Raw genomic sequence first — 267,312 nt, 5'->3', positions numbered from 1 at the left:
GAGGGAACACAAGCAGGGGGAGTGGGAGAGGGAGAAGCAGGCTCCCCACAGAGCAGGGAGCCCGATGCGGGACTCGATCCCAGGACCCCGGGATCATGACCTGAGCCGAAGGCAGACACTTAACCCACTGAGCCACCCAGGCGCCCATAAATTTGTATATTCTTAAGCTACTGTACCTTGGGGACTCTTTGTAACGGGAGCTTAGCCTTTACCTTAACTAACACCATTCTTTCAGGTAAGGAACTACCTTGGATTTCTCAGTTTAGTATTTGTCATTGTGTGACAATATATAGAACATCTTAACATCCTAATACCAATTTTGTACTATCTGATGTCTTAAACTCAGCATTCCCTTTGGTTTGGCAGGATGTAACGATATCTTTTAAGCTGGGGAAATCTTTTCTGGATTTTCCAAGTTTAAAATTATGCCTGGTTTGTCTCAAATAACTGTTTTGCATTCATTCCCCAGATGTTGAGGAAAGACGATTTTTATTGGGAATATTTCCCAAGTAGATTCTTTGAGAATAGCTTATCTTTAGCTATTCTTTTACTCAACTTAGGCCACAATTGCTGGTTTAAATAAAAGACATTCACACGCTCTCTGTGCTAGGAAGCCTTAGCAGTGATTAATTTATATAGGGGAACACCTGAAGTCATCATTCAGGTGTTCTGATACTTCTATTCATTTGCAACAGGATGAAACAGGATTGTTTGTTCTTGGTTACATTGTTGCAAAAGCACTCATTTTGATTCCTAACCTAGGTTTTGCACTGTGGGTTTGACTTAGAATATGATTTGTGATGTTTGATCTGTAGGACTTCAAGGAAGCTGGAAAATTAGGACCATTACCACTCCAACAAGGAGACCAGAACAAATACAAAGTGGAGAGTATGATATTTGCTTATACTGTCTACCATTTCAGTAGAAACAGGCACTTCTCTGTTGCTAATAGTAGACTCTCAAATGCTAGATTCCCTCAGGTGGCCAACAACAGGATCTTATTTATACCACCACTTAGCCTATACTGTACCAAAGAGCAATAGAATAAGACAGCAAATGCTGAATTGCAATCAATCTAACATCCCACCCCTTCCCTTGAAAACAATGGCATATAATTCTCATATAATACAGTGCTTTATGCAAATGTAATTTTTAAAATGCTATTGGTAGAGGAATGTGAGTTAAAATGGAGGAAACACTGACTAGTAGTTTTGAGAATGAGAAGGTAAATGAGTTTTTATAATTTTGGCATGCAAAACATTTTTAGTGGCCTTATACTAGAAAAGGGTAAATAATAACTCATACATAAAGGTTGTGTCAGAGTTTATAGACTAGACCCCTCGTAATGGATTCAACCTTTCCACAACAAATCAAAAGTATTGTTGTCTGCTCACATGAATATACAGTAGTCATTACCTTAAATTTAAAACTCACTATAAGCAGCAAGCCCATAGAACAAGATATGAAGGCTGTATTGTATCAGTGTGGTCTGCAGAGAATTTCTTCCTATGGTTTTTGCCTTGTTGAAATATATGTTGCAGTTCAAAGCTAAAGGGATTACTTCTGAATAGTCATCACAGAAGTTGATTATGTTCGTATATCATATTTAGCTGGACCCTGCAGGCTATTATTACATTAGCTATGCTGGTCCTGCTATTGTCAAAAATTTGATCACCTAATGTTAAAAGATTGTGCTTTCTGTTGACCTTATCAAAATGACTCAAAAGGTTTTGTTAAAAAATAAAACTCAGATTGTGTTTTACGGAAGTGATTAAGAATAAATACTATGTATAAAAATGCTCATATCTTATGGGTGATCTTACCATTATACCATTATTAATGACAAAATTATATTTTGCTTTAGTATTTCAGCATACTTTACCTAAAATCATAGGTTTAACTTTAGCAACTATGGTCTTCCCATAGAAGCTACAAGCAGCAGCTGTAGAGCGTCATAGCTGTCAAGACTGTGCTGAAGTCAGGGACAGAAAGAATAACTTTCTTATTGATAGTAGAGAGTGTCAGAAACTGATTTCTGAAAAAAATCTGTGTCTCCCTCCCTCCCTGTATTCAAATCATATAAAATTAAAACCATGGAAGTAAGCTCAGTATAGCAGTATTTATACAATAGTACATTTACAATGGCCTAGTTACAACATGGTTTTATAAGACAACAGTACTGAGGAGAGAAGTGTTTTGTTTGGAGGAAATATGTAGAGAAATGGAAAGTTTGTCATTCACACTTGATAGAAAATCACTTCAAGGGGCACCTGGGTGGCTCAGTCGGTTGAGCATCCAACTCTTGATTTCAGCTCAGGTCATGATCTCAGGGTCTTGAGATCGAGCCCCACATTGGGCTCCACACTGGGCATAGAACTTGCTTAACATTCTCTCTCTCCCTCTCCCTCTGCCTCACTCCTCTGGCTTGCATAAGCACATTCTCTCTCTCTCAAAAAAAGAAAAAAGAAAATCACTTCAAATAATATATATATATACTATATATATATATGTATTTTAGATTTTATTTGTCAGAGAGAGAGAAAGAGAGAGCGCACAAGCAGAGGGAGGAGCAGGTTCCCCGCTGAGCAAGGAACCTGACATGGGGCTCGATCCCAGGACCCTGGGATCATGACCTGAGCCCAAGGCAGACGCTTAACTGACTTGGGCGCACCTCAAATAATATTTTAACTATTTATTCTTTGAACAACGGTTGTGTAGTTTCACTTATTTACTCATAACAGTTGAAAAATTTTAAAGAAATGAGCTAAATATATATTCTTATAAACCCTGAATCCCATTACCAATATAAGACATATTTCGATAAGCTTTACTTTTTTTTTTTTTTAAAGATTTTTATTTACTTATCTGACAGAGAGACAGCAAGAGAGGAAACACAAGCAGGAGGAGTGGGAGAGGGAGAAGCAGGCTTCCCGCTGAGCAGGGAGCCCGATGCGGGGCTCGATCCCATGACCCTGGGATCATGACCCGAGCCGAAGGCAGACGCTTAACGACTGAGCCACCCAGGCGCCCCGATAAGCTTGACTTTTAACCTAAGTTATTATGAATTATTTACAGATTAAGTAAGCAAATGAAAGTGTTTCCTTTACGAATATATTGAGAGGTATGGCTTTATGATTTAAAATGCTCCATATAAAATTTTCATTAGAATCACATTACAAAAGCTGTCTTTGGGGAACAAAGGATTTTGAAGCTATCTCAATGAACTGCTAGTTTTTGAAATATGTTCCCAGAAATGGGGAGGGACTGGCATAGAGTCATGTCTCCTTTTTGGCATGGTCTTCCTTGTAACTGATGGTGTGTAAAATGGCTGGTCAGGGATACAGCCTGTGGTCCTAGAGCACAGCCAGACACTAATTTCAACCTCATTAGCATTGTTCTCTAATCAACTGAAGTTTTCAGCAAGTGGAAGTTTCCTAATATTTCTTGTACTTGCTTGCCTTTAGCCACCCCAGTTGATACAATAGAGAAGGAGAGGGTATCAGTCAGGGGGAAACAGATGGCATGTTCAATGGATTTTGAAAAGACTTTAATGAAGTGACTACTGGGAGCTGAGGGCAGGACTAAGGAACTGACAAGGGATGCTGAGGCACCCAGTGCCTCATACACAACAGAGGGACGCCATGCCATTATCTTCCCTGGGGTTGAAAGGCAAAGGGGAAGAGGATGTTGTTATTGCACCCTGAGTAAGAAATGGAGATTTAGAAAAGGGGTCTTCCCATAGAAGCTACAAGCAGCAGCTGTAGAGCGTCATAGCTGTCAAGACTGTGCTGAAGTCAGGGACAGAGGAATCCCTGACCTCCCCACCTTCCTAACCTCTGATCTCCTCCTAACCTCTGATGCGCTTTGGATAAATCCAAACCAGGAAGCCAGAGGTAAATGAACCTGTGACATGCAGTCTGAAGTCAGTTTTCTGGGACACAGAACAGACAAAGTGGGAGAATGGATCTTGGGGTGTGTGTGTGAAAGAACACATCTCAGTTTTTGACCTTTAAGAGAATATGCCCAGAGGTGCCTGGGTGGCTCAGTTGGTTAAGTGTCTGCCTTCGGCTCAGGTCATGATCTCAGGGTCCCGGGACCAAGCCCCATGTTGGGCTTCCTGCTCAGCGGGGAGTCTGCTTGTCACTCTGCCCCCCTCCTGCTTATGTTCTCTATCTCAAATAAATAAATAAATAAAATATTAAAAAAATTAGTTAGTGAAACTGAAGACAGAGTAGTAGAAACTACCCAAAATAAAACAAAGAAAGGCAAAGAATGAAAAAGATAAGTAGAATATCATTGAGTTGTAAGACTGCTTCAGGGAGTCTATTCTTATAAATGTTATTGGAGTTCTGGAAGGAGATGGGTAGAAAAATATTTTAAGAAATTATGGTTGAAAATTTTTCTAAACTTGAACACCACAAACCCATAGATCTAAGAAGTTCAACAAACTCTAAGCTCAAAAAACTATAGAGTACTGGGCGCCTGGGTGGCTCAGTTGGTTGAGCGACTGCCTTCAGCTCAGGTCATGATCCCAGGGTCCTGGGATCGAGTCCCGCATCGGGCTCCCTGCTCTGCGGGGAGCCTGCTTCTCCCTCTCCCACTCCCCCTGCTTGTGTTCCCTCTCTCGCTGTGTCTCTCTCTGTCAAATAAATAAATAAAATCTTTAAAAAAAAAAAAAACAACAAAAACTATAGAGTACTAAAAGAAAAATAACCCATCAAGTCCAGAATTCTATACCTAATAAAAACATGTTTCAACAATGAAGACAAAATGAAGACTTCTAAGACAGACAAGCTGAAGCAATTCCTCAATTGTGCAAATTGCACTGTAGGAAATGATAAAGTCCTTGAGCAGAAGGAAAATGACACCAGATGGAAATTTGGGTCTATGCTAAGTAATGAAGAGTTAGAAATGGCAAGGAAATGGGTAAATATTGAAGATTTTTAAAAATTATTAATTCCTTCAAATGATATTTGACTGAATAAAAATAATAACAATATATTGTGGGATTTACAATATATATAAAAGTACAATATATGTAAAAGTATAATGTATGACAATAGTAAAAAAAATAGAAACAAAAGTATGTTATTATAAGGTTCTTATACTATGTGTTAAATGATATACTGTCACCGGAAGGTCTGATGAAGATGTGAGCTGGTCGTTACTATTTTTTTTTTCTGGTTGTGGATTTTTTAAGTTGTTCTAATATATACAAAATAAAAAATTTTCATTTAAACCATTTTTAAGTGTGTAATTCAGTGGCATTAAATACATTCACAATGTTGTGAAACCATTACCATTATCCATTTCAAGAATATTTCAACATCCCTAACAGAAATTCAGTATCTATTAAACAATTCCCCAACCCCCCACCCTGCAGATCTTGGTAACCTCTGTTCTACTTTCTGTATATAAATTTGCCTATTCTCAGTACCTCATATAAGTGGAATCAGACAGTGTTTGTCCTTTTTTGGTCTGGCTTATTTTACTTAACATAATGTTCTAAAGATTCATTCATGTTGTAACCTGTATCAGAATCTCATTCTTTTTTTAAGGATGAATAATATGTCATTATATGTATATACTGTATTTTGTTTGTTCTGTTGATGAACATTAGGTTGTTTACAACTTTTGACTATTGTCAATAATGCTATGAACATTGGCATACAAGTATGTGTTTAAGTCCTTGCTTTTAATTTATTTGGCTATATACCTAGAAGTGGAATTTCTGGATCATATGGTAATTCTATGTTTAACTTTTTGAGGAACTACCAAACTGCTTTCACAGGATCTGCACTATTTTTACATATCCACAAACAATGCACAAGAATTCTAATTTCTCCAGGTCCTTGACAACATTTGTTATTTTCTATTATTTTGATAAGTCATCCTAATGAGTGTGAAGTGATGACTCATTTTGATTTTGATTTGCATTTCTCTAATAAGTAGTGATGTGGAACATCTTTTCATGAGCCATTGGCCATCTGCATATCTTCTTTGGTGAAATGTCTACTGAAGTGCTTTGCCCAATTTTTAATTGGGCTGTTTGTTTTTGTTGATTTGTTTTTTATATATTCTGGATATTCAACCTTTATCAGATACATGATTTGCAGATATTTTCTCTGTATTTTTCACTTTTTGATAGTGTCCTTTGATGCACAAAAGTTTAAAATTTTGATGGACTCCAATTTATTGTTTCCTTTTTTTTGTCTGTGCTCTTGGGTGTCAAAAACAAGAGATTATTGCCAAATCCAATGTTGTAAAGACTGCCCATTATGTTTTCTTCTAACAGATTTATAGTTTTAGCTCCTATCTTTGATCTAGTTGTGTTAATTTTTGTATATACAGAAGGTGTATACAAAGGTAGGGGTCCAAGGTGTATACAAAGGTAGGGGTCCAATTCCATTCTTTTCTTTTGCATGTGGACATCTAATTTCCCCAGCCCCATATGTTGAAAAGACTATTCTTTCCCCATTGAATGGTTTTTGTACTCTTGTCCCAAATCAATTTGCCATATACATATGAGGTTTTATTTCTGATTTGTCAGTTCTATCCCATTAGTTTATGTGTCTGACCTTTATGCCAGTACCATCCTGTTTTGATTACTGTAGCTTCAAAGTCAATTTTGAAATAAGGAAGTGTAAATCCTCCAACTTTGTTCTTCTTTTTCAAGATTATTTTGGCTATTCAGGGTCCCTTTCAATTTAATATGAACTTGAAGATTGCTTTTTCCATTTCTGCAGAAAGCCTGTTGGAATTTGATAGGGATTGCACAGAATTTGTAGATCGCTCTAGGTAGTACTGCCATGTTAATATTAAGTCTTCCAATCTATGAACTTAGCATGTGTTTCCATTTATTTATGTCTTTTTAAATTTCTTTCATCAATATTTTACAGTTTTCAGTGTATAAGTGTTTCATTTCCTTGTTAAATTTGTTCCTAGGTATTTTATTCTTTTGGATGCTATTGTAAATGGAATTTTTTCTTAATTTCCTCTCAGATTTTTCATTGCTGGTTTCTAGAAACAAAGCAGTATTTATGTGTCGATCTTGGAAGCCTGCAACTTTGCCACATTTGTTTACTAGTTGTAGTTGTTTTTTGGTTTGTTAAAAAATTCTCTGGGATTTTCTATATTTAGAATCATGTCATCTGCAAGTAGGGATAGTTTTGCTTTTTCCTTTCCAATTTAGATATCTTTTTCTTGCCTAATTACTCTGGCTAGAAATTCCAGTCTCATCCCACTTTTACATCATCTTGATCAGATTTCAAAGTCCTGTAAGAAAAGATCCAATTTGCCTTACTGAGATTATGTGCCCATCCCCTGGCAAATCCAAAAAATACTGCCAGGACCAATGTCAAGGAGCTTACCATCTATGTTTTCTTCTAGGAGTTTTATGGTTTCTGGTCTTACATTCAAGTCTTTAACCCATTTTGAGTTAATTTTTGTATGGTGTAAGATAGTGGTCCAGTTTCTTTCTTTTGCATGTGGCTGTCCAGTTTTCCCAACACCGTTTATTGAAGAGACAGTTCTTTCCCCATTGTATATCCTTGTCTCCTTTGCCATGAATTAATTGACTATGTATACATAGGTTTATTTTGGGGTTCTCCATTCTATTTCATTGTTCTATGTGTGTGTTTTTATGCCAATACCATATTGTTTTGTTATAGATTTGTAGTATAGTTTGAAATCAGGAAGCCTGATACCTCCAGCTTTGTTCTTTTTTTTTTTTTTAAAGATTTTATTTATTTGAGAGAGAGAGACCGAGCAAGAGGGCACAAATGGGGTGGGGAAGGGGCAAAGGGAGAGGAAGAAGCAGACTCCCTGCTGAGCAGGAAGCCTGATGTGGGGCTTGATCCCAGGACCCTGCCATCATGACCTGAGCCAAAGGCAGACACTTAACCAACTGAGCCACCCAGGTTCCTGGCTTTGTTCTTTCTGAAGGTTGCTTTGGCTATTTGGGGTCTTTTGTAGTTTTATATAAATTTTGTAATTATTTTTTATAGTTCTATGAAAAATGCCGTAGAGATTGTATTGAATTTGTAGAACTTTTTGGGCAGTATGGACATTTTAGGAATATTTATTCTTCCAATCTATAAGCAAAGAATATCTTTCCATTTATGTTTTCTTCAATTTCTTTTATCAGTGTTTTATAGTTTTAAGTGTACAGTCTTTCATTTTCTTGGTTAAATCTATTCCTAGGTATTTTATTCTTTTTGATGCCATTGTAAATGGGATTGTTTTTTTTAAATTTAGTTTTCTGATAGTTCATTATTAGGGTATAGAAATATAACTGAATTCTATATATTGATTTTTGTGTCCTAAACTTTACTGAATTCATTTATAGTTCTAACAGTTTTTTGGCAGAGTCTTTAGAGTTATCTATATACAGAATCATGTCATTTGAAAATAGTGACAGTTTTACTTCTGCCTTTACATTTATTTCTTTTTCTTTCCTACTGGTGTGTTTGAGGCTTCTAGTACTATGTTGAATAAGAATGGAGAGAGTGGGTATCTTTGCCCTGTTCTGATACAGAGGAAAAGATTTCAGCTTTTCACCATTGAGTATGGTGCTTGCTGTGGGTTTGTCATATATAGCCTTTATTATGTTGAAATATGTTCCTCTTATCCCCATTTTGTTGAGTTTTTATCATAAATGGATGTTGAATTTGGCACATATTTTTTCTGCATCTCTTGAGATGATCATATAAGTTTTATCCTTCCTGTTGTTAATGTGTTATATCACAATGATTGATAAGCAGATGTTGAACCATCCCTGCACTCCTAGAATAAATCCCAATTGTTCATGGCGTATAATCCTTTTAATATATTGTTGAATTTGGTTTGCTAATATTTTGTTGAGGATTTTTGCATCTATGTTCATCAGACATACTGGCCTATAATTTTCCTTGTAGTGTCCTTGTCTGGTTTTGGTATCAAGGTAATGCTGGCCTCATAAAATGAGTTTGAAAGTGTTTCCTCCTCTTCAGTTTTTTGGGAGAGCTTGAGAAGGATAAGTATTATATCTTCAAATGTTTGGTAGAATTCATTAGTGAATCTGTCTGCTCTTGGACTTTTGTTTGTTAGGTTTTTGATTACTGATTCAATGTCTTTACTAGTAATTTGTCAATTCAGATTTTCTATTTCTTCATGATTCAGTGTTGGCAGGTTGTATGTTTTATAGCAATTTATCCATTTCCTCTATGTTGTCCAGTTTGTTGTCATATAATTATTCATAGTTGTCCCTTATGATCTTTTGTATTTCTGTGGTATCAGTTATAACTTCTCCTCTTTCATTCCTGAATTTATTTATTTGAGCCTTCTTTTTTTCTTAGTGAGTCTAGCTAAAGGTTTGTCAATTTTGTTTATCTTTTCAAAGAAGCACCTTTTAGTTTCATTGATCTTTTATATATTTTTTAAGTTTCTATTTCATTTATTTCTGTTCTGATCTTTATTATTTCTTACCTTCTACTAACTTTGGGCTTTGTTCTTTTTTTCCCTAGTTCCTTTAAGTGTAACGTATAATATTTTCCCCAGATATTTCTGGGTTTTTTTTTAAGGTAGGCCTGTATTGATATGAACTTCCCTGTTAGAACTGCTTTTGCCAAATCTCATAAATTTTGGGTTGCTGTGTTTCCATTTTCATTTGTCTCAAGGTATCTTTTTGATTTCCCTCTTGGTTTCTTTGTTGACCCACTGATTGTGCAGTAGTATGTTATTTAATGTCCACATATTTGTGATTTTTCCAGTTTTCTTTTGTACCTGATTTCTAGTTTCATACCACTGTGGTCAGAAAGATGCTTGATATGATTTCAATTTTCTTAAATTTATTGAGACTTTTTGTTTCGTGGACTATCCTGAGGAATGTTCCATGTACGCCTGTGAAGAATGTGTATTCTGCTGCTTTTGGATAGATGTTCTGTATATATCTATTAAGTCCATTTGGTCTAATGTGTCACTTAAGGCTTATGTTTTGTTATTGATTTTCTGTCTGGTTGATCTATCCACTGATGTAAGTGGGGTATTAAAGTCCCTTACTATTATTGTATTGTTGTCAGTTTCTTCCCTTAGGTCTCTTAATATTTGCTTTATATATTTAGGTACTCCTATGTTGGATGTGTAAATATTTTCAAATGTTATATCCTCTTGTTGGATTGATCCTTTTATCATTATGTAATCCCCTACTTTGTCTTTTGTTACAGTTTTTGTTTTAAAGTTTATTCTGTCTGATATAAGTATAGATACCCCAGCTTTCTTTTCATTTCCATTTGCATGGAAACTCTTTTCCATCCCTTCACTTTCTCTCTGTGTGTCTTATAGGCTGAAGTGAGTGTCTTATAGGCAGCAAATAGATAGTTTTGTTTTTTAACTGTTCAGCCACTCTATATCTTTTGGTTAGATGGTGTAGTCCATTTACATTTAAAGTAATTATTGATAGGTATGAACTGATTGCCATTTTGTTAATTTTTTTTCTGGATGTTTTTGTCGTTCCTCTCTGTTCCTTTCTTCTCTTGTTCTTTCTTTGTGATTTGATGAATTTCTTTAGTTCAGATTCCTTTCTCATTATTTCTTGGGTATCTATTTTAGGTATTTGCTTTGTGGTTATCATGAGATTTATATATAACAATCTCTCTTTCTAGAGCAGTCTATTTTAAGGTGTAGCAACTTAAATTTGAATGTATTCTAACAACTGTACATTCTTATCCTCCCCCTATTTTGTGTTTTTGACTTCATATTTTACATCTTTTATTTCATGTATCCTTTAACTATTATAATTATAGTTAATATTACTACTTTGTCTTTAACCTTCATACTAGCTTTACACATGTTTAACTCAGTATCCTTACTATATATTTACCTTTACCAGTGAGATTTTTACTTTTATATGCTTTCTTATTATGCCTTGGTGTCTTTTCTTTTCAATTTAAAGAAAACCCTTTGACATTTCTTGTAAGGCCTGTTTAGTGATGATGAACTCCTTTAGCTTTTGCCTACCTGGAAACCATTTTAGCTCTCCTTCAATTCTGAATGATAGACTTGCTGGGTAGAGTATTGTTGGTTGGAAGTTCTTTCCTTTTAACACTTTGAATACATCATGCCATTCCCTCCTGTCCTGAAGAGATATTGCTGAAAAATCAGCTTGACTAAGAGTCTTATGGAGATTCCCTTGTATGTACTAAGTTGTTTTTTTCTTGCTGATTTTATGATTCTCTCATCTTTAGCTTTTGATGTTTTAATTATAATGTTTCTTGGCATGGTTCTCTCTGTGCTTTCTGGACCTAGGTGTCTGGTTCTTTCCCCAGGTTAGGGAAGATTTCAGCAATTATTTCTTTAAGTAAGTTTTCTGCCTCTTTCTCTCTGTCTTCTCTTTCTAGGACCCCTATAATCCAAATGCTGTCCCATAGATTTCTTAAGCTATCTTTACTTTTTTAAGATTGTTTTTTTCTTTTTGTTGCTCTATTGGGTAAGTTCCACTGCCCTGTATTCTAGGTCACTAGGTCTCCTACTTCATCTAGTCTGCTGTTGAACCCTTCTAGTGTATTTTTCAGTTCAGTTATTGTATTTTTTAGTGTTGTGATTTCTGATTGGCATTTTCTTATATTTGCTGTCTTTGTTGAAGTTCACTGTATTCATCCATTCTTCTCCCAAGTTCGGTGAGCATCTTTATGACCATTACTTTGAACTCTTTATCAGGTATATTATCTCTTTTTCATTAAGGTCTTTTTTTGAGGGTTTGTCTTGTCTTAGTTTGGAACATATTCCTCTGTCCTGATTTAGCTTGACTCCCTGTGCTGGTTTTTATGTATCTGGTGAAACAGCGACCTCTCCCAGTCTTGAAGGAGTATCCTGATATAGGAGGTAGATCTTATTACTTTGCCTTAATACTTGGTTGTCTCTCACTCTCAAACCTTTGTGATTGTCCAAGTAGCCTAAATTATTCTTAATAGATCTCAGTTGTTGAGGTGTGTCAGGACTTGACAATGTTCTGAAGGGAGTGTTCTCAGTTAACACCCAGATTCAGGCTGATTGGAAGGCAGATCCTCAGGCAGAAGCTTTTAAAGTATGCAAATATACACAGTACTGTAGGACTGCAATTATAGACCTTGCTGACCTCTACACCAGGATATCTGGAGGTATCCTCTGGGTAACAGTTACAAGAATCAGGGCTTCAGATGAGCAGAGAAGCTCCTTTCTGAGAGGTACCAGCTAGCTGTGGTGAGGCCAAGGGAGATGGTGTCTCCCTGATTGTGTTTCCTAAGAGCACCTCTGTAGCCTTTAAATTTGTGGTAAGCCTGAAGTCTGTCCCTCAAGTTGAAGCTCCAAAAAAATTAAGTGGGCCTTTCTCATGAGCAGACTGGGGATGTGTTTCAGTCTGTGGTCTGTGCAATGCCTGGGGGTGGTATCCTGCCTAGAACTGTCTTTTTGATTGTTATAGTTCTGTGGGGTCCAAAAGTGCAAGTCTCTCTGGCAATAAGAGCCAGGCAATCAGAATATGTCCCCTATGTGGACTATACTTGTCCACTGGCTTTAGCTTGGCTGCAGGAGAGTATTGTTGGTGGGGAATGCCTGTGGCTTCAGCGAAGCCTGAGATGAGCACTGGGGGGTGGGAGATACCTGTGGTTTTAGCAGTGCTGGAGAAGAGTGTTGAATGTAGGCATGCCCTCAGTTTTAGTGAGGTTGTGTCTTTTGTGTCTGCCTGCTCTAGCATGGTAGAGGGAGAATGCCAAAAATAGTGCTCTTAGTACCTCCATCCTTGAGGAAAAGCCCAACTACTTCCTGGTCCTCTGTCAGATGCTTTAAGACTAACAACTGAATCACTTTCACATCTAATCCAGTCACCTCTCAAACTGGATGAGTGAATCCATGCATGAGCCCCTCAAAAAGAGTAGCTCAGATCCCTACAGTCCCCTGGGTTCCCTGGATAGAAGCCAAGTTGGTTTCCAAAGCCAGATATTTTGGAGGCTTCATATCTCTGGTGCAGGTACCAAGGGTTGGGGTGCCTGGTGTGGGGCACAAACCCCTCACTCTTCAGGGAGAGGCTCTGGGCCTTAAAGACCCCTCCCCGTTGTGTGTTGCTGGGTAAGGATAGGTTTTTTGGTAAGACCATATCTTGGCCTCTCCTACCCATCTTGATGTGGCCCTTTTATTCCTTGTTGTGGAGGAAGCAGTTTAGTTAGTTTTCAGTTCTTTCTCAACAGGAATTATTCCATATGTAGTTGTATATTTGGTGTGTCCATAGGAGGAGATGAGTTCATGGTATTCCTATGCTGCCATCTTGGACCATCTCTCTACTTTTGCTTTGACATTTTAGTCTATACTTTTTATTTTAACTATTTTGGTTAAAAAGAAAAAAAATACCCAAGATTTAAAAAACATTCCTCAACTCTGAAAATGAGAAAATCTCTGTCTAAGCATTCATTTGAAAACCTATCCTTTTCATATATTTTTCTAAATTGAAGCTGAAGGACAAGTTAATGAATTAAAAGCAATAACCATTTCATTATCACTTCCAAAGTTTAATTTTTGTTGACCAAATTAGATGAAATATAATATATGTAGTAGGAACCTAAATGCTGATAGATGGATTTGCATTTTTTTTCCTGGTACTTTTGTAGAGATAAAAGAGTTTGGAAAATACACAAACTCCATGTTCTTCTAATGAACAGACTACTTCAGAACAGAGGATTATATAGGGGATGACATCTTTTTTTTTTTTAAAGATTTTATTTATTTATTTGACAGAGAGAGACACAGTGAGAGAGGGAACTCAAGCAGGGGGAGTGGGAGAGGGAGAAGCAGGCTTCCTGCTGAGCAGGGAGCCCAATGTGGGGCTCGATCCCAGGACCCTGGGATCATGCCCTGAGCTGAAGGCAGATGCTTAATGACTGAGCCACACAGGCACTCCAGGGATGACATCTTTAATGACTAATCTAGAGATGTAAAAATTAATGTTTTTGCACAAATTGAATTTTAAAATGTATGCTGAGATTGTCAAACGTAATGCAGGTATCCAATATCCAGTCCAAATATAGTTAGATGAGTAAATATGTACCTTATCAGCAGCAAGGTAGTTCCTAGAAATAAATCTTCCTTGAAAAACAAAACCAATTCCTCCACCAAAACCATATTAAACCCTTATAGATCTCAGATGAGGTAGTCTTCCTTTTTAATTTTTGTAAAAGTGAATGGATTTAAAATAATGACAAAGAAAAAAAAATTAAAATAATATCATTTTGCAGGTTATTTATATGTTTCTGGTCTCTCAGTGTGTTCTCCAAGCCAGCAATATCAGAATTACCAGGAGTTTATTAGAAATGCAGAATCCCAGGCTCCGTATAAGTAGTGGTAGCTGCTTGTCTTTAGTTCAGTAGCAGCATCCAGATCATAAGTAAAAATTAGATTTGTTTCCATGGATTCAGAATGTATTTTGTACTAGGTAATGGGATAAGGTCTTTTTAAAACCTCCAGACCACTCTATGTTCCAGGTATTATTATCCCTGGTGTATAGATAAGGAAACCAAAGATTGAAGAAGATTGCTCAATATCATACAACTGATAACTGAGTGAGTGGAGAGTCACACTCAGGTCAGTTTAGATCCAAAGTGCATGCTCATAACTTCTGCATTCACTCTCACTCCAGTGAATTCAGAAGGAACTTATAACAAAAAAGGCTCTTATGCATCTGTTTTGTGTCAGGCCTGCAGAGGTTGATTTACTCGACTTTGTGCAGAACCACTATGGAAAGCCTACTTATTTTTTAATCGTTGTTTGTCTATTCAATTTCTTGACTTCTAGAGACTGTTTCTAATGCTGCAGTTAAAAAAACTGCCACATGCCCCAGGGATCTCCTTGCAGACCACTAATCCGACACCTAGGCCAGGACAGCTGAGCTTGGACTAGGGAGAAACCTAATCCAGGGTTTCCATCACATGAGTTGTTGCCTTTTTTTTTCATTATGCTTTGACTTGACCCCTAATGGATTCAGCTTCATAAAGTCAGAAAAAGAGGGAAAGAAAGCAATTTATTCATGTTTTCACTGGAGCTCACTGCAGACATAAAATTTCTCTAAAAATGCAAATCATTTGGTACAACACAAGTGAAACTCAGTAGCTAAAGCTCTTAGAGGAGAGCGCTTTCCCAGGGCTAATGTTTTTATGCCCAGTGATTGAATAAATCGATCCATTTATTACAACATCTTTGCTTAAGTTTTTTATTCCTGGGTGAATGTGTCTAAGGGTACTGGAGGACTTTTCTTTATCACTAAGAAAATTGATTACACTCGTTAATTTGGCTTTTAATCTTAGATATATCAAAATAAGTACCATAAACAAGTGTAGAAGAAATCAATGTAGATCTGTTTGATATCAGATTGATCAAAGGAGGATTTAGTAAGCCTCTAAGATGTAAAGACTAATGTACAAACTAAGCCCTTACTTATGTAATATGACTTTAGACAAGCTCAGTATCTGAAAGAAACTATTTCTGAAAACAGAAATGGTGCGCTTTTGTTGCATTAAAGAAAAATCCCCAGAAGGCCTACCTACCCAAGGTATTTAATGTGAACATTTGTTTTTAAAAGATTTCTTGTCTTTTGTCCAGCCATTCTTGTTAATTCACGGGGCACCATATCACAGATTTTTTTTTATGTTACATAAAGCAAAAATTACACTTAACAAGTGTAAGGTTGGTCATAAAAAATAGATAAAACACACTCTTAAAAGCTCAGATATCACAAGGAAAGGCGATCCATCATTCTTTTCACAGGAGGTGAGGACAATGAGAAGTAAAAATATTACACAAAGACCCCTATAATGCTACATAGACCAGCTCTGGGCCACTATGATGTGTTTTGTAGAACCCCAACTAGCAAACCAATTGCTCCAGGGATATTCTTTTGATTAAACATATTTTTTATTTCACTTGTATAGTAATGAATGAGACAGAGATTCATGCTACTCCATTCTTAGAATGATACAAATTTTAAACTGCTTTACCAGTAGTGAGTATAGTTTATGGTGAACATGCACTGTATCTTTCAACTAGTAAACTCAATTAATTTGTCATTCATTCAACAGAAATTCATTGAGCACCCACCAAATGAGAAACACATTTGTGGGATAGTTGCTGGTGGACAGTTTGCCGCAGTGTTCACCTAATGTGATGAATTCAGAATACATGGCCAAAGGGGCAGCATGGAGCTCAAGTGCAATCATGGCATTAATTCTCTGGAATAGTGCCTGATCTTCAGAGAAGAAATGAGAATTTTATGTACAATTTCTCAAAGCAATTAATTTAGGATAGTCTAGTAGGGGGCACAGAGTTTCAAAATAAATAATAAGACAATAACAGAATACATATAAATGCATTTAAATGCTTGTCTCTGCAATAATAAGCCTGTTGGGTTTTCCATGGTGGGACTCAGATTCTTCTATAGCTTGATTGGTTGGTCAAAAATTTGAAAAACAGCAATCTCTGTGTTAGAGCATGCCCCTTCAACGTGTGTACATTATATAACTGTGCATATATTTTGACTTAGAGATAATCAGAAGTCATTTTTGTAAAACTTTTTGTGGTTTGAGTTTAGGTATAGAATCACCATTTCTTTGCGGTCTTAAAGTTATAGACTTTTCTCTTTTGAAAAGTATTATGTTCATCCCTGTACCTGCAGTATCTTGCATGATGTCTTAGAGACAGTACACGCTTAATGTTTCTGAATTTCTGAATGAATGTTTGTAGCTTACGATTTACTTTTGAAAATATGACATGATAAAATATTGCTTGGCCCATAGTGGATAACTAGTAAATGTCTGTTGAAAGAAAGACAGAATGCATGAATATGTCTGTTCTTAAAAGTTAGCTGAGAACACAAAAGATATATAATTAAGACAAAGCTATTGGTTTGAAGTGCCAGATAATTAAAAAAAATTATTCAGCAAGATCTATGGACGACTCTTTAATGAGTACATAATAAATAGTTCGTTTTTAAGAACTGGTTTTCCTCTTGAATGTACTATGTACTCATCTTGCCAGTAAAGTAGCAAAAGTTTAAACTTTAGTCACAATTTCTGAAGTGCTTCAGAGAAGAAATGAGACTTTTATGCACAATTGCTTAAAATAATTTAAAACAATTAAGTTTAAAGAAATACTTATTTAATTTTTCCTTACTGTCTTAATGAAAGAAGGTTTCAGCTACACAAATTGTATTAATTTTCATGGATTCAGTATTTTAAGGAGCAAAGAGACTATTGAGTCTACTTTCCTCATTTCAGTTATGGAACTATAGTATGCATGGTTACAGAGGGGAGAAGAGAGAAAAAATAGCAGAATTGGAGGACTGTTTATCTCTACAACACAAATAATCTCTGCTGTTCAAGTATATCTTCTTTGGCTCTTCACTGTGGTTAAGAAAAAATAAAGGTACTATGTCTTAAAACCAGACATATTTTATGTGGAAAGATACTACTTAACTTATGCTTTAATGAATGGGAAGATATGAAAAATAATAATACATATTCAGATAATAAAAGTTACTGGAAAAAGACTACTTTTTTATGGCTAATTCTTTTTGGATAGAGCTACCCTATGACCCAGCAATTGCACTACAGGTATTTACCCCAAAGATACAGATGTAGTGAAAAGAAGGGGCACATACACCCCAATGTTCATAGCAGCAATGTCCACAATAGCCAAACTATGGAAGGAGCAGAGATGCCCTTCAACAGATGAATGGATAAAGAAGATGTGGTTCGTATATACAATGGAATATTACTCAGCCATCAGAAAGGATGAATACCCACCTTTTGCATCAACATGAATGGAACTGGAGGGGATTATACTAAGTGAAATAAGTCAAGCAAAGAAAGACAATTATCATATGGTTTCACTCATACGTGGAACATAAGGAATAGTGCGGAGGACCACAGGGGAAGGGAGGAAAAACTGAATGGGAAGAAATCAGAGAGGGAGACAAACCATGAAAGACTCTGGACTCTGGGAAACAAACTGAGGGTTACAGAAGGGAGGAGGGTGGGGGGATGGGGTAACTAGGTGATGGGTATTAAGGAAGGCAAGTGTGGTGATGAGCACTGGGTGTTATACACAACTAATGAATCGTTGAACATTACATCAAAAACTAATGATGTATTATATGTTGGCTAGTTGAACATAAAAAAATATAAAATAAGCTTTTCAGTGATAAGACAATATCAAATTTATAAATTTGCATATATTTATATGTTTATATGTGCATATTTATATTTAAACACAATATATACATATATAAATATAATATAAATGTATTAAAATACATATAAATATAAAATACATTAAAATATATGTTCATTACTCTTGTTTTTTTTTAAATTCTTGCCATTTTTATGTTAACTAGGAAACTGAGAATAAAAAACAAAACACTAGGGGTGCCTGGGTTGCTCAATGGGTTGAGCAACCCACCCTTGGTTTCGGCTGGGGTCATGATCTCGGGGTAGTGGGATCCAGCCCCTGGTGGGCTCTGCGCTCAGCAGGGAGTCACTTGATTCCCTCCCTCTGCCCCTCCCCCCTGCTCATGCTCCCTCTCTCTCTCTAAAATAAATAAATAAATCTTAAAAAAACCACAAAACCATGGAGTTTAAAGTTTGTTGATTTGCTCTTGCAACATACAGCATTTCATCATACATACTGAGACAGTAAAGTAAATTACATATTAACTTGAATAGAGTCCATTATATCTATACACCTAAACTACCTATTTAATAAATTTCCATGCCGCAGCCTCCGCCCTCCTATCTCAGTTATTTCCTACTCTGGCTGACCTGTTTTCTTATTTAAATACTGTTACATAATTATACTTTTCTCTTTGGTACCTGTTATCCTACCCAGGGTTGAGTGATACTTTTCATTTAAGATGGTATACAAACAACATACTTAGAATGACATTAAGGAGAAGTGATATGCTCTATGCATATCACTGTTGACTCATGGAGGCCACTTTTTCTAAACTATAAAAATATAAACTAAGTGTAGTAAAGAGGTTTAAACTTTAGAAAGTAAAGTGAATAGAATATTCTTACTGCGCAGACATTATTACAGAGGAAGAACTTTATTAAATCCTTTGTGGAAGAATGAAAAAATAATAGGCCCTGATATAGACTGTTTGTGTTTCCCCTGAATTCACGTGTTAAATCCTAATGCTAAATGTGGAGGTATTTAGAGGTGAGGCCTCATGAATGGGATTAGTGTTCTTATAAAAGAGGCCCCAGGATCTCCCTCACCCTTCCCACCATATGAGGACAGAGGGAAAAGGATGACGCACTATATACCAGAAAGTGGGCTCTCACCAGACCCTGAATTTGCCAGTGCCTTGATCTTGTCTCCAGAACTGTAAGAAACAAATTCCTGTTTTTATAAGCTACCCAATCTATAGTATTTTTGTTATAGCAGCCCAACAGACTAAAACAAGCTCTAAGAATCCTGTAATTATTCCTTGTTCATCTTTAGTTTAGAAGTTAATTGTTTTTTTGAATGGGTGATATATGCACATGGTACCTCTTTTTTTAAGGTTGGACAGTGAAAAATCTGTCTGAAATCTTTGATCCCCAGGTACTTACTTCCCCTCCCTAGAGGCAATTACTGTTACTATTTCTTGGGTATCCTTTTAGAAGCATTCTGTGCATATGTAAAAGGATAAAAAATATATATATTCACATAGAAATATATAAGACACATTTATGTCTTGTTTATACACAAATGTCACCATACTGCACACCTATTTCTGTACTTTTAAAGGAACAGTATTTATTGGATATCATTCTCTTTATGTTTTTTTTTTTTAAACATGGACTTTATTTTTTAGAGCAATTTTAGGTTCATAGCAAAACTGAGTGGAAAGTACAGAGTTCCCATATACTCCATGCCCTTACACACACTGCCTCTCCCACTATCAACATATCCCATCAGAGTGGTACATTTGTTATAATCAGTGAGTCTACTCTGACACGTCATTATTACCCGGGTCCATAGGTTACATTAGGATTCACTCTTGGTATTGTATATTCTATGGGTTTGGACAAATATATAATGACATGTATCCACCATTGTAATATCATGCAGAATAGTTTCACCTCCCTAAAAATCCCCTGTGCTCTTCCCTCCTTCAACCCTAATCCATGACAAACACTGACTTTTTTTCTTTTTACTGTCTTCATAGTTTTGGCCTTTTCCAGAATGTCATAGAGTTGAAATCATACAGTATGTAACTTTTTCAGATTGGTTTCTTTCACTTAATAATATACATTTAAGGTTTCTCCATATCTTTCATGGTTTGATGGCTCAAATAAGATGTACGATGGCTGGATGGTATGATAAAACTATGTTTAATTTGTACCATTTTGCATTCCCACCAGCAATAAATGAGAATTCCTATTGCTCATTCTTGTCAGCATTTGGTGTCATCATGTTCCAGATTTTGGCCATTCTAATAGGTGTATAGTAGTATCTTATTGTTTTAATTTGCAATTCCCTAATGACATATGATGTGGAGCATCTTTTTATATGCTTATTTGCCACTTGTGTGTCTTTGGTGAAGTGTCTGTCCAGGTCTTTGTTCCATTTTAAAAATCAGGTTGTTTTGGGGTTTTTTTTTTTTTCAGGTTGTTTGTGTCCTTGCTGTTGGGTCTTCTTTTTTAAAAGATTTTATTTATTTGACAGAGAAAGAGAGCACAAGCAGGAGGAGCAGCAGAGGGAGAGGGAGAAGCAGGCTCCCTGCGGAGCCTGACATGGGGCTCGATCCCAAGACCCTGGGATCATGACCTAAGCCGAAGGCAGATGTTTAAGCGACTGAGCCACCCAGGCACCCCTTTAAGAGTTTTTTTTTTTTTGTATGTGTTTGATAGCAGTCCTTTATCAAAATTGTCTTTTGCAAATATTTTCTCCCAGTCTGTGACTAGTCTTCTCATTCTCTTGATTATTCTCTTTTAATACCAGTGGAGTTGACTCATTCGTTGATAATAGTGGAATAGTATTCCACATATGGATGTACCACAGTTTAACTCGTCACTAAACGTCTGGTCGGACATTTAAGTTGTTTGCAATCTTTTATTATTACAATGGTATAAATCAACCCTTGAACATTTGTGAGGCTTTTGCATTAGCTTTTCCTTCAGTCTGGATTGTTGTCCCCCTGAGAGATGCTTATGGTTCACTCCTTCACTTCATCTAAGTCTCTCTTAAAATGTTACCTCCTCTGAAAGGTCTTCTTTTCCATTCTTCCTAAGGTAGAACTGTTCCATTCCATCTCTCTTTTTCTATATCTATTCTATATCTACATATCTCTATGTAAAATTTATATATGACACATTTTACTACTTTCTATATTACATTATACTATATATATCATGTTATATGTTTATTTTTTTAGCTGTCTAGATTCCCCTGTAGTGAGTAAGATCCATAAAGGCAGAGATTTTGTTTTGTTTGCTGCTGTATATCTAGTGCCTCTGACAATGCTTAGCACAGAGAGATCAGAGAGATATTTAGTAAATAGTTGAGGGAATGAATGAATGAATGAATGACAGTGTTTTTCTATCTGTTGGATAAACATAGAATTACTGGGTCAAAGCTTTGTGCATTTAAAATTTCTATATTGCCAAACTACTCTTCCTAGATGTTGTATCTATTCTTTCATTAGTATTATGTGGGAGATCCTATATCACCACATGCTCACCAACATATTGCATTATCAAACTTGCCAATTTGATAGCTGAAAATTTCTTCTTATAGTTTTAATTCACATTTTCCTTATCATGAATAAATTTCAGCACATCTCACATTAAAATTTACTTTTTAGTAAATTCTCCATATCCTTTTCCCACTAAAATAAAAAATAGGTTATTGGCCTTTTGCCTATTGATTTATGATATCTTTATATGTAAAAGAGATGAGTCCTTTATGACATTTGCACATTTTTTTCCAAGTTCATTAAAAAAATTTTTTAAAATTTGTTTGTGGTATTTCTGTTATGCAGAAATGTTTTATTTTTATAAAGGCATGTTGTCACTTTTTTCTCTTTTGGTTGTAGAGTTGGGTTGGTTGCCCTGTGATCTTAGGTCCCTTATGGGTTCAAGAAAATTTTGTTTTGTAGATTTTCTAGTTTTTTGTTATTGTTGTTGCAGTAAAGGTAAGAATGACATTCTTTTCAGCTTTCTACATTTAAGCAGAAGCGAGAAGACTACTGATTTTTACATATTAATATCGTACCTAACCATCATATCAAGTCTCTTATTATAAGGTTTTTCATTTGCTTTTCCTTAATTTTTCAATTCAGCAATTTATATCTATGTAAATAAGTGTACACTCTTCTCATCCTTATCCAGTTCTTATATATCTTCTTTCTTTATAATAATGTTAAATGATAGCAGTGATCATGGGACTCCTTGTTTTCTTATTGTCTTTAATAGAATTATTCCTAGCATAAATCATGAATTTATTAGATGTATTATGAGCATCCATTGAGATGATCATGTGATCTTTCTCTTTTCAATTGTCCATTCATTCAACAAATACTTGTTGAGTGCCTATAATGTGTCTATGTTCTAAGCTTTGGGGATACAACACTGGGGAAAGAAAACAAAGAATCCTGTTCTTGTGGAGCATATAATTCTAGTGGTTAAACAGACAGTATTAAAAAAGTAAAACATGGTATTCCGGATAATATGTTATGGAGGAAAGGGCATATATATATAGGGAATGCATATATATGTATGGAAGCTGGTTTGCAACTTTAAAAAGTCTGATATTTGGAGAAAATTCCAAAGGAAGTAAGCCAGGTACTATCTGGAAGAACACAGGCAAAAGGAACAGCAACTACAAAGGTTCTGAGGTAGAAGCATGTCTGGTATGTTCCAGGAACAGAAAGAAGACCTGTGTGGGAAGAAGAGTATAAGCAAGGGTGGGGGGGGGCCGGTAGTAGGAATGACTACCAGAGAGGTAATAGAGGGCCAAGTCATGCAGGGTCTCAAGCCCATTGTGACTGTGTTAGCTTATACTCCATGTGAGATGGGACATCATTTGGAGGGAAATCTCAAGCAGAGAAGTGACATAATCTAACTTGTATTTTAAAAGAATTACTCTGACTATATGGGAATGTAGTTGAGAATAGATGATATGGGAAGCTATTTAAACAGTCCAAGTAAGACATACAGTGGCTTGGACCATGCTGGTGGTAGTGGAGACAATAAGAGGTTCCATGATACTGTATATATTTTCAAGGACTAGCTGACAAGTTTTGTTGGCAGATTTGATGTGGTGTGTGAAGAGATTAGGGATGACACTCAGCTTTTAAATTTGTGCAAATGGAAGGGTGAAGCAACCATTAATTGAGACATGAAAGCCTGGGGGAGCTCCATTTGGGTCCATTTGAGATGAGTGATGAGAATATGATTCTGGACACCTAAGTCTGAGATGTCTATTAGATATCCAAGTGAAGATGTCACGTAGGAATTTGTGTATATAAGTCTAGAATTCAGGGGAGAGCTCCAGGCTGTATATACAAATTGAGAATCATTAGTGAATAGGTGATATTTAAGGCCATGAAATTGGTTGAGGTTAATAAAAGAATGAGTACAAATAGGAGAGAGAAGAAACTGAAGCTTGGGCCATGGGTCACTATAACATTTAAATATCAGGAGGATTAAGTGGAACCAGCAAAGGAGATTGAGAAGGAGCAGCTAGTGACAAAGGAGAAGCCAGTATGGGAAGCCAACTGAAACTAATACTTAAAGGAGAAGACAGTGATCAACTTTGTTCAGTGTTGCTGAGAGGTCAAATAAAAAGAGGAGGATGGGGAAGTCATTGGGGAGTTTGAGAAGAGCAATCTGAGTAGAAGATGGGACTAGAAACCTGACATGAGTGGGTTCAGGAGAGAATGGGAAGGGAGTAATTGGAAAGAGCTAATATAGATGATTATTATAAAGAGTGTTGCTATGACGTGGAGCAAAAAAATGGGACGGTAAATGGTGGGGATTGTGAGGTCAAAAGAAATTTTTTGAAGATAAGAGAAATTACAGCATAAACTATATGCTGATAAGAATGACCTATAGACCATTTGATGCAGAGGGATAAAGGGGAGAATTGCTGGAGGTAATGGCTTTAATAACATGAGAATGGATGAGCTATATTTTACAGGTGGAGAGACAGTCAATCTTTAGTAACAGGAGACAATGTATATTGAGCAGATATGTAGGTGGGTGGATGGATGTTGGGATGATACTTTATTGAAGTTCTCTTTTGATTTTTGGTGAAATAGGAAGGAGGGTTATCAATTGAGAGTAAAGATGTGAGAAGAAGTGTTGGAGTTTTGAGTAAAGGGGACAAAATATGAAATAGTTGGCTGGGAGAAGTGAAGGGAGAATAAACAATGGGGATGCAGGGATTGGGGTTAGCATCAAGGACCCACTTCAGCTTAGTGACCATGATCACTTAAAATGGTATCAGTCACCATGGGGATGTATGTTTTTGAAGCAATATTCAGTTGTATGAATGCAAACAGGAAGTAGTTGAATTGAGTGAGTGTTATGGTTTTGGTTTTACCAGGCAAGTATGAAGAAGAAAGAGGGGCAAGAGATGGGCCACAGACTTTAAGCTGCTATAGACAGAGTGGTTTCATGCAGCAATTTCTTCCTGGAATATTTCAGGGAATTTGTATGTTTTACTGAATACTGAATTGCATTATAAGAGATAAGTTGGGAAAACAGATAAAAGTATTATAATTCCCTGGTGAGAATTAAAGCTTAACAATATAAAGATGTTACTTTTTTTTTTTTTTAAAGGAATCCACTAGAACCAAGTTGAAAACAAGCATAGGAAATGCCGACACTTGGATCAAAGTTAAAGCTGACATTCCTGGAAACTTAAAGCGAACATGTAAGAGAGAAATAGTCATGATCTGGTCCATCTTGCTTTTAGTTATTGCCATCTTATAAGTATGTGTGGCACTGTCTGCTACTGATGGTGATTTGTTTTTGCAAATGAAATAAATGTTATTCAGCTTACATGAGTAGTATACTTGATACAAATTCTATGAGTGGTATTCCAAGAAATAAGGTTTTGAAACAAAAAAATCCTTAAATTCGTATTTTTGATATGTGATTCTGAGTAGCACTATGAAACTGCAAGGAGATTGGAATGTTATGTTATTTGAATACTTACCCAGTAATGTTTGATTGCATTTTCTGGTGTTTGGATATTCACTATAGGCAGTAGTTCTTTGTAAATTTTACTCAACCCAGTATTTCTTTAGATATCTATATTTTTTAGATTATAGACTGTTTTTTTAAGATTTTATTTATGTATTCATATATTTATTTAGAGAGCACAAGCAGGGGGAGGGACAGAGGGAGAGGGAGGGAGAGAATCTCAAGCAGACTGCGCACTGAATGTGGAGCCTGATGCGGGGCCTGATCTCATGACCCTGAGGCCATGACCTAGGCTGAAATCAAGAGTGGGACAGATGCTTAACCAACTGAGCCACCGAGGTGCCCCAGGTTATAGACTTCTTAATTTATCAACAATAAGTCAAGAGTATGAAGACTGTGGAAGTATTTTAAGAATAAGTTATGATTTGGGGAATTCCTAGAAATTTTGTTTCTCATTCTTAAGTCCCAACAATTAATGTGTGCTGGGAATTTGGCAACACTAGACAGAAGGATGGACAGGAGGGAATGGAAGGAAAATGAAAAGGTGGTAGGATCAAAGGATGACATAGTTCTTGTTAGAAGCCTGTTTATTATATGAAGCAAACTGGAGGGCCAGGAGATCAGGGGAAGCTTGAAATTGAATTTGTGAAGGGCAGTGCAGTTATTGCTATTGGCAGGTCTAGGTTTAACTATGAGAGGGTAAGATAAAATGGAAGACAAGGCCATTGAAGGAGAAAAGGCCTAGAAGGTGAGAGAGGAAAATATTGGAGGGATTAGTATGTGGATATTGAAATTACCAAAAATGAACAGGCATAGGGATGGATAGACAATGAACCAGGAGCTAAAGGCTTCAAGGGATGAGAGGGGAGACATGGAAATAGACAACTGCAAACCAGAAGAGGTTGAAGAGTACAGTTGCATTACTTGAGATTTATAGGTAGGGTTTTAGCCAGCAAGAAGGGGCAATATGGCCAAGGCTATTTGTCATTTTGTAGGCTCAATGGCCCCCAGGATATGGGTGAGAAAATGGCCATTGCTTGAGAGCACTGCAGAGAAAACGGTGTCCTTGGGGGATAGCCAGGTTTGGGTTTGCATGAGGCAGCAAAGTGAATGTTGGGAGAAAAAGTGGAGGATGTTGCTTTTCTAACCGTGTATTTCTGAGGGCTTACTGAAGGATTTCAGTAGTTGAAGAGGGTTGAGAGATGAGACTGGAAAAAATTATGTAGAAAACCTTATGGATATGAAAGTCTTGGGAGATCAGGGATTTTTGTCATCACTGCTGTAGACAGTTACAGAGTTAGTGAGATTACTCCTGAGAGCCTCAGGCAGATAGTGGGGGCAAAGCTGGGAGTGATAAGCTGAAGCAAGGGTAGGGGTTCTGCCTGGAGCTCACAGAAATTGAGGTGCCCTCTTTACGCCTGCCAATTCTGATGTGGAGGCAGAGGTGAAGTGACGTTTTCCAGAAGACCTGGATCTCTCACGGACTAGGAGGCATCTGAGGTCCATCTTAACTCTTGCAGTGGAAAGACAGACTTATTCCAATTGCAGTGAGCTGCATCAATAGATTAGCTAATATTGGAGTATCTTTACACTCCTGTTACAAACCTCAATTGGCCATGGTGTGTTATTCTTTTAAATAGTCTACTTGATTCTATTTATTCAAAATTCTGTATCATTGTTTGTGAGATTGGCCTATAATTCTTTTTTAGTGCTTAGTCAAATTTTTGTATTAAAATTTATATTAGTTTCATAAAAACAACTGGATCCTTCCTTTTTTCCCCCCCCATAATCTTGAAAAGTGTCAACACCACTGGCATTATCTATTCCTTAAAAGTCTGGTAGAACTCAACTGTGAAAGTTTTTTATATATTAAGGATTGAAATGTTTCTATTATTTGTTTTTATTATATCACATTATTGGGAAAGAGGATCCATGGTTTGTCTATGTAGCCTTAGCACCTAACTAAATGTCTGAAATGGTCAGTGTTGTTATCATCAACATTACAAATTGTGATTCATATATCAAAAAGAAAAGTGTAAGTTAAAATATCTTAATATTAGGATTTTTATTAACCATTACTTTCTGTTTTCAAGGCTTTCACCTTAATTTAGCCTTTATTACCTGACTTACTATAGCAGCCTTTTAACTGGTCTCCCAGGCTTCTTTCTTTCTCTTCTTCAATATCCATCTTGCATTCTGCTCCAAGATTAATCTTATTAAAGGGCTGCTTTTAGCATTTGACTTTTTACATAAAAACCTTGAGAGCCTCCCAATGACTAAAATACAAGCCCAAACTTTTCAGTGCTGTCCACCTTAATGCAGCTCACCTTCATTTCCCACTATTTCCCCCCACAAAATCAGTATTCTCTAGTAAACTATTTTGATATTGGCAAAACTATAAAAAACCATTTTTTTTGCCATTTTCCAAAGAATTTTTGAGTTTTTTTTCATTCTGTCCTTTGTTCATTCTGTTCCACTAATCTACACTTTTTCTTCTATTCCCCTGGCCAAAGAATCCTGCTTATCCTTTAAGTTCAACCCCTCCATGATTCCATCCATAAAGACAGAATTCTCTCTCACTGTCCTTCAAAACACTCATGTGTTCTAACTTAAATTCTAACTTAAAGATCTTTATAATGCTTACAGTATTTAGTCAATAATTAATTTTCAAATAAGCAAATTAAACATATATGAACTGATAATGATTTATTCTAATAATTTATAGTAAATTCCAAACATTCTAATTTAGCATGGATTTTAAATAATATGGAATTTAGCATTATATTTTGATTGACACATGAATGTTTGGATGAAATATTATACATATGTTTTATAAACCTTTGTAAGTATGATATATATCACAACTGTAAACATTCATGAGTTTATGTGAAATAATGGCACTCACAGACCTATTTTCAAACTTGTTTTCTTTGAAAAAAATAATAGATTGATACTTAATAGACTTTAAGATGCACATTTAAAAATATTGTTAGACCTATTATTTAAACAGAATTTACATCCTTATCCTACTTTATAATAGTGTTATCTAGCTATAGAAAGGGGTGACTTACTGTTTAAAATCAACTGGCTTTCATCTTAAGAGTGGCAAATGCCTACCAAAAATCTCTTCCTGAGTGGCTTTCTCAACACCTCAAATAAGAGCTTGAGGAAATAAAACTATTAAATGATTTTCAGATAAGTACTGGAGTAAGCCAGGCTGTTATTAGCATGGGAACATAATACTATATCTTTTCAGTGGACCTAGACATTTACTTCTGTCTGGGAGATCCCTGGAGTCTCTTTTTTACCATATTAGTGAGATAGTTTTAAAAAACCAGATATGAATATTCACAAGACTGTCTAGCTTAAACTGTAGCCCGAACTGCATCTAGTGACTTGCAGTGTTTCTTCATCATTCTAAGGAGAAAACAATAGAACAAGTCTTCCTCTCTAAAAATGGAAATATTAGATAACTGAGAAGAAATGTTAGGCTATTGGCCAAAGGAAAGCTATAACCTTTTAAATCCCAGCATCTCTTTAAGTGAAATGATTGGTCAATTAATGATATTTTTCTTTGATTTCTCTATTATTGATTATTGTATTTCTTCAAAATTAATAATTTTGAACACAATTTTAGCTACAAATTTTTGTTTTGAAATGCTTTAGAAAACACAAACATGTAACTTTCACTTTTCCAGATTTAAGGAAAATAAATGTCAATTTCCAATAATATTTAAAGCCTATTACATTGGCTGGATAACTAGATTATATAAGCTGTTCACTCATATTAGAGGATGAAGATTACAAGAAAATTTGAAAAAGGTGGACATGTCTTAGAATTCAACAAGAAGAGTAGGATCTATCGACTGTTATAGAAGACGATTTTCTGTGTTTACTGAGGACAAAAATAATAAGTAAATTTTAAGGTTTGACTTCACTAGGAATCCCAGATACTGGGAGAAGCCACGAAGTGAAATTTTAGACTATGAACTTTAACTTGATAATGGAGTTTTATTAGTAAAGAATAATCTCAGTGTTATTTGTTGAAATCCAGACAATGGCCTTTCAACTTTTTACCTTGCATGTGGTAGGCACACCCAATGAGCATTTGTTTTGCTGTTTGGCTGAATGAGTGTGGTAGGTTTTGATATAAAAGTGTATCACCCCTGGGAATCCTATGCTTTCAAGATTTAATGTTATTAAATAAAGCATTTGAAGCTTTGCAGCTCCTCTGATGCTATTTGTATTTGTTTTATCAATCCATATTTAGGCTACCATTTATCTGTAGTTTAAAAAGTTTAATGCAATATTCATTTTGATAATGTATAACTCCCTAATCCTCATACACACCTCTTGTTTTCCTGTTTTGATGCCTTTGCTTATGTTGTTTCTTCTGTTGATCTATGTAGGCCAATGTAACCTTCAAGGCCCTGTTCACATGCCCTCTCCATCATGAAGTCATTCCTTATGCTTCCAATTTAAAGTTATCTTTCTGTCTTTTGGAACTCCTGTAGTACTTTCTTCTACAACATATATTATGTTCTACCTTATATTCTGGTTATTTGTGTGCATTATTTTCTTCCAAATTATGACTGTAAAATCCTTGAACTTAAGATTCAAATTTGTATCCTCCATCCCCCAACTCAAATTCTAGCACAGGGTTTTTCATAGAATAAGCACTCAGTAAATATTTATTGAATGATTTTCTAGCACTGCTCAGAAAGACTATTGTAGTTTGTTTGGACATTGGAGTGGGGGGTAATTGATTCTAACATATCATTTAAAAAATCTGTGTAGGCTGACTGTTTCCAGTATTAGAATGAAGAGCAGTTTGTGTTCATATATTCATATTTTTCCATAAAATTCCCACTTTTGACTAATAAATACATTGTACCTCTGTACTCTTTTCCTGTTGTACAGATGGTAGTTGTAGGTAGTGGTGGTGGAAACTGCTAGCTAGTCACTAAATTCTTCTCTCCCCATTTGGGCACACTGCTAGACTACATCTCTCAACCTTCCTTTGCAGTTAGGTATAGCTGGGACTAGGTTACATCCAAGAGAATATGAAGAGAAGTGAAGTGTTCCTCTTCTAGACCTGTTCCCATACAAAGCCTCTCAAGAGCTTTCCATCTCAACTGGTTGGGTACAAACAATGATGGGTTCTAGGGGATGATGGAGCTGCAAAATGGAAGGATTTGGTGTCTATGAATGGTCACGAAGAACAGAGTCTCCACATGCCGACCTGGAACCTCTTTGTCCTGTTAAATAAACAAAGGCTAAATTTCTGTTGTGTGGATCCACTGCATGTTTGCATCTTTTTGTTGCTACAATCTAGCCTACCCTAAATGAACCCAATAGGGAAAATGATGGTGGCTGCAAACTACATTTCACTGGCCTGGAAGAAACATGTCCTTGTGTATAGCAGCCATGCTTTTATTGTAGCTCAAGAGTAACAAAGAGGATGTTTGAAGGAGCTAAAGGAATTGGGTTATTACCATAGGATACAGAAGCCTGAGAGTGAGCTAAATAAGAATCTTTAATTATGTTGGGTCTGTTTTGCCTACCATTGCCCAAGCTCAGAGTCTGGCAGAAACATAAATTTAATGAAAGACTATATTTGAATTAGTAAATTATAGACACCAAGTCTTCATGTTTATTGATAAGAGTGTTCAAAGAACTAGGCTTAAAATTCATTAGAGAAAATTTAAATGATATATTAAACCATCCTATGTCTTAATGATCCCAGATTTTAAGTATAAATTGATCCTTCTGGCACAGAAAAGCCACTCAGTGCTGTGAGCCTTACCTGCCCTCAGGTGAAAGAACCTGTGGTTTGACATTTTGATAAAGAGGCCATGTTAGCACAAACACATGACACATAAATAATATTATTTTAGATAGAGGGTGTGAAATTTTCCATGACTACACAGAAGCTCATTTTTTTAATAGTGAAATAAGAATTGAAGAGTTTTCTGGTTACTTTATTTATCCCTTTTTATCCATGCCTTCCGATGCTGTCACAGTTCAGGTCATCTTCTCTTTCGGGATTATCGCAATAGCCTCAACTGGGCTCCTTGCTTCTGGTCTCTCTTAGTCTCCAGTCCAACCTCTATACTGCCACCAGCGTCCCATGTGTACATTCCCAATAAGTTGCAGCTATCCCTAAAATGTTCTAGTGACCTGTTCAAACCACAATACCTTAAACACGACATGGTTTCTCACAAGACTTGACCCTTCCTCGGTCATCCTTTCCTTCCAGCTATTGGATGAATTCCTAATCGACATTCAACACAACTCAAAACTTCAAGTCTGTGAAGCCTTTTCTAAATGGGGTGACTCTCCTTCGTTGTTCATGGCACCACATATCTTGATTTTAGATTTTACCGGATTGTGCTAGGAGGCCCAGGGACCTCTAACAATGGTAGTCAGCATTCCAGGAAACTAGTGGGTTCATATGCATTGCCACATTTAATTTATTGGAATAATATGCAGAGGGCCAAAGAGCCCAAGTGACACAACTGGTAAATGATGAGGCCATGATTTGAACCTAGGTTATCTGATCCCAGAAGTGGCACTTTTCATCACCATTCCATTTGCTGAGTGAATCCCTACTCTACAGAGTCTTCTTTACCCATCTCTGTCTTGTCCAGACTCTGCTTGGGGTATCTGAGCATCCAGCCTGTACTGAATAGTTATTCCTATTTTACTAGTGAAAAAACATTGTGCCTCATATTTGTTTTGGAAAATGCCAAGAAATCAGGGCTTCTACCTGGCCTTTCTGGGTTTGGGAAGCCCCAAGGGGGTTCCAGGGTGGCCCTTTTGCTTAAGGGTATAACTGGACATGTTGCTCTTGGGTGGTCAAGGTCTGACTTCTAAGTTATAACCAAGTATATATTTTGTGACACTAGACTCTGCTATAGCCCAAGTACAAGAATTTGTGGCACTTCTAGAATAGCAAGAGGAAGTGTACTGTTGGGGGCCACCGAAGAACTTTTAGAGGGCACACATGAGGATCCTACTTTCAAAGAGATACCTCCTTTACAGTCAGAATGGCATATAAATCAGTTTGTTAAGCAAATATACCTAATAATTATAAATAAAAATACTTTGAAACACTGAAAAACAATTTTGTTTACACACCCAGTTTGAACTAACCTTCCTTCCTCCCTCCCTCCCTCTTTTTCCTTTCTTTTCCTTTCCTCCCTGATCTTCCTCTTTTAAAATAAAACAGTTTATGGTGTAAGAATATGGTTCAGTTTCATTCTTCTATATGTGGCTGTCCAATTTTCCCAGGGTGATGGGCATTAAGGAGAACATATGATGTGATGAACACTGGGTGTTATATGCAACTGATAAATTATTGAACACTGCATCTGAAACTAATGATGTACTATATGTTGGCTAATTGAATTTAAATAAAAAAATAAAACAAAGCAGTTGATCTGTGTGCCAGATTAAAGTAAAAGTCTAGATTAGATTAGGCTACATACATACAAGATGCTTTAATGATATCATTTTCTGAAAGAAGAGATTTTAATGAAAATATAAAACAAGCAAAGAAAATACAAATACAACGCAAAATAAATTCCTCAGCTAGGACTTTGTTTCAGCAAGAGCATTAGCTAACTTCTCAGGCTGACATCACAAGAGAAATCAGTCCTTAGCCTTGAGCCTTTTACTCTCCACCTACATTAGTCAAAGGCCTTTTGTCTTAGCAGGAAAGGCCAGGCAAGGTCTCTAAATCTCATGTGGGAAATGTTCTCGGGAACATGGGTTTTTAAAAAAGAAAACATACAAAAAACCTTGAAGAGCGTCTTCTAATAAGCCTTAGGAGGATGGGAGAATGTAGTTCACAATTAACTTTAAGAAAACAATCAGATTTCATCTGAATAAGTGTTTTAAATGTTCTACTTTGGAAAATTTCTATTACCTCGCTCACAGATCACTGAAAATAAGGGCCTAGCCATGCTGTACCCAAGGTACAGTCACTCCGTGTTCAAGCTCAAAACAGATATTGATTTTCATTTCAAACTCTAATGCCAAAATTAGCGGTGTCAGGTTGAATTAGAGGTGGATGCTTTATAGAGTTCAAAACTGAACAAGCAGCATTGCCAGGCTGCACTTTCTTTTATATCTTTTTATAGTTTTCTTTTCCTTTTATATCTTAAAGACAACAGAGCATGGAACACAAGATATCCTCCAGTTTCATGGTGCCCAAAGAAATATTTAGTCCAATCCCACTCCTATGCTTTCAGCACATAGGTTTCCAAGTATCCATTCAGGGGGGAAAACACCTAGTTTCAGGATTATTACAGATTGCTTTGATTTCCTTCCGCTGGGCATTTTGCTTCTTTAGCTTTTGAAAAACAAATTTGTATAGCAGTATAAACTGACAGAGCATTTCATCTACATTGTCCAATAAAGGGGACAGACCCACAGTTATTGAATTGCTCCATCAGCAGAGTATGTATCCTTTACATCTGGGATTAACTGAAGGGAAATAACTACAAATTGGGCTTGTGAGAGCTTCCCTCAGATGGAGCAGTTAATCAAAGGAATGGACAGAGCCCTGTTATAGGGACATTTGGGGCATTCATTCACTATGAGGAACAAATGCCCACAAACTGAAGTTACCCAGGCTTGATTTATCAATAAGGAAGAGTGGCTTATTGATAAGTGTGGCTTATTTATCAATAAGAAAGAGTATTGCCAGAATGGCTTTGGGGGTGGGGAGGGAAAGCAATGAGTATTGATATCCTCTGAGATACCTCTCTGTACAGATAATATCCCAAATATCTGGTTGTTATGTATTCTTACTCTGAATGAAGAAGGTATTCATTAGATGTTTTCCAAGCAGAGATTTGTGTTTGGAGTGTGTGTGTGTGTGTGTGTGTGTGTGTGTGAGAGAGAGAGAGAGAGTGACAGAGACAGAGAGGCAGACAGAGACAGAGACAGAGAAGAAAGGGAAGGAAAGGCAGAGAGAGATGAAGCTTGAATGGTTGAACAGCAGAGATAGAACCTAGAGATTCCTCAAATACAGATGTCCAGGATGAAAAGAGATTTATGTAATAAATGCCTACAAGTTTCTTCAGCTGTCTTCTCATATACGATTTGTCCCCCAAAGGGCATAGCACAGTTAATGAATTTCTCCATGAGCACAGTGTGGAGTACAGTAAGTATCTCTGATGGGCAGGATGGGTGGCAGCCTCTCTGTGCCCTGACAGGTGTTATGTGAGCCCCTCTCATTAACTAGCAATGTACGTTGTCACCTGCTTACTTGTCTTTCATGGCAGGGATTGTATTTCATTCATCTTATAATTCCAGGGCATAGGAAATGTTTGGCTTATAGTTTGTACTCAAGTTTGATGAATGAATCACTAGTGGGCTAGATGGCTACATGTAGGGATGTGTGAGTATGAATTAGAGATAGAGAGAGGGAGTGGTCCCCCACCCTACAGTATTTTAGGAGTGAAAATCTGAAAAATTAAGAGGAAAGTGGAGAGGGAATCCCTGTTATTCATCATCAACAGCCGACTTGACCAAGATTCAGAGAGCAAACCATGCTGAACACTGACATCCGGATGCCTGGTGTGGGTATTGGACTGTCACCAACTTGATTAAGCGTATGCCATATTCACAGTTGAGGATATTGGACAAAGGGTCTGAGGAAGACAGTGGAAGAAGTTGCTGGACTGTTGTGTAAGCAGGAGTGGGGCAAGAGTCTAGAGAAAAAAGCACCTGGGGCATTATGAGCCACGCGGGAGAAAGTAGAAGAAACTTGTTGGCAAGAACTAAAGCCTTGTGGACATAGGAAGGAAAAATGACATGCTGGCAGTCATGGTTTTTATAAATAAAGTATTTGAGTACTCCTGTCATGGAGCTGGGCCTGGCACGTAATGTGGGATGTTGAGGGAGCCATGGCAGTGTTCTCTGTGGGGTGCAGCAAGTAAAGCCTTGCTGGGCATTAGTGAGACAGGGGATGAAGAACGACTTTTCTTTCCTGTTTTAGCTTTTAAATAAAGTTTAGTGGAAGTCCGAACTATAGACTAGAGTTTAGCTGTTAAGTCCACTCATGCTTAATATTCGTGGATGGAAGGCTACTTAGCTACAGCTGATAGGAACAATCTTTGTGTCTTTCGAGGTCCCAGGTCTTCTGATACAGAATGCGGTGTCCTTCTGCCCACCTTGCCTTGACTCATGCTGGCCTACTGTTTGCAAAAGCATGATGGAGCTGCAGAGTCACCGTCCCTAGTGCAGTCTGCATAAACCCTTGTCAATGTTTTGAAATATATTGTATAAGGTTTCTTATTCAGAAGTTAATATAAAGCTGGTAAAAGGTTTTTAAAAACATTTTTTTTCTTTTGCCTTTAATACTGGCCTCTAGCACTCCCACCGCAAGACAAAGCACAGTTACCCCACAATGTACTTCTCTTTTTGTCTAAATAATGCCACAACAGGAAAACCTATCTGTAAAGAGATGCTCTTGCTTTCTATATTGCAGTTGGGAAGCACGGCTAGTTTTCTCTGTCTAAACTCCCAGCTCAGCGATTGATGTTAAAGAAAGCTCAGTCTCCTAGAGTGAGTGGAGTTTACAGACTAGCCTTCAGCTTGTAGATCCTCTGTACCAGCCCTAGGGGAGGATAGATTTTATAAATAAAATATTTGTGAACAGCAGTAGTCACAGCATTATTACAAACTTAAAAAAAAAGATATCAAAGGGCATGGTTACATGAAGCGAGCAACAAGTCAGTGTTTGCTTCTCTGAACCATCCAGGGCCACAACACCATACAGGACTGATTAGTATGCTCAAAAATGGATAGACCTATTAAAAATTAGAGATGTTAAAACTGTCACAAATTCCAAATATACTTGATGCCGATTTTCCAGTTGGCCTAGTGTTGTGATGTCAGGTATTTGTATTTGTGAAGCAATTATGTGGTTTGTTGGTGAAACTTACCCTGAGAAATTAAAGTAGTTGTGATTTTTCCCTTTCATTTGATCCTGCTGCAAATATGCAAGCGTACTGAAATAATAGTTTACAAATAATTTTGGTTTAAACAAAAAACACTACTTTCAGGTTATTTGGGGGTATTGTCGGGGATGGGAGCTGTAGTTGCTGTCTCCCCCTGCTTCTCTACTGAGATGAAAGAGAAATGCTGGGAAGAACAGTTCCTCACTTCTACAGTTCTGTTGGTTGCTCAGGCTTCTGCCCCCTTCCAGGCATGATTGAGATATAAATGTAAGATTCTGCATCACAGGTCCAAAGGTAGCGCAGAGAATGACCCAGAACCAAGTCTAGCCTACGCTAGGAGTTCATTTCTCTCTGGAAGCTTCAATTCAAAAACACTTTTGGTCTTCTTAAAATGAACGTGTATCTCCTGATTCAACATATTATGTATAGTTTACTGAAATTCACATCTCATATTAAACAGAATCAGACCCTGAGGTTTTTTTTTGGTAAAGCCTTTAGTGAGGTTTGGATGTCTACTTATTTTATTATGCTCATGTTTCAGAAATCCTATTAAGTGACATTACAGCTATAAAGATTAAAATGATGCATAATATGGATAGCAGTAGCAAAACAATAAAATTAGTTATCTGGTCTAACATAATTTTGTCCACAAAGTATTCTGTGGTTCGACTATCAAAAGTTTCGTTGTTTTTTTTTTTTTATAAGAGTTTATTTATTTGACACAGAGAGAGAGAGCACAAGCAGGGGGAGCAGCAGGCAGAGGGAGAGAGAGAAGCAGGCTCCCTGCTGAGCAAGAAGCCCAATGCAGGGCTAGATCCCAGGACCCCAGGATCATGACCTGAGCCGAAGGCAGATGTTTAACCGACTGAGCCACCCAGGCGCCCGTTTCATTGCTTGTTGAGGGAGACATTATCAAGACTAAAGGGATAGCCCTCTAATAGGATTAAGAAAAGTTGCCTCCATATGGACAAGTCCATTTTCAATACAAAACTAACCAGCTTCTACACCACTTAATTGCAAATACAATCTTAGATGGTTGGCGGCTATGAGGTGCCTTTATCTCTTTTTATAGTCTAGGAAATAACCCTCAATTACACAAATTAGAGTAGGTCAATTAAAGAACACAAGGGCCTAAAGATTATGGAGAAGATTCTCTTGTGTCACAAATTATGCATGAAAAACAATTCTTCCTCCCTTATTCTTTGGTAATTGGTAATCTTTCTAGAACAAATATATTCAAGTAAGCTTCCAATGCACACTTTGTACATTGCATGCATAATCAATGTTGAAATAAGAGCTGGATGTTGGTGAGTGATATTTTTTGAGTCAGGGGGTTAAAGCTGCCTTGTATTCCTCTGGGTAAGATGTGGAAGTTGCAAGGAGATTTTAGTTGAGTATTATCCCTAAACAGATTTTTTTTCATAGACTTGTCTCTGTGCTCCCTTTTACTTACTCTTTCTTTAGTGTGGTGTAATATACATAATTTAAATAACCAGGGAATGTCTCTGGGCTCAAAACCACCTGCTGGCTTATATTAGCTAATTAATGGTGATTTATCTGCGTTACTAATTTGAATGGAGCTGATTGCCTTTAGGAATTTGGGAAACGTTGTAAGAATTCTGATTAAAATTATGGCTTTGTGATGGACAGTCTCCTTAAAAGGCTTAAAAATGTTGCCTGTTAGCAGATTAAAAAAAAGACAAAAACAACTGCCAAATCGGTGACCTTGTGTTGTTTTCTGGGTCAAATCATGTCTTATGGAAGCTCTCCTTCCTTTGCGATTCAATTTTATCTCTGCCAGGCTTCTTCTCATTTGGTCTCTTACATTAGGGTTTATTTGCCTTTGACTGCTTGAAAAATAGAACTGATTTCAAATCCATAGAGCTTAATCATTTTCACAAAAACTAATACACTAGATTCATTTTAGCCAAACTTATGTGTCAGGCTGGCTTGATTCCCAGGGCCTGAATGTATGAATTTAATGGTGATACAATGTCTGAGGTGAGAATATAATAGAAAGCTCTCAGCAGTATATCTATTGGATCAGTGTAATTTCTTTTTTTTTTTTTTCCTCTGCTGGTCTCAACGTCTCTTAAGGCAATGTAGTCTGTAGACAACAAAAGCTGGCCATCTCTCTACTGTGATCCCACTGCCGTTAAAATCAACCAAGCTCCATCTCAGATTAAGTGTATAGTAGGGCAACTGTTAGATACACAATGAAGACTCACTGAAACCTCAATTCTGTTAACTATGTTCAATTTTGATTTCAGAAAATGTGCAGTAATGAATACATCATTACTGCTTTGAGACTTTTGGATTTAGGAATAGTTTATCTAACCCAGGCAACCCTCATTCCTCCCCCCTGCTCTGCACCCTCCCCCCGCAAAAGTAATTCAAGTAATGATAAAATGCATACAGTGCTTAATGTATACATATTTTCGGTTTCTACTTATTAACTTCCACAGATCTTTTAAGGAAACAAGTATTTTTCACATATGCTTGTTATTATAGTTAAAAAGTTTAACTTTTTTAAATTGAAGTTCAGCTGACATACAATATTATATTAGTTTCAGATGTACAACATAATGATTCAACATTTATATACCTTATGAAATGCTCACCACGATAAGTCTAGTCACTCTCTGTCACTGTACAAAGTTACTACAATATTACTGACGACCTTCCCTATGCTGGACTGATCATCCCTGTGACTTATTTACTTTATAACTGCAAGTTTATACCTCTTAAATCCCCTTCACCTATTTTTGCCCATCCCCCCCAACCCTCCCCTCCGGCAACCACCCCAAAATTTAATTACTGAAAAGTAGTCATCAAAGAATTCAGGGCTAAAAAGGAGATGAAATGGAGTTCTTAATGACCCAGGCATAGTTTGGCTGGCTTGTCTAATAATGAGTGTAACTGAAATATGATTTGCCACTTTTTCTAACTTCTAAGACACTTCCCCAACACGGAAAAAAAAATATATATATATACACACAATGCGGTACTGTACATGTACAAAATTAAGAGAGTAGATCTCATGTTAAGTGTTCTTACCATACTATAATAAATTAAAAAAACTTTTTTTAAAGAGAAACAGATGGTAGCTACACTTGTGATGAGCACAGCAGAACGTATAGAGTTGTCAAGTCACTATGCTGTACACTTGAAACTAATGTAACATTGTGTGTCAACTGTACTTTCATTAAAAAATATACAAAATATACATCAGTTATCAAATTTGACAACCACACAAAGCTTTGCTATTTCAATTTTGAGGTGCAAATGTTTAGCTAAAGTTATTTCTGGATTTGGGGCTCTCAGTGAATTCCCTAGGGATGAAGTTTCCATAGCAGTGAATGACCTCTTCAGTTACTTAGAGTTGGGACTTTCGGTGCCCAGAACTCCTCTCATCTCTCTTTATTTCAATTGCGTAACTCAGTTTCTTAGGACCTGCAAGCCTCTTTCGTCGTGCTGAACTCATTTAGCTCTCTTCTCTGTTGCCTGTGTTCTGCTGATGTTCTCTTTCCCTTCCGAATTATGACTGCTTTAAGTAAGTGAGAAGCTTACTTCTTAATTTCTTCGTGGAGATACGGATGAAAAAATTTTCCAATCTCCTCCACTGGATACTCGGTTCTCCTATTTCTGACTTTACCAAGTACGAGGCATTTTTGCTGTTGGCATTTCCAATTCCAAGTCCGGCTCAGTGCTTGGTGGTTACAGAATTCAGGTATCCCTGCTTTAACCGGAATGCAGTGTAGGGCATGGCAAAACACAACATTTGTCCATATTCAAATTACTGTTGGTATAAGTATTGTAGGACCAAAAAGGGTTTGTTACAGGTGATGAGCAACTGAATTGAAGTTAGTGCTCGTAAGGTAACACAGGGAGCATCTGTGCTTGTCTCATAACTTTCATATAAATTTCGTTCAAGGACACATTTTTTTGAAAAAGGTAAAATCTTTCAGTGGTTAACTGATTGACAGCAGAGAGCATAACGACGTGCTACCAGTTTCTTCATCTTAGTCACCACCTATAGTGAGTTCTGAAAGTCAGTCATAGACTGTGATCTTCAAACTTGCGGCACTTACAGACTTAACCAAAAAAGCCTCTTTTTTTTTTTCAATCTGCACCGTATTCCTTTTTCAGAGATTGTGCGTTAATATTTATAGGCTGACTCCATGCAAGTTCTAAACTAGTTCTAGAGAAAAGATCACACTAAATAACAGGGTTGGTTATTGCTCAGCCAGAGGGGAGGACGGTGATGACAGCTACCTGAACTTAATTCGCATATTCCCAGTCTTCTCCCATGGCAAGAGATGTTTCCAGAGCACAGAGTGGAGGATATACCCAAAAAGCATGTTATTCAAACCATTTTTTGAAAGTTTAACATATAGATCTATAAGTGATTTCTAGCGCTCAGAACTAGCGTGGCATTAAGTATTCAATCAACTTGTGATCCGTTCCATTTCAAGAGTGGTAGAGGGGAGAAAATAGACTCCAAATCACAGCTACTGTCTTGTGCAAGGTTCTTATTAAAAACAGCATATTCCTGTAGCCCAGAGGGCTGACAGCTTCTTCCAAAGCAGAAGCACTGTTCTAAGCTAACCTCAAGGGGCTACTCGAGAGAGAGATGCAGCCTTCATCCCTCTTGCTGGGGGGCTGGGGGCCTGATAGTACCATTGCCTATCACAACTCCAAGCCTCAGTCACCCCAATGAGAAATATTCCTTAAGGCATTACTAGCAGGCAGTTCCCTGGTTAATTGGTTTATAAGTATTTTATAAGAATACTTAATTTTAAAAAGAAAGAAAACACTTTAAAATAGAATCAGCTTAGGGGAGTACATATGCCTAGGCTAATTTAGGTAAGGGATTTTTCATTCTTTTTTTTTTATCATGTTCAAACATAGATATCATTTGCTTCTATTATATCACTTGTGCTTGACATTTTATCTACAGATGATCAAAATATAATAAAAGGATCACCTCCAAACTGAGGCTCTTAACAATGTTGAGTAAAGTGATGCTTGGAGACATAGTGCTGAGGAACAGAAATGTACTGAATAAATTCAGTTCAAAAGGATGATCATGTCCTGAGGTACCACTAATGTGTGTGTTTTTTCTTACTGTCTGCTAAAAGTGACAGCAACTATAAAGAGGTTTTTTTCTTTTCTTTTTTCTCATTTTTTTCTCCATGAAGATCATCAGTTTCCTATTTACAGATTAGACTATTTCACTTCTCATGAATAGGCTTACTGACTTTAAGTTTGGCCATAAGCGTTATGTATGTATTTTTATGTGTTACCAAAAAAAAAAAAAAAAACAACCCAAAAATACTTCATTAATGTTACAAGTCAGACTTTCATGTACTAGTTCATCATTCTATAGATTAAAAAAATACAGTTAAAGGTTTGGAAGGATTTTAGGGATTATTTAAAAATAATTAAAGTATAATTGCTATTTTTAAAATTTAGAACATTACATCATCAAAATAAAAAAAGAGAATTGTATCAAGTCAAAGTCACATGAAAGAGATAAGATTTTCATAGAAAGTTATTCTTTATAAAGTTAAATTATAATTTAAATGTCCCATTGTTTCTTTAAAAGAAACCAAAAATCACAAGTTAATATTTAGGTAAAATGCATTCAGCTTTCCAGGTTTTAATCTTTAAATCAAAGAATGGGCTAAATTTGGAACTAAAACTCTTTTAATTTTTATCTTACCTACAAAAATGAGAGCATTATGTATAATTTCTTCTGGAAGCATTTTTGCATGTAAATATGTGATCCTTCGGTGATAACAAGGTATCACTGTTCCTACTTCAGCACACTAACACAACTGATTTGGTTTGTAATGTGACCCCAAACCAAGTGAATTGATTAGACAGGCAGCCTTCAAAAGATAGGCAGACCTTGGCATCTGCCCAGATTTACCATTTTAAATGATACTCATAGTCTATGGCTGGGGGAAAAAAAAAGAATCTTGGTCAGGAGTGCAAATTCAAAGGATATAAATCAACTGTCAATAACACTGACTGAAATGTTTTTAAAGCTTTAACTCTCTAGAGGGGACCGTTGCTCAGAATATATAGCCTCTGCCATAAACACATATGCGGGTCAGATAGCTGAATTCTCAAGGAGAGCAGAACACGAAGGGCAAGTTGGGGGTTTCAGAAATAGAATAAATCTGGAGAGCAGCGAGATCTTGAGTCAAAAAATTATTTACTCAGACTCAGTGTCTTAGTTCAGCTAGGTTCAGCTAAATGGTAGGAAGCAAGCAACCAGAGTAAGCCAATCAATTCTAATGTATGAATGGCCATAACCTTCTTACACATGTTTGCATTTAAAAACAAATGTTTGTTAACTTAAATGCCTACTTACTGAACCTCAAACAGAGAAGAAAAACATATGTAAGCAAATCATTCTGACATGTGAGGAAAGACGCCTTTTTTTTTTTTTCTTAAGAGAGAATGGGCACATGTGGGTGGCAGGGGAACCAGGGAGGGACAGAGGGAGAGGAAGAATCTTAAGCAGGTTCTATGCCCTGAGCTGAGCCCAATATGGGGCTCCATCTCTCAACCCTGAGATCATGACCTGAGCCAAAACCAGGAGTCAGATGCTTAACTGACTGAGCCACCAAGGCACTAAGGAAAGCTGCTTTTGATGAGGAGTTCATTATGTGTGAGCCTCATCTTTGGGTTGGTATGTACCACAGAAAAATTCCTCCTTTGGCTAGTATTTTCATGGCTGCTTCTCTTTCTCTACTTCTATACCAATAAGGATTCTCGAATATAAAGACAACAATTCTTTTCAAAACATTGTTTTTGCATTGATGGTGGCTGAGAAGCTTCGTTGTTTGGGTGGGATAGGTAGGGCTACATATTTCTAAATAAATAGAAAGTTTTAATAATATATTTATTGCGCATGGACTATCTGTCTGGTAAAAAGAAAATTAACAAGAAAATTGAATTAGTATATTTTTTAAAAGTGGGTTTGTGATAAAGCCATTAGTCTCATTATTGCTAAATTCCATTGCAATGATTTTCAAAACTGGGTTAAATGACATTATGTATAAATATACTTCAGCATTAGGTTTTATGGGATCTTTGGCAGAGGATGAAATCACAAGGTTTAATGAATTGTCAAATAATTTTTCTTCACAATCAATTTATAATCCAAGAAGGAAACAGAGCCTCTAGTTAGATCAGAAGAGATTGTTAGAAGGATTGAGAATTGATAAGAAGCCTTGGTGGGTAAGTTGGTACTATTGGAACTAGACATTTAGAAGTTGTTCAGTTCTTAAATGAATTGTCAAAGGTTAGAAAGATCATTGACAAATTCCAATCAGAGTTCCTTTAGAATCATTCCTGGGATTGTGCTGTAAATAAAACATTTTGTCCAACATTGCTTTAGCAAGTTGGCATCACAGTTCTCCACTGCATCCTTAGATTTCCTTCATAATATGTTTCACCTTCAGCTTCTGACATGAGAAAAGAATGTTCTCTGACGATCTTAGTGCAAAATTTCATCCTATTTATGATACTGTAAATCATTCTCCTGGTAGTTAATCATATCTGGTCTCCGGAATCAGAGAGCCCTGGTTTTAGTCCTACTTATTTCACCCTCTGGGTGGGTCACTGGGGTCAAATTCTTAACCTCTCCAAACCTCCATTTTCTCACTTGTAAAATGGAGCTTCCCATCTCCTCCACTTTCTTTCAGCTATTTTTAACCACTGCCCTTGGTGCCTCACTGTTTGGCTCTAATTGCCAATGCCTTAGATCTTTCTCTACCTTTCTTCTCCCCCAAATGAAAACGTATTGTTTTATCGCATTGCCTCAAGGCCTTGTTAATGTGTTAGCTAACTAATAATTCCCCTCCCAGATAACAAAATGCCTTAATTTAGTGGGAGCAGACATTCCTTCTTAATGATAATGACTTATTATTTGTATAAAGATTTATAGTTTACAGTGCTTACACATATATAATCCAGTTAATTCACAGGGCACCTCTGAAGGAGGGCATTAGTATCTACATTTCATGGATGAGGAAACCGACACTGGCGAGAGGTCAAGTGATTTTTCTCAAGGATATGTGAATACTTTGGGATTCAAGTTCTAGGTCAGCTGGCCCTAAATCGAGAATTTGTTACACTTTACAGCTGTAATCAATGAAGTACTCAAGTAGTATTGAGAAATATGGGAATTTCAGACTCAGGGATGGCTGATACTGAAAAAATAACAATGCAGAGGTTCTAGCAGTCACTCAGCCACATGTGTTAAGCCTGCCTGGGCCTCAGTTTCCTCAACTTCAAAATTCAAGGGTTGGAAAAAATGAGCTTGGAGCTCTACTTCAGCTTTAATAATCCGTGATTCTATGAACATATGCATTACAGTTGCAATTTCTACGCCAATTTTCATTTTCTTTTCCGTTTATATTAATAGTTTGCACGGAGAATTTGGTTATCAGCAAGTACAACAGTTTTTTCCAAATGTGTTATCATATATCCTATTTTTAAGAGAAGTGAAGAAAAAGCACAGAAAATCGAGTATTAAATTTGAAGATTCAAATAGCAGAGTGTAGCTATCAATTTCTCTGGACAAAACAACTTCAGTGGGACTCTCCTCTGTATCCAAAAGTGTTTAGTTTTAGGAGGGATGTCCATGGAGTAGTGAGGAAGGAAGGTGACACCACTTAGCCATCCCCATCAGCTGGGTCAACTCCAGCCATCAGTAGGGTAAATGATGCGGAAAGAAGATCCTCAACATGCTCATGGATGAAATTTTAAAAAGTCAGATGCAAAACGGTATTAAGCCATGTAGTCAATACTGATGCTGCCTAAGTTAAATACAATTCTCTATTTATTATTATAAACCGTCCAAGAAAATCTGGCCCGATTTTATAGGACAGGCTAAAAGCAAAATTAAAGAAAAAGATGACATTTTGAAGGTTTTTTCTCCCCCATTAACACAACTAGGCTGGCTAAGCTGTGAAACTGTGATGGAAATATTAGAGCTGTTGTGCCTGAAAAAAATGCAGTGATCATTTCATTCTTCCTGTCTTTTAATGCTCCAGGGTTTTGGAGACGAATAGGAGCAATAAGTTCACTTTGCAGAATTAATGCAGTAATTCTTTATCATAAGAGCAGAGCATTACCTCAATCTGATTTTGCTACAAAATGGTTCAAAGTCTATTTTTAATGATGGCCCTAATTTGTTAACACCTTTTAAATTATTAATCCCCTTTATATTCAAGTAGTTATTGCATGTCATAACAATGTATCTATGCAGGGAAATTTAATAGTATTTTCTAGATGTCAAGAAAAGGCTTGTTCTGCAAAATGCTATTAAAACTGATAATGAGCTAAATATTTGCCATAGCAAACACTGAAATTACTATATCAATCAGCATTGGGCTCTCTTATTCAATAAACAGAAATTAACCTATTAACTATGCCTAACTTTCAGCAACAAGACGGTTGCTTTCAAGCATTTCTCTCCTCTTCAAATCTTTCTTTTTTTAAAACTACATATTAGCCTATAACATCAGAGTTTTGAATCAAATTCTTACTCTCAGTATTAATGGTTGAAATTCTAAGGTACACAAGATAGAATATGAATGTTTTGCTCTGGTGATTACAAATGTTTTTGACTTTCTTTTTAGATGACATCAACTTACACACAATAAAAATTACTGTATCTGATAAAGTCAAATACTCAAGCATTTAGAGCACCTTTAAAATATTTTTCTGATTTTGAGGGTTAAAAAAATGAATTATGGGATTTTACTAAGGCATAACTATAAGAAATATAATAGTGAAAAGTAGTGAAAGTGTCTATCATTGGTGATTTCTAGCTTTTAGATACTTAAATAAAGAAATATAATAATAATATATAAAGGATGTATTTTTCATGCACGCCCCAAATAAAGATGTTGATCCAAAAGCACTTTACACATCATTAAAATGAAAGTCCCAATTTCTGCTGTGATTTAAGCAGGACAAGACAAAGGTATCTTCATATAGCGGTTATGTCCTAGTTCCAATTACCAACTTAGTTACACTTTGGGCTGATAATTAGTGTCATACAGAAAGGATGCAAAATTGGCTTTCATTTAGACACTCTTCTGTTAATCCTCACACAGTTTAAAGGCTTTTATATCTTCAGTTGCTTTTATAATTTCCAAGTTTCTAAACAAATTCCGTTGCACATTCTAAGTTTTTTTAAAATAAGGCTAATGTTGATGTTCAAATGATGAACTTTAGAGTTTACACTTGCAGTTAAACACAATAAAAATAATATGCACATTGTGCTTTAAACTTTCTCAAAGCTTTTTGTGTCTGTTTTGTTACAACTCCTCTGAAGGAGAAGGGTATATATTATCTTAGCCGAATAGATCCAAAGGCAAAGTTAACAGAAGTTGTATGATTTGTTCAGCTAGTGCAGGCACTGGGGAAAAAATGTACACTCGGTCATTTCAGGCTTATAATTCTAGTTCTCAACCCTAGCACCTCCTTGGAAGCACTTGGGGGGTTTTGGGTGCCACCCAGTTATGTCCATTTAAATCCAGATCCCTGGGTGTGGGCTATAATCTACATCAGTTGTTATAAGAAGCTGACAGAGGCAATGATATTGTACTAGTGTCGTATGAGGACAAATGGGAGCTACACTTGTGAACATGGCATAAGGTACAGAGTTGTGGAATCACTATCTTGTACTCTGAAACTAACAACTTTATGTCAACTATACTAAAAAAAAATTATATATATCTAAAAAAACTGACAGGCAATTCTAAACTGCAGCCAGGGCTGAGAACCCTGAGGATCTTGTTGAACATGCAGATTCTGATCCAGTAGATCTGGGTAGGCCTGAGCTTCTGCATTTCTAAGATTCCCAGGTGATGTCCACATTGCCAAGCACAGACCACATTTTAAGCAGCAAGAGGAACCACACTTCCTCCTTCATATTAGTTTTCTATTACCACCTTGATGGGGAAACATTTTTACTTTTTTAAAAAGAGAATCTCTAATACTTAAGGAGTTAGGGGAAAGGATTTCCTTGAGTCAGTCTGTAATTTCTTTGACTTACGTAAATTGTAACTGCTTGACAGAAATACACTCAGCTGAATTCTGATCTTCAAGAAGTTCAAAATTAAGCATAATCTAATAAGAGATAGCATCCCTCAAATTCAGAAAACTTGGGATCAATGACCAAATCAGGCAAAGGTTGTGACTCAAAGCATGGATTCTGCAATCAAACCTGGGTTTAGATTCCAGCTCTGTCACTCACTAGCACATCTCCTAATCTCCCTAAGCCTCAGTTTTTAATGTCTAAAATGGTCACAATGATATTCGCTCATTTATTTGATAAATACATTCAAAGCCTACTCAATGCCAGGCACTGCTGTTCAGTGGTGAACAGGATAGACAGCCAAGGTCCCTGCCACCAAGAACCTTACCTGTACCTAACTTGTAATATCTTTGTAGGAATAAAAGGGACACTGCATAGAAATTGCTTAGCATAGGACCTAACATGTAAGGGCTCATAAATGTTAGTCATTATTTTATATTAGCTCTAAAGTCTTAGCAGTTATTATGTCCAATTAGCACATACCATTTTGATATGTTGATAGCCCCAATAAGGACAGAAACCATTGATTAAATATACTAATCATAATTTTGGATACAGAACAGAGCTTACAGGCACATTATGTGAATATGCCCAGGAGCAGAGAGCTAAGCCTTCATTATTAAAAGAAATGCGTGGACTTTAGTTCTTAGTTTTATGGTCAATTTTTGGTCAAAGGCTATATGTTGTTTAGATGTTTCTAATAAAACTGATGAGTATACCTATACCTGTAAACGTGAACAATAAATTCAAGTGATGGTGATATTGCAAAAATATTTAAAATGTCCTTGAATGTACATATTGATAAAAGCTTTGTATATCTCACTAGCTTAGTATTTTTGGAAATGGTTCATTTAATTATGAAATATTTTCCTTTTGAAGCAGATTTTCCATTTTTTTCTATTTTTAAAGAGATATTGTTTTTAAGAGACATAGTTTAAAATCTGAAATTTCTCTCAACTGCAGCTTTAAATGTGGAAAGCCTAAAAGGAGGTAATTTTGCTAAAACAGCCTCTAAAGATGGTTGGGTATAAGAAGGGCACAGGATTAAAACACAAAATGTCAATATTCTCCTTTTGTATCAGACTTCAAGCAAGCTGGGCCATTTTCTTTTTTTTTTTTTTTTTTTTTTTTAATGTATTTTTATTTTTTTTTTTAAAGATTTTATTTATTTATTTGAGAGAGAGAACGAGAGAGAGCATGAGAGGGAAGAGGGTCAGAGGGAGAAGCAGACTCCCCGCTGAGCAGGGAGCCCGATGCGGGACTCGATCCAGGGACTCCAGGATCATGACCTGAGCCGAAGGCAGTCGCTTAACCAACTGAGCCACCCAGGCGCCCAACAAGCTGGGCCATTTTCATAAGTCAGACTTCACAGGGGTGAAACACAGAAATACCCCATTCTAACAAATGTAATGACAGATATATTTTATACCAAGCTCCTGGTTTGCAACTCGAAGCACCTACAAGTTTTCCTGGATGAATTATAGATGTAGGGTACTAGGGCCTTCCCTGCTCTGTTCTCCTGGAATCATGGCCCCTCTGAGGAAGAAGATACTTCTGTGATCACACTAAGTTCACCGTCCTCGTTATTGAAAATAAAACTGAAGCACAGAGTTGTAATGCCTCTGCCAACCCACCCACCAGGTGGCAGAACCAGGACTAGACCCCCAGTTGGTTCTTCATACACCGCCTGACTTTTTTTTTTTAATTAGTAAAGAGGAGTTTATATCATTGTTGTTTATGTGCCTTGGATATTTTTGATTTGAGCAGAGAAGTTCTAAGAAGAGAAAAGATGTGTTTGTTCCAATAACTAAGATGGTATTTGAAAGTATAAATACCCACATAACCTTCCCATTTCCTTCCCATTACTTTACAGTAGGCTGTTTACCCTTCATTTACCTGTTCTTTGCCAACCCTCTCTTCTCTAGCTCCAATTTCCTAAGCTTCTCATTCTTCTCTTGTCTTGCTAGAGTTTGAGTTCTATAACTCCAAATATAGGGTATCTTTGCGATAGAATAGGATAGAATGCATGTGAGGTTTTTCCACTTTAGAGAAGCCCCTGAGCTACCAAAACGGTGAAAGAGCCAATAGGTTTTGTTCACTAACTGGATGTGGGCCATGAGGAAAGAGAGGTCAAGACGACTTCAAGAGTTTTGCCTTGAGAAGCCAGAATAATGGATTTATCATTTAACTTAGAGAAGATTGTTCCAGGAGCAAGTCTGGAGGTGTGGGATGAGTGTGTGGGGATGAAAAAAATCATTTGAGATTCAAATGGCGAATAGATATCACTGAAAAGATGTCAAATGGGCAGTTGGCCATACTGACCTAGCGTTCTGGAACTATTTCAGTGGACACACAAACTCAGTTATCAATTACACTTCCCTTTTTATCTTTGTAATCTACTATTTCATTAATTTCTATTCTTTTTTTTACTATTTCCTTTTACTTTCTTTAAATTTATTCTGTTTTTCTAACTTCTTAATTTTTATGTTTAGCTACAAACATATTTTTATGTTTAGTTCATTAATGTATACACTGCCTCTTTTTTTTTTTTTTTTTTAAGATTTTATTTATTTATTCATGAGACACAGAAAGACAGAGAGAGAGAGAGAGAGGCAGGCTCCCCATGGAGCAGGAAGCCCGATGCGGGACTCGATCCCAGGACCCCAGGATCATGACCTGAGCTGAAGGCAGACGCTTAACCGACTGAGCTACCCAGGTGCCCTACACTGCCTCTTTCTTAATACAATATCCAAGGTTATAAATTTCCCTTTAAGAGTTGCTTTAGCTCCATCTCATTAATTTTGGTATTTTCAGTTATTCAGTACTAAGAAATTCCTGATTTCCTTTCTGACTTTTTTTTTGAAAATGCTATTTAGAAATTTTTTTGTAATTTTCAAACAAGTTTTTGTTTAAATTATCCTAACTTAATTGTGCTGTGGACAGCAAACATTGTCTGTATGATATCAGTCCTATGGATTCTGTCAAGGTTCATTTCATGGACATTAATTTTTAAAAATTACTTCCCACTATTATAGTTTCATATGTGTTCATTACATCATTTAAAAATTTGTCTGTTTGAATCTTTATTTTTGCAGATGTTTTGGTTTGCTTAATCCATCAGTTACCAAGAAAAAAATGTGAAGGTTTATATTATGATGATAGAATTGAAATTTCTCCATGTTGATTCTATTTTCATTTTATACATTGACATGCTTTGATATTAGGCAAATTTACATTTAGAATATTATATCTTCCTGGTGAATTGAACCTTTTGTCATTATGTAGTAACTTTCTGTCTCCAGGGCTTTTGCTTTAAAGGCCTATTTTATCTAATAAATAAAAGATACATTGCCTTCTTTAGTATTTGCATGTGTATCTTTTTCTTTTCTTTTATTTTTCATCCTTTCTTGTTAATACCATAGAGCTAGATTTGTTTAATTCAGTCTCATTTTTTTTAAAGATTTACTTATTTATTTGAGAGAGAGAGAGAGAGCGGGGTTGGGGGCAATGGTTGGGGGGAAGTGAGGAGCAGAGGGAGAAGGAGAGAGAGACCTAAGCTGACTCTTTGCTGAGAGTGGAGCCCAATAGGGAGCTCCATCCACGTCTCTGAGATCGAGACTTGAGCTGAAACCAAGAGATTGCTTAACTGACTGCCTCACCCAGGTGCCCCTAATCTTTGTCTTTAATAGTGCACAAGATAGTTTAATAATTTAGTAAGTTTTTACTCATTGCTATTATCGGTTTAATTTTAGTATATTATTTAATGCCTTTTATTTGTTCTAATATTCCCTGTGTTTTATTTTTTCCTCTCTTCCCTCTTTTTAGTTTGTTTGGGCTTTTTCACCTCACTCCTTTCTTCCCCTCTACCAATCTATTTCTTTTGGTTGTTATTTTAGATATGATATATAATCTAGTTTAAAAAGCTAAAAGTAGGGGCACCGGGGTGGCTCAGCTGGTTGTCTGACTCTTGATCTCAGCTCAAGTCTTGATCTCAGGGTCTTCAAGCCCCACATTGGGCTCCACACTGGGCATGGAGCCTACTTAAAAAATTTAAAAAGATTAAAAAAAGCTGAAAGTAAATTAATTTGTTTAACCTACCTTTCCATCCTGAATTATATGTAATTATTGCTTAGAAATTTTCCATCTTTTTTAAATCCTTCAAATTGATTTTATAATTTTTCTTTTTAAAAAAATGTTTAGTTGTACTTAATGATTTAGATTTACTCATATGTGTATCTTTTTCTCACTTTTCTTTCTGAATCTCAGATCTTCTGAGATTGTTTTCCTTTATTCTTTAGTACATATTTTAGGATTTATTTTAGTATGGTTCTGTGAGCAGTAGATTGATTTTTTTAATCTGAAAATCTTCTACCTTTGTTCTTGATAGATAGTGCCACTGGATTTATAATTGTAGATTGATTGTGATTTCTCTCATTATATTGAAGATATTATTCCACTGTTTCTTAACTTCCGTTGTTGTTATCTGTAGCTGACTGTGAATCTGTCATTTTCTAAAGATAATACTTTTTTTTCTTTTCTTTTTGGCCACTTTTAAGATCTTTCTTTTAATCTTTGATATTCTGAAGTTTTACTCTTATGTTTCCAAATCATAGATTTCTTCTTATTTACTTTGCTTGGAACATGTTGTACTTCTTATATGTGAGTCTCATTTCTTGGCAATTCTCAGCCATGATAGCTTTAAGGTGTTGCTTCTCTCCCATTTTCCATTATGTAACTTCAATTATGGACATTTTTACTCTATTTTTTGTGATTCTTAAACACTAGTCTATATTGTCTTTCTCCTTTATCTTTAACATGTTCTATTCTGGTATTTTCTTTAGAACTATTTTTCATTTTATCAACTCTCCATTTAACTGATATCATCTGATGCTTAGCACATCTATTGCAGGTTTTTTTTTTTTAAGATTTATTTATTTATTTGAGAGAGAAAGAGAGAGAGGGAGAAAGAATGAGTGAGGGGAGGGGCAGAGGGCAAGAACCCCCAAGCAGACTCCCCACTGAGTGCAGAACCCAACATGGCGCTCGATCTGACAACCCATGAGATCATGATTGGAGCTGAAAGCAAGAGTCGGACACTTAACCAACTGGGCCACCCAGGTGCTCCTCTATTGCAGTTTTAAAAATATTTTTATTATTTATCATATTAATTGGTCCTTGGCATACACCTTTAATTTTTTCCCTTGACTTTTAAAAAAATTTTGTGTACTTACTTGGTAAACACAACCCTAGGTAAGTCCAACTACCTTCATACTTGGCCCCCTGTACCAGAGAATAGCTTAACTTGGTTTGAGAAAACCCCAAAAATGCTGACTGGTCTTTATATTCATGAACATTAACCTCATGTGGTCCACTAGATTTCCCTCAGAATAATCATGTATTGACCTAGTTCTCAGATTCTTTCATTCTTCAAGAAAATAATTTCACACCTTCTTTTTTATCTTAAACCTCCCAATCTGATCTCTAGATAGTAATGATATTTCTTATTTCATTAAGAAAACTGGGGCAATTAAAAGATAACTTTGATAAACTTCTAGCACATCTACTCATGTAACTTGCTGTGCGCCCACACTCTTGTTTCAATGGGGATGTGTCCATGCTGCCATCAAAATCCATCCCTACTATTTGTGTAGTAGATCTCATTCCCTCTTGCCTAAACAAGAATATCACTCCAACATGTCTTCCTGTTTTCACCATAATTTCTTCCATTTCTATTGGATCATCTCATCCATGAATTCTGGGACCTCATATCCTATCACTTGTCTTCCTGCTCACCTCTCTTAAAGCCAAAATGACTTCTTTGCTGTTTCTCAAACATAAAAAAGCATGTTATATTTTAGGCCCCTAGGTATTTTCCTTACTTTTTTTTTGCCAGCTTAGTCATTCACTTTTAAGGTCTTTAAAAATTTTGTTCTGCATTTCAATGGAAGTAAAATGTTTCATGGATATATAGTCATCTGTGCTTTTTTCTCCTCTCCACCGTTAGCTGCTCCTCTAGAACCCAACCTTCACTTATAGAATGAGCCTGGTCTCAGACTTCAGCCATTTTTCCCTTTTTTCTTTATGCTCTCTCAAAGCTATTTTGTGAAATACCACCACTTCAAATGCTATCCATAAGCTATGACTCTCAAATCTGTGTCTGTAGCCCAGTCCTCCCCTCTGAGCTCCAAACTTACATATCCAACTCCTGCTTGAAGTCTGTAGTTGAGAATCTGTCTAATAACATCTTAAACATCTAAAACATAACAAATCCCAAAGAGAACCCTTGATTTTTCCCAGTCAAAATCATCTCCACCCAGTTGCTCAAGCCAACAATTTAGGAATCATCCTTAATTTCTCTATTCATCTTCAAATGTAATTTATCACATGCTAGTTCTGTACAAAAATATATCCCAAGTTTCAGAGAGGGACAGAACTACAGTATGCCATTTGCTCTTTCTTTTTATTTGATTTACTTTCAGCGGAAATTAAGTTGGAAAATCTCTTTTCCACTTTGCTTTCTGTATTCTGCATGTTGAGGTTCTTACAAATTCCCTGTTGCAGAAAAGCAGCCGCACAGGTACACACACCCAACAGCAACAACTATATCCACATCCAGGCACAATCATTACCCCATGTTTCCATCTGTACATGTGTGAGTACCCATTTCTACATCAGAAAATAGACTATACATTGAGTTTGTTACTAGAAATGATGGACAACAAAGAATGACTTTGTAAAAAACAGTTTCAAAATGCTGTTCTAAAATTTATAGGCTGGGCAGCAACAACCTTGAACAATGAGAGGAGGAACTTAAATCTGAAGTATATTTGGGTCTCGATATAACCTGGTTAGAATCCCTGTAAAGATAAAGTATAAATATAAGAATAAAATAAATGTCTCATCCCAGAATTACTGTGTGAGAACTTTTGAAAAAGATTTTATAATAATCATTTATTGCCAACTTCAGTGAAATATCCTGGTTATAATTGATAGCATTTCCTTTATAATTTGATTCCTTCCAATAAATTTCCAAATTTTCCCCAACAATTTTTAGCAATCCCAGTGTTTAGGTATGGTTTGATATCATAAACAAATAGGAGCAATACATTTTTAAAGGAATTCACTGTAGCTTAGAAAAAGCTTTGAAATAGTATTATAAATTGAATACAAGCAAAATATGTGGTACATTCTTAAGCTACTTTCATTGGTAAACATTATATAATGCTTGATATCTATTAGCAATTAAAATACTGACTTAATTAACTAAATGTTAAAATAAAAGTAATAGATAATGTGATTCTCTGTTTTAATTTTTTGCCATGATAGCCATTATAGTCTGGGATTTTAGAACAGATTAGAATTAGATTAGATTTGGTTTTATCTGGCTCAGTCTGGGCATCACTACATTTACCCCCCAGTCATTGGCTCTCAACTATTGGTGAAACTGCCAAGGGCTCATTTTACTTCCTTTACATTGGTTCTGAATCTCCTCTTAATGGAAGACTACTCTGGAAGCTAGTCAAAATAAGATTGAATTTATAGGTTTTCACGTAGAATGGAACCACCCGCTATTTCCACTGCTTTTCGAGCCTCTTATAACTAGATAGCTGAAGCTAGAAAGTGAATCTTAAATTCAACACTACATTCAAATAATCTTTTTGGTGGATAAGATGTTATATTTCACCCCCACCCCATCTTAATAATGACATTTATAGCTACTTGGGATTCTAGACCTTAGAGGTTCTCAAAAATTGGAATATTTTACAATTTGAAAGTATTATATATAGTTTTACTTTCTTTGAAGTGTCGAGGATAGTAAACACAATTCTAACTCAAAATTTTAGCTTTAAGAGAAAGCAAAGAACATTTAAATGTGTATCAATTTTCAGTATGGGAGATAAAAGAAAATGTTTAAAGCATAAAGTTACCTACTTCCTTCTAAAATCCTCCCATTTAAAATAAATGTGACAGTATGCTTTGTAGTAGACTTTCACAATATTTTAATTGAATTTAGTTGTGAAAGGGCAATTCTAGAGAGATAAAATTTTCAGATTTGCTAAAATTGACCTGCTTCCCCCAAATTAAACTTCATGGAATATTCTTTTTTTTTTTTTTAAAGATTTTATTTATTTATTTGAAAGAGAGAGAGAATGAGCATGAGTGCGGTGAGCGGCAGAGGGAGAGGGAGAAGCATGTTCCCCACTGAGCAGGGAGCTCGACATGGGGCTCTATCCCAGGACCCTGGGATCATGAAGCTGAAAGCAGATGCTTAATTGACAGAGCCACCCAGGTGCCCCACTTTGCGGAATAGTCTTTTTAAAAGTACTTTTCAGGAGTCCATTGTGAAGCAACAAAGGGAAACCTTGCCTCATGAGCTGGGACAACCCATTCCACCCCTACTTCACCACCCATACAAACAGAGCAGACAAAAAGATGGTCTTGTAGGGCTCCTATGGTGGCCCCTGAAGAACCCATGGCTGCTTCTCACTGGGCCACATGAGCATCCTCAACCACCTGTCCATGTTCTGCTCACAGTGCCTCACTCCTGGGCCAGGTCCCTATGCCAGTGAGGGCCCTCATGCTGTGGTTCCACGGGCCACCTCTCCCAGGTCTGCCGTCCCAAGCAGAGACGCCAGCTCTATGAGGGATCACCTTAGAAATACTTCCTGGTGCTGCAGTAATATGACTCTGCTCTTGCCAAGTTCTCGGCTAGGAGAGCATCTGAGTTGTACCAAGACTTGTACCCCAGACCCAAATTCCCCCAGAGCTTTGAGCGCCTCCCCACTTCTCGCCACTTGGGGCTCCACTCCAGAGCCACCTTCTTGGATGAGGTCTTCTCTGCTCTGTCACTGTAGCCAAAGTAACTCCCTGCTCTCCACGACTTCTCCCCATCTCACACCCTGCTTTCATTTCTGCAGAACAACTGCTACTCTCTGAAAGGATCTTCTCTATTTCTTTATTTGCTGGTGTGTGTTCAAATGCATTGAATTTTTAAACACTGTAACCCCTGCACCTAGAAAAGTCTCCCTAGCACATGGCTGGTGCTCAATAAATCTTTGTGGAATAAATGAAAAAAAAAAAAAGGACTTTTCAGTCACAATGCATGGGTGGAGACCACAATGTCTCAGTCATCTCAGTAATACACAGGGTTAGGGATCTTAATGGGTATAGCATGGTCAAATGAATAATTTTCTGAATTAACCTTTCTAAACTTGGTGTGTATGTGTAGATGGTATGGGGACCTTAATTTTCTGCATTAAAAAGGCACATTCTTATTATTTAAATTGCTTAAACTGTTTAGTAAGAGCAAAAATAAGAAGCATGTTCTATTGTGCAATCTGTTGAGGTCAGCAGTTTGCAGCTCTCTTCCAGGGATCATGGCTCCCATTTGGGCAAATAAGATGAGACATTCAGGCACGTACATAGTGGGCAGTATCTGTGGGAATTTCTCTCTAGGACTAAGTGCTCTTTCTTGGGATAGTTTCTGCTTCTACTGTCTGAGGTTTCTCATAGCTCTAGATTTACCTTTTCTGGAGTCTACCTCTTAAAATGCTGAACTAAATATTTATTTAATATCTTATATTTTAAATATATGTGTATATCTCACTGCACCAGGTTTTTCACACTCAATTCTTTCCATAGTTCTGTAAAGTTGAAATGATTTCCTCGTATAACAAATTACAAAATGGAAGATTGATAGTAAATGGCTGGGCCTGTATTAGAATCCATTGTCTCATTATAAATAACTTCTTTTGATTGCATCCTGGGGAACTGGACTTTATAGATTTGCATGAGTCTCACAAGCAAAATATCCTGACAATCTGGGATTTGAGGATTATAATAGTCAGATAAATTTTGGGTAATTTACTAGTTAGACGTGCATGTGCGATATAAAGTATGCAAGAAAGGTAATGGCTTATAAAAAAAGAAAATGGCAGCAGACATACTTTGTTATAAAAATACATCCTCGGGTGCCTGGGTGGCTCAGTTGGTTAAGCGACTGCCTTCAGCTCAGGTCATGATCTGAGAGTCTTGGGATCGAGCCCCGCATGGGGCTCCCCCTGCTCTGCGGGGAGCCTGTTTCTCCCTCTCCCTCTGCCTGTCACTCCCCCTGCTTATGCTCTCTCTCCGTGTCAAATAAATAAATAAAACGTTAAAAAATAAAAAAATAAAAATACATCCTCCCCTTCTTGAAATAATAACATATATTCAGAAATACACTCGACAATATATTGTCTGGAACAAAACGTGGAATACAATGAAATATATAACCAGATGTGAGTAGAAAAATTGCTAGGTTGGATAATCCAGTATTAGAGGGCTTGATATTTTTCCAAATCAAAAAATATATATCCCAACCCCCCCCCAGAGATTACATCATATTGAAATGAATTAACTTTCATTTCAACCTCAAGAAAAGGGATTGTAAGAATCACGCTCTGAACAGAAGATTCCTTTCCTTTAACACTCCTGAAGCTGAGATTTTGAAGGCACAGTAAAAAATATGGCTGAACTCCAATATCTCTAAACAAATGATGGTTGAAAACACATGTCATTTTATAGTTTAAGACTAAAATCTGGAAATGTATATGACACATTGGTACACTGTAAAGTTTGCTTGGCACAGTATTAAGTTAATGTAAGGACTATATAATGAAAGATTTATTCAATAAAAGCAAACATTATATAAAACCCACTCACTATATTGGGGGTTTGGTAGGACTTCATTACAAGCAAGGTTCACTAATGTGTTACTCCAATACTGCATTATCTCAAATTATTCACCTCTTGTATAGGACTACCAGAAAATGAAATTTTATCACAGTAGTATTTTGAAATGTTTTCACTTTGGTATCTTTAGAAAATGAAATCCACCTAGCTGTGTACATGCTGTGCCTCTCTACAGGTCTTTTTATACACGTATAGATTATTAGATAAATTCGACAGAAGAAATTCAATGGTAAGCTAAATGAGAATTCTGATAGCTACAAGAAAATCTTGACTTTTAATTTTTTTAATAAACAAAAAACTAAAATGATAACCACAAGCAAATTTCCAGACCAGTTGCTACTAGGAAGCAAATAAAATAAAAGACAAAACAGAAACAGCTATTAAACATGCTATTTAGCCAGTAACACATGGTACCTACAATGACATCTTTTTAGATGTAAAACACTTATTCAAAAGAGAATCTGTGGTGCAACTGTCAATTGAAAATTCTACATTTTTATTTTTACTTCTACAAGTTAATTTCTGAAGTTCTGATTTAATACACACAGAAAACACTGAAACTTCTACTGCTTTGTAGCACATTTCTTCACTTCTTTTACACAGTAGTCTTATTTTGTCTCCTAATAGTCCTTTCCCTGCCACCTTTGTGCAGAAAGCGACCACTTCAGAATATTTAGTTCATTATTTTATAGATAATAAATATCTTGTCTTGGCCATTCATATGGGAAATCCTATTTAAAATTAATGGGTTATTGAAAGTGCATTAATTATCAAGAGAAGGGAACAAGTAAAATAAATACCAAGATAAAATGATTGTTAATTACATTCCTATAAAGTTACTTAAGAAGTAAAATATTTATTATGTAACTAGTTTTCTGAGGTTACTGTGTTAGAGAAGTGTACAGAGAAATAAATTAGGGAATACCACACTGGATGCAGCAACCAACTCATTGTTTTGTTTAGTAAGAAATGATAGTGAATGATGATGAAAGCCTTTTCTTTTTTTTTAAATTTTATTATGTTAGTCACCATACAATAGATCATTAGTTTTTGATGTGGTGATCCACGATCCATTGCTTTGTATAACACCCAGTGCTCCATGCAGTATGTGACCTCCTTAATACCCATCACCGGGCTAACCAATCCCCCCTCCCCAAAGCCTTTTTCTTATGTCAGTGTAATCTATTCTATGATATAAAATGCTATCCATCATAGTGTTTTGTTGGTTTTTTGTTTGTTTTTGTTTTTTAAATTTTTTTTATTATGTTATGTTATCACCATACATTACATCATTAGTTTTTGATGTAGTGTTCCATGATTCATTGTTTGCGTATAACACCCAGTGCTCCATTCAATACATGCCCTCTTTAATACCCATCACTAGGCTGACCCATCCCCCCAACCCCCTCCCCTCTAGAACCCTCAGTTTGTTTATGATCTCACTGATATGTTTTGTTGTTTTTAACACAACCCGATAATACCAGGGAAATGTCTAGGAGAACAGAAAATGACAAATCCAAATCAATTTATTTTGTAATTATTACTTCGCTATGAATGACTATTTACTATAGAATACAGAAGCCTGAAGGAAAGGGACTTGGTCTAATTTAAATTGATCCAAGTTTTAATCACCATAGGTATCCAAGTTAACATCAGAAAAAAGAGAGAGAGAGAGAAAAAAAAAAGGAAAAAGTTTTGAATTGAAACAGATAACCTGAAAATACTTTATAAACCTGGAAACCGGTGTGGTCCAGTTCCATGATTTTGTCCCAGGAGGGGAAAAGGAGTCCAAACAACAAAAGCAGTTGAAGTATAATTCAAATTCTTGCATTTTTCAGGTATCATTTACAGAGATTCATTCATAATCCAACATACCACATCATTGTCTCCCATTTCCTTTTTTGCACTGTTCCTTTACTCTCTCCACACCACCCCACGACTCCATCACACCAACTTTGTCTCCTCTTTCTCTGGCTCAGCATCTTAGTCTCTAGCCCCATTCACCTTCTTCCTTCTCTTATGAGTGACTTAGCCTCTATGCAAAACAACTTAGCCTTTCCCTCAGCCAATGAAAATCCTTTTCCTTTGGGTTAGAGGAGGAGGAGAAGGGAAACTGAGCATGTAAGAGAATGAAGGAAGATGGTAAACACTCACCCATTAACACTTTTGTTTAAGGCACCATAGGAAGAGGTTTTATTGCAAAATGTAAATTTAAAATAACCTGCTATGCCTTAACATAACCTCACTATCTGTTCTGGAAAAAGATAGTCATTTAAAAGGTCCATTAGTAGAGTCAATGGTTTCAACTGTTCATGATATTTTTGGTGTTTCTCAACTGAGAAAGGAGCTGAATCCCAAGAGAAGATAGAGCACTGACTGCTTCCCCTCTAAAGTGGTAAGGGGCAGCTTCTTATTTTTAGTATTACAGTAATATCTCTGATATTTGTCTTTTCTATTTGTGCTAAATAATACCATTTGTTTTAGGATACAGCAGGACACATTTTACAAATATCTTAATTACTCTTTCAAGATAAAAAGGGAAAAATAGGATCCACAGTTAATGAAAATATAAGAGCAATTAACCTAAGACCTTACTCTCAAATGGCATTTTTAACTAGCCAGCTAGACTCATTTCTATTCCTAAGCTACCTAAAGACTTGTGAAATCGACTGAAAAATTAACTCAGTAGCTTGAATTCATGATTGAATATAGTATCCCCTCATTTTTCCAATATCTTTTTGGATGGTAGAGGGTAAACTTTTTAAGTAACTTAAATTTACTCCACTAAAGTACCAAAATTGAAAACAAAATAAAAAATAGTGGAATTGTTACAGGCAGTACAGTACAACGGAAGGAGGGTGAGATGTGCTCATTATAGATATGCATTTAAGTTCTCATACTACCACTTACTCTGTCTGGCCTGGGGTAGGACATTTCACCTCCCGTGAATTCAAGTTTCTTCATCTGTAAAATGAGAAACTGAACTAAAAATCTTGGGAGTCTTTTATATCACTAGAGTTCTGCGAAAGAAAATTTCCTTAAAATTCCTCTGCATTTCCAAACAGACTAATAATGAATGTAATTTAATCTTTTCTTGGTGGCTGAGGGTCACCAATAGAAAAATTAATTATATGATATAGTTAAAGGCTGTTGAGTTTATAAGATCTCTTGTTCCCACACAAAATGGCCTCAGACTGCTGAGTGCTTATATGAGTGGTTGTGTGTGTGTGTGAATCTTCTTTTTATTTTCAGCTATTGTTTACTGATGTTTTCACTGTGTCTGTTTATAACATGCTGCTTTGTTTTTAATACACTTATTGAGGGGTAAAATACTCTTCTATAAAGTAGGTTGCAATTGCCTTAAGCAATAGCAGCAAAGTAAATGTTTGGTTTCTTGATGTCACCAAAGTTTGACTAACAGTTAGGTGAGGTATTTCTTTTACTCTCAAACAGTAAATCCATTTTCTTTTGTTCTGTCCTCCAAGAAGATGGAGGATAGTCGTTACAGTATCCTTTCCTTAATGCCACCTGGTTGAAGACAGTGATTAAGTCATTAGAGAACCTTTCCCCACTGTCCAAACTAGTCTCAACCTTTACTCAGGTGTCACATTTTCCAACTAATTCTTCATTATAATTTGATAAATTGCCCTCAATGCTTTCACATGCTTCTTAAACTGTCTGATTTCAAAATCAAAACTACAGTTTAATAATAAAAGACTTGCTAATTTCTATTAACATTTCTGCTAATATGTCTTAAAGTTCTTAAAGTGATGTTAACACTTTTGATATTATTTCCATTTTACTAATGATAGATATGACAATACACATATACTCCCAACTGAAATAGTAAATTTGGTTGGCTGGGGAGACTGAAAGAATGTTCCTAATAGTTATTTATAAAGCTTGGTATTAGTAGCTTCAATTCTTCTGAGAAATAAAACTGATGAGTGGGACTGTGTTTTGGAATCAGGTCAGAATTTTACAGCAGGAAGACTCTCCCTCTCCTTCTTCCTCCAGTGTGCTATCTTTAGAAGTCGCCTCTCACCTTATGGGTATGTGTACGGTATAATGCAGGGGTGGTCGCTGTTTGTTCTGCTATAATAGTCTGACAGTACCAGGTAATACTTTGGTAATAATTAAAGCTGTGTTTGAAATACGTGCTTTAAAATAACATATTTGAATCAACTTGTAAAGCTTAATCCATTCTACTTATACTTAATAGAAAGATTATTTGGATCTCACCTCATTTGTTTTAGGCACACAGAAAACCACAGCACCATGCTCTGCCCTTTGGACCAGCAAAATTTCTACTAAATTCTCCCCACTGAAGTCCTACTCAGAAATCCCAATGCAGTAAAAAAAAAAAAAAAAATCCCAAGGCAGTCTCATATCGCCACGTTCGGCACAATGAATTAAACCTCAGTTTCATTTTGAAATCCTATTTGTTTTTCTATTTTGACATAGCATAGGGGAACAATCTGTTTTCCTTTCTATAGTCTACTACTATAACATCTGTAACTATTTGGCTAACATGGTGATCAATGTCCCAGAAACAGTGTATAGGAATTGAAAGAAGTGACTGAATACCAGTGAGAAAATCTGTATAAAATTTAGGAGCTGATATTTAGGTTCAGAAAAAAAAAAAAAAACCCCAACTATAAGAGTCACATAACTAAAACAAGGAAAAATCACATTTTAGATATGTGGTTTTTATTTAAATATTATTTAAGATAAAATCTGTTTCTGAGAGCCATTGAACCCCCTTATAAAAAGACAGAAAATTGTTCAAAATAATATGAAGGTAATGGTACATGATAAACTTCAGTTTATCCAGATAATTTCCAGTAGTCTGAGTTGTTGGGATAAATTCCCATAAGCTTAGAAGTGGGACCAAAGAAAGAATCTTATAAAAATCATGCTCAAACATAACGCAAGATAATTTTATGCACACCTATTATATTTCTCATATGTCATCTTATAAATTTTGTGAGAGTGTGTGTGTGTGTGTGTGTGTGTGTGTAGAGGGTTGAAATGGTGGTAGTGATAGTGAATTTATTAAGCCAAATATTTGAGCTGTTCTCCCCAAAGGGGGGGGGAATTGATTTCCATGATTGTTTGCTATTAAGACTCAAATACATCCACCATGCTTAGGTTTTCTCTTATGCTTTTCAATTTTTGACAGCTGTCAGTTTTCAGATATAATTACTTTACCTAAGCATCACAAACACTGCATTAGTATCTTCAGAAAATATACTGTGAAAGTGCAGTTTCACTGTCCCAAATCAATTACTGCATTCTTAAACTTGCAGTATGTTCATTTGTGGGTACTGAGGCAGCCAGCGGGAGGGTGGTGATTGGAGTATAATGTCATGTGTAGCAGGAGAGAAAGATGAAAAGTGTTTTCTGCTTAATGGGTTGGTATTAAGTAGGTGGGAATGGCTTCTAATTAGCCAACAATTGCTGTGTTTTCCAGTTTCCCTCCTTTCCCTCCTCCTGTCGGTCACCAGCTGCCAATCTGCCCCCATTTTTTTTTTTTTTATTTGGAGTTCATTGCTCACTGCAGTGAAAGCCTTTGTTTAAGAAAGAGGGCTCCCAGGGTCTCAGCTGCCTGGGTACAGCTTGCTGCCTACGATGAGTAGCAACTGTCAGTTTATTTTACCTCAACCTTTTCATCATTCTGTTGAAACTGATCGACTGAAACCACCTGAGAGACCTGAGGATTCCGTCCCTATAAGTCATTAGCTAGGGCTGCAGTCTCACACCACATAGCAAGTCAACTGAACACTTCCTGAAATACAATCCACTTTAACCCCATGTTTCCCCATGAACACAGAAGGATTCTGTCCCTTTTTTGTTTTTGAAGCTGAGTCGATGGGAGGCGATTCCTTTGATGTACAGACATAAAAGTCAGAATATTTCACTTTGGCTAAGGGAGGAGGATAATGTCCGGGTGACAGGCTTTGCTACAGGGACACCACTGATACTGGGATGGGGAGCATTGTTTCATCCACAGCAAAAGTGAATATGGAAATGGAAAATATTTTACAAAGTGACTTTATAACAACAGGTCTTCAGCCCAATTCTTACCAACAGCAAATGGGCCAGACTGAAGCCTGATTTTGTATGCGTGTGATCCATACTATAGCTGCTTAGCGGGCTTCCTATTTCACTTTAGAACCTAGGAAAGGAAAATTTCCCACACACTTTAAGGATACTTTGAAAACCTTTTTAAAGAGGTGTCATCTAACCTGTTGTATCCAGAATGCATCAAAACAGAAGGACATAATGAGAAATTCCTGGCATGCCACAGTGGAGGATGACGTTTAGTGAAAATCAATGATGTGCAAACCTAGTGAAAAATGATGCCGTTATATGCCACTTAGAATTGGAGCGTTGTGAATAGGTGCTATTTAACCACATTTCAACATGGGTAGCGAGGCTTCTTGGGGAAGTGAAATTTTCAAAACATTTGAGGAGAAGGGAATGGTAACTGAGCAGAGAAAAAGATGATTATTTCTGATAAATGATGTGAAGTAACAAATAACAATTGGGATTACAGAGGAAGAGTTCCAGGTTCGCTTGATTTCAAAATAAATACCTAAAGCCTGTGAAAGGAACAGGTGTACTGATTTATTTATTTATTTATTTTTAAAAGATTTTATTTATTTACTTATTTATTTGAGAGCGAGCGAGAGAGAAACAGCATGAGAGGGGAGAGGGTCAGAGGGAGAAGCAGACTCCCTGCTGAGCTGGGAGCCTGATGTGGGACTCGATCCCAGGACTCCGGGATCATGACCTGAGCCGAAGGCAGGCGCTTAACCAACTAAGCCACCCAGGCACCCCAGGTGTACTGATTTAAAGTGCTTTTCATATTTCATATGTGAATGTAGAATTTTGCTGAGAAATGTTATCTGAAGACCCACTCAGTGGGCTTACATACATGTGTGAAATATCACATATTCATGCAGAAAAGCTAACCTGGCATTAATGTCACTTTAAAAACTGGAAACACTTTAGAGCAGTGCTCACACATAAGAATCACCTGGTGAGCTTGTCAAAGGCAGATTCTCAAGCCCCCGCACTGGAGATTCATAAATCTGTGGTAAGGCCTGGAAGATGCATTTATAACAACTCCTCCCACCACCAATCAGGGCAAGTGGTCCTTGAGTTGCACCCTTGAGAAACTGCCTAAGGCTTATTGTGAGGTTTAATTTTCCACAGGTATTTTAAAATATTTGCATCATAATAGAAAATGTAACAAATAGAACAATTTTAATTTCAATGTCATTTTTTCCTCATAATAATCTTTTACTTATAATTGCTTTAAAAATCATGAAAACATGAAATAGACTAAGCTAAACTGCAAAAGAGAAATCCCCAAGAGCTTCATATGTTGTAACTATTGTTTTGTGAAACTCTAGATTCAAATACATATTCTATGTCACAAGGCAAAATATATTTCTTACTGTAGGTTTTCGTCAAAAAGGCCACTGCTTTACAACGTAGTCAGAGTCCTAGCCTCAGAATTCAGGGAGAATTTTCTATCACAGCTGGAATCCAAAGTCGTCACTATGACCTGAAGGGCCTAAATTAACTGGGGCCTGCTTGAAACTCAATTCTTCCTTCTCTCCTCCTCACTCAATTTGCTCCCACCATACTGGTCTTCTTGTCACCTGGATGTCTTCTCCAGGCCCTCCTAGATAGTCACACGGCTTGCTCTGTCACTTCAATCAGGTTTCTCTGCAAACCACGCCTCTTTTGAGGGGCTTCTCTGAAACTTCTGTTTAAAACAGTACCCCTCTCGCCCAATCACTGTCCTCTTACCCGCTTTATTTTTTCTTCATAGCTCTTAGCACTACTTCTAGTGATTGCCGCCCAGCATCTAAACCTCCTTTCCAATGTTTAAGAAATTCTCTACTTTATAAATTTCAACGGAAACCTGTTCTCAGTTCGGGCACTGAGAAGTCAGCTCGTACTCACTTTCCCAGCTTCCCTTGCATCTGGGCAGAGTCATGTGAGCCAGGCCCCACCAATCAGCTGCATGCACACCAAACTCGGCTTCAGGAGCTGCGGCTTGTTAAGCTGGGCTGCGCAGAATCCAACCCGGCAAGGTGTGGCGTCAGGCAGGATTCTGTATTGTAAAGCTTCCTTAATAGTTCTCATGACAAGAAATTAACTTGCCAACGTGTATGTGCTAGTTAATTTTTTTTCCTAGACATTGGCTTTAGAACAAGCAAACCTGAAAGACTTGCCATATACATTTGTATTCATAGACTAGTATCCCTGTTACCAAGTTTGTATAAATATTTACGTGTCTCTAGTTATTGAATTAGACTTCAGTTAGATCTATTTGTGAATATAGATCATTGAGTGTATAGGTATTTAAAATTTGCTTTAATTTTAATATAAGGCTGGATCTTTCTGTTTTACTTCAAATCAATGTGCTAAAGAGAGTAAAAAAGAGATCCTGAAGAAAGAGCAGTAGATAGGTTTTGGTCCACCTATCTTTTACAAATTATATTTTTCTTGGCATGTACAGAGAAAGCTACCCAGTACAAAGCTGATTTATTTTTTTTAAAAAGGAAAATTCCTATGTTAGATATAGAAAGTGACAGTATTATGCATAATTATCTATGCAATTACACTTGCACATGCTTGAAAATTTTTAGCCAGGAATGCTTAATAACATTTTCATGGTTAAATGAGACAGCAGAAACAACTGGAAAGGCCTCAGGGCATGGTCATCTATTTAAGCATCCACTTGGATTTTCAACATAATTAGTCATATAATTGTGTGCCTAAACTTAGTAGATTCATGTAAGTAATTATAAATTATTAAAAAGCTGTGCATGTGTTTTGTTCTCTATTTCCTGCCAATCAAATTACTAAGGAATATACTATGTTCACATTTCATCATATAAATCTCCAAATAAAATTACAATGTAAAGCCTTGGATGAAGGTGAATAAACAAGTGAATCCATTCAGGTGAGATATAGTTAATATAGTTATGTGGACATCCATATTTGTAGAAAGAATTCCTATAATCAAATCACAACAGAAGTCTGTTCATCTATCCCTATTAAGAGTTCTAAGAAAAATGTTTCTTTTGCTTATGTTGTATTCGACACAATGAATTTTTTATGTTTATTAATTTTGTTTTTTAACTTGAATTAATAGCTGAAGGTTGGACATAATAGCTTCCTTTAGTATAGCTGATTTCTTTCTTTTCATAGATCTTTTAGTGGGTAAAGGTAAAAACTTAGGCCAAATAAATCTGAACAGTAAAAAATATTAACCCCCCAATTTTATGATGGTCATTTGATCTAAAGTCTCCCAGTTTTTCTCACCAATTGACTTCCTGAGTACTGATTTTGAAGCTTCATTTTATTTCATACTTTTCCATTGCTTTTTCCCCCATTGTTATTTTAATATCTGGGTTGAAAATGTGGAGATTTGAGGAAAACTGTGTATCCCTTCTCAGGAGCTCATCTAATAAACAAGACTAGAAGACCTCTGAAAGTGTTGAACTAAATTTCCTTTGATAAAAGTGCAAATTACACCTTATTAACTGCTGATACAATGGAACACATAGTCTTAATATGGAGAAATCAGACTTATTTCACTAAAGGCAAACATTAACCAGCCTTTTTCTCATTTTGGGTACCTGATTCCATGTTAGAAGTCAATAAATGCAAGCCCTTAGAGGCATCACACTTAAATGAGCTAACTTTAGTTTTCCCTCTTGGTTTGACAAAGTCCAACTTTGATTACCTTAAGGGCACGATGAGAGAACCTCTGTTTGCTCAGATTTTTTGATTACAGTTTAGAATAAAATGAAGGGAAGAAAATATCCGAGTATATTGTAGTGATAAAGGACTTGGAGATGGTGAATATTGGTCAGTGCTTTTAATATTTATTTCATTGTGACAGTAGGTCAGAGGATTCAGAAAGTAAATGTGTTCAGGTACGTTTGCAGTATTTCAAGGATTCATTTCAGGAAGGTCAAGACACTGGTCAGTATGGACTGACATTAAGATTAAGAAATATGCTAGCATTTCTTCTGATTAGATTCTTGCTCACCATTTCCCACACTGAGCACGTTGTTCCCATCCCCCGGAGGTAGACATCACCCATGAGAAGTGAAATATACATCCATGCTCTGTTAGTTAAGTCAATCATTATGAAAAGGCATTATAAATAATTTCTAATTTCTAAAAGAACATTTGTCATGAAAAGTATTTATATTTCTATTAATTATGCTAAAGAACCTAGACTATAAAAAAATTCACTCTTATCTGGGAGTTAATATAGGGAAGGCATTCTTTAAAAGAATTTAAAGGAAAGTGAGTCCTGGGACCATGGATATAATTTTTGATTGAAGTTGTGGTTAAAAAAATAAAAATTCATAATAATAAGAAAACAAAGGTGAGAAGTAATTAGAAAAACTCCCACACAGTACCCCAAATCAGGGAAACTTGGGAAAAAATTAGAAGTTAACAAAATATGTTCCTTCAATATGTTCATGTTTTAAATATTAATGTCAGTTCTTTCAGAAGAAATCGTATGGATTAAGGATCACCTGAATTATCCCAATAGAGCTTTCTTAGAGAAGGCTTAAATACATGTCTGAGAAGATTTTTTTTGCCCCCAAATTCTAGCAATGGTAGGGAAATGTTTACCTAAATTGGCACAGTATTTGGAATAAATGACTACAAGTAAAAGGACATAGATGGAAGCAGGGGTGAGACCCCTCACTGGGAATGAGAAAAATATAAATGGGTGACAATGGAATTCTCTCAGAACTTCAAACCCTAGCCTTGTACTGGTACAGCTCAGGGATTTATTCTGGTTTTGCTGTGGTTTAAACCAACCAAAAAAAAAAAACCAAAAAAAAGAAAAAAAAACTTTCATAAGCTGTTCAAACCAGCAATTAGAGATGGAATTGAAACAAAACCAGATTGGAAAAACCCAGTTACATTTTTCTTGGAAGTGGTGAGTTCAGTGTACCTTGGGAAGTTAAAACTGGTGACACCATCAGCTACCAAGAACTGTGAGCAGAATCTAAAAGAAGTATAGTTTTTGTTTGAGCAATCAAGAATTCTCTTTTATTGAACCAAGGCAGCAGATAGAGAAGGAGGCTCTCAGAAGGGAAAAAAAGGAAAAAGGAAAAAAAAAAAAAAAAGATCTTTCAACCCGAGGGATCTAGAGCTACATTATTATTTCCCAATGAAGTAAGCATTAGTTTGTGAAGGAAGAAATTTGAAAATCGGGTTCAAACTCTGCAGTCTTTTTTATTTAAAAATTTGGCTACAATTAACTATTGATTTTGTCTTCTTCAGCATGTTTCGTCTTGGGAATTATTTTATTATCAGTTGCAGAAGCCATTGAATTCTTAAACTCTTTCTTAAAATTTATTAGAAGTATACTTTGATAATCTATCATGATTTAATGAGATTAGTGAAAAGATGCATGTCTTTCTTAAGGTTTTTGACAACAGCATGCAATCTATAAAGAATATATTTTAATGTGTCACTCCCATTTGTCTTATCAAACTTGTTTTCTGTGACTAGAAATGGAAATATAAAGGATTTTAAGGATCTGTGCCTTAGAAAAAAGTCACAAGCAGACTCACAACCTATAAACACACAATTTATAAACTATCCTACAGAGAAATGGCTATTCCAGTTCTCCCCCTGGAGCTCCTGCTGCTGCTGTCCAGGGGCTGTCACGGAGAATCCTGAAGCTTGCAGAGTTAGGGCAGGCTAAATGAAGTTGTACTAATAAACAACTCTGCAAATCTCCGTGGTCCACCACAATAAAGGATGATTCTGTGTTCACACAAAGTCTGCTGCAGGTCTGAATAGCATTCCAGGACAAATGTTCCACATGTAGAGATTTACTGCATCCATCTTGTTGCCCTGTAATTTTTAATAATGCTTCCACTATGATCACTGCAGCAGGGAGAGAATCAGCTGGAGGATCTTGGGCAGGCTCTCCCAAGCTTACACCCTGAAGTAACTTCTGACCATTGACCAGGACTAGTCACAGAGCCCTGCCTAGCTGCCAGGAGATGAAAAATGCAGTCTTCTGTGTGCCCAGAAGAGTAAAGAACCAGATACTGGTAAGCACTTGTAATTTCTACCCCCTTGAGCAATGGTTACTGAACCCTCTGAAAATTACACACAGTAATTGTAGGCTTTTCTGAAAAGAGGAGAGAGAGCTTAGCTTTCATCAGATTCTTTAAGGGGATAGTGATCTGTCATCTAAAAGTTCTAATAAGCTTTTTGAAAAGTGTACAGATTTATATTGAAGAAAGGAAAGCTTTGAAATTCAGGAAGAGCTTAGAGAAGTCAAATTTAGGGCAAGTTCCCAGACTTTAGAAGACGGGTCCATGTGTTGGCCTCATTATCCACAATTATTTTGCCCCACACTGCCCAAATGATTTCCACTATACACTATATTACAAATGTCCTAAATTCTGGCAATAGGTAATTTTCCAATGTTTAAAAAATTCTTAATTGCTCTGAGTAGGTTAAAGCACTTTGAGTCATTCATTATATGGTGTGAATCAGTTTAATCAGATTGATTTCTTCCTAACAGTGTTCATAATCTTTCTCAAGGATCACTGACCTGCACTGCCTGTTGTCCAATCTCTGCAAACATTTGTCATATATATATATATATATAGTTTTTTAACACAGGAGGGTAAATCTTTTCCCTGTTACTCCATCTTGGCCAGAAATAGTCCCACTTGTTTCTTTGCACCATGAATATTTTTATCCAGATTTTAATTAAATTGTAATCTTTTTAAATGTTTGATGTGGCTTCTACTAAATATAAAGTGTTATTGTAAAAAAGTGTAACACATGGAAAGAATCCCTGAACTAGAATTCTAGAAAACTAGATTATAGTTCTATTTTGTCTTTCAGATTTTTTCATGACTGCATGTTCCTGGACCTGAGGACATTTGAAAATTAAAAAAAAAAAATGTGGACCAAGTTATTTCTTTGGTACCACACAGCTCAATAATTTCATGATTCCATAAAACTCAAAAAAGTTCAAGAAGATTTTAACTCATTTTCAGAAGACAGAAAGAGGCTGTAGGAGTGGTACCAGATTGAGGAAGGCAGAGACAGACATAAACAGAACTGCCCAAAGAAGGGAGTAATGAATAGAGAACCAGGCATCTTCTTGAATCAGAGGCCCCAGGAACAGTGGGGAAAAGATAGGGGTTGAGGAAATGCTGAGGGGAAGCATGACACAGGGTTGAAAACAGGAGGACGGATTGAAAGTCTACAGATGAAATTACCCAAAATGCCAGTAGGGTGAGCTTTGATTCAGTCAGATTTTTCACCAGAATCTTCTTTTTATGTGTCATGTTTTTGAACACATTATTAGAGACAGAAGTTTGCTCTGTGACAATAAGACGCTATAAAACCTGCTTGCTGGTTTTAACACAGGAGGGCTAACACTGGAGGTAATTCCAGAACTTTCTCCTCATTGTTAGGGTTTTTTAACTGAAGTAGCTGATCAAAGTATAATAGAACATGAGGCTCACTCATGAATGTGGATTTTTCACATTCATTAAAAGGGCTGAGTTCATGAATAAAAAATACAAGCAAGAACAGGGTAGGAAAACGTGGCTCCACATTGAACTGACAACTCGACATTAAACCCACACAAACCAAGGGTGGAGAGACAAATTCGTGGTCTTGATTGTTTTCTTTTAAGAATATTAAATGATTCGGGATGCCTGAGTGGCTCAGTTGGTTAGGCGTCTGCCTTCGGCTCACGTCAGGATCCCGGGGTCCTGGGATCGAGCCCCACATTGGGCTCCCTGCTCAGCAGGAAGCCTGCTTCTCCCTCTGCCTCTGCCTGCCACTCCCCCTGCTTGTCCTTGCTCTCTGTCTCTCTCTCTCTGACAAATAAATAAATAAAATCTTAAAAAAAAAGAATATTAAATGATACATAAAACGAGAGTGGTATTTCTGGTACTCAAGGAAACCTTGGCATGTCATTTTGTAGAAAACAGTGTCTTTACTGACGAGCCAATGTATTCATCTATTTCCATACTCAGGATATGCATCCTATTTCTCTGATACAATAAGAATGTGCCTTAAAACCATGTTACTGATATTATCAATGAAGTGGTTAACCACGTTGGCACTGAAATGGCTGTAATTACATTTCTAAGTTAACAGTTCTCTTACGTTGCACAAGAAAAGCTTTGCTTCTCTGTCACTGTTCCACATCTGGGTCTATAATCTCCATAAGGCAAGATGAATTAGCTTTTCATTCAAAAATAAATAAATTTCATGATTGGAGACATAATAGTTCTAGCAGAAAAAATAAACTCTTTTCTGGAGAAATCAGCAGAAATTCATAGGCCCTTAATCCTTCCAGAGCCAACCAATTTCTGTTGCTTCAGGCTTGAATAATTTTCTTGAACTGCAGTAAATTTGAATTCCTTCTAAATTCCTAAATTTGGGAGGCGAATCTAGTCTTCATTTACTGTTGGAAAGGAAAGGAGGAAGATGAAATCATTCCAACCATATCTGAGAGTATTAGAATGGTATGAAAGTTCCTATATTTGCTGTGTTCCCTCTGAAAGGTACAAAGAGGAAAGATGATTGCTGGTGAATCACTGTTCTATTTTATCTAGAGACCCGAGTGCTCTCACTGCTCTATTCCCTTAGGGGGTCATGTTCCTCTGCTTAAAAGAATATTGCCTGCTCTGTGAGCTAATGATTTGTTTGGAGGATGTAAGTCTCAGAGGTGAAGATAACTGCACAGCTTTTATAATGTAGCTTTCAAATCTTTGATATGCTTTTTTTGGAATACATGGGACCCCTCAATGGCAAGATTAAAGATGCCTCTTCAGAGAAGAAAGGCAAAATTTGAAAACCTAAAAGCTGCTCAGATTTCCAAATAATATTTCTGCATTTCTTCATTTTGTCAACATCACACTTGGTGTTGTCCTGCATTCGTGTGATAACCGCATGGTAATCAAAACACAGTTTTGGATCATAGTTGTTTTGTTGTTGTTGTTCTTCCAAGGAGGCATGGAACTATGAATCGTGTTTTAAAAAGTGGTTAGTGCAAACTTATTCATGGCTAGGACGTACATACTCATTTTGAATTCTATTTAATTTGATGAATATTTACTTGGTACCTAGCAGATGTTAGGCATTGTGCCTTCTTTTGCAGGAAATACCAAAAATCAGAATCTGTTTTCAAGACACTCATACTCTCACTGGGCAGATAAGGCAATTACAGAAATAGCCATGATAGGATGTAGAATATGACAAGTGAAAAGTGCTTGGAGAGAAATGAATGACATTCAATGTGGGAACAGAGAGAAGAGGCAACAGTCAAATAAGAGGGGGATCAGGGAGGATTTCAACATTTGAGAAGGACCTTGCAAGACCGGTAAGATTTCCCTGGATGGGACTGGAGTTGGAAGTAAGGTGATATTAATGTACGTTGTGTATCTGGGGTGCTAGGATGTAGCCAGGGGAAGGGAGGTGGTCAAAAAATGTTAAGAAGTTTGTATGTAATCTGTAGGCAGTAGGGATCCAGTGGAGATTTTGAAGGAGAGCAAAGATAGAATAATAAAGAGTTGTAGTTTAAGAAACACTGAAACATTTAAAAAGCACATTTTAGTGTGTTTTGAACTAAAATAAGTCCATGTAAACAAGCGAGTATGTTTGATAATGTCCTACAGGTCTTATTTCCAAATAGAACAACTACCACTAAAAATGTTAAACATGCTGGTAGTAGAAGAATTAACTTCTCATTTATATTTGAATCTGAAAGATTCTTCTTCTTCACTGTTATAACGACATAGCTCATCCATGCATATATTTCTAATCTCGGTCGAATGAATCAGGAAGGAAGTGTACCTTTATAGCGTTTCAGAGAATTTAATCTTCTCCACCATATGCATAACTGAGTTTTTACTGTCTGAATAATATTTTGAAATGCAATTGTTTTGCTTTGCTCCTAAGCCCTTTGGGACACAAAACATCCTCACCAAAAATGAGGATAAAATGTTAAAAGAATAGACAAATAAATAGCTTTATAGAGTGAAGAAAAACAAAAGAGATTTTTGAAAAACACCAAACAGGATTGCAGCAAATAGAAAAACTAGCTTCTCTAGTTTTGAGGAGTATTTTTTTTTTTCATGATGATTAGGGTGATGGTTAGAGCTTATCCAAGTAAATCTGAAAAAGTGAGTAGCCCAACTTATTCTCTACCAAACCTTTTATCAGAAGAAGTAATGTAATAGATAGATGGGTCGTATTTCCTCTGCTTTATCTCCTGGGCAGACAAAATGAGGGAGTAAAGGGAAGATAACTCAAAACTACAGAACAAGCTCTCAAATATATGACAACACAACATCCTGAAGTGAGCAAAATACTATCTAAAAGTGGTTAGTTAATAGTTACCTGTAAATATTTGTTAAGCACTTGAGCACACTGAAATTCAACAAGCCACCTGTTTTTTAAGACTTTATCTTGTACATATATTTGGAATAAGACCTTTACTTATTTCATAACTAGAGGACAGACACTGGGAAGTGGTATTCTACTAATATAAAAGAAGCAATAAAATTCCTTTGTGCCCAATTTACTGTTATTTACTATTTATTCTATGAAGAAAATAAAAGCCAAAGAGCTTTATTGTTTCCTCTAAATGACCTAAGGGGGGAAAAAAAAGAGTTCCAAGCAGGAGATGCTTCTTTACATAACAGAATTTTACCTATGACTCCATTTGTGCTATCCCCAAACATCCCTAAAATATTTTGCTTTAAAAAGTTTGATTTACCAACAATTATGCAACCCAAGGGTCTGTCATAGGCAGTACTGTAAAAAATTTTAAAAATCCTATTCTGAAGTTCTTAACTGACGACGGGAGCCTAGTCAAGTTGACACATAAAAGTGACCCTCACATTACCTCTAGTTATTTGTTTTTAATTGACTATTTTGACTAATTATCACAAGAAAAGGTATATAAGAAAAGAAGTGGAGTTAAGAGAAATTAATATTACATTAATATTACATTTTTCTAAATTAATATTCTAACTTGAATTGATCAAGAAGTAGGAAAATTTACTACCATCAGCAAAGTAAGAGTATAATACTAATTAGCATCTGTGAACTAGCATCTGTGACTTGTTCTTGTCAATAAGGTACAACACTGAACATTTTTTTAAAAACCCATAAACTTATCTCAGATTCCTTACAGCTAGCTGATCAGTGCATGTGAATATTTAAGGCAACTGAAAAAAAGACAACATGAGGATGGTGATTTGTCAAGTTCAACTAATCATTACCACAGTTTATGCTTTCCTTATCATCAAAGATACAATACAACATGAAGGCACATCCAATATTTATGTAGTAAAGAATAAATAAAATTAAAATTACCAATAAAATCAAAATCACCCATGCAGCCATTAAGAACGACACAAAAACTAAAGTGTTTTCAAAAACCAAAGTCTTACCAATAGTCGGATCACATACAATGCTGCCTCTATTCTCCTTCCATGACAGCAGGTAGTCAAGGCTGGTGAGATCTTCAGACTCGATGTAATTGTTAAAGGTCAGCATTATCTGATGAGCTTTTGCTATTCCATAATGAACTTTTGTTTCATCCATTTCACACAAGTTTGTTAGCTCTGCTGTTGTGTCAAAAGCCTGCTGAAAGTACTGTGAAGCTTTGTTGTAGTATCCCTAAAAATATAAGAGAAACAATTTTTTTCTTAATTTTTGGTTCTATCCTTCCACATATCTGCTCACCTTGGTATGTACCACACTTATCTTTCAATAGTTATAGCATTCTTCTAGAAGAAAGATGGCGAGCAGGGTCTCTATTAGAATAAGGTTCTTTTAAAAAGTTGTGATTACTAACCATACAATATCTTGAAGCTAGGATACTAAAATAGCTTTATCTACTAAGTTGATTTATATGAAACTTAAGGTTTTTTTGGATTAAAAATGGTCAAATGTTAAGTATTTTCAGATGGTTCAACCTGATACATGGTAGCAAAAAGAAGTCTGGGAAAGAGTGATCTAATTCACATTGATTTGGATGTAATTTTCCTACTTGTAGCATTGGATTTACCTAATACAGCATTTTTAACTAGTTGTTTTTAGTCACAGCAAGAGATCATTTTCAGCCAATCTGTTTAATCAGTGGCCACTAAAAATAGATGTATTTATCTGCTGATTTGGTTATCACTCTTGTTTTCCCCATGTGCTTAGGTCTTTCTTGACTAAGAACATTGGAGGTATTCAAGATTCCTGAGAAATAATGATCCCAATGGCACTAGTACAACTCATTTAAATGTTCATTTCTTCTCTAAGTTCTTTGCAACATTTCATTGCAAAAATTCAAGGTGGTTTTTTGTTTTTTGGGTTTTGTGGGCTTTTTTGGTCATACTCTCCTATCCTCCTCCAAGCTATTGTCCACAACAGCTTTCAAAGGGCCAGTACTAAGTACTTCATGTATTATGTCACTAACTTTTGTTAAGTCATTCTGTGAGGAAGTAGTATTCTTATTCTACAAATAATGAAATTGAGCCTCAGAAAAGAAACTATCTTCTGCCACCCTCCAAATTTTCTAAAAATCATTGTGAAAAAGCCTTCCTCAATGGAGGATATCATCTTTAGGATTGAGCCTATACTTTTAAGACTCTAGGGAAAAAAGTTTCCCTTCTTCATTGACTTGTAAGTCTCCTTTCCTCTCCCCCTCCCTCCTCTCTCCTCTCCTTCCTCTCTCTCTTGTTCATACACACGAAAACATGCATGCACACACTTTTGAGAAGAAACCCTTACAAGAGAGAATATTTTATTATAAGTTTTCAAATTATTTGCTCACAGCTAGAAGGAACTAGTAATACAAACACTATTGAAATGGCCTTATACCATATACCAGTACAGGCAAAATGCATACTCAATTCCATGCATCTCTGTATAGTCATAGCGTTCAGACAGCAAACTGATTGGATAAAAAAGTTGCTAGAAGATGAGGAGGGGAGAAATAGGGCTTGTGTGACAGTTATGTTACATACATAAGCAGTATAATACTATGTTATAGGCCCACAGGAGGGTTTAGTGAACTCTTTACTCAAATTGTTCATTCCAATTAAACTTACTAATTTAAACACAGTCCCTCTATATTTTATCAATAATAATTTGAGTTTGTTGAGGTAAACAATTCTTTCTTTTGTTTCAAAGTGTAAAACATAGAACTTATATGAGAATATGGTTACTTAATTAGAAAAAATAAAATGGTATCAAAGACATTTGTATGACAAGTAAATTATATAATTGAGAAACACTATAAATATTGAAGATGAAAATAAAACTAGTTAATATTTTGGATTATTCTGCTAAACATCAAAGATATAGGACAAAATAAATGAACGTATGTGACTAGACCACACATTTCTATTTTTAAAAACAGAGAAGTATAAATATCTAATTAGTGTTCTAATTATACTTCAGAGTAGTAGCTATTTATTGTTTTAGATGAAAATCTTAATTAGGAAATTAGGGACCTTAATAAATGGACATATATTTAAATTTCCAGAATTATTTCATATATTATTATGTTAGAATTAACTTATTCATCAGGCAACTACTAAGTACCAAGCTCCATGCCAGGCAGTGGGGATTCAGCAGTTAACAGAATTTACTGTGCCTAAAATTTATAAAAGATATTTTTTAACAAGTGTTTTCCCACCTACAATAGGAGCATTATAATTACTCATAATTATTTAATTATAATTATAATTACATATAATTATTCTTCCCGCAAATTGAGCCTAGCATTCAATTGTTAGACACAGACACAACTGCCATAAAACTGGTATTAACCTAAATTTCTCTAGTTTAAAACACTATTAAGGAAATACATTAATTCTTCTCAGATGCAAACATTTTTATACATACCATTTTGGAATGAGATTTCATTAATGTGTGTTGCATTTCTATATTCTAAATTCTTAAAGAATTTAATATCTAAATCTAATCTCTTCTCCAAAGTTTCTGTCCAATGTTCTACAGTTCAATTCTGTTATCAGTTAATCCCTATCCTATTATAAAATGCAGAAGATTCTAGTAATTAATCTTGACAATCTTAAATATGAATTTGAGAATATATAAGTGAATTAATCACTTCATGAATGCATCTTATTGGAAAAGAGAACTTTGTTTAGTGTTATAAATATCACTGGTAAGCATTTAGGAGACAATTTCAGGACAGGATCTTGATGACATCGCAGACCTTAAAACAGGGCTTGCATTATTACACTATAATATAGAATTTTCATGCATTTTCCTGATTCTTACCAGATCCTTCTAAGTTGTCTAAAATGTCACTCTATCCAATGAGCAAGCTCAAAAATAAATGAACATATTCCTAATACTAAGGAAAAACCATTTTTTACACATTTTCTTTACTATTTTAGTCCAGAACTATCATTGTTTTACTTTTTTTAATTTTTAATTTTTAAAAATTTTTTATTTATTTATTTGAGAAAGAGAGAATTGAGAATGAGCAGGGGAAAGGAACAGAGGGAGAGGGAGAAGCAGACTCCCACTGAGCAGGGAGCCTGACGCGGGGCTCGATCCCAGGACCCTGAGATCATGACCTGAGCCAATTAAGGCAGACGCTTAATTGACTGAGCCACCCAGGCAACCACTATAATTGTTTTAACTATGTGATTATTATCTGATCTTATTAGGGAATGAGAAATCTTGTAAAGGGTTTATATCTAGTTATTTGCCCTAAAGAATTCTCACTTGATTACTTTATATTAATTATATATTTTTATCAAAAGATCACATCAGGAGGGTGGGATGGGTGGCCCATCTTGTATGATTATATGGTAAAAGGTAAACTAATTAGAATAACTGATCTTTTAAAGATGTGCTACCTTTAATTATAACAACACTGTAATAACTAGAGAAAACAGTTAATTCTAATATTTTTTCCAAATACAGTCTTATAATTGTGGTCTTATAATAATATTTCTTAAAATGATTGTAAAGAAAACAATTAGAATACATTGCATGAATAGTATGAAGCCAGAAAAGAGAGGATGAGGGCAGTTTGTAGAGGCCCTGAAAGGTAGACTGACAAGTACCAGGAATATTAGATTTCCTTTTAAAGGTTCAGTTCAAGTTTTCAGAATCATGGTACAAAAGTGAAATAGAAGTTTGGAATTTCTTTTTTTAAATTTTTCTCCATAGTATTTTTTTTCATCATTTGATTTATTTATTTTTTAAAATGTTATATTAATCACCATTCATTACATCATTAGTTTTTGATGTAGTGTTCCATGATTAATTGTTTATGTATAACACCCAGTGCTCCATGCTGTACGTGCCCTCTTTAATACCCATCACCAGGCTAACCCATCCCCACATGCCCCTCCTCTCTAGAGACCTCCGTTTGTTTCTCAGAGTCCATAGTCTCTCATGGTTCGTCTTCCCCTCCGATTTCCCCCTCTTCAGTCTTCCCTTCCTGCTATATTCTTATTTTCTTTTTTTTTTTTTTAACATATAATGTATTATTTGTTTCAGAGGTACAGGTCTGTGATTCAACAGTCTTACACAATTCACAGTGCTCACCATAGCACATCCCTTCCCCAGTGTCTATCCCCCAGCCACCCCATCCCTCCCACCCCCCACCACTCCAGCAACCCTCAGTTTGTTTCCTGAGATTAAGAATTCCTCATATCAGTGAGGTCATATGATACATGTCTTTCTCTGATTGACTTATTTCGCTCAACATAATACCCTCCAGTTCCATCCACATCATTGCAAATGGCAACATTTCATTCCTTTTGATGGCTGCATAATATTCCACTGTGTGTGTGTGTGTGTGTGTGTGTGTGTGTGTGTGTGTGTGTATCTCACATCTTTTGTATCCATTCATCTGTCGATGGACATCTTGGCTCTTTCCATAGATTGGCTATTGTGGACATTGCTGCTATAAACATCAGGGTGCATGTACCCCTTCGGATCCCTACATTTGTATCTTTGGGGTAAATACCCAGTAGTGTAATTGCTGGGTCATAGGGTAGCTCTATTTTCAACTTTTTGAGGAACCTCCATACTGTTTTCCAGAGTGGCTGCACAAGCTTGCATTCCCACCAACAGTGTAGGAGGGTTCCCCTTTCTCTGCATCCCCGCCAACATCTGTTGTTTCCTGACTTGTTAATTTTAGCCATTCTGACTGGTGTGAGGTGGTATCTCATTGAGGTTTTGATTTGGATTTCCCTGATGCTGAGTGATGTTGAGCACTTTTTCATGTGTATGTTGGCCATTTGGATGTCTTCTTTGGAAAAATGTCTGTTCATGTCTTCTGCCCATTTCTTGATTGGATCCTTTGTTCTTTGGGTGTTGAGTTTGATAAGTTCTTTATAGATTTTGGATACTAGCCCTTTATCTGATATGTCATTTGCAAATATCTTCTCCCATTCTGTCGGTTGTCTTTTGGTTTGGTTGACTGTTTCTTTTGCTGTGCAAAAGCTTTTTACCTTGATGAAGTCCCGATAGTTCATTTTTGCCCTTGCTTCCCTTGCCTTTGGAGATGTTTCTAGGAAGAAGTTGCTGCGGCTGAGGTCGAAGAGGTTGCTGCCTGTGTTCTCCTTTAGGATTTTGATGGACTCCTGTCTCACATTGAGGTCTTTCATCCATTTTGAGTCTATTTTTGTGTGTGGTGTAAGGAAATGGTCCAGTTTCATTCTTCTGCATGTGGCTGCCCAATTTTTCCAACACCATTTGTTGAACAGACTGTCTCTTTTCCATTGGACATTCTTTCCTGCTTTGTCGAAGATGAGTTGACCATAGAGTTAAGGGTCCATTTCTGGGCTCTCTATTCTGTTCCATTGATCTATGTGTCTGTTTTTGTGCCAGTACCATACTGTCTTGATGATGACAGCTTTGTAATAGAGCTTGAAGTCCGGAATTGTGATGCCACTGGCTTTGCTTTTCTTTTTCAATATTCCTCTGGCTATTCAGGGTCTTTTCTGGTTCCATACAAATTTTAGGATTATTTGTTCCATTTCTTTGAAAAAAGTGGATGGTATTTTGATAGGGATTGCATTAAATGTGTAGATTGCTCTAGGTAGCATTGACATCTTCACAATATTTGTTCTTCCAATCCATGAGCATGGAACATTTTTCCATTTCTTTGTGTCTTCCTCAATTTCTTTCATGAGTGTTTTATAGTTTTCTGAGTATAGATTCTGTGCTTCTTTGGTTAGATTTATTCCTAGGTATCTTATGGTTTTGTGTGTGATTGTAAATGGGATCGACTCCTTAATTTCTCTTTCTTCTATCTTCTTGTTGGTGTATAGGAATGCCACTGATTTCTGTGCATTGATTTTATATCCTGCCACTTTACTGAATTCCTGTATGAGTTCTAGCAGTTTTGGGGTGAAGTCTTTTGGGTTTTCCACATGAAGTATCATATCATCTGCAAACAGTGAGAGTTTGACTTCTTCTTTGCTGATTTGGATGCATTTTATTTCTTTTTCTTGTCTGATTGCTGTGGCTAGGACTTCTAATACTATGTTGAATAGCAGTGGTGATAGTGGATATCCCTGCCGTGTTCCTGAACTTAGGGGGAAAGCTCTCAGTTTTTCCCCATTGAGAATGATATTTGCTGTAGGTTTTTCATAGATGGCTTTTATGATATTGAGGTATGTACCCTCTATCCCTACACTCTGAAGAGTTTTGATCAATAAAGGATGCTGTACTTTGTCAAATGCTTTTTCTGCATCTATTATGAAGATCCTATGGTTCTTGTTCTTTCTTTTATTAATGTATTGTATCACATTGATTGATTTGTGGATGTTGAACCAACCTTGCAGCCCAGGAATAAATCCCACTTCGTCGTGGTGAATAATCCTTTTAATGTACTGTTGGATCCTATTGGCTAGTATTTTGGTGAGAATTTTTGCATCCATGTTCATCAAGGATATTGGTCTATAATTCTCCTTTTTGATGGGGTCTTTGTCTGATTTGGGGATCAAGGTAATGGTGGCCTCATAAAACGAGTTTGGAAGTTTTCCTTCCATTTCTATTTTTTGGAACAGTTTCAGAAGAATACGTATTAATTCTTCTTTAAATGTTTGGTAGAATTCCCCTGGGAAGCCATCTGGCCCTGGGCTTTTGTTTTTTGGGAGATTTTTGATGACTGTTTCCATTCTTTAGTGGTTATAGGTCTCTTCAGGTTTTCTATTTCTTCCTGGTTCAGTTTTAGTACTTGATACATCTCTAGGAATGCATCCATTTCTTTCGGATTATCTAATTTGCTGGCATAGAGTTGCTCATAATATGTTCTTATAATTGTTTGTATTTCTTTGGTGTTGGTTGTGATCTCTCCTCTTTCATTCATGATTTTATTTATTTGGGTCATTTCTCTTTTCTTTTTGTTAAGTCTGGCCAGGGGTTTATCAATTTTGTTAATTCTTTCAAAGAACCAGCTCCTAGTTTCATTGATCTTTTCTTTTGGTTTCTATTTCATTGATTTCTGCTCTGATCTTTATTATTTCTCTTCTCCTGCTGGGTTTAGGCTTTATTTGCTGTTCTTTCTCCAGCTCCTTTAGGTGTAGGGTTACATTGTGTACTTAAGACCTTTCTTGTTTCTTGAGAAAGGCTTGTATTGCTATATACTTTCCTCTTAGGACTGCCTTTGCTGCATCCCAAAGATTTTGAATAGTTGTGTTTTCATTTTCATTGGTTTCCATGAATTTTTTTAATTCTTTAATTTCCTGGTTGACCCATTCATTCTTCAGTAGGATGCTCTTTAGCCTCCATGTATTTGAGTTCTTTCCGACTTTCCTCTTATGATTAAGTTCTAGTTTCAAACACTGTGGTCTGAAAATATGCAGGGAATGATCCCAATCTTTTGGTACCAGTTGAGACCTGATTTGTGACCTAGGATGTGATCTATTCTGGAGAATGTTCCATGGGCACTAGAGAAAAATGTGATTCTGTTGCTTTGGGATGGAATGTTCTGAATATATCTGTGAAGTCCATTTGGTCCAGTGTGTCATTTAAAGTCTTTATTTCCTTGTTGATCTTTTGCTTAGATGATCTGTCCATTTCAGTGAGGGGGGTGTTAAAGTCCCCCACTATTATAGTATTGTTGTCAATGTGTTTCTTTGCTTTTGTTATTAATTGGCTTATATAATTGGCTGCTCCCATGTTAGGGCCATAGATATTTACAGTTGTTAGATCTTCTTGTTGGATAGACCCTTTATGTAGGATATAGTGTCCTTCCTCATCTCTTATTACAGTCTTTGGTTTAAAATCTAATTTGTCTGATATAAGGATTGCCACCCCAGCTTTCTTTTGGTGTCCATTAGCATGGTAAATGGTTTTCCACCCCTCACTTTCAATCTGGGGGTGTCTTTGGGTCTAAAATGAGTCTCTTGCAGACAGCATATCGATGGGTCTTGTTTTTTTTTATCCAATCTGATAGCCTGTGTCTTTTGATTGTGGCATTTAGCCCATTTACATTCAGGGTAACTATTGAAAGATAGGAATTTAGTGCCATTGTATTGCCTGTAAGGTGACAGTTACTGTATATTGTCTCTGTTCCTTTCTGGTCTCTGTTACTTTTAGGCTCTCTCTTTGCTTAGAGGACCCCTTTCAATATTTCTTGTCAGGCTGGTTTTGTGTTTGCAAATTCCTTTAGTTTTTGTTTGTCCTGGAAGCTTTTTATCTCTCCTTCTATTTTCAATGACAGCCTAGCAGGATATAGTATTCTTGGCTGCATATTTTTCTCATTTAGTGCTCTGAATATATCATGCCAGTCCCTTCTGGCCTGCCAGGCCTCTGTGGATAGGTCTGTTGCCAATCTAATGTTTCTACCATTGTAGGTTACAGAGCTCTTCTCCTGAGCTGCTTTCAGGATTTTCTCTTTGTCCCTGAGACTCGTAAGTTTTACTATTAGATGTTGGGGTGTTGACCTATTTTTATTGTTTTTGAGGGGGGTTCTCTGTGCCTCCTGGATTTTGATACCTGTTTCCTTCCCCAAATTAGGGAAGTTCTCTGCTATAATTTGCTCGAATATACCTTCTGCCCCTCTCTGTCTTTCTTCTTCTTCTGGGATCCCAATTATTCTAATATTGTTTCATCTTATGGTATCACTTATCTCTCGAATTCTGCCCTCGTGATCCAGTAGTTGTTTATCTCTCTTTTTCTCAGCTTCTTTATTTTCCATCATTTGGTCTTCTATATCACTAATTCTCTCTTCTGCCTCATTTATCCTAGCAGCTAGAGCCTCCATTTTTTATTGCACCTCATTAATAAACTTTTTGATTTTGACTTGGTTAGATTTTAATTTTTTTATTTCTCCAGAAAGAATTTCTCTAATATCTTCTATGCTTTTTTCAAGCCCAATTAGTATCTTTAAAATCATCATTCTGAACTCTAGTTCCGACATCTTACTAATGTCCATATTGATTAGGTCCCTGGCAGTTGGTACTGCCTCTTGTTCTTTTTTTTGAGGTGATTTTTTAAATCTTGTCATTTTGTCCAGAGGAGAATAGATGAACGAGAGAACAAAATGCTAACAGGGTAACAATGACCCCAGAAAAATATACACTAAACAAGTCAGAAGAGACCTTCCAGAAAGTGGTTGCTTTTCTGTTCAGAGAGTTGCTGCTATTCTTTTCTTCAATCTCCTGTTGAGTTCGTAGGTGTTCAGAATGGTTTGATCCCTATCTAGCTGAGTTCCTGGAACCAGGCAAAATTTAGGTCTCCTACTCCTCTGCCATCTTGCTCCTCCTCTGGACCACATCTTCTTTATCCATTCATCTGTTGAAGGGCATCTCGGCTCTTTCTACAGTTTGGCTATTGCGGACAATCCTGCTATAAACATTGAGGTGCATATGGCCCTTCTTTTCACTACATCTGTGTCTTTGGGGTCAATACCCAGTAGTGCAATTGCTGGGTCATAGGGTAGCTCTATTTTTAACTTTTTGAGGCACCTTCACAATGTTTTCCAAAGTGTCTCTACCAACTTGCATTCCAACCAACAGTGTAAGAGTGTTCCCCTTTCTCCACAAACTCTCCAACATTTGTTGTTTCTTGCCTTGTCAATTTTTGCCATTTTAACTGGTGTAATGTGGTATCTCAATGTGGTTTTGATTTGAATTCCCTGATGAACATTTTTTCATGTGTCTGTTAGCCATTTGTATGTCTTCTTCAGAGAAGTGTCTGTTCATGTCTTCTGCCCATTTTTTGACTTGATTATTTGTTTTTTGGGTGTTGAATGTGAGAAGTTCTTTATAGATCTTGGAAATCAGCGCTTTGTCTTTAGTTCATTTGCAAATATCTTCTCCCATTCTGTGGGTTGCCTCTTTGTTTTGTTGACTCTTTCCTTTGCTGTGCAGAAGCCTTTTATCTTGATGAAGTCCCAAAAGTTCATTTTCACTTTTGTTTCACTAGCTTTTGGAGATGTATCTTGAAAGGAGTTGCTGTGGCCAATGTCAAAGAGGTTACTGCCTATGTTCTCCTCTAGGATTTTGATGGATTTCTGTCTCACACTGAGGTCTTTCATCCATTTTGAGTTTATCTTTGTGTATGGTGTTAGAGAATGGTCAAGTTTCACTCTTCTGTATATAGCTGCCCAATTTTCCCAGCACCATTTATTGAAGAGACTGTCTTTTTTCCATTGCATATTTTTTTTTCCTGCTTTGTTGAAGATTATTTGACCATAGAGTTGAGGGTCCATATCTGGGCTCTCTATTCTGTTCCATTGGTCTATATGTCTGTTTTTGTGCCAGTACCATGCTGTCTTGGTGATCACAGCTTTGTAATATAGCTTGGAATCAGGCAACGTGATGAGCCCAGCTTTATCATTTTCAACATTTCCTTGGTGATTTGGGGTCTTCTCTGATTCCATACAAATTTTAGGAGTGTTTGTTCCAGCACTTTGAAAAATGTCATTGGAATTTTGATTGGGGTGGCATTGAAGGTATAGATTGCTCTGGGCAGCATAGATATTTTAACAATGTTTATTCTTCCGATCCATGAGCATGGAATATTTTTCCATCTTTTTGTGTCTTCTTCAATTTCTTTCATGAGTGTTCTGTGAGTTCCTAGAGTATAGATCCTTTACCTCTTTGGTTAGGTTTATTCCAAGGTATCTTATGGTTTTTGGTGCTATTGTAAATGGAATCATTTCTCTAATTTCTCTTTCTACAGTTGCATTGTTACTGTATAAGAAAGCAACTGATTTCTGTGCATTTATTTTGTATCCTGCCACATTACTGAATTGCTGGATGAGTTTTAGTAATTTGGGGGTAGAGTCTTTTGGATTTTCCACATAAAGTATCATGTCCTCTGTGAAGACAGAGAGTTTGACTTCTTCTTTGCCAATGTGAATACCTTTTATTTCTTTTTGTTGTCTGATTGCTGTTGCTAGGACTTCTAGTACTATGTTGAACAACAGTGGCGAGAGTGGGCATCCTTGACGTGTTCCTGATCTTAACGGAAAGGCTCTCAGCTTTTCTCCATTGAGGATGATATTCGCTGTGGGTTTTTTTATAGATGGATTTTATGAACTTGAGGAATGTTCCCTCTATCCCTATACTCTGAAGAGTTTTAATCAGGAAAGGATGTTGTATTTTGTCAAATGCTTTTTCTGCATCAATTGAGAGGACCATATGGTTCTTCTCCCTCCTCTTATTAATGTGTTCTATCACATTGATTGATTTGCAAATGTTGAACCACCCTTACATCCCGGGGATAAACCCCACTTGGTCGTGATGGATGATCCTTTTAATATATTGTTGGATCCTATTAGCTAGGATTTTATTGAGAATTTTGGAATCCATATTCATCAGGGATATCAGTCTGGAATTCTCCCTTTTGATGGGGTCTTTGCCTGGTTTGGGGATTAAGGTAATGCTGGCCTCATAGAATGAGTTTGGAAGTTTTCCTTCTGTTTCTATTTGTTGAAACAGCTTCAGTAGAATAGGTATTATTTCTTCTTTGAATGTTTGGTAGAATTCCCCATGGAATCCATCAGGCCCTGGACTCTTGTTTTTTTGGGACGTTTTTGATCACTGCTTCAATCTTGTTACTGGTTATTGGCTTACTCAGGTTGTCAATTTCTTCCTGTTTCAGTCTTGGCAGCTTATAGGTTTCCAGGAAGGCCACCATTTCAACAGATTGCTCAGTTTATTGGCATATAGTTGTTGATAATAATTTCTAATAATTGTTTCTATTTCCTTGGTGTTAGTCGTGATCTCTCCCCTTTCATTCATAATTTTATTAATTTGGGTCCTTTCTCTTTTCTTTTGGATAAGTCTGGCCAGTGGTTTATCGATCTTATTAATTCTCTCAAAAAATCAGCTTCTAGTTTCATTGATCTGATCTACTGTGTTTCTGGTTTGTAATTCATTGATCTCTGGTCTAATCTTAATTATTTCTCTTCTAATGCATGGCCTAGGCATCATTTGTTGCTTTTTCTCCAGTTCTTTAAGGTGTAAAGTTAGTTGGTGAATTCAGGATTTTTCTATTTTTTTGAGTGAGGCTTGGATGACTATGTATTTCCCCCTTAGGACTGCCTTTGCAGTATCCCATAGGTTTTGGACTGATGTGTTTTTGTTCTCATTGGTTTCCATGAATTGTTTAAGTTTTTCTTTGATTTCCTGGTTGACCCAAACATTCTTGAGCAGAGTGGTCTTTAGCTTCCAAGTGTTTGTATTTCTGCCAAATTTTTTCTTGTAATTGAGTTCCAGTTTTAAAGCATTTTGGTCTGAGAATATGCAGGGAATAATCTCAATCTTTTGGTATCGGTTGAGACCTGATTTGTGACCCAGTATGTGGTCTATTCTGGAGAAAGTTCCATGTGCATTCAAGAAGAATGAGTATTCTGTTGTTTTAGGGTGGAATGTTCTGTATATATCTATGAGGTCCATCTAGTCCAGTGTGTCATTCAAAGCTCTTGTTTCTTTGTTGTTTTTATGTTTAGATGATCTGTCTATTGCTGAGAGTGGAGTATTAAAGTTCCTACAATTAATGTATTATTATCAATATGACTTTTTATTTTGGTTAACAGTTGGCTTATGTAGTTGGTTCCTCCCATGTTGGGGGCATAGATATTTACAATTGTTAGATCTTCTTGTTGGATAGACCCTTTGAGAATGATATAGTGTCCTTCTGTGTCTCCACAGTCTTTAGCTTAAAATCTAATTTGTCTGATATAATAATTGCTACCCCAGCTTTCTTTTGAGGTCTGTTGGCATGGAAGATAGATCTCCATCCCTTCACTTTCAGTCTGGATGTATCTTTAGGTTCAAAATGAGTCTCTTGTAGGCAGCATATGGATGGGTTCTGTCTTTTTATCCAATCTCCAACCCTGTGCCGTTTTATGGGAGCATTTGGCCGTTCATGTTGAGAGTGATTATTGAAAGATATGAATTTATTGTCATCAGGTTGCCTGTGAAGTCCTTGTTTCTATAGATTGTCTCCGTAAATCTCTGTTCTATATCACTCTTGGGGTCTTTCTTCTTTTATAGAACCCCCCTTAATATTTCTTGCAGGGTGGGCTTAGTGGTCACATATTCTTTCAGTTTCTGCCAGTCTTTGAAGCTCTGCATCTCTCCACCCATTCTCAATGACAGCCCTGCCAGATAAAGTATTCTTGGCTGCATGTTCTTCTCAGTACCCTAAATATGTCTTGCCAGGCCTTTCTGGCTTGCCAGGTCTCTGTGGATAGGTCTGATGTTATTCTGATGTTCCTTCCTCTCTATGTAAGGAATCTCTTCCCCCTTACTGCCCTTAAGATAGTTTCCTTGGTTCTAAGATTTGCAAGTTTTACTCTTATATGCCAGGGCATTGTCTGTTTTCCTTGATCTTGGGAGGGGTCCTCTCTGCCTCTAGGACACGAATGTTTGTTTCATTCCCCAGATTAGGGAAATTCTCAGCTATGATTTGCTCAAATATATCTTCTAGTCCTCTCTCTCTCTCCACCCACTCAGGGATCCCAATAATTTTGACATTGGAACGTTTCATGGCATCACTTATTTCTCTAATTCTGTTTTCATGGATTTTAAGCTGTTTCTCCCAGGCCTCCTTTTTTTCCTTCTTTTCTATCAGTTTGTCTTCTAGATCACTGATTCGTTCTTCTTCTTCATTTACCCTAGCTGTTAGAGTATCTAGATTAGATTGGATCTCATTGATAGCATTTTTAAGTTCTGCCAGTTCAGCTTTTAGTTCTGTCCTTAGAGACTCTATGTTGTCATTAATCGATTTCTCCATTCTAGCTGTCATCCTCATAACTGTTACCCTGAAGTCCATTTCTGACATCTTGGTTATATCTGTATCCATTTGTAAATCTGTGGCAGAAGTCACAGTCTCTGAGTCTTTTCTATTTTGGGGGCTCCTCCTCCTAGTCATTCTGTTGAGGGGTGGTTGAGGGAATGTACAGAGTCCAAGTTATTGACCACAACCCAAGCAAGATACACCTGTTTTACAGGGACCTTAGGGTTGTTGGCTTCTTGTTCTCCCAGCCTGTCTCCTGGGGGTGGGCCCTGCTGTGCTGTTACTAAGGCAAACCTGTTTGGGCAGAGTGGCCCTGCCCCCTGTGGGAGGGGTTGGGCTCAGCAAAAATCGGCTTGGGGGGGCTTTTGTTCTCTGGTGGCTTTCCCTGGAGGCTTTCCGTGTCTCTTCCGTGAGTCAGAGCAGAAAAGACTGTTTCCAACCCTCTGCTTCAGAACAGAGATTTCAGTCTGTTCTTCAGTGAGCTCTCCAAGCCACACTATCTCTGTTTCTGTCTGTGCTGCTAAAAACTGCAGTGTCCTGGGTTTTGTGCCCCTCAGCAGCACTCCCAGTCCTTGCTTCCAGGTCTAGGGACGTCTCTGCCCTTTGTGCTTCTAAAACTGCCAGCTGCCCCCAGTTCGCATGCATGGCCCCACTGCTTCAGGTTTCAGTCCAGGGGGCTGCCCTAAAATCTTTTCCCTGCCGCTACTGGTCTCCGAGTCTGTGCCCTGTCCCCAGAGCGAGAGGCTTTCACAAACCGGCGGTGCAGGATCCCCATGGCTCCCTCCCCCTTCCATTTATCTTCCAATTTCTGCCCATTGAATCATGGCTCCTTGCTTCATACCTCAAAACCAACCACCTGTGATATTCTGTTTGTAGAGATCCAGATATATCTTACATCTCAGGCTGATTTCGTAGGTGTTCAGAGTCGTCTGGTAGATATCCAGTTCAATTCAGGAGACCGGTTGGAATAGGGTCCCCTATTCCTCCACCATCTTTTCCATGCAGTAGATTTTAAATGAGTCTCTATGACATTGAATGTAGAGGTTGGTAAAGGAAATGCTTATAATTCCACTGATTCAGTGTCTTCATTTCTAAATAGGGGTAGCTTAATAATTCTTTCCATAGAAGCATCTCTTTCTGAAATTGGTGCAGCCTCCTCACGTCCAGCTGAGCAGTGAACCCAGAGATGATGGGCCGAGACTGCGGGAGCCCTTGGGGTCCCCAGACCAACCCCCAAATGCTGTTATATGCTTTCAATTCACACTCTTGGTCATGATTTAACAATTCAGTCAGCCTGAGAAGTAATCAGTAGATTTTTTTTACTTGAGGAAGTGTCCACAAAGAATCACAGTAATGCACAAAAATTGAATAGAACATTAATAATTTTAGTAATAAATCAAGTTTTGTTTTGAAGTCTGTGATGTCATAAAATTGTTACAGTATTGTATACTTAAGGGGCATCTGGGTGGCTCAGTCGGTTAAGCATCCAACTCTTGATTTCAGATCAGGTCATGATCTCAGCTCATGAAATTGAGCCCTCATCAGGCTCTGCACTGAACATGGAGCCTGCTTGAGATTCTCTCTCTCCCTCTCCTTTGCCCCTCCCCCTGTCATGCTCTCTCTCTCAAAAAAAAAAAAAACTATTAAAAATACTACACTATTTATCAGTAACCTTTTATTACATTAAAATATAAGGAATCACTAAGATATATGAATCAACTTGTGTATTTGAAGGCATATATATTTATAGATAGCATGAATACCTGGAATCCTCCAAATTTTATATTAGAATTGGGACAAAATGGTAAAAAAATAACTTTTGGTAATTGACATAGCTTTTGGATAGTATTCATGTCTCTAGCTTTAGACTCTTCTTTAAGAATTAATAACCAGAGAATACAATACAGACTGATGAGATACAACTCTTGGCGAAAAAGCTCAAAAAACGCAAATATAAAAATTACCCCTTAGAAGGGTTTATTGTTTTATTTTCCTTATACTTTCTGTAATTAGGAGGATATAGGCTCATACTATATGTTCATATTATACTAACACACTAAGTTCTAGGTATTGTTTGGTGGGAGGGTAAAGCAATTTGTGTTTTTGGCACTTCTGTTTTGAAGAACAATCCCTTTAAAAAGTATGTATAACTAGGAATACCGATTCTGCTACTCAGAATAAGCTCCCATTAGACTGCCCGCCTCACAAGGATATGAGCTTTGTCTATTTTTCAGCATGTTATCCCAAAAAGGAAACAAAAGTACAAACAAGATCCAGGAGAGAGGAGTCACCAGAGTAGAGTCACACCATAGAGATGAGGCAGCAGAAAGGGCACATGGTGAGAGAGAGAGACCTGGGGTGACAGGTGGGAGAGGCACAAAGAAAGAGGGGGGAAAAAGTTGGGGAGATCAGAGGGAAAGGACCATCAAGGGTGAGAGCAGACCAGAAAAACAGGGTCAGGAAAGAAGAGCAAGACATGTAGGGGAGGAGAAGAGAAGGAGGAGAGTGACAGTCAAGAGAAAAAGGGGATTTAATGATAGTGGATAATAGGAGAGAGGAAGCAAATGAGCCAGGGTGGGTGACAGAGAGGGGTGTAAAAAGAAATCAGATACCCTGTTTGAAAGCATGTTTCCCATAGCAGGAATAAAAGATGGTAGTTTCATTCATTCGGATTAGTTTCAAACTCTATTTCCTTAAAAAAAAAAAGCCTAAATAATTCTGAAATCATCGGTCAATTATATGGCAAACAAAAGACTGTAGTGGTTTAGAGTGCGTTTAAATACCACTGCCACCTAGAAACGTGGAGGCCTGGGGTAAGTTTCTTAAACCCTCTGAGCCTAGGGAAAAGGGGGATTGTATGATACCTCATAAAGGTGTACAGAATAATAATGGCTTATAGAGCTGGCACTTGCTTCCCCTGCCAAATGCTATTGTAACTGCTTTACATTCATTAACTCAATCCTCACTACCACTTATGAGGGGAGAAAATTGAGGCACCTAGAAGATAAGTAACTTGTCGTAGGCCACAGATCTTATAAGTGAAAAAAGTAGGCTTTTTACCAAACACTTTGGTATTAGAATTAGTGCCTTTAATCACTACGTATACAACCTTTCAAAAAAGACTAAGACAAGGTGTAGAAACATAGTTTAAGAATGGAACTGTCCTCAAAAATAATAGATCCTATTCATTATCCAAACAGCAATTATAGCTAGAGAAAAAAAGCCTCTTTTATACTGTTTCTTAAAGAAAAATCTGGGTAATGAAAGCTGAACTCAGGAGAAATAAATCAAAAGATCAATGCGTTATGACCAATTCATTTCACTAGTAATGGCCTCTTGAATAACATCCTTTTATTTTAGACTTTCTCTTCTTTCTCTTTCCTTTCACATAACCAGTCTGATGCTAGAATTCTGTATTTTCTTCAGAATTGCTCTTGGGATTGTCCTTTCTTCTCCTGAAGGACCTAACAGGGACATCACAGCTGAATTAATGAAATGAGAATTTGGAGCAAGGGAGATGAATGTTAATGTCAGCAGCTAAGAGCAGCCATTATAATGATATTCTTTGAGTTGAAATGTTTTAATTGCTCTTCAAATCCAAAACCACTTAGAATCTTCACTGGCTGTGAAGATATGAACCAGTTTTAGCAGCTCGTGGTGACTGTGCCCAAGATGGCACTCAGGTCCTGGAAGAAGAGGAAGTAAATGCCCAGTGCATTAACCAAACCCTGTGGTCCTGGGGTCGTTCTGCATAACATATTATGGGAAGGTGAGAGTCAAATGGGAATAGAATTTTAAAACTCTGAAAATTTCTTCCTACAAGAAAGAAACACATATACTCACTTTTTCATTGTAGATATCCCCAAGCATTGTACTTGCTCTCACAACATCTAGTCTTTGAAAATTGTTTCTTGCAATTTTCACAACCTTTTTCAAGTATTTAATTGCTTCTGTCATCTCTCCTTGGCTGGAATAAATAAAATAGGAAACTATTGGAGTATCATCTCATTTTATGTCACAGTAAAGAGAAGAGATTTTGCGTCTTTGCTTTAGAAAGTGCAAAATGGTCCAGGATAATGAAATGTGAAATGCAAATTTAAAAAATATGTGGCTTGTCTTTGTTGGAGTATACAGTGAGTTAAAACTTAAACCTTTAAACCCTCATTGTTGCTGGTGGGATTGTAAAATGGTGCACCTGCTTTGGAAAACAACTTGGCAGATCCTCAAAAATTTTGATATAGTTACCATATGACTGAACAATTCCACTCCTATATATATGCCCAAGAGAAATAAAACTATTATGTCCACACAAAAACTTGTACACAAACGTTCATAGCAGCATTATTTATAGTAGCCAAGAAGAGGAAACAATCCCAATGTCTATCAATTGAATGAATGAGCAAAATGTGGCCTCTCCATACAATGGAATATTATTCTGCCATAAGAAAGAATGAAGTTTAGTGATACATACCACAACATGGATAAACCTTGAAAATAAGTTAAATGAAAGAAGCCAGTCACAAAAAAAACATATATCATATGACTCCATTTACATAAAATGTCCAGAATAGGCAAATACATAGAAACAGAAAGTAGGCTAGTGGTTACCAAAGGCTGGTGAGAAGGGGAATGGAGAGCGGTTGCTAAGAAATATGGGGTTTCTTTTTGGAGTGACAAAAATGATCCAACTTAAATTGTGGTGATGGTTGTACAACTCTGTGAATATAACTAAAAACTACTGAACTGTAGACTTTAAAATGGTGAATATATGGTATATGAATTATATCTCAATGAAGGTGTCATTTTTTAAAAAATAAAACCTCTGAAAAGGTGGAAATTTTCCACATTACTTTGCAAATGAAGCCAGTCCTTTTGGGGAGGCAGAAACTGCAGGAGGTATTAGAACAAATAAGATGAAAATGGAGTATATCAGAATTCTCCCAACCAGGTCTCCAAAGAATGAGAGAGAGATACAGCCCCCAGATGGAAAGGCCTGGCTTCTGGAAGGCATGGCACAACCATTGGCAAACCCCAAGAATTTACATAAGGAAGAAATAAGATTTCATTGTGATATGCCACTGAGATTCTAGAGATTGTTACAGCAACTCAAATTACCAAAACTAGCTAAAACAATTTTGGCTATTTTTTTTTCTCTCATAAAGAATTGAGTGCACATCATTTTAAAGATTTCAATGAATTATATTCAGAAACTTCTATTATTTGAATTCTGCTCTCATTTTATAAATCTGAGTCCCAAATACTCATCAGTTTTTCATGATCTGAATGCCACTTCAAGTATATACAAATCTTAGTTTTATATGAATGAGCAAGAGCTAAACAGAAAGAGGGGGGAGGAGTGGAAAGACTCTAAAAATCTCCCTAAAGGAGATAATTATTTGAAATTTGAAAGGCAGTCTAAGGAGACAAGCTCTTTTAGGAGCCAGCTGTAGTGATGTCCTGTGTGAAGAATGCTTAGGGGCCCACTGAGAGAGGCACACTCTCATAAAAGCAAACGAGATTAAGAACCAAGATAAAAAATATTTGCTCAACCGAAGAAACAGTGATTTTCCAAAAGAGCTATATTCAAGGTATAATATACTATGACTGATTTTGTAGAGGTCGCTGAAGCCAAAGTCCAGCTCAAGGGAAATTTGGCTCCTGATTCAGGGACTTGCCATAAACAATTAAAATGCTATGGACAAAGCAAGAAGTGATTTCAAAATAATGGCTCCAAATTAAGTGTGCTGAAAAAATTCAGTTTTATCCGTTGACTCTCTGGATTTTTAATTTTTCCCCCAACTCCTAACGGAATGGTGAATCTAAGATTATATGAAATTCTATTGTTAAATCATATCAGAACCACTGAAAATTTGTATTAATGTGACAAAATCCAGAATTTAGAGATTTTAAAATAACAGAAAACTTATAATGGTAGTCTTGAATTAACTATAATAAAGGAAAAACTATTATTTCTGAATGTCTCTGAATCCCTAGAATTTCCCTTTGCTTTCATAGGCCAGCAGTTCCCAGTGAACACTTATGCCATGACTCAATAATTCACAGGATGAAATTCTGAAATGCAGAGGTTGTTTTGCAATTGAGCTGCTCCGTGCATGGGTATTTCTCAATTTATACTGCAAGGATTTACTCATAGGAGCTCCGGAGGGTATGGTAATGAATGTAGCATATACAGAAGCTTTGCTTCAAATTTTTAAATTACTGAAATTACTGGGCGCCTGGGTGGCTCAGGTGGTTAAGCCTCTGCCTTCCGCTCGGGTCATGATCCCAGCGTCCTGGGATAGAGCCGCAAGTCGGGCTCTCTGCTCAGCTGGGAGTCTGCTTCTTTCTCTCACTCTCCCTCTCCCTCTCTGTGCTCTCTCTCTCAAATGAATAAATACAATCTTTAAAAAATTATTGCAATTACAGAAAAATTTAGCAATATTAGTACCATATTTCATTGATTCTAAAACACATTTTCCCAGGTTTTTAACATTTCTGAAATCAGGATGTCTTACAACAGGTGGGCATCTTACGATCTTTGTCAGATGGGGAGCAGTCAGGTAGGTCAAAGTTGTTGCTGCAGAAATGGATTAGGTTTATAATCCCGGACATGACCCAACAATTGCAAAGCCTTGATATTTCTGTTAAAAACTATTTAAAGATAATTTCAAAAAGGGATAGGAGTACTGGTTGTTTTCTAAAAACCTTTATGAAATCTTCTGAAAGTTAAGAAAATACCAACTTCAAAATGGGCAAATTGAGTGTCCATGACTTGGAAAAAAATCCTGGAGATGATACTGGAGCACTATTTTAAGAAAGGCTATAGTACCAAAGTTCTTGACGGCATAAAAAATAATATGTTTGGGAAAAAAATAGTGATAATTCTGATTTAAAAGTGATTCAGAAGAGATGGACTTGGAATGCAAATATGTTTGAGTAGTATAATCAATTTGTTTGTATTTTTTTACATGAATGCTTAGGAGTAATAAAAATGTCTGTGTGTTGGGCGCCTGGGTGGCTCAGTTGGTTAAGAGACTGCCTTCGGCTCAGGTCATGATCCTGGAGTCCCGGGATCGAGTCCCACATCGGGCTCCCTGCTCGGCAGGGGGTCTGCTTCCCCCTCTGCCCTCTCCCTCCCGTGCTCTCTGTCTCTCATTCTCTCTTTCTCAAATAAATAAATAAAATCTTTAAAAAAAAAATGTCTGTGTGTAATTGAGCCTAAAATAGCTCTTTTGTTAAGTATAAAATCAAAATTCTAAGCAATAAGAGTTATTATGTTACAGTTTAGTTAAAATATGATTTTTGGTAGTATGTAAGGTGCATCGTCCAATAGAAACAATCTTAGATTCAGTGAAATCTAAAAATAAAGTTACTCCTTCAGTATAATGGGTAGTTCTTTGGCTAGTAAATTTTTGATTAAAACTTTCTAGGAAGTTTAAAATTCACATTGAATTTATGTATACATGATACATAATTAGAACATAATCAGAGTCAAAAACTCTAAAACTGGTCTAATTACTTAATAGTTCTAATAAATCTCTACATGTATCTATTCATTTTATTTAATTTTATGCAAAAACAAACGTACCTAATTTTTTGTGCTTGTGTTTATGTCATATGTGCATAATCATAAAGTAATCATATATTCAACAGCATTCTGTTTATATAGTGGGCATCAAAATATCAACATTTCTAACCTTACAAATTCACTTGCGAAATGGCATTCATTTCCCTGGCTGCAGTTTAAATGGCAAAATTTAATATTAATCTAAAATCTCTGAGCAAATAGAACTCAACACATAATAATTTTTTCCATGAATCTCTACAATAGGTGATTGATGAACTATATTATTACCACATGCAATAAACAGTTAAGAGGTAATATTTTATTTTCAGTGGCAAGAATTTTTTATTTTTATTTAAATTCAATTAGCCAACATATAGCACATCATTAGTTTCAGATGTAGAGTTCAATAATTCATCAGTTGTGTATAACACCCAGGGGTTATCACCTCACATGCCCTCCTTAATGCCCATCACCCAATTACCCCATCCCCCACCCACCTCCCCTCTAGCAACCCTGTTTGTTTCCTATAGTTGAGAGTCTTTCATGGTTTTTCTCCCTCTCTGATGACTTCTCATCTATGATTGTCTGTGCTGTTTCTTATATTCTGCATATGGGTGAAACCATATGATAATTGTCTTTCTCTGATTGACTTATTTTGCTCAGCATAATACCCTCCAGTTCTATCCATATTGATGTAAAGGGTAAGAACGCATCCTTTCTGATGGCTGAGTAATATTCCATTGTATATATATGCCACATCTTCTTTATCCATTCATCTGTCAATGGACATCTCGGCTTTTTCCACAGTTTGGCTATTGTGGACATTGCTGCTATAAACATTGGGATGCAGGTGCCCCTTTGAATCAGTACATTTGTATCTTTGGGGTAAATACCCAGTAGTGCAATTGCTGGGTCGTAGGGTAGCTCTATTTTTAACTTCTTCAGGAACCTCCATACTGTTTTCCAGAGTAGCTATACCAGTTTCCCACCAGCAGTGTAAGAGGGTTCCACTTTCTCAGTGGCAGGAGTTTGAAATTTTTTTCTTTTTACATCAGAAATGGTCAGTATAGGGGTGCCTGGGTGGCTCAGATGGTTAAGCGTCTGCCTTCGGCTCAGGTCATGATCCCGGCGTCCTGGGATCGAGCCCCGCATCGGGCTTCCTGCTCAGCGGGGAGCCTGCTTCTCCCTCTCCCTCTGCCTCTCTCCCTGCTCATGCTCTCTCCCTCTCTCTCTCTCTCTCTGTATCTCTGTGTCTCAAATGAATTAAAACAAAATCTTTAAAAAAAAAAGAAATGGTCAGTATATGGAATAAGTAAGTTCATGCAAAAACATTTTAATAAGTTTAGAATATTCATAAAATAGACCCACGAATGGGTTGAGTGTGTCAGAGTCACTAGCGGGCAAATTAAAAATTATTTGGCTGTTTTACAAAATTAACTAGAGTGGGAAATTATGTGTATAACCAAGCCGAAGAGTTATCTAAGATTAGAACTTATTGAACTTGGAAAAAAATGTCAACCTGCCTTGTTATTTCTATTCTTAGTTATTCTTGGGTATAATTGTCATACAATATTATATTAGTTTCGGGTTTACAACGTGATGATTCAACACTTGTCTACATTGTGAGATGATTACCACAATAAGTCTAGTCACCATCTGTCTCCATAAAAATGTTACAAAATTTTTTTTGCTTTTGATGAGCACTTTCAAGATCTACTCTCCCTCAGCAACCTTCAAGTACGCTCAACACCACTGATTGGAGTTGCTCTGCTGCACACCACATCCCCATGACCTATTCACTTCACACCTGGAAGTCTGTACCTCCCAACCCTGTTCATCCCTACGCTCAACCCCTAAACCCCCTTCTCCCTGGCAACCGCCAAACTGCTCACATACATGAGTTTCATTTTGCTTTGTTTTGTTTGTTTGTTCAGTTTGTTTTTCAGATTCTGCATATAAGTGGCAGCTTAAGTATTTATCTTTGTCTGCCAGACTTATTTCACTTAGCTTAATACTGTTAATGTTCACCATGTTGCCCCAAATGGCAAGGTTTTATTCTTTTTTATGGCTGAGTAGAATTCCATTGTGTATATATACTATATCTTACTCATTCATCCATTGATGATACTTAGGTTATTTCCATATCTTGGCTACTGTAAATAATGCTGCAGTGAACACAGGGGTGCATATACCTTTTCAAGTTAGTGTTTTCATTTCCTTCAGATAATTATCTAGAAGTGGAATTGCTGGATCACATAGTTCTACTTTCAATTTTTTGAGGAAACTCCATACTGTTTTCCATAGTGGCTGTACCAATTTATATTCCCACTAACAGCGCATGAGAGTTCCCCTCTCCATGCCCTTGACAACATTTGTTTTTTATCTTTTTGATAATAGCCATTCAAACAGGTGAGAGGTGATACCTCATTAAGGTTTTGATTTGCATTTCTCTGATGATTAGTGATATTGAGCATGGCCTCTTGGCCATGTATGTCTTCTTTGGAAAAATGACTGTTCAGATCTTCTGCCCATTTTTTAATTAGATTGTTTGGGGTTTTTTTTGCTATTGAGTTATGTGAGTTCTTTATTTATTTTGGATATTAACTCCTTATCAGATATATGACTTGCAAATATTCTAGTTCAGTAGGTTGCCTTTACATTTTGTTGATAATTTCTTTTGCTGTACAGAAGAAGCTTTTTAGTTTGATGTAGTCCCACTTATTTATTTTTGCTTTTATGCCTTTCTTTTTGGAGTTAGACGCCCCCCCGCCAAATCATCAAGACATACAACAAAGAGCTTACTGCCTACCTCCTCAGAGTTTTAGGATTTCAGGTTTTACATTTGTCTTTAATCCATTTGGTGTTAATTTTTTGTGTATGGTGTAAAAAAGTAGTAACTTTTGCATGTGGCTGTCCAGTTCACCTAATACCATCTATAAATAAACTGTCCTTTTCCCATTTTATATTCTTGGCTCTTTTTTGTAAATTAATTGACCATATATATGTGTGGGTTTATTTCTGGACTCTCTGTTCTGTTCTATTGATCTATGTGTCTGTTTCTATGCCAGTACTGTACTGTTTGATTGTTTGCTTTTGCTTTTTTTGTTTTGTTTTGTTTCGTTTCAAAGATTTTATTTATTTATTTGACAGAGAGAGCACAAGTAGGCAGAGTGGTAGACAGATGGAGAGGGAGAAGCAGGCTCTGCTGAGCAGAGAGCACAATGTGGGGCTAGATCCCAGGACCGTGGGATCATGACCTGATCTGAAGGCTGAGGCTTAACCGATTGAGCCACCCAGGCACTCTGATTATTATAGATTTATAATACAGTTTGAAATTAGGGAGCATATGACTCCAGCTTTGTTTTTCTTTCTCAAGATTGCTTTGACTATTCAAGATCTTTTGTGGTTCCATATACATTTTACGATTTGTTCTATTTCTGGGGAAAATGACACTAGGATTTTGATAGGGATTGCACTAAATATGTAGATTGCATTGGGAAGTATGGACATTTTAACGATATTAATTCTTCCAATCCATGAACACAGAGTATCTTTCCATTTATTTGTGTTTACTTCAATTTATTTCATCAATGTTTTATATTTTTCAGTGTACAGGTCTTTCCACCTCCTTGGTTAAATTTGTTCCTAGATATTTTATTCTTTTTGATGCCATTATAGATGGAATTGTTTTCTTTTTTTTTTTTTTAAAGATTTATTTATTTATTGAGAGAGTGAGCAAGTGGGGGGAGGGGCAGAAGGAGAGAATCTTTCAAGCAGATGCCCCGCTGAGCGCAGAGCCTGATGCAGCGCTCGATCCCATGGATCCATGAGATCATGACCTGAGCCGAAACTAAGGGTCAGATGCTTAACTGACTGAGCCATCCGGGTGCCCTGGGATTGTTTTTTTAATTACTCTTTCTGATAGATTGTTGTTAGTGTATAGGAATGCAACAAATTTTCATATGTTAATTTTGTACTCTGAAACTTTACTGAATTCATTTATTAGTTTTAACAGTTTTTTGGTGGAGTCTTTAGGATTTTCTATATATAAAGTCATGTTGTCCACAAATAGTGACCGTTTTACCTCTTTTTTCCATTTTGGATACCTTCATTTCTTTTCCTTGCCCAATTGCTGTGGCTAGGACTTCCAATACTATGTTAAATAAAAGCGGTGAGAATGGGCATCCTTGTCTTATTCCTGATCTTAGAGGAAAAGTTTTCAGCTTTTCACTATTGAGTATAATATTAGCTGTGGGCTTGTCATATATGGCCTTTACTATGTTGAGGTTCATTCCCTCTATCCTCACTTCCTTGAGAGTTTTTATCATAAATGGATGTTGAATTTTGTCAAATGCTTTTTTCTGCATCTATTGAGATGATTGTATTATTTTATCCTACATTTTGTCAATGTGAGTATCAGGTTGATTTTTCTTTAATTGACCCACTGGTTGTTCAGTAGCATGTTGTTAATCTCTATATTTTTGTGAATTTTCTGTTTTTTTTTTTTCTTGTAATTCATTTCTGGTTTCATACCATTGTAGTCAGAAAAGATGTTTTATTTGATTTCAATCTTCTTAAATTTATTGAGACTTGTTTTGTGCTGTAACATATGATCTGTTGTGAAGAATATTCCCTGTGCTCTTGAGAAGAATGTGTATTCTGCTTTTTATGGAATGTTCTGTATATATCTATTATGTGCAACTGGTCTAATGTGTCATTTACGGATGATGTTTCCTTATTGATTTTCTGTCTAATGATCTATTTATTGATGTAAGTGGGGTAATAAAATCCCCTATTTTGTTGTAGTGCTGTAAATTTCTCCCTTTAGATCTGTTAATATTTGCTTTAGATATTTAGGTGCTCCTATATTAGATGCATAAATATTTAAAAATGTCATATCCTCTTGTTGGATTGATCCCTTTATCATTATGTAATTCCCTTCTTTGTTTTTATTACAGTCTTTGTTTTAAAGCTTATTTTGTCTAATGTCAGTTTAGCTACCCCAGCTTTCTTTTGGTTTACCAATTGTATGAAACATCCTTTTTATCCCTTCACTTTCAGTCTGTGTGTATCCTTACATCTAAAGTGAGTCTCTTATAGGCAGCATATAGATGGGTCTTTATTTTTTTATTATTCATTTAGCCACATTGTGTCTTTTGACTGGAGAATTTAATCCATTTACATCTATGTAATTATTGACAGGTATGTGCTTATTGCCATTTTTTAAACTGTTTTCTGGCTGCTTTGTAGTTCCTCTATATTCCTGTCTTCTTCTTTTGCTTTCTTCCCTTGTGGTTTGATGACTTTCTTTAGTGTTATGCTTAGATTCCTTTCTTATTATCTTTTGTGTATCTACTATAAGTTTTTACTTTGTGGTTACCATGAGGGGCACATATAACAGCTTATATATATAACAGTTTATTTTAAGTTGATAGCAACTTAAGTTTGAATACATTCTAAAACTCTACATTTTTACTGCCTCCCACTCCACCTCTTATGTTTTTGATGTCACATTTTACATCTTTTTATTTTTTGTATTCCTTAACTAATTATTGTAGTTATTTTCACTAGTTTTGTCTTTTAACCTTCATATGAGTTTTATCAGTGACTAACCCATTATCTTTACTATATATTTACCTTTACCAATGAGATTTATACTTTAATATGTTTGCTTGTTACTAATTAATGCTTTTTTTTTTTTTAGCTTAAAGTAGTTCCTTTAACATTTCTTTTAAATCCAGTTTGTGATGATAAACTTCTCTAGCTTTTGCTTGTCTGGAAAACTTTTTATCTCTCTTTCAATTCTGAACGATAACCTTGCCGAGTGGAGTATTTTTGGCTGCAACTTTTTTCCTTTCAGCACTTTGAATATATTATTTGCCTCCCTTCTCACTTGCAAAGATTCTGTTGAAAAATCTGCTGATAGTCTTTGGGGTTTCCCTTGTATGTAACAACTTGCTTTTCTCTTGCTCCTTTTAAAATTCTCTCTTTATCTTTAACTTTTGATATTTTAATTGCAATGTATCTTGGTGAGGATCTTTCTGGGTTCATTTTAGTTGAATTTATCTGGGATTCCTGGATATGGATGTCTATTTTTCTCCCATGTTAGGTAAGCTTTCAGCAATTTATTTCTTCAAATGAGTTTTCTCCCCCTTTCTCTCTCTCTGGTCTCTTCTGGGACCCTTAAATTATAAATATTATTCTGTTTGTTGTTGTCTCCAAGGTCTTCTAAGCTATCTTCCCTTTTTAAAATTCTTCTTTCTTTTTGCTGCTCTATTTAGGTGAGTTCCACTGCCCTGTCTTCTAGATCACTGATCCTTTCTTCTGCTTCACCTAGTTTGATGTTGAACCACTCTAGTGTATTTTTCACTTCAGTTATTGTATTCTTCAGCTCTGTGAGTCCTGTTTACTTCTGTGCTTTCTTATATTTTCTATCTCTGGTGAAGTTCTCACTGTGTTCATCCATTCTTCTCCCAAGTCGTTGAGTATCTTAATTATATTACTTTTGACTCTTTATCAGGTAAATTACTTATCTCTATTTCATTAAATTTTTGACTGCGGTTTTATCTTGCTTTTTCATTTGGATCATAATCCTCTGTTTCCTCCCCCCCCCTTTTTTTTTTGATTCTCTATGTTTGTTTCTATGTATTAGGTGAAACACTACCTCTTCCAGTCTTGAAGGAGTGGACTTGTATAAGAGGTGAATCTTGTTGTTCAACATTGCTCTAACTCTTGGCTGTCTCTTGAACCTCTGTGATTACCTGAGCAGCATGATTTATTCTTGATAGGTGCAAGGGGTTGAAGTGTGCCAAGACCTGTCAGCTTTCCAAAGGGAGGGATCTCAGTCAGCACCTACTTTCAGGCTGATTGGAAACCAGATGCTCAGGCAGCAGCTTTAAAGTATTCAACTATATATAGTCCTGTGGGGCTATAATTGTAAACCCTGCAGACCTTCAGAACAGGTGACCTGAAGGTGTTCCTTGGGTGACAGTTGCAAAATTTGAGGCTTCCAATGAGTGTATAAGCTCCTTTCTGTGAGGTACCAGTGCACTGTAGCAAGGCCTAAAGAATTCAGAAAGATGGCCCCACATGGCCTATATTCCCTGAGAGCACCTTTGCAGCCTTCTAGGTATGTGGCAAACTTGAAGTTTGCCCTTCAGACTGAAGTCCCAGGATGAGTACATAGGCCTCTTTCACGGAAAGATTGGGAGTGTGTTTCAGTCTTCATTCTCTGTAGTACTCTGGGGATGGTAACCTGCCAGGAACTGTCTCTTTGTTACAGTCCCATGGGTTCCAGGAATGCAAGCCCCTCTGGCTATCAGAGCCAGGTGACTGAGGAGCATCTCCTATGTAGACTTCATGTGTCCAACAATTTTAACAAGGCAGCAGGAGAGCACAGAGCTGGGGCGCACTTGCTTGAGCTATCAAGGTAGAGAGAGTGCAAAAATGGCACCCGCCTGTGCCTCAGCCTGGAGAGAGTCCTATAGGCCTCTGCCCCTCCGGCATATGCTTTAAGATTAGCAAACTTCACATATAGTCTATGTACTTTTCAAATTGTTACTTTTGTGCTGGTCCCTGGGGTAAGTCACTCTGCATACAAGCTCTTTAAGAGAAGTACTCTAGTTCCCTATAGCCCTTTGGGTTTCCTGGATGTCAGCCTTATTGGTTTTCAAAGCCAGACATTTTTGGGGCTTGTCTCTCCATTGCAGGTTGGGGTGGCTGATGTGGGGCATGAATCCCTCATTCCTCAGGGAGAAGTTACAGATTTGTGAAATCACTCCCAATTATGGATTGCTATGTTGCAGGTGGGCTTTTGATAAGAATGCATCTCAGCCTCTCCCACTCATCTAGATGTGGCTCTTTTACTGTTTATTGTAAAGGAGGTGTTCAGCTAGTTTTCAGATCTTTTTCAGAAAGAACTATTCTGTATGTAGCTATAGATTCAGTGTGTCTATGGGAGGTGAGTTCAGGATCTTCCAATGCCACCATCTTGGATGCCCTCTCTTAAGCTGCCTTTAAATACTGACTAAAATTAAATATTTTGTCTACATGCTATTTTTCTATGATCTGTATGGAAATAAACACAGCAACTCTGAGGAACAACTGCATGATTATCCCATAGTCTTTGATTTATACTAAAAATTTAATAAAACTAGTCTTCAAATGTCAAAAAAAGAGGGGTGAGTTGTATGGTATATGACTTATATCTCAATAAAGCTGTTTTTTTAAAAAAAACCTTTAAAAAGTTTATAAAAGGTGAATAGTAGTTTGTTCTTGCAAGTGTCCCTTAGCTGTGAAATCTTAGGTCTCACTAAAGTCATCTATACAAGTTGTTATAAACGTACTGGCAAAATGCTTAGAATGACATACAGTTATTACCAGAGTGCTTAGCATATACCAAGCTTCATATATTTTTTAAATAAAGGAATGGCTGGAAATTTGAGAAGGGAAACGCTTATGCATACTCATAAAAATTAAGCTCCCATGTAAATTGTGAGTATATCAGTCATTGGATGTTTGGAGTCCATGACTGTCAACTCTTGTCTCCTGGATATTTTGGTAACATCAAGAACATCTTTTTATTTCAGTAACTTCCTTGAGAGACTATCAAATGCCCCACAATGTGCTAGTTGCTGGGGAATATGGTTCCTGACCTTAAAGCCTTTCACTGTCAACTTGGGGAGATAATTTCTTCTAAGTGATGTCATCTAATGATGAGGCTAATGGCAATTTTGGAATTCCTCTTTAGGAAACTCCTGCATAGTAGAGTGGTGTAAAGCATTCATAAGTAATTTAATGAATTTTGTTTCAAAAATCAGGTTACCCATAGGGATTATTTACTACATTTTCTAAATGTGACTCTAAATTCTTTTGACTGTTTCCAGAGACCAAACCCACCTTTCAAACAATGATGTGTTATTTTGAATATATGTGTGTGAGTGTGTGTGTGTACACACACATACATTTTGATATACATATCAAAAGCATATGCCACAAGCTCAGAAATCATTTCAAAAGAGTTTAATTTTAAATAGGTAGTGTCAGGATTAGAGGTATCAACTTGCATAACCTCCCAAGATTTGACGAGGATAATGTTCATTTTCATAGATAAACTATGATATGTTTGCAAAAATAGGTTAGATTGCTTTACAGATTTATTTATTTTATTTGAGAGAGAGAGTGAGCGAGCAAGCACATGTGGGGTGGGGGAGGGGGTAGAGGGAGAAGGAGATAAGTAGACTCCTTGCTGAATGCAGAGCCCCAGGTGGGGCTCAATCCCAGGACCCTGAGATCATGACCTGAGCCGAAATCAAGAGACAGAGGCATAACAGACTGAGCCACCCAGGTGCCCTGCCAAGTGTTACTTTTTGAAAATCTTCCATTATGCAATGAATGAAATGCCATAATGTGAACATACACTCTGTAAGACAGACAGGACGTTAAGTCCTGGTGTCTGGCTTTTAGGGGGCAGGGTCAAAGAACTAACACTTTTTGTTTACTTGAGTGCCAGGTACTATCAGATGCATTCTTTTTTCCTTTTTTATTTGTAAAAGAACACTCTGTGTATCAGAAGTAGAATGGAATTTCACATCCCTGAAGTTGTGAATATTGCTGTTTATGATTCTGTTCTCATTTTTTTCATAACAAAATCATGAATAATTTTCTTCCACATTTAGGCATAGCTCAATTCTCCAGAAAAATTATGAATTGTTTGAGGAATATTTCAAATGCAGACATGGAGTAAAGTACCATGAGAGATGCACTTACAAATTTAAATATTTGTTTTGTGGGACAACTAAAATGGTATTGAGAGAGCTGGAGAGTATAAAATTATTAATAAATAAAATAGTCCACTATTTAGAATTTTGAGCAAACTTGTGGATTTCTAGGACTAAAAATGTTTTATCAAATTGATGTGAACTCTCCAAGCTCTTTCTTGGACTGTAATATTCAAGAAAAAAAGTTGATGATATAAGAAAAAAAAAAGTAGAGACTTCTTTGAATATCACTTTAAAACCTCAGGGAAAAATTATTATTGTTGTTTAGCTAAAATGGACTCACTGAAGGTTATTTATTTCATGTTCCTTAAAGCTGATGTATTTTTGATGAAGTACATTTTAGATTAGGCTTGGCAGGCTGAGGATTGTTAAATCACAACATATACAAACAAAAACCGAGTTTGGTGAGCAAGAAATACAAAACAGTATAAACAAAAGTTTTGCTGGCTGAGTCCAGTTATTTTTCTCCCAAAGCAGCGATAGATTTCCAAAACATCTAAAATTATCTAGAACTTGCTCTAACAAATAATGCTAGAGAAAAAGCCTTTCTAGTATAAATTACATGCTCCACTCAATGAAGGTACAGCTCTATAGCCAGCAAAATTGTTATTACAGCATCTGAACTGTACACATTATGTGTTGCTCAAAGGATTTCCAAATTTCCAAGTTGGCAATAGATTTAGAAGCCAATCTTCCTTTGGAAGGGAAAGAATCAAATATTTTCTTGTAGAAAAGCTACAGATTATTTGTATAAGTTAAAGGATAAGGTTAAAATGTTAGACAAATATCAATTCTAGTTTTCTATATGCAGTGCACAGGTGCAACTTGAACAGCATATTATATGGTATAATCATTAAATTCATTCAACCAGACCTTAGAGAGTTAAAAACATATATTCTGAGGAACAGGACTCCTCGGTCCAAAGGATGAGAATGAAACAGTGCAGAATATTTGTGTATCAAGGTGATTCCAGTTTCCAACTGGGAAAACAGGACTGTTAACACCCACATCCCCTGACAACTGTCCAATTATGTATATCACACTTGGCCTACTGTTTGCAGTAGAAGTAATCAATAAAGGATGTGGTTGAGTGAACATAGATTTTGGTTGAACCAATGCATGAAAACTTAATCATTTACTCAGAGAGAAGAAATCAAATAGAGCAGAGATGAAACAGCCACTAAGGGGATTGTTGATTGTGCCACCAAGTTTGTGGGCCACAGATGAAAGTAATAAGGCAAATGGAATCAGTGACAGGAGAAAATGTAAAAAGCTATTCTTAATTTCATGAATTAATAGAAATGTTTTGATGTATTTTTGGGGGGTCATTTTTAGGAAATTTCGCATCAAAGCCCAGATGTTCCATTTTAAAGAATATATGAAAATTACTAGGGCATGTCATTTCTCTCAAGCAAAAAGAAATTAATTTTCAGCTGTAACAGAAAGGTAATTTTCACACTTGAAACTCTGTACTGATTGATTGAACGATCTCCACTGTGGAAAGTTTTCTAGGAAATAATTTAACCCGAGTTTGCAAGAAAATTTACAATGAGTATGGAATAAACCCAGAGGTAGGCTAGTTGTGACCAATGTGTCTTGACCAATTCTCATTTTGGTGATTTTTTCCCCTAGATTCTTTTCAAAAGTCATCCTGATTATTTGGAGAGTCTCAGCATTTCAGTAAAATGAGTTATTTCAGTAAATGAAGCAAAAAAAAAAAAATGCCATAAAGAAAACTGAGGAATTTTGCTCTCTGTATTTACTCAAATTGTCTGCCTGTGTTAATATTTACTTGGTAATTTCTCAACTCACTCTCTCTTTGTTTTATGGACCATAATTCTGGCTTTTATAGCTGTGTTATAGGCAATTTTTATCATTTTAGAATATCAACCCCTCCTTTTTTTCACTAGTATTCCAAGTGGGGTGGGAAAAGACACTGTAATGCTTATTTTCTGTTATGCTCCTTAACCCCTTGTGCAATTAATATTATTCAGAAAAACAGCAAAAATAACAAACACCGTTTACTATTAAAACCTTCATCAATAGTAACTCTAATGGCATGGCTGGGTCCAGCATTACCAAATGGACAACTCCGTATTACCAAGTCCTTAGTCTTGAGGGAATATGGTGTGTTTTTCAACTGAAGGCTTAGTATAAATTCTTATAACCATTTTGAAGCTTCTAGCCTTAGAGATTATTCACCTTTCATGCATGCTCAGCTGATAGCCTTAGATACACACTTATGCTAGACATGGCTATCCTTGTCCATTTCCTTCAAAGAGATAAAATATATTTATAGAAATAGGGCTACCATTAGTGAAACTTGTGCAATTGCACAGGTTCGGAAAAAGAGATTTAGAGAAGATGTCAAGTTTCACGGGCTGCTTGATTTATTTCGCTGCCGCTGCTCCCATCATTTCCCCTATTTTGGTTGTGCTTCATTTCTTGCATGTTGCTGCTAATCTGAGGGCAGTTTAGGACCATGAAAGGGATGCGCACGTGTGCACGAAAGGTGCCCTTAAAGTGAAATTTTTAAAAAATGACCACAAAATTTGTATCAAGGCATTTTGAGTCATCAGTGGATTTGATTTAATACGTCTTCTTAGATAACTAGGGTGTGTTGTCTATCTGAAGAGAGTGTTTGTTTTTGAAACATCCATCGCTTGAGTTATTTTGCACAAATGGTAAAAGAATATGCTGAGGCTTACACTCCCCTTAATGCTACTCCACAACCACCAACAATGCTGCAAAATGGTAGATTTGGATTGGAAAGCTTGCAGTGTCCCTGGGGTACTTCTTCCCTACGGCTCCAGAAGAAGCATCTCCTGTATTCTCTTGTATATTACATAACATTATAAAACTAAGAACCCAGTTCTGCCATACAAATCATTGATGGCTTCACCGGTACTTAGTAGATGGGAATTCTTATAAGTGGAATTTCTTTCACTGGGTATAAAAATGAGGTGGGGATTAATCTTCCTGCCTGTTATATGTTTGCCCCAAGGCAGGTTCCCAGACTGTTGGGATAGAATTTTCCCCATCCCTGCCAAAAACATACCTTACTTTATGATACATCAAATATAGCTGTATCCTTTTCCACATCTAAGCCCCAAGTAACACTTCAGCAACCAAATTAAAACATTAAATTGTCTATTATTTTTGCCAATATTTACCAGATTGTTCAACTCTCCCCTTAGCTTTTACTGTATAGACCAGGAATTCAGATCCTTGAGTGGAGATTAAAATATTCCAAGAGAGACACTTGTCTTTAACAGGTGAGAATTATTTTAAGATAATCTCATGCATCCAGAAGTTTAAGAAATAAAAACTAACAGTAACCAAAGCTGCATTCCAACCCTTATGACATAGTAAGTGCTCAATATATGTTTATAAGGATTTTATTTATTTATTTGAGAGCGAGAATGAGAGAGAGAGAGCATGAGAGGGGGAGGGTCAGAGGGAGAAGCAAACTCCCTGCCGAGCAGGGAGCCCGATGCGGGACTCGATCCCGGGACTCCAGGATCATGACCTGAGCCGAAGGCAGTCGCTTAACCAACTGAGCCACCCAGGCGCCCCTCAATATATGTTTATAAAAGAAAATATTTTCCCCTGGAGTTTTATCTCTTTAGTCATGTTGGAACACATGTCATTTTGTAAATATTATTTTATAAACATGTTAAGGGATGCATTTATTTAACTGTATAAGTTTAGGCCAGGTCTGCTACTATAAAGCAAGACAAATACTCCAACCATTTTCTACTAATTCTGGGCCATGTTAACAAGAGTCAAGTAATTTAATGATCAAAATGAACTGCACCAAAGGACAAAGAATTGGTGTGTTACAAATAGACATTAAATTGAAAACTTATAAATCTCTTCTTTGTGTTCAAACATCTGCTTCTTTCCAGTTGTTACATGGAAAGTAAACGTTTAAGGGATAGCTGGGTTGATTTTCCACAGGCTAGTTACCGATCTCTACTTGGAAGAACCACAACACTCACAGGTTGCTTGCTTTACCCATGGCTGGCCCCGCCTTCCTGGAGTAAACAGCCGTACTTTCCTTAGAGATACATCTGTGTCCCTAACCACTTATCCAGTGATGACTGCATTGTCTTTTATTGGGAATTTTGAAGGGACTTTTCATTCCGTTGGCATGGGTATTTTAATATTTAATTATTTATTTAATTATTAATGATTATTATATTGGCAGTGGTAATTATGTAATGATGATGTACTTTCAGTTCACTAGACATTTAATCTTTTAAATGCCTTTTAAATAACAATTTTATCTTTTAAAAACACTACTTTGTATGTGTTTACAAGCTGAAATACAGGAATTAGAACTTGACATAATCTGTATCTGTTCTTTTTCTTCTTCTTACCACTACTAACTACAACTACTACCAGCACCATCATTATTAAAAAGCCATCTCTTGGGTATAAGGTAACATACCAAAAACCAAGGCCTTAATTTTGATAACTTTCCTCATTCTACCTTGAATTATATAATAACATTACAACATAATGCAATAATTAAATGGAGTACACAATGATCACAGTATGAGTAAAGGGCAAATTATATGTTTTCCACGGAAAAACTTGCTGTTCAGGTATACTTATATTAAATTTTCTGTTTTAAATGAAATAGAGGGAATATTGTTCTCGCATTCAGTTGTTTATCCAGATATGTACGCTCAAAGGAGAGATATCTTAATGGAAGAAGCAAGACTGAAGCATAAATGAAAACTTTCCTCCAAGAAGAGCTCCGGAAAGGTTACGCTGAGCCACGGTTACTGAAGCGTACTATATATTTCTGTGCTCTCTGCTTTTTTAACCTGTGAGATGTGACCTGATTTTTCCCTTTCATTCAAGGTCATCACTAAACTTACAGAAAATCAAAAATAAAATAGTACAAAGGAGGCATAGACAAAGGGGAGTTTAGGTGCATATTTTAAAATACCACATTGGTTTAAAATAACTTACGATGAAAGGGTCACTTAAGAAGGGCACTGCTTAAAATTTAAGCAGGCAGTAATGGAAAGCGACAGACCTCAAACAATTTAAGTCTTTCACAGCTGAGTGAATTCACAGTGACAGCAAGACAAGGATGTGCTAACTTACCTCTGCAGGACCTTGGCTATTGCTTCATAGGCTCTCCCCAGGCTGAGATCATCATCCAGGTCTGTGGAGATTTTACTGTAAGTGTTAAGGACCTATCAGGAAAAGAAATACGTATTAAATATACAGCAAGGCCAGATTCACTGATGTTTCATTTCATAACAGAAAAGATGAAAATTAATAGTTGTTTTTAATGTCTCCATAAAATATTTTTTGTTTATTAAAAATTCATGTTGGTTTGGTTTATTTTTATCTATAGCATAACTTGTTTCACAGCAATGTCTTTAAGCCATGACAGTTAGGTCTTACTTTTGTAAAAATAATTCTTTTCTTGCACAATCCCAAATCTTCCAATTTATAGAACTTAGGTGTGAATAAATAATTGAATGGTTCACAACATTATTTTAAAATATGGTACTATTATCTAAGGTAATAGAAGGCAGATTATAATATTCCACTGGGGTAGCATAAATATCACTTTTCTTTCTATAAATAGCTGTTTTGAAAAGCATGAATTTAGGTGCTAGGCAATTTCTAAATCTATCATTTTATTAGAAGCATATCTCATAGTTTGTGCATGGATTCAGTATACACTAAAAATATTTCTTAAAAATGTACTTCATTACCAACAATCTCTTCAATAATCAAAAGATTATGGCTGCCACCGCCAAACATATGATCTTAATTTAATTTAACACTGACACCGTCTTTATGGTATAATTTCCCTTTTTATTCTTTTTCTCTTTCAGTGGCCAGAAGGAGGAAAACATGTAAAACAAAATTCCTATTCTTTCTTCTTCCTTCATTGTTACTTGACCCAACCTATTACACACATGAGGACACAGGAAATCTCCAAAGACCTCTATGGAAATCCTTTTTGCACATTTTCTAAAACAGAATTAGTGAAAGTCATTTGACAGCGTTCAGAGAGAGAGTCAGGGTGAGGGAGGACGTAAATTCGCGCTGTTTGCTACTGCCTGAATTAGGCAGCTTTGAAGATTTAAGTATTAGAGGCAGTGTTGATATTTGACTTTACTTTCTTAAGGTTAATATTTGGGAAATAATTTCAATGAGGCCATCATGATACCTCATAAAATTTGTTTTTGTTTTTCTTTGTGTGTGTGTGTGTGTGGTTTATAAGTGACTGCTTGCTAGAACGCTGGTATTAAAACTTACTGATACATATTGATCCAGGGTTTTAATTCCTGTTAAACCTGCAAAGTTCAAAATTTTGATTCTTATTTTTAAGCCTCTTAATATGCCTTGTATAAACCTGAGAATAGTCTCTTCACTTTGTTTTGCATAACTGACAACACCTACATTAAGTCTGATATAACTTGACATAGACCTTTCTGAGTGAAGGGGCAGAATTCATGAATTTTGTGAATTTATAAGAGACCTTATTGAATCCAAATATCAAAATATTTAGAAAGAGACCTTCTAATGTCTTTTTTGGTCCATACATCTTTATATCACATTCTAGAACTTCAAGATTGAATATTATTATACTTCCTGCCAAAAAGAATTTGTTCATCCCACAAATATCGTTACTGTGTACCAGGTGCTATGTTAGACCCTAAGAAATCTTAAATAGAGGGGAACATGCTTGCAGCCCTGACGGCATTTACAGTCTTGTGGCACAGAGGTTTGGTGGACGCACTGTGCGATGACTGAAGGCAGGATTCCCCAGGGCTTATACCAGGCTTATCTTGCATATTCTCCGTGCCTCTGGCCACCTGGACCATACAGTAAGTATGCGCAGGCACCCATTATCTTAGGGGTATGACTCTCTACCCTATGGATATGAAGGGTAAGTATCCAAGAAATTACAGGTAAATACTTCAGTGCTGATGACTTCTATCCCACAAAAGTGTGCAGCATTTCCTGGAAGGAGCAGGGGCAAAATCGAGCTCAGTCTGGGCTTTTGGTTTGGGCCTCAGACGTGACTCCATAGAAGCTTCCTCCTGGAGCCAGACGTGGTCTACTGGAATGAACACTAACTTCAGAGGAAGAAGACTTAGATTCAAGTCCTAGTTCTTTCACACATTTGGTCCAGGAAAGCTCCTGGAGAAGCTTTCCTCAGAAATGAAAAAGAAAACCTGCTTCTGAGAGTTGTTGTGAGGCCATGAGGAGGTAATATAGAGTGCTGTGTAAGCCACAGGACAAGATTCTTTGGGAGTCTGTGAACCAGCCATTAGTGAACAGCTCCTCATAGGGGCCTCCCTCCTCAAAGTAAAGGCAACACATTTTAATTTGTGGCTTGAGAGAGTTCATATGTCACCTCCCACATTTAACCTAAAAGCAGGTACTATACGGGCAGTAGGAAGCATTTAGTTCATTACTGGCCCAGTAAGGAGACAATGAGTGACATGAAGCCCAAAGTGAAGACCTACAAAGTGCCAAAGAGGAGCCCATCTAAATCAGACAGGACCTCTGCTCCTCAGGAGTGTGAGCTCGAGTGGGAGAGAGTAAACGTAAACAGGTGAATCACAAGAACACAAGGCAAAATTCAGCAGATTGGGGAATCCTATAGTCTGATATACGGGTAGTAGAAAGGACATTGTTAAAATAAAGGGAAAAACTCATAAAAGTGGGAAAATAACATGAGATTACTAATTGTGTAGAAAATAAAGATGTTTTATATTGCTTTTATGGTAAGCTACCTTACCTGCTTTTTAATTAAAGTAGGCAGGGTGTAATTTACAAATGAATAAACATTAATCAATTTGAGTCATTAGACAAATAGTGGAATTTTTTTTATAAAGAATACTTCAAGTGAGAAAATACAGTGTGCAATCTGAGGGATCCACTGTACTTGACCGAATATCCCTTGGACAAACATATGTTGGAAACAAATGCAGGATCTGCAACATTAAATTCTATCATCACAGATCAAAGATAAGAGGAGAGAATAAAGACTCTCAGGTGCAAACTATTTTGATGAATTGGAAATTCATTATGTATCTTTAAACTGTATTGACAATGAACTTATCAACCTTTGTCAAAAGACAAAGGACAACACCAATTAAGCACAATACTAAGTAAATTTCAACGAACACCAAACTGTGCATGATTACAAGGTTATCACAGTTGGAAAAAATCAGTTCATATACCTAATAAAAATTGAGTGCTACCTGGCTACTCAAATTTCTCCAATAATTTCAGTGAATAATGGAGATGAAGCTTTGAAAACTATTTTACTTGAAGTTTTAAAGGCAATGGGCTTTATCTTCCCACTAGAATAAAACTGATTTACCTGAAAAGGCATTTTCAAATAAAATCCAAGTTCTTAAAATGAGATAATTTCTACTGGTCACCTAAAAACAAAACTAGTAGAATACTTAGCATAAAAAATGAGAATGTGCAAAAGAATAACGCTGGCAATACGTGACAAATTCTTTGAAGAATTGTTTGCTGTGAAATAAAATTTTAAGGATCATTAATTTCTTTTGCTGCAATACCCTTCAAGGGAGCACTGGATTTAAGTCAAGATTGTCACCTGTCAACAAAGTGAATGGCGCGGGGGCATGGATAAAAAGGGAGGGAGGGGGAGGCAGAGAGAGAAGAGAGAGATTGAGGAAAAAGTATAGAAGAGTAGCCTTGTCCTCCCAGAAGATTATAAGAATAAATTTTGTGCCTCAGCTTTGGCACCTTTAAGGGCAGATACATAAGAAGTCATTATTAGGTTCTATTAATTTCAAACACCCAATTGTTTTCTATCCTTACATGTTGAGGACTTCCAGTGATGAGGGTACATCCACTCTTACAATCCCCTTACTGGAGACAACATTAACACAGAAAAAAAATTCCAGCAATAATGGCCCTTATACTTGTTTTCACAGCTGAAACCTGCTTTAAACCACCACGAAGACTATCACTCCTGGCCTAACTTTCCCAGATTAGATGGAATCATCTCTGCACCCCTCTGCCCAGCCAGCTATTATAAGAAAACACTGTCCTGGTCAATTTGATTTAAAACCTTTATGTACTTTAGCATTATTGTAGATTCACATGCAATTGTAAGAAATAATACAGAGCACTCTCATTTATCCCTCACCCAGGTAACAACCTGCCTGACCACAGTACAGTAGCACAACCAGGAAACTGATGTTGACACAATTCACCCACGTCATTCAGATTTCATGAGTTTTACACACGCTCGTGTGTGTGTGCCTATGGGTGTTAATTTAATGCGATTGTATCATATGCATCTATTCATGTAACCACCACCACCACAGTCAAGATACAGAAAAGTTCTATCACTATGGTGATCCCTCATGTTACCCTTTCAGTTGTGGTTATGTTTGCTGCTTGGAAGAGAAAGGTCTGCCTTAGAAAATATTCTGAAATACCTTGGCGTCTGCCCTGTTCCTTTTGGTCCACCTCTCTCACCCTGTGTGTTTGTATTTCACCAGGGAAATTTCCTCAGCTGACTGACAGAAGGACAGTAGTTGATTAAAGTAGTTCATACTTAGGTATGAACGACTCAAAGATCACTAACTTGGCCAGAAGTTGTAGTTTTATTTTTTTTTTAAGATTTATTTATTTTTAGAGAGAGAGACAGAGAGAAAGCAAGCAGGGGGAGGGGCAGAAGGAGAGAATCTCAAGCAGACTCCCTGCTGAGTGCAGAGCCCGAAGTGGGGCTCGATCTCAAACCCTGAGATCATGACCTGAGCCGAAACCAAGAGTCAGATGCTTAACTGACTGAGCCACCCAGGTGACCTCAGAAGTTACATTTTAAAACGGACGCTTGCTAGCCCCAAATCCCTTTTTCTGGGTGGAGTTTTATGCAGCCTAACAAAATGAAATGAAACAATTCATATAGTGTGTGCAGGATAATTTGAGGCAAGATTATAAAACAACAACAACAACAAAAGGCCAGCCTTCTCTTAAAATTCGGCCTTATGATACGATTCTTTAAGCAGGTACTGATTTTTATAACCTCTTTTTTTGGGTCTACTTCTATATCTCAGGTTTTCTAGAAGCTTCACACACTTTTCCACAATCTTCTTATCAAAGTGGTATGGAAGAGAATGATAGAAGGAAGAGGGGAATGTCCAGCTGCAGATGTGAACATCAGGTGTTTGTAAGTCATTGATACCTGAAAGGGAACTCCCTCTCATTATTGCTTTCTTCATAATGCTCAACCTTCAGAACCTATATATTATGCAAAGTACTCTTCTAGTACATTCTATCAGATCATTAGATGCGATTGCAAGATAAAACTACATATATATATTTTATGTACACAGGGTATATTACATATCTGTATATGTAATAAAGATATATCCCTGCTCTTTTTTTTTTTTTTAAAGATTTTATTTATTTATTTGACAGAGAGAGACACAGAGAGAGAGGGAACACCAGCAGGGGGAGTGAGAGAGGGAGAAGCAGGCTTCCCGCCAAGCAGGGAGCCCGATGCGGGGCTCGATCCCAGGACCCTGGGATCATGACCTGGGCCGAAGGCAGACGCTTAACGACTGAGCCACCCAGGCGCCCCTATATCCCTGCTCTTAAAGGCCTTACTAAAGCAATAAGACTTATAGCCATTGATATTATATAGTGCTGTAAGTCTGTATAAAGGGCTAAAAATCTAGTCCAAAGGCACTATTTCATTAAACAAAGACTGAGTGTCTTCTACCGGCCAAGCTGTGTTCTGGATGCTAGACATACAGCAGCAAATAAGACAAAATCCCTGCCCCCATGCAGTCTACACTGCACCTAGGGGATGGGGAGAAAATTTGTAATTAAATGTATACATGAGTGAATTTCGGATAGTGTAGGAACAACGAAGATCTGGGAAAGGCTTCCTATAGGAAGAGAAACTCAATCTAAACGAATGACAGGATTGGGTCAGTGGTGAGGAGGGCAGCTTGAACAAACATGTGGGGAAGGGAAGGAGTGATACAATGAGAAAGAAGCTTTACCAGAGTACACAGAAGCAACAATGTCCAACAGAAAGTCTGCTTTAAGAGTCACCATAGTATTAAAGAGGGCACGTATTGAATGGAGCACTGGGTGTTATACGCAAACGATGAATCATGGAACACTACATCAAAAACTAATGATGTAACGTATGGTGATTAACATAACAAAATAAAATTTAAAAAAAAGAGTCACCCATAGAATGTTTTGTCTAGTAACATGTACTAAGTAATCACAGTTTTTTTAAATTTTTTAAAGATTTTATTTATTTTATTATGTTATGTTAGTTACCATACAGTACATCATTAGTTTTTTTTTTTTTTTAAAGATTTTATTTGTTTATTTGACAGAGAGAGACACAGCGAGAGAGGGAACACAAGCAGGGGGAGTGGGAGAGGGAGAAGCAGGCTTCCCGCCGAGCAGGGAGCCCGATGCGGGGCTCTATCCCAGGACCCTGGGATCATGACCTGAGCCGAAGGCAGACGCTTAACCGACTGAGCCACCCAGGCGCCCCATCATTAGTTTTTAATCACAGTTTTAATTGATGGTATGAAGTGATAAACTTTCAAGTTGCAATTTATCTATTTGATTACAAGGGAGGAATTTGACAATTGTTTTGAAGGTGAGGTGGGTTATTCACTTTCATTCTTTATTCTACATGTTCATAAATATAGTCTTTTGCAGGATTTTTTTATTCATAGTTTTTGTCTTTCTACTTTCTAGGCAGCTCAACGTGTTTGGTTAAAATATGCCACATCCAAGATGGTACACTTGCCTGCCTTGTTTCCCATTATTCAAGTTAAAAAAAAAAAAAAAAAAAACTTTTTTTTTAAAGTAGGCTCCACGCCCAGAGACCTGAGATCAAGACCTGAGCTGCGATCAAGAGTCGGACGCTTAACCGACCAGTTGCCCCTCAAAAAATTTAATGCAGAGTTGTTTCTGTGTCTAGGGAAATGAGAGGAAATACTCTTCTTTTTCCCTCTGGCATAGCACTGAGCATTCACAACTCAAACTAAGACAGATCAGTGACATGAAGTTTAAATGGGGCTTCATGCTCTGGCTGGTGACCCTATCTATCATTGTTTCTGTAGAAAGACAATTCATGGAAACCACCACATAAAGTAAGTTCTAACATCTAGCCCATTTGGGATGGAAATTTTGTAATTTTGCAAAAATTTCAAAGAGCGATAATCTTACTTTTACTTCATATTTTTGGTATTTTTTTTCTATAGACATCCCTTTCTTTGCTTACCACCCTCTCCCACTGCTCTCTTCCTTAGTTAATTCAATATTTGAAATCAGTAGGGACTTCTCTGAGGGCATAGACCAGGCTTTGGAGGAGCCTTATGGGATAATTAATCATATTTCCCTCTGGGTGTTCACATTTTCTTCAAATAGCATAGGCTTTCAAGTCACACAATTCTATAACTGAACTGAGTGACATGTGTCAAGTGACTTACTCTCTCTGAGCCTATTTCCTCAGGTATAAAATGGAAATGAATAAAGTCTATCTTGAAGGGATGTTATAAGGTTCCAATAAGATGAGGTATTAATAATACCTACTAAAGATTTGAATAAAGCAACTGCTTAATTTCCCCATATACTTACCTTATCTAAGTGGTTTTTAAATGGGGGTGATTTTGCCCCCTAGGGGATATTTGGTAATGTCTGGAGATATTTGAGGTTGTCATAATTGGGAGGGTTGCTACTGTCATTTAGCAACTAGAAGCCAAGGGCACTGTTAGATACCCTACAATGCACACGATAGTCCCCCATAACAAAGGATTATCCAGCCCAAAACCTGAATAATGTCAATGTGAAGCAATCCTGATTTAGTCTTTGCTTCAACCATTTCCATGATTGGAAACCACCCTTTGTGGAGCCGCCCACTCTATCACCGAAGAATTACATGAGAAAACTATTGGTTAAGTTAAGCAAAACCTGTAACTTCTACCTGCTCACCTGGTTGTGTTTTGTGGGACAACACAAGATGAGTCCATCCCTCATCCATGTAACAGTCCTTCTAATACTGAAAGATAGCTGTTTTTCTTCCTTAAAGCCTCCTAACATATAGAGTCATCCAGGAGACTCTGAAATGAGTGAGAATGTAACCCCAACAGTGTAGCCACATTTGAATGTTTCATTTTTAATTTGTCTGAGTTCTAGAAGAGTTTAAATAAACCCACCTGGACCAAAAAATGTCTGAGAAACCATAAAGAGGCACCCATCAGGTTTGTTTGTAAAGAAGTTATGCTCTATTACCTAAGGTGTATTTTTTACCTTTTCTTCCTTGCTGACCATAAAAAGAGTACAGCTAACTGTTACACATCTCCTACACAAACCCAAAATTGTGCCATTTTGTAACAAAAGTTTGGCACTGTGCTCAATACCGTGCATTACTTTGAGGAGAAAAAGGCAATGATACAGATTTACCCTTGTGCAATAAGAAATACAGAAATAAAAAAAATCAAGTTTGCCATCTTGAGCTTGACATCAATGTCAAGTCTTATCGGAAATACATTTATTCTGATTTTTGGCAATCTAACCCCGTTAGCCATTTCACAGTTGGTGAGCAGAAAGGATGTTTCTGCCTCATTTACAGTGTCTGAACATGATTCAGACAATCAACTGCAACATTAGTCAAAGAAATCAGTGGCTAATGATTTCTGACAAGCACTGCAGTAACAGGCTGAGGACCAGACTGGACCACAACAACATTCAGAGCACTTTACTGGAGTCAGTCAGAGATGGCAGAAGATGGTAAAAACGGGGGTAAACAGAACTGTTATCACATCACTTAAAGGCTCTTACACATTTTTTGCATAGTCATAGTATCTGACATGCAGTAAATACAGTAATCCTTTTCTACAAGTATGTTATACTGAGTGAACATAAGGATAAGCACCTTATTCAGCTCTGTAAACTGTAACACACAAAAATAGTTAATATTTTGCATTCTGCTGAAACTATATTCTTAAGTTAGGAGCAGTCTAGCCTTACTATTTATATTGATCATTTGAATCAATGCATTTGATTCCTGAAATGCATTACTCATCATTTGGAGTAACTGTTCCACACTGTTTACATTGCCCAACACATAACACGAAGGCTATGTGTCTACTGCAGAAAGGATTGAATGTTAAAAGGTACGAGTTCTATATTCTCTTTTGCCATTAGCTCAGGGTGTGATTTTGACAGGTCACTTGGTTACCTTGAGCTTCAGTATCCCAAGTCTGGAAGATAATGGGGTAGGACCAAAGGATCTATAATTCTCCCTTCCAAAAATATTAGTTGGAGTTCAGAACTCTACACTGATATATTTAGTAATTTAAGATAAGCTCTGATTGTTTCAATAATTTGTCCTTGGCTTTAAAGTCCCTGATAAATCTATTTTGTTTTTTCTTTAATTTTTAGAAAACAAAACAAAATGATAAGTCCTTTCATTCAATTGAAATGTTATTTTCATGCTTCTCCCTCATTTGAAAAATTGCACATACTCTTAATAAATGGCTTTTTAAAGAATGTCCCTACACAGGAATAGCTGATAGCATGGAGAGCTGAATCTACAGTGCTTTTGGTTCATATTAAATGGCAATTGCTATAAAGCAATGATCAGTTCTCTTTAAAAATAGTAAATTTTTCTTTTACCACCTAAAATTTTTAAGAATTTGATGAAAATTCAAGGCTATCCTTAAATTATGTAAACTGAATTAGAATTGTTAGTTAATCTCTCACATGCTAGGAGTTTATATTGTATTTTCAAAAAGCTTTTATAAAGATAGAAATAAATCTCAAAAAAATTCCAAGAATCTTCTTTTACCTTAAAACTGTCTCTCTAGATGTCCAATATACAGAGGACTTTGAAGCCCCAAAATAATGAGATAGAATTTCACTTGCAGCTAAAAATAAAATTTTTCTAAATGGTAAATTGGAACATACTGCTCGAAACTGCCATTTCTAAATCAGTCATTACACTTTTGTAGTATGTTAATGAGAGACATATTCATGAACAATTTCAGTTCTAATTCTCAATTATTTTTATTTTTATTTTTTTAAGATTTTATTTATTTGCGAGAGAGAGAATGAGAGACAGAGAACATGAGAGGGAGGAGGGTCAGAGGGAGAAGCAGACTCCCTGCTGAGCAGGGAGCCTGATGTGGGACTCGATCCCAGGACTCCAGGATCATGACCTGAGCCGAAGGCAGTCGCTTAACCAACTGAGCCACCCAGGCGCCCTCTCAATTATTTTCTATACTACAAATCAGAAAGCATAAAAATATTTATCCTGTACAACCCAATCATGGTGTGAGTTATATTTTACAGCTCCTTAAAAAGAACTTTTCCCTGCCCTTAAGTTCTTGCTAGGAAAATCCACTGGAGACTTTGTTTTACATTTTGCTAGAAGGTCCTTGACCAAAGGCAGTCCCGGAATCTATGAGGTGGCCTGACATAAAAAGTTCTATTTGGTGGAAGACTATAGTGATTAGTTAGTTCTATCACACTCTCTTAGGAAATTCAGACCCATTGAGCAGTTGGTAATGGCAGAAGTGAGGAGGTGCTTCAGGATAAATGAACATCAAGAGAGTGATCGAGTTATGTCAATAGAGTGAATCCAACTGACCGCTGTTGCTGAGGGGATAATAAGAAAACTCAGCCCCTTGTGTTCTAGGGACCCTCCAGTTCCCAAGAATCTTTCAGTCTGTGAGACCCAACCGTCTCCTGATCCCAGGTGTTCATGGGATATGATTCCTCTCATTACCACGGGAATCTCTACAAGTACTTGCCTTACTTGAGGTAATCTGAATGAATCCCTTTCTTGTACCTAAAGAATAAAACAGAAGTATTGAGAGACAAAGGGCTCTCTAGAGTGAAAGTGGCAAATAAATAACTTCAAGGCTTTTTCCCCTCCAAGGTTGCCGGTGAAAGATAGTACAGGATGATACTTTCCATGGCAGTAGGGCAGCAAAAACAGGAATGATTTGAGATTTCATTTCCAGAAAAGATTTTGAATGAAAAAAAGTTTGTGTATTTTTTTAAACTAGGAAATTCTCAAGCTCCACTTGGTTATGTTTATATGAGGATGAAAAGTGATTGTGACAAATGATTCCATTATACCTATGATAACATTACCAGTAATTTCAGTTGTCTGTTATTTATGGAGACTAAAGATGGTGGTGGCAAATCGAATCAAATGAAGTGCCAGTCAAATCTAATTTGACCCAACATGTATTGTCACTCACTTTGCCAGTGTGGAGACACCAACATTTATGTCTTGCTGGAATGTGTGGGACCCTGGGAACCTCTCTCCAGCCACAGAGACCGTTCACTATCAGGAATGAGCCCAGTGCTGTCCACCTCCACGTCCTTCTGCCTGCGGTGCTCTTTCTTATTTCACACCTGACTCTTCCAGCCCCTGTACGCGCACACACCACTTCCTTGTGCTAGTCCAGCACTCACCACAGCATCATACGTATCTACTTATTAATACTGGTCTCTCTCTAGTTAGATCATAAGTGCCATGAGGACAGGAACCGTATCTGTTTTGCTCTCCATTATACCCCTAGCTCCTAGTTGTGTGTTAATGCTGAATATTGTTGAATGAATACAGTAGAACCCTTGGAAGGGACTGGTAGTGAAGTACCTGCAGAAACATTAAGGTGGATATAATGAGCTGTTGTATTATAGAATACCCTTATAATTATATTATATTAATAATATACTTATATATTATCTTTATAGTAATATTATATATAACTAATTGGCTTAAAGAAAAATAAGCTCTTACATAAATTAAGTATAACATTAATATATATTGAATATAACATACATCACAGTTTATTTTCAATTATATTTTATTACATTATATTAGATATGTTTTGCATTATATCTCATTCAATAAAGGAAAAAAATATGACACTTTATAATTATGGTAAATGAAAAATATGGGAAATTTTTCAGTTAACAGCCAGTCCAAGAATTCAAGTATCAGCAAACAGGCCAAATTCCTAAAGGAGGACTTAAATGACTTTTCAAAGTGACATAAGAATCCCCTACTAAATGTATACTTGTTTCATCTAATCATATTCCCAAATGACTAAGTTTCCCCATTACAAGCCCATTATGCTCAGTGAGGACAAGCAGATCCAAGGCTGAAATTGTTAGATCAGTCATGGTATCTTGAGGAAATAATTCCTCCTCTCTGTGGAGGGAGGATAAAACATTTTCTTCTTTTTCTTTTAATCTAGACTGATGACAGACAAATGTGGTTTCTATCTTCACAGGTAACCAGCTAAGACAGATAGGTAAGCAGTGAAAAGTCACTAGCTCGGTGACAAACCAAGTTCTCCAGCTTCCCCTGAACATTCTTCCATCTGACCACTTTGAACATAATGGTTTCTGGCTCCACAGGAAAGGATCAAAGTGTGTTCCATGTTAGTGTTCTATATTACCTAGGAGGTTTTTTTTTTTTCTTTAAGATTTTATTTATTTATTTGACAGAGAGAGACACAGCAAGAGAGGGAACACAAGCAGGGGGAGTGGAAGAGGGAGAAGCAGGCTTCCAGTGGAGCAGAGAGCCCGATGCGGGGCTCGATCCCAGGACCCTGGGATCCTGACCTAAGCCGAAGGCAGACACCCAACGACTGAGCCACCCAGGCGCCCCTACCTAAGAGGTTTTAATAAACACTAATACTGTGAAAATTTCTGTATTTCTGCATGAACCAATTCCCACTAGGAGATTTGTCTTTCCCCCCGGAGGTAGAGCCATCATCTATTCTTAATCCCTCTTACTAGATTTCTCCCTCATTTAAGGCAGGATTCAATAAAATTTTGTTCTGGGTCCCCCTTCTCAGAAATCCATGAAAGCCTTGAAAAACATTTTCAGCATATTCTCTCTGTACAATTTTTTTTAAAAGATTTTATTTATTTATTTGACAGAGAGAGACACAGCGAGAGAGGGAACAGAAACAGGGGGAGTGGGAGAGGGAGAAGCAGGCTTCCCGCTGAGCAGGAAGCCCGATGCGGGGCTCGATCCCAGGACCCTGGGATCATGACCTGAGCCGAAGGCAGACGCTTAATGACTGAGCCACCCAGGCGCCCCCTCTCTGTACAATTTGATATCCTTCCCACCACAGGCCATTATTCTGGTAAACTCGGTAAACCCTAATTTAGATCCACAACGTAATGCTTTCAGATCAAGCTGGGTGAACACGTTTCTTTTAAAATAAAACATGGTAGGCAAGTCTTCCTCTGAATGCTCGCACACAGAGGAAGCTTCATCTATTACCCTTCCGCCGTGATGGAAGAGGCCAGAAAACAATGTATGAGTCATTTCCATTCTGACAGATGTGACCATGACTGGAAATGCGATGCCTGCCAAGAGCTTTTATCAAGTAGGTTATAACAACTAGTAATAAGTGTAAATAATAAATGGCTGGAATCTTAGGGGAAACAGTGGCAATACGAAATGATTTTTGGTACTTCTGATGGTTCTCTGCCACTCTTGGAATTCCCTGCCTTCCCAGTAGAGTTTTGGCCTGACAATAAACAACAGTTTAGTACTTTATCTAATCCCAGCCAGGAGGTGAGTTCAACAGCAAGCTTTTGCAGATGTTCACATCCAATAATCTATCCATAATTGATGAAACAGGGAGGTCAGATGTAATGGCTGCTACTATTCCAGCAACAAATAAATGGTTATTGACAAAACAAGCCAGTGTGGCGCAGAGCGCTGAGCAGTGACAAGCATGCGGCGATGCTGAGCAGAGGCGGGGAGGGCTCCTGGAATCCTCAGCCAGCCGTGTGGCAGGAGGGCCACACTGACACATAAGCAGATGGAGGTGACTTGGAAAGGAAAAGGGAGGTTGTTGAAGTACAAAAAAAAAAAAAAAAAAAAAGATGAAGACAGGCTGAGGCAGAGAAGAAAATGATGAGCGAGCCCTGGGCAAGGCTGGGGACCCGGGTGAGTACAAATGTGCGAACAGTTCAGAAATGCCTTTGAATGTGTGCACTGTGATCCAGATGTCTGGTTGCTTTTATCACCAGTCTATCTTCACTCATAGAGCTGGCTGTCAACCGTGCAGCCTAGGAGACTCTCACACCAAAGCGAGTGCATGGGATGCTTTGGTGCCCAGACCCTCCCTCCTATGGAGGGACATTCATCGATATTCCATTTAACACTGCAGATACCTTCTTTTCCCTATGTATTTAAAAAAAAATTCTATGAAAATCATGTATGCAGTTTTAACAATATTTTCAGATAAGCCAGAGATGTAGAATTCTGAAGCTAGAAAATTTCTCAAGCCTGGGACTAATCCTGAAATATGTACTGCTTAAAATCAAATTTACTGCAAAGGAATGGGAGTGGAAGGCAAAGTTTTCTTTAATAATAAAAAACAAACACTGCACTCTATTCACCTCAACCTAGGCAAAGAGTATAATAAATGCATTAATCAAGTATACTTTTATTGACTGAATAAAATTCAAGATATTTAAACATAAATAAATAGCCGAAATCCTACACTTCTATTCCAGTGCTAAAAAATAATGTTTTTACACAGTTTACTATGTAATATTGTAAGATGAAGAATGGTAGAATGAAATGGTAGTTATTATTGCTATAGGTAGTCATAAAGAGGCTTGGGACAGAGATGTTTTAAATATTAATATTCCTAAAATCACTTAAATCAATTTAACACTCTTTAGTGGTTTATTTAGAAGTGTGATTTATTTTACACTGTGCAACCAATGCCTTTGATCAGCTCTGAAATAACATATGAGCTGAAAATAAAAAAACAAAACAAATTGCTGCTAGCATTCTTATAGTAAGCTTTAGTTTTTATATGATAAACTAGAAAATTACCATTATATTTGGCGTTTTCAAATTATTTATCAATACTTAGAAATGGATAATTATAGAGCCCAGAAGCAACTGTGGAGATCATTTCTGTAATAACTTGCTAGTTGCTGTGCTTCCTGAGCCCTGCCGTCCTCAACGCTGGGGTCCTCCCATTTAGCAACTTTGACCTGCCCCAGTCCCCAGGGCCATCCCTGTCCCTAATCTGCTGGGGCAGAAACCTGGCATCACATCAGTCTGCCGCAGATCATATTCTGTTTTGAACTCTATTAAGGTGACCGGGCTCTTTCCATATGCCTTGACACCAAACTCCCAATATGTGCTCCAGTCCCTGGAGCTGCATCCCTATCTTGTTCTTCTTGCCTGAATCTGTCTTGGTACCTGGCTGGGTCCCTACTTACTGCGAGCTTGGAGACCTACCTTGTTGCCTCAGTATGCTCTCATCAGGAGTGCCAGTCCTAAGTTTCAGTCCCTGTGGCTTGGGGCTTGTCACTTGCCAATGGCAGTCATTACCATTTATAGAGCAAAAGCTACATATGTGGAGAGTTTTATATTCATGGTACATTTAATGTGCACAGAGCCCTCTGAGATCAATATTAATATTCCCATTATACAAATGAGATAAACTTAAGTGTAGAGAGGTTGCGTAACTTGCTCTAGCACACACAGTCCTAGGCTTGGAGAAGAAGAAAAGGTCTGAACTGTGTTTATTGGACTTCAGATCCTTTTATTTTGTTCTTAAGCACTGTGATATGCCTGCCGCTGGATAACCCTGAGCATGATGGTGACTGACCTAGGCCTTCACTTACAGCTTACTACCTCCTGGCAGCATTCCCAGAAGCTGTTCTCCCCTCGTCTACAGGGGTCCCCACTGCAGCCCCATGTCTGATATTCTGGATGTTAACCTTATGCTTGCCTGGTTACAGCATTGTCTATTACCAGCTGCTATTTTTTCGTCACATGGACTAATTATAATAGCTAATAATCGTTAATACTATTTATTATGTCATTCCTCTGTCTGCAATGACCCCCTTTTGACTCAGAAAAAAAACCACCTTGTTTTATAAGGCCCTCCACAACCCCACTTCTAATCTCTCTGACTTTGGTTCCTATTCCTTTACTCCCCTTTTGCTTCTCCTCAAGCCTCACCGGCCCCAACCCTCCAGGTTTAGCCTTGGTACCTTAGAGCTTTGGCCTTGACCTTTTACCTCTGCTTGGCATGTACGTCCATCATCTCTCTCATCTGCCTGCAGTCTTTCCTCAAATGTCAACTTCTCAACAAGGCCTTCTCTGATCACCTGGTGAAAAAGTCTTCTACCCACCACTTGTTGCAGCACTGCCGAGTCATTCCTTTCTAAGTTTTCTTCTCTCTACAGTGCTTATTACTGTCTGACACACTATCTAACTCACTTGTTTATTATGTTTCATCTTCATTGTCTTTCTCCAGAGGAATGGACGCTCCACGAGGATGAAGATCTTCATTCTGCTGTTGGTACATTCTAAGTGTCTAGAACAGGGCCGGACAATAAGTGCTCCAAAACTATTTGCTGGATGAATGTGTCACAGATTGTTCTTAAGACTACACATATTAACTAACTTACTCTTCCTGACACTCAAGAGTAGGCATTATTGTTATTCTTATCTCTTTTTAAAGGTGAGAAAACTGAGGCACATAGAAATGAAGCCAAGAGGCTAAGGTTATCAAGTGGTAAGTGATCAAGAAAGGACTTGAACCCAGGCCATCTGATTCCAAAGACAGCACTCTTATCTGGCCCTTTCTCCCACCTCATTGCCAAGATGCTGCCTGACAATGTCACTGTGCAGGTTAGGTCCCACGTTCTGGCTCCTTTTGGTACCACCTGTCTTATTGTCAATCAAGATTATAACAATGGCATCCTGTAACAATGTTGTGAAGTAAAATGAACTAGATTTAACAGCTTGTCCAAGACCAAGAGTTTGTGACATAACCACAGCCAGAACCCAGAATGTCTGACTCCTAATTTGGTGGTCTTTCTGGTACTTTCAAAACCTATTCTGAAGATTCTAATGATTGCCTGGATAGTACTTCTCTATTTCCATATAATCTATTATAATAAACAATTAAAAAGTAATTTTGGTTTTGCAACCTTGTAACAAATATTAATGATTATTTACATAATAGTTTTAAAGGAAATGTTATTTTGGTAATATCTGTGATATTATAAACATATAAAATGAACATAATAAACAGTCACTCTGCTGTAAGCTAATATAAGCTCATAGGGAAAATGAATATGTTTAATTAAATTTAGGAAAAATGTATAGTTAAATCATTTGCAGTACAATAATAAGGACCAAGAAATTATTATCTTTTTACTATTCCATTGGAATTTTCATCAACAGGCTAGATTAATAAATATCTTCATTTTACAAGGCAGGATGCTAGGCGATTTGTCTATGATCTGGTAAATCAGCGAGGGCAGCAGGGGGTAGCATAATCCCCGCGTGGACACAGCAAATCATACTTCCACTATTCTATAATATTCACCAGCATTTATTGAGGGAGAACAGGATGGCAGACATAGTTCTAAGTACTTTTTGAGTGTTAACCCATTTAATCCTTCCAACCACTCTATGAGTTAGGTGCTAGTGTAATCCTCATGTTGCAAGTGAGGAAACTGAGGCACAAGAGAGGTTAAGTAAGTCACCTAATGTCACAGGATTAGTAGTGGCAGGACCGGCTTTGGAGTTAGGTGATGTGATTCTAGAAGCCGTGCTCTTAATCACCACATCATATTGTGATAATGGTTAAGATGGTAATGGAGAGAATGGAGAGCATGGAAATCTACCAGAAGGACCCTATCTCTTTCCTCCTATTTCATTTTATCCAAGAATTATAGACATTCTGCCCTACAGATGTTTCAGCTGAAAACCTAACAAACAGGATTGTTTATGCTCTTTCCCTTGCATTTACTGAGTTGCTAGTAGATAGCAAATTTACATCAGTAGCAAGAAGAGATACAGGGTTGTAGGAAAAATATGTTGAACACTGCTTTTGGAAAAGAATTGTATTACTTTTTCTTCTTACAGATGTATTAACTCTAGTGCTTCTAGATATTTCATTGTCAGCAAAACATCTAGAGAAAACAGGTAAATTCAACTATGTAGTTAAGTCATAACCAGTGAAGAATCCATGGTACCCCATTATCTATGCCAATGGAGGGTAAGAGAGAGACGGGAGATGGAAATGTGAGGTGAGGATTCCTGACATCTCTTTCTCTGGAGAAGCTACAAAGCAGTGGGTCATTTCTAGCCTGATGCCACTTGCTACTTCTACTTCCTGTGTCCCCGAAATCTGTGCCTATTCTGACCTGGCCTGACAGCAGACGGTGATTCTTTTTTAAGCTTCAAGTGTTATTCAATAATAATTTCTACTGGACAAGAATAACAAAATGTTATTTATGCAAGCCAGTAGTTCATTAAGTGGAACAGATAAGAATGTTATTAAAAATGTATACACATGACCTGTGATGAGACTTAAAACATCTTACTGGGGCACCTGGATAGCTCAGTCGGTTAATCATTCAACTCTTGATTTTGGCTCAGGTCATGATCCCAGGGTGGTGAGATGGAGCCTGTGTTGGGCTCCATGCTCAGCTCAGAGTCTACTTGAGATTCTCTCTCTCTTCCCTGCCCCTTCCCCTGCTCATGCTCTTTCTCTCAAATAAATAAATACATACATAAATACATAAAATCTTTATAAAAATATCTTACTGACAACTCCACCAGTTGCGACAGAATTAGCACTTAGGAGTGTGACTCCAACCTTGGCTCTGCATTTGCTAGCTTTGTGACCCTGAACAGGTCATTTAATCTAAGTCTCAGCCATCTTCATCTGTGAAATGGGATAAGAGTAAATAGAAAATACTAATAATATCTGCCCTTAGGGTTCCTGTGAGTATTAAACGAGGTAAAACCTGTAAATAATAAGGTTGGGTAGAGTTGTAGACCCATAGCATACAAAGGCACACTGGTTGTTACTGGTGTTCATGATGATGCTATTCTATCAGTTAGGGCTCATTTGATTTCATGGGACAGAAACCACCCCAATCTAATTTAGGCAAAATGGGCACCTAGGGACTCAAATGCCACCAGGATTGGACACTCCATTTCTCATCTTGGTTTCTCTCTGTGTGTGAGCTTTATTCTCTCAGCCATCCTCGCCACCCTCACCAACCTCCATGGTTCTGGAAGCATCCAGGCTAACCCCTCACCAAAGAAGACTGGCTTCCATTAAAAAAAAATTATTAGGTAAGCAATCTGATTGGCTGAGCTTGTTGAGAGACCCTCTCCTAGAGATTTGCTTCATAGGGGCAGGAAGTGGTGGTGGTGGTGAGATCTGTAACCCCAAGGTTAGAGACAAGACCAGAGCCAGCATAAAGTTGAAAATGGGAATGGTGCAACCAATGTTCTGGGAAGACGAAGACAATGGATGTCCTCCAAATTGCTATTAAAAATTCTTCTGCTTAGCTGCTTCTCCCTCTGTGATTTTATCTCATTTAACACTACTATCCTACTTTGGATTATTCAAACAAAAAGTTTCAAATTCATCTCTGTCTCCATCCTGTCTCTGTACTTTCATCAACCCAGCCGGAAAACATTGTAAAATTGTAAAATGTCTCTCAAGTGTGTCCATTATGAGTTATGCCACCACCACCTGAGTTCAGGGTTCAGTATTCCTCACCTGAAATATTTCAGAAAAGTCCTTAAATTGCTTTTCCTTCCTCTGCGTTCTCTTTTCAATTTGTCCTACACACAACTGCCAGGCTATCTTCTAAAACAAGTTCCTGTCCTACTTAGGTCTTTGAGGATTTCATCCCACCATCCTGTCTTTCCAGCTTCCCCCAGCTAACAGCCCCAGTCCCTCAACACCGATACTCTAGCGTGACCAGAATGCATTTTCTGCCCTCCTGGGCCTTTACTCATGCTCCCTCCTCTCCGCTGAGAGGACAACTCCCATTTATCTCAAAAGGTTCAATTCAAACGTCATCACCTCAATCTCCAAATGAGATGAAGCCTCCCTGTTGCTGCTCCAGCTCTTGGTTCCGATTATAAGTATGACAAGTATGTGTTGGGTGTCTATTTCCCCTATGGATGATGCAGTCTTTCAGCATGGTAAGAATCCACTTGAGCATAAAAAATTGCCCAGACCTATTTTTCAACAATGTGCACCAAACTGAAGTTTAAAACAAACAAAAGTCCTTCATAAACATAGTTACTACCATTTCTTGCTCATGTGGATTTCGGCCAGATTTACTCAGGATACCAAAAACTCTAGGGCTGTATTTTTCTCCCTATTTTATTGTTTTTGCTTTATAATTCTTTTGATTATTTTTTCATCTTATTAGGTCATCTTTAAATGCTCTTTACTACTTGTTAGCTTTTAATAACTTTCTTTAGTGTTTTAGGTTGAGACGAGCTGCTGAAATGACTAACTCCTATGATCAAGCCTATGCTGAAGGTTTTTACTATGAACTGTCTATATACAACCTACTCAAAACATTCATTAAAGTCTTTAAATTTTTTAAGGAATGGAAAGCAATAGTAGCCATTTTTCTTCATATTACAAAATCAATATATTTTAACTGTAGAAAATTTGGGGAATATAGATCCATCATTCTCCCAAAAATAAAAAATTAAAGTCCATCCATCCATTATTCCAGCTCCCACAGATAACCACTGAAAACAATTTGGTGTTTCTAGTATCTTCATATATGCCTATGTCTTAAATGTATGTATGTAAACATATGTATGTGTGGTCATAATGTACATTATTTCGTACCCTGATTTTTTGCTTAATATATTGATAATACTTTTATTATTATAAAAATACTATTGTGTCATTTTTTTTTTAAGATTTTATTTATTTATTTGACAGAGAGAGACACAGCGAGAGAGGGAACACAAGCAGGGGGAGTGGGAGAGGGAGAAGCAGGCTCCCCGCAGAGCAGGGAGCCCGATGCGGGACTCGATCCCAGGACCCTGGGATCATGACCTGAGCTGAAGGCAGTCGCTTAACCAACTGAGCCACCCAGGCGCCCTATTGTGTCATTTTTATTGGCTGCATTATTTTGCATCACAGGATACTCAACAATGTTTAATCAATTTGCTATTGTACATTTACCTTGTTTCTAGATTGTTCACCATTACAAACAGTGCTTATAACATTGTATATACAGGTTGAAGCCAAATCTTTATATCTATTAATAACTATACAAACAATATTGTAGCTAAATATTTATATGTATTAATAACAATTTCCTGCAGATAAATTCTGTAATGAGTAATCCCTGAGTCATGCAAAAAGTGTGAGACTTCTTCAAAGCTACCATTTATTGAATGCTTACTAAGTGCCAAGCACATAACTATTTTATCTCATTTAATCCCAACAGCAACTTTATCCTGCTTATTTTACAGGTGTGGAAAAGGAAGCTAGGAAGTCAAGTGATTTGCACAGGTATAGTCAGGAATGTCAGCGCCCCTCCCATAATCTTTGCAGCCAAGGCTGCTGATGTCAGCCCCTGGAACTTTCTGTCCAGTGGCTGGGATATGGTCAACTGGAACTGACAGTTAGTGTCCCTGGAAGCTGCTCTCTCAACCAATGATGGATGGGAAACAAGGAATAAATGCACCAGCCCCTTTGTCCCTCCACTGGGATAACTGACCCATTTCTTTACTGTTTCCCAGAGTGTTCTAGCAAAATTAAGCTCCATTTCCCTATAGTGGCAACACACCTTCCATAGGTTCCTTCTTTTGCCTGACTCTCCGGTTGGCAGAACCTCTCCCAAATAAAGCACCTGTACTCAAATCCATGTCTCAGAGTCTGCTACTGGGGAAACTCAGATAAAAAAACATCAGGATTGTTAATCTCATGACACAAAAATGTTCACCTATCATGGCCCATGCTTTTACAGAAACTCAAAGAATGCTTTGTGAATTTGCAAAAAAATATCGAAAATGTGTATTTGAGCAAGAACCATAAGGCACATTCAGACTGCAATCAAAGGTATTCTGTGACTAAGTTATTTTATGTTATTTATTTATTTTGAAACTCTAGCACATAGAATCCAGTTAGCCGCATTTTTCACAGCAGGACACACTTTTATTCATCTGTGCATGGCCCCTCAATTGCTTTTTTGTTTTTAATTTTTTTATTGTTTATTATTTTTATTTTTTTTACCCCCGATTGTTTCTAATACAGTTTTCTCCTTCATCCTCCCTCCCCACTCTTACTCCTTTTCCTCTCATAGGCCCTCTGCCCATGTGTTGCTGGAGATTCTCTGAAGAGAGGGGCTGGGCCTGAATTCAGCACTCGAATCCTTACCCACCCTGGCACTCTCGATACCCACTTCCACTTCTAACCACAGTTCAAGGTGCTCACATCCTTGCAAACCTTCGATACTGTTTGACTTTTTAACTTTTTCCCTCTAAGTCATGATTTTATGTAAGAGAATACTAACCTTCTCCTTTGAAATGCTCACAAACGAAAGCTGTTATACACATCTAAATAATCAACTCTTGATTATTCAGGAATTGAACGTCATTTTGTGGATTGGTTAGCTTCTCTTTTATCTTCCTTCTCTTTCTCTATCCCTGGCCATCATCATTATCATTTAAGAAAAAAAGGGGGGGGGGGTTTAACAGAAGACATTCATGGGAAAAGTGGAGACTTAAACAAGACTGTTTTACTAGTTAACTAAGCTTTTAAATGTTTAATGAGGAGAAAGTAGAAATTGCTAGGTAAAATCATTTCTTAAGTGTATGGACTGAATATTGGGAGTATAGAGTTAATGCTATTTTTAAAGTCTAGTATATGTTATTTTTACTGAGCACTACTTATACTGAAGAATTTCTAATGTCAAGATAGGTGTTAACTGAAGATCAAGTAATTGTTTATCCTACAGATATGTCTATCTTACAGATATATAACAGGTATCTACTGTTATATAAGTTTTAAGATAAGTTTTAAGATGCTGAATCACATTTTTCCTTCTGAAGTTACCCCTCTGTACCACAGAGGGAAAGCGAGAATTTGGCTCCATGTATAATGACTTAGTATGTTCTCCACACTATTAAGACCTCTGATCCTACGATCATCTCTGTGTTCTTGCAGGTGTGCTGCCTCTTCTTTTGCAGCCTCTAGATCCACGTGTGCTAACAGCTGTGCTGCTGCCTCTAGGTCTGTCACATAGTCTTGTGATGAACTATGCAGGTTGCTTTATTGCTCCAGAGAACATTTTCAGATGCTAGGCCTTGAACTTTAAGGAATATACATACATTATGTTCCATATGTCACTATTCGGTAGAGTTGATGAGGGTACTCAATTTTTGGAGTCTGGAAGTTCATCCCCTTTAGAATGAACCAAATCAAAATAACTATCCTTCTTTCATTTTCTCACAAAACGAGTATCAGAAACTTTTGCACTATTTCTGAAGATGTGAATGACTGGAAACAAAAATTCCGGCAGTTTTGTAAAATGCTACTCAAGCAGCACTTTCTTTTTAGAATGAATAATCAACATCATCATTAAGTTTTGGTTAAAGTGGCATTCTACATCTCAAGGGGATCCAAAACGAGCTTTCACATTTCAAAAACCACCCCCCCCCCAAAAAACAACAAACAAAAACCCAAACAATAAATTTTATGGCTAGAAAATCAGTTTTTATATTAATTTAGGCCATGAACTTTCTTTCTTGACATAAAATATCTCTTCCTTTCCATGACAGTCTATGACTTTAAATTTTTGCCTACAGATTCCTGTTTTAAAAAAAAAAATCAGATTTTCATTTTTTTTGAGTATTCTGATTTTCCTATAATGCATTTGTCATGTAAATGACAAATACTATAATCTATATGACAAACACCATAATTCTTCATCATTTAAAAAGAAGAAAAAAGCACACATGTTATTTTCCTAAGCTATAACATTGTAAAGGAAAAGAACGATTAGGAGAATTAAATAGGAAAAATGTTTAAAGAGAGTCCAACTGGGGCGCCTGGGTGGCTCAGTCGTTGGGCGTCTGCCTTCAGCTCGGGTCATGAAACCAGGGTCCTGGGATCGAGCCCCGCATCGGGCTCCCTGCTCTGCAGGGAGCCTGCTTCTCCCTCTCCCCCTCCCCATGCTTGTGTTCCCTCTCTCTCTGGTCTCTCTCTGTCAAATAAATAAATAAAATCTTTTAAAAATAAATAAATAAATAGAGTCCAACTCCCCTTTAATGAGAAAATTAAAAAAAAACATTCAATTTACTAAGATTCTAGTCTGCAATCTTTCCTACAAAAATTTATATTAAATTATTACTGTAAGGTTATCTGCTTTGCTGTTTTAGAAAGGTCATGACTTTAAATACAAAGATAACAGTAGCAAAATTATTAGTAAAACATTTTACATTAGCATAATCTCCAAATTATTAAAATATGTTTTTCATGAACTACTTAACATGCTATTTTCCAAGTAAGGCTAACTGTTCAAAAGGTATAAAATAAGATCAGATATGGAATACATACTTACACCATGCCTCAAATTATTGCTTATAATAATTTTGAGTAATATAATTCGATGCAGTTTGGAAATAAATCTTTTTTTAAAATTAGGAAATATGACTATTTACTTCGATCGTGTTTCTAATCCTCTCACTTTTCTATTGCTTGTCAGATAATGGGTATTTTGAGCCTTTCTCTATGAGCAGAATGTATGGAATGAAAGAAAGTGCTATTTGTGTCCTGGCGGGGGTGCGTGTGGAGGGGGGGTGATGCTAAACAGGAGATCTGTGTGGCAACAATTGGGGGAAATGGGATCTGTAACAGCTGCTCCTTTTAGATTCCCAAGAAGGAGACTGCCTGAGGTGGGTCATGGGACAAAAGGATAAAGCGGATGAGAACTCTGATGTAAAGCAGAAAAATGACTGCTGAGACCTCTGAGCTTACACCTGAATCGTCTCAAGCTGAGTGGCGAGCCCTCTTTAGCATGCTTCAGAAGCTGGTGATGAACTACACAGTACCAGGAGGCAAACTGGCTGCAAGCAGAATTGTCTGCATGTTTTGTATAATAACCCGTGGTCCTCTGGGGAAAGGAGGCCATGATTTCCTCTGTGCCAGCATCTGAGCTCTCCTCAGATACTGAGGCCATTAAACAAGAACAGAAGGGTCAAATTTAGGTAATGATTTCTAATTGGCAAGTAAAGGCAACTTCTATTTAATGGGCAGTGAATAGCTCTGATCTTTAAATAAAGAAATTACTCAAATTCCTTTTTTGCAGGGATAAATCCCATTTTTTTTTCACTCAAGGAAAAGTTATTAATAAATTAATAGGAAGAAGTTTTCTATCCAATGTAGGTTTATTACATTTCCATTGTAAAAATATGTGCCGATACAAAGATAAATTTAAGCACTTTGTAATTTATATATGATAAATTTAGTAAATTACAGTTGAAAACTAGGTATAAAGCAGCACTTGGAATAGATACTCAATAAATGTTACCTACCAGAGAATCATTGCTATCATTACTCAGTGCTAATTATATCATAGCCTGTGGTAATAATATCTTACATTTGAAAACTGTTTCTAGTCTAAAGTGTAAACATACGTTTTTTCCATTTGCTCTTCACAAAGAAAAAGCGAAGCTGCCATTGCCATCCCTATTTTACACATGAAACTGAGCCTCCAAGAAGTTAAGTGACTAAACTAAGGTCAGTAGCTGGTATGTGGCACACAGGACTAAGATCCATGTCTTCTAGCCCATTTGTTAGAGCACCATAGGCTCTTTCGCTCTTTCTTTTCTTTCTTTCTTCTTTCTTTTTCTTTCTTTTTCTTTCTTTCTTTCTTTCTTTCTTTCTTTCTTTCTTTCTTTCTTTCTTTCTTTCCTTTCTTTCTTTCTTTCTTTCTTTCTTTCTTTTCTTTCTTTCTTTCTTTCTTTCTTTCTTTCTTTCTTTCTTTCTTTCTTTCTTTCTTTCTTTCTTGTTTTTATTTATTTATCAGAGAGAAAGAGACAGACAGAGAGAGAGTGTGTGCATGTGCATGCAAGCGCACAAGGGTGGGGGAAGAGCAGAGGGAGAAGCAGGCTCCCCACTGAACAAAGCGCCTGATGGGGGACTTGATTTCAGGACTCTGGGATCATGACTTGAGCCAAAGACAGACACTTAGCTGACTGAACCACCCAGGCGCCCCCATAAGCTCTTTCTATACAATAGTTACCTCCCATATAAAGATCGTACATCAAAACCTACTGTCAGCTCAAATATTTGACTGTTTAATGATTAGAGAGCTATTACTATGCTATGTACACCTGAACTATATTACATAAGGTGCCCTTTATCATGTAATAGAGCTCCTAAATAAACTCCTACTTCAACATCTTTGATGTAGACTTTCGCCTACACTTTTAACATTTTATTCTGTTAACTCCTGGTTTGGGAATACTGGAGCCTAGAGCAAAACCCAGAAGTTGTGATTTTATAGATGTTTGACCATTTAGCCCTTTGGAAAATAAGTCTGTTATGCATATTAATGGTGATATAATAGTTATGGTTCTATTTTAGATCCTATACCACAAACTCTACATATGTTTTCTTACTTAATTCTCACAAAGCTGTTTGAGTTAGAGGGTCGTAGTGTCCCCATTTTATAGATGAAGAAACTAATGCTTCCAAAGGTTAAGTCGCTTGTGCAATGTCACATGATGAGGTAGGAGCAAAACTGGCATTCCGTCCTCCATCAGCCTGATTTTAAAGCCCATCATCTTAACCACTTTGTTGCCCTCACACTCCAATGAGTTGTTAAATATACTTTTAAAAGCCTGTTGAGAGTTCCTTATTCAAGAAATGCTACAATTTACTGCCTTTACTTCATGCAAACTTCTAATCAAAGATCTGGTAGCAGATGTGAGCATTTATATCCACCCCAGGCAACTCTAACCAGGTATCATGGTACCGTACTAAACTGGCTCCAAACAGTCCTTTACATGGAGCCTGAAGCAGACAGGAAAGGGCAAACATGCAGATGCACAGAAGCAAATGCTCTTACAGACAAACCCATTCAGCCCACATACATTAGGAGGTATAGTCCAGCAGAAAAAATGTATCATAACATCATATTCTGCACATGTACAGAACTCAGCAGAGTTGAAGTATTTGAAATAATGCACAAAGGACCTGACTGCAGACAGAGCCTCAGATAGCCTCTTTCTTGATCTCTCTTTTGCCTTGGCTTCTTTACTTTCTTTCCCTCTCTCTCCTTTTATTATTTTTTCTTTACATTTTTTTTTCTTATGACATGTGTTCAAGAATCTGTCACATGAAGTGCAAGAGAATAAGAAATAATTAAGGCAAGAGTATTTGCTTCCTTCCCTTTCCCAGTCTACTCATTCTGGTACAGCCTGCGTTGGTATTTCTTCCTTTCTCCCCCAAACCAGCCCCACTCCTCCTGGGTTTATCATGCAGATCAGAGTTATCATTTGGGGTGGGGAGGGGAGTAGGGATGTAAGAAGTAGAAATGAGCTTGCTGAAAAGAGGCCCGCATTCCTTGATCAGGGAGGAAAAGAGGCAGAAGGACAGAAGAAAGGAGAGGAGCGGTGAACCATGAGTGAGTGGAATACAGGAGGGAACTCTGGGCTAAGGGAATGATGTGAGGATACAGGCTTCAGAATATCTAGAGACAGAAAAATTGAAAACCTTTTTAAATGGAAGGAGAGAGGATTTAAAAAAATAATATTACTGGGAGTTAAGAATTTTATCTCTTTTACTGTTCTTTGAGGACAAGTAAGTAGAAATTGAAATTACTTTTCTTTTAGCTTGCTGGATTTTTTTCTTTTAATATGATATACTGAGAGTGAGCTGTGAGGAACTCAGATTTATTTGGGTTATGCAATGGTTTCGGCGGTAGATAAGTCTTCACTTATAAAAGTGACCACAGGAAAACCTGTTTGATGTACATTACTGTGGAATCTGCCAAGGTATCTGTATGTCAGCTAGACTGTCATTTGGATCAAGATCCCACTGCTATCAAGGATGGGGTGACTTTTAAGGCAGAAGGTAATAAAACTAAATAGAGAAAGGAACAACTGCAAGAATTATCTCCCCCCAAACTTTGGTCAGCTAAACATTATAAATCAAATAAGTCATCCTTTGTTAGAAATGCCTTCTGATATATAATGACTTTCCCTTTATTTGTATATATTGAATTGAAAGAATAAATACAATTTAATTTCAATTACCTAGCGAAACTCTTAAGAATTTATCATTTCACAAATATTATCCATACCCTTTATTGTTAATATTTATCAACAATTTATGAGTTGCTAGAATATTAGTGTAACTATTTTTTTGTGATACATTATTTATTTGCATTTTTCTATGGGATGCTGCTGATAAAGCTAGAGATTTAGGTTAAACATGTATATGTTAGAAACATTCTAAGCTATTATAAAGATGCTGACAAGTATGCAAATATAAAGATGGCTATTGTTTTATATATGAAATAATTAAATAATAGTACATGTGATGAATCTTGTACTATTTGCAAAAGCAAACAAAGTATCGATATGATGAATTTTACTTTTATAGTATAATTTTTGATAGGCTACATTATTGCTAAATAAGAAGCAAATAATTCACTGAATGTACTGAAGATTGTTAAAGTTAGTGTTCCTAAAATTATTAAGTGGAATGGAATATTTAGAGAGAAAGAAAATTCATGCATAAAACAGTGCTAAGGGAGGCCCTCCCCTTTTCTTAAATTAACTTTATAGTTGCAATATTTGATTGTGGAAGTGGGTCCAACTTTGCAAAAACCTTGAATGTGACTTTTAGTAAAATATTTTTCTCTTTGAAATTTTAAGACTTCATAAGATACATTTACCTTCTAAAATTCAGAATTTACTCTACTTGTAACATGTGCAGGTCTAAATTGATGATGGCCAAAGGGAATTACTATTTCTTTTCTCAGCACCTGATAAATGCAGGTAGCATTTTCACCTTTAAATGTCAGGGTCTCGATGACCTCCTGCACAGGTTTATTAGAGTAACTGTCACTTCTCTTCCCCAAATACCCTTTCTTCATTAGCAGGGATATCAGCCCTAAATAAATCCATTATTTGGTCTTAGTTTAACCCTATTCTCTCATCCAATAAAGAACGTTTTATTGGCAAGGAATGGATGACCAAACTGTTCATATGCTTGTCAATATATCTTTCTATTACATATATTAATCATTTATTAATAGATTAAGGCCCTTAAATTAAGATCCATTAGCAAAATTTCAAAAATCCCTTCTGTTTCAGATCGTCAGAACTATTAATCAGTAATATTTACTCGTGACAGGTTTCTCTAAGCCAAATTTCTTTGAACAAATCACGTAAACATCTTTAAACAGATGAACATTATTGAAAGGGAGAAATTCATGAGGGAAAGGGGCAAATGTAGAGCAAGTTACTAAAACTTTAAAAAGAGTATATGGACTTGAAGCCAAGAATGAAAGACTGACCATGAAAAGGGGAGGGAAATGCTGAATCTAACTATCTGCTGTCTCTGGCTGGCTCCAACATGACCAAGCTGATTTCAGGGCATTCTTACCCCTCTCCACAGCCACACTGTGACAGCAACACCATCCATGCCTTCAAACAGATGAAGATAGTGTTGGTCATACTGCACAGGGTGGGGAGGTAGGAAAAGAGAGGATTTCAAAAGAAAAAATTTTTTGTATGTTGAATGTTTACTTTGTGATCAGATAACTGGGCAGATATCTCATCAATCAATGAATTAATCTTATTTATTAATTGATCATGTAATTTTTTATAATATATTCACTAAATCAGGAGTGCTCTGTACTACTGTGGGGTTTTAGTGCTTTTATCTCTGAAAGGAAGGAGGGAAAGTGGCTAAAGTTAGGTATTAGAGAGAAGGAAAAGACATGACCTTCAATCAGAAATCAAAGCAAGATATCATCAGGTCTTGTGGAAATCTGTTTCATTTCAGTAGCAAAAACAGGCTGCCCTCTAAAATCAACCTGAGCAAGAAGACCTCCATGGCCCAAATCAGGGCCAACTGCTCATGTCCGTTCTCCATCCCAGCCACACCCCAACTCCAGCTTCCTGTTCCTCAGTGATTTCTTGGTACCTGTTCCCTGTCTTCTGTTGTACAGCTGTGAATCTGATGCCTTCTCTACTTTGCTCTCAGCATCTTGTATCCAGATCTGACAACAGATCCTTCGCTGGTCCTGCAGCTCTGCCCATGGACTTGGTCCAAATTTTAAGTTCAGTTCCTGTAAGCCTTCATTTCTGGGCAAGCTGTGTTTCAAAAAGAACAATATTCTACTACAAGCAAAACCTGGGCTCTGACGACAGCTCCTCATTCTTCCCAACTGCAAAGGCTACGCATTACTGTAGCAGTGAGCCTGGGCCCTGGACTATGGTCTGCCGTGTTTCCCAAAGCCTCCACCCTGGATGGAGCATTAAATGACAAGAATTAAGTAACGCTGACTCTAACCAAGGTACATGCCTGGGGGAAGGGGTTGAGTTCTGACAGGATATATCTTCAAGGACTCTCATTCCAGCCCAAAACCTGGGATAGGAGGCAGAAGGGGTTTACATATTTCTGTCTTTTAGATATGCCCGGTTTCCTTGGCTTGTATATGATCATCTATTCCTGGTTTTCTTCCCACCTCCCTGGATACCCCTGCTTTGTACCCCACCTCCTTCACCCAGCTTGGCCCTAGGCCTTTTTCATTCATCATTATCAACTCTCTCTAGGAAATCTCCACTCCTTTGCTTCAATATGCTGAAGACTTGCATATTTACACGGTATCAAATGTGTATAGTATCTCCAATCTAGACTTCCTCTTGAGCTATAGACCTACATATACCACTATTGGATCTCTCCTTGGATAATTCCAAACTCCTCAAATTCAACATATTCAAAAGTGAACTCCCCATTTCTCCCCAAGCCTGGGTATCTGTTAGGATTCCCTAGCTTAGTAAATGACCCCAGCATCCACCCAGTTTCACAGCCAGGAACCTAGGGCCATCTGGGCACCTCTGTTTCCCTCACTTTCCATACTTAGTCTATTACCAAGTCCTTCATAACTTCTGAAACCACTTCCCTCCATCTTTGCTACTACTGCTAAAGTCCAGAGACTTAAGTTAGAGTAAAAATAATAAAAGCTAACAATTGCCAAAGGTTTATTATATACAAGGCAGGCACTCTTAAAACTCTATATAAATGATCTCTCCTAATCACCCTACGTATTAGCTTCCTAGGACTGATGTAACAAATTGCCACAAACTAAATAGCTTAACATAAAAGAAATTGATTCTTTCACAGTTTTGAAGGCTAGAAGTCTGAAATCAAGGTGTCAGCAGAGCTGTGTTCCCTTCAAAAGCTCTGGGGGAAGATCCTCCTGCCTCTTCCAGCTTCTGGCGGCTCCAGGCATTCCTTGACTTCTGGCAGCATGACTCCAATCTCTGCGCCATCTTCATGTGGCTGTCTCCTCCCTATGTGTGTCTTCTTGTCCTTTGTTTCAAATCTCCTTCTGCCTTTTTCTTAGAAGGCCTCTTGTCATTGGATTTAAAGCCCACCCAGATAATCCAAGATGATTGCCTCATCTCAAGGCCCTTAACTTAAGTACATCTGCAAAGACTCTTTTCCCAAATAAGGTAAGAATCACAGACCCCAGGGATTAGGAAGTGGACATTTGTGGCCACCATTCAATCCACTACACCCTCAAAAAAGTAAGTATAGTTATTAGTCCCCTTGGATAGATGAGGCAATTGAGACTTAGAGAGTTTAAGGGACTTGTCCAAGTTCACACAGCTAATATGAACATGAGATTCATGTTTGGTTTATAGTTTCCATACTTTCAGGAGAACAATTTCAATACTTTTCTGAAAGGAGTAACAGTTTCAAGAAATTTGTCCCTTAGATGCCAAATATTGCTTCTTCAATCCATTCATTACTAGACCACACCACTAGTGTTATCTTCTAAAATTATAGATCAGATCCAGTGCCTGGCATGATGTCTGTCATACAGAAGGTACTTAATAAATAGTTGTGAATAAATTAATGTGATCACGTCACCAGGCTCATCAAAAATCATTAAAAATCCCACATTGCTTAAAATGAGTTTCACACTCTTCAACAAAGCATTTAAGACCCTCCAACCCCCCATAAAATTAAAAAAATAATAATTTTGGAATGAGGACAGTCTTCCTAAGAACATCCATAAGTCATGGAAAAAGAGATTGATAAATTTGGTCATGGAATTTCAGCATGGAAAAATTTCATAAGTAAGGTCAAAAAACAGTGGTCTGGAAAAACATTCACAACACATATTACACATATGTGCCTAATGTCCAAAGGAAGCAGGTACCTTCATTTATTTTTGTTGGAATGTAAACTGATGAAGCTTCTTTGAAGGGACCCAGCATTTCCACCACTAGGAATTTATTCTGTAGATCATCTCTCATTTTGGCACAAAGCTGTTCACTGCTACAACCTTTGCAATAAAACTTGATTGGAAATAACCTAAATGCCCACCAACAGGAGCTGGTTACATCCATTATGGTACAACTATAACTTGGGACACCATGTGGCCCTTTTAAAATGAGGCATGTCTTTATGCCTCAGTGAGGAAGAAGTTAACTCAAGATGCAGAACACTACATATAAAATGGTACAATTTCATAAACAACAAAAAGAACACATATGTATATGCATTTATATGCTATACATACATATAAATATTTTTGAAGGGATAAACCTGAAACTTGTAACTGCATTTGCCTTTGAGAAAAGAACAGTGAGACTGAATACCAGGGTGGAGGGAAGGTGTATTTTTCAATGTTAACTCTATTGTATTGCTTGAATTTATTTTGCCATGTGTTTGCATTGCCCAGGAGAGATAGAGAGAGAAAGGGAGAGAGAGAGAGAGAATTTATAAGCTAGTTTTCACCTAATTTTCCATCTTGATTTCATACCTGCACTTGACAATTCATTGCTTCCCAAACATACTAAGTATGTTCATGTTGAGTGTGTGTGTGTGTCTGTCTGTCTGTGTCTAATGTCCTATCATTCTTGACTCCCACAATTTCTGTCTGTAGAAATCCTGCTCTTCAAAAGCTCTCCATGCAACCTCCCTGATCGTCAGTGTTGGAATCAACCACTCTTACCTCCGGACTCAGAAAAGCCCTGTTCATCCTGCTTTGAATTATAGTTATGTCCTCAAGTTGGCCATTCTCATTAAATTAGCTCCTAAAGGGAAGTGCTGACTTCTGTGTTCCCTAGAACACAGCATTGCTGAATGTATATCATTAACCAAAAACTATTAAGCAGAAGAGTCATCTAGAATAGTCTATTTCCCATGATGACCCAATTTTTTTTAAAGATTTTATTTATTTGACACAGAGAAAGAGCACAAACAGGGGCAGCTGCAGGCAGAGGGAGAGGGAGAAGCAGGCTTCCTGCAGAGCAGAGAGCCCGACGTGGGGCTCGATCCCAGGACCCTGGGATCATGACCTGAGCCGAAGGCAGATGCTTAACCGACTGAGCCACCCGCCCCCCAGTTTTAAGGGTGACACAGAAAAATATCTAGCCCGAATACAAGAATCCTCCTTGGCATGACTAACCAAAACAGCAAATCAGAAATCCTCAAAACTGAAGATAAAACCAATACTGTATATCAGATAAAATGATTACAAGAGATACATGTGAAATGAAATAGGAAGCTACACTTGAAATATATTAGAGCTAAGAGAAAAATGAAAGAAAAAATGATTTCTGTTATAATACAGAAAAAATAGCTCTTGACATATTTTTGTTTGTTTTTTAGCCAAACACATGAACTCTGGTCATAAAATAGGCACACACTGATTTTTATCATGAAGCAGGCTACTTTTCAGATTGGAACTAACGGTGCTCTCCATCTTTGCTGCCTCCTCCCACAAAGGTCCATAACAATGCAATTCACTCAACTACTTAATAACCACAGTCTTTTCCAAGCAAAATTTCCCAAATCGTAAGTTTACTATAATTTGGTTGTTTTTCTTTCCTTTTCTTTTCTTTTTTTTACTATTTACTTTTTGCCATCATTTAAACCCATATCCTCTCATCCTCAATGATATGGGAATGAGTGTAGAGGGTCACATTACTCCATATGTTTAACTTTCATGTATCCTAAAGCACTTCATGGTAATTGATTATACACTGCCTACTATAAGCAATAAAACCAATTTTTTTTCTGCTTCTAGAACAGTTATTCTGCTTTAGTCTCTATATAAAGGTAGAGGACCACCCATTTCTGTTGGTTTTATAACAACATACAATAAAGTAAAATAAATACAATAAAGTAAAAATTAAAAATGGCAATGATTAAAAGTTTACTTCAACTTACTGTTAATGCTGTTTCATACTCTCCAGCAGCTAGGTGTGCTAAGCCCAAGTAATAGGAAGCTTCTCCTTCCATCTTTTTGTCACTTCCTAAAGTTGAAAAAGTAAAAAATTGTCATGGCATTAAAGAAACTGATTTACGACAATAAGCAGAATTTTTGCTTTTTAAGACAGTAGAAAGTTGTAACAAAGTGTACAGACTTATGAACAATTCCTGAAACCTCACTGTGTACTGATTTTAAAAGGCTCATGTTAATATAAATTATCTGACTCACAAATGTTAGACTATAGTGCATTAGCCATGTAAGTAAGAGGAGTTTTCTTCTACATACACAGCTCAGTATTATCATTTTGACATTCGTATGTAATTTCTATACTGGTCCACCATGTAAAGACTCATAGTCATCCAGCACAGCTGCTCCTACAGACATGAAATCATTGGTAAAGGGCATCAGCTTTACACGGTGCACAAACACATGTACACAGAGAGATGGACATTCAGTGAAGTCTAACAGGGCAGATAATTAGCAAATTAAGGAATTATTGTTTTGATTAAGTTCAATTTAAAAGCTATTGGTTAAAACCTGGGATGAAAATGACTGACAGCTTGCCTTCTTGATACAACATTCCATGGGTATTTTGAAATCCAAACACATTTTTTCTTTGCTAATGACTGGTAATACTTCTCATCATCTTTTCAAAGGAATTGTAGCCTTTCTAATTTCTGTGAATTTGTTTTATTCCAGGAGTTATCAAAATCTTCTTTCCAAAGCAATACGTGTAGTTGTGTAACGTGCTTCAGTAAGACATATATCATACCATCTAATAAATACACAATTTTTTACATTTATATACTAAATATATAAATCAGCAGACTTACCAGAACCATTACAGTTTTTCATTTTTAAGAAAGAATACTATCCTTTTTCTACTCTTTGGCTTTTAATGTTACCTAACTCCTGGGTAATACAAATGCTGGCAGTTCCACCCCCCGCTCCCCTTTAGATTTCTGAACTCTGTATTCCAGCCATGATGGATTTCAGCAGGAGCTAACAATTCTCCATACTACATTCACTCTCACCACTCACTGAATTACTACTTGTGAAGCAGTGGCTCAACTGAAAGACTACAAGAAAACAGGATGGCAAATGCCAGTGACAGTGTTGTTATGATTATTCTCAAGCAATTTCATTATTGCAGAGAATTATAGCCTCAAGATCCCACTTCAGCAGAGCTGATGGTGCCATTGATCCAGCCTGGGGATTTTTAACTCTTACAGTTTATCTGGGCCTTAACTTCTTATCTGCTATAGGTTTATAAGTGCTAAGGATAAGGATGGACCTAGGAAAGGGAAGGATGGGGTAGGAGGGGAGGTTATGAGGGGAAGTTGCCTCTTGGATATTTAAAAGTTGATTATTTATAAGTTGTACTTGCTCTATTAAATGCTGTAACTATGTTAAAGTAGTATACTTATACTAACAGTGGCATGTGCTGATTTAGTATCACCATTTGCATCCAATTTTATGTAAAGGGCAGCCTAGCAAAGAAAAGAAAAATCGACCCTTGTTGATAGATTTTGAGGCAGCTAATTGAAACAGTTGAGTCACACTAAATATTAGCTTTAAAATAGGATTTAAGCATGAGAACTTTTCCTGCTTACTAATTGAAACAAAATTAAGATAAAGTAAAAGCATAAAATTAGGAGGGAAATGTCAGCATTATTAAAGTTGAATGACACATACACCAAAGGAAAAAGGGGCAAAATACTATTTATATTATTGTGTAGTTTATTTGGGTGGGTTAAATTAGTATTGGCTTTAATGATTCAATAATCATTCATGTTAAAGGAAATACGATGTTTTATGGTCAAGACCTAAATTGTCCATTCTTATACTGGTAAGTCTGTAGAGAATCTAAAGAGGGGGTCATCACAGAGGTCTAATGGATAGAGACAATGTGTTTGGGAGTAACTCAAAAGTTTCATTAAAATGTGTCTTAAAACCTCCATTTGTTATTTGGCTAACATATATTCACTAATTCATTTATTCACTGAATATTTACTGAGGACCTATTCTGTGTCAGGCACAGCTCTAAGCACTTGGAATACACCAGTAAATTAACCAGAAACATTTTCTGTCCTTGGAGAGCTTACATTTTAGAGGAAAGGGACAGAAAGAGATACAAAATAAATAATAAACATAATAAATTTTGTGGTAAATTGTATGGTGATAAGTACTCTTGGAGAAAAAAAATACAGCAGGGCAAGGGGAATTGAGAGTGCTAAATCGGGGGTAAAGAGAAAAAAGCAGGTTTCAATATTAAGTGCGGTGGTCAGGGTAGTAGATCCAACTGAGAAGATGGTATTCACAAGAGAATGAAATTAGGAATTGATAACAAAACATATGGGAGACTCACAAGTATGTGGAAATAAAACACACTCCTAAATAACTAGTGGGTCAAAGAAGAACTTGGTAATAAACAGGAAAATACTTAGAAATAAATGAAAACAAACAAACAAAAACAACAATGAAAACTAATGGGATCCAGCTACAGCAGTGCATAAAGGGATATGTATAGCTATAAATGCCTATTTTAAAAAATAAGGAACATCTTTTCATCTTCTAAAACTAGAAAAAGAACTAACTAAACCCAAAGCAAACAGAAGGAAGAAAATAATAAAGACTAAAGTGAAAATAAATGAAATAGAAAACAGAAAAACAATAGAGAAAATCAAAACTAAAAATTGTTTCATTGAAAAGGTCAAAATTGACAAACCTTTAAGCTAGACTGAATAAGGAAAAAAGAGAGATGTCTCAAGTTACTTAAATCAGGAATGAAAAAGGGAAGATCACTATAGACCTTAGAGAAATAAAAAGGGTTATAAGGGAATATTATGGACAATTACATACCAACAAATTAGATAAACTAGATGAAACAGACAAATTACTAGAAAGGTATAAACTACCAAAATTGACTCAAGAAGAAACAGAAAATCAGAATAAATCCATAAGTAAAGAAATTGAATTAGTAATCAAACTCTTTTCCACATAGAAAATCCCAGGCCCAGAGGGCCTCACTGGTGAATTCTACCAAATATTTAAAGAATAACCAATACCAATTTTTCACAAACTCTTCCAAAAATTAAGAGAAAACACTTCCCAAATCATTCTATGAAGACATTATTATTTTGACATTAAATCAGATAAAGACATCATAAGAAAACTACAAACCAATATCCCTTGTGAATATAGATAATAAAAGCCTCAACAAAATATTAACAAAGTGAATCCAGCAACATATAAAAAGGATTATGTACCATGATCAAATGGGATTTATCTCAGGAATGCAAGATTGGTTCAACATATGGAAATCAATCAAAATAATATGCCATATTAATAGGAAGGATAAAAACCAAATGCTCATCTTAATAGATGCAGAAAAAGCATTTGACAAAATCCAATCCCTTTGCATGATAAAAATCTTCAACAAACTTAGAATAGAAGGGAACTTAATAATGTTAAGGAGTACCAACAAAAACCCCACAGCTGACATCATTCTTAATGACAAAAGACTGAGAGCTTTCACCCTAAGCTCAGGAAGAAGACAAAGATGTATTCTGGAACCAATTCTATTTAACACTGTGCTGGAAGTTCTAGCCAGTGCAATTAGTCAAGAAAAATAATAGGCATTGTAAAGGAGGCAAACTCTAACCACTAAGGGTTTTTTGGCTGGACCTGAGAATTAAATTGACATAAGACAGATTAATAGGAGAAAAAACACACACATTTACATAAGTTTTAGGTGACATGGGAGCCTTCATAAGGAATGAAGAGCCAAAGAAATTGCAAAATCTACATGCTTTAGTATTGGGTTGAACAAAGGGAGGCAATTGTGGGTAAGTAACTAAGCAATGCAGGGAGGCTAAAGGAAAATAAGGATTATTTTAACAAAGTCTGTTTGTACAGAATTCTCTTGGCTCTGACTCTTCATAGAAGAATGTTTCTTTTCTTGTGGTAAAGGGAGGGCATCTTTCACATGGCAGTTTTTAATTTCCTGTTTTCAGGAGGAAAAGGGGAGATTACATACCCTTCTTGTATCTCTGTTGTTTTTCAAGTGATTTTAGCTCAAATGCTCCTTATGCCAAAGTGGTTTTTGGAGTTGTATATTCTGTCACCCTTCAGCATCAAGATCAGAAAGGAGGAAGTAAAGCTATATTTGCAGATAACATAATATTATATATGGAAAAATCCTAAGGAATCCATAAAAAACCATTAAGGCTAATAAACAAGTTTAGCGGGATACAAGACCAACATACAAAAGTTAATTTTATTTCTACCTCCAAGCGATGAAAAATCTGAAAATGAAAGAAAAAAATCCATTTCTAAAAGTATCAGAAAAAAAAACATTAGAAATAAATTTAACAAAAAGGCAAGTTGTATACACTAAAAAATTCAAAACATCATTGAAAGAAATGAAATATGTAATAAATGGACAGATAACCCATATTCATGGACTGGAAGACTGAGTGTTAAAATAGCAGTATTTTCCCAATTGCTTGACAGTTTCAATTCAATCCCTATGAAAATTCCATCTGTCCTTTCTGCAGAAATACGCAAGCTAATCCTAAAATTCATGTGGAAATGCAAGTGATGCAGAATAACCAAAACAATCTTGAAAAAGAATATTGGAAGACTCACATTTCCCAATTTCAAAACTTACTACACAACTACAATAATCAAGAATGTGTAGTAGTGGAATAAGGACAGATACATAGATCACCACAATAGACTTAAAAGTCCAGAAAACATTTATGGGCAATTAATTTTTGATGAGGGTCCTAGGACAAATTGTTGGAAAAGAATAGTGTGTACAACAAATAGTACTGGGACAACTGGATATCCACATGGAAAACATGAAGTTGGACCTTCCTCATATCCCCCTTCACACACACACTTAAAAATAGACTATAGGCCTAAATATAGGCATTAAAACTGTACAAAACACTTAGAATAAAATGTAGGAGTAAATCTTCAAGACCTTGGATTTGTGGAAGCCTTCTTAGTTATAATACCAAAAACACAAACAACAAAACAAAAAGTAAATTATTTTGGACTTCGCCGAAATAAAAAACTTGTGCTTCAATGGAAAGTGTAAAGGAAACCCATTATTTTCAAGCCATATCTCTGATGAAGGACTTGCACTTAGAATATATAAAGGCTACTTAAAACAATTCAATAATAAATTGACAACCCACTTGAAAATGGGCAAAGAATCTGAATAGACATTTCTACAGAGAAGATATACAAATGACCTCTAAGCCCAAAAAAGATGCTCAACATCATTAGCTAACAGGGCAATATAAATTAAATCCACAGTGAAGTATCATGTTAGACCTACTAAGATGGCTATAAACAAAAAGAAGGACAGCAACAAGTGCTGGTGAGAAAGTTTATGGATGAATTGAAACCTTTACACATTGCTGGGAAGAATGTAAAATGGGACAGCTACTTTGGAAAACTCTAGGTCATCTCCTCCTTAGGTTAAACATAGAGTTATCCTATGGCCCAGCAATTCCACTTCTAGGTCTGGAGACAAAAGGCTTGAAAACTTGTACACAAATGTTGACAAAAGGTGGGAACAACATAAATGTTCATCAAGCAATGAATGGATAAAGAAAATAGGACATAACCATACAATGGAATATTATTCAGCCATAAAAAGGAATGTAGTAGTAATATATGCTACAAGATGGATGAAACTTGAAAACATTATGCTAAGTGAAAGTAGCCAGACACAAAGGACACACATTATATGATTCCATTTATATGAACTTTCCAGAATAGTTAAATCCATAGAGACAGAAGGTAGCTTAATGGTTATTATGAGAGAGGGAAAGTCGAATATGGGGAGTGACTTCTAGTGAGTTTGGCATTAGTGTTTTGGTTGTATAACTTTGTGAATATACTAAAGACCAATGAATGACTGAAAAATGAAAATAATAGAATAATAGAATCATGAGACCACTGCATGGCCAGTGTTATCCTTGTGCATTATACCAAGGTGCCCAAGTAAAGGAGTTGGCCCACAGTGGATGTCAGGACTCCTTAAATATTATGCAAATCAATGTAGGAGGCATGCCTTATAAGGCAGGCAATCATCAGTTTGCTGCTTCAGGCTCCTTAACCAAAGTAGGACATAATAGCAAGAAGAAATGCTTTGTCCCAGGGCATTCAGCTGTTGTCAGAGCTCTTGTAAGATACTGTGCAATCCCTTAACCTATCTACTTTGTTATATGGGAAATACAGAGGCAAATATTTATCAGTTTTACAAGATATTTAAAAAATTATTACAGCATAAGATTTCTCCTGTTCTCCTCATCTGTCCTTTGAAAAGTAAGAGATGCTTTTAAAAGGAGACTGCCTGGCAGGCTCCGACTCTGTGAAGAGACCCTCGGAGCCTTCCTTTCTTTGTAAACTAACTTACAACTTAGCAAATGTGAACCTAAAGCAAAATACCTTTTCCTAATTGATACATTACTTTCCATGGAAATTCCACATAACTTTCCATGTGACTAAAGTTAGTTGCTGAAATTGATCTAAGAGCTAACTATATCAGTGTTTACCCCTTTGGGGAAAGTACTAGATCACCTGTCATTCAAAAGCAGTTCATTCAGTGGGATACATCTTTCAATGAGGGTGATTTCTTATGAGTATTATAATATCATTAAAAAGAAGTAACGGAGAGAATAAGCTAAGATGTTTACCTTTACTCTTTAGAAAATTAAAATCACAACCAGAAATTCAGTCCTGCTTATTCCAAGTAAACCATACGTTACTTGATAAACCAATCAATTAAGTATATCCTCGAGCTAATACACTTTAAGGAGCATAGCTTCTTTTTCTCCGTCATGAAAAGTCAACTCTATTGATAAATTATGGTAATAAAATATCTTTGCATTTCACAAAGTAAAAGCTTATGATTATATGCTCCAAATTTTTTCTTTATATTTTATATATATACAAATGATATAGAATATTAAGGATACAATCAGCTCTCATGAAAGCATTTTTACTGCTGTACGTGTGCATACAAATCACCAGGGGAACTTGCTAACTTGCAGATTCTGAGGCAGTAAGTAGTTCTAGGGTAGAGCCTGAGATGCTGCTTTTCTTTTATTTATTTATTTATTTATTTATTTTTAAAATTTTATTATGTTATGTTAATCACAATACATTACATCATTAGTTTTTGATGTAGTGTTCCATGATTCATTATTTGCGTATAACACCCAGTGCTCCATTCAGTACGTGCCCTCTTTAATACCCATCACCAGGCTAACCCATCCCTCCTCCCCCCTCCCCTCTAGAACCCTCAGTTTGTTTTTCAGAGTCCATAGTCTCTCATGGTTCGTCTCTCCCTCCGATTTCCCCCCCTTCATTCTTCCCTTTCTGCTATCTTCTTCCTTTTTTTAAATATAATGTATTATTTGTTTCAGAGGTACTGCTTTTCTTATGAGCTTCTAGTGATGCTGATGCTGCCAGTGCATAAGGCCACACCTTGACAAGCAAGAGTCTAAAATATAGCAGAGTTCTGGGTGCCTGGGTGGCTCAGTTGTTAAGCATCTGCCTTCGGCTCAGGTCATGGTCCCAGGGTCCTGGGATCAAGCCCCACATCGGGCTCCCTGCTCAGCAGAGAGCCTGCTTCTCCCTCTCCCACTCCCCCTGCTTGTGTTCCCTCTCTCACTGTGTCTCTCTCTGTCAAATAAATAAATAAAATCTTTAAAAATATATATATAGCAGAGTTCTATTTTCCTGTTACTCCTAACTAAATATTTATCATTATCTTCCCTATTACCTGACAACAGGGAATTTACAAACAATGAAAGGTCTCTCAGATTGAAAGAAATACATGCCCTCAAACACACACACACACACACACATGCGCGCACACGCACACACACACACACATCCTTAACTTTTGCAAATGACCTTACCTTCTCATTATAGATTCATTGTTTTATCACTACTCCCAGAGGGTTGTAATTTTGGAGATAAAGCTTTCAGGAAATTAATGGATTTCTTGTTGTCAGCACTAAGGCACCTCTGTTCTACAGTGAAATTTGAAAGTATATTGATAGCATTTGTCTTTGCATTTCATAGCAAATAATCACCCAAACACTTGACGGTTTTTACTTCACTCTTGGGAGAAGCAGTGTCTGCCCATTAAAGGAAGCAATGTGAGAGTGTTCTTTTCCACCCACCTTCTTTGGCTATTTCAGAAGCTTTTATTAGAATTCTGATGGCCTGTTTGTATTCTTTATTTTCCAGCATTTTGTCTGAGAGTAATCTGTAAGTCCTCAGGAGACTCTCACAGGCCAACAAGTTGAGAAAGCGGCCTGTCTCATCCTTCCATACCCGCCCTTGCGTCAATTGATGGAATGCTTCATAATGCTCAGCAGCTTCCAGAAGCTGACCTGAAGAATAAAAGCCATTCATAAATATAAACACAAGCCAGAACATATTTTCAAAAATTTGGTATATATCTTATGTTTTCCTATTAAGGGGGGTGGAAACCATGGAATACAGTCAAGAATTTCTAAGGATGAAGAAGATTTAAGCTGGGAGAGGAGTGATCTCAATTTGAACCTCAGATTCAGCAATGATTTTGGATGAACACCTGCTGGATGGATGTATCTTGGCAAGTAGAAATTGGCTAGGATTACACATATTTAGAAACGGTGTGAAAACCCAATAATAATTACTAATAGCAATCCTGTTAGCTAACCTTTATTTGACATTACATAGGCAAATTCATGTGCTACATGCTTTACATGAATTTCTCATTTAATCTTCAAAATACTATTGTAAAATGGGATTGTTATGATTCCATTTTACAGAAGAGAAAGTGAGGTTAAGAATTTTGCCCATGATTGCACGACTAGTGGGTTTGTATATCCAGGCAGTCTGAGTCCAGAACCCATGCTCTCAACCACTATCCTACACTGCTTTGCAACAGACAGCATCTGTTTCGATCCCAAGAAGAATTCAGGTACCCTGAGAAAGAATGCGTCTGTTACAAATTTCAAATTCAATTATTATACAGGCATTTGTATACTCCGTTTCATTTTTAATAATTAAAATACAACTTGGCTGCCTTTCTGGATTATATTTCATAATACAGTTCAAAATAGATCTTCTCAAAGCCAAAACTCCAAATTAGCTTTCAGTCATTTCACTCCTTGAAATAAGAGCAAGCACATTTCTGGAAGAGGAGTTTGCAGTTCCACACTGCGGACTGTATTTTACGTGTGAATTGCCTTGTGAAAATCCTCACCATATCCCCTAGTGTAAACACGCTTTCCCAGTATTGGGAGTTACCTACATTGAGATTAACTGGGAAGGCCCTTGTATGTAGGCATTCCAATAGCAGTGGTTAAGAGTGAGTGCCGGCTCCAAGCAGACACCTTGGTTCTTACCCCAGCTTTACCCTTTCTGCTGTTTAGCCTCAGGCTACTTACTACACTTTCTGTGCAGGAGTTTAATTCTTTTACAAAATAAGATGATAGTGTACACTATTCAAGGTGTTATGGTGAGAAATGGATCAATACATGTTCAATACCTGAACGCAGGATTCTCTAAGCATAACTTAGGCTTTCCGCGAAAAGCTTTCTGTAGTTGAGTCTTTATAACACTATTGCCATGGCTGATTAAATTAACCTACGCAAGTCTTAATCAGGCTCAGTATATTTTCTCAAATAGGTTTCATTAGATATCACAGGTTAGATAATATAGGGTATGGTAGCCACTGCCATGACTCTTAAATATAATTTCCCCCTATTTTTGCCCTGAATTTGCCGTCAAAATTAGTACTGGAGTATTAAAGAATATACACATATATAAGAAGAGCATTCACAAAGAAATACAATAAACAGAGGTGGACAATCAGCTAATGATCTGTAAAAACACTGAGTAGAAGCATGGCCAGTCCGAGCCCTTGTTGCACCATGCAGAAGGAAGGCATATTCACCAGGACACACACAGAGAGGGGAATGTGTACAACAGAGACACTTAGAAACTTGTCTTATGAAATTTTCACATGATACAAGACTACAGAGCCGTAAATATGATACTATAGAAGACTATTTCATTACATGGACAGGTGTTTGTGATAAGTGAAAATATTGGACAACATCAGAAAACATTTACAAAGCATTATCAGTGTTACATGGGTGACTGATGGTTTCTTTTTTCCTTTCTGATTATTGGCATTTTTAATGTTTCTATCATCAAAATATGTTTATTTTGTAATAAAAATATATGATAGAAGCTATTTCAAAAATAATGCCCAATCCTTTTTCATTTTGATGCAAATGCTCAAGGTTGAAGTTCACTGTTCTATCTTCCCATTTAACTCACAATTTTTCTCTTACTTCCCACAACAGCAGGCATACTTTCTCATCTCTCTCCTACTGTATGTAGCACCTCTCACCAGAAACACCTTTCTCTAAATACCCATGACCCTCATTTTTTTAAAAAACTCAAATGGAACACTGACATATATGTGTGTTATGTTTCCTCTGTTAACTATATTTCTGCCTGTAAAGTACAGCTCTGTATTCCTAGAAAGATGTATACCAGAGTTTTTTGTTTTTTGTTTTTTCCATCCAGCATCCATCTACTCATAAAGTACAGGTACATATTTCTCTTTGGCCACGTGAATAGGGAAAGATAGATACAGGGAACTCTGAGTAAACTAGATAGTTCCAGAAAAAAAGAATTGGGACTGTAAGGAGACTAGGAAGGACCTAATGGCATCTGTGGTTACACACAATAGCCAGATGGAAAGAGGGTCCAAAGGTGTGTTATAAAATAACAGATTCACTCACAATTCCAGGAGGAGAGCCAAGAGGTGAAGCTCTGGATAACCCAACTAATTACAATGAGATGCAAATAGGCAGAAAGATGTAAATAGTATTATGAGAACTGATGGCCATGTCCAAGATCTGATCTACATGGGAGCAGAAAGAAGAGGCAGGGGGAGGGAAGGAAGAGTAGAAAGTAGGGAAAGGAGAGGTGGAGGAAGTGGAGAAAGGGGTGATGGTGAGGAAGAGTGGAGAAAAAGTGGGGATTATGTCTTTGTATTCCCTAACAGCCAGACTCCCCTCTGTGTTATGGGCGCTATTCAGCATCTTGGACAGGCTGTCTAAGGAGAAATGAAGTACAGGGGGTTTGGCAGAAATTGGTTTCAGTTGGTTATTATGCCAGGAAGCCTTGGAATGTGGTTAAGTTTGATTTTTACTAAAGCTTTGAGGACTCATATCAGTGTCTTACTTAGCTCATGATTACTGGCCAAGGTTCAGCTCTCAGAAAAGTAAACTTAATGTTTCTCAGGAGGAAGGAGCCTGGTGTAAGATGCTCGGGTGAAAGAGAACAGGTCAATACTCTTTCCTGAAGGCCTACTGGGTGCTCGTCAAGACGGAAGGCTTTCCCCCCATACGTTATTTTACTTAACCTTCCAAAAACTGATAAAGTATATATGATCATTACTTTTACACTAATGAGGAAATTGAGGCTCACAAAGGTTAAATGACTCAAATAGCTAAAGAGTGATGTTTAGGATTTAAAACCATGCCTCTTGGTTCCACCACCCCAGATGCTAGTCAACAAACCAAGCGTCAGGACCTTGGGTGGAGTTAAGTTACATTCTCCGGACATAAATTTCTCAAGTTAAAAACAATGTTAGAGCTATATGATTTCTAGTCTCTTCCAGTTCTATAACTCTTATTCAGGCAATTGCAGGTAATTTCTAACATAAAAGCACAGATATTAGCCCCTGATGTGTTTCTGATTGGTCTTTCTGAAGGAGTCTGATGTATAACCAGCTATGCATCCTGCATCTAAATTCCCTACTTTCCCATAAACCATGTGGTGACATCCATGGGGCTCCTAGAATTCCTAGGTTGCCCCAGACTTAGTCAGCTGTGGCCATATCTAGCTATTCATGGATTCACTTCCCCTTCCTTAACCACATTGCCATAGATGAGGCCACTGGGAATTCTATTTTAAACCGAGGTGCCTAAACAGAGGTGCCTAAACAGTAGAGTTTTCCAGTCCTTCTCAGATGTAAAGATGCATTTCTAAAGTTATTTCGTGGCAAACAGACCAGCAAATAAGCCAGCAAGATTTTGATCCAAATGATCATAAGCACACAAATGACTTGGCTACACTTTCTAAAGGCTGGTCAGAATTTGAAAGCACATATTATAATATGGTATATTTGATTTTAAAATATTAAAATATAGTCTATACTATGAAGGGAGCATAGTAATTTAAATATGCAAGTATTTCCCTTTAAGCATGATTAACAATGGAATCATTTCCATTTAATTTATATTTTCAACTGTGTGTAGGATTTCAAAGATTTTCTTACTTTCTGGGTAAAGACTGATAATAATAAGACTAGATATTTATTAAGACATAATGCATCCTGTTTTATTTGAAAAAGTTTAAATTTAATATACCTGAGAGAAATATTCTAAAAGGCCATCATTATAGTGGTCATTTTGACAAAGCTAAATGTAAAAATTAATGAAGATCATGAGCCAGTTTTTTGGTTCATAGCATCCCTTTGTAACTTCTTCAAAGTGTTCATATATAGTCTACCCCTTTTTACCAAAGAAACCTTAAAATATCAGAACCGGGTGAGATTTCCAGATCCTACAACCAATCTTATGGAAGGACAAGCGTCTAGACAACTGTCCTTTTCTGGAATTATCAAGTGGTAACATTATTTTCCATTGAAGAAGAGGGCAGAGAGAAGAAGGATTACACCAAGGTACCACAAAAATAAAAGTTAACTGAAAACAAGAGAGAAAAGAGAAGCCCTCAGGAATATTCATCCATGGGAAAGGTCTCCAGGGGCATGTGAGCTTTCTCATATGGCAGCAGGAATTACAAGCAAATCATAATCATCACTATGCATAATAAAGATCGCAGGAGTAACCCCCATAAAGAAGACAACTAAGGCTCAGCTAAGTGCCTGGAATGCATGGTTTTATGCTAAGCAAAATTCCAGAGACTTCACTAATATTTCAAGTGAATCAAGGAAGGAAATGGAGCCAAAATGTTTCATGGGAGGGAATCGAGACGGCCCTCAACCAATACCATCAGTAATCAGTTCATTCAATAATATGAGGTACTATCAGAAAACACTCAGGAGATACACCAAACAAGTGTGTAAAACAAGAGTGTCCAGGTATGGATGGAAGTATCCTAAGACTCAGTTTTGGGCTTTTGTTTGTTTGTCTTAAAAACAATTACATGACATAAACAATAGGTAGGTTGGTACACATTTATAGTTTTTCACCTAAAGGAAAGTACACTCTCAAAATAAAACTATTACAAAGGAGATTCACTTTACCTAAAGCCCACACATACAAGAAATCCATCCATTTATTTAAAAAATACAAACAAAACCCAAACAATGTGGTAAACTGCAAAATGCTTGGTAGGATGTTAAGACAAACGCTATGTAGAGCAAATAAGATTTTATATATTTGGGTATTATCCAAATTGTTGCTTTCCCCTCTTCCCTGCACAACACCTCTGAAAGTTTATAGATATTTGTTGTATCACAGCAGATGTCTAGAACAAATATTAAGCAAAAGAGAATGTATATGATCTCTCTCATTTTAGTTTTTTTTTTAAAGTAGGAAGATTGACTAGATATTAACACAAATGGGTTTAAATGTGAAGCTGCCATAAAAGCAGGAACATAAATGTAATTCTCCCAGCCGCTATTTTGATGCACATTTTTGATTCCATGAATATTTTATGAAATGGCCCAAACTAAAGCCATATAACATTCCTGCATTACTGATGCTTGCGCCCGTAAGCTACGAACATTAGAGGCATGATTGAGTGCATTAAAATGAACTCATTCAGCAGTGCATTGATTACTTGAAGGGGGAGGGAAAAGAAAAAAGAAAAAAAAAAAAAGAAGAAGTTGCTCCACTTAAGAAAACAGCACACAAATCTAAACTTCGCAATATAATAAGGGTAAAAGCAAGTTTGAATAAAATAATATTTCATAAATAGTGACTCTGTCTAGACCAGACAGTAATTAGGCAAGGTGTTAATTATGTCCAAAGATGGCTGCCAGTATTATTCAGGTAATTTAAAATGTCACAATCTCTAAGATGCACAGACTGGCCTCCTTTAGTTCCATGCATCAGCAATTCTGAAAGTAGCTAATTATTTCCTTTTTCTATCAACTTGTACGTTTGCCAGTAAAAATAATGCTCCAGAAACAATTGCATGAAAATAATTTGACAGGTCCATAAGGCCTATTTCTTCAGCAGCACTGGTATAAGTCTTAAGCATATTTAGTTGTAAATTGTGCACATTTGTTGAAGAATTTAGGGAAATATCTCACTTTAGCTTAAAACAACAACCTAAAGGAACAATAAAGCTTTATGTATGTTATATTACATTTTAATCTGGAGCTACTGGACATCTTTGGCATTAAGTTACTATTCCATACAATGTAGACATAAAATCTGCTAGGAGCAATATTGAACAGTAGCAAAAAGAGAAAAATGTTATCGCTCTTTTGTAAAAACAAAAGACATTGCTTTCCATTTCAGTTTAACTTCATGAACAATTTATATTATCTTTAGGTTTTTACATTCAATTATGATAATTATAATGGCACTATACATGCTGAAATAGTTAAGGGCTTGTCACACTTCCCAGTGGAAACTATCACTTGAAAGGGTTTATCTGTCAGAGGAGATTTGTTCTGACTATAACCCACTGCACACCACTGAAAAATGGAATGCTGGAAAACAAAGATTTTGTTCTGTAACTCAACAGCATCCCTAATAAACCAGGAAAAAAAAATGTGCCCATAACTTTTGAGTAGCTACTTTGGGATACTTAGAAGAAATTTAAAATGCTATTTCTAAAAATGGAATCATTTCTTTATCACTTTGAACAAAGATTTCAGATGGACATTACAAGAATGCTATCACATCCCCTTTAAAAAATATGGGTCACTAAACCAGACAATGAAAAGGATCCCAGGAAGACAGGAAGACAGGTATGGGAGAAACTTACCAAGGGTTTATCACTGGTATTGGCAATACTAGTAAGTTAATTTTTTTCTTTTTTTTTTTTAGAGAGGGAAGGGTAGGGGCACAGGGAGAAGGAGAGAGAGAATCTTAAGCAGGCTCCACGCCCAGTACAAAGCCCGATGCGAGGCTCAATGCAAGGCTCCATCTCATGACTCTGAGATCATGACCCGAGCCGAAATCAAGAGCTGGACGCTTAACTCCGACTAAGCCACCCAAGCACCCCACTAGTAAGTTAATTTTTAAAATCCAGAAGATTTGCCTGCACTTCTAAAATATTCTGAAGGAATTGATATTTATTGCTGTTTGTGATTTTAGATAGGTGAATTGTGGTCAGTGATGAAAATGGTATACAAGCTTGACTGCTTTATGCTGTAATATAAAACTCAGATAGTTGGTTCCTATCTAAGCTTTGTAATTTCTAAGGATTAGGCAGCTTTGTTCTCAAATGTTTATAAGTGTCAAAATTACTTGAATAATTTTTAAAAATGTAAAACACTTGTATAATGTATAAACAATAGGACTAAATGCTAGCCATTGTAGAGCTTACAGAGTTTACTATTTCCCTCATATAATAAATTGTTTTACTTTAATGGTTGCCACCTCACCTTAAAATACTAAGTAAAAAGTGTTGACAAGCATAAAAGTCTGAGGAGAAATAACGGCAGTATTGACATCAGATCAACTAATGAATTATATTGCGCTGGACTTAATCAATAATGTAATTCTTACTTGAATTAAATATTGTTCACCATTTTAAACAAACCACATTCTGATTATGTGTATATGTTGATATGGGCAAAGAGAAATGTATGGAAGCATATATACCAAAGTACCAGTACTGATTAACTTACAGAGGATGGAGGTGAGTGAGGGGAGTATTAACTTTTCCTCAATCCATCGTTGTTTTGATTGACAATAAGCATGTGCTATTTGGGGTATCACGAAAACCTAACAAACTGAAAATATCCTATTCAGGTGAGTATGGAGGGAGAAAAACAATGTTAGCTGAGCACTCACTGTGCTTCGCACGACAGTAGCTGCTATATATATGTGTGTTAGAATCTATATTCTAGAGATGAGGAAAATGAGCCTCGGTGGTCCTCTTCCTCGGCCCACACACCAAGTAGGTGGCAGACCTAATGCCCACCCAAAGCCCACTCAACTGACCTCACTCCCTCAAGTGACCCCTTTTTAGAAACTGTGTCCAACATTTGGCTTTAAAGGCAGAGAATAAGTTTTGAACCTGAACACCATGACATAATTGGACCATTCACACCATTTCTTTAAGTGCTCTGAAACAAGAATAATAATGCCAGCCTCACGTTGTGGTTGCAAAGCACATTAAAACAGCTGGGGCACCATGCAGGGTGCCTGGTATTTCGTAGGCATTCAGAAACTTTTCATGCCCTTTTATCTTTTCGGGTTTTTTTTTTTTTTTTTGGACTTACCATTTGGAGGGAATCTGGCTGGGCCTGCTATTTGGAATGCTTTAAAACTCAGTTTTAGGGAACACTGTCACTTCTTCAATACGAAGAGCCACTTAAGGCACGAGTGCAACAACACACTTCATCCGACTTTCATCCAGCACCTCTTTTGCCCTAGGTCAGTGGTACCTCGGAAGAGATGTTCCTAGGGCAGTGCCTTGTCTCAGCCACTCAGAGGAAACACTGCCTCTAGAACAGTTTATTCAGTGTGGCAAAGACCTGTAGGCTCAGCGCAGCTCTACAAGACCTCCTTGCAAAGCTCTGAAAGAGAAAAACCCGCTGCAGCTGCAGAGCGCCTCTGAATGAGGCTTCCTCTCTGTGCTACTCGTTAAGCAGTAAATAATTAAAACACCCTGGAAAAGATAGGTAAAATACAGCAGCAATGTCAGTAACACAGACATGAAAGAGAAGGGGAAGAAAATGAATTAAAAAAAAAGGCAATGAAATAATTCATTTGAAGCTCTAATAAAGTTTCATTTGCAGTCTTGTTTAAAGATATATCAGGCTTCAGGGATGTAACCTAATTACATTTTTATTCTAAGTTCCATTCAAAGATCTTGGACTTTGATTCTTTAACACAGATCAAACATGGTATAATTTTCTTGTGGCTATCAATACTTAAAAAGGATCTCTTCATTAAATACTATAAGGTCTTATGAACATGTACACATAGTAGATGGAGAATAAACTGACATGCCCTGAAAAGTGACAATTAATTTATATAGAAATAGCAATGCTAATTTGCTTAACTTCTGAAAAAAAAACCACTTTAATTATTAAATTCACTTTTATTCAAATATAAAGTGACTCAGTTTCTAATATTGATCAAATCAGATGCACCTTTGAAAATGTATCATAGTGCCCATTTTTAAAATCCAATCTTGGAATATACTCCGAAAATGCAGTGGTAGAAGTAGTAAGAGATTGCAACCACGCAGAGATGAACAGCGAAACACTGTCGACAGACATGCCGTGGGGGGAGGGTGTGTTGGGGTAATCAGTGTTCATACACACTTTTTGGATTGGCTTTACTTCATATTGATACTAGGAAACCTGAACAGAATAATGTGTTGCTCTTCCAGAGACCCTTTTTGGAAAAGATTCCTCCCAAGGGACTTTTAAGATGCAAATTTAGAAGAGGTTTAAAAGTAGAGGGAAACAAACAAGTGGGATTTATTTTTTAACTGTTAAGAGGAAAAGGGGCCCCAGTGAACTTGCGTAGTTGTACTAAAGGTGTGAGTAGACGGGGAGGGACACTAGGACTTAAAGATCGCCGGGGGAGAACCAACACAGAACTTCGGTGGGTGAATCAGCAGCAGCCACTGGGAAATTTTGCCTGAGTTGTTTTTGTTTGTTTTTTCCCTTCAAAATATCCACAGTGCCCACCAGTGAATCTGTTTTCAAAGATAAACATTGAATGAGATGTCCTTTGTCACTTCGAGTGCTGTTTTCTCTTACAGCATTCTGTATGTAATAGAGGCATTGTTGTTACGAATTTTAAAATATGATAACAATTTAAATAGAAAATACAAGTCATTTAAAACCCTAAATAACTATATTATGCCGGTCAAATCTATTAATAGCAAATAGCAAAGATGTTATTGTCTCAACTATTGTTTAGTCCATGAATAAAATGCTCGGTTTAGAAAGACAAAAGAAAATTTTAATGTTCACTATTACCTAGGGTGACCAATTCATTCAGGTTTGTCTGGGATTTTACTGGCTCAAGCACTGGAAGTCTCAAGTCCAGGGAACTCCCTCAGTCCCAAGGCAAACTGAGATGCTTAGTGCTCCTAACACTGGCCCAAAATACAAAAGAATGTTGAAAATGTAATTAAAACACAAAAGTGATATTCAGCGAAAGATACAATGCAATGTAATGCAATATGTGTTTTACTTATTTTAAGGGCAAAAAAATTATCTTAGTGTGAATGAAACATTACAATGAAAAATCTGGAAATTTACCAACAATAACAGCATTAATCAATCAAAATGTCTTATTTTAGTCAAGTTTCATTCTACTCCTTTTCTATATCCATGTATAATTTTGACACAGTGGTAAAGAGATGAATGAAAATTTTCTACTTATCTAAATTATTTTATTACAATTACTTTCCATATTACATATTTTCATAATAGCATTTTAAAAGCCTACATAACATTTTTTCGAGGTGGAGATGGATGTATACTTTAATCATCTGCCTAGTGCTCGGATATTTAGATTATTTCTCCATTTCAAATGATATTTTGATTAACACTTTCATGTATTTTCTATCTTTAAATATTTATTTATTTATTTTAAGATTTTATTTATTTACTTGAGAGAGAGAGCACAAGCGGGGTGGAGGGGCAGGGCCAGAGAGAGAAGCAGTCTCTCCGCTGAGCAGGGAGCCTGAGATGGGGCTCAATCCCAGGACCCTGCAATCATGACCTGAGCTGAAGGCAGACGCTTAAATGACTGAGTCACCCAGGTGCCCTTTAAATTTTTTTTAATTTCTAGAAGTGTCATTAATAGATAAAAAGGTATGGAAAATTTCATAGTTGCTATGCATTTGCCATATTATTTTCCAGAACCATTTAAATGATTTACCTTATCACTAGCAATATATATAAATATTACTTTGAAGAATCATGATTTTTTTTAATTTTAAGAAGTGGTGTATATTAAGAAATACCATTGTTAAATAGTATTTCACAATTATTCAAATTGGTTTTTAGAAAAGCTGGGTATTTTGCTATATATTCATTACATATATTCCTTCTGTGGTAAATTATCTGTTTATATCCTTTTTCCTCTATATTATACTTGTGTTAACATTTTTTTACAAATTGATATATATTTTACATATAATATAGCTACTAATTCTGTTATACATATACTGCATATAAAGTCATTTTTTTCTCCTTTTTCCAAATCCTTGCTCTATATTTGAATATTGATGCTGTGTCTCCTATTGTAGCATCTGGAAATCATTTTTCCTTTCCATCTATTCAGCCAACAGAACAACCCACTCTCCTCAACAGTCTTAATGCATTTCATTTATTTTTTTTATTTTATTAAGTTTTATTTTTTTATTATGTTAATCACCATACATTACATCATTAGTTTTTGATGTAGTGTTCCATGATTCATTGTTTGTGTATAACACCCAGTGCTCCATGCAGTACGTGCCCTCTTTAATACCCATCACCGGGCTAACCCATCCCCCCTCCCCCCTCCCCTCTAGAACCCTCAGTTTGTTTCTCAGAGTCCATCGTCTCTCATGGTTCATCTCTCCCTCCGATTTCCCCCCTTCATTTTTCCCTTCCTACTATCTTTTCTTTTTTAACGTATAATGTATTATTTGTTTCAGAGCTACAGGTCTATGATTCAATAGTCTTACACAATTCACAGTGCTCACCATAGCACATGTCTTAATGCTTTTTAAATATTCCCCTCGTTCTAGTTTTCCCTGTTCTAGGTTATCCCACCCACAATTATTATTATTATTATTATTTTTTTTTTTTAAGTAGGCTTCATGCCCAGCATGGAGCGCAGTGTGGGGCTTGAACTCACAACCCTGAGATCAAGATCTGAGTTGAGATCAAGAGTTGGATGCTTAACTGACTGAGCCACCCAGGAGCCCTCTCCACCCACAATTATTGAACAGCCTAACACACACATGGATTTCAACCCATGATGAAAAGCCCTGTTATAAAGCCACCCAAACCTGCCTGTTCTGTCAGTTCACTGATTGTTTTCTCTCCCATTTTGTTTTCTATATTTGAAGTCCCTCTCTACGGTATTAACCTACACGAATTTAGATTTTTAGAGAATCATCTTTTACAGGCATAATCTGGATAGGTTAAAATGATAGTGGAGATGAAATCATGAGGGGGTCACGTTACTAGTACCCACTGATGGAATAGGATTCTCACTGAACAAATGAGAATCTTGGGGAAGGTAAGTCTGGGGAAAGGACCATGAAGGCAAATGGTTGGACAAGCTGACATATGGCAGAGGACTTAAAAAAGGAGAAACAATTTTTTTATCCACAATTTTGTCAGGGACAGTTTTATTTCAGAAGTCTTTTCTATTGTAATTTTAATAAATCAAGAAAAAATAAATCCAGAAGGTCAATTTTATGAGGTCTCTGCCAAGCAAACCTTTGTACAGGGAGATAGTGTGGGATAGTGGGAAGAACATTGAACCTAAAATCTAAAGATAGAAGCTCCTGTCTTGGCCCTGACATGCTTTAGTTCTCTTTTAACCTCTCAGAATCCTAGTTTCTGCAAATCAGAAATGAAGGTAATATCACCTACCTCATGCATGAGAAAAAGCACTTCTTACATATCTACTAATACACCTTTCTACCTGTTACTACCAATATGTACATTGTAGATACATTTTATTCAGTCTAAGTGTGTCTAAATGTTGCTGTTAAATCAGTTTGAAGAACCATGCATTACAATGGTAGCTTGTGTGTATTTGTGCTGAGTATGACATAGAGGGGAAAGGGGGAACCGAAACAGATATGGAGCTCTGGATTCAAATCTAGCACCTGTTATTAACAAACTAGGTGGCCACAGCAAAATTACTAATTATTATTATATTACTATTATTTAATTATTCTATCTAGCTTCTTCATCTAGTAAGTTAGGGTCTGGACTAGATGTCTTCTAAGATCCAATATAGCTCTAAAATTCATTCATCTTCAGGAATTGAACAACATAAGTTCTCGGCCCAGTTTTAAACAATTGATGACTATTTACAATTTATGAAATACATATCCACTTGTTATTCCATAGAAAGCTTTCCTGACCCTTAGTGCCACCCCTATTGCATGTCTTCTTAGACATCAACATTTAGGAATCATAAATGCTTAGGAAAAAGTAATCACCAGAGAACAATTTTGCCCAAGTTACCCTCTTCAGGGCTACCTCATTTGCATACAGTAGCCTGCCTCCAAGTGAAACAACAGGGACAAGCAGGAAAAAGACTTCAAGCTCCTGAGACCAAGAAAACAGGCTCTAAGCATCCACACACAAAAGTGATCCTGCCAGTTGGAAATGCAATGAAGATATTATTAATGGAGCAAGGCCTCCTCTCTCCATATTTGCTTAATGTTCTGAATGAAGAGATAAGAAAATCCTGAACAAAAGTGGAACAGGTGACTTTTGCTTTTTAATAAAAATACAAGCCAAAGAGAATAATTTAAAGAGAAGTTTTCCACAAAAGTTGCTTTGTGGTAGATTTGCATCATCCTCTAGGTAGACCTACAGGAGAACATGGAGGACATCAATGGTGGAGCACCAGATGAGAGCACAGAGATAAAATGCATGAAGTGGCAGGAAGGATGAGATGAGATGAAGGCGAGGCCAAGGGGAAGAGAAGAGGAGCAGCTGCAAGTTGGAAGAGTTAGACATCACTAGCAGGAACCTTCTCGCTTGGATTGCTCATGGCTCCTGGGCTGGCACCCACTCAATGAGCACCCTCTCCAGTTTTAACTGGGGATTCCCTGAATTTGCTGCTGGTTGACCTCTGACACTGAGCCTTAACAGTACTGGTAATTATTCCCAGCCTACTTTAAATGATAGGCACACTCTAGGAGTGAGGAGAGAATGTGAAAAGAGAAGCAGCACTTACATAGGCCTATGTGATGTGAAAGCAGAACACCAGGCACTTCACTTATCTCATTTGATCCTCAAAACAATTCTCTGAAGAGCCAGCGTTTTCTTTTTTTTTTTTAAGATAATGAAGAGTGGCACAACCAGGGTTAACATTAGGCTCCATCTCTGCTTTCCATATACTGACATTTTTCTTTCCCTAATAAGTAAAGAATAAGTAAAGAGTTTTTAAGGACTGATCTTTCAATAGCCATTTCAGCAGACAAAGAAATCAGGGCTGGAAGTGAACTACAAAGAGCATCTGCTCCCATGCCCTTGTTTTAGAGATGAGGAAAGCAAGATCCACAATGATTAAATAATCTACCTAGATTCACACAGTCAACTAGTAAGTGGAAGTGCCAAAAGGGAATCTAAGTTGATTGCTCAATCTAATACTTTCTCCCCTGCTAGACTTCATTCCTAGCCCGATGCTCAAATGCATGTTAGGTTAAGTATTCAGACCAAGACGGTCATTCAACATCTATCAAATATCACTAATTTAACTCCTGTGTATGAATTTTCAGGTTTCCAATTTATATCTTTCTTTAAAGCTTTTGTCCCATATTTCTAATATTACTGTAGATTTGGGCTTCCCTTGCGGTCTGAAAACCAGTCAATAATTAACATTTCCCCCTACTTTTCTATCTCATTAGTAATGTGACTGGGTCTATAATAGTTCTTTAATCTTCACCACTATTTTTACCAACTGCAAAAACCTTCTGTCCTTTTCAGTACTTTCTAATTCAATGGAATTTTTAAAATCAGCTAGTTTTCCCCCCAATTAAAAAATCACACATGCACAAGGTAGCTGATTCTAATAGTGCGAAAGGGTGTATGATCCAAATAAGTCTGCCTGTCATTCCACATAATCCGTGCCCTTCTCCAGAGGCCGCCTTAGTTGAGATTTTGTATATTTGATGGGTTTTAAATCCTCTCAACAGCGCTTACATCTCTATTAATTTTTAATAAAATGAAAGAGAAAATAAAATACCACACTAAAAACTGATATATCCTTTGCATTTCTTTTAGTTATTAAGGCTGTTTTTCTAATAAACTGGCAAATATTATTCCATGACAAATAAGAAATTACCATGAAATTTCTATCAATTTTGATGTGGTATCTTTGATGATATTAAAACCTTTCATGATATTATTGTATTTTAACCTTTTTTTTTTTGAGAACTGAATACTCTGATAGTAAGTTTCACTTCAAATGTCAAAGAATAAAAATACTCACCAGATGAAGTCATATTTATAATGGAATATAGAATAAGGTAAAAAGCCAAAACTGCAGGAAAAGATTGTTTATATAAGATATTAAGGAGTTTTTAAAAATCTCCTTATATTATTTTAGATAGCATACAATTGATCACCACCCACCATAATTGTTTTTTTAGAACAGAGTTTAAAATTAAGGAACACTACATTCTTTACATGTCAAGTCATACCGCTCCACCATTGTTTTATTTCTTTTTTTCCCCCCTGAAATAACGTCTTTTGTTACTTTAGGAAAATGACTGACACCATATTGAATACTGTATTAATTTCCCAGGGCTGCCATAACAAAGTATCACAAACTGGGTGGTTTAAACAACAGAATATATTCTCTCAAAGTTTGGGAGGCTGGAAGTCGAAATTAAGACGTCACCAGAGTTGGTTCCTTCTGAATGCTACGAGGGAGTCTTTTCCATGCCTCTTTCCTAGCTTTTGGTAGCTTCAGGCATTCCTTGGCTTGTAGATAGTGTCCTACCATGTCTTCACATCATCTTCCCCCTACACATGTCTGTCTCTGTGCCAAATTTCCCTTTTTCATAAGGACACCAGCCATATTACATTAGGGCTTACTCTAATGATCGCATCCTAACTTGATCATCTCCAAAGACCCAGTTTCCAAATAAGGTCACAACCACAGGTATGGAGGTTGAGACTACAACATCTGGAGGTTTAGGTTCAAGATAGCAATGTGAGAAGATCCTGAACTCACCCCCTCTCAGGGACACACTGAGTCTATTGCTACATATGAAAAAATTGCCGCAAAAAACCCTAAAGGCTGGCTAAGTGATGTCTACACATCAAGCAAACAAGAAGAAAACCACATCAAAGTGGGTAGGAGAGGCTGGGACACAAACTTGCCATAAACTACACCCCTGCCATGGCAATCAACCCATAACTGGGAGAGAACTCAAAAGCCAGAGTGTCTTCCTTAGGAGCAAAGTGTTCAAACCCCATATTGGGTACCCCAACGTTTAAGATAGGCACTTGAGAGACAAGCTCCCAAACATCTAACTTTGAAAACCAATGGAGCTCTTATCTCAAAACCCACAAGACTAGCAATCTGAGAAGCCACTCCTAAAGAACCTGCAAACTGGAATTCACCCCAGGGCCCAGCTCAGAGGCAGCCAATCAGGACCAGACTTAAAGTGAAGGAGGCTTATCTGCTTATATTAGAACATTGCCCTGAGGGGCAGGCATCTAATTTAATACACATCCAGGAGCCTGCTGGAAATACTCTCTGGGGACAGATAGGCAACATCTTCAAGTTCTCCCTCTGCTGTGCTCCAGAGTACCAGGAGCTCTTGGAAGGAAGCTTTTGCACATGTCTGGTGTTCTGAGTTCTGTGGCTGCTGCCTGCCAAGGGGACACCTCTATATCACCTGGCTATGGTGGCCAATGGGGCTTATGCTCATGGGTCCCAAAGGACGATGATCAACAGACAGAGAGTTCTTAGAGAGTTATAACTCCTGGGGCACAGCAAGAGGCAGCAAACCCTGGAGCTCAGTGTTTCTGAGGAGGTTTATTAGCTAATCATCATGACTGTGGCCTGAGGGGCAGGCCTCTAATTAAACACCCATCTAAAGGCTGACTGTAATCCTTTCCAGAGACCTCAGGGGTGGGTGTGTTTTGCGAATTACCTTCTACTGCACTGCAGGGTTCCAGTGTCTCCTGGAGAGGATGTTAACCTGTGTCTGGTGCCCTGGTTTTTATGTCTGGTTCTCCAGTTTTTGTGGCTGTCACCCAAGGGATGCTCCTTGATTTCTTGGCTCTGGTGGCCAGGGAAGCTTGTGTTCCTGGATTCCTTGGGACTACAGCAATTGGAGAGACAATTCGTGGCAGGCTACCACCTCCAGGACACTGTGCAAACAGTGGACTGAGGTACACCCTCCAGTCTTTTCTGTGAAGACGGCATCTTTGCTTGTCTTGGAGCTTTGGAGCTAAAGGGGAGGCTTCAGGTTTGGCATATACCTAGTGGTCTATGGAGCTGATCTCAAGGAATATAGGCTGTGGACATCATCTTGGTGTTCTCCCTCTGCTTTGCTCTAGCTCACTGGTATTTCCCATAAAAGAGTATATATACTTGTCTGGCACCTTGACTTTTGTAACTGATCCCCAAGGGACACCTCCAGATTGCCTGGCTCTGGGGGCCAGGGGACTTATGCTTGTGGTCCCACAGGACTGTATATATTTGCATACTTTTAAAAGCTGATGCCCGAGGCTCTTGTTTCTGGATAGCCTGAACCTAGGTACTGAGATACTCCTCTTTGGACCACTGACAGGTCTTGGCACATCCTCAAATACTGGGAGCTATTAAATATAAAATAGGCTGCTTGGACATGCACAAAGGTTTGAGAATCAGCCCAGAGCTGGAGCAGGGTTGAATGACAAGATTCATCTCCTACACCAGGTCACACTTTCAAGACTAAAGAAGTGATTTTAGCTACCATATAAATAATTGAAATATAACACTAAGGAAAGTCATCAAATCACAGGGGAAAAAAAATAGAAGAAACAAACAGAGCAACTGGCCTGAATAGAGTAGCCAAGACATAACAGCAGAGTGCACACAGGACATACCAGAGACACCCCCTGAAGTGCCAGACCCTGGACACTACATGACCTCTTCTTCAGAAGGCCATTACTTTCAGGAGCAGGAGACATAACAGGCTTTTCTTTTTTTTTTTTTTAAAGATTTTATTTATTTGAGAGAGAGAATGAGAGAGAGAGAGAGCATGAGAGGGGGAAGGGTCAGAGGGAGAAGCAGACTCCCTGCCGAGCAGGGAGCCCAATGCGGGACTCGATCCTGGGAGTCCAGGATCATGACCTGAGCCGAAGGCAGTCGCTTAACCAACTGAGCCACCCAGGCGCCCCATAACAGGCTTTTCTAACACAGAGAAGAAGGCAGAGACTTAGACAAAATACCAAGACAGAGGAATTTATCCCAAATGAGAGAACAAGATAAAGCCACAGCCAGAGATCTAAGTGAAACAGATATAAGTAACATGTCTGAGGGAGAATTTAAAGCAACAATCATAACGATACTCACTGGGCTTGAGAAAAGAATAGAAGACATCAGTGAGACCCTTACCACAGGGATGAAAGAGTTAAAAAAGAATTATCAGAGATGAAGAATGCAATAAACGAGATTGGAAACAGGCTTGATGCAATGAACAGTAGGCTGGAAGAAGCAGAGGAACAAATTAGTGACCTAGAACACAAAATATGAATGAAAGAGACAAAGAAGAATTGGCAACTCGAGAATAGACTTAGGGAACTCAGTGACTCCATCAAACTTAGTAATATTCATATTATAGGAGTCCCAGAAGAAGAGAGAGAAAAGGGGGCAGAAAATGTATTTTAAGAAACAATAGCAGAAAGCTTCCCTAATTTGGGGAAGGAAACAGACATCCAGATCCAGGAGGCACAGAGAACTCCCATCAAAATCAACAAAAGCAGGCCAACACCAAGACATATTGTAATTAAATTTGCAAAATGTAGTGATAAAAATATCTCAAAAGTACCAAGACAAAAGAAGTTCTTAACTTATGAGGGAAAACCCATAAGGCTAGTTGGAGATTTCTCAACAGAAACTTGGCAAGCTAGAAGAGAGTGGCATGATATATTCAAAGAGCTGAATGGCAAAAAGCTGCAGCAAAGAATACTCTATCCAGCAAGGCAATCATTCAGAATAGAAGGAGAAATAGGGTTTTCCTGACAAACAAAAACTAAAGGAGTTCATGACCACTAAACCATCCCTGCAAGAAATATTAAAGGGGACTCTTTGAGTGCAAAGAAGAGACCAAAAGTGACAAAGACAAGAAAGGATCAGAGAAAATCTCCAGAAACAATGACAAAGCAAGTAACACAATGGCAATAAATACGTATCTATCAATAATTACTTTGAATGTAAATGGACTAAACACTCCAATCAAAAGACAGAGGGTGTCAGAATGGGAAAAAAAAGCAAACAAGACCCATCTATATGATGCCTACAAGAAACTCATTTTAGACCTAAAGACACCTGCATATTGAAAGTGAGGGGGTGGAGAAATATTTATCATGCAATGGATATCAAAACAAAGTCGGAGTGGCAATACTTATATTGAACAAACTAGACCTTTTTGTTCTTGTATTGTTTTTATCCTGCTTTGGTATAAGGGTAGTACTGGACTCTTGGAATGATTCTGAATGTGTTCCCTCAATTTCATTATTTGTAAGATTTTGATAAATCTTTTTTAATCTTTTAAAAATAATTTTTTTAGAAATGTTTTAAATTAATTTTTTAAATTTTTTCGTAGAATTCTCCAATGAAACCATGTAGTCTTCGGTTTTTCTGTGCTGGGAAATTTTTGATTCCTAATTCAACTTTCATTCTCATTATTGGTCTAAGAAGATTTCCTATTTTTTGGATTCAAGATTCAAGATTCAATCTTGGTAAATGATAATTTCTAAAACTGTGTTTTTAGAAATTATCATTTTTTCCTCCCTAAGTTGTCTGATTTGTTAGTATATAATCATTTACAGTAATCTATTATCACACTATGTATTTCTATGTTTATCTGTTGTATTGTTTTCTCTTCTATTTTTTGAGCTTCTCTCTTTCTTTTCTTAGTAAATGCAGTGAAAGCATTGCCAATTTTGCTAATTTTTTTTTTGAAAAATTGGTCATTACTTTTTTTTTAAATTTTATTATGTTATGTTAGTCACCATACAATACATCATTAGTTTTTGATGTGGTGATCCACGATCCATTGTTTTCGTATAACACCCAGTGCTCCATGCAGTACGTGCCCTCCTTAATACCCATCACCGGGCTACCAATCCCCCCTCCCCCCTCCCCTCTAAAGCCCTGTTTGTTCTCAGAGTCCATAATCTCTCATGGTTCATCTCTCCCTCCAATTCCCCAGCCCTCATTTTTCCCTTCCATCTCCTAGTGTCCTCCATGCTATTCCTTATTTTCCACAAATAAGTGAAACCATATGATAATTGACTTTCTCTGCTTGACTTATTTCACTTAGCATAATCTCCTCCAGTCCCATCCATGTTGATGTAAAAGTTGGGTATTCATCCTTTCTGATGGCTGAGTAATATTCCATTGTATGTATGGACCACATCTTCTTTATCCATTCATATGTTGAAGGGCATCTCGGCTCTTTCCACAGTGTGGCTATTGCGGACATTGCTGCTATGAACATTGGGGTGCATATGGCCCTTCTTTTCACTACATCTGTGTCTTTGGGGTAAATACCCAGTAGTGCAATTGCTGGGTCATAGGGTAGCTCTATTTTTAAATTTTTGAGGAACCTCCACACTGTTTTCCAAAGTGGCTGTACCAACTTGCATTCCCACCAACAGTGTAAGAGGGTTCCCCTTTCTCCACAACCTCTCCAACATTTGTTGTTTCCTTCCCTGTCCATTTTTGCCATCCTAACTGGTGTAAGGTGGTATCTCAGTGTGGTTTTGATTTGGATTTCCCTGATGGCTAATGATGAACATTTTTTCATGTGTCTGTTAGCCATTTGTATGTCTTCTTCAGAGAAGTGTCTGTTCATCTCTTCTTGATTTGACTTGATTATTTGTTTTTTGAGTGTTGAATGTGAGAAGTTCTTTATAGATCTTGGATACCAGCCCTTTATCTGTAGTGTCATTTGCAAATGTCTTCTCCCATTCTGTGGGTTGCCTCTTTGTTTTGTTGACTGTTTCCTTTGCTGTGCAGAAGCTTTTTATCTTGATGAAGTCCCAAAAGTTCATTTTTGCTTTTGTTTCACTAGCTTTTGGAGATGTATCTTGAAAGAAGTTGCTGTGGGCGATGTCAAAGAGGTTACTGCCTATGTTCTCCTCTAGGATTTTGATGGATTCCTCTCTCACATTGAGGTCTTTCATCCACTTTGGGTTTATCTTTGTGAATGGTGTTAGAGAATGGTCGAGTTTCATTCTTCTGCATGTGGCTGTCCAATTTTCCCAGCACCATTTACTGAAGAGACTGTCTTTTTTCCATTGCATGTTTTTTCCTGCTTTGTCAAAGATTTTTTGACCATAGAGTTGAGGGTCCATATCTGGGTTCTCTATTCTGTTCCATTGGTCTGTATGTCTGTTTTTGTGCCAGGACCATGCTGTCTTGGTGATCACAGCTTTGTAATATAGCTTGAAATCAGGCAACGTGATGCCCCCAGCTTTGTTTTTCTTTTTCAACATTTCCTTGGCGATTTGGGATCTTTTCCAATTCCATACAAATTTTAGGATTGTTTGTTCCAGCACTTTGAAAAATGTCATTGGAATTTTGATCGGGATGGCATTGAAGGTATAGATTGCTCTGGGTAGCATAGACATTTTAACAATGTTTATTCTTCCGATCCATGAGCATAGAATATTTTTCCATCTTTTTGTGTCTTCTTCAATTTCTTTCATGAGTGTTCTGTGTAGTTCCTAGAGTATAGATCCTTTACCTCTTTGGTTAGGTTTATTCCGAGGTATCTTATGGTTTTTGGTGCTATTGTAAATGGAATTGTTTCTCTAATTTCTCTTTCTACAGTTGCATTGTTAGTGTATAAGAAAGCAACTGATTTCTGTGCATTTATTTTGTATCCTGCCACATTACTGAATTGCTGAATGAGTTCTAGTAATTTGGGGATGGAGTCTTTTGGGTTTTCCACATAAAGTATCATGTCGTCTGTAAAGACAGAGAGTTTGACTTCTTCTTTGCCAATTTGAATACCTTTTATTTCTTTTTGTTGTCTGATTGCTGTTGCTAGTTCTTCTAGTACTATGTTGAACAATAGTGGCGAGAGTTGGCATCCTTGACGTGTTCCTGATCTTAAGGGAAAGGCTCTCAGTTTTTCCCCATTGAGGATGATATTCGCTGTGGGTTTTTCATAGGTGGATTTTATGAACTTGAGGAATGTTCCCTCTATCCCTATACTCTGAAGAGTTTTAATCAGGAAAGGATGTTGTATTTTGTCAAATGCTTTTTCTGCATCAATTGAGAGGACCATATGGTTCTTCTCCCTCCTCTTATTAATGTGTTCTATCACACTGATTGATTTGCGAATGTTGAACCACCCTTGCATCCCGGGGATAAATCCCACTTGGTCGTGGTGGATGATCCTTTTAATGTATTGTTGGATCCTATTAGCTAGGATTTTGTTGAGAATTTTGGAATCCATATTCATCAGAGATATTGGTCTGAAATTCTCCTTTTTGATGGGGTCTTTGCCTGGTTTGGGGATTAAGGTATGCTGGCCTTATAGAATGAGTTTGGAAGTTTTCCTTCTGTTTCTATTTGTTGAAACAGCTTCAGTAGAATAGGTATTATTTCTTCTTTGAATGTTTGGTAGAATTCCCCATGGAATCCATCAGGCCCTGGACTCTTGTTTTTTGGGAGGTTTTTGATCACTGCTTCAATCTCGTTACTGGTTATTGGCCTATTCAGGTTGTCAATTTCTTCCTGTTTCAGTCTTGGCAGCTTATAGGTTTCCAGGAAGGCCACCATTTCAACAGATTGCTCAGTTTATTGGCATATAGTTGTTGATAATAATTTCTAATAATTGTTTCTATTTCCTTGGTGTTAGTCGTGATCTCTCCCATTTCATTCATAATTTTATTAATTTGGGTCCTTTCTCTTTTCTTTGGATAAGTCTGGCCAGTGGTTTATCTATCTTATTAATTCTTTCAAAGAACCAACTTCTAGTTTCGTTGATCTGATTGACTGTGTTTCTGGTTTCTAATTCATTGATCTCTGCTTTACTTTTAATTATTTCTCTTCTAATGCATGGCCTAGACATCGTTTGTTGCTTTTTCTGTAGTTCTTTAACTCTACACTTAGTTGGTGAATTCGGGACTTTTCTATTTTTTTGAGTGAGGCTTGGATGGCAATGTATTTCCCCCTTACGACCGCCTTTGCAGTACCCCATAGGTTTTGGACTGATGTGTTTTCGTTCTCATCGACTTCCATGAATTGTTTAAGTTCTTCTTTGATTTCCTGGTTGACCCAAACATTCTTGAGCAGAGTGGTCTTTAGCTTCCAAGTGTTTGAATTTCTGCCAAATTTTTCTTGTGATTGAGTTAAAGTTTTAAAGCATTGTGGTCTGAGAATATGCAGGGAATAATATCAGTCTTTTGGTATCAGTTGAGACCTGATTTGTGACCCAGTATGTGGTCTATTCTGGAGAAAGTTCCATGTGCACTTGAGAAGAATGAGTATTCTGTTGTTTTAGGGTGGAATGTTCTGTAAATATCTATGAGGTCCATCTGGTCCAATGTATCGTTCAAAGCTCTTGTTTCCTTGTTGATTTTCTGCTTAGATGATCTGTCCATTGCTGAGAGTGGAGTATGGAGGTCTCCTACAATTAACGTATTGTTATCAATATGACTCTTTATTTTGGTTAACAGTTGGCTTATGTAGATGGCTGCTCCCATGTTGGGGGCATAGATATTTACAATTGTTAGATCTTCTTGTTGGATAGACCCTTTAAGAATGATATAGTGTCCTTCTGTGTCTCTTATTACAGACTTTAGTTTAAAATCTAATATGTCTGATATAAGAATTGCTACCCCAGCTTTCTTTTGAGGTCCGCTGGCGTGGAAGATGGATCTCCATCCCTTCACTTTCAGTCTGGATGTATCTTTAGGTTCAAAATGAGTCTCTTGCAGACAGCATATGGATGGGTCCTGTCTTTTTATCCAATCTGCAACCCTGTGCCATTTTATGGGAGCGTTTAGGCCATTCACGTTGAGAGTGATTATTGAAAGATATGAATTTATTGTCATCATGGTGCCTGTGAAGACGTTGTTTTTATAGATTGTCCCTATAAATTTCTGTTGTAGATCACTCTTGGGGTCTTTCTCCTTTTATAGAACCCCCCTTAATATTTCTTGTAGGGCCAGCTTAGTGGTCACATACTCTTTCAGTTTCTGCCAGTTGTGGAAGCTCTGCATCTCTCCATCCATTCTAAATGAAAGCCTTGCTGGATAAAGTATTCTTGGCTGCATGTTCTTCTCATTTAGTACCCTGAATATGTCTTGCCAGGCCTTTCTGGCTTGCCAGGTCTCTGTGGATAGGTCTGCTGTTATTCTGATGTTCCTCCCTCTGTACGTAAGGAATCTCTTCCCCCTAACTGCCCTTAAGATTGCTTCCTTGGTTCTAAGATTTGCAAGTTTTACTATTACATGCTGGGGTGTTGGCCTGTTTTCTTTGATCTTAGGAGGAATCCTCTCTGCCCCTAGGATGTGAATGTTTGTTTCATTCCCCAGATTAGGGAAGTTCTCAGCTACGATTTGCTCAAATACATCTTCTAGTCCTCTCTCTCTTTCCACTCCTTCCGGGATTCCAATTATTCTGACATTGGAACACTTCATGGTGTCACTCATTTCTCTGATTCTAATTTCATGGATTCTGAGTTGTTTTTTCCCTGGCCTCCTCTTTTCCCTTTTTATCTATTATATTTTCTTCCAGGTCGCTTATTCTCTCTTCTGCCTCAGTTACCCTAGCTGTTAGATTATCTAGATTGGATTGGATCTCATTGATAGCATTTTTAAGTTCTGCCAATTCACCTTTTATTTCTGCCCTTAGAGACTCTATGTTGCCATTAATTGATTTCTCCATTCTAGCCATTGTCTTCATAATTGCTAGCCTGAATTTCATCTCTGACATCTTGGTTATATCTGCATCCATTTGTAAATCTGCTGCATAAGTCATAATCTCTGAGTCTTTTCTATTTTGGGGGCTCCTCCTCCTAGTCATTCTGTTGATGGGTGTTTGAGGGAATGTATAGAGTCCAAATTATTGACCAGAACCCAAGCAAGATGCACCTGTTTTCTTGGGACCTTAGGGTTGCTGGCCTCTTGTTTTCCCAGCCTGTCTTCTGTGGGAGGGACCTGCCACGCTGTTACTCAGGCAACCCTGTTTGGGCGGAGTTGCCCTGCACCCCTGTGGTGGGGGATGGGCTCAGTGGGAATAAGTTTTGGGGGCTTGTTCTCTGGCGGCTTTCCCTGGTGGCTTTCCGTGTCTCTTCCGTGAGTCAGTGCAGAAGAGACTTTCCAACCCTTTGCCTCAGAGCAGAGAGACCTCAGTCTGTTCTTCAGTGAGCTCTCCAGGCCACACCGTCTCCGTTTCTGTCCATGCTGCTATAAACTGCAGCGTCCTGGGTTGTACGCCCCTCCACAGCGCCCCCAGTCCTGCCTCCAGGTCGGGGCACGTCTCTGCCCTTTGTGCTTCTAAAACAACCTGCCGCTCCCAGTTCACCTGCGTGACCCCGCTGCTCTGTGTTTCCACCCCAGGGGCTGCCCTAAAGTCCTTTCCCCACCGCTACCATTCTGCAAATCTGTGCCCGGTCCCCAGCGCGCGAGGCTGTCGCTCACCGGCAGTGTAGGATCCCCACGACCAGGCACCCTCCCACTGCCATTTATCCACCCATATCTGCCTGCAGAATCATGGCTCTCCACTTCGTACCTCAAAACCAACCGCCTGTGATATTCTGCTTGTAGACTTCCAGATCTTCTTACATCTCAGGCAGGTTTCGTGGGTGCTCAGAGTGGCCTGGGATATATCCAGCTCAATTCCGGGGACCAGTTGAAATAGGTCCCCTACTCCTCTGCCATCTTTCCTTCCCCCAAAAAAGGGTCATTACTTTCAGTGTTATCTTACTATTAATTCTGGTCTCTGTTTTATTTATTTCTGATTTTTCTTTGTTATTTTCTTACTCTACTAAATTTTGGCTAAGTTTCGTTTTTTTCTAGTTCCTTGTGATGTAATGTTGTTTATTCGAACTTTTTTCTTTTCCTTTCTTTTTAAAGATTTTATTTATTTATTTGACAGAGAAAGAGAGAGATTCAGCGAGAGAGGGAACACAAGCAGGGGCAGAAGGAGAGGGAGAAGCAGGCTTCCCACAGAGGTGGGAGCCCAATGTGGGGCTCGATCCCAGGATGCTGAGATCATGACCTGAGCCATAGACAGATGCTTAACCATCTGAGCCACCCAGGAGCCCTGAACTTTTTTCCTTTTCTTTTTTTTTTTAAGATTTTATTTATTTATGGGCGCCTGGGTGGCTCAGTTGGTTAAGCGACTGCCTTCGGCTCAGGTCATGATCCTGGAGTCCCTGGATCGAGTCCCGCATCGGGCTCCCTGCTCGGCAGGGAGTCTGCTTCTCCCTCTGACCTTCCTCCCTCTCATGCTCTCTGTCTCTCATTCTCTCTGTCAAATAAATAAATAAAATCTTTAAAAAAAAAAAAAAAAAAAAAAAGATTTTATTTATTTATTTGAGAGAGAGAATGAGATAGAGAGCATGAGAGGGGGGAGGGTCAGAGACAGAGGCAGACTCCCTGCTGAGCAGGGAGCCCGACGTGGGACTTGATCCCGGGACTCCAGGATCATGACCTGAGCCGAAGGCAGTCGCTTAACCAACTGAGCCACCCAGGCACCCAACTTTTTTTCTTAATATAAGCATTTATAGAATAAGTTTTACTCTAACATTTGCTTTTGCTGCATCCATAGGTTTTGGAATATTGTGTTTTCTTTTTCTTTTGTTTTGAGACCTATTTTGATTTGCCATTTGATTTCATATTTGGCCCATTGCTTGTTCAATAGTATGTTTTTAATATTTACATATTAAATATTTAATATTTACATTGTAGATTTTCCAGCTTTGTTTTATTGTTGATCTTCAGTTTTGTACCATTGTGGTTGGAAAATATACTTGGTATGATTTCAGTCTTTTAAAATTTATAGTATTTGTTTTATCTCTTTTTATATGATTTAACCAGGGAATTCTTCTGTGTGTACTTGAGGAAAATGTGTATTCTATTTTTCTTGGATGGAATGTTTTATGTATATATCTTTTAGAACCATGTATTCTGAAGTATGCCTCAAGTAAGAAGTGTTCTTGTTGATTTTGCACCTGGATAATGAAATTTGCTGAAAATAAAGTGTAAAAAAACCCAAACCAAAACAAACAAAAAAACCCCCCCAAAACACCAAACTCAGGGAATATGACTCTGTAAACTGTACTCAAACCACTAACCCCCATTGCCTCTATTTTACTGAGCCACATTTTTAATTATTTTTTTCAGGCAGAAATTCAAATAATACCTATTTATTTTACTTCAGAAATAATATCATTAGTCGTCATTCACAAATAGGGAACTAACTCTAAAGTTAGTTTTAGAAATTACATAACGAATAATAGTGCTGTAAGTCTAAGCATAGTTCACAATTGGTTATAATAAATGATATGTCCATCTAATGCAATATGGCACCATAAGATCGACTATTAAATTAAAAACAACAGTTAATATGAATAAGAGTAATGAATGGAAATATGGCTTGAAATTGCCAATGGGATTTTCTCCTGTGAGACTGATCTAAGAATTAGTAGTATATGAACTGAAGTAAAAAGTGAATGACAATCAAAAAAACAAAAAACAAGAAAATAATTAACAAAATGGCAATAAGCACATAATTATCAACAATTACTTTAAATGTAAATGAAATAAATTCTCCAATCAGAAGACATAGAGTGGCTGAACAGATAAAAACAAAAAACAAAAAACAAAAAAACCATCATCTATATGCTGTCCATGAGGCTTATTTTAGATGTAAGGATATATAGACTGAAAGCAAACAGATAGAAAAAGATGTTCCATGCAAATGGAAAACAAAAGAAGGTTGAAATAGCTATACTTATAATAGAAAAAATGGGCTTTAAAACAAAGACTGTAATAAAAGACAAATAAGAGTATTACATAATGATAAAGGGGTCAATTCAACAAATATTTATAAATATTTATGCACCCAACATAGGAGCACCTAAATATATAAAGCAAATATTAACATACTTAAAGAGAGAAATAGACAGCCATACAATAAGAATAGGGGCTTTAATATGCTGCTTACATCAATTCAGACAGAAAATCAATAAGGAAACATTGGCCTTAAATAACACATTACACCAGATGGACTTAACAGATATTTACAGAACATTCCATCCCAAAGCAACAGAATATACATTCTTCTCAAGTGAAAGGACATGAAACATTTTCCAAAATAGATCATATGTTAGGCTGTAAAATGTGTCTCAATAAATTTAAGAGGAATGAAATCATATCAAGCATCTTTTCTGACCATAATGGCATGACACTAAAAATTAATTATATGAAGAAAACTGGAAGATTCACAAATATGTGTAGATTAAACAGCATCTACTGAAAACCTGTGGGTGAAAGAAATCAGAAGAGAAATCAAGTAATACTTTGAGACAAACAAAAATGGAAATGTAGCAACAAAATTTATAGAATGCAATAAAAACAGGTTTTTTTTACAATTAATTAAAAACTTTTTTTTCCCATAAAAAGATTACCCCTTTTAATCAAGGGGTACCTGACTGAGTCAGTAGACCATGTGACTCTTGATCTCAGGGTGGTGAGTTCAAACCCCATGTTGAGAGTAGACTTTACTTTTTTTTTTTTTGATGTAGTGTTCCATGATTCATTGTTTGCTTATAACACCCAGTGCTCCATTCAATACGTGCCCTCCTTAATACCCATCATGGGGTTAACCCCCCATGCCCCTCCCCTCTAAAACCCTCAGTTTGTTTCTCAGAGTCCATAGTCTCTGATGGTTCATCTCCCCCTCTGATTCCCCCCCTTCATTTTTCCCTTCCTACTATTTTTTTTAACAAAAACAGTTCTAAGAAGGAAGTTCATAGCAATAAACGCCTATCTCAAGAAACAAGAAAAGTCTCAAATAAAAAACCTAACTTTACACCTCAAGGAACTAGAAAAAGAACAAAGTCCAAATTACTAGAAGAAAGGAAATAACAAAGATTAGAGCAGAAATAGACCAAAAAGATAAACGACACTAAGAGCTGGTTCTTTGAAAAGATAAATAAAATTGACAACCCTTTAGGTAGACTCACCAAGAAGAAAAGTTTGACTAACAAGTTTCTGAGACACTTTTTCTCATTGCCCTCATCAATCTGGTTTTCCTCCCTCTCACTTTCCCTTCAGTATGTCTTTATGTGCATTCTATATTTACAAATCAATCATCTGCCAAACCATGAGACCCCATTCTTCATTGGATTGAGCTTCCAGTGTCTTTGTGTAGTAGCACAACTACTGTGCCTGATCTTTTGATGCCTTTGCTCTAACAGTTGGTTCTTTCACATTGTGTTACTGAGTTGGCCTTGAGGGAGTTGCCAAGAGATTTGAGAGAAGGAAATCAGGAATCTAGGATTGAGTCAGAGAGCTTGTTTGAGTAGTGGATCCTAATTCCAAAATCCATGAACAGGTACTGAGTCTGTGCTCCTGACTGAGATACTCCAACACTGGGTCAGCCAAGTGGCCCACTATGTCCTCCTGGGTTCAGTGTTCAATAATGATGATCACGAGATCCTGAAATAGGTTAGGACCCTGTTTAGCAGGCAAAATGCTACTATAGATTTGTGGTGCGGTCAGCTTTAAAAAATTGTATATTTTTATTTTTGGATCATAAATATGTTGCACATTTACTATATTCAAATAAAGAAACACATAATAGAAAAAGTAAAATGCATCTATTTTTTATATATTGAAAAAATAGAAATGGAATTTTTGGAAGACTAAATTATATTGGTAAATTGAGGGATTTATGTATCTTTAAAAATATTAAAATGGAAGTTTTCAGGGAAGCACAAAAACATTAGATATCACATTCCAAAAGAAAGTGTTAGACTATTGTGTGAATTTTTCAAAGAAATTGCCAAAAACCATTCACAGAACTCGTAAAATCTCTCATTCACAATAAGGCCATGTAAGTGTTGGGAGATTGAAGATTGCACACGGTAGTAGCAAATAGACCCTGAAATCCCAGGGGTTTAGACAAAATAATTTTCTTGCTCACATGAAGTCCACTGAGGATTGAGTGACTCTCCAGGGCAGCTCCCCTCCAAATACTCATTCAGGGATCCAGCTTGTTTCGATCCTGTGGTTTCACCATCTTAGCATAAGTCCCCCAAGGTCACCATGGCAAAAATAGATAGCTTGGAAGACTCACATCTGCTCCTCCATGCTTCAGGCTGGAAGTGACTGCTTAGAGCCTACAGGCCAGAGTTAGCATTTTTATAGTGACTGAGACATAGGACTCAAACAATGGTAGCTCTTACCATTATAGTTTTTGGACAAGAGCATTTTGAGTGGCTGGATAAGAGTTCAACAGGTATAATTATCATTAATTAAAGTGTTACCCTGTATTTCCATTTTTTTTTACTATTACAAATAGTACATACAGAAAGACATAATATGTCTTTATGTAAATCTTTGTCTTTGTATCTGATTACTTCCTAAAAGTAGATTAGCAGAGTTAAAGGATATGGACATTTAAAAAACTCTTGATTCATATTTCCAAATTCTTTGCTAGAAATGTCAGGCTAATTTATACTACCACCAGCAATGTAAAAACATGCTTAACTTATCAAAATTTCACAAGCAGTAAATGCTACCTTAAACAAATAAATAGGCAACATTGATTCTTGCACATTTGAATTTGGTGCATTTTGTACCTGTCTTATCAGTACATTCACCTGCATAATTGCAATGATCAGAAAATGTAAACCTCAGAATAAAGAGTCCATAAGTATCTTTTCCAGCCATGAATTTCCCATGCTTAGCCCAGTGTCTTGCACATAGTTGGAACATAATAAACATTTGTTATAACATTACAGGTGAAAAGTCTATCTATAGTACTTTAACTTGTGCTTTTTTATTATTGATCTTGGTTTTTTTCATGTTTATTATCCAGTTGAATTTCTTCTTTGACTTTTCTTAGTTCCTTTACCATTTTTGTATTGATGTTATGTGGTTTTTTTCGCCGATTGGTAAATGTTCTTGAAATAATAATGATATTAGTCCGTTATCACGTTTTTTTTCCAAATATATCCCAGATTTATCTTTTAATTATATGAGGTCTTTAATAAACAATTTTTTAAAAGTATGTGTCAAATCTCTCAATATTTGTTTCTAATAGCAGGAATTCTATTCTAGGGGAATAGAATGTTTCCATGAGGAGACTCCCTCTCTCCTTCCCCCTTCACTTCCCATCAAGGGCGGGGTGGAGAAGGACATAAGCTGGTGAAATGCTGAGCTCTCATCCTCTCTGGACTCAATTCTCAAGGAAGTTTGATCACCGAACTCCCCTGAAGCTCACAGGCACAGCTTTTGAACCTGCAGGAAAGTCTCAGCTTGAGCAGTCTGCCAGTGATTAGGTGGTTAAGATGAATTCTGGAAGATAATAGAGTCTGACTTGATGAGATATAAGCTTTGTTCCCCAATAAGCCTTCACAATTATGATCTGATTCCCACGTTTCTTCTGAATCGGTTCTAAACTTGGAGCACAGAGAGAATATAATGGTCCCTCAGTGAACCCCCTCAGTTTCACTTGTGCTTTGTTCAATTGTTTGTATGTTCGAAGGTCTTTCCTATCTAAGACTGAATGAATATTTGCCAATGTTTTCCACTCGGATTTCTATAGTTTATTTTTAAATGTTTCTCATAAAATTTAATTTTAAAGTAAGATGCAGAAGTCATTAGCATGACTGCAGAATGTTTGGTAAATATAGAAAATCATTAAGAGAAAAATGAAAACCATACTTAATTTTTATACTGTGTATCTTCTATTTCCAAAATTATTGACATGTATTCTTTTGTAGACTTAACTACATTTAATCGGTTTCAGTGTTTTCTGTTAATTCTTTTACATTAGGACTTCCTTCTTCTTGAATTTTTATTTTTGATTTATCTCTTGTTGAATAGAATAGAATATACATGGAATATACCTTCACAGTGTGCTTTCTGGAGCTTGCCTGCGTAAGAGCGTCTCTGTTGCTTCATGTAGGAGCCAGAACTTTGCTCGATAGCATTGCTCTCAGTTCTCAGCTTCACAGCATTCCGCTCTTTCCCCTCCCCTCGAGCCCCATGAACTTTCCTTCTTTTTCTTTTGTGGCATTTACTGTTGCAAGGGAGAAAACTGAGTCCTAATTTTTGTTACAATGCAGGCAATCTGTGCCTTTCTCTTTGAACGCAGGTAGGAGTCTGCCTTCATCGAAGTCATTCAAAAAATTACCAAGAATTTGTCTAGTTATGGATCTTTCTTACTAATTTATGACTGAAGCATGAAGGGCTATTTCAATCTGCACATTCTGAGGGTTTTCTTAGGGTCTGGAAAGTTTTCTTAAAATGTCTTTGGTTATCGTCTTTGTTTCGGTTACTACTGTGTACTCTTCCTCAGGAACTTCTATATTTACTACTTCTACTTCTCATTGCTTCTATCTCAGTCTTTCCCCTGCACTCTGCAAGTGTTTGAAGCTTGTCCTCAACATCACTGATTCAACTAGAAAGTTGGGTCAGTTCTGCTCTTTACTTTTTCCACTCCGTATTTTAATTCTACCAACTCATCTTAACGAAAGCATTCCTTACTTCATCTAGGGCTCATTCTCAACTCATTTGGTTCTATCCTTAGGCTTTTCTGTCTTCTACCTGTATCTTTCTGAAGATAACAAGCATTTTCCTAAAATGATCACTTTTACTAGTTTGTTCTTTACCTGAGTCTTCAGATAAATGCCATGTTTTCATTGAATTTCCTACACCTCCCATTTAGGACCAGTCTATTTAGTCTTGGTTTTTATTTTATTTTTATTTTTTTAAAGATTTTATTTATTTCATGAGTGTCAGAGAGAAAGGGAGGGGCCAAGGGAGAAGCAGGCTCTGAAGAGCAGGGAGTCCAATGCAGGACTTGATCCCAGGACCCTAGGATCACAACTTGAGCTGAAGGCAGATGCTTAACAGACTGAGCCACCCTAGTCTTGCTTTTTAAAGGTAAGCAGAATGGACAGTCTGCCTTTGCCTTTCTCTGTACTGGCCACTTAGTGCTGGTAGAATCCCCCTACTTCCACCTATAGTTGGGGGGCAATCAGTAGGAACAGCACTGCATTCAATTTCAGTGTCTAGCAGGCATTCCCCTAGGACTGAGATTTTATCCACTCTTACTTTAACTCCATGGTTCTCTTCTATTTTGGTCAGTTCTTGAAAACATCTAGTCTTTGGGGTTGGATCTTCTTTTGAAGCTTATCATCTTGCTCATGGTCCTATCTTTGTCCTAGTTATTCGAGGACAGGACTTCTATGCCTAACACTTCTATGCCAAGTCTCTTTATGTTAATTTATGTTCTGTTATGCAGAACTTAAAGATTTAAAGTGTAAGGATTTGTTTGCCTAGGACTCATCTTTGCAGGCTAGTTTCCTAGAAAAGAAGATGGACTTCAGCAAAGATGAAACTATTCACCTTAAGTGCTTTTAAGGCAATCAATTCTATCTATTGCAGGGGAGAGACTGGTGATGTCCAACTCTGAATGCCTGTGTGGCAAATCTTGCTATTTTTATGCCATATCCTATGGCTGCAACCATAAGACAGAGACCTCAGCCCCCACCCCTCTTTCTTCTCCCCCTCTGCTAATCATACAGGGGAGGGGCTGTGCTACATCAAATCACGAATGCTGAGCTGGCAGGGTAAATCTTGTATGAAGGCTCTGCCATGTCATGTTGCTATTGTGTCTGTCCCCGGTCACACCAGGGGTGTGATCATACTTCCCTAAATATACAGCATCCAATGAAAGGGCAATGGGCAACCAGCGCACCTGCTACTGCTCCTGTCTCTGTGAGTTCTTTCAGAGCAGTGCTGCTCCAGCAGGCCTGCTGTGAGTGCTGCTGACCAATTACCTCGTTAGCATGGCAGTTGTCCCAGCAAACTGGGCATCTGTCCAGCTCCATACCATGGCCTTCCGGAAGCAAGTCAGAGTACTGGAAATAAATCAAAGACCAAGATTGGAATGGGAAGAGTCTGCTGGTGGTGTTGTGGCCAGCCTTCAGGAAAGCCAATGCGTGACTATGAAAAATCCTTTGAAAAATCCTAAGTAGTGAGACACCTATGGGGTTAAGACTCTCAGTAATAGAATTCCTTGTTTCTTTTTGTGTGTGTGATATTGGAGAGAGTTGCCTTGCATGGGGTGGATCTTCACTGAGAGGAAAGCTGAACCACTGTCCCCATTAAAATTCATGCAAAAAAAAAATGAAAAGGGATGTCTTCTCTGTGATCACTAAAAATGGGTGAAATGTATTAGGGAGAAGTGCTGACCTAATATCAGCAAGACAAGGATAAGTGAGCTCCTGAATTCTAACTCCTTTTCATGAGATCAAGATGGTAAGGGGATGGTCCCTTACAGTGGTATCTGTTGCTAGATCAGGGTATGGCTCCAGAACCCTGTATCAGGGGAGGGTGAAAGCCACTCTAGAGTGTCTTCACACTACCCTGTTCCTGGTGCCTTCTGGCCCCTGGTGAACTGTACTGAGATACACTACCTAGAATCTGTCCACGGAGCTGAGTGTCAACAGTAACTCTGGGACTTGAACTGGGCAAGCCAACCAGGACAACTCCTTTCTTCAGAAGTTCCCCTGTCATTGGGAGAGCTTGGGCTAATGCTGTAGAACTTGGTTAGCCATTACTCAATTCCTGCACTAACATCACAGATGATGGCCTCCTGAACTAGAAGATGTGCATGGCCTAAGCCCTTCCTACACTGGTCTTCCTCTGCCTGTTTTCAGTGACCATGATCAGCACTCCAGGGTTGTCACCCAACATCTATTCCTAATCATCCTCCTGTCTTCCCATAGCAAAGTTTAGACTCAAAGCTCTTATGGGCTGAAAGGGAAAGGGTTGCTGCCAATGAAAGATGATATTTACAAGCCATGCTTGTATTGGAAGTACCAATTCCAACTGGAATTGGAAGAGGAGGAACAGGACAAAGAGGTAGACAGAAATTAAGGGTTAACTTGCTCAAGACTGATCCCTCCAGGCTAGCCTTTCAGAAGAGATTGGCCTTCTGTAAGGCTCTATAGAAACCAGCTAGACTCAGTGCTAAATCCACTAATCTGGTCAAAAGCAAGGCTGGGACCCAGATCCTAAATCACTGGAATTGGGGAAGGGGGAAAATTGTTGGTATTTGCTCAACTATGAATGCTGATGTGGTCAATTCTGTCCGAGTTTGCTATCCCCACCCCAATCCTGACAGAATCACAAATGCAAGGCTTGGTCCCCAGCATGGCCCCAACCACTAATGATGATCTGGCAGAAGAGTACTGAAGGGATGGCTCTGCCATGTCAAATGCCACTGTTGTCCTGGCCCCAGATCATCCTAGGGGAGGAGCCAGGGTTTCCCTAATCATGTCTCTCAAGAAACCCTTTCTCCCAGCATCTGACATCTGGCCCTGCTCTAGAATGTATGGGCACATCTCCTACTAACCTAGTGTCTGAGAGCTTTCTCCAATGCTTCACAGAAGTGGTGTGAATGCTGCTTGTCCATTTGCCCTTATAAATAGGTCACAATTCTGAAAGAAGATACAGCCGCTGATTTGTTACAAGTATTTGTCATTACATGACTACTCATGCCTGTTACCCCAGATTTAGTCTGAAGATATGTGACATCAAGAATGAGACTGTCAGCCCTTTAGTCAATGAAAATCAGGCCACATTGTGTACTAGGGTCTCATCTTTAACAGCAGTGGGAACTAGAACCTGTGCTCAACTCTGGTCAGGGGGCTCTGGGTGAGGCTCTAGTCACACATGTGCCAGTGGGCTGCACACTGGCCCTGACTGCACCCAGGTGCCCAGTCCCTGTGACTATGGCTTCTGCCCATGTTCATTTGCTCTATAGTTCCCTGAGGGTTCTGGAGCCATGCCCTGGACTACAGCCTGCTTGGTTGGGTCCTGACAACCTGCCCTTTGCCATCTGCCGGCTGGTATCCTGCTTTAACCTGAATGGGCACCCCTGCCCCTTAGCACAGCTGCTGCCTAGCTGTTGCTGTGGGGCCTCCATTTGCTTGTCTGGACCAATCAGTTCAGATTTGCGGAAGCTACACCTCCATCACCTCAGGGGGAGCTCTACAGCCAGGTGAGTTCCCACTGCACTCTAGCCACATATTCTAAGTAGTCCTAGTTTTACCCTGCTCATGACAATTCTACCCAGATTACAAAAACTGCACAGATGCTTTTCACCATTTGCAAAACACATCAACACTCAAAGTCAATGTCTGGAATTTTCAGCAACACCAACTCAGTCATTTTATTCATCAGGCAATCAAAGCATGCCCTTAGGGTCTATGAACTGATTAAGGGCATAGAAAAATATTTTGGACCTGACAAAAAGTGGTCGCAAAACAAAAAATACAATCTAACTAAAAAATAATTTCATAGCCAAAATATTCTATTTGTTGTGAAATATGGGTGCATTTTATCATCTTGTAGAGTGGGCCACAAAAATGGGAGCACACCAAGGACCTGCAAATGTAATCTCACAGCGGCCCCACCCTCACATTTCCCAAACTCAGCCTCGTCCTCAGTCACTGAAATAACATGGGCAACCATGGTACCTGGTCGCTGAGTAAATGAATAGATAAATGAATAAAGAAAGGTAGCAATGAATAAATTCTCCAACAGAAATTCCTTCAGAGATTTTAAAAAATCAGGGGGGGAAACTGGAAGTTGTTGTTTAATGGGTATTGAGTTTCAGTTTTGCAAGATGAAAAAGTTCTGAAGACAGATTGCACAACAATGTGAATATAAGAAATACTACTGAACTGTACTCTTAGATGTTCAGATGGCAAACTTTGTTAGGCATTTTTTTTCTGCAATAATTTTTTGAATCAAACTAAATCTTAAAAATCACAATTAAACTTTATAGAAAAATTCAGAATATACCTATGATAGCTATTTGAATCCCACTGGGCCACTCTTACATTTTCATCAATGTAGCCCTGACTTCTTCAGCCTTATTTTCATATATTATTTCTTATTTCTTTGGACCAGTAATGGACAATTCAATTATCTGATTTCTTACTGAAGGTGACAGAAAATTACAGAAATGAAACAAAACAAAAAACAGTTTTTATTCTACTCAATCGGGGGGGATTTCCTAGAGTAGAGAACAAAAAGGTGCTAAATTATGTTCTAATATATAATTTTCATAATTAGCACATCATGAAAGTAAAGCAATCTTTTGTTTGCACAGAGCAGTGACTATAGGCTCTGAAGCTAGCTGACTATTCAACACAAGCTTCACTACTACCCAGCTTAATCTCTTTGTGACAGTTTTCTCATCCTCAATGTGAAGATAATAATTTTTAAAAGCTTAAACAAGTATCTACCTTACCTATGAAATGAGAATATGTTTTAAAAGCTTAAGCAAGAATTTTACCTTCCTTAAGAATTTATCCCATTTTTTAAAAGACTTATTTATTTATTTGAGAGAGAGCGTGAGCATGAGCAGGAGGGGCAGAGGGAGAAAGAACTCAAGCAGACTCCATGCTGAACACAGAACTGGACGTGGGGTTCGATCTTACAACCCTGAAATCACCACCTGAGCTGAATGAAACCAAGAGTAGGATGCTTAACCACCTGCGCCACTGAGCCGCCCAAGAATTTATCCCATTTTTACAAATTGAAAGACAAAACTCTACTTTTAACAATAGGCTAAATGTTTTAACAAATAACTTGTCAAATTATAGTGATATTATCTTTTCCTTACCGTGAATATATAGAAGCTTAAACCCAAACTCTGAATGCTGCCGTGTCCCTATTTTACTTTTCCACTCTGAGTTCTTGCCACCACTCAGAAACACACTTTCTGCTTTAAAAAGGTTACTCCTCCTACCAGGTCCTCTAATGATGCTTTAGCTTTTATGCTTTAGTAGCTCCCTCTGACAGAATATATTCTTGTTTCCTTACCTGCCTAAATTCTACCCATCTTCCAAGTCCCTCACCAGTCCCTGCTGATTCCATTATGCCTTCCTTGAATCTAGTCTGTATGATCTCTCACTTCTCTGAATTTTTCTGGTATTCCTGAAAATGGTCCTCAAGATGGCCCTGGAACCAACCCTCTACCACCTCCTAGCACCTACCATGTTGTAGATTACAATGTTTAATTTCCTGAAGCACAAAAACCTTTTTGTTTGTTTCTTTTCTTTTCTTTTTTTTTTTTTTACCTTTATCAAAGCCCTATGAAGTCCTAGCCACACATTAATAAATATTTTCTAATTTAACTATTTGGCCAAAGTCAAAACTTTTGTGGAAAATGAGACAGTTTTTTGAGAAAAGACATAGCATCCTTCATGCTATCTTTTCATATATTTTCTTTGCATCTTATCTACCCACCATTCCTTCCATAAATAATTTTAATTCTTAAGTTTTTATTTGCATTCTTTAGTAAACCACCACACAAAATATGTTTTTGATGCTATTTGTTGTTGTTTTAGACTTTGGCTTGTCTTAAGGTAACATATCATTATGAAGTTTCTTTTAAAGGACCTTTCCTTCAGAAAGTGCTATAAAATCATGATGGGGTGATATCTAAATTATAGAGATATTTTTGTAGGGGACATAGAGGCACTAGGAAAATCATGAAGTATGCCTTCCTTTTTCCCCATTTTCATACATGAGAAATCAAGTTAAAATGAACAGAGGACTGTAAGAAAGAAAAAAAATTCAAAGCTGTACAGCATGTGGCACTGACCGATATGTGTGGAGGGGTACGGGAGGATGCTTTCTCTTTGTGATGATGCTGCTGGGAACTCCAGCCTGAGTGCTTGGGTGGACATATGACTGCAAGGAAACTTACGGGGAGTCCATAAGTCATACACCTTTGCTTTTTAATCTCAATAACTTACATTCTTATTCTAATGCCTCAGGTCTTTTTCTCAATTCCCACGTACTTTCTGGTTGCATGGACTCTGAATCCTCCAGAGCAACGAGGACAGCCTGACAAATGACCACTCACCATCTTCCTCGAAGAGAAGTCCCATGTGCGCATGCGCCTCGGCTTCTTTCTTCCCACCGTCAATTTTGATCAGTTGAGCAATCTTAAAACATCGTTCGTAGAAGTAGTTCCTTACCCATTTGTCTTCAGAATTATTGAAGTAACAGGCCAGTGCATACAAGTTATTATAGACACCTTCGAAGTATTCTTCAAAGAAAAACATAAACTGCATTAGAAAAATGTTTCACAGCATGTCCCTTCAAATGGCAAACCAACATAGTGACATATTTTTTACTTAAAAACATCATTAGCTATTTTTAAAAATGGAATGCAAAATTCAGCTACTGTATTTTAACCACTAAAACACTTACGTTAAAGGATGTGCACATACAAAAAGCAGCAAAAATCTTTTTGAAAACTTAGAACATGTTAGAAATTGACATATTCTTTGGTTGAAACACTAGACTTTATATAAGACTCAAGTCAGGATAATATGTACTAGAACTGTTCTCAGTTCTTGTGGAAGAAATGAGAATGTGTTATCATCAAGTACTTTTCCCATCAAAGATTTGAAGAGATTTAGAGATTCAAGAGAAAGCAATGTTCCTAACCATCGCAAAAAAAAAAAAAAAAATTAATGAAGAAAGCAGATAAGATATGAAAATAGCAAAGTATTTTTACCCAGAAGGAAAAACAATCATGAGCTTATCAATATAACAAATAATGGTTGGGATGACCCTATAAGGTCCATATACTTTCTGCAATATTTCCAGTGATACAAGTTACTAGCAATGTTAACAAAGAGTGGATTTCTATTTTCTGAGTATCCTTTTCTGCTGCAAATGCAGTAATACTAGTCATCCTTCTCACTCAGACAGTTATTAGTTTATTGGTTGTTAGTTTTTAAACCCTCCCTTTTTTCCTAAAGTGGCACCTGACCTATTTGTACACAAAAAGTGCATTAATAAATTGTGAATCAATCTTATAAACCCCACTGCAATCAATCATAAACTTGGACAAAAATGTGTGTGTTAATAAATTGTGCCTCAGTCCTGTAAACTCCACTCTATTGGTGAATAGGAACAAATTAATAATCTTTACATCTTTTTGCATCTGTGCTGAAAGCACAGTTGTAGACACGTGGTAACCTCTGGATTACCCTTCCAAGGCTTTTTTATAACAATCATTATCTATTAGAATTCACTGATACCAATTATTATTATTATTATTATTATTTGAGTCAACTCAAATATTCCTGAAAGGATTACAATTATGAAAAATATTTATACATTGCCCACTAGTATTCCTGTAAGATTAAAATCAAAAGGCCCAGAAAAAAATGAAACAAGGTTGATACAACAAAAGGCAATTTTCAATAACTGTACATAAGTCACTCTAATGTTTCAAAAGAAATTTCTAAAACTTATGTCATTCCTTTACATCTGCTGCTTCATAATTTCATAGGAAATTAAGATTTATCTCAAAATAAGCATTATACCTAAACATTAAAGTAAAGAAGAAAAAAAAAAAAAGGTCTCCCTGTCTCCCTATTTTTGAATATTTTTTGAAGGAGCTGGGGATTCTGGAGAGCCATTCTGCTTTTAAGGTTACTCAAAATAGGCAAGAGCTTAGGTGAAAAGCAGTAAGTAACGGGAGTTATTTACTTAAAACAAATACTCTCAGAACTGACTTCTCTTATGTCTTATCTTTCCATTGTGAACCTTCTACCTAAGGTGAATGGAGCGCTAAAGTCTGTTTTGTAATATTTTATATTCTTTGTCATCTTTAGTGCTTAGAGAGTTATGATTTTTTTAAAGTCTGTAAAGCATTCTACATCTTCCATTTTTAAAAGTTATATAAAGAGGTTCTTTAAAAAAAAGTGACCCTAAAATAATTTTTCTGATTTTTAGTAATTATACCTTAATAGAAAAACATTTCCAATATTTCATAAAGTTTTTTTTAGAACAAGTTGTATAAGCTATAAAGATTCCATATTTAAAGACCACTTGTCAGCTAAGCTCTTTTTCACAGAAAAAATGGAGTAATTTTCAGAGTATTAAGTATAAAGGAATATGTCAAGTTTTGAATCTTTGAACAATCCAAATATATGGGCTGTACCCTTTACCTTCTAAGCAGCCTTATCTCCTTGCTTGTAGACCACTTACTTGAATTGTCAGCAGATATTTACAAGATGAAAATCATTTTTGTTGTTGGTTTATTATTTAGATCAGTATTCATTGTGCTATCTAAAAATAAATTATTTCCATGATGAAATAAATTTGGAAAATGCAGTTGCTAATTTCCTTCTTTCAGTGACCACACAATATGCATCAGCATGTTAAAGGCTCTGGTAAGTCCTGCAATCAACCAACCTGCTTAATGTCCATGTTAATTCATCTGGTGTTTCTCAAACTTATTTTACCAGATAATTATTTTTGTTTTGCTTTACATAAAACCTGTAAAGATCCTATGGGACTCTGCTTGCATAGAACATACTTGGTGTATCTTAAATAAATGTTATTAGAAAAAAATTGCTGCTTAACCCTTAACAATAATTTAAAGTCAAGTGTAAATAATGTTTGAATTATCTATTGATTCAGTTGCCCATTACCATTATTGCCATCTCTTCTCTAGCCCCATGGGGCACAAGGCCCTAATCATAATATTACAGATGGTACAGAGATGATTTACAACAATGGGTAATATAAAAAATGTTATTAGGGGCCAAAAAAACCCCACCTTAACAAATGGAAAATAATCGAAAAAGAAATGACTGGCTTACTTAAAGTACTTCTTTGCTATAAAACAGCAAGTGATGTTTTGCAGAGTAATTTAAATAACTCTAGGTTCCTGCTCTGTAAGTCTCAAGAGACAGAACTGACCCAAGATGACTATTGTTAGTGCCATAGCTTTGATTAAATGAACTTCATTGTGACCCTAGAGTGATAGTCTTTCCAATGAGAAGCAATGAGAAAGCTCAGAGATACAATACTTCAGGAAAATTTTTCTCAGATTCCGTATGTCTCATGACCATATAGGATGGAATCCTGAGACACGATTAACAAATGTTTATATTCTAGATTAAGAGTGTGTGTGTGTGTGTGTGTGTGTGCATGCATTTTTTAAGATTTAGGATTAATTCAAGTTAGTAAGAGTGAATGTGTTTATCTCATTTTCTGGGATGTTTTTAACTCTTATCACATTTTTTCTTCAATAAAATTCATGTGTTAAATGTGAGACAATTATACAATTTTTTAAAAACACATACAAATATTCACATATACTTCAACTGAAGTATTTCCAACAATGTTTTTTGCAATGATTTTCATTTTCTGTATTTCAACCAGGCAAAAGCCAGTGCATTTTGAAGGAGATAACCTTAAAGAAGAGTTATTCTGAGCAAGAGGTAATTTTATTTCATTTAGCAAATGCAACTTAGTTATGATGAATATATGATAAAGACACCCAGTAAAGAAAATATCTCTTTACATATACCATGTGTATAAAATATTGAGTACTATAAAGTTTGGACTTTGTTAATTTTTTGAATTGGAGAAACAGCTTTATTTAAATGTTTAGTTACTTTTCTTTAATAAAAAATTAAAATGTTTTCTACCTTAAAATAGACTACTTAGCATTTGTTTCTTTATAATTACAAAATGCCTTATGACAAGTTTCTCATATTTATGTAACAAGTGATGTATTTAGCTCATATTTATGCTACTCAAATGAAAGCCTCTTTTTAAAACACTTAGTGAATATGATGAATTCAACTTGAAAAAAATGACTAACGGGAAAATTTTATCTTACTCAATTCTATTTTCAGTGCAAATATCACTTCAGAATTTGGAGCTGAAACTAGAATGTAGATTTTTTACAATAACATTTTTTATTTATAATAGTTAATTTCTTGAGAAATTAGATGTCACATTTCAAAATTTGCCAAAGGATTCTATTTTTAAAGTCAATCCTGCAGTTAAATACTTTTCATAATACAAATATTCACCTCCTTTCTACACACACACACACACACACACTCACTTGTGCTGTTAGGATTTTTGTATATCTCCTATTTGTAAGCCAGGTGACAACCTGATGGGAAACACGTATTAACTCCACTATAGAGGCTGAGAGACTTTTGCTGCCTCTCTAATACAGTTCCATGTCCCCATTAATTTTCCCCACTGTAGCACTGGTTGACAAAAAGTTGTGTAGTATTCTATTTTCCCATAGGAAGCTCTGAAATGAAATATAGGCATTGTTGGGACCCAAGGTTCTCTTTTTGAGCCCTATGGTGTTTTCACACAGAAAGTTGAAGAAAATAATAATTTAAACCACCAAATTTATATGTGAACTTTAGGATTTCCTTTCTTTGATTATATAAAATGACCAATTCCTAATATGTAACTAGGAAAGCCTCATGACAATGATATCAGTACAATTATAGTAGAGATTAAAAATTTTCAATACTTGAAACATTGACTTTCTGGAAAATTTTGGATACAAAAAAAAAGGGAATTTATTAGAAATGATGTGATGGAAAATATAAAATTAACAATTTTATTCATAATTATGATTGCAAGCTTTTCATGTCTTCTCACTATTCACTAATAAAAATTCTCTGATTGAAATCTGTAGGACTTATAGATAAGACCTTCAAATTCCATTATATAAATACCAGAAAATCAGTACAATTTTCAAGTTATATACTCTTTTACTCATCAGTAAAAGTCAGTATTCAGATTACATATTTTTAAAACTACGGAAAGATTAGTATTCACGATACAAAAGATTTTAACACATTGGAAAATTCTGGAGATGTGATCAGGTGCTATGCATTGTCTTCCTGGCTTGGAATGACATCAGCAGGATGCCCGTGTGTCTGGGCAGCTTTGTGATGCAGCGGTTCCCTATCACGTATCCCATACAGATGCTTCGATGTCTAGAATGAATGGTGCTCAGGTGTCTTATGTTTTGAATTCATACATGAGACACTCTGGAATCTTCCCCCAGGCTCACTGTTCCGTTCCTGCAGCACTGCTACCCCCAGTCCCTCCACTCACCTTTCCTTTCAGCTGCCTCAGCCCTGGTCAGGTAGTGGTAGAAGTGATCCAGCTTATCAGGCTGTTCTTCCAGAGGTCTCTGCAACCACAAAAGGGACCTAACCCTCGCGGTCTCCCGCAGGGCATCCCACTTCTCCATCAGGGCGAAGAGCTCGCTAAAGGACTTGTGATAACCATCTCGCAGCATGTCCACACAAATGTTCTTCTTGTATGAGTTCCGGTAACTGGGAATAAGAGACCCAACGCTCAGAACATTATTTTAATCCTTTAAATCCATGCAGTGTTTTTCTTGTCTAAAAATTCAAGGTTGAATCGTGCTGCCCCCCTTTTACTTTCCTGAGTGAAAGCTGAAAACTCTCTTTGCCCCAAACACTTATAATTGAACAACTTCAGTTTAATGAAAGATGCCAGGAGCTACCCAAATACAGTAATTTTAGTAAAATTACATTATAAATATATCAGTTCCAGAACTAAGCTCCCTTTAAGGACAGATAAAGGAGTTGACTGATGTCAGTCCATTCTGGCTGCTAGAACAAAATATAGTGACTGAGTGGCTTACAAACATCAGAAATACGTTGCTCACAGCTCTGGAGGCTGGAATTTCAAGGTCAAGGTGCCAGGATGGTCGTCTTCTGGCGAGGGCCCTCTTCCTCGCTCTTGGCTGGGTTCTTCTCACAGTATCCTCACATAGTGGAAGGGGCTTAGGGATCTCTCTGGAGACCTTTTTTTTTTTATAAGGCACTAATCTCATTCATGAGGGCTCTGCCCTCATGACCTAAGCAACTCCCAAAGACCTCAATTCCTAATACTATCACCTTTGGGAGTTAGGATTTCAACATATGAATTTGGGGGAACACATCCAGACCATAGCAATTACAATATCCAGAAGTACTTGATATACTAGCCTCCCAGTAAAACAAAACAAAACAAAAATATGCCAAGCAAAAATTAAACATGCCATTTAATATTTTAAAAATGCACTCTACATTAAGCAGCTTCATTGTATGTTATGGAAGTTCATTCATTCATTCATTCATGCTTGGATGTTTGGCTTGAAAATATTTATTAAAATCTATTACTAAGTATATTTGAAAAATATTTTCAATTAGGATTAAGCTAATGATTTGTCAATAATTCACTTCTAATTTAATGATAAATCATATGCAAAGAGATAAAGTGACAAATGAATATTCCATTTACTTATTTAACAAATAGCTATTAAATTTTCTAAGTGGAAGGCACTGTTCTAGACTGAATGGGTTCATTCTCCTTGTGAAGTTTGTATTCTAGTGGGAGAACACAACCATCAAGTGAGTAAGCAAATAATAAATAATTTCAGATGATGAAAAGTACTATACATGAAATAGGGTTATGGGATAACAGCTGTGTGGTGGCTATGATTCCACTTAATCAGCAATCAGAGGCCAAATCAGAAGGCTACTAATTATATTACATTTTTCTAAAATTAGGAGACAATTAAGTATTTAGAACAACTGACATAATGTGATACTACTAGCAATAAAAATTTCAGTGTGGCAGGGAAACAGCCTAGAATTAGTCAGAATACTCAAGATTTAGCCCAGTTCTACCCATCCTCCTTTGACCTCATTTCATCTCATTGGTAAAATGTGCATATCAATATATGTTGTAACTATATCACAGGATTCTTCTAAGAACAAAATTAAATTATGTATGTGAAAATGCTCTGAGAAATGTACAGTCCTGCACTACTGGTTCCCAACTGCTGGCTATGCAATAGATTCATCTATAGAATTAAACAAACCAACCAACCAACCAACCAAAAATGCCCAGATTCCATCCACCAAGAATTTCTTACTCAGTGGATCAGCTTAGGTATGAAACAAAACACATAAAGAGAGGTCAAGAGACGAGTGATGAGAGAAAAGTTTTAAAAGAAAAGATAGGACCTCAAAGCCATGGTAAGAAGTTTGGACTCCAAGATAGGAACGAGGTAGAGGTAGAACCATTGAAGGGTCTGAGTTAGGGAAATGACTCCGTGAGATTGCAGCTTAGAAAAATCATCTGGAAGGAGTGTCCCAGCTGAATTGTTACCCTCCCCAATCCGGCAGCCAGATGCACGGCCCCTATTGTAATAGGACTCATCCATAAAGAGAATAAGTAAACCACATTCCTAGGCTAAAAGGTCAAAAGCCATCATCCTGCATGAGACCAAAAACATATGATGTGGGGAAAAGAAGTAAGAGAATTTTGTTTCTGCCCTCTAGTCAAGGAGAGGATCTCCAAGGAGGAGAGTATGAAGAAGGGGCAGTGAGATGCTGCAAAAGCCATGTCCTCTCATTTCCTTCTTTTCTACCTGCCCCTACACAAGGTATAGCAAAAGTAGAAGAGGACCAGAACCAACCATTATAATTTCCCATAACTCCTGAATGGTATGGGTGAAATGCCGTAACAGTCTAGTGGGCTCCACGTATGACACAAAAGTTAATGGAAAGAGAGGGCTGGTATATCTGTCATAATGTCACTGGCCGCAACAAGGGAGTGTGTGCTAACATGCTCTTGTATGGGCTGCCCACTGGGGATTGAAGAATGACAAGCTGTAACTCTGAGAATAAGAAGCATCAGGGAACTATCAAAGGAGTCAAATCAGCATATTTCCAGATCTGACAGAAAAGGATGGATTGAGTGCATCAGAGGTGGACACCTGTATAGAACCCCATAGGTTTAGAATGCATTCAACTACAAGTAAGAGAACTTGTTTCATAGTGCCTTTAAAACTAAAGGTTTCCACTTATCACAGCACAAGATGCCTAAAAGTAGGCATCTGCTGGCCTTGGTTCAGTGGCCTGGCAGGTTCAATGCATCTGGGATTATCTTAATTTTTCCCTCATGCTTGTCCCCTGCTGGTCACTGGAGGATTGCTATAACTTCAGATATTGTGCTCACCTTCAAGGCAAGAAGAAAGGGGAGATGGGTGGCACCAGAGGTGTCTTTCCCTGTTATTGGGAAAAACAAAAGCATTCCTATAACTGTTAGTAGATTCTCACTTTGGTCCTATTGGCCTGAACTTTGTCATATGGCCACCCCGTGCTGCAAAGAAACTGGGAAAAGCAAATATCCTGCCTGTTCTTGGACACATTGGTCTCCCAAGCAAAACTAAAGTTATGTTAGCCAAGAAGAATGGAGAAATGAGATACTAGATAGGCAAATTCAGGGTCTATAACAAGATCCTAGATTAAGATCTGAAAGTAAATACTGACAAACCCCTAGCCCCGGAGTTGCCAGATAAAACTGGGCAGGATGCCCAGTTAAATTTGAAATCAGATAAACAATGAATAATTTTTTTTAGTATTAGTATTCTCCAAATATTGCATGGGACATATTTATACTAAAAAAGTTTTTTGGGTTTTTGAAACTCAAATTGGATTGTATATCCTGTATTTTTATTTGCTAAATCTGGCAACTCTCCTCCCCTCCACCCTGCACCAGCACTGTGTTGTTTCTATATAAGAAAATAGGGTGAGGGGAAGAGGTGTCAAAATCTTGAATAATCTGAGAAATCACTGAATTGGACTCACATTACCTGAGAGGGACAAGATTAGATTTTTACATGAGGGAGGATCAAGGCTCAGGGCCAGGAATTAAAATTAAGTTATAAAAAAATAAAGGCTTTCGATTTAGCATCCTTGAGTTTGTGAATCTGAAATTTACACCTGATCCTAGAGAACGGCCAGGAGGAGGGTAGAACTGGGAGCAGGGTGAAGAGATGGTGGTCCTGGGAAGGACAGGCCACAGAGGCTGAACCAAAGAAAAGGTGGAGGGAATGGACAGAAGTAGGTGGATTCAATACATATTTAGGAGATAAAAATATTAATTCCATAGTGACTGAGTGGGTGTTGGCGGTGGAGGAAAGGGAAGACCTAGGATGACAACCAGGTTGTGAGGTTAGATCACAGGTAATTGGTAATTTGTTAAAGAGAGGAACACAAAAGGATGAACAGCTTTGGGGAAAGATAATGAGTTTGGTTCAGATAACTTGAGTGTGAGGAGGCTGAAGGGACAGCTAAGTGGTACCTCCACAGTGGGGCAGCTTATGGGGGAATATAGGAGAGCGGAGGACAAGGGGCTGAAAATCCAGTCTTGCTTCAAACAAGCACTGTCATCTTTGTAAGGTTATGCCTTGGAAGAAAAGAAAATTATAAATAAATAAAAATTAGAACATTGACTTTAAGCAATAAAAATAAACACAAGCCAGGAGGCCATCTATGTTCTAATCTCATATCTCTAATCTCAACAGAAATGCAATGCAGAAAATCATTCTGTAAGCCTTATTTCCTTCACCTCGAAGGTGAGGATGTTTTGATTGGATTTGGTCCACTAAACATCTAGTTCCATTTCCACAGGTGGCAGCACTCCAAAACACTTTTGGAAATGACCATTTTCACACTGTGGGTCATCTTGGTGGGATTTGATCTTAAAGGCTCTCTAAACAACAGGTGGGTCCCCAGTGACCATTAAGGCAACTGGTTCCTCTCCCAGAATTTTGAATCTTGAGGCAAGAAACACAACAAAAGTTTAGCAAGTTGTTGCAGCTCAATCATCTTGGGATGATTCAGCTTGTTACCCAGTATCCTTCCAAAAAATGGTTTCTATTTTATTTAGTCAGAATCAGTTCCTGCTACCTGTGACCAAAGTACAGAATGGATTCAGAAGGGACTGTACTAAAATGGTTTCCAAGACATTTTTCAGCCTCAAAACATCCATGATATGTAACTGCTATCAATTTTTTAAAATTTCTGGTACATTTTTTAAAAAGACCATTCTTTGTGTAAGAGATTTCAAATAGAGATGTATTTTAAAATGCATAAATAACTATGCTGATATCATCTCGATTTTCTATACACATTCATGTGTGCACACATATGCATATGTACATATATGTCATTGTTTGAGCCTCATTACTAATCTGAAAGCCAGAAAGAGCAAGTAGTGATTTACTAAATAAGTTCCTATTTAAATCTTCATAGTTAATGCAAATTATTTCTTTTAAAGATTTTATTTATTTATTTGAGACAGAGAGAATGAGAGAGAGAGAGCACATGAGAGGGGGGAGGGTCAGAGGCAGAAGCAGGCTCCCCGCCGAGCAGGGAGCCCGATGCAGGACTCTATCCAGGGACTCCAGGACCATGACCTGAGCCGAAGGCAGTCGCTTTACCAACTGAGACACCCAGGCGCCCGCAAATTATTTCTTTTAAACAAAATAATTTTCTTTTATTAAAATGAACTGACCATCTGGAAAAAAAGTATATCAATTTCCACCATTATGTTTGGATTTCTCAGGTTTTATATTTCATAACAGAATCACAGGCAAAGTTGACTTGCTTTATGGAAAGAAAATTTTTTTAAACACAAATAGAAATATAGATAGGATTCAAATTTATTATTTTGTTATTTCATTTGGAAACAAAGTTACCAGCCTTTGGTTTCATTTGTATATTAAAACCAATATTAGCCAAAATGAAAATATATTCTCTGTAAGTATCAGAAGAAAAATCTCCTTGACCTAAAAAGTCGCTATACTGGGCAGAAATTGAGAATTCTGGTAAAATTTATGTAGATTTGATATTATGGAATTTGAGAAAAGTTTTCCTGATAGAAAATATGCCATTCATAGGAGTAGAAGTTGTGACATTCATGGATATGCTGGACTCTATAAATCTATACCCTGAGGAAGATATCTGTCATTGCAGATGCCCAAGGTTGCACCCAAGAGATGTAGCTGGAGAAGAATGAATTTAGGAATGGAATTAAGTGGTCATCCATTCCATATGGATTTTATTACTATTTAGAGGCATTCTTCAAAGGAGATTCTGTGCATTTTAAATTTACATAAAATTGCCCTAAAAGATTCAAAGATTTTTAAAAAAAAAATCTATACATTTACAGAAAGTAAAACTGACCACTTTGACAGAACTTCATAGCCGTTGAATGTGTAGAGATGCTGAGAGATGGGGAGCTCTCTATTAAACAACCATGGAGATTTTATATCATTTTAAAATTCTGCCTTAAAACATTCTGAGCGGCTATTTACAGAATATCTACAATGTGATACACACTGTGTAGGCATCATTTCTAACACATGATAACTCTACAAAGCAATACTTCCATTTTCACAGATAAAGAAACTATCTTCAGTGAGGTTGTGATTTGCCATGTAAGTGACAAAGCCATACAAACTAATAGGGGTCAGAATTGGAATTCATATGCAGGTTTCTGAGTGAAAATTCTGTTTTTTTTCTACTTTACCACATTGTCTCCTATTACCTCAGATTTGTTGGTTTTTCTTCCCTTTCTCTTCCTCTACACTTTTTTTTTTTTTTTTTTTTTTTTGCTTATTTGCTTTGATTGTTTCGGACTTTGTCATAATTGGACAATTACATGTAACTCTCAAATTTGAAAGCCGTTGCCTTTGTCCATGCTAATCCATGTTTGTGCTGGGTTGGAAAAAGAGATTAGTATCATTTTGTGACTCTCCTAAAGAATCCCCTTCCTTAAAATGAGGAAGCAGACAGTAGCATCCATGAAAAGCAAATTAAATAGATGTGATTGTCACTCAAGGATATATGAAGTCTAATAAAAGAAAAACACTGAGAAAGACAAACATATAAAAGGATAAAAAGCACACACTTCTACAAATATGAAAAACATGAATAAAGGGAATGAATAGATATGACAGCTTATTTTATTTCTCTGAACTTATAGGTACTTATATTAGCTATTAGATGGATTTCCAAAATCAAAATGAATTATCAACTAGTCAAATAAATGATTAATATATTTAACATATTTTCTTCATGGGACAAACTCAAATACTGTATCAAGATGAAGCTTCATATTCAGTAAATTATTTCAAAAGCAGTTTAATAAAAAATCATACTTTAAGACAAGATCATAAAATTTTTATTTAATCTGACAAAGATAAACTCAAAAGATACGTAATATCTAATCAAAAGTCAGGATAATACTTTTATTCCATTAAGTTAATATTTATAAGTCACTAGTGGGTTATCTATGTGTCAGTTATAACAGTCTTACATTCATATTGTAGGAATAAATGTTATTGGAATCACCTACGGGATAATTACATCGACTCTTAAATTAATACTTAAATAGCTTCAGTTAATATAATTTCCATGGAATAAAGTGAGTCACTATTCTTACCCATACTTTACAGTGTAGGTAGATATTACATATAATTAGAATGGGAAAAATATACATTTCTTGAGACACATATTGATAAAAACCATATAAGTAATTTGGGTATGTTTTATAGTTTTTTGTGAAAAGAATAAAATTTTCCCAAAAAGCTAAAATAAAGATACGCCATTCCCCTAGCCATATAATATATATAAAGAAAGAGAAGTTAGAAAGAAAAAATATCAATTATATTTGAAGTGACTGAAAAGCATATAGAATTACAATGAAAACTGAAAGCGTTTTCTTAGTTTTACACGTTTAGGTTTTTAACAATTGTCAGATAGTATTGACTAATACTGATTAAGAACTAACACTAATTAAGAAATGCACTATTATCACTCACATATATTTTTGTGTAATAACCATTGGAGAGTTGAGATTTTTAGGACTTTTATTTTCCATGTAGTTCAAAATATAACAAGAAAAAAAAGTTTCATTATGAAAAAGGGCTCTTTTTAAATTTAAAGGATTTCCAATAAGTTGACTGGTCTCTGGGGGCATCTACTGGAAATTTAGCAAACTGCAGTCACATCATGCAAATTTAATAACTTTCATTATCCATCTTAATACAGATATTATTTTAATTGATATGTAAATAAGGTGACACTCAAAGAAGATAAATGTAAAGTTATGCATGGTATTCTATCTCATCCATCTGGAAACAGCAAAATAAGTAGCTGTCTATGAGATCAGTTAACAAATACTCAACTGTTGAAAATGTAAATAGGGCAGGTGGCATATTACAGATTAACAGTTTCCAAACCACTCAATTTTCATGTTTGGAAAAATTAGAAATATATTTTAGAGATAAACATACACATATTTAATGAGGCATTTTTATTAATCCAAATAAAATATATAAAAAGCATTTTTAATATGATGGCTTCTCTAAAACAAATTCATTTTGCATCTCAGTATATCCACCAATATAAATAACTTGATAATCACTGCTTATTTTCTATATGACTTACTTTAATTATTTATATGTTAATATCTCAAAAAGTAGAATTTGTTATACTTGAAATGAAAAATCTATTTTTTATTATAATTAGTTATTAAAAGTGGAATTAGTCATTAAGATGAACATTGTTATTAATTTCTCTTAAACATTTTAGGTGAACTTCTTAAAGAAAACTGAGCATATAATAAAGAAAATACAATCACTGTAGCTTATGTATTGTTTTAGCATGTATTTCAATAAAGAAAATAACTCTTGTAAAAATATTCTTGCAGTTTTGACTAATCATGTTACAGGAATTTTAATGTAACAGCTTTTTTAACAATCATGATTTTCTTTGTGAAATTTATGGGTTATATTTGCTTTAACAGAAAATAAAAAACTAATTTTGAAGGTATATCTATTGTTCTATACTTACTATTTTACCATAATATACTTTAGATGTTGCTATAATTTTATATAAAAACTCTCCTAATAGATTGAAATACATAACATTTTAGCTTTGTTCCAAAGAAACACCACAAATGCATGTATTAGTTTACACTGTTTCTGGAAATCTCAGAATTGCTATCCAAATAAACATGATACCACCTTTAATTGTATAAATTGAAAAAACCTAATCACCATAAAAATGTTACCAACAAATCAGAACATAAATATTAATACGGCAGGATTTTTGTTTCAGTTTAGATTTAGAATCATTTAGATAGCTGGACTTATTTGGTAACTTAAAAATAAATAAATAAAATCCACCTCCCAAGAGGTTACAGAATAGAATTTTTTTGTGATTTTTCTAAACAATTAGAAGTTTATTAACTTGAAACTGCTACATATGTCAGTGTGCTTCATATTTTCAGAAAGTACAAATGTTTATCTATTAATAATCAAAGTTAGAAAGCCTAGTCAGACTGCCAACATTTTGAAAGTATATATGGAAATTGAAAAATGCCATTTGGAAAAAACTATTTAACCTACATTCAACCTTTAACTCTTTTTTAAAAAGTCTAACAATAACTAAGAAATAAAGTTTAGTCTATAATATTTTTTAAGTAGGACTATTACTAATGTAATTATCTCAACAAAAAATAAAATATTTAAAAATATGATCAGCAAAGAATTCTGCCAAGATTACAACAAAAATTCACTTCAACATGGGCGATTTTAAGATATATGGAATATTCATGGAGAATGGAACAAAGATTATTTCTCAGATTCAATTAGATAAGAACTGATATTTAGCAAAATGTTAATCAGTCAAATAGTATTTTTGCTGGTGATTGTTACCCGATATCAGAGGAAAGCTATGGTTATTTAGCAAACAGTACAGACTGTAATGTTACAATAGCTTTAAATAATTCCCTTAATAATATAAAGGCATTTTTTATGTGCATATCCTTTTAAATTTATTTACTCAAGTGATTTCAAGTCAATCAAGTCTTTGAACCACAGAGATTGTCATCAATCAGGAATGAATAAAACTATTCATCAGTCAATATAAAGTATTACCAAAATATTTACCCATGTAGCTGTAACACACATTTTCTTTACTGAAAGATTTTCTCTATTAGAAAAAAATCTCGGGCGCCTGGGTGGCTCAGTTGGTTAAGCGACTGCCTTCGGCTCAGGTCATGATCCTGGAGTCCCGGGATCGAGTCCCGCATCGGGCTCCCTGCTCGGCAGGGAGTCTGCTTCTCCCTCTGACCCTCCTCCCTCTCATGCTCTCTGTCTCTCATTCTCTCTCTCTCAAATAAATAAATAAAATCTTTAAAAAAAAAAAAAAAAAAGAAAAAAATCTCAAACTTAACCACATTTAAAAAAGTTTTTCTTTACAAGTTTAGTGAAAAGCACTGGAAGAAAGACAGCTCTTTAGATGAGGTTAATTACATAATTTTTAACATGGTCCTATTACTTGCAAACTCCCTTGAGAAACTCAAACTTACTTACAAATGAAAATGTTAAGCTAAAGACTGGACACGAGAAGGTATGGAATGAGTGTCGTCGTTTCAGAAGAATTTTCAGGGAAGGTATTTCCACAGTACCACCATTGAGTCCAAGCACCTTTGGCTAAATGTGGCAGTCATATGGATTTTTTTTTTTTTTCAGATCACACTGTAACTTTCAACTATAGGAAAAGCAATTAAACATAAGCTGAAAGATAAAGACTGAAAATAATCTTAGTTTTTGGATTGAGGATAATGATAAAAAAAGAAATCTGAGTAATATAATTCTATTATAGTCTGTGTCCTAATACAACAACAATAAACATAAGAAAAAGAGGAGAAAACAAAAGGTAAGCTTTATACTACATGACTACAAACAATTGACTATAAACACCTATAAACATGATCATGCTAGCTCATAGAATCATGTTCTTCTATATTACTATTTATAATTTTTTTATTAATATAAAACCCCATACAATATAAGTCACTATTTTTTGAAACATAATCTTGTGACTGTTCTCCAAAATTTTTAATATTCTATTTTTTAGGAAATTTTGTCTCAAATATTATCATTTAAACTTTTTCCTTCAGCTCTTCATCAATACATCTTTATAAATTAAAGAACTATCAATTTTTCATAGAAGTTGAGTGAAATGTCAACTTTTAATAAAAATGCAAAGCTGGAGAATATAAAGACAAAATTTAGTAAAAACAACAAGTTGCATTAAAAAGAAAACTTCAGCCCACTGTGTTCATTTTTTACTAAAGTATGTCATACATTTTATCTTTGCAAGAGTTTGACGAGTTTTGCAAGTAAAATTCTGTTTCCTCTACACTTGCTAATAGTCATGAGAATCTGTAGTTTGCACCTTCCCATTAAAAATGTATTGTATTTTTTTGAAATTATTCACCCCGCCTTTTATCCAGATCATGTCTTTGAAAGGAGGAAGTAGATAATAAATGGAATAATTCATGATTTCCCATTAAATATGAAACTTTCTTTTGCAGAGTTTAGAAAATGAAGTTCTACATAATGTACAAAAGTTGATTAGAACTTTTTTAACCTTTTCAAGAAGAAACCTTTCACATTAAACAACTGCATGAGGAGGTTTCTTTGGGAAAAGTAAACCAATCAATTCTTTCCACCTATAGCTTTATCATATATATTCTAATGTTGTTCCTTCCCAACATATATTCCCATATACTACTTACCTAGTTATTAAAATGATGGGAAGAAAAATAGTATACACTGGGCTATAAACATGACAAGTATCTAAAAAAAATGTAACTGATGTTTAAATTACAAAGTCATAAATTAAAAATGAAAACAAAACATTATTCATACTCTTTCCAGCAATGTAATGGAAAATAGAGGAAAGGTAAATAATAAAACCTGCATTTAAATTTCTATTATTATTATGACATTTCTTCTAGTGTGGTAATGATATTTCATCATGAGAAGAAAATATATACCCTTATAAAATTTATCTTTACAAATGAGCCATTGGTATTCTGTTAACTACACTATTTTGTCTTTTTTTAATAAAATAAAAAAATATTAAACCAAATGATCGTTAGGCTCATGACTGCTCTATCGTTCTATATTTCTTTAATAAGAAATCTGTAGTAAATATAACTGAGGAGAAATGTCAAGTTCTATTTCAGGGCACAGATGACTTCAATTCTTTGTGTTTTTAAGTTTCTATTGTGGAATAGTTTGTTTTTCACTAAACATATTTTAATTTTCCGCATTTCAAAAAAATAAAGAATGTATTTTGCCCTTCCAAGCTTGAATACTTAAAAGATAACTACCATAATGTAAGCCATATGAAGAACCTTTCATACTGTATGCTCTTTAATTACCATCACAAAGGAGGTTTATAACGTACACATGAACACTGAAGCCAGGATTTCTCACAGGCTTTATGTACACAATGATCAAACGTCCAAAACACACATTTAGTTTTACATTTAGGAAAAACTAAATTAAAAACAAAAGCAAATTGAATAATTTGATGCTCTGGTCAGACCATATCTGCATATAAATATCTTATTTTCCTGAATGTTGTATTAATTTTATGGCAAATATCTCAAACATTTAGAAAATTCTTACTTGTAGTAACTAAGAGCATAGGGTACATCACATCAAATATGTGCATCAATAAGAATATTATAAGAACAAAAAGAAGTATATGTCAAGAGTAAAATAAAAGAGCTTTGAATTCAAACTTAAAAAAATAATACAAAATATACATATAGTAGGGATTATAACTTCCTTGAGAGAGAGAACATATCATTTGTTTCTTTTGTATTTTCATATAATAATGTAAATGCTAACAAAGTGAAAGCTTGTATAACATTATTAATATCAAACAAAATAGAATTCAGGTATAAAAAACTAAAGGGGCATATGAATAACAGAGATTCACAGATTGATTTACTGTGAAATAGCGCAATTAGGAAACAATACACCTAATAACATAGCTTCAAAATTAACAGAATAAGGAGAAATTTATCTTAATGCTTTTTTTTTCAGAAAATTACAAATAAAGTCGAGGAAAAAAAGGATTTGAATAACAATTTTCTAGCTTGATTGAAATAACAGGGTCAATCTATTAGTTTCTGATAGTATTTTCTGTATGGAACTGTCTACCAAGTAAATAGAGAATATTATTTATTTTTCAAACATACAAGGAATATTTATAAAAATTGGCCATGTACTGGCCATACTAGAAATTTTATAAACTGATATCATGTATGGCATATTTACTGAGCACAGGTAAAGATTCATCTCCAATCCTATATCCCTCCTCCCCCCCCAACAAAAACACACAAAAAAATTCATCTGCAAATTTACAAATGTATTTCTAATGTATTCACTGCCTAAAGGGAAAACCACCATAGAAATGTTCATATATGTAGAATTGAAACAAAATAAAAACACTAAATATCAAATCCTGGGGGAAAAATCATCATGGTGTTCAAAAAGAAATTTATAATTTAAATGTACTTGTTAAAATACAAAAGCACAGAAACAAGTGAAGAAGCTAGCTTTCAACTCAGAGCAAGAAAAAAAATCTTAACAAAATGAACAACATGAAGTCAAATAAAAGACAGAAAGGGAAATACTAAAGGTAAAGGCATAAAATAATATAGAACAAAAAAGCTGACCCATAAAATAGAAGAATGGTTACATGATAAGACAAATAAATCTTGGCAAGTATAATCAAGAAAAATAAATATAGATAAGTCACCAAAATTGTGCCAGGAATGAAAAAGGTAATATAGCTTCTAATTATAATTATAGTAATGGCTAATTTTTATTGTATGCTTAGAATGGACCAATGTTCTCAATATTTTACATCTTTTTTAAACTTTACAATATTTATATGAGATAGGTATTATTATTATTATCATCATCTCCATTTTACTGATGAGGAAACTATGGCAAAAAGAGGTTTTATTTTTTTCTTTTTATACAGAAGGGGAGGGTCAGAAGGAGATTCTTTTTATTTTTAATATTTTATTTATTCATTTGAAAGGGTGAGAGACAGAGAGAGCACAAGCAGTGGGGAGAGGCAGAGGGAGAAGGAGAAGCTGACTTCCTGCTGAGCTGGAAGCTGGACATGGGGCTCCATCCCAGGACATGGAGATCATGATCTGAGCCGAAGGCAGACAATTAACAGACTGAGCCACCCAGGCGCCCCAGAGAGAGATTTTTTTGGGGGGGTCCCAAAGGATTAGAAAGAATGTGTTACTGTATTTATTTAGTCCTTTCTTTTTTTCTGCACTTTTTTAAAAATTTTATTACGTTATGTTAATCACCATACATTACATCATTAGTTTTTGATGTGGTGTTCCATGATTCATTGTTTGCATATAACACCCAGTGCTCAATTTAGTACATGCCCTCCTTAATACCCATCACCAGGCTAACCCATCCCCCCACACCCCTCCCCTCTAGAACCTTCAGTTTGTTTCTCAGAGTCCATATTCTCTCATGGTTCATCTCCCCCTCCGATATCCCCCCCCTTCATTTTTCCCTTCCTGCTATCTTCTTTTTTTTTTTTTTAAACATATAATGTATTATTTGTTTCAGAGGTACAGGTCTGTAATTCAACAGTCTTACACAAATCACAGTGCTCACCATAGCACATACCCTCCCCAGTGTCTGTCACCCAGCCACCCCATCCCTCCCACCTCCCACCACTCCAGCAACTCTGTTTGTTTCCTGAGATTAAGAATTCCTCATATCAGTGAGATCATATGATACATGTCTTTCTCTGATTGACTTATTTCGCTTGGCATAATACCCTCCAGTTCCATCCACGTCGTTGCAAATGGCAAGATTTCATTCTTTTTTTGATGGCTGCATAATATTCCGTTGTATATATATACCACCTTTTCTTTTGTTTGTTTGTTTTTTTAATTTTATTATGTTATGTTAGTCACCATACAATACATCATTAGTTTTCGATGTAGTGATCCACGATCCATTGTTTTTATATAACACCCAGTGCTCCATGCAGTACGTGCCCTCCTTAATACCCATCACTGGGCTGACCAATCCCCCCCACTCCCCTCTAAAACCCCTGATTTGTGACCCAGTATGTGGTCTACTCTGGAGAAAGTTCCATGTGTGCTCGAGAATTATGAGTATTCTGTTGTTTTAGGGTGGAATGTTCTGTAAATATCTATGAGGTCCATCTGGTCCAATGTATCATTCAAAGCTCTTGTTTCCTTGTTGATTTTCTGCTTAGATGATCTGTCCATTGCTGAGAGTGGAGTATGGAGGGCTCCTACAATTAACGTATTGTTATCAATATGACTCTTTATTTTGGTTAACAGCTGGCTTATGTAGATGGCTGCTCCCATGTTGGGGGCATAGATATTTACAATTGTTAGATCTTCTTGTTGGATAGACCCTTTAAGAATGATATAGTGTCCTTCTGTGTCTCTTATTACAGACTTTAGTTTAAAATCTAATATGTCTGATATAAGAATTGCTACCCCAGCTTTCTTTTGAGGTCTGCTGGCATGGAAGATGGATCTCCATCCCTTCACTTTCAGTCTGGATGTATCTTTAGGTTCAAAATGAGTCTCTTGTAGACAGCATATGGATGGGTCCTGTCTTTTTATCCAATCTGCAACCCTGTGCCATTTTATGGGAGTGTTTAGGCCATTCATGTTGAGAGTGATTATTGAAAGATATGAATTTATTGTCATCATGGTGCCTGTGAAGACGTTGTTTTTATAGATTGTCCCTGTAAATTTCTGTTGTAGATCACTCTTGGGGTCTTTCTCCTTTTATAGAACCCCCCTTAATATTTCTTGTAGGGCCAGCTTAGTGGTCACATACTCTTTCAGTTTCTGCCAGTCGTGGAAGCTCTGCATCTCTCCATCCATTCTAAATGAAAGCCTTGCTGGATAAAGTATTCTTGGCTGCATGTTCTTCTCATTTAGTACCCTGAATATGTCTTGCCAGGCCTTTCTGGCTTGCCAGGTCTCTGTGGATAGGTCTGCTGTTATTCTGATGTTCCTCCCTCTGTACGTAAGGAATCTCTTCCCCCTAACTGCCCTTAAGATCGTTTCCTTGGTTATAAGATTTGCAAAGTTTACTATTACATGCCAGTCTGTTGGCCTGTTTTCCTTGATCTTAGGAGGGGTCCTCTCTGCCTCTAGGATGCGAATGTTTGTTTCATTCCCCAGATCAGGGAAGTTCTCAGCTACAATTTGCTCAAATACATCTTCTAGTCCTCTCTCTCTTTCCACTCCTTCCAGGATTCCAATTATTCTGACATTGGAACGCCTCATGGTGTCACTTATTTCTTGATTCTATTTTCATGGATTCTGAGTTGTTTTTCCCTGGCCTCCTCTTTTCCCTTTTTATCTATTATATTGTCTTCCAGGTCGCTTATTCTCTCTTCTGCCGCAGTTACCCTAGTTGTTAGATTATCTAGATTGGATTGGATCTCATTGATAGCATTTTTAAGTTCTGCCAATTCACCTTTTATTTCTGCCCTTAGAGACTCTATGTTGCCATTAATTGATTTCTCCATTCTAGCCATTGTCTTCACAATTGCTAGCCTGAATTTCATCTCCGACATCTTGGTTATATCTGCATCCATTTGTAAATCTGCAGCATAAGTCATAATCTCTGAGTCTTTTCTATTTTGGGGGCTCCTTCTCCTAGTCATTCTGTTGATGGGTGTTTGAGGGAATGTATAGAGTCCAAATTATTGACCAGAACCCAAGCAAGATGCACCTGTTTTCTTGGGACCTTAGGGTTGCTGGCCTCTTGTTTTCCCAGCCTGTCTTCTGCGGGAGGGGCCTGCCACGCTGTTACTCAGGCAACCCTGTTTGGGCGGAGTTGCCCTGCACCCCTGTGGAAGTGGTTGGGCTCAGTGGGAATCCGTCTTTGGGGCTTTTGTTCTCTGGCGGCTTTCCTGGTGGCTTTCCGTGTCTCTTCTGTGAGTTAGAGCAGAAGAGACCGTTTCCAACCCTCTGCCTCAGAGCAGAGAGACCTCAGTCTGTTCTTCAGTGAGCTCTCCAGGCCACACTGTCTCCGTTTCTGTCCGTGTTGCTATAAACTGCAGCATCCTGGGTTGTGCGCCCCTCCACAGCGCTCCCAGTCCTGCCTCCAGGTTGGGGCACGTCTCTGCCCTTTGTGCTTCTAAAACCGCCAGCCACTCCCAGTTTGCGCGCACGCGACTCCGCCGCTTGGGGTTTCCACCCCGGGGGTTGCAGTTCACCAGCGGGACCCCGGAGCACCGGGTTTCCATCTCAGAGGCTGCAGTTTACGTGCGCGCGACCGTAGCTCCGGTTTCTGTCCGGGGGGGGCTGCGGTTCACGTGCATGTAACCCTGGTCCTCTGCCCGGGGGCTGCCCTAAGTTCTTTCCCGACGCTACCGGTCTGCAAGTCTGTGCCCGTCTGCAGCGCACGAGGCTGTCACTCACCGGCGGGGTAGGATCCCCACATCCAGGCACCCTCCCGCTGCTGTTTATCCTCCGATATCTGCCCGCAGAATCACGGCTCTCCGCTTCGTACCTCAAAACCAACCGCCTGCGATACTCTGTTTGTAGAGATCCAGATCTTCTTATATCTCAGGCTGGTTTCGTGGGTGCTCAGAGTGGTCTGGCAGATATCCAGCTCAATTCCGGGGACCAGTTGAAATAGGGTCCCCTACTCCTCTGCCATCTTTCCCCCCTCCCCTATACCACATCTTCTTTATCCATTCATCTGTCGATGGATACCTTGGCTCTTTCCATAGTTTGACTATTGTGGACATTGCTGCTATAAACATCGGGGTGTACATACCCCTTCGGATCCCTATCTTTGGGGTAAATATCCAGTAGTGCATTGCTGGGTCGTATGGTAGCTCTATTTTCAACTTTCTGAGGAACCTCCATACCGTTTTCCAGATTGGCTGAGAGAGATATTCTTAAGCAGGCTCCACACCCAGCGTGGAGCACAATGTGGGACTTGATCTCACGACCCTGAGATCATGGCCTGAGCAAAAATCAAGAATTGGACCCTTAACTGACTGAGCAACCCAGGTGCCCCAAAAAAGAGTTTAATTAATGAGTCGAAGATCATAAACCCCTGTGGATGGAGGACGTGGGATATCAACCTCAGCAGTCTAATTTTAGAGCCTGTTATTTGCCACTATTACCATCATACTACTTCCAAGATACAGAGAATATTTCTACAGATATAAAAGAGATTTAAACATTATTAGAAAATATCATGCTAAATATAACAATCTACATAAAATAGATACCTATATAAAATATCAAAATATCAATTATCAGTTTGCTAGAGAAGACTTAGAAAACCAATTACAACAAATCTATTCTCTTCCTCCTGACCCTTCTCCCACCAAAGGAGCAAAACTATTTAGTTTTATAGGGAAGTTCTACCAAACTCTCAATAAGTAAGAAATTCCCATCTCATCAGAAATGTTCCAGAGCACAGAAAAAGGTGAAAAATTCTTTAATTCATTTTACAAAATCCTAAAAGTGTAGCAAAAGAAAAGAAAATCATAGATCAAAATCATGCAAAATTTTCTTTCCCTCCCCTCAAAAAAGAACATTTAGCAAACAGAAGCCATAATGAGTAAGTAGGGTTTTGTACAAAATTAAAAATCTAGTAATCTTATGATAATTTCAGTGGATGCTAGAAAATTATTTAGTAAACTTCAAAACTCATTCATAATTAAGGAGAAACTAAAAAATGAATTCTTTATCTTGATAATGTATATCTATTAAATCTACATCTCTATGGCTGTTACCATTCATTGTCTCCATTTGCTCTTCTCTCTTTCTCTTGGATAAATATTTACCCTCTGGACTAATGTTCTGTATTTCACACCTTTATAAATATTTTCTATTATCTTCTCTGTTTTTATTCCACGTGTTAAGAGATATCTTTGTCTTTCTCTTTTATCCCTCCTTTTAATTTTTTTAAAAAAATTCAGCAATCTTTATCCTAAGACTGAAGAATTGTTTTCCTTTAAATTCTTTCATATATCAGGTATGTCTTTGGGGATGTAACATTTTTTACAATGTCTGTAAGGGAACAAATTGGAAATCTTTTAAAGCTCTCCTTTTCTTTTTTTAAATTTTTATTTATTATTATTTTTTTTTTGATGTAGTATTCCATGATTCATTTTTTGCGTATAACACCCAGTGCTCCACTCAATACATGCCCTCTTTAAAAGGTCTCCTTTTCAATTGAACATAATAAAAAAAAGTAAAAAAAAAAAAAAAGAAAGAGCTGGAGAATTATTGAAGGAAAATGATGACTCTCCTTTGTGGCTCTTTGAGGAAATAAGAGGGTTTCAATTAATTGAAAATAAACTGATTTTGATACCTTTTTTTAAAAAAAAAATAGACAAGGACAGCCCAAACCTGGGCATACATTTTTTCCCAGTCTTTTTCTGACATATATTTCATCTCCCTTTGGGTGTCTATGTATCTACAGTCCTGAAGCAATTTGTACAATTAAACATGAGTAACATCTTTGCTCATTTGAATAAATACAATACAAATATAAAAAAAATAAAGCTCTCCTTTTCCCTATAGAAACTTTGTTTCAGCTCAGGTTGAGTATTCTCTTTGTTAATCTTTTTTTTTTCTTTTGTACTGTGGTATTTTCTCCAATATCAGAAGATATTTGTATAATCATAATAATGAAGTTCTAGCTTTCTTAATGTAGGTAGTGTGCTTGGGTTTCCTCTGTTGGTAAGCTCCATTCTTAGATGCATGGGTCAGGAAAGCATGGACAGGCTACTCCTTGCACCAATGCCAAATGAAAAGGACTTTGCGCCAGGCATCAGCTTCCTGACAGGAGCTCGGGCCTACTGCTACTTTTCTTTAAAATGTTTTGCATGGATGTTATTTGTCTTCTCTGACTGACTTATTTTGCTTAGCCATAATATCCTCTAGTTCCATCCACATCGTTGCAAACTGCAAGATTCCATTCTTTTTGATGGCCAAGTAATATTTCACCACATCTTCTTTATCCATTCATCTGCCTTGTTTCTCAAATTCCTCATATCAGTGAGATCATATGACAATTGTCTTTCTCTGATTGACTTATTTCTCTACCCTCTAGCTCCATCCATGTCGTTGCAAATGGCAAGATTTAAATTTTTTGATGGCTGTATAATATTCCATTGTATATATATACCACAACTTCTTTATCCATTCATTTGTTGATGGATGTCTAGGCTCTTTCCATAGTCTGGCTATTGTGGGCATTGCTGCTATAAACACTGGGGTGCATGTGCCCCTTCGGGTCCCTACATTTGTATCTTTGGGGTAAATTGCTGGGTTGTAGGGTAGCTCTATTTTCAACTTTTTGAGGAACCTCCATACTGTTTTCCAGAGTGGCTGCACCAGCTTGTATTCCCACCAACAGTGTAGGAGGGTTCCCCTGTGAGAATCACTTTAAACAGAGACCAGCACACAGTATTCATTTAATATATCTTACCTATTACTATCTTGCCTGAAATAAAACCTAGTTAAGAGATGCGATATTTATGACAAAGCTGTCTAAATGCCCATTTCATTGTTTACTAGGTGTGCAAAGTTCTATTTTGTTGCTCCATTTTTCTTATAGAAGGCCATGTGATAACTTTCCTTTGGAATTTAGAATCAGGAAAAGAAGAACTTGTATGTTTCCTCTCATCAGGTAATGAGAATTTTATAGTCCATCACATCTCCTCTTTTGCCCAACCTGCCCAGAGGTTCAGACTGAAACCTAATGTTCCATCAGGGAAACTATATTGACTCTAGTGGGCATCATATGTACAGGCTTTTCCTTTATTTACCTCTCATTTTCTATTTCTAATCTGACAGATGTGTAATATAAAATGTTAACTAAGTTTTTTCAATCCTTTCTAGAAACGAAGCAAGAAATAAAGTGTTATTTTTATTTAACAGAAGAGTCTTAAAGAGGAATGAAATACAATCCCTACTTTCAAAGAACTCTAAGCCTAGAGCAGAGTCCCTTCCTTGTGGCAATTCACAGTGAGAAAGACATTTCCATAGCATTTCAGTACAGGCACATATATATTTTATATTTGTATGCATATGAAACAAAAGTTGAAATGCACTAATCCTCAAAATGTCCTAATCTCTTTATAAATATTAATTAATCCTTGTAAGCATTCCATGAGCCAGGCCCTATTATTATCCCTGTTTTTCATATGAGGAAACAGAGACACAGAAAGGATAAATAACTTGGCCAAAGTCAAGCAGTTATTTTGTTAGTTAATGTAAAGTTGGGATTTGAGTCCAGGGTGTCTGGTTTTAGAACTCATGCTCTGGGGCGCCTGGGTGGCTCAGTTGGTTAGGCGACTGCCTTCGGCTCAGGTCATGATCCTGGAGTCCTGGGATCGAGTCCCACATCGGGCTCCCTGCTCGGCGGGGAGTCTGCTTCTCCCTCTGCCCTCTTCCCTCTCGTGCTCTCCTGTCTCTCATTCTTTCTCTCTCAAATAAATAAAATAAAATAAAATAAAAAATCTTTAAAAAAAAAAAAAAAAACTCATGCTCTGTTGCATTACAGCTGGTAGCCTCCCAATATTTAAACTTACTCTATGTAATATACTCTTTTCTATTCTATTTTACTACACTCTCTTTCATTTTTAAAAAGCTAGTCATGGGGCACCTGGTGGCTCAGTCAGTTAAGCATCTGCCTTCGGCTCAGGTCATGATCCCAGGATCCTGGGATTGAGTTCCGCATTGAGCTCTCTGCTCAGCGGAAGCCTGTTTCTCCCTCTCTCTCTGCCTGCAGCTCCCCCTGCTTATGCCCTCTCTCTGTGTGTGTCAAAAAAATAAATAAAATCTTAAAAAAAATAAAAAGCTAGTCATGATCCCCAAACTGATGGGTCATAACCATATCCACAGGGGGTCACAGTCTATAATTTGTTAAACATTAATCAAGAAAGAAAAAACCCTACACATACATGATTGTCAATGGCAATTAAGAGAGTTCAAGCAGGAGCTCTGAACTCTACCATGTTGTTGAGGATGGCACTAAAGAAGCCTCACAGAGCAAGAAATAGTTAACTGGCAAACAGAAGTTTACCAAGTACACAGAGCATGGGGGGAGGAGAAAGGCATTTCAGGCAGAGCACATATACAAGACTATGAAGGGGTAGAAGATCATCATTCATTGATCCCCTAAGCACCTGTGTGCAAGGCACCGTATGAATACTAAGGATGCCCATGTGAGCAAAGCAGCCATGGCTCCAGCCTTTTTGAAGCTTGTAGTCCAGGAGAAGAAACAAAGTAGCAGTGACAATGCAATGCCATGAGTGCCACCAGGGGAGCAGTTGTGGGTAGTACAGGTGTAGTACCTTTTATTATAGTAGCAGGTTTACGGAATATAGTGAAGCCATTTAAGGATGAGTTAAGAGTTAGCCATGAAATGGTAAGGGGAAAAAGCATCCTAGGCCAAGGGAATGGCAATACACTCAAGTTGGGAGATGAGAGAGAACATAGTTTAATGAATACCTGAGTAAATCCAAAGACAGAGTAGTGTAATGGTTTGAGGATGGGTTCTGGAACCTGACTGCAGAGGTTCAATTTCTTGTTCTTCTATTTGTTTGCTGTGTGACTGTGGGTAAGTTACCTAATATATAACTGTGCTTTAGTTTCCTTAGCTATAAATGGAACTAACAAAGATTTTTTCTATGATTAAATGAATTAATACTTGCGAGGCACCTGGAGCAGTTTCTGAGACATGGTAAGTGCTCAACAAATGTTAGTCATTATTATTATTTTGGCAAATAATAAATTTCAAAGTGGGAATGATGGAGATCACATAGGCTGAGCTGTGGTTGGTCTTAGTTAAAAAATGCTGATTGAGTGCCTATTATGTGCTGGGTACTGTTACAGGTCCTGGAAACTCAGCAGCAAACAAGATGTTGTCTCAGTTGCTCAGGTCAGTTCAGAAGGCATCATCTTTGGTAACTTCTTTACTCACTCCCACATTCATTCTGTTGGTAAGCTCTGATCTCCCTATCATCTAAATATATTCTAAATCAAACCATTTCTTATAATTTCCACTAGATCTACCCTGGTCAAGCTCTCATCATCTCTCACTTGGGCTGTTACCCAGGCAAATATCCACGGAGCAGTCTTAGTGATCCTTTTAAAATGAAGTTACATCATGTCATTCCCTGCTTAAAATGCTCCAATGATTTCCCAATATACCTAGAATAAAATTTAAGCACTTCAAAATTATCCTAAATAACTTCGAATCCCTTAGGAATAATGTGAATGTAATGAAAAAAAATTAAAGGGCAAAAGAAGTTTGGAAAAATTCTTTCCCATTGATTACCTAGGAGTTTTGGAAGACACTACAGTAATTAATTAATTACTTTGTGAATTAATGCATAATTCATTTTAATTAAGAACTGAGGGGATCCACATTGGTGAATTCTAAACAACCAAAATCTTTAAATACCAAAAAACCCCTAGAATGAAATAAAATTAGCAAATCAAAACATATTAAGTTTTTCTAAAATATATTTCTTATTTCCTGCCGTATGAAACAGAGTAAGGTGAACAAAATATACCTTGTTACTAAATTACAATCACTTAATTCCAGCACAATGTAAACACACTGAAAAGAGTATCTGAAGGGCCCAGTCATGGCTTGCCCCTCCAAGGTATATCCCCAGACAGCCTGACCTCTTATTAGTGGCTAATTCTTTTGACTTCCCCTTAGCAGATGTCATGTCAGTATTGAGTGCCTACTATGTTTCAATCCATAAAAAGTTAGAAAAATGAGAGGTTTCCACAGAAAACAATATAGCCAAGCTTGTTAAATCAGACAACCCAATTTTAGAGGCATTTCCAAGTCAACTGACTTGTCCTAAAGATGGCTCCACGCATCCCTCTTGATAGTAAAATACCATTTTTCTAGAGCTTTTTCGTTTATGTCAAAGTTTGCATACATATACTGATGTCGGTTAATCTAAATCTGATATCTTAATTAGTGGGGTTTCCCTGATATTATTTTTAGTGGAAAGAGACTGTCAAGTTTTACCCAGAGTGTGTGGGTTATGATGAAGAAGATGATGTATTCTTCTCTATCTAGGTTTTCTCACAATATTTGATTTTGTTTAACATGCTTACACATTAGCTTGAAGAAAAGTGCTTAAAATATATAAAAGATGTTTATATGGTGATATGTAGAAAACTGAGATTAAGTGAAATCACAGTTTGAGGAGATATATATATATATATACACACACACATACATATACATACAAATACACATACTATATATATATATTTACAAACACACTACATATAACTATATATATGTGTATATATATATATATATATAGAACCTTCTAAGATCAAAGAAAGTACAGATTATTTAAAATGATCTCAGAGAGGGGCGCGTGGGTGGCTCAGTCAGTTAAGTGTCTGCCTTCGGCTCAGGTCATGATCCAGGAATCCTTGGATCAAGCCCCACATCGGGCTCCTTGCTCCACAGGGAACCTGCTTCTCCCTCTCCCTCTGCCTGCTGCCCCCTGCTTGTGCTCTCTCTCTCTCTCTCTGACATATAAATAAATAAAATCTTAAATAAATAAATAAATAAATAAAATGATCTCCGAGAACCATTCCAAACAAAATTTTAAAAGTTTCCAGGGGCGCCTGGGTGGCTCAGTCGTTAAGTGTCTGCCTTCAGCTCAGGTCATGATCCCAGGGTTCTGGGATCGAGCCCCGCATCAGGCTCCCTGCTAGCCGGGAAGCCTGCTTCTCCCTCTCCCACTCCCCCTGTTTGTGTTCCCTCTCTCACTGTCTCTCTGTCAAATAAATAAAATCTTAAAAAAAAAAAAGTTTCCAAATAATTTTAAAAATGATTAAATAAAAGTATTCTCTATACAGTTATACATTCTTTTTATTTCTTTTTATTTTAAAGATTTTATTTATTTGTCAGAGACAGAGAGAGAGAGCACAAGCAGGGGGAAGGGAAGAGGGAGAAACAGGCTCCCCACTGAGCAGGGGGCGGGGGGAAGAATTAGTCACTACACATGCCCAAGGAAGGGTGCAGGCTCAGAAAAGAGCTAGGAAGACCTTAAAAGTACACCTCAGGCTGATCCTCGTCATGAAGACAGGCTACAACAATAAAACAAAACAAAGTAAAATAAAACAAAAACAAAATAGCAGCAAATGCTGTAAGAGGTGAAGAATCTGATTACCAGAGTTACCAATTAGATTAAAATGTCCAACTTTTAACAACAACAACAAAATCACAAGGTATACAAAGAAACAGGAAAATATCCCATTCAAGGGGACTAAAATATAAACCAACTGAAACTGTCCCTAAGAAAGACCAGATGATACAGAAAAAGTATTTGACAAAGTTCAATACCATCATGATAAAAACACCTAACAAATAAAAATAGAAGGAAACTACCTCAACATAATAAAAGCCATATATGAAAAACCCACAGCAAACATAATACTCAATTATCAAAGACTGAAAGCTACCCTCTTAGATCAGGAATAAAGCAAAGATATCCAATTTTATCACATCTATTCAACATAGTACTGGAAGTCCTAGCCAGAGCAATTAGACAAGAAAAAGAAGTAAAAGGCATCCAAATTGGAAGGAAAGAAGTAAAATGCTCTGTTTCTAGTGTTGCAGAAACCCTATTTAGAAAAACCTGAAGATTCCACAAAAAAAGCTGCTAGAACTAATAAATTTAGCAAATTAGCAGAATACAAGGTCAACACACAAAATTCAGTAGATACCCATACACTAACAATAAATAATCTGAAAGGGAAATTAAAAAAACAACTTCACTTACAATAGCAACAATATACAAAATAAAATACTTAGGCATTAACTAAGGAGATGAAAGACTTGTACAATGAAAACTGTAAAATATTGTTGAAAAAAGTTAAAGAAGACATATCTAAATGGAAAGACAGACATATAAACCAATGGAATAGAGTCAGAAATAAATCTTCACATGTATGGCCAGATGATTTTTGATAAGGATGCCAAGACTATTCAATGAAGAAAGGACACTTTTCAACAATTGATGGTCAGAAAACAAGATATTCACGTGCAAAAGAATGAGATTAAACCCTTACCTAACACTGTATACATAAATTAAAATGGATCGAAGACCTAAACATAAGAGCTAAATCTATAAAACGTTTAGAAGAAAACTTAGGGCAAAAGTCTTACAACATCGGCTTTGGCAATTATTTCTTGGATGTGACACAAAAGGTACAGGCAATAAAAGACAAAATAGACAAACAGGACTTCATGAAAATTAAAAACCTTTGTTATCAAAAGACACTATAAATAGTGAAAAGGCAACCTATGAAATAGAAGAAAATAATTGCAAGTCATATATCTGACAAGGGATTAATATCCACAATATATAGACAACTCCTGAAAGTTCATAATGAAAAACAACTCAATTCAAAAATGGTCAAAAGACTCAAAGACATTTCTCCAAAGAAGATATCCAAATGACCAATAAGCACATGCAAAGATGCTCAACATCACTGATCATTAGGGAAATGGAAGTCAAAACCACAATGAGATACCACCTCATACTTAGTATGATGGCTACTATGATAAAAGCAGAAAAAAATAAATGTTGGTGAATATGTGACAAAATTGGAACCCCTGTATGTTGTCAGTGGGAATGTAAAATGGTACAGCCACTCTTGTGGCAGAATGGTGGTTCCTAAAAAAATTTAAAATAAAATTACAAATTATTTGGAAACTCCACTTTTGGGTTTATAATCAAAAGAATTGCAAACAGGGTCTCGAAGAGATATCTGTACACCTATGTTCATAGCAGCATTTTATAGCTAAAACATGGGAGCAACCCAAGTGTCCAGCAATGGATGAATTGTTAAGTGAAATATGGCCTATACATACAATGGATTATTATTCAGCCTTAAAAAGGAAGGAAATTCTTATGGATAAACCTTGAGGAAATTGTGCAAAGTGAAATAAGCCAGTCATAAAAAGATAACTGCTGAATGATTTTACTTATATGAAGTATTTATACGAGGAGTCAAAATAATAGAGACAGAAAATAGCACAGTGGTTCCAAGGAGCTGAGGGGTGAGGTATTGTTTATTGGCTGCAGAGCTTCAGTTTTGCAAGATGAAAAGAATTCTGGGGATAGATGGTGGTGATGGTTGCACAACAGTATGAATGTATTTAATGCCATGAACTGTACACTTAAAAACAGTTAAAATGGGGGATGCCTGGGTGGCTCATCCCACTGACAGTTCTGACTGATTCAACCCCTGTGGTACCTGGGTGTTTATCTCCTTTTATCACTCTGTTTCTTGTTCCTGAAAGAGCAATTTCCCAGATGATTTCCAAATAGAGGAGGGCCATTGTGCACTTTCAGGTTTATAAGCTATTATTGGAAGAGCCACGTTCTCTGGCTATATTCCTTATTTTAATTTTATTTTTTTAAAAAGATTTTATTTATTTGACAGAGAGAGACAGCGAGAGAGGGAACACAAGCAAGGGGAGTGGGAGAGGGAGAAGCAGGGTACCCGCTGAGCAGAGAGCCCAACATGGGGCTCGATCCCAGGACCCCGGGATCATGACCTGAGCCGAAGGCAGACGCTTAACCGACTGAACCACCCAGGCACCACTATATTCCTTATTTTAAAGCAATCTTATCATAATAATGGTAAGTTTAAGTGATTTGTAGAAATGTTTTAAGTGTTTGGAATAGCTTAGCAGACTATACAAATTGTGTTGCTTGGTACAGCATAAGTTAGTTTATGAAAAATTTACTATAAGTTGAAATTTAAAAAAAATTTCTCTTCTTTGTTGGCATTACTAAGTTTGAAATGTATCTTATTAAAAACTCTGAACATGATGAAAATGATACGTAGTAAAAAGCAAAATATGTGACTGTACATATTTATAGAAAAGTGATAAATTAATATTAATACCTAAATCAACACATAAAGTTAATGTGAAATATTTAGGTTATTTATATTCATTAATAAATGCTTTAAAAGCAAAAAAAATCAATGACAGTTAAACAGCTAAAGCGAGGGTTGTCTATATGTGCTTCATACAGAGAATCTCATTTAACTTTCATAAGAATTTCCTGTTATTATTGTGCTTTTGAAATAGTTATGGAAATCAGATATTAGAGAAATCAGGTAACCTGAATAAGATTACACAGGTATTAAGCAGCAAAACCAAATTTCCAACTGAGGAAGAAATTGGCTCCCATAACAGCCAGAGCGGCAATGTCATGATTCCTATGCTTTTGCCTTACACAGAACTTTTTTTAAGTCCAATAGAGCTGCTAAGTTTAAACACCATATATGAAAATAATATTTTAAAGCAAACTTTTAAAGGACATAAAGACATAAGTAACCAAGAAATTGGCATTTCTGTGTTCTGTTGACATTTGAAATCTTTCCTCCTTTTTTATTTATTTAGACTTAGTTTTGATGAAAACCTGAGATCCTTTTTGCTAGGAAAGAATTTTTTTTAAAGTTCCTTCCAACTACATTTTTTAAATTCCAAAATTTTAAACCATATTCATATCAATATTCTCTTTCTAAAAAAATTATAGTAAAAAAAAAGTCTTTTCTTTCCTAGTTTCACATCCTAGAGATCTGCTGTGGAAGACAATACTAGAATTTAAATAAGTAAGTAAATAAATGAAAATAAATAAAAAGGAAAGGTACCCCTCCTCTCTTCCTATCACTATGCTTTGCTATTGCTTAATTTTTTTGTATTCGTGAGAAGGTAAGGAATAATCACCTCTCCGTTTCAGAACATCAAAATCCTGTCTCTCTTCCTCCAGTCAGGAAGACCTTGAAACGCAGTCTGCTACCCAGAAGGAAAGAGGGGCAGCTTCCTTTCCCTCTCTTCCCTGCCTGTTTCTCTTAGTCAGGCAAGCATTTATTCGGCAATTGTCCATTTCAGAAAGTTAATCTGCAACACTCCATATAGAATTTCACTTATTACTTTACAAGAGAGCAAAATGTTTTGAAGAGAAAACAAAATGATTTCACAAAATTATTTAAAAGTAAACAAGATCAATGAAGCAGAGGAACAGCACACCAGAAGGAACCTAAATTCCCATAGGGTTATTGTGAAATATATCCTGAATAAACGTCTTCACCCCCTTATATATACTCTGATTACCTGGCCACTGTACAGATCCAGGTGCTAAATTTGCTTGTAACAAGAGTATCTGTGGTTCCTAAAAGCACCTTTGGAAGACAATTTTGAAATAAACTCAAGATGAAAACTTACATTGGCAAAATGTTTTAACTGCCTAAGTATAAATCAGTTCAAAATAAGGAAGGGGAGAAAGGCTTTAAAAGACATGAAAATAAATGGCTCTTTGTTTCTTTACAACCCAAACTTGTTGAATATGGTAACTGACAGTTCTAATTGCCACTGTGCTGACAAAGTGATGCTTCGCACACTTCAGCTGATGATGCTGAAAGGTGCTCTGCAAGAAAGCAATATCTTAAGATGCACACAGTTTTGAACTAAATCTACTCTTCCACATAATAGAACGTGATATCTGAAGCAGAAAATAATACCGAGCAGATTAGCATTCTCTGTCCCTTGATGATTTTGTTTATTTGTACCCTCATATACATAGCTGAAGCTATAAAAACTGCCCCTCAGAAATTTTTATTTGAATCTACAAATGATACTTTCATTACTTAGCTACTCAAAGCAATTACAATATGATAATAAGAGATACTTTCAATCCTTTTAAAAAACACTATATTCTGACAATATAAGACAATAAAAAACAAAGTACAAAACCACAGCAAGATCTTCTTTAGTTGTCAAAAGTCAGTCAAATACTATCGATGAACTATTTGAATGAAGATTTATCTAAGAAAGTCAAATTGTCAGTGTCAATTATATTTTATGTGAGTACAAAATGTGGGGGAAAATGTACCTAGTAGGCACTCAAATAACCCAGTCACTTAAAAAGTAATGAAGAAAACTGAAATTCTTTTGTAAATGTAGGTAATAAAAAACCCAGAAGCCCTTTGCTTTTGAACTACTTTACCCATTCCAAAGTAAAATGATCCCCCATCAATGGATTTGGCCATTCCAGGAACAACTACTCTAGCTTGTCCTGCTCAATTACTCGTTTAAATTTTATACCCCTACTTGGGTACATAAAACACTTTAAGCTGCTTTGATTCAATATTCAAACCAGTCACCTACAACACGGACCTGAAAATATTGTAACCAAAGAATAGTCACAGCAAGAAACCTATTTCATGGTGTCAATCTGACGTTTACGCATTCATTCATTTAACTTGCAGGTGTTGATCTCTGACCACGTGCCAGGGCACACAGGGACACGCTTCTGTTCCTGTGCAGATCCATTCTGCTGGGGATGAAGACAGTTGACTTACAGATGCCCAGTGCAAGAGGGGGGACAAGTTATAGCAGAAATAGAGCCAGATGATTTGGCTGAGAGTAAGCAGAGGTGGGGTGAGGGCTACTGGATTATGAGGTCAGGGAATGGCAGACTGAAGAGGTCACATTCAAGGTGACTGACACCTGCAGGACAAGAAAGTGTCAGCAATAAGGCCACAATGAGAGGAGTGAGTGGTGGGGAAAATGCGAGATAAAGTCAGAGAGGTCAGGGAAGTCCAAATCATGCACAGTAAAGTCCAAACCATGATAAGCCTTGGAGTTTATCATAACAACAATGTGGAAAGCTCTCAGAGGGTTTTAAGCGGGTGAGTGTCATGATCTAATTTTTTTCAAAAGATGACTCTGGAGGCTGAATTTTGGCAGAATTAGAGGGGATATGAGAAGAGCAGTTGGGAAACTCAAGTGATTTTGGCAAGGGATGACGGTGGCTATGCAATGAAGAGAAGTAGATGAACACAGGATATATTTAGGAGTTATATCTGATAGGACATAGTGATGGATTAGATGGGGGAGGATGGTGAAGTCAGGGTGCAACTCAAGGCTGCCTTGGTGCCATTTACTGAGCTGAGGAAAGACTGTGGGGAATTATTTGGTAGGGGAGGTGAGGGAAAGTAGGGGTAAATCAAGAGTCCAGTTTGTGGCCAGATTAATTTTAGAATGTCTATTAAGTACCCAAGTAGGTATGTAAAGGAGGCAGTTGGATATAAAAATTGGGAGCTCAATGGACAGCTCAGGGCTGGATTTATAAATGTGACAGTCATCAGGGTATTGCAGTACTTAAGACTGGATCCAGGGACAGTGCTGCTGGAATAGAGGCCCTAAGACTCAGTCCTAGGACAACTAACCATTGAGAGTTTGAAAAGAGCACTTTTCGAAGGAGAGTCTGAAAGGAGACTAAGGTGGCAGAGTCAGAGTCTGGAAGAAAACCACAGAACATGGCATCCTGGAAGCCACAAGTACAGAGTGACCAATGAGAGAGTGCTCAACTCTATCAAATGTTGTGAAGACATCAAGTAAGATGAGGACAGAAACGTGATCATTATATGTGGTAAAAATGGAGGATGTTGGTCACTCTAAACAGAGAGATTTCTGTGACTTCTGGGGCCGGACACCTATTTAGAGTCCATTGATGCAAGAACGGGTGCAAATACTGAGACAGTGCTTCTGGTTGCTATGAAGGGTAGAGGAAAATGGGAGAGAACCTGGGGGTGGGGGGCAGTGTGTGGGGCGGATAAGAAGTCAAGGGAAATACTAAAGGAGATATGAATGCTAGTGAGATTGGTCCAGTGGAGAGGGAAAAGGATGATGTAGAAGAAGAGTATGTTTAAATGCAGGAGAAAGTCTTGGAACAAGTAAGAGGGGATGGTACCCAGAGCACAAGCATCATCCTTAGATTAGAATAGGAACTCTTCACCAATTATGATAGAAGGAAAGTCACAGATTGTGAGTTTACATATAAGTAAATTGGTGTATTTTGGGTTAGATGATGAGGGGTTTTGGGACTAGACAGAGAGCACATACATATTATGGGATAGCAAAGCTAGTGGGTATCAATTATATAATGAATATATATATAACCATCTTACCATCTTAAGAATAAAGCAGTATATAGAGAGACTTAAAGATATATCTTAGATATTGATTTTGTCTGGTTGAAAATTTGATTCATCAATTTATCCCGCTTTTATACTGAGGATCTGTGAAGTACTAGTTTGGTAACTTTATAATGCCACCAAACAGAAAGCCAAACTCAAAATCTGTCTTCCATGGCAGGTTTCATCCTACCACCTTAGTTTTCTCTGATTTCCTCTAGACTCCGAGGCTACACTTCACAATACAATCAACACTCATTCATTCCATATTTGTTTCCTGTTCGTAAATCTTATTGTCTCAAATTGAGACAAGGATGGGGTCAAATATTACGATAAGATATCACTGTCTCTCCCACTGTGAAAAACCTAGTATTACATATAAAGTAGGCACTTAAATGCTTGCTGACCAATTTATCTTTTTAGAGTTGACTAATAAAAAGTTTTACATAGCAATTCCTTGGTTAACAGAATATGCATAATTCCTCATGGCACCTGCTAAGTACTGCCAAGAGTGCTGAAATTATTCATCAGTTTCTCCTTTACAGGCTATTCAATTAGTTTGTCTGTGGCAAAGTCTAGAATATATATCATTCAAAAGCAGAAGAGTGAGCTAAGTACAAGCTATCTTCCTATTAAGGTCTGCATCCACTATCCTACCTTTGGTCTAAAAAAGTACTCAGCTGCAGGAAACTTTAAGGAGAATGCAATTGTAAGGTTGGAGAATTACCTGGTGCTACTTGTTTTCTGTAGCATATTATGGATTTAAAATCAATTTGGTAATATCCTTAAAGAAAAAAATATTAAGAGAACACTCATCAGCAAAACCTATTTTGCATTGCTTTAGATCAAAGTTTTCTTCAATGCAAACTGAAAGTTTAGCAGATTTTAAGTGCTGTATATGAATTTCTAGCTTGTTAAAATATGTGAAGCCTAAGTTTAATTCCAAATTTAATTCCTAATTGTTAAGCCAATTATAGATATTTGGATATTATTATATTTAAATCAGAATGAAAATATCACTTATATATTTTTTCTTTTAAGTAATTGTATTATCAAACAATATTAACCTTTAACTTTATCCAACAGGTTACCATGGAAAGTTAATAAATTAACAATCAGAACAGCATTTAACCAAAGCTCCCAGATACTACACATGGCAGTCAATAGTGTTCCAAGGAAGACAGTGATTACAGGTATTGTAAAATTTTGTCACTCTATAAAATAAAGTAGGTACTGACAGAATGAACTATTCCATTTTTCCATGTTATATGCAAATTGACAAAGATAATATCTAATAAAATGAAACATATCAAGAGACTTGGAATTTTAGACTCTATGAAAAACCATACCAAAAATATTAAGAAAACTCTTTCAGTGGACTCCCATAGCACTAGACAATACTAATTGAGAGGATGTTTTAAAAACATTTATTGCGGGCGCCTGGGTGGCTCAGTTGGTTAAGCGACTGCCTTCGGCTCAGGTCATGATCCTGGAGTCCCGGGATCGAGTCCCGCATCGGGCTCCCTGCTCTGCAAGGGGTCTGCTTCTCCCTCCGACCCTCCCCCCTCTCATGTGTTCTCTCTCTCAAATAAATAAATAAAATCTTTAAAAAAAAAAATTAAAAAAAAAAAATAAAAAATAAAAAATAAAATAAAAAATAAAAACATTTATTGCATAAAATAATTTAATTGAATCATTTAATGAGTTCCATAAGATGCATCTGTATTTATAATATTTCTGTTTTTCAATGCTTGCATTTAAAGATCTGATGATAACATGGTCACCAACTCTATAGCTAAGAAATATTAAATCTGTTTAGCTATTATTTTAGGTTTTTATTCATTTCTCACTAACCTACACAGATTTTTATAGTTTTTACTTAAACCACAAATTAGTTTCTAACTGATAAAATGGCAAAGTTTATATTGTTCATTGATAAAATAAATCCAGACAATTTAGAATTATTTAAAAAAGCAACCGATAAACTATGATCCAGTCATTCTTTTTTGTGGGTTTTGGAGGGGGGAGGAACATACATTAGTACAGAATTTTTGTTTTAAATCATGAGGAAAAAAAGATAGGATCTTTCTCTAAAAACTTTTTTCTCCCCCATGGAGGCAATACACCTTAAAATGGAAGTCAATAAGCAATTAATGGCACAGACTTAACTAAAGTATTGCAAATGTGATGGTATAATATCTTGGTAAATATGAGAATTTTGAAAGCCATAAAGTTAAAGACTTTGATATGTGTAAATTCAATAGACATGACTTATCACTATTTAATATGAGCTTTAATTTTTAAATGCCATGTTCCAATGAAAAAGTGTACTGCACAGGAAAATTGAAATTTCAATAAAGAATCCAGACAAAAGAAACAAACTTTATATTAAAGTACCTTTAAGAGGTTATACTTACGCAGCAACCTCCTCTTTTGACAATCCTTTGAAATTCACCTCCAGGTAATGATCTATGTCATCTTTTTCTTTGATCAACTGAGACCTAAATGAAATGGAAAGAAATAATAAAGCACTGCTTTATCAAGTTGAAAAGCTCCCAAACATATAAAATGCCACCAGGAGAAGAGAAATATTTAAGGTATAATACCATATATAATAAATGTTCTACAATAGCTATAGAGATAGGTTGTTGATTAGTACTTTCCAAATTTTCATTTTCTTGAATGTTAAGAGATAAGGAAGAATCTTAAACTCAGTGTGCAAACAAATAAAACACCAACATATTAAAATAATCAGCATTCTTAAGAAAAAATGCAGTTTTCTCCTCAAAGCTTATAAGCTCTTCCATTTTGCTCATGTTGCTTCACATTATAACTTTGCATTACAGAAGTCATATTCTTTTTGGCCCAGGATTTTGAACTAAGAACACCTGCTTGATACAAACATACAAAATTTATTTGTTCCAAACATTACCAAATTTTGCTCTGAAATGTTGTTTGAGTGGGTTTTTTAGTCACACACAAAATTCAAGTTATTACTAAAAAAGTGATTTTAAAAAGACTTTACTGAGAAATCTATTACACTGGTAGTGTATTTATTCTCCACCCTCCCTTGCACCTTTAAAAAATAAGCATACCACTAACATCTCCTAACAATGGGAGTATGGGACTAAACAAGCATCTGTTTTTATTCAGAAACTAATGGAAAATCTTGATATAAAACTTTGTCCTAAATGGTTATGAAAAAAGTGGTTTTTTTTCCATAAAATTAATATAAGAAATAGTGTTCTTTAAAATCCATCTTATTTTAGGGATGTGAGACTGGGCTGCATTTTTTTTTTTTTAAGATTTTATTTATTTATTTATTTGAGAGAGAGAGAGAGTGAGAGAGCACAAGAGGGGGGAGCGGGGGAGGGAGGAGCAGACTCCCCGCTGAGCAGGGAGCCCGATGCGGGACTCGATCCTGGGACTCCAGGATCATGACCTGAGCCGAAGGCAGTCGCTTAACCAACTGAGCCACCCAGGCGCCCCTGGGCTGCATTTTTGCTGGTGTTGAAAAGAAAATGGAATCTCAAGCATTATAAAAGGCAGAAAGAACAAGTTTTTCAGACTTTGTAAATACTCCACATTATTCAAAAGTAAAATTGAAAATAAGAATATTTGTATATCCTGAATTATGCATGTATTAAAAAAATCTGTTTTTCAAATTTTTTGAGAAGAAACTTTTATTTGCTGTTATAAGGGAACCTCCATGTTGTTTTAACTGTATGCATTTATTTTGGTCCAGGGACTTTGGTCTTTCCCAGAAATACTAAGAATAAAGTATGATCCTTCTCAAAACAAAATAGTTTCATAATACTTTGATCATTATGCCTTGTCTGAAGTGAAAATTTTGTATATAAAGAAAATAAACCTACATATGCAAATTATTTATATCAATAAATAATATATGCATCACTATAACTCAATAAAACCATAAATGGCAATTTCTTTTTTTTTTTTTTAAAGATTTTATTTATTTATTCATGACAGACAGAGCGAGAGAGAAAGGCAGAGGGAGAAGCAGGCTCCCAAGGAGCAGGGAGCCCGATGCAGGACTTGATCCCAGGACCCTGAGATCATGACCTGAGCCGAAGGCAGAAGCTTAACCATCTGAGCCACCCAGGCGCCCCTTAAATGGCAATTTCTAAGTAAAACAATCCTCATTAATACTTATGACAAAATACACTGTTCTCTTCTATAGTTTCTGGGCGGCAACTCCAGGACCTCAGCAGCTGTTTAGTGTAGCAGTGGAGTGATGATGAATTTTTAGCCCCAGGATCATTTCAGTACCTAAACCTGGCCTGCCAACTTACCCTAGTAGTGAGACCGTGTCCTCCTTCCTCCAAAACAGAAATTAGCACTCTAGACCTTGTGGATTAGAAGCTGTACACCTTTCATTTCTAAAGCCTCTGCTTTCAATTCTCCACTAATGTTTTTAAAAGGAAATATATCTCCAAAGTTTTATAGGACCATGATATAATTAGAATAGGTAATAAAACAATCAAATGAGTACTAGCTTGCTAAATAAATAAATTCTTTATATCTGAATGAGGTTCATTGATCCTTTGGAAATAGCAAATTTGAATATTCTGAATATAACAATATACTCTTGTCTTTGAACAATTTTGTTTTCTGAGATGTGCTATTGACATTTCTTACTGCAAGAAATTCATTCTGTAGGAAAAGAAATGAAAACCAGGGTCACGTACCTTGGAATTGTGCCAGGGGAACATGGCAGCTTCTGTCTGGCTAAAGATGTAAGCTTTGGGCGTGTCATGGGCAGCAGGGGCAGGGTGGTCATTCTAGACTACAAAAAAAAAATAGAAACAGTATTTTAAAGAATGAATTTTTCAAAGAATCCTTTAAGACATTATTAGAGATCCACAGTCTGTCATCTGAGCTGAGAATACCTCTGTGTATAGAGCTATAGCTCTATTATTCAGGAATGATACTCAGTGAGTGGATTCTGCAGGCTGCTTCTCGTTACTTTCTTCTACCATCTGCCTTTTGGCCAATTTATTACTTGTCTGCATCTCTACCACCAAATGGATAAGGAGAAAATCTGATAAATGAATTGAAGATTCAGATGATCAGGAGCTTTGGTATGAATTTTGTTAACGGACATGGTTGCAATTAAAGAGTGAACATTATTAGGACAGCTTTGGACTTCAAATGCTCATGCTTTGCTTTCCTGTTACAATCAATAATTGAAAATTGCTCATACTTTGCTATTTTCTAAAAACTTGCTTCCTCACAAATAAAGGCTTTTCCTTAGAAGTGATGGATGCTGAGACTGATTCTCAACAAGCAAACAGCTGCCCCAAGAGACAGAGAGCTACCATAGTGTAACAAATCACTTCAAAATATAGAGGTCCAGAAAAGATTGTTTAAAACAACAATCATTTTATTATCTTTCACACTTTTTGCGGGTCAGGAATTAGGACAGGGTACAAGAGGATGGCTTTTCTCTATACCATGATGACTGAGCCTCTTCTGGGAGACTCAGAAGATTGGGGGTAACTCAATGGTGGGGGGGGCCAGGAATCATCTGTAAGTGTCTTATCTCATATATCTGATAGTCAATACTATTAGCTGGGAACTTAACTGGGCTGTTTGCTAGAACATTACATGTAGCTACCCATATGGCTTGGGCTTCCTCACAGCATGGCAGCCTCAGCTTTCTCATGTGGCAGCTCAGTGCTCCAAAGGCAAATATGCCAAAGAAAAGCCAGGTGGAAACTATATCCACTTTCAGAGTCTAGCCCTGGAAGTTACATAGCATCCCTTCTACTGTGATAAAAAACCTGTTCATAGTCAAGGCTAATGAACATCGATTCACCTACTGATGGGAGAGCATCAACTTCACATTGTATGAAGAGAATATGGGATGGGGGATATTGTTGTGGCCATCTTGAGGAAATGCAATGTGTCACATTGGGGAAGGTAACTGTGCAATAATGAAGGTGGGTCTATAAAATCAAATTATCTAGGGGAGTTGGTTAAGCATCTGCCTTCAGCTCGGATCATGGTCCCGGGGTCCTGGGATCGAGCCCCATGTCGGGCTCCCTCCTCTGTGGGAAGTCTGCTTCTCCCACTGCCTCTGCTCTTCCCCTCTGTTCCTGCTCTCTCTCTTACTCTCTCAGATAAATAAATAAAATCTTTTAAAAAATAAAAATAAAATAAAATTACCTAAAATTTACCTTAAATAGGAAGAAGTGTGGACATGTCTGTCACATGCTGCAAGGCCTTTCAGATACAAAAGAAAGAACACTTCTACTGTTAGAGAGGCATCAAAAAGGCCAGAGCCTCTTGATTCCACCACCATGTCCACCAGGTTTGACCTCTACCCTTAGCCTCACCAAGCAACTGAAAGGTTTATTTTAGGTTTTAAATCACTTACTTCCAATGTTTACTACCTGTGTGACTCAGGGCAAAGCACTATCAACCTGGGCCTTGAATATATTTAACAGATATTTATTGAAATACTACTTGGTGCCAGGTCCTGTTCTAGGTGCTGAAGATACAGCAGTGAACAATAAGATGACAATCTCTGATCTCAGAAAATTTACATTACAGGGTTGGATGTGGGGGAAAGACAGATAACACACAAATATGCAAAATATATACAATGTCAGATGATGATAAGATCTACAGTAAAAAATAAAATTACCCAAATGCTCACCAGTAGTGAAGGCGTAAATAAGAGCAGAATGAGATAAAGTCAAAGAAGTTAAAGAAAAATTTGGGAGTATTCCAGTGGTGTAGGGTCTTGAAGATAACGGTAAAAACTGATTTTTACTCTGATAAAGCTAAGAATCCACTGGAGGATTTTGAGCATGGGAGTGACATGACCTAACTTGTGCCTTGACAAGTTCACCCTGGTTTCTCTTTTGAGCTTAGACTGTAGGGGAAGGAGGGCAGACAGCAGAGAGGCCAGCTGGGAGGTTGTTACGAAATCTGAGTGAAAGAGGATGGTTGCTTAGATAGAGGTGGAGGTGGACAGGTGTGGTCAGGCCTGAGGTTGAGCCAGCTATGGACAGCCAAGGTACCATATTCCTCTACCAGGCCATGAGGGAGGGGTGTGGAAGAACAATAAGACTCAGGGGAAAACCTTTTGAAATCCAGCATAGAAACAGGCTGTCTTGTGTTTCCAAATAAAAGATTATTATGAAAATAATTTTTTACATAATTAAAGAGAAAATGCTAATGCAGATCAGTGTCATGTTTTACACACCATGGAATCCTAATATTACCCAGATTATCAGGGCATGATATGATCCATGAAACAATGTCCACTTATTTTTATATAGTTATAGCTTTAAAGCACACTGTCTGAACAGCAAATGTTAGTCCTCTCCTACTTTGTAACTTCATAAGATAGTGACTTCTTTTGTAACTTAAAAAAAAAAATCTGTTTTTCTAATCAGATGTCATATTAACTAGTTGAGTTACCTGGAAACCAGAACTTACTAAATGACAACTTTATGCAGAACACATGGTAAGAAGTTACAGAAACGTAAAGATAGATCTCACATACAGGTTTGAAAGGATACCAAAGGCTCTCCCAAACCCACCTCCCATGAGCCTATTTCAGAGAAGCTATGAAGAGTCTATATTCCAGAGTCCTCTGATGTTACAGAGTAAATCTTGGCCATCTCAGTTCTTAACCTCATCTGTCTATCCCTACTGGATTTCTAAACGGATGAAAGAAAACAATGACTATGTTTGCTTCAGTTGCCACATTTCATCCTCTATAAATTAAGACTGTTGGGAGAGCCCCACTTTGCTTACCAAGGGCATTGTGGCAGACGTGATCTCTACATAATTACAAGGGCCCTTGAAAGGTTTACCAAGGAGCTTCAAAATGAGGACACAGTACTTGTAATTTCTCTGAGTACTAGAAGGACAGAGCTGGTTGTAGAAAGAAAGAGGGACCAAACCCCAGAGCTCGATCCAGCCAACAAGGTGTGTAAAAGCACCCCCACAATGGGCTACCGGTATGTGATGTAAAATGTATGCTTTTTGATGTTAACTTGGGTTAGACAATTTTTGCTAGAAAATATAAGCATCTAATGAAATCAAATGCAAATGTTATACATGGAGAGGAACATGTCTTCTTTGTCACACACATGAACTGTGATTTTTTTTCAATATCTGAGTCGTTTCCTACCATTAAAGTTTCAGCTGCCAGTTCCTTCATTTTGCTCTCCTCTGATCTGAGAACATTAGCAGCAGGAGCACCTTTACTCTTAAATTTAGTTTAATGTAAGTATTGCAAGCCCTGCTGGCAAGCCTCAAGGCACAAACTCCGAATGGGGGGTGGTCAGAACTGAATGATAGAGTGGAAAAAAAGTTATTAACTGAATGTTGGAATAAATAGCTCTCAACCAATCTATGTTGGAAAGTTTAAGCTCAGAGTTAGGGTAGAAGTTGAGCAGGCTCCCTCCCTGCTTTAAACCACACATCCTACCTTGCTTATGCCTGCTGGGAAAAGGGATTTTGTCTTTCACAATTGATACATGGCCACCTAAAGGTATTTTGTTTTTACACAATAGGTAATGTGTGAACTGAATTTTATGGCACATAATATTTGAAATGCATCAAATATTTAAAGGGATCTTGCAACAAATTATTATTTTTAATCTAAGTAATCACCATCTCTTATTTATGCTGAATTTTCTTTAAGTAGGAAGTTGGTGCATTCTAGCATATAGAAGCAGCCAAGAGGAAAATAGGTGAGAAAAAAGGCAAGCATGCTTAGGGTCCTGTCATTTTAGGCTTCAATTATACCTGTAAAGAAAGCCTTTTGCTCTTTGTTAATATGAGTTGTATCACTTCCCTGGTGTCGGCCAGGCAGTGTTCCCAGCTCCTAGGTGAGCTCCAACATGGGAAATGGGATTAATGCTTTGGGGTGACTGTCCTAGGCCTGAAGCAGAAATGGAACACATCCTCAACAATGGCACTGCATCAGGGTTCTCCTGGCTCAAGACCACAGAGGAAATCACACAAGATGGGTGCTACTGAAGGAGGAGAAGGGTTCAGAGCCAGGTGAGTGGAGACAGAAAATGAGAGGCACCTCTCTGGCTGGTACCAAAACCAGCTTAGCTCTGGGAGCTGAGTGGGGAGCAGTCTGTGAGGACCCAGACGCAGCTCCCCCAGTACCAGCAAGTGGGCGGAGCTACATGTGGCACCAAGAATGCTGAGCAGAAGATCAAAAGGCTGCCTGAAGCCATTCCACTGTTGGTATTCAGAAGAGATTTGGTGGATTCTTTGATCTGCTGGTTGGCTCTTGTATCACGGTTTGGCCCCCACATGCAAAGACAAATGAGAATGGAGAAATACAGGATGAAAGGTTTAAGAGTGCTGGGTCAGGCTGAATGTGTCCCATGGTGAGAGTTTAAATTTCTGGCCCCCAAGTAAAATTCTTCAAAGAGTAATCCTCCCGCCCACTATCCTCAGAGATGCCCTCATCAGGAAACACAGAGGAAGGGGTAGGCCTAGCACTGTGTAGACAGAGGCTACTAGGGAAGTGACTATGTCCGAGGCTGACTACTATCTCTAGAATTCAATCACTGTGGGATGTGAGAAAGCCAATAAACCACAGGAACAAATTTATTATTTGCATCAAGAGAGCTCAAAATAAATGATTTTACTATCACCAACAAAACCATTTATAAGAATTAGAACTGTTCACATTATCACCATAAGCTCTTTTACTATGGTAGATTAAAGAAAACTACAGAAGAAATATCCATTATGGTCCTGAAAAGAGTAAAAAAAAAAAAATCACATAAAAAAGTTTAAAGAGTTGCTAAACGTTTATTCCTTGAATCATAATTTTTAGACCATTTGAGCACACAGTGGTAGGTAATTAGATAGGTTGTTAAATAAAATAAATAGAAATCATACATTTTCTACTAACTGACATTTATTGATGGTTAAATCAAAATATAAAGCAGGAAAAGTGTTGAAGGCAGGCCCTGGTTCATTTGACTTACTTTTGGAGATTACTGCTGAAGGTCTCTCCAAGGCTTACGGACTTTAGCCTGAAGATCATAATAATAATAGTAGCAAAGGAGAGAAGAAAAAAGTTAAAAATTAGTTAGTAGAATAACTCCTCTTCCTGTCCCAAATTGTGAACTAAGATTCCTTCATACAAATAATACCAAGTACCTAGTATGTGTTTAAATGTACTTTTTTTTAAAGTCCAAACTGTAATCCCTACAGGAGAAACTAATCACTAATTCAGTGAAATGCCAGTACATCCGAATTATGTATATGTATTGTTATATTCCAATACAAATGTGACCTTAGGGATAACAATTTGATCTCTCCAACTTATGAGACATGAAGTTATCTTTACCCAAACCAAGGGCATCGCAGTTACCTTTCTGCTCCTACCGAACTCTAGACAGGGCTAATAATTTATCCCTCCGCCTGTTTATTTTCCCACTGCCCTCAGAGGGTCAGGTGACCTGGGAGGCAGGAAAAGCGCCTTTCCCGGCTCCTCCTTCTATTCATTTCTTGAGGTAAACGGCGAGGGTCTCTGCTCACGAAGCTTGGGACGGAGTCTACAGACTGATGGAGGCAGATCAGCCGGGGTCGGACGGGACTGCGTGGAAGAACGGCCCGCCTCTCCCAGAAACTGTGAAAGTCCTGCCCCGAGCTTCGCCCCTGCCGTCACGAACCTCGGTGGACTGGCCCGTGGAACAATTCTGGTTTTCCGTTCCGCCGAAGTGTGTCCCCCACCAGTGGCAAAGGGCCGGGCGCCGGTGCTGCCCCCTCCTCCCGGGGTGGTTCGGGGACCTGGCGCCGAGAGAGGGGACGCGGGAGCGTCGTCCGGGTTACTGAGGGGGCGGGGCAGGCCAGGAGGGGCGGGGCTAGGCTAAACCGGGGCTCGGGATTGGGACAGCTCTAGATCCTCGGGTACGGGGGCGGAGCCTAGCGGGAGCGGAGCCTAGCGGGAGCGGAGCCTACTGAGGGCTGAGTGCGGCTCCAGACCTAGAAAGCTTTTCAAACAGGGCAGCTTTCAAAAGTTAGACCGCTTTCAGAAATTAGTTCAACTGACCCAAGGGTCTCCAGTTTGCCAACCTGAATCATTTCCTTCATGGCACCGCATTCTTAATATTTTGCTACATTTCCCTGTTGTCCACGGGGCTGATGGAAAAGTGCTCAGCTTGGTTTTGTGACCCCAGTGGCTTGATGCCCCTTTATGCAGCTAGAAAAGTCATTCTTTTCCTTCTTCCTCGGCCTCTGTTGCAGTCAGACCCATCTTTTCCCTGCCCTCCATAAATACTTTTCCCAATCCTGTCTCCAGCAGGATAACCCAATTTTGAGTTGTGGTGAGCTAAAAACTCAAGATCTTTTTCATAGAATCTTCTTGCATCCTGTCTTACTATTACTTTTAAAATTCTTACCTGAAACTCAGCTTTAATATTTACATTGACTAAATGTCAGCCTATTAATCTCAACCCATCATTCCATCCCATCTTTCACATGGAAGTGCAAAGAAGTGAGCTTTCTGGCCCATTCTCTCATATGTATAGAGGGCAAGAGAGTGAGGATTGTTGCTTATTACTTCTCAAATACAGATGTGCTGGAAAGTGAGGCTTCAGTGCCTACTGTCACACACTGTAGGAAAGCGAGCCATCAATATTGCTTACACCAGTCGTTCTATTAGCCACAAATTGATTCTATTTGGAGTACAAACATAACCATAACCACACTTTTCATTCCAACATCTAATTTGCTGCACCAACATATGAAATTATTTCCACCAAGTAAGTTTACATCATACAGGCAACTGACAACTATGACTACCCATAACTGGGCTCCACATGATCCTCCACAGCAGTAAGTCCTGTTCTAGCCTCATGAATTCAGCTCCCAGTTTTCAAACATCACCTTAACACACCTCCACTGTGACTTGTGTGAGTTTTGTTCCAGCCCTTGCTGCCTTGTTTGTTTAGAGGTTTGTGAATTCCATGCACCTTCTTTCTTACATGAGGCTCTCCCTAGTTTGGCTTTCTAGGTGGCTTCTTCTTGCCTCTTTGCATTTATTCCTCTGCTTGCTGCTTTTTCACTGGCAGTTCCTTGACTAATTCTCTTTCTCCTTTGCTTAGTATAGTATTTCTAGAGCTAGGGAATTCAGTTAGAGAAATTTGTTTGCAAGTGACAGAAAACCTCAAATTGGCTTAAGCGAAAAAGGAACCTGATTATTTCCTACAACCAGAGGATGCCAGCTTCAGCTGCCACTTTATCTATACATTCAGGGCCTTCTGAAAACTTTCAGGACTCTAGAGCACCCCACCTTTCAGCACACAGAATTAATCTCTCCCTCTCTCTACAGCTTCCTCTTAGACCAATTTTATGATATGCCTATCACTTTGCATGGATCTTGGTTTATAGGAGTTAATCTCTCCTGAAAGACTGTGAGCTTTTTGAAAACAGAGACTGTTTTATTTTCCTCTGAATTCCCTGGAATAGTACAAGGATTAGTATATAGCATATGTTCAAAAATGTTTATCTAATTAACTGAATGAATGTCAGGATGGCTAAAGGCTCCTCAAGCTGATTCTTCCATATGTAATTCTTCTCATTGCTTCCTCTCCCACCTCCACCTAGAATTGGTGAGGTGAGAGAGGATACAGTTATAGCTTGAATGCTAATACTGACCTAATAAGATCTAGAGAGCCCCCTTCTGATCTTTGCTCTGGAGAAAAGGTTTTCAGAATATCTCAGCATACAAAGAAGCAAATGATAATCCTCTAGGGGAAACCAATACATCTTAACTACTTCCCCATAGTTGTTCTCGAAGTGTTTCTGATATCTCAATCATCACTTCAATCATCTCAATTATCACAGTCTTCCACGATGAAAATTACTTTGAATCATTCTTGTTTTACTGAACACATCCCCAAGGAATATCCAAAGAAAGAATATATGAGGTAAAGTTTTTGAGTTCGTTCATGTCTGACAATGTACTTATTTTGCCTGTGGTCATTTGGCAGGGTTGGGCATTCTAGGATAACAATCATTTCCTCAGTTTAGAAAGTATTGATTTTTTCCCCTAGTATCCAGTGTTAATGATGAGAAGTCTAATGACAATTTTCATTCTTTTGATGGGATCTTGTGATAAGATCTGTGTCTGCAGTGACAACCCCAGATCTCTGTAACTTAAAAGGACAAAGTTTATCTCCTGATTACAATTGTAACTACCCCCAGTCAGCATTGGGTTTTGCTCCATACCATCTTCAACAGCAGAACCCGTGCTGAGAGGATTATTACCCCCAGCCCCCAGCACTGCTGGTTTGTGACAGAGAGAAGAAGAGAGTCAACTGCACAGTAGCTTTTAAAGGCTTCATCCAAAATTATATCGATCATTTCCTCTCCTATGTCATTGGTCACAAGTCACATGGCCATACTCAATTTTAAGGGAACAGGTAACGTTTATCTTACCATGAAAGAAGAACCAGATCTCTGTAAGTGGTCATAATGAATATCCCAGATCTGTTTTTTTCTTCAACTTGGGCATTTTTTGGATTTATTTTTATCCTTTCTGTCCTGACATTTCATGGGGCTCTCTAGTAGAGACTGTCAGCTGAATATTCACATTCTTCCTCTGATTTAGATAACTGTCTTCTATTTTTAAAACATTATTTCATTTTCTCTTTTCTATGATTCTTGCTTATTAAATGTAGATCTAGATTTGTCCTTTTTATCCCTGGTTTTGTTTTTTTTTTTCACTTTTATTCTCTTTGCTTTTTTGTTCTAAAATCTGGACATTTGGACAGTATTATCTTTTCTGTATTTTATTGATTTTCTTGTGGGTGGGAGAAATCATATTTTTCAGTCTTTGATAGCTCTTATTTTTTTATTTATCCTTTTGTATAAACTCTTTTATGGATGTACTAGGTTTATGGATGTACAATTATTTCTAAATATATGAATTAGTTTTGTCCTGTTTTCTCTAAATTATTTTTTCCTCCAGAAAATTCTTTTCTTCTGTTAATGTTGATATTTCTCTTTTTGTGGCTATTGTTCTTTATTGCTATATTAGCTAGCATTATATAATTAGCTGCTAGTAACAGAAAAAATATACAGAGGAAGCAATGAGAATTGGAATGACACTCCACGGTGTCAGATTCTCAGTTCTTTTTGTCTTGTGGCTCCACTGTATATGGATACCACTCCCAAGGTCACTCATTGTCCACAGCGGCCGCTTTCTAAACTTATATCTGTATTTTATCTGAAGGAAGGATGCATAGGGGAATGATGGCATCTTCTTTCCAAAAAATTGAACACATCCTTTCTTGCTATACATACCACTGGAAAGGACTTTATCACAATGTCACCTTTAGCTTCGAGGGCAGCTGAAAATACAATCTTTATTTTGAGTAGCCATATGATTTGCTAAAAATCAAGATCCTATAACTATGGAAAATAAGAAAGGGTGGATAATAGGGGACAATCAGCATCAATGCCAAAGACATCAGTTCATAGGTAAGAAAGAAAGACTGGATCTCTTGCGTGAGTTTCCTCTATTTTTGTCTAAATGGGACTGTTCTCCAAGTTTCCTCCTTGGGTAAGAATTTTCAAAGCTCTGGACAAGGTGGGCAAGTCCTGTCTCCTAGAGTTTCTTTCAGGGTGACAGAATAGGGAACCAGCTTTTTGGCTGTGCCGTCTATGCCAGAAGAAGTAGCCAGGCCTGAGGGGCCAACCTGTGCACTGGAGCCTAAAACTATCTGTTGAATGTTCATTTAATGTCTTTATGAGGGGCGTCTGGGTGACTCAGTGGTTAAGTGTCTGCCTTCAGCTCAGGTCATGATCCCAGCGTTCCTGGGATCGAGCCTGCCTCGGGCTTCCTGCTCAACAGGAGCCTGCTTCTCCGGCTCCCACTCCCCTGCTTGTGTGCTCTCTCGCTGTGTCTCTCTCTCTCTCTGTCAAATAAATAAATAAAATCTTTAAAAGAAAATAAAGTCTTTATGAAAGAGTTATGGTTTAAAGTATTCCTTCCTGCTCCCTGCTCCCTTTCTAGGGGTGAGGGTGTTAAATAGGGGGTTGAGTGGTTAAATTTATCATGTTCAGATTTTATTGTTTTCCCTATTTTCAGCCAACTTCCTCATTTCCTTGCTCTTCTTTAACCCTGTGGATGGTGAGCAATGACTCCAGGGTTTATTTTGTTTATTTATTTATTTTTTTAAAGATTTTATTTATTCGACAGAGAGAGACACAGCGAGAGAGGCAGGAGGAGTGAGAGAGGGAGAAGCAGGCTTCCCGCGGAGCAGGGAGCCCGATGCAGGGATCAGTCCCAGGACCCTGGGATCAAGACCTGAGCCAAAGACAGACGCTTAACGACTAAGCCACCCAGGTGTCCTGACTCCGGTTTATACTGGAAGATTGTCCTCGGCTGCTCCAGTGCTGTGGCTTTCTCTGCATGTTTCATCCTTCACCCCCCTCCCTTCCACTTTGTATCTTGAGATCGTTTTTTAACTCTCTCATCCACTGACAACTACTACCTTATTTTCATCAGTTATAAGTATGTTTGTTTGTGGTACTTATACATTTTTATTTCACTGGAATATCAGAGAGGAAGGGAGATAAACATATGTGCTCAGTTTGTCAGCTTCTGAACCTTTCTCAGGAATGGATCCTAAAATAAGACAGAGGAAAACTTAAGGGGAGAAAAGAAAGGAAGAGAAATTATAGAACAAAACTAGAAAATGTGATGAAAAGTGACAGGGAGACATCGATTAAATCATAATGGTCAAGTCACCAAACTACCTGTCTTAAATTTGTAATAGATAAATTAACTAATATAATTATCTAAAATTTTGGATCAAATTCATTTATTTGTATATGGGCTGGCTGTTATGCATTCATTTCCTCTTCCTAAAATATATATTTTGAGGGAATATAAAATTCCATGGGACAGTATTAGGTATCCTTATACTTCTCTAGTCGGGAGAGAAGAATATGACATAAGAAGGTCAATTTCAGGCTTCCACCTTAGAATATGAGTTTTTTTAGATTTTATTTATATGAGAGAGAGAGCGCGCTAGAGAGTGGCAGAGGGAGAGGGAGAGGCAGGCTCCCTTCTGATCAGGGAGCCAGATGTGGAGCTCGATCCCAGGACCCCGAGATCATGACTTGAACTGAAGGCAGATGTTTGACCGACTGAGCCACCCAGGCACCCCTGGAATATGAATTTTGAGCAACAAGACAAACAGCCTGAAAATGTTTGGCATTTATTCCATACGAGCACTGACCTCCTGCCAAGATAATTCCTGCCAAGAAATCATTGTTGTGGTTTCTGCTTCCTTAGCCTCAGAATCAGCATTGATTCCTGCCAGTTCCCAAGCCCAGCTCTTCAGATCTCTGTCCATTTTCCTTTTGCCTAAATTAAGTACAGTAAAATTCTGTTGCTTGGGATTAAATCCTAACTGACATAAATGTTGGTACCAGAGATTGGATTGTGGGAAAAGGAACTTCAGGGAAGGTTCTTGGGATTGATCATCTACATGGAGGTGAAAAGCAATGACGTTCCAATTCTTGTTCTTACAGGGAAAGGTAGCAAACCATGACCTCTTTGATAAAAAAAGTAATTATCAGCTGAGATTACTTATAAACAATTTTCCATTGAGGAGAGTAAAACTCTAACAGATCATGGAGGTACCACCACCAAAGATCATCATGAAGCAAACTGGGAGTATTGGGGGGTGAGCACCTGCTTCTGGTGGCACTTCATAATATAAGCAAGAGAGTGACAAACTCAAAATAATAAGTCCTGTTCTCAAAGCATGGGCTAAAACACTTTATATAACCATCCTGGAGCAAAAAGTCAAGTGACTTAATCACAGCAGGAGCTGATTCTATGGCCTAGGAAGATCTCTGATGTGAATGTTAGGGCATTCATCAGAAAAGAGTGCTACTTTAACAGTGCAAATGGAGTTATCTGGGCATATTCAGAAGACTCTGAGTAACCTAAAGTCCAAAGCCCTCTGACATATCTTCCACTGAAGCATCTTTGCTTAGGAAATCTCCCTCCTTTGTCTGACAGAGGTATTCTTCCCTTTCTTGAAGATACTGTTACTTCTTTGCCTGAGGTTGTTCCCTTGAAGAAAAAACACTTTCTTACTCAACATCTCATAATATCCAGATCTGTAATTAGATGTAAATCCCATTGTGTAGTGGGGGACAAAAATGAAACTCTGAGAAGGCTCATGTATACACACACACACACACACACACACGCACACACACAAGCACATACCCATGCACGTGCGTGTGCATGGAATTTGCTAGTTTATGTCAACCAAACTCTATGGACATTGTTTTTCCTCCAGAAAGGATTTTGAAGGTGCTTGAACAAAAAGTGTGGAACCTAATATCAGAAAGAATGAATTTGTCAAGATGGGTATATTTTCCAAAGACTTTAGATTCCATGTGCCATTTTGGTTGATTAGGTATATTTTATTTAATAGTTTCCTAGTTTAGTTAATGAATATCTGGCCAAATGGATAGTAAATTTGTGTTGCAAAAATTCTGGTTTAACTTAAAGGAAGAGATTTAAAATCTTTTTTTTTTTAATTTTATTTATTTATTTGACAGAGAGAGAGACAGTGAGAGAGGGAACACAAGCAGGGGGAGTGGGAGAGGGAGAAGCAGGCTTCCTGCCGAGCAGGGAGCCCGACATGGGGCTCGATCCCAGGACCCCGGGATCATGACCTGAGCCGAAGGCAGACACTTAACGACTGAGCCACCCAGGAGCCCCAGAAATGTAAAATCTTTAAGAGATAGGAGTATAGGGTGCATATATCATATATGGCTCACCTTCTAACTATGTTCCCTGAGAAAGTACTGAAAAAATGTCCTTTCACCAACAATTTGAGATCTAAAGAGGAAAATGCTAAACCTCTGTAAGTTTTCTACTAACTTATTTCCCTAGGTTGAGTGCTGGTGGGAGGTGTTATAACTGAAAAGAGCACCAAGACTTTAATGGAGATGCAAAGTTCCCAGGGTAAAACAGGTCAGTGGGATTATTAAATCTCAGTGGGAGATTAGGTATATTTACCATTATATTCAGCCATGCCATTGTGTTCATGAGAATAGCCTGATCTACAGAGATCTGTGGCTATGATTAATTGGTCATGACATTACTAGGAATCAAACTAATGGGTAACTTTTTTTAACTTAGAACTTAATTTGTATAAGAAATGAAGAAGAAAGATCTCCTAAATCTGGTAAACAGAAGCCTGGCTTGAACTACCATAATAGACAGTAGGGAGTACTGAATTTTCATTATATTCCAAGAAGAGAAACACAGCCCCTTGAATGAAACCTTGGGGTCCAGACATAACACCAAAAGTGCACCCTTGGAATCTTTCTCCTTTTTTTCTTTAAAGGTTAACTATATTTATTCACTCAGGTAACTGTACTGGGGAAAGGAGTATACCCAAAACTTCTGGGTTGTTAGATATAATACACTAACTCCAAGTTAATGCTAATGCTAATTTTTAATCCATTATTAATAGATTTAAGGTAAATTAATTGTTGTTTTTTTTTTTTTAATCTAAAACAGGTGGTAAACCCTGGGCCATGCTATGGTTATTCTTCTGATGGCAGGAATTTTTAGTGACCACCTAACCCATAGAATAAAGGTTATTATGGCAGAAGAGAGTCAAGAAGAGGAAGCTCTTGCAGTTCTCCATTTATGCAGCAATTACACTGGGTCAGATAATTGAAAAGATCAAAAAAATTTTCTCTGGGCAAAAGGATACACAGAAGCGGAGTCAAGAAAGCAAAATGCAACTTCAGGTTGGTCCTGAATACCCACATACAACTTCTCTTGTCCTCCCTCAGTTGCACTTGATGCCCTTTGTCTCTGGAACATAAGTGTACCAGGGGATCTTTTATTTATTTTTATATCTAAATCTTAATATATACTTGATTTTTTTTTCTATTTTTTTCCCCTCCTTGTTAAGGAATAATTGAAAAATTATTGGAAAATAGAACTGGATATATTTAAAATGTACAGTATGATGGTTTAATACACATACGTATTGTGAAATGATTACCAAGACCAAAGTAATTAATATATCCATCACCTCATAATTAACTCTTTTGGTATGTGTGTGCTGAGAACACTTAAGATGTACTCTCAGCAACTTTCAAGTATAGAATGCTGTTTTATTAATTATAGTCACCATGCTGTACATTAGATCCTCAGAACTTATTCAACTTATAGCTAAAAGTTTATACCCTTGGCCTACATCTCCCCATTTCTTCCTCTCCTCATCCCCTGGCAACTACCATTCTATTCTGTTTTTATGAAATTGGCTATTTTTTTTTAATTCCATATGTAAGTGATACCATACAGTATTTATCTTTCTCTGGCTTATTTCACTTAGCATAATGCCATCTAGGTTCATCTATGCCATTGCAAATGGCAGGATTTTATTCTTTTTTATGGCTAAATAATATTCCAGTGTGTGTGTGTGTGTGTGTGTGTATCACATCTTTATTTATTCATCCATTGTAGGGCATTAGATTGTTTCCATGCCTTGGCTATTGTGAATAATGCTGCAATGGGACTGCAAGTATCTCTCTGAGATACAGATTTTGTTTTTTCACAATATATACCGATGAGTTAGATTGTTGGATTATATAGTAGCTCTATTTTTAATTTTTTGAGAAACCTCCACATTGTTTTCCATAATGGCTATACCAATTTATATTCCCACAACAGTGTACAAGGATTCCCTTCCACAAAGGGGTCTTTATACTGCCCACTGGTCACATAGCCCAAAGCTCGCTATGTAAGCAGGTAAAATAGGTACAGATTGTCAATTTATATATTTTAATATAAATAGTGTAGACTAGTCCAGAGTGCATTCAGGGGAGTTTCAGATGTTAAACAGCACATTATATGTCACTGGCTAGAACATTTCATTTGTATGTTGGCCATGGGAGAGTACTATGGCTCCAGGTATCCCTGGGATCAACTAGCTGCAAGCTAACCCTACACTTACCTACCAAAATAATAAGTGAAAAGTCATATGGCATTTGTGAGGGAATTTCACACTTGAAAAATTTTTTGCATACTTCCATTTAATTCCCTGGGTTAGTTGGACAAAATAGATGTATGTTTTGAAGAATAAAGGTGTAATTGTGCTGCTGTTCCTGATCGAGCCTTCTTGCTAAAGCAACGTGGTGAGCAGCATATACTCCCTAGCCCCATATTTTGATTAATAGAAAAAACGGAAACAATTTACTTTTACTCAGGAGGACCAGCAGTGCACTTTTATTTTCCAACTTAGTAATCTGTCAACTTTGGCTCTTTGCTGCAAGTTAGTTCACGGGGACTTTAATTATCTTGCCATCTTGTAGAATATCAGGCTGGGTCACAACACTGATAGGTCGTTTAATAGAACCTGGAGAGCAAGAAATAGCAGGCACGCTCTCTGCCTTGGTACTGTAAATACATGCCAAAAGGGACAATATACATCTTACGAAAACACAGTTTTCTCACATCAGTGAGGTTTTGGAGGGTTTAAAGGGTGGATACTCCAATGTGAAGGACAATTTGTGGAAATCTGCACATCCAACCAAAATGCTCATTTGCGTATCTTTGGATGTTAGAGGCTGCTGTGAATCACGGCCTCTCATCACATCTGCAGCTGTCACCTGCCTTGAGAGAGTAACTGCAGTTCTTATTTTCTGGCCCCAGGATCTGTCCTCATATCTGTCCTTCCTATGTCTTGTTCACAGCTTCACACTGATTTTGTGAACTTCTGAAATTATTCCAATAAATTAATTTTCTGAAGTTACCCAGAGTTGATTTTTATTACTTACAACTAAAGAATGCTAATTTACACAATAATTAAGAAAGTATAATGAATGAGATAAAATTTAATTAAAAAAACACAAATTAGTAGGTGTTAATTATGGATAATATAAATTATTCACACTGAACATTTTAGAACATTATACATTTTCTAAAGTCATAGTTGAAACTCTAAGATTCTATTAAGAAATTGCATTAAAGATCATACAGAATTATTTTCTATTGTTACATAGAGATTTGATAAAATTAGTTTAAAAAATTGAGGCCGAAATATCCTATTTGTATAGTCAGATGATGATGCACATTTTTTTTATGTGGCTGAAAATAAGATATTTCCAGGTTTTACAATTTCCTATTTGTAAAATAAATTAGGTGGAAAAGTCTAGTCAATATTTATCGATCTTACATAAACAGTGCACTGCTCTAGATATTCTAAGGTAAAACAAAAAGCCATTTGCTTATTGATGCTTGCAAGTAATCATTTTTATACTGAATTTAGAGTGGAAAACATTTTTATGGATTGTACCAATATGTATAACACTCTTATAATTGCCCTAAGTGTTTTGCAGTTAAAAGAACCTAGAAAAATAACTTTTAAGATTCAATCAAATATAATCAGCAAATAGTTTTTGAACTATGCATTCTCGAATTGTCTCTTTGACAAGATTTTGTAAAATGCAAGAGAGCTGGAAAAGGAGAAGCAGCAGGCTGAAAGCATGGTACCCAGGCATACCAATGTTAGGAAGGCACATTGGAAAGATGAGGGTGTGGGAAATAATTGCCTTAAAATCATCAACACCTAAGAAGGCTGGAAAGCCTTCAGGACCTAGCTTGAAAACCTTTACCTTGCTTGACATCTAATGTGTATTACCTTGGTTTTAAGTCTGGTTTTAGTTGTTGTTTTTTTCCTCAGTGTATGCAAACCACATTTTTTTTTAATTTCAAAGTATACAAAGAACCAACTTTATCATAAAGTAAATAGTAGTTGGTACTAAAATTTATTTCCCCATTTTTTCAGCATTTTTATACTTTTGGTTCTTTTGGTGCATTCTGTTTTCTCAGACTGCTAAATCTGCCAATTAAAAAAATACCATTTGAATTTGAACATACTTAATATGCTTTTTGCTAATTTTATTTATTTTGTATCTCCACACACTGGATAAAGCTACAATGGCAATGTTTTCTACAAGTGTAGACAAATTTCCACAGAACAATATGCTTTACTAATTGTCACATCTCTTGAAACCTTAATTATGTGTGTGCATCATAATAAACATACATGTGTACATACATATCTGCTTATATGTATACAAATATCATTCTAAGATATTAAGAGACATACCAGTATTTTTCCAATGCAATTCAGAAATGAAATTTTCCATTTTCCAAGGACAAAGATCTAACTGTATATGTAAGGGGAATTCTAAATTCATGAACAAAATTATAGAATATAATGATATTTTTCAAAGACTATTATAAACAAGATGACAAATATCACATTTGGTGAAATTCTACTATAACTTTCAGTTCAGTCTCATAGGAAAACAACTTATTAAATAAAAGTATAAATAAAAGCTGAATTAGACATAACAGGAAAAAAATAAGGAGTAGCAGTGCTAAGCACTAAATTTGAAAGTCTAAATCCATTCATCCAACCATCCAACCAACCATCCATCTATCCATCCATCCACTCATCATTTCAATAAGCCAGGTAGTCTGCTAGGGTAAGAATATAAAGATAAATCATGACAGTGAACTCACAGCTAGAAGTCAAGACAGACATGCAAAAAAGACAACTGCTTCTATGTTTTCAAGCTCTGTGACCCACTGCCTAGCATCAGAAAGACCTGGACTGATGTCCTTCTCTTTTCAATCGCCTAAGTCCTAGCCATCCCATTCTGCTCCCCAGGCTCTTCCTAATTCTCTCTGATCCTGACTCATTTCCTCTATGAGGTCTCCAACCTGGCACTCAGCTCTGACTCTCCTTTGATACCGACCTCAGGACTCCCAGGCATTCATGCTTCTGAGTTACCTGCCTTCACCAGTTTGCCTAACCAAAGTCTAGGATACTTTCATCAAAGCTCTCTCTCTCTCTCTCCTTCATTTGGGATCAGAAATCCATCAGAGTCTGATGGCTCTCTTAGCCTTCTCCAGCTCCCTCCCTATTTTCTCTCAAGCATTTCCTCAAATAAAAATCCTTGCGTATTACCAACCTCATCTTTGTATCAGCTCTTGAAGGACCCTGACCAACACTTCTAAAAAATTTTCCTAAATTCTCTTCAATGTTTTATGTCATGATACACAAGGTCAGAATCCCAACTGGTCTAACCCTCCCAGTGGGCAGAATATTGAATGGCATATCCTCTTGTCCACTTTACGCAGATGGAGAAAGTGCTTGAGAAAAGAGTCCATGCTGATATATGGGCATTGTCTAATAGTTTTCCTGAATGATCAGAGACCTGGAAGAAGCAAGATTGTTGACATGGAAGTTTGGGGAAGAGCTATATGGATAGACTATTTAGAATAGACCCAGAGTGGACAGAAGAGGCTCTTAATAACCAGGTAGATATACTTTCCTGCTCAGTGGAGGTAAATTTATTCTAGTGCTTACTCAGTGATTTATGGGCAATGTGATCATATTGGTAGGAATGGAAGTAACACAGGGATAGGCACAGTAACAAGCATTTTCCCTCCCAAAGGATGACCTGGTCTTTGCTACAGCCGAGAGCCCATTTTGCAAGCAGCAATAAATAGCCCCATGTTCCTGATAGGATACCATGTCCTGGAAGGGCCAATCTTCTAGCTAGTAGCAAGTTGGTCATATTCTGTCCCCTCCATCACAGAGGAGGTGGTGTTTTGTCCTAACTGGAATAGACATATATTCTGTATATAGATTTACCTTCTCAACTGGCTATGCTTCTAATAGCAGCATCACCTCTGAACTTAAAAATGCCTTATTTTTGGCTATAATGCAAATGGCTTCTAGGGGATGAAGTAAGGGAGTTTGTTGATAGTCATGGTTTAACTGCTTTTACACATAATCTATTATCCATAAGTACCTGACCTTCTAGAAGGAAATAAATGAAGACTTAGAGCTCCAGCTGACACACACTATTTTCTAAGTTTGGGATGTTGTGCTACAGGAGGCAGGATGTACTCTGAACCAGGAATCAGTGTATGGTGCTGTTTCCCAGAGCCAGGATACTTGGGTCCAAGAACCAAGAGGTAGAACAGGGAGTAGAACTGCTTGATATACCTAATATCCCATTTGCAAAAACTCACTTCTCAATAACACAACTCTAGGATGTGTTGAATTAGAGTTCTTGGTACCAAAGAGGGAAATGATTCGACCAAGGGACACATTTTGTTTCCATTGAATTAGAGCAGCTGAGACTGATACCTGGTATTTTGGTTTCCTCATAGGGCTTATAATATTGATAGGAGAGTTGATCTTGACCACCAAGAAAAAAGAGTAATATGGATGAAACCAAGGGGAACCCTGAAAGGCCTTCCAGAACCTCTGTGTCTAGTATTTAAAGTTATTAGAAGACTAAAACAATCTCATATATTTGGGAACACCAAGGGCTTGTATCCAATCGGAATGCATTTTCACATTATTCCATCACATAAACTGATCAACTAAATAGAAAAAATTAAGGAAAATGTACAATGGAGAAGGAAAATTGTACATACTTTTATACAATCATACATGGCAAGTCATAGAAATAAACAAACTTTCATCTACCCAAAATATTGAGATGAAATCATATCAGAAACTTGAAGGACGATGGATATCACTGAACAATCATGGACTTGGATTTGAATGCTGTAGCAGGTGATATTTTTGGTTGACTCCTTTTGGGTATGGAATGATCATTACTTTGGTTGTGTAAAGGAGAATTGTAGTATGGAAGGTAGTAACTATTCTTTTTAAAATATGTGTTAGTATGGGAATATTGGTGTATGTTGACAGTGGACAGCCAAAGTGGTAGATCATAATGGGAATTTGTCCTTTTTTAGTCACCCAGCATCTGAACCTTCTACTTATATTTTGAAAAACCTTGTACCCTACAAGAAGTCTATACTTCCAGGTATAGAAGTTCAGAAAGTTACTTTCTGAGACTACTTTGTAATGAGAGTATGGACACACTGCCAGTTTCAGACAATTAGACACATCTGCTTCAGACTTTGAACCAGAAGGGAGTCCTGCAAACACATAATGGTCATGCAGAAGATGGCAAGGCTGAGAGCAGCGGTAGTCATCATGTCATTTTCAGAGGTAACACTGTCCAGAGCCCAGGGCCAACACTGATGGATTTAGAAGGCCAAGGTGGGGCATCTGTGCCAACAGACTCCCTCTGACACAAGAGTACTTACAGGACCAGTTATGAGGCAGGATTTGGGGGCATTGTTCAAGGCTTCCTGTTTGGTCTCCAGCTCTGAATATTCTGTGAGGGATCCAATATGATTCTAACAAAATTGTATCTGCTTATATTAGCCAGAGCTAATTTTTCCTCTTTGCAGTTATGACCTTGATTAATTCTCTACCTTTTCTGAATGGCTAATTTGAGAAACTTTTGGCTCAGACTGCCCGGATTAGATGGTGTTGCTTTTGCATGCATGCAAGATCAGACCCGATCTGCCAGATATTGACCCTACTGTTTGAATAACTTGTTTCAGTCCTGATTAGGATTAGCTCTGCCTCTAGAGCTTTGTGAAGCTACCCGAAGGTGTGCAGCATGTACTCTGTTTTGTCATATTGCTTCTGTTTTCCCAGCCAATAAGCAGCGGACCTGGGATTTATTTAGATGTTCTGACTTCAAAGTCCTTGCTCCTAATCATTATCTCCTATGGACTTTGATTAGTTATGTCTCACAGATGGGAATGGTACCTTTAAAGGTGAGAGGTCTCCTCAAGACTCTTTCAAATCACATCATTAATATAGTCTCCGTATCATCTGACTGACTACCACTTACTGACAATAGCAATCGTTTTGATTAGCAAGTTGTTTTGTTAAAACTTCTAATATCATACACATCAACCATCCTGTACCTTTTACTTCATTGATGTACCTCTCATATCTTAGCACTTGCCCTTCATAAGTGTATCTTTCACTAACTTCCTCTCTCCCAAAAGAACAGTATGGTCCCAGGACCTGGTCCAGCCTGGCTCCCACCACTGGAATCACTGCTGCTTCCCCTTCCTGCCATCTGAAGCTCCCAGTGTGCTGTTCTCATGGCTCAGGTTGGCCCTCCAGCAATCCCAACAACTGTAATAACACAGCACTTTACAGTTCATCTAGAAATGCATGGCTTTAACTTGGGTGGTTGGAGAAGGAAGAATTAGAGAAAGCTTATTGAATTGGAAAAAGATAGTAACTCCAAAATTCCTGACTCTGGAACTTCTTGGGCATTCCAGTCAGTGATTTTTTCATATTTTTTGCAGTCCCACACTTTCCTCTCTTCTGATCCCAGAATTGTTTTTGAAATGGTAGCTGGTTTTGTGAAAAGAAGAAACCCTTAAAGGTGCAGAAGGATATCTGACTAGGCTGTTTTAACTGAATAAGAGCTTACCACAAATAAAATGAACTTACTTTATGCACTTAATTTTATATGAAATTCATGGGTTGGAGGCATATTTTTGTAAAAGCAGAACCTTGCTGGGTTGGTGAGTCCTACTGGTTTCCTAACAAAAAAAAAAAAGGGGTGTCTAACTTGAAATACATAATAAACTTTGTAAATTCTCTAAATCATTTCTCTTTTTTTTAAACATTCAGATTGAAAGATGAGATAGACAGCAGTGCTGTTGAAGATCAAATAGACTACCATTGCAAGCATTCTCAGTAGATAGAGCTCATCCCCAAAGTCATTAAATACGTAAATTCTGGAAGAGCACATCAGTGTCATGTTTCATTGCTCCAACAACACATCGAAGAAAGGGTAAAGTATTTTTTAAAAATTTGACACCCAAATTGTTTATTTCAGTGTTTCCATTTTCCCCTTCATTACCTTTTGTTCCAGAGAGAAAAAATTTGAAAATTGTGATAGAAAATTGCAGATGTTTTCCAATAGCTTATTCTTCTAAATATTGATGAAATTCATAACAAAAATGTCTTCCATTTTTCCCCATTAGTGCCACCAAAACTATCTAAGCAGATGATTATTTAATAAAGTAAAGAGCAATGTATATAGTCAGTTCAAAGAAGGCTACAGGTACGAAGGAGGATGTGTCAAGGGCATTTGAAAACAATGAGAGGAAGAGGTTGTCAAGTGAAACTTTGAATTGTAAAAATCAACACTCATAAACAGACTAAGCAACTGTAAAAGTAGCCCATTGTGCAAAATGGCTTATAAAAGTGTTGCCTCTGAGACTGAGAACTTGTGGCTATTATGACCTACTTGTATTTTTTGAAAGTTGTGCTTACAGTCAATTCTACTGAAATATAAGTTGCCCAGAAGAGATAATATCATGACTGATAAAAACAGCAGAATGGAGTGGATGAGGAAGAATTTGCCAAGCGTCCTATAGCTGTCTCCAGAGAAACTGGGCTTGACTCCAATGGCCAATTTCAGTTATCTAGCCAGAGACTTCCCTAAAGTAATGCAACCCTGCAGGTGGTCAAAGCCTGACAGACCCATCTTTTAAGGACATCTGGCTCCTTTCTTATTCTGTGTTCACCAATAGACTTTCTGATCTACATTTACTTTCCACAGTGAAATGGGAAGTTATGTCCTAAGTAAATGGTCAGGATTTGTTGCCTTGTCAAATACAGATTAGAACATAAATTGGCAATCTGGTGCATAAACTAGTCTTTTAAGATTTTTGGTTTATGTAAATCAATTTCTACATCCTGATTGCTTCTTGGTTGAACTGATATTTGTTTTTTGAATCTATCAAGCTGTAAACTACATGCTGAACTAGTGCTTCCACCAAAGACTGCTTTCTCTTGAAACTCTACAAAGAGGCTGACTTCAACATCTTTTTGTTGCCCCAATGAGGATTATAGCTATTCAATTTGTTTATTTTTTCCAAGCTGGAAAGACACAGGAGTCTAAATTAAGATGAAGTTTACTACTGTAATCTTTACTAATCTTCATACAAAGAAGTATTGTATATTTAGGAATAAAATTATCATTGTAGAAATAAAACATTTTATAAGTCATATCCTTTTCCTTCATAATCCTTTCAAAAGAAGAAGGTATAAATAATTACAAATTTTAATTCAGACCTTGGAATTCAAAATAATATATTTTACACTTGGCTACTCACCATAGCAGACTAATATTTAGAATAGGAGTTTGGTAAAAATTTTCTTAAGTTTTTATGTGGGAATCTTATAATTCTTTCAGTTCTTTATCCCATGTAAAATTATGAACTATCAGCTTTTTATTCCAATATTATTTTAAATGTGTACCCAACAATATTAGTTATGCTATTGCATATCACTTCCAAGTGCTAAAAATACAGTGCTAAATGAGTCTCCACTCTAATGAGCATTTGGACATTTCTTTCCAGTGGGGGGGGATGGGGCACATAGTAAATAAACAAGATGATTTCAGGGCTATGAATAAGATAAAACAGGGTAATATAATCCATGATTGTGTGTGTGTGTTTGTGTGTGTGTACGTATATTGGGGGATATTTGTTTAGAGTGGATTCCTAGAGAAAGCCTCCATATAAAAGTGTCATTTGAATAATGATGGAATGGAAGAGTTGGGCACAGAACTTGGGGTAGGGAGGATGGGGTGCGGAGCATCATAGGTAGATGGAATAGAACAGGCGAATCTCCAGAGGTGGAAGCAGAGTTGACATGTTGCCCTGTGGCAAACTGACAACCCAAGTGACTCCCCATGATTGCCTCTTTCTTGTGTTCACACCTTTGGATAATCCCTTCTCCTTGTGTGTCAGTAGTATCTGTGACTTGCTTCTAACAAATAAAATATGGCAAAAATTATGAGATGTCACTTCCATGATTATTTTATGTAAGACTTTATATCTTGTCATCAGGCTCACTCTAGTGTCTCTCTCTCTCTTTTTCTCATTGGTTTTGAAAAAGCCACAGCCCCAAGAAATCAAATGCTCCCAAAAAACACACCAGTGAGAAAATGGATGCCTCCTGAGTTGAGCCTTCAGATGAGAACTCAGCCCTGGCCAACCCCTTGATTGCAGCCTATGAGACTCTAAGTAGAGGACCCAGGTAAGCCATGCCTGGACTCCCGACCCACAGAAACTATGAGAAAATAGATGTGTTGTTCTAAGTTGTTAAGTCTGTAGTGATTTGTTACAGTGCATAGAAAACTAATACATAGCCCAACAGTCAGAATACACATTTGGCAGGTGGGTAATGCTCTAAGGGGAGAGTGGGTATGTATGAAATAAGATAGAGGGGTGACTACACAGAACTTTTGGCCATGATAAGGAAGTCAGGTTTTATTACAAGTGTGTTAGAAAGTCACTGGAGAGTTTTAAGCAAGAGAGTGGCATGATCTTTTTGACATGTTTAAATGTCTCCTGGCTGCTTGTGAAAGACATGCTATAGGAGACCAAGAGTGGACAGGAAGACTTCTCAGTAGGAATCTGCATTCATTAGATTGGTGAGACAATGAGGTGGCTCAAGTTAGGGTAGTAGAAGTGGAGTATGGTGAAAAAGAAGCCAGGGAAATTTTCAGTGCAGCTTCTAAATCCTAGACATTTGGATTCAGCAACTAGAAGGATGGTGATTCCTTTACTGCAATGGAGAAATCTGAAAGAGGCAAAGTTGGGTTTCTCAGGTGGAACAGAGAGAGGGCAAATCCAGGGTGCTATTTTGACATGTTAAATTTAAGAGGTCCATGAGATATTCTGGGGGATGTTTTCAAGGACGCTGTTGAACAAACAGATCTGGAACTCAGTATTAATGATATATATATTTGGATGAAATACTGATTGTAGTCAAAACCAAGAATGGGCTGAAAACCATCAAAGGAGGAAGTGTTAACAGGCTACATAATAAAAAAAGAATTAAATAAATCCATAAACTTTCTTTTGACACCGAATAGAGAATTTTGCTCTGCCAACATCTAAATCAGTAAGCTACTATCACTATGTTTGACAACATTCACAGAATAATTACTTAATGTGCACTAAGTATTTGCTTGGAATTTGGAGAATGGGAGGAATGTGATAGAGTAAAACCAAGGTTGGCTAAAATCCAACTGCAGCCTTCTGTGTGGCCAGCTCCTACCTGGAGGAAGGCTTTCCATTTCCCTCTCACCACTATCCCCAGTTTCCATTTGAGCCATTGATTCAGCCCCAGTGAGTTGACTCTACTAATGTACCTCCACTCCTTTCTGGTTTTATATGGTCTCTTTGCTTCCAGGCTTCCAGGAATTGGTCATATTTTTTTAAAGATTTTTATTTATTTATTTGAGAGAGAATGAGAGACAGAGAGCATGAGAGGGAGGAGGGTCAGAGGGAGAAGCAGACTCCCCGCCGAGCAGGGAGCCCGATGCGGGACTCGATCCCGGGACTCCAGGATCATGACCTGAGCCGAAGGCAGTCGCTTAACCAACTGAGCCACCCAGGTGCCCCGGTCATATTTTTTTAAATAGTAATTTTAATTTAGTAGTTAGATGTGATTACTTTTGAAATAAAATTGCCTAATGGATACATTTAAACTATACCCTCTCTTACACTAGCTGTAGTAATGCTAACACATGACAGCCATGGATTATGGTTAAAGAGTCAAATAAATTGATAATAATAAACTAAGGGTCTACAAAGGTGTGATTTGGTTAAAGGAAACAGAGATAATCCCTCACTGGGTTTTTACTGTAGGATTTCTCACTTCTCAAGAGGGACTTATCTTTCTTTCATGAGCCGAAAAAAAAACCTGGAGCTTGCAAGTGCCTCAGGCAAGTGAGTTGAAGGTCTTCTTCGAGATTGAATGAAAGATAATAATCAAAATCTAGGTCAAGATACTATTTATCCTATAGAGAATTGTTTAAGCTAATGCTTTAAATTTAAGTCAGAACACATTTTAATATATGATTCATAGCATGCCTATCAGATATTCTTAATGACTGCGCACATTGTAATCTCATTCGGACTATTTTACTTTGAGCAGTTTTCTAACATCAAGTAGTACAGCCATTAAATTATCATTACAAAGATATCAAACTTCCTTCATTGCATCTAACTATTTCTCAAGACACAGGTATGCAGTATGAGTCTGAAAGCTTTAGAAACTTCAATATAGTTTTCAGAAAGAGTATGAAAACAAAGGGTTGGAGGTGAAAAAAAAAAGTGAAACAGAATAGAAAAGGTGGCAAGGAGAATGGATCTAGTCTGATGCATGACAAGGAAAGTTTACTTTTGGAGAACTAGGAGGAAGCCACTGCTAGTTATCATCAGCAATAGCACAGGCATATTAAATTTTGTAATCACCATAAAAATATAAGTAAAAAAAGTTTGAGAATGACACAACAAAATTTTATAAAGTCATGAACAATTGGTGAGAGATAAATATAATTATCCATCATAAGTACTATTCTATGGAAAAAAATGAAGCTATATTGCATATGCTCTACATTTCAACAAAATCATTCTAGTTTGTATATATAACAAGTGAACATTTGGCATTTAAGAGTATATAAATGAAAGACATTAAGTACTTTACTCTGAAAGTTTCTTTTATCTTATCAATTCATTCATACAGTTGATTATGAATACTGGTTCCATATGAAGAAATATACATCATACCATGAATGAAATGAAGATAAAGTCAAAGGGAGTCTCAAAAGACAGCCGCCCTGCTAATATCCAGAAAATAAGAAAATAGATCAAAATTGCACTCTCTGGCTAAAGACTCCACAAAGCAACAGGACTATCTGGAAGAAAACAATAAAGTGTTAAAAGAGGTAGATATAGCATGTTTGAGTTCTGTTAGAGTAAGGGTTAGCACTGGTATGCCCTGAAGTCTATAGCTGCTAAGGAGGTGGATTGGATAGCCAGGGCTCTGAACTGTGGGATGAGGGAGTTATTTACAGTAAAGTTCACACACTCGGCAGTGAACTTGGAAGAGGAGGCCACTTCTGATTAGTCCTTGAAAACAAGGAGAGTGAAGTATGGCAGTAGTAACTGGCTAGAGGTCTATAGGGAGGTTAGATCACATGAAGGATCAAAGGATTAATGAGAACAAGGCCAGGTTTCTGACTCTGTTTTATGACCCAAAAATTTCACTGAACTTCCAATCAACTTTCTCATAAAATGATGACTAACGGTCACAAGGTTAGATGGGTGTAAGGACTCTTAGTTGCTAATGAATTTCCATAACTGCCAGTGGCTCAATGGAAGCTTTCTAGGCAAAGGGAGATCATCTGGTCCAATTACAACTGAGGAATTGAGGTCCAGAGAGATGAAATGATTACCCAGCCAAAAATGAAGGCAGACTAACACAGGCCAACCAACTCTTTAAAAAGTCAGGCCTTTCTCCAATATACTACAATAAAGGCAGCATGTCATCTATCCTTCAGAGACAAGATGGATTATTGAAATTTACAAGTAAGCCCTGAAGTGCCTTTTCAGCTAACACGTCCGACTTTCCTCTAGCTAAATCAGAGTAAATCATAGAGAAACAATAGAACTCAATTGACTTAAGTTTCATCTCCTTTTATTTCCTCTTTTCTTCCTCATGGAGTTGCGAATGAGCAATGAAATGGCCAAAAATCCAAAAGCCCCAATGTAGCTAAGCATTAATACTAACATTTATTTGGTACAGATAAAAAGCCCTCACCGCATTCTAAAATCTCAAAGAACCCAAGTGAATCTGGACCCAGCAGAACAATTTCTCTGGAATATAATGACTTGCCAGCTTCCCTCAGAATTCACTGAGGCTTATTATATGAAACTGAGGCACTACTCCTCTTATCATGAAAGAAACAGTTGTAACAGGAAATATAAATAGCCTACTGGTGAGATGTTCCTCCTCGTGATTCTGTTCACCTTCCCATCTTCTGCACTGGACAAGTGTAGGCAACAGATGATCTTTAGACTGGGGAGAGGAAGAAAGTATTCCTTTCCACTTCTGAGCACGTGCGCATTCACACTCAGGCACACTTCCTGAGGAGTAATCAGCCCATTTCTTTCTGGAGAGTTGTCATTCAATCCACACAAATCTATACCAATGTCAAAGGGGAAGATCTTGGAGACTGTTTTTCTGAGGTGGCTAGGTCACTTTTACCATCTTTCCTGGGCTCACAGCCTCGCTCCTGGTGAAAATAAAGCCTCTGTGGCCATTGTTGAGCCCATCTTCTTGGACTTCATTTTAGCTCAGCCCCATCTCCCAGTCCCAGATGATCCCAGTCCCTTAGTCTTTAAAACCAATTCCTCCCAGCCTTCCAAGTGCCTGTCTGTTCCTGTGACCCAGCCTCTACCTAGAGTTATCAGTCATTTTCTCTCACCTTATTTCCCTTGCTAGACATGATCAGGAGAAATTTTCTAATTTTGAGAACAATGGACAGAGGAGCTCAGGAAGAGGAAGACACCTCCAAAAAGGTCTGGCCTGAAGGTGGAACACCTAAAAAATCAGCCCCCATCTCCCTGCAAAGGTGAATCTTCTGGTGCCTCATCATCTGTATTTTTGAGTATCTCCTTCCTGACTGTTTTTGGTGCAGATTTTAGGAAAAATGGGCAGAATACAGAATAGAAAATCGATTATTCCTTCCAAACAATCCATTAAGTTCTCTTTGTTGAAAAACTTTATGTATCAATCTATTAGGATGGTGTCGTGTAACTTGATATCAACTCCATTAGAAAAAAGAGATACCTGATTTAATTTGCCTAGCTGATACGGTAATGTTAAATACCTTATTCAGACTCCTCAGGAACACGAGCAGAGGTCAAAGATAACACTGTGTGTTTCAGACCTGGCACCAAGGCTCCCAAGGGGAGGAGGTGCAAGGTGGGGGCTGAAACCCAGCCCAGTTCCACTTGCCTGCCTTGGGCCCTAGACAGGGCTGCAATCCTTGGAGGGAGGAGGACTTTTTTGTTTTGTTTTGTTTTGTTTTACAATTTCTTTCTCTTTTTCTAGTGCCTGAGCCTGGGAAATTACTTTTCTTCTTTTTCTTTTTTCTCTAAAGGAAAAACTAAGTTTGATCATTTAACAAGTGTACTGTGGATGGAAGGTGCAAGATGAGTAATTTAGCTCAGATATTAAGAGTAATGGGGCTGAGTGAAATCAACAGCAAGTTTTTTTATAAAGTCCCTCATTGCCTCAATAGTAATAAACACGGAATGGACGCTCACTGTGAATCAGGTACAGCACCGAGAACTTTATTATGTCCTATGTTGTAATATACCTCCAACAACTTACTGAAACAGCAGCCACTGTTACTTCCTCTTTTAGAGGTGAGATCATCCCGTCCCTGCATTTTACTCCCAAGGTTTTTTGTCCAATCTCAGAAGAGATTATATTTGTTTAAGACTAACACTGTAAGAAATAATATCCTGCTTGCATGAAATGGTGGCACCACAATGAAGATCAAAAAGTCATCATTTATTTTATGATGAGTTGCTCCTTCATGTTTTTAGTAAGTGTCCCATCTTTACCTTGCCGTTTTATGCTTTTCTGGGTGACAACTAAAGTGTACTACATGTGTGTATTTTAGGTGCCATGAGTGTGTATCTATCTAAACATAAAACACACATGACATTCTCAGAATAGAGATGATTCCAGATCAGTTGTCCATTATTACCATTTTCCTTTCAATCCAAATTCCTTCTTCTAGTTCTATGCTGAGAAGTGTGGTACTTAAAAGGGATTTTATCTGTCAAGTATTTATTATATTTTTCATTTCAAGCCTTCTATTTTAAAGTAAGTATCCTCATGTCTTTTTTTCTTGTCCTTTTCAGGGTTCTGATGATTAATTTTATGTGTCAACTTGATTAGGCCACAGTACCCAGATATGTAGTCAAATAGCAGTCAAGCTATTTCTGTGAAGGTATTTTTTTTCAGATAAGAGTAATGTTTAAATCGGTAAACTCTGAGTAAAGCAGATAAATGAAAAGATCGAAGTCCTTGGAGGAAGAAGGAATTCTGCCTCCAGTCTGCCTTAGGACTTGACTGCACCATCAACTCTTTCCTGGGTCTCCAGCCTGTTGGCCTGACCTGGGGGATTCGGACTTGCAGCTCCCACAATTGTAGGAGCCAAGAAATCGCCTTAAAATAAGTCTAGATGTCCCTCGGTCTCTCTGTCTTTCTCTGTCTACACACACAAACACATACACACGCACATATGCACGCACATCCTAGGTGTTCTGTTTCTCTGGAGAACCATGACTGATACACAGGTTTTCAATTCTGACCGGCACATAGGCTGTCATGTTATTGCTTACCTTGTTTTCATTAAGAAGACCACTAAATTCCAGTGGAGGCCATGTCCACATTTCTTATAAGTTGTGTGAATATAAGCATCTCTTATTAATTGCTGTTGATTAGACAAAAGGCAAATATTTAATTAAACCTTGAGAGATAATAAAATTGCACATGAATTATCTATCTAAGAGCACCTAGGTCCGTACATTTCATTAAGATGATTTAACTAATAATCATGTCTCTTATACCCAGTCTTTGTTTGAGCAGGTTGATTCTTTTCTGGTTGCTTTTTTTCGCTTTTTTTTTTTTTTTCTTTCTGAAGTTCCCTAGAGAGACAGTGTTGTTTTTTTCCTAAAGTCATGTTTGTTGATTTGTATTTACTTTGCTTCGTATCTAAGTCCCATTAGAAGCTCTGCTGATCACATCACAGATGAACACTTTTGTTTATTATACTTGAAACTGTACACTCAAGAGAAAACATTGACCGGACTGAATGATAATGAATCCTCAGAAGAGGAAGGATTTAGTTGACAGATAAGGCAAAACTCAGTTTTCCATTGGTTTTCTTACATGCTTCTATTTCTTAGGGTTTTCCTGGGCACATAAGAAATCCACAGGACAAGGGGGTTACTCTGGTATTGGTTGAGTGGGTTTTAAAAGTTTACTTCAAGGACAGACACAGACTTTTATTTGGTTATTTAAAGAAGCAGTAAAAATCCAAACATCTCCTGTGCGCCTGCCCAGGACTGAAAAGAAGCAGCTTCCAGGTCTTCAATACAGGGCGTGGCCGATTGTTCCTGAAAGGACAGACAGGAGGTTTCCGGGGTGGGTGGTTGCATAGGCTGAGTCACCCACCATGGGGGCCAAACCTTGTGAAAAAGAAAACTAAGGACACTTCCACTTAAAAAGCTGCTGAAATTACGTCTTTCTCTCTCTCTCTTTTTTTAAATAATTAACTGTCCTTTGTTTTATGACAGTGAGAGTTAACAGTAGGCTATACGTGTGATTTTAATGGTCTCGCTTTGTAGTGAAAAGTTTGAAGCTCTATGTTGGATCTACTCAGTCTTTTAAAAACTATTTCACAATTTTCTCTCATAAAATCCAAATGCCTGGGAAATGCTGGCCTACATACAAGTGTCTTGCTTCTGTTTGATATTATTAGTTACTCCTCTGATGTTGCAAGAGTGTATTTCTGTGCAAAGAGGGAATGCATGATTGTTGTCATCTTTATGGTGCAGGGCGCTGCTCTCTCTGACCAGACGGCACTACCGGAGTGCTTGACCCGAAGTTGTTAAAGATGTTCTCCTCTAATGAAACAGAGTGGGAACAACTCAGGAAACGGCACACACATTTCCCTGGCACCCAGTTGCTTCTCATCTAAATGAGACTGCTAGAAAAACCAAGACTAGGCACTACAGATTGGCTGAAAGAGTTGTTTACACAACAAGGGCCAGCCTCTGGGGCTCTGCAAAGTGAGGAGAATTAACCCATTAACTGGGCTGAAAAATACCCTGGTAAGGCTCTGAGGTATTACTCTGAATAAATGCAGGCATAACCCACTTTGTTCACTGGAGCAGAGTTACTTTGTATTGTGTTTCTCTAATTATGAATGTTGCTCCAATTATATTAATAATCAAGAGCCTTCTTATATAAAGATAGCACAGACATATTTAAAATTATTTTGTGCACAGAATTCAAAGGATTATTAGAATAATGCTCAGGAAAAAAAGACCACCTAAAATTTTTCTAGTTACACAGCTACTGATTTTATTAAAAAAATCATTCACCACAATCAAGTGGAATTTATTCCTGGGTTGCAAGGGTGGTTCAGTATTGGCAAATCAATCAGAGTGATACACCATATTAATAAAAGAAAGGATAAGAACCATATGATCATTTCAATAGATGCAGAAAAAGTATTTGACAAAGTACAACATCCATTCATGATAAAAACCCTCAGCAAAGTAGATTTTATTTATTTATTTATTTATTTATTTATTTATTTATTTATTTATTT

General features: G+C 37.0%; 1 protein-coding gene across 1 annotated transcript; it reads right to left on the bottom strand.

Moving 5' to 3' along the window:
• Nucleotides 1-63,778: 63,778 nt before the first annotated feature.
• On the bottom strand, nucleotides 63,779-234,898 carry TTC29 (tetratricopeptide repeat domain 29). Its single transcript, XM_044913078.1, has 10 exons — nucleotides 234,807-234,898; nucleotides 232,515-232,598; nucleotides 198,406-198,629; nucleotides 193,364-193,549; nucleotides 154,241-154,453; nucleotides 145,985-146,070; nucleotides 111,795-111,886; nucleotides 93,171-93,294; nucleotides 75,530-75,758; nucleotides 63,779-63,948 (listed from the first exon to the last, which is right to left on the bottom strand). The coding sequence occupies exons 1-10, from the start codon at nucleotides 234,896-234,898 to the stop codon at nucleotides 63,779-63,781; spliced, it is 1,500 nt and encodes a 499-aa protein (XP_044769013.1).
• Between the last annotated feature and the right edge of the window lie 32,414 nt (nucleotides 234,899-267,312).

The sequence above is a fragment of the Neomonachus schauinslandi genome, chromosome 2 (genome assembly GCF_002201575.2).
Source record: "Neomonachus schauinslandi chromosome 2, ASM220157v2, whole genome shotgun sequence".
Classification (NCBI taxonomy): domain Eukaryota; kingdom Metazoa; phylum Chordata; class Mammalia; order Carnivora; family Phocidae; genus Neomonachus; species Neomonachus schauinslandi.
The sequence above is the reverse complement of the archived record's forward strand: the minus strand, read 5'-3'. Positions and strand labels throughout refer to the sequence as shown.

What these genes read in the sequence shown, in the direction of transcription:
- TTC29 (XM_044913078.1), bottom strand. Translation starts at nt 234,898, where the DNA reads ATGACCACCCTGCCCCTGCTGCCCATGACACGCCCAAAGCTTACATCT. An exon ending in TCAAAAGAGGAGGTTGCTGC is followed by an intron (nt 198,630 to 232,514) that starts GTAAGTATAACC and finishes TCTTATTCCCAG; the next exon opens with TTACCGGAACTCATACAAGA. An exon ending in ATAGCCAAGGTCCTGCAGAG is followed by an intron (nt 93,295 to 111,794) that starts GTAAGTTAGCAC and finishes TATTTATTCCAG; the next exon opens with CCAAGGAGAGATGACAGAAG.